The sequence below is a fragment of the Podarcis gaigeae genome, assembly GCF_964106915.1.
Source record: "Podarcis gaigeae genome assembly, chromosome: 3".
NCBI classification, from domain to species: Eukaryota; Metazoa; Chordata; class Lepidosauria; order Squamata; family Lacertidae; genus Podarcis; species Podarcis gaigeae.
In genome coordinates this window covers 8,116,607-8,402,383 of record NC_139680.1, presented here as the reverse complement: position 1 = coordinate 8,402,383, position 285,777 = coordinate 8,116,607, and the positions used below count along the sequence as shown (strand labels likewise).

Sequence of the window (285,777 nt, the reverse complement as noted above, 5' to 3'; positions counted from 1 at the left end):
AAACAGAAGGCTTTTTATCACAGGAGAAGAAATCAGCCCTCGACAACTTAACCGGGGTCACAATTTCAGCAAAAATCTGACTTTTGGGAATTTACTCAAAAATGATGCCAAACTGTTGCAAATGCTCCCCTGAAGGCTTTGGCGGTCAAAACAGAAGGCTTTTTATCACGGGAGAAGAAATCAGCCCTCGACAACTTAACCGGCAGAAAAAGATTTTTTTGAAAAAATCCCTAAGGCCCGGGGTCACAATTTCAGCAAAAATCTGACTTTTGGCAACTCACTCAAAAATGGTGCTAAACGGTTGCAAATGCTCCCCTGAATGCTTTGGCGAAGGAAACAGAAGGCTTTTTATCACAGGAGAAGAAATCAGCCCTCGACAACTTAACCGGCAGAAAAAGATTTTTTTTGAAAAAATCCCTAAGCCCCGGGGTCACAATTTCAGCAAAAATCTGACTTGTGGCAATTCACTCAAAAATGATGCCAAACTGTAACAAATGCTCCCCTGAACGCTTTGGCGAAGGAAACAGAAGGCTTTTTATCACAGGAGAAGAAATCAGCCCTCGACAACTTAACCAGCAGAAAAAGCTTTTTTTGAAAAAATCCCTAAGCCCCGGGGTCACAATTTCAGCAAAAATCTGACTTTTGGCAATTCACTCAAAAATGGTCCTAAACGGTTGCAAATGCTCCCCTGAAAGGGTTGGCGATCGAATCAGAAGGCTTTTTATCACAGGAGAAGAAATCAGCCCTCGACAACATAACCGAGAGAAAAACATAATTTTGAAAAAATCCCTAAGCCCCGGGGTCACAATTTCTGAAAATATCTGACTTTTGGGAATTTACTCAAAAATGATGCCAAACTGTTGCAAATGCTCCCCTGAAAGCTTTGGCGGTCGAAACAGAAGGCTTTTTATCACAGGAGAAGAAATCAGCCCTCGACAACTTAACCGGCAGAAAAAGATTTTTTTGAAAAAATCCCTAAGCCCCGGGGTCACAATTTCTGAAAATATCTGACTTGTGGCAATTCACTCAAAAATGATGCCAAACTGTGGCAAATGCTCCCCTGAAAGCTTTGGCGGTCGAAACAGAAGGCTTTTTATCACAGGAGAAGAAATCAGCCCTCGAAAACTTAACCGACGGAAAAAGATTTTTTTGAAAAAATCTCTAAGCCCCGGGGTCACAATTTCAGCAAAAATCTGACCTTGGGGAATTTACTCAAAAATGATGCCAAACTGTTGCAAATGCTCCCCTGAATGCTTTGGCGAAGGAAACAGAAGGCTTTTTATCACAGGAGAAGAAATCATCCCTAGACAACTTAACCGGCAGAAAAAGATTTTTTTGAAAAAATCCCTAAGCCCCGGGGTCACAATTTCAGCAAAAATCTGACTTTTGTCAACTCACTCAATAATGATGCCAAACTGTTGCAAATGCTCCCGTGAATGCTTTGGCGAAGGAAACAGAAGGCTTTTTATCACAGGAGAAGAAATCAGCCCTCGACAACTTAACCGGGGTCACAATTTCAGCAAAAATCTGACTTTTGGGAATTTACTCAAAAATGATGCCAAACTGTTGCAAATGCTCCCCTGAAAGCTTTGGCGGTCGAAACAGAAGGCTTTTTATCACAGGAGAAGAAATCAGCCCTCGACAACTTAACCGGCAGAAAAAGATTTTTTTGAAAAAATCCCTAAGCCCCGGGGTCACAATTTCTGAAAATATCTGACTTGTGGCAATTCACTCAAAAATGATGCCAAACTGTGGCAAATGCTCCCCTGAAAGCTTTGGCGGTCGAAACAGAAGGCTTTTTATCACAGGAGAAGAAATCAGCCCTCGAAAACTTAACCGACGGAAAAAGATTTTTTTGAAAAAATCCCTAAGCCCCGGGGTCACAATTTCAGCAAAAATCTGACCTTGGGGAATTTACTCAAAAATGATGCCAAACTGTTGCAAATGCTCCCCTGAATGCTTTGGCGAAGGAAACAGAAGGCTTTTTATCACAGGAGAAGAAATCAGCCCTAGACAACTTAACCGGCAGAAAAGGATTTTTTTGAAAAAATCCCTAAGCCCCGGGGTCACAATTTCAGCAAAAATCTGACTTTTGTCAACTCACTCAAAAATGATGCCAAACTGTTGCAAATGCTCCCGTGAATGCTTTGGCGAAGGAAACAGAAGGCTTTTTATCACAGGAGAAGAAATCAGCCCTCGACAACTTAACCGGCAGAAAAAGATTTTTTTGAAAAAATCCCTAAGCCCCGGGGTCAGAATTTCAGCAAAAATCTGACTTGTGGCAATTCACTCAAAAATGATGCCAAACTGATGCAAATGCTCCCCTGAAAGCTTTGGCGGTCAAAACAGAAAGCTTTTTATCACAGGAGAAGAAATCAGCCGTCGACAACTTAACCGGCAGAAAAAGCTTTTTTTGAAAAAATCCCTAAGCCCCGGGGTCACAATTTCTGAAAAAATCTGACTTTGGGGAAATTACTCAAAAATGATGCCAAACTGTTGCAAATGCTCCCCTGAATGCTTTGGCGAAGGAAACAGAAGGCTTTTTATCACAGGAGAAGAAATCAGCCCTCGACAACTTAACCGGCAGAAAAAGATTTTTTTGAAAAAATCCCTAAGCCCCGGGGTCACAATTTCAGCAAAAATCTGACTTGTGGCAATTCACTCAAAAATGAGGCCAAACTGTTGCAAATGCTGCCCTGAACGCTTTGGCGAAGGAAACAGAAGGCTTTTTATCACAGGAGAAGAAATCAGCCCTCGACAACTTAACCGGCAGAAAAAGATTTTTTTGCTAAAATCCCTTAGCCCCGGGGTCACAATTTCAGCAAAAATCTGACTTGTGGCAATTCACTCAAAAATGATGCCAAACTGTTGCAAATGCTCCCCTGAACGCTTTGGCGAAGGAAACAGAAGGCTTTTTATCACAGGAGAAGAAATCACCCCTCAACAACTTAACCGGCAGAAAAAGATTTTTTTGAAAAAATCCCTAAGCCCCGGGGTCACAATTTCAGCAAAAATCTGACTTTTGTCAACTCACTCAATAATGATGCCAAACTGTTGCAAATGCTCCCGTGAATGCTTTGGCGAAGGAAACAGAAGGCTTTTTATCACAGGAGAAGAAATCAGCCCTCGACAACTTAACCGGGGTCACAATTTCAGCAAAAATCTGACTTTTGGGAATTTACTCAAAAATGATGCCAAACTGTTGCAAATGCTCCCCTGAAGGCTTTGGCGGTCAAAACAGAAGGCTTTTTATCACAGGACAAGAAATCAGCCCTCGACAATTTCACCGGCAGAAAAAGATTTTTTTGAAAAAATCCCTAAGCCCCGGGGTCACAATTTCTGAAAATATCTGACTTGTGGCAATTCACTCAAAAATGATGCCAAACTGTGGCAAATGCTCCCCTGAAAGCTTTGGCGGTCGAAACAGAAGGCTTTTTATCACAGGAGAAGAAATCAGCCCTCGAAAACTTAACCGACGGAAAAAGATTTTTTTGAAAAAATCCCTAAGCCCCGGGGTCACAATTTCAGCAAAAATCTGACCTTGGGGAATTTACTCAAAAATGATGCCAAACTGTTGCAAATGCTCCCCTGAATGCTTTGGCGAAGGAAACAGAAGGCTTTTTATCACAGGAGAAGAAATCATCCCTAGACAACTTAACCGGCAGAAAAAGATTTTTTTGAAAAAATCCCTAAGCCCCGGGGTCACAATTTCAGCAAAAATCTGACTTTTGTCAACTCACTCAATAATGATGCCAAACTGTTGCAAATGCTCCCGTGAATGCTTTGGCGAAGGAAACAGAAGGCTTTTTATCACAGGAGAAGAAATCAGCCCTCGACAACTTAACCGGGGTCACAATTTCAGCAAAAATCTGACTTTTGGGAATTTACTCAAAAATGATGCCAAACTGTTGCAAATGCTCCCCTGAAGGCTTTGGCGGTCAAAACAGAAGGCTTTTTATCACAGGACAAGAAATCAGCCCTCGACAATTTCACCGGCAGAAAAAGATTTTTTTGAAAAAATCCCTAAGCCCCGGGGTCACAATTTCAGGAAAAATCTGACTTTTGGTAATTCACTCAAAAATGGTCCTAAACGGTTGCAAATGCTCCCCTGAAAGGGTTGGCGATCGAATCAGAAGGCTTTTTATCACAGGAGAAGAAATCAGCCCTCGACAACATAACCGACAGAAAAACATAATTTTGAAAAAATCCCTAAGCCCCGGGGTCACAATTTCAGAAAATATCTGACTTTTGGGAATTTACTCAAAAATGATGCCAAACTGTTGCAAATGCTCCCCTGAAAGCTTTGGCGGTCGAAACAGAAGGCTTTTTATCACAGGAGAAGAAATAAGCCCTCGACAACATAACCGACGGAAAAAGATTTTTTTGAAAAAATCCCTAAGCCCCGGGGTCACAATTTCAGCAAAAATCTGACTTTGGGGAATTTACTCAAAAATGATGCCAAACTGTTGCAAATGCTCCCCTGAATGCTTTGGCGAAGGAAACAGAAGGCTTTTTATCACAGGAGAAGAAATCATCCCTAGACAACTTAACCGGCAGAAAAAGATTTTTTTGAAAAAATCCCTAAGCCCCGGGGTCACAATTTCAGCAAAAATCTGACTTTTGTCAACTCACTCAATAATGATGCCAAACTGTTGCAAATGCTCCCGTGAATGCTTTGGCGAAGGAAACAGAAGGCTTTTTATCACAGGAGAAGAAATCAGCCCTCGACAACTTAACCGGGGTCACAATTTCAGCAAAAATCTGACTTTTGGGAATTTACTCAAAAATGATGCCAAACTGTTGCAAATGCTCCCCTGAAGGCTTTGGCGGTCAAAACAGAAGGCTTTTTATCACAGGACAAGAAATCAGCCCTCGACAATTTCACCGGCAGAAAAAGATTTTTTTGAAAAAATCCCTAAGCCCCGGAGTCACAATTTCAGCAAAAATCTGACTTTTGGTAATTCACTCAAAAATGGTCCTAAACGGTTGCAAATGCTCCCCTGAAAGGGTTGGCGATCGAATCAGAAGGCTTTTTATCACAGGAGAAGAAATCAGCCCTCGACAACATAACTGACAGAAAAACATAATTTTGAAAAAATCCCTAAGCCCCGGGGTCACAATTTCAGAAAATATCTGACTTTTGGGAATTTACTCAAAAATGATGCCAAACTGTTGCAAATGCTCCCCTGAAAGCTTTGGCGGTCAAAACAGAAGGCTTTTTATCACAGGAGAAGATATCAGCCCTCGACAACATAACCGACAGAAAAACATATTTTTGAACAAATCCCTAAGCCCCGGGGTCACAATTTCTGAAAATATCTGACTTGTGGCAATTCACTCAAAAATGATGTCAAACTGTGGCAATGCTCCCCTGAAAGCTTTGGCGGTCAAAACAGAAGGCTTTTTATCAAAGGAGAAGAAATCAGCCCTCGAAAACTTAACCGACGGAAAAAGATTTTTTTGAAAAAATCCCTAAGCCCCGGGGTCACAATTTCAGCAAAAATCTGACTTTTGGCAATTTACTCAAAAATGATGCCAAACTGTTGCAAATGCTCCCGTGAATGCTTTGGCGAAGGAAACAGAAGGCTTTTTATCACAGGAGAAGAAATCAGCCCTCGACAACTTAACCGGCAGAAAAAAATTTTTTTGAAAAAATCCCTAAGCCCCGGGGTCACAATTTCAGCAAAAATCTGACTTGTGGCAATTCACTCAAAAATGATGCCAAACTGTTACAAATGCTCCCCTGAACGCTTTGGCGAAGGAAACAGAAGGCTTTTTATCACAGGAGAAGAAATCAGCCCTCGACAACTTAACCAGCAGAAAAAGCTTTTTTTGAAAAAATCCCTAAGCCCCGGGGTCACAATTTCAGCAAAAATCTGACTTTTGGCAATTCACTCAAAAATGGTCCTAAACGGTTGCAAATGCTCCCCTGAAAGGGTTGGCGATCGAATCAGAAGGCTTTTTATCACAGGAGAAGAAATCAGCCCTCGACAACATAACCGACAGAAAAACATAATTTTGAAAAAATCCCTAAGCCCCGGGGTCACAATTTCTGAAAATATCTGACTTTTGGGAATTTACTCAAAAATGATGCCAAACTGTTGCAAATGCTCCCCTGAATGCTTTGGCGGTCAAAACAGAAGGCTTTTTATCACAGGACAAGAAATCAGCCCTCGACAATTTCACCGGCAGAAAAAGATTTTTTTGAAAAAATCCCTAAGCCCCGGGGTCACAATTTCAGCAAAAATCTGACTTTTGGCAATTCACTCAAAAATGGTCCTAAACGGTTGCAAATGCTCCCCTGAAAGGGTTGGCGATCGAATCAGAAGGCTTTTTATCACAGGAGAAGAAATCAGCCCTCGACAACATAACCGACAGAAAAACATAATTTTGAAAAAATCCCTAAGCCCCGGGGTCACAATTTCTGAAAATATCTGACTTTTGGGAATTTACTCAAAAATGATGCCAAACTGTTGCAAATGCTCCCCTGAAAGCTTTGGCGGTCGAAACAGAAGGCTTTTTATCACAGGAGAAGAAATAAGCCCTCGACAACATAACCGACGGAAAAAGATTTTTTTGAAAAAATCCCTAAGCCCCGGGGTCACAATTTCAGCAAAAATCTGACTTTGGGGAATTTACTCAAAAATGATGCCAAACTGTTGCAAATGCTCCCCTGAATGCTTTGGCGAAGGAAACAGAAGGCTTTTTATCACAGGAGAAGAAATCAGCCCTAGAAAACTTAACCGACGGAAAAAGATTTTTTTGAAAAAATCCCTAAGCCCCGGGGTCACAATTTCTGAAAAAATCTGACTTTGGGGAAATTACTCAAAAATGATGCCAAACTGTTGCAAATGCTCCCCTGAATGCTTTGGCGAAGGAAACAGAAGGCTTTTTATCACAGGAGAAGAAATCAGCCCTCGACAACTTAACCGGCAGAAAAAGATTTTTTTGCAAAAATCCCTAAGCCCCGGGGTCACAATTTCAGCAAAAATCTGACTTGTGGCAATTCACTCAAAAATGAGGCCAAACTGTTGCAAATGCTGCCCTGAACGCTTTGGCGAAGGAAACAGAAGGCTTTTTATCACAGGAGAAGAAATCAGCCCTCGACAACTTAACCGGCAGAAAAAGATTTTTTTGCTAAAATCCCTTAGCCCCGGGGTCACAATTTCAGCAAAAATCTGACTTGTGGCAATTCACTCAAAAATGATGCCAAACTGTTGCAAATGCTCCCCTGAACGCTTTGGCGAAGGAAACAGAAGGCTTTTTATCACAGGAGAAGAAATCACCCCTCAACAACTTAACCGGCAGAAAAAGATTTTTTTGAAAAAATCCCTAAGCCCCGGGGTCACAATTTCAGCAAAAATCTGACTTTTGTCAACTCACTCAATAATGATGCCAAACTGTTGCAAATGCTCCCGTGAATGCTTTGGCGAAGGAAACAGAAGGCTTTTTATCACAGGAGAAGAAATCAGCCCTCGACAACTTAACCGGGGTCACAATTTCAGCAAAAATCTGACTTTTGGGAATTTACTCAAAAATGATGCCAAACTGTTGCAAATGCTCCCCTGAAGGCTTTGGCGGTCAAAACAGAAGGCTTTTTATCACAGGACAAGAAATCAGCCCTCGACAATTTCACCGGCAGAAAAAGATTTTTTTGAAAAAATCCCTAAGCCCCGGGGTCACAATTTCTGAAAATATCTGACTTGTGGCAATTCACTCAAAAATGATGCCAAACTGTGGCAAATGCTCCCCTGAAAGCTTTGGCGGTCGAAACAGAAGGCTTTTTATCACAGGAGAAGAAATCAGCCCTCGAAAACTTAACCGACGGAAAAAGATTTTTTTGAAAAAATCCCTAAGCCCCGGGGTCACAATTTCAGCAAAAATCTGACCTTGGGGAATTTACTCAAAAATGATGCCAAACTGTTGCAAATGCTCCCCTGAATGCTTTGGCGAAGGAAACAGAAGGCTTTTTATCACAGGAGAAGAAATCATCCCTAGACAACTTAACCGGCAGAAAAAGATTTTTTTGAAAAAATCCCTAAGCCCCGGGGTCACAATTTCAGCAAAAATCTGACTTTTGTCAACTCACTCAATAATGATGCCAAAGTGTTGCAAATGCTCCCGTGAATGCTTTGGCGAAGGAAACAGAAGGCTTTTTATCACAGGAGAAGAAATCAGCCCTCGACAACTTAACCGGGGTCACAATTTCAGCAAAAATCTGACTTTTGGGAATTTACTCAAAAATGATGCCAAACTGTTGCAAATGCTCCCCTGAAGGCTTTGGCGGTCAAAACAGAAGGCTTTTTATCACAGGACAAGAAATCAGCCCTCGACAATTTCACCGGCAGAAAAAGATTTTTTTGAAAAAATCCCTAAGCCCCGGGGTCACAATTTCAGGAAAAATCTGACTTTTGGTAATTCACTCAAAAATGGTCCTAAACGGTTGCAAATGCTCCCCTGAAAGGGTTGGCGATCGAATCAGAAGGCTTTTTATCACAGGAGAAGAAATCAGCCCTCGACAACATAACCGACAGAAAAACATAATTTTGAAAAAATCCCTAAGCCCCGGGGTCACAATTTCAGAAAATATCTGACTTTTGGGAATTTACTCAAAAATGATGCCAAACTGTTGCAAATGCTCCCCTGAAAGCTTTGGCGGTCGAAACAGAAGGCTTTTTATCACAGGAGAAGAAATAAGCCCTCGACAACATAACCGACGGAAAAAGATTTTTTTGAAAAAATCCCTAAGCCCCGGGGTCACAATTTCAGCAAAAATCTGACTTTGGGGAATTTACTCAAAAATGATGCCAAACTGTTGCAAATGCTCCCCTGAATGCTTTGGCGAAGGAAACAGAAGGCTTTTTATCACAGGAGAAGAAATCATCCCTAGACAACTTAACCGGCAGAAAAAGATTTTTTTGAAAAAATCCCTAAGCCCCGGGGTCACAATTTCAGCAAAAATCTGACTTTTGTCAACTCACTCAATAATGATGCCAAACTGTTGCAAATGCTCCCGTGAATGCTTTGGCGAAGGAAACAGAAGGCTTTTTATCACAGGAGAAGAAATCAGCCCTCGACAACTTAACCGGGGTCACAATTTCAGCAAAAATCTGACTTTTGGGAATTTACTCAAAAATGATGCCAGACTGTTGCAAATGCTCCCCTGAAGGCTTTGGCGGTCAAAACAGAAGGCTTTTTATCACAGGACAAGAAATCAGCCCTCGACAATTTCACCGGCAGAAAAAGATTTTTTTGAAAAAATCCCTAAGCCCCGGGGTCACAATTTCAGCAAAAATCTGACTTTTGGTAATTCACTCAAAAATGGTCCTAAACGGTTGCAAATGCTCCCCTGAAAGGGTTGGCGATCGAATCAGAAGGCTTTTTATCACAGGAGAAGAAATCAGCCCTCGACAACATAACTGACAGAAAAACATAATTTTGAAAAAATCCCTAAGCCCCGGGGTCACAATTTCTGAAAATATCTGACTTTTGGGAATTTACTCAAAAATGATGCCAAACTGTTGCAAATGCTCCCCTGAAAGCTTTGGCGGTCGAAACAGAAGGCTTTTTATCACAGGAGAAGAAATAAGCCCTCGACAACTTAACCGGCAGAAAAAGATTTTTTTGAAAAAATCCCTAAGCCCCGGGGTCACAATTTCTGAAAAAATCTGACTTTGGGGAATTTACTCAATAATGATGCCAAACTGTTGCAAATGCTCCCCTGAATGCTTTGGCGAAGGAAACAGAAGGCTTTTTATCACAGGAGAAGAAATCAGCCCTCGACAACTTAACCGGCAGAAAAAGATTTTTTTGAAAAAATCCCTAAGCCCCGGGGTCACAATTTCAGCAAAAATCTGACTTTTGGCAATTTACTAAAAAATGATGCCAAACAGTTGCAAATGCTCCCCTGAAAGATTTGGCGGTCAAAACAGAAGGCTTTTTATCACAGGAGAAGAAATCAGCCCTCGACAACTTAACCGGCAGAAAAAGATTTTTTTGAAAAAATCCCTAAGCCCCGGGGTCACAATTTCAGCAAAAATCTGACTTGTGGCAATTCACTCAAAAATGATGCCAAACTGTTACAAATGCTCCCCTGAACGCTTTGGCGAAGGAAACAGAAGGCTTTTTATCACAGGAGAAGAAATCAGCCCTCGACAACTTAACCGGCAGAAAAAGCTTTTTTTGAAAAAATCCCTAAGGCCCGGGGTCACAATTTCAGCAAAAATCTGACTTTTGGCAACTCACTCAAAAATGGTGCTAAACGGTTGCAAATGCTCCCCTGAATGCTTTGGCGGTCAAAACAGAAGGCTTTTTATCACAGGAGAAGAAATCAGCCCTCGACAACTTAACCGGCAGAAAAAGATTTTTTTGAAAAAATCCCTAAGCCCCGGGGTCACAATTTCTGAAAAAATCTGATTTTGGGGAATTTACTCAAAAATGATGCCAAACTGTTGCAAATGCTCCCCTGAATGCTTTGGCGAAGGAAACAGAAGGCTTTTTATCACAGGAGAAGAAATCAGCCCTAGACAACTTAACCGGCAGAAAAGGATTTTTTTGAAAAAATCCCTAAGCCCCGGGGTCACAATTTCAGCAAAAATCTGACTTTTGTCAACTCACTCAATAATGATGCCAAACTGTTGCAAATGCTCCCGTGAATGCTTTGGCGAAGGAAACAGAAGGCTTTTTATCACAGGAGAAGAAATCAGCCCTCGACAACTTAACCGGGGTCACAATTTCAGCAAAAATCTGACTTTTGGGAATTTACTCAAAAATGATGCCAAACTGTTGCAAATGCTCCCCTGAAGGCTTTGGCGGTCAAAACAGAAGGCTTTTTATCACAGGACAAGAAATCAGCCCTCGACAATTTCACCGGCAGAAAAAGATTTTTTTGAAAAAATCCCTAAGCCCCGGGGTCACAATTTCAGGAAAAATCTGACTTTTGGTAATTCACTCAAAAATGGTCCTAAACGGTTGCAAATGCTCCCCTGAAAGGGTTGGCGATCGAATCAGAAGGCTTTTTATCACAGGAGAAGAAATCAGCCCTCGACAACATAACCGACAGAAAAACATAATTTTGAAAAAATCCCTAAGCCCCGGGGTCACAATTTCAGAAAATATCTGACTTTTGGGAATTTACTGAAAAATGATGCCAAACTGTTGCAAATGCTCCCCTGAAAGCTTTGGCGGTCGAAACAGAAGGCTTTTTATCACAGGAGAAGAAATAAGCCCTCGACAACATAACCGACGGAAAAAGATTTTTTTGAAAAAATCCCTAAGCCCCGGGGTCACAATTTCAGCAAAAATCTGACTTTGGGGAATTTACTCAAAAATGATGCCAAACTGTTGCAAATGCTCCCCTGAATGCTTTGGCGAAGGAAACAGAAGGCTTTTTATCACAGGAGAAGAAATCATCCCTAGACAACTTAACCGGCAGAAAAAGATTTTTTTGAAAAAATCCCTAAGCCCCGGGGTCACAATTTCAGCAAAAATCTGACTTTTGTCAACTCACTCAATAATGATGCCAAACTGTTGCAAATGCTCCCGTGAATGCTTTGGCGAAGGAAACAGAAGGCTTTTTATCACAGGAGAAGAAATCAGCCCTCGACAACTTAACCGGGGTCACAATTTCAGCAAAAATCTGACTTTTGGGAATTTACTCAAAAATGATGCCAGACTGTTGCAAATGCTCCCCTGAAGGCTTTGGCGGTCAAAACAGAAGGCTTTTTATCACAGGACAAGAAATCAGCCCTCGACAATTTCACCGGCAGAAAAAGATTTTTTTGAAAAAATCCCTAAGCCCCGGGGTCACAATTTCAGCAAAAATCTGACTTTTGGTAATTCACTCAAAAATGGTCCTAAACGGTTGCAAATGCTCCCCTGAAAGGGTTGGCGATCGAATCAGAAGGCTTTTTATCACAGGAGAAGAAATCAGCCCTCGACAACATAACTGACAGAAAAACATAATTTGGAAAAAAACCCTAAGCCCCGGGGTCACAATTTCTGAAAATATCTGACTTTTGGGAATTTACTCAAAAATGATGCCAAACTGTTGCAAATGCTCCCCTGAAAGCTTTGGCGGTCGAAACAGAAGGCTTTTTATCACAGGAGAAGAAATAAGCCCTCGACAACTTAACCGGCAGAAAAAGATTTTTTTGAAAAAATCCCTAAGCCCCGGGGTCACAATTTCTGAAAAAATCTGACTTTGGGGAATTTACTCAATAATGATGCCAAACTGTTGCAAATGCTCCCCTGAATGCTTTGGCGAAGGAAACAGAAGGCTTTTTATCACAGGAGAAGAAATCAGCCCTCGACAACTTAACCGGCAGAAAAAGATTTTTTTGAAAAAATCCCTAAGCCCCGGGGTCACAATTTCAGCAAAAATCTGACTTTTGGCAATTTACTAAAAAATGATGCCAAACAGTTGCAAATGCTCCCCTGAAAGATTTGGCGGTCAAAACAGAAGGCTTTTTATCACAGGAGAAGAAATCAGCCCTCGACAACTTAACCGGCAGAAAAAGATTTTTTTGAAAAAATCCCTAAGCCCCGGGGTCACAATTTCAGCAAAAATCTGACTTGTGGCAATTCACTCAAAAATGATGCCAAACTGTTACAAATGCTCCCCTGAACGCTTTGGCGAAGGAAACAGAAGGCTTTTTATCACAGGAGAAGAAATCAGCCCTCGACAACTTAACCGGCAGAAAAAGCTTTTTTTGAAAAAATCCCTAAGGCCCGGGGTCACAATTTCAGCAAAAATCTGACTTTTGGCAACTCACTCAAAAATGGTGCTAAACGGTTGCAAATGCTCCCCTGAATGCTTTGGCGGTCAAAACAGAAGGCTTTTTATCACAGGAGAAGAAATCAGCCCTCGACAACTTAACCGGCAGAAAAAGATTTTTTTGAAAAAATCCCTAAGCCCCGGGGTCACAATTTCTGAAAAAATCTGATTTTGGGGAATTTACTCAAAAATGATGCCAAACTGTTGCAAATGCTCCCCTGAATGCTTTGGCGAAGGAAACAGAAGGCTTTTTATCACAGGAGAAGAAATCAGCCCTAGACAACTTAACCGGCAGAAAAGGATTTTTTTGAAAAAATCCCTAAGCCCCGGGGTCACAATTTCAGCAAAAATCTGACTTTTGTCAACTCACTCAAAAATGATGCCAAACTGTTGCAAATGCTCCCGTGAATGCTTTGGCGAAGGAAACAGAAGGCTTTTTATCACAGGAGAAGAAATCAGCCCTCGACAACTTAACCGGCAGAAAAAGATTTTTTTGAAAAAATCCCTAAGCCCCGGGGTCACAATTTCAGCAAAAATCTGACTTGTGGCAATTCACTCAAAAATGATGCCAAACTGATGCAAATGCTCCCCTGAAAGCTTTGGCGGTCAAAACAGAAAGCTTTTTATCACAGGAGAAGAAATCAGCCCTCGACAACTTAACCGGCAGAAAAAGATTTTTTTGAAAAAATCCCTAAGCCCCGGGGTCACAATTTCAGCAAAAATCTGACTTGTGGCAATTCACTCAAAAATGATGCCAAACTGTGGCAAATGCTCCCCTGAAAGCTTTGGCGGTCAAAACAGAAGGCTTTTTATCACAGGAGAAGATATCAGCCCTCGACAACATAACCGACAGAAAAACATATTTTTGAACAAATCCCTAAGCCCCGGGGTCACAATTTCTGAAAATATCTGACTTGTGGCAATTCACTCAAAAATGATGTCAAACTGTGGCAATGCTCCCCTGAAAGCTTTGGTGGTCAAAACAGAAGGCTTTTTATCACAGGAGAAGAAATCAGCCCTCGAAAACTTAACCGACGGAAAAAGATTTTTTTGAAAAAATCCCTAAGCCCCGGGGTCACAATTTCAGCAAAAATCTGACTTTTGGCAATTTACTCAAAAATGATGCCAAACTGTTGCAAATGCTCCCGTGAATGCTTTGGCGAAGGAAACAGAAGGCTTTTTATCACAGGAGAAGAAATCAGCCCTCGACAACTTAACCGGCAGAAAAAAATTTTTTTGAAAAAATCCCTAAGCCCCGGGGTCACAATTTCAGCAAAAATCTGACTTGTGGCAATTCACTCAAAAATGATGCCAAACTGTTACAAATGCTCCCCTGAACGCTTTGGCGAAGGAAACAGAAGGCTTTTTATCACAGGAGAAGAAATCAGCCCTCGACAACTTAACCAGCAGAAAAAGCTTTTTTTGAAAAAATCCCTAAGCCCCGGGGTCACAATTTCAGCAAAAATCTGACTTTTGTCAACTCACTCAATAATGATGCCAAACTGTTGCAAATGCTCCCGTGAATGCTTTGGCGAAGGAAACAGAAGGCTTTTTATCACAGGAGAAGAAATCAGCCCTCGACAACTTAACCGGGGTCACAATTTCAGCAAAAATCTGACTTTTGGGAATTTACTCAAAAATGATGCCAAACTGTTGCAAATGCTCCCCTGAAGGCTTTGGCGGTCAAAACAGAAGGCTTTTTATCACAGGACAAGAAATCAGCCCTCGACAATTTCACCGGCAGAAAAAGATTTTTTTGAAAAAATCCCTAAGCCCCGGGGTCACAATTTCTGAAAATATCTGACTTGTGGCAATTCACTCAAAAATGATGCCAAACTGTGGCAAATGCTCCCCTGAAAGCTTTGGCGGTCGAAACAGAAGGCTTTTTATCACAGGAGAAGAAATCAGCCCTCGAAAACTTAACCGACGGAAAAAGATTTTTTTGAAAAAATCCCTAAGCCCCGGGGTCACAATTTCAGCAAAAATCTGACCTTGGGGAATTTACTCAAAAATGATGCCAAACTGTTGCAAATGCTCCCCTGAATGCTTTGGCGAAGGAAACAGAAGGCTTTATATCACAGGAGAAGAAATCATCCCTAGACAACTTAACCGGCAGAAAAAGATTTTTTTGAAAAAATCCCTAAGCCCCGGGGTCACAATTTCAGCAAAAATCTGACTTTTGTCAACTCACTCAATAATGATGCCAAACTGTTGCAAATGCTCCCGTGAATGCTTTGGCGAAGGAAACAGAAGGCTTTTTATCACAGGAGAAGAAATCAGCCCTCGACAACTTAACCGGGGTCACAATTTCAGCAAAAATCTGACTTTTGGGAATTTACTCAAAAATGATGCCAAACTGTTGCAAATGCTCCCCTGAAGGCTTTGGCGGTCAAAACAGAAGGCTTTTTATCACAGGACAAGAAATCAGCCCTCGACAATTTCACCGGCAGAAAAAGATTTTTTTGAAAAAATCCCTAAGCCCCGGGGTCACAATTTCAGGAAAAATCTGACTTTTGGTAATTCACTCAAAAATGGTCCTAAACGGTTGCAAATGCTCCCCTGAAAGGGTTGGCGATCGAATCAGAAGGCTTTTTATCACAGGAGAAGAAATCAGCCCTCGACAACATAACCGACAGAAAAACATAATTTTGAAAAAATCCCTAAGCCCCGGGGTCACAATTTCAGAAAATATCTGACTTTTGGGAATTTACTCAAAAATGATGCCAAACTGTTGCAAATGCTCCCCTGAAAGCTTTGGCGGTCGAAACAGAAGGCTTTTTATCACAGGAGAAGAAATAAGCCCTCGACAACATAACCGACGGAAAAAGATTTTTTTGAAAAAATCCCTAAGCCCCGGGGTCACAATTTCAGCAAAAATCTGACTTTGGGGAATTTACTCAAAAATGATGCCAAACTGTTGCAAATGCTCCCCTGAATGCTTCGGCGAAGGAAACAGAAGGCTTTTTATCACAGGAGAAGAAATCATCCCTAGACAACTTAACCGGCAGAAAAAGATTTTTTTGAAAAAATCCCTAAGCCCCGGGGTCACAATTTCAGCAAAAATCTGACTTTTGTCAACTCACTCAATAATGATGCCAAACTGTTGCAAATGCTCCCGTGAATGCTTTGGCGAAGGAAACAGAAGGCTTTTTATCACAGGAGAAGAAATCAGCCCTCGACAACTTAACCGGGGTCACAATTTCAGCAAAAATCTGACTTTTGGGAATTTACTCAAAAATGATGCCAAACTGTTGCAAATGCTCCCCTGAAGGCTTTGGCGGTCAAAACAGAAGGCTTTTTATCACAGGACAAGAAATCAGCCCTCGACAATTTCACCGGCAGAAAAAGATTTTTTTGAAAAAATCCCTAAGCCCCGGGGTCACAATTTCAGCAAAAATCTGACTTGTGGCAATTCACTCAAAAATGGTCCTAAACGGTTGCAAATGCTCCCCTGAAAGGGTTGGCGATCGAATCAGAAGGCTTTTTATCACAGGAGAAGAAATCAGCCCTCGACAACATAACTGACAGAAAAACATAATTTTGAAAAAATCCCTAAGCCCCGGGGTCACAATTTCTGAAAAAATCTGACTTTGGGGGATTTACTCAAAAATGATGCCAAACTGTTGCAAATGCTCCCCTGAAAGCTTTGGCGGTCGAAACAGAAGGCTTTTTATCACAGGAGAAGAAATCAGCCCTCGACAACTTAACCGGCAGAAAAAGATTTTTTTGAAAAAATCCCTAAGCCCCGGGGTCACAATTTCTGAAAAAATCTGACTTTGGGGAATTTACTCAATAATGATGCCAAACTGTTGCAAATGCTCCCCTGAATGCTTTGGCGAAGGAAACAGAAGGCTTTTTATCACAGGAGAAGAAATCAGCCCTCGACAACTTAACCGGCAGAAAAAGATTTTTTTGAAAAAATCCCTAAGCCCCGGGGTCAAAATTTCAGCAAAAATCTGACTTTTGGCAATTTACTAAAAAATGATGCCAAACAGTTGCAAATGCTCCCCTGAAAGATTTGGCGGTCAAAACAGAAGGCTTTTTATCACAGGAGAAGAAATCAGCCCTCGACAACTTAACCGGCAGAAAAAAGATTTTTTTGAAAAAATCCCTAAGCCCCGGGGTCACAATTTCAGCAAAAATCTGACTTGTGGCAATTCACTCAAAAATGATGCCAAACTGTTACAAATGCTCCCCTGAACGCTTTGGCGAAGGAAACAGAAGGCTTTTTATCACAGGAGAAGAAATCAGCCCTCGACAACTTAACCGGCAGAAAAAGATTTTTTTGAAAAAATCCCTAAGGCCCGGGGTCACAATTTCAGCAAAAATCTGACTTTTGGCAACTCACTCAAAAATGGTGCTAAACGGTTGCTAATGCTCCCCTGAATGCTTTGGCGGTCAAAACAGAAGGTTTTTTATCACAGGAGAAGAAATCAGCCGTCGACAACTTAACCGGCAGAAAAAGCTTTTTTTGAAAAAATCCCTAAGCCCCGGGGTCACAATTTCTGAAAAAATCTGACTTTGGGGGATTTACTCAAAAATGATGCCAAACTGTTGCAAATGCTCCCCTGAAAGCTTTGGCAGTCGAAACAGAAGGCTTTTTATCACAGGAGAAGAAATCAGCCCTCGAAAACTTAACCGACGGAAAAAGATTTTTTTGAAAAAATCTCTAAGCCCCGGGGTCACAATTTCAGCAAAAATCTGACCTTGGGGAATTTACTCAAAAATGATGCCAAACTGTTGCAAATGCTCCCCTGAATGCTTTGGCGAAGGAAACAGAAGGCTTTTTATCACAGGAGAAGAAATCATCCCTAGACAACTTAACCGGCAGAAAAAGATTTTTTTGAAAAAATCCCTAAGCCCCGGGGTCACAATTTCAGCAAAAATCTGACTTTTGTCAACTCACTCAATAATGATGCCAAACTGTTGCAAATGCTCCGGTGAATGCTTTGGCGAAGGAAACAGAAGGCTTTTTATCACAGAAGAAGAAATCAGCCCTCGACAACTTAACCGGGGTCACAATTTCAGCAAAAATCTGACTTTTGGGAATTTACTCAAAAATGATGCCAAACTGTTGCAAATGCTCCCCTGAAGGCTTTGGCGGTCAAAACAGAAGGCTTTTTATCACAGGACAAGAAATCAGCCCTCGACAATTTCACCGGCAGAAAAAGATTTTTTTGAAAAAATCCCTAAGCCCCGGGGTCACAATTTCAGGAAAAATCTGACTTTTGGTAATTCACTCAAAAATGGTCCTAAACGGTTGCAAATGCTCCCCTGAAAGGGTTGGCGATCGAATCAGAAGGCTTTTTATCACAGGAGAAGAAATCAGCCCTCGACAACATAACCGACAGAAAAACATAATTTTGAAAAAATCCCTAAGCCCCGGGGTCACAATTTCAGAAAATATCTGACTTTTGGGAATTTACTCAAAAATGATGCCAAACTGTTGCAAATGCTCCCCTGAAAGCTTTGGCGGTCGAAACAGAAGGCTTTTTATCACAGGAGAAGAAATAAGCCCTCGACAACATAACCGACGGAAAAAGATTTTTTTGAAAAAATCCCTAAGCCCCGGGGTCACAATTTCAGCAAAAATCTGACTTTGGGGAATTTACTCAAAAATGATGCCAAACTGTTGCAAATGCTCCCCTGAATGCTTTGGCGAAGGAAACAGAAGGCTTTTTATCACAGGAGAAGAAATAATCACTAGACAACTTAACCGGCAGAAAAAGATTTTTTTGAAAAAATCCCTAAGCCCCGGGGTCACAATTTCAGCAAAAATCTGACTTTTGTCAACTCACTCAATAATGATGCCAAACTGTTGCAAATGCTCCCGTGAATGCTTTGGCGAAGGAAACAGAAGGCTTTTTATCACAGGAGAAGAAATCAGCCCTCGACAACTTAACCGGGGTCACAATTTCAGCAAAAATCTGACTTTTGGGAATTTACTCAAAAATGATGCCAAACTGTTGCAAATGCTCCCCTGAAGGCTTTGGCGGTCAAAACAGAAGGCTTTTTATCACAGGACAAGAAATCAGCCCTCGACAATTTCACCGGCAGAAAAAGATTTTTTTGAAAAAATCCCTAAGCCCCGGGGTCACAATTTCAGCAAAAATCTGACTTGTGGCAATTCACTCAAAAATGGTCCTAAACGGTTGCAAATGCTCCCCTGAAAGGGTTGGCGATCGAATCAGAAGGCTTTTTATCACAGGAGAAGAAATCAGCCCTCGACAACATAACTGACAGAAAAACATAATTTTGAAAAAATCCCTAAGCCCCGGGGTCACAATTTCTGAAAAAATTTGATTTTGGGGGATTTACTCAAAAATGATGCCAAACTGTTGCAAATGCTCCCCTGAATGCTTTGGCGAAGGAAACAGAAGGCTTTTTATCACAGGAGAAGAAATCAGCCCTAGACAACTTAACCGGCAGAAAAAGATTTTTTTGAAGAAATCCCTAAGCCCCGGGGTAACAATTTCTGAAAATATCTGACTTTTGGGAATTTACTCAAAAATGATGCCAAACTGTTGCAAATGCTCCCCTGAAAGCTTTGGCGGTCGAAACAGAAGGCTTTTTATCACAGGAGAAGAAATCAGCCCTCGACAACTTAACCGGCAGAAAAAGATTTTTTTGAAAAAATCCCTAAGCCCCGGGGTCACAATTTCTGAAAAAATCTGACTTTGGGGAATTTACTCAATAATGATGCCAAACTGTTGCAAATGCTCCCCTGAATGCTTTGGCGAAGGAAACAGAAGGCTTTTTATCACAGGAGAAGAAATCAGCCCTCGACAACTTAACCGGCAGAAAAAGATTTTTTTGAAAAAATCCCTAAGCCCCGGGGTCACAATTTCAGCAAAAATCTGACTTTTGGCAATTTACTAAAAAATGATGCCAAACAGTTGCAAATGCTCCCCTGAAAGATTTGGCGGTCAAAACAGAAGGCTTTTTATCACAGGAGAAGAAATCAGCCCTCGACAACTTAACCGGCAGAAAAACATTTTTTTGAAAAAATCCCTAAGCCCCGGGGTCACAATTTCAGCAAAAATCTGACTTGTGGCAATTCACTCAAAAATGATGCCAAACTGTTACAAATGCTCCCCTGAACGCTTTGGCGAAGGAAACAGAAGGCTTTTTATCACAGGAGAAGAAATCAGCCCTCGACAACTTAACCGGCAGAAAAAGCTTTTTTTGAAAAAATCCCTAAGGCCCGGGGTCACAATTTCAGCAAAAATCTGACTTTTGGCAACTCACTCAAAAATGGTGCTAAACGGTTGCAAATGCTCCCCTGAATGCTTTGGCGGTCAAAACAGAAGGCTTTTTATCACAGGAGAAGAAATCAGCCCTCGACAACTTAACCGGCAGAAAAAGATTTTTTTGAAAAAATCCCTAAGCCCCGGGGTCACAATTTCTGAAAAAATCTGATTTTGGGGAATTTACTCAAAAATGATGCCAAACTGTTGCAAATGCTCCCCTGAATGCTTTGGCGAAGGAAACAGAAGGCTTTTTATCACAGGAGAAGAAATCAGCCCTAGACAACTTAACCGGCAGAAAAGGATTTTTTTGAAAAAATCCCTAAGCCCCGGGGTCACAATTTCAGCAAAAATCTGACTTTTGTCAACTCACTCAAAAATGATGCCAAACTGTTGCAAATGCTCCCGTGAATGCTTTGGCGAAGGAAACAGAAGGCTTTTTATCACAGGAGAAGAAATCAGCCCTCGACAACTTAACCGGCAGAAAAAGATTTTTTTGAAAAAATCCCTAATCCCCGGGGTCACAATTTCAGCAAAAATCTGACTTGTGGCAATTCACTCAAAAATGATGCCAAACTGATGCAAATGCTCCCCTGAAAGCTTTGGCGGTCAAAACAGAAAGCTTGTTATAACAGGAGAAGAAATCAGCCCTCGACAACTTAACCGGCAGAAAAAGATTTTTTTGAAAAAATCCCTAAGCCCCGGGGTCACAATTTCAGCAAAAATCTGACTTGTGGCAATTCACTCAAAAATGATGCCAAACTGTGGCAAATGCTCCCCTGAAAGCTTTGGCGGTCAAAACAGAAGGCTTTTTATCACAGGAGAAGATATCAGCCCTCGACAACATAACCGACAGAAAAACATATTTTTGAACAAATCCCTAAGCCCCGGGGTCACAATTTCTGAAAATATCTGACTTGTGGCAATTCACTCAAAAATGATGTCAAACTGTGGCAAATGCTCCCCTGAAAGCTTTGGCGGTCAAAACAGAAGGCTTTTTATCACAGGAGAAGAAATCAGCCCTCGAAAACTTAACCGACGGAAAAAGATTTTTTTGAAAAAATCCCTAAGCCCCGGGGTCACAATTTCAGCAAAAATCTGACCTTGGGGAATTTACTCAATAATGATGCCAAACTGTTGCAAATGCTCCCCTGAATGCTTTGGCGAAGGAAACAGAAGGCTTTTTATCACAGGAGAAGAAATCAGCCCTCGACAACTTAACCGGCAGAAAAAGCTTTTTTTGAAAAAATCCCTAAGGCCCGGGGTCACAATTTCAGCAAAAATCTGACTTTTGGAAACTCACTCAAAAATGGTGCTAAACGGTTGCAAATGCTCCCCTGAATGCTTTGGCGGTCAAAACAGAAGGCTTTTTATCACAGGAGAAGAAATCAGCCCTCGACAACTTAACCGGCAGAAAAAGATTTTTTTGAAAAAATCCCTAAGCCCCGGGGTCACAATTTCTGAAAAAATCTGATTTTGGGGAATTTACTCAAAAATGATGCCAAACTGTTGCAAATGCTCCCCTGAATGCTTTGGCGAAGGAAACAGAAGGCTTTTTATCACAGGAGAAGAAATCAGCCCTAGACAACTTAACCGGCAGAAAAGGATTTTTTTGAAAAAATCCCTAAGCCCCGGGGTCACAATTTCAGCAAAAATCTGACTTTTGTCAACTCACTCAAAAATGATGCCAAACTGTTGCAAATGCTCCCGTGAATGCTTTGGCGAAGGAAACAGAAGGCTTTTTATCACAGGAGAAGAAATCAGCCCTCGACAACTTAACCGGCAGAAAAAGATTTTTTTGAAAAAATCCCTAATCCCCGGGGTCACAATTTCAGCAAAAATCTGACTTGTGGCAATTCACTCAAAAATGATGCCAAACTGATGCAAATGCTCCCCTGAAAGCTTTGGCGGTCAAAACAGAAAGCTTTTTATCACAGGAGAAGAAATCAGCCCTCGACAACTTAACCGGCAGAAAAAGATTTTTTTGAAAAAATCCCTAAGCCCCGGGGTCACAATTTCAGCAAAAATCTGACTTGTGGCAATTCACTCAAAAATGATGCCAAACTGTGGCAAATGCTCCCCTGAAAGCTTTGGCGGTCAAAACAGAAGGCTTTTTATCACAGGAGAAGATATCAGCCCTCGACAACATAACCGACAGAAAAACATATTTTTGAACAAATCCCTAAGCCCCGGGGTCACAATTTCTGAAAATATCTGACTTGTGGCAATTCACTCAAAAATGATGTCAAACTGTGGCAAATGCTCCCCTGAAAGCTTTGGCGGTCAAAACAGAAGGCTTTTTATCACAGGAGAAGAAATCAGCCCTCGAAAACTTAACCGACGGAAAAAGATTTTTTTGAAAAAATCCCTAAGCCCCGGGGTCACAATTTCAGCAAAAATCTGACTTTTGGCAATTTACTCAAAAATGATGCCAAACTGTTGCAAATGCTCCCGTGAATGCTTTGGCGAAGGAAACAGAAGGCTTTTTATCACAGGAGAAGAAATCAGCCCTCGACAACTTAACCGGCAGAAAAAAAATTTTTTGAAAAAATCCCTAAGCCCCGGGGTCACAATTTCAGCAAAAATCTGACTTGTGGCAATTCACTCAAAAATGATGCCAAACTGTTACAAATGCTCCCCTGAACGCTTTGGCGAAGGAAACAGAAGGCTTTTTATCACAGGAGAAGAAATCAGCCCTCGACAACTTAACCAGCAGAAAAAGCTTTTTTTGAAAAAATCCCTAAGCCCCGGGGTCACAATTTCAGCAAAAATCTGACTTTTGTCAACTCACTCAATAATGATGCCAAACTGTTGCAAATGCTCCCGTGAATGCTTTGGCGAAGGAAACAGAAGGCTTTTTATCACAGGAGAAGAAATCAGCCCTCGACAACTTAACCGGGGTCACAATTTCAGCAAAAATCTGACTTTTGGGAATTTACTCAAAAATGATGCCAAACTGTTGCAAATGCTCCCCTGAAGGCTTTGGCGGTCAAAACAGAAGGCTTTTTATCACAGGACAAGAAATCAGCCCTCGACAATTTCACCGGCAGAAAAAGATTTTTTTGAAAAAATCCCTAAGCCCCGGGGTCACAATTTCTGAAAATATCTGACTTGTGGCAATTCACTCAAAAATGATGCCAAACTGTGGCAAATGCTCCCCTGAAAGCTTTGGCGGTCGAAACAGAAGGCTTTTTATCACAGGAGAAGAAATCAGCCCTCGAAAACTTAACCGACGGAAAAAGATTTTTTTGAAAAAATCCCTAAGCCCCGGGGTCACAATTTCAGCAAAAATCTGACCTTGGGGAATTTACTCAAAAATGATGCCAAACTGTTGCAAATGCTCCCCTGAATGCTTTGGCGAAGGAAACAGAAGGCTTTATATCACAGGAGAAGAAATCATCCCTAGACAACTTAACCGGCAGAAAAAGATTTTTTTGAAAAAATCCCTAAGCCCCGGGGTCACAATTTCAGCAAAAATCTGACTTTTGTCAACTCACTCAATAATGATGCCAAACTGTTGCAAATGCTCCCGTGAATGCTTTGGCGAAGGAAACAGAAGGCTTTTTATCACAGGAGAAGAAATCAGCCCTCGACAACTTAACCGGGGTCACAATTTCAGCAAAAATCTGACTTTTGGGAATTTACTCAAAAATGATGCCAAACTGTTGCAAATGCTCCCCTGAAGGCTTTGGCGGTCAAAACAGAAGGCTTTTTATCACAGGACAAGAAATCAGCCCTCGACAATTTCACCGGCAGAAAAAGATTTTTTTGAAAAAATCCCTAAGCCCCGGGGTCACAATTTCAGCAAAAATCTGACTTGTGGCAATTCACTCAAAAATGGTCCTAAACGGTTGCAAATGCTCCCCTGAAAGGGTTGGCGATCGAATCAGAAAGCTTTTTATCACAGGAGAAGAAATCAGCCCTCGACAACATAACTGACAGAAAAACATAATTTTGAAAAAATCCCTAAGCCCCGGGGTCACAATTTCTGAAAAAATCTGACTTTGGGGGATTTACTCAAAAATGATGCCAAACTGTTGCAAATGCTCCCCTGAAAGCTTTGGCGGTCGAAACAGAAGGCTTTTTATCACAGGAGAAGAAATCAGCCCTCGACAACTTAACCGGCAGAAAAAGATTTTTTTGAAAAAATCCCTAAGCCCCGGGGTCACAATTTCTGAAAAAATCTGACTTTGGGGAATTTACTCAATAATGATGCCAAACTGTTGCAAATGCTCCCCTGAATGCTTTGGCGAAGGAAACAGAAGGCTTTTTATCACAGGAGAAGAAATCAGCCCTCGACAACTTAACCGGCAGAAAAAGATTTTTTTGAAAAAATCCCTAAGCCCAGGGGTCAAAATTTCAGCAAAAATCTGACTTTTGGCAATTTACTAAAAAAATGATGCCAAACAGTTGCAAATGCTCCCCTGAAAGATTTGGCGGTCAAAACAGAAGGCTTTTTATCACAGGAGAAGAAATCAGCCCTCGACAACTTAACCGGCAGAAAAAAGATTTTTTTGAAAAAATCCCTAAGCCCCGGGGTCACAATTTCAGCAAAAATCTGACTTGTGGCAATTCACTCAAAAATGATGCCAAACTGTTACAAATGCTCCCCTGAACGCTTTGGCGAAGGAAACAGAAGGCTTTTTATCACAGGAGAAGAAATCAGCCCTCGACAACTTAACCGGCAGAAAAAGATTTTTTTGAAAAAATCCCTAAGGCCCGGGGTCACAATTTCAGCAAAAATCTGACTTTTGGCAACTCACTCAAAAATGGTGCTAAACGGTTGCTAATGCTCCCCTGAATGCTTTGGCGGTCAAAACAGAAGGTTTTTTATCACAGGAGAAGAAATCAGCCGTCGACAACTTAACCGGCAGAAAAAGCTTTTTTTGAAAAAATCCCTAAGCCCCGGGGTCACAATTTCTGAAAAAATCTGACTTTGGGGGATTTACTCAAAAATGATGCCAAACTGTTGCAAATGCTCCCCTGAAAGCTTTGGCAGTCGAAACAGAAGGCTTTTTATCACAGGAGAAGAAATCAGCCCTCGAAAACTTAACCGACGGAAAAAGATTTTTTTGAAAAAATCTCTAAGCCCCGGGGTCACAATTTCAGCAAAAATCTGACCTTGGGGAATTTACTCAAAAATGATGCCAAACTGTTGCAAATGCTCCCCTGAATGCTTTGGCGAAGGAAACAGAAGGCTTTTTATCACAGGAGAAGAAATCATCCCTAGACAACTTAACCGGCAGAAAAAGATTTTTTTGAAAAAATCCCTAAGCCCCGGGGTCACAATTTCAGCAAAAATCTGACTTTTGTCAACTCACTCAATAATGATGCCAAACTGTTGCAAATGCTCCCGTGAATGCTTTGGCGAAGGAAACAGAAGGCTTTTTATCACAGGAGAAGAAATCAGCCCTCGACAACTTAACCGGGGTCACAATTTCAGCAAAAATCTGACTTTTGGGAATTTACTCAAAAATGATGCCAAACTGTTGCAAATGCTCCCCTGAAGGCTTTGGCGGTCAAAACAGAAGGCTTTTTATCACAGGACAAGAAATCAGCCCTCGACAATTTCACCGGCAGAAAAAGATTTTTTTGAAAAAATCCCTAAGCCCCGGGGTCACAATTTCAGCAAAAATCTGACTTGTGGCAATTCACTCAAAAATGGTCCTAAACGGTTGCAAATGCTCCCCTGAAAGGGTTGGCGATCGAATCAGAAGGCTTTTTATCACAGGAGAAGAAATCAGCCCTCGACAACATAACTGACAGAAAAACATAATTTTGAAAAAATCCCTAAGCCCCGGGGTCACAATTTCTGAAAAAATTTGATTTTGGGGGATTTACTCAAAAATGATGCCAAACTGTTGCAAATGCTCCCCTGAATGCTTTGGCGAAGGAAACAGAAGGCTTTTTATCACAGGAGAAGAAATCAGCCCTAGACAACTTAACCGGCAGAAAAAGATTTTTTTGAAGAAATCCCTAAGCCCCGGGGTAACAATTTCTGAAAATATCTGACTTTTGGGAATTTACTCAAAAATGATGCCAAACTGTTGCAAATGCTCCCCTGAAAGCTTTGGCGGTCGAAACAGAAGGCTTTTTATCACAGGAGAAGAAATCAGCCCTCGACAACTTAACCGGCAGAAAAAGATTTTTTTGAAAAAATCCCTAAGCCCCGGGGTCACAATTTCTGAAAAAATCTGACTTTGGGGAATTTACTCAATAATGATGCCAAACTGTTGCAAATGCTCCCCTGAATGCTTTGGCGAAGGAAACAGAAGGCTTTTTATCACAGGAGAAGAAATCAGCCCTCGACAACTTAACCGGCAGAAAAAGATTTTTTTGAAAAAATCCCTAAGCCCCGGAGTCAAAATTTCAGCAAAAATCTGACTTTTGGCAATTTACTAAAAAATGATGCCAAACAGTTGCAAATGCTCCCCTGAAAGATTTGGCGGTCAAAACAGAAGGCTTTTTATCACAGGAGAAGAAATCAGCCCTCGACAACTTAACCGGCAGAAAAAAGATTTTTTTGAAAAAATCCCTAAGCCCCGGGGTCACAATTTCAGCAAAAATCTGACTTGTGGCAATTCACTCAAAAATGATGCCAAACTGTTACAAATGCTCCCCTGAACGCTTTGGCGAAGAAAACAGAAGGCTTTTTATCACAGGAGAAGAAATCAGCCCTCGACAACTTAACCGGCAGAAAAAGATTTTTTTGAAAAAATCCCTAAGGCCCGGGGTCACAATTTCAGCAAAAATCTGACTTTTGGCAACTCACTCAAAAATGGTGCTAAACGGTTGCTAATGCTCCCCTGAATGCTTTGGCGGTCAAAACAGAAGGTTTTTTATCACAGGAGAAGAAATCAGCCGTCGACAACTTAACCGGCAGAAAAAGCTTTTTTTGAAAAAATCCCTAAGCCCCGGGGTCACAATTTCTGAAAAAATCTGACTTTGGGGGATTTACTCAAAAATGATGCCAAACTGTTGCAAATGCTCCCCTGAATGCTTTGGCGAAGGAAACAGAAGGCTTTTTATCACAGGAGAAGAAATCAGCCCTAGACAACTTAACCGGCAGAAAAAGATTTTTTTGAAAAAATCCCTAAGCCCCGGGGTCACAATTTCAGCAAAAATCTGACTTTGGGGAATTTACTCAAAAATGATGCCAAACTGTTGCAAATGCTCCCCTGAATGCTTTGGCGAAGGAAACAGAAGGCTTTTTATCACAGGAGAAGAAATCACCCCTCAACAACTTAACCGGCAGAAAAAGATTTTTTTGAAAAAATCCCTAAGCCCCGGGGTCACAATTTCTGAAAATATCTGACTTGTGGCAATTCACTCAAAAAGGATGCCAAACTGTGGCAAATGCTCCCCTGAAAGCTTTGGCGGTCGAAACAGAAGGCTTTTATCACAGGAGAAGAAATCAGCCCTCGAAAACTTAACCGACGGAAAAAGATTTTTTTGAAAAAATCCCTAAGCCCCGGGGTCACAATTTCAGCAAAAATCTGACTTTGGGGAATTTACTCAAAAATGATGCCAAACTATTGCAAATGCTCCCCTGAATGCTTTGGCGAAAGAAAAAAAGAAGGCTTTTTATCACAGGAAAAGAAATCATCCCTAGACAACTTAACCGGCAGAAAAAGATTTTTTTGAAAAAATCCCTAAGCCCCGGGGTCACAATTTCAGCAAAAATCTGACTTTTGTCAACTCACTCAATAATGATGCCAAACTGTTGCAAATGCTCCCGTGAATGCTTTGGCGAAGGAAACAGAAGGCTTTTTATCACAGGAGAAGAAATCAGCCCTCGACAACTTAACCGGCAGAAAAAGATTTTTTTGAAAAAATCCCTAATCCCCGGGGTCACAATTTCAGCAAAAATCTGACTTGTGGCAATTCACTCAAAAATGATGCCAAACTGATGCAAATGCTCCCCTGAAAGCTTTGGCGGTCAAAACAGAAAGCTTTTTATCACAGGAGAAGAAATCAGCCCTCGACAACTTAACCGGCAGAAAAAGATTTTTTTGAAAAAATCCCTAAGCCCCGGGGTCACAATTTCAGCAAAAATCTGACTTGTGGCAATTCACTCAAAAATGATGCCAAACTGTGGCAAATGCTCCCCTGAAAGCTTTGGCGGTCAAAACAGAAGGCTTTTTATCACAGGAGAAGATATCAGCCCTCGACAACATAACCGACAGAAAAACATATTTTTGAACAAATCCCTAAGCCCCGGGGTCACAATTTCTGAAAATATCTGACTTGTGGCAATTCACTCAAAAATGATGTCAAACTGTGGCAAATGCTCCCCTGAAAGCTTTGGCGGTCAAAACAGAAGGCTTTTTATCACAGGAGAAGAAATCAGCCCTCGAAAACTTAACCGACGGAAAAAGATTTTTTTGAAAAAATCCCTAAGCCCCGGGGTCACAATTTCAGCAAAAATCTGACTTTTGGCAATTTACTCAAAAATGATGCCAAACTGTTGCAAATGCTCCCGTGAATGCTTTGGCGAAGGAAACAGAAGGCTTTTTATCACAGGAGAAGAAATCAGCCCTCGACAACTTAACCGGCAGAAAAAAATTTTTTTGAAAAAATCCCTAAGCCCCGGGGTCACAATTTCAGCAAAAATCTGACTTGTGGCAATTCACTCAAAAATGATGCCAAACTGTTACAAATGCTCCCCTGAACGCTTTGGCGAAGGAAACAGAAGGCTTTTTATCACAGGAGAAGAAATCAGCCCTCGACAACTTAACCAGCAGAAAAAGCTTTTTTTGAAAAAATCCCTAAGCCCCGGGGTCACAATTTCAGCAAAAATCTGACTTTTGTCAACTCACTCAATAATGATGCCAAACTGTTGCAAATGCTCCCGTGAATGCTTTGGCGAAGGAAACAGAAGGCTTTTTATCACAGGAGAAGAAATCAGCCCTCGACAACTTAACCGGGGTCACAATTTCAGCAAAAATCTGACTTTTGGGAATTTACTCAAAAATGATGCCAAACTGTTGCAAATGCTCCCCTGAAGGCTTTGGCGGTCAAAACAGAAGGCTTTTTATCACAGGACAAGAAATCAGCCCTCGACAATTTCACCGGCAGAAAAAGATTTTTTTGAAAAAATCCCTAAGCCCCGGGGTCACAATTTCTGAAAATATCTGACTTGTGGCAATTCACTCAAAAATGATGCCAAACTGTGGCAAATGCTCCCCTGAAAGCTTTGGCGGTCGAAACAGAAGGCTTTTTATCACAGGAGAAGAAATCAGCCCTCGAAAACTTAACCGACGGAAAAAGATTTTTTTGAAAAAATCCCTAAGCCCCGGGGTCACAATTTCAGCAAAAATCTGACCTTGGGGAATTTACTCAAAAATGATGCCAAACTGTTGCAAATGCTCCCCTGAATGCTTTGGCGAAGGAAACAGAAGGCTTTATATCACAGGAGAAGAAATCATCCCTAGACAACTTAACCGGCAGAAAAAGATTTTTTTGAAAAAATCCCTAAGCCCCGGGGTCACAATTTCAGCAAAAATCTGACTTTTGTCAACTCACTCAATAATGATGCCAAACTGTTGCAAATGCTCCCGTGAATGCTTTGGCGAAGGAAACAGAAGGCTTTTTATCACAGGAGAAGAAATCAGCCCTCGACAACTTAACCGGGGTCACAATTTCAGCAAAAATCTGACTTTTGGGAATTTACTCAAAAATGATGCCAAACTGTTGCAAATGCTCCCCTGAAGGCTTTGGCGGTCAAAACAGAAGGCTTTTTATCACAGGACAAGAAATCAGCCCTCGACAATTTCACCGGCAGAAAAAGATTTTTTTGAAAAAATCCCTAAGCCCCGGGGTCACAATTTCAGCAAAAATCTGACTTGTGGCAATTCACTCAAAAATGGTCCTAAACGGTTGCAAATGCTCCCCTGAAAGGGTTGGCGATCGAATCAGAAAGCTTTTTATCACAGGAGAAGAAATCAGCCCTCGACAACATAACTGACAGAAAAACATAATTTTGAAAAAATCCCTAAGCCCCGGGGTCACAATTTCTGAAAAAATCTGACTTTGGGGGATTTACTCAAAAATGATGCCAAACTGTTGCAAATGCTCCCCTGAAAGCTTTGGCGGTCGAAACAGAAGGCTTTTTATCACAGGAGAAGAAATCAGCCCTCGACAACTTAACCGGCAGAAAAAGATTTTTTTGAAAAAATCCCTAAGCCCCGGGGTCACAATTTCTGAAAAAATCTGACTTTGGGGAATTTACTCAATAATGATGCCAAACTGTTGCAAATGCTCCCCTGAATGCTTTGGCGAAGGAAACAGAAGGCTTTTTATCACAGGAGAAGAAATCAGCCCTCGACAACTTAACCGGCAGAAAAAGATTTTTTTGAAAAAATCCCTAAGCCCAGGGGTCAAAATTTCAGCAAAAATCTGACTTTTGGCAATTTACTAAAAAATGATGCCAAACAGTTGCAAATGCTCCCCTGAAAGATTTGGCGGTCAAAACAGAAGGCTTTTTATCACAGGAGAAGAAATCAGCCCTCGACAACTTAACCGGCAGAAAAAAGATTTTTTTGAAAAAATCCCTAAGCCCCGGGGTCACAATTTCAGCAAAAATCTGACTTGTGGCAATTCACTCAAAAATGATGCCAAACTGTTACAAATGCTCCCCTGAACGCTTTGGCGAAGGAAACAGAAGGCTTTTTATCACAGGAGAAGAAATCAGCCCTCGACAACTTAACCGGCAGAAAAAGATTTTTTTGAAAAAATCCCTAAGGCCCGGGGTCACAATTTCAGCAAAAATCTGACTTTTGGCAACTCACTCAAAAATGGTGCTAAACGGTTGCTAATGCTCCCCTGAATGCTTTGGCGGTCAAAACAGAAGGTTTTTTATCACAGGAGAAGAAATCAGCCGTCGACAACTTAACCGGCAGAAAAAGCTTTTTTTGAAAAAATCCCTAAGCCCCGGGGTCACAATTTCTGAAAAAATCTGACTTTGGGGGATTTACTCAAAAATGATGCCAAACTGTTGCAAATGCTCCCCTGAAAGCTTTGGCAGTCGAAACAGAAGGCTTTTTATCACAGGAGAAGAAATCAGCCCTCGAAAACTTAACCGACGGAAAAAGATTTTTTTGAAAAAATCTCTAAGCCCCGGGGTCACAATTTCAGCAAAAATCTGACCTTGGGGAATTTACTCAAAAATGATGCCAAACTGTTGCAAATGCTCCCCTGAATGCTTTGGCGAAGGAAACAGAAGGCTTTTTATCACAGGAGAAGAAATCATCCCTAGACAACTTAACCGGCAGAAAAAGATTTTTTTGAAAAAATCCCTAAGCCCCGGGGTCACAATTTCAGCAAAAATCTGACTTTTGTCAACTCACTCAATAATGATGCCAAACTGTTGCAAATGCTCCGGTGAATGCTTTGGCGAAGGAAACAGAAGGCTTTTTATCACAGGAGAAGAAATCAGCCCTCGACAACTTAACCGGGGTCACAATTTCAGCAAAAATCTGACTTTTGGGAATTTACTCAAAAATGATGCCAAACTGTTGCAAATGCTCCCCTGAAGGCTTTGGCGGTCAAAACAGAAGGCTTTTTATCACAGGACAAGAAATCAGCCCTCGACAATTTCACCGGCAGAAAAAGATTTTTTTGAAAAAATCCCTAAGCCCCGGGGTCACAATTTCAGGAAAAATCTGACTTTTGGTAATTCACTCAAAAATGGTCCTAAACGGTTGCAAATGCTCCCCTGAAAGGGTTGGCGATCGAATCAGAAGGCTTTTTATCACAGGAGAAGAAATCAGCCCTCGACAACATAACCGACAGAAAAACATAATTTTGAAAAAATCCCTAAGCCCCGGGGTCACAATTTCAGAAAATATATGACTTTTGGGAATTTACTCAAAAATGATGCCAAACTGTTGCAAATGCTCCCCTGAAAGCTTTGGCGGTCGAAACAGAAGGCTTTTTATCACAGGAGAAGAAATAAGCCCTCGACAACATAACCGACGGAAAAAGATTTTTTTGAAAAAATCCCTAAGCCCCGGGGTCACAATTTCAGCAAAAATCTGACTTTGGGGAATTTACTCAAAAATGATGCCAAACTGTTGCAAATGCTCCCCTGAATGCTTTGGCGAAGGAAACAGAAGGCTTTTTATCACAGGAGAAGAAATCATCCCTAGACAACTTAACCGGCAGAAAAAGATTTTTTTGAAAAAATCCCTAAGCCCCGGGGTCACAATTTCAGCAAAAATCTGACTTTTGTCAACTCACTCAATAATGATGCCAAACTGTTGCAAATGCTCCCGTGAATGCTTTGGCGAAGGAAACAGAAGGCTTTTTATCACAGGAGAAGAAATCAGCCCTCGACAACTTAACCGGGGTCACAATTTCAGCAAAAATCTGACTTTTGGGAATTTACTCAAAAATGATGCCAAACTGTTGCAAATGCTCCCCTGAAGGCTTTGGCGGTCAAAACAGAAGGCTTTTTATCACAGGACAAGAAATCAGCCCTCGACAATTTCACCGGCAGAAAAAGATTTTTTTGAAAAAATCCCTAAGCCCCGGGGTCACAATTTCAGCAAAAATCTGACTTGTGGCAATTCACTCAAAAATGGTCCTAAACGGTTGCAAATGCTCCCCTGAAAGGGTTGGCGATCGAATCAGAAGGCTTTTTATCACAGGAGAAGAAATCAGCCCTCGACAACATAACTGACAGAAAAACATAATTTTGAAAAAATCCCTAAGCCCCGGGGTCACAATTTCTGAAAAAATTTGATTTTGGGGGATTTACTCAAAAATGATGCCAAACTGTTGCAAATGCTCCCCTGAATGCTTTGGCGAAGGAAACAGAAGGCTTTTTATCACAGGAGAAGAAATCAGCCCTAGACAACTTAACCGGCAGAAAAAGATTTTTTTGAAGAAATCCCTAAGCCCCGGGGTAACAATTTCTGAAAATATCTGACTTTTGGGAATTTACTCAAAAATGATGCCAAACTGTTGCAAATGCTCCCCTGAAAGCTTTGGCGGTCGAAACAGAAGGCTTTTTATCACAGGAGAAGAAATCAGCCCTCGACAACTTAACCGGCAGAAAAAGATTTTTTTGAAAAAATCCCTAAGCCCCGGGGTCACAATTTCTGAAAAAATCTGACTTTGGGGAATTTACTCAATAATGATGCCAAACTGTTGCAAATGCTCCCCTGAATGCTTTGGCGAAGGAAACAGAAGGCTTTTTATCACAGGAGAAGAAATCAGCCCTCGACAACTTAACCGGCAGAAAAAGATTTTTTTGAAAAAATCCCTAAGCCCCGGAGTCAAAATTTCAGCAAAAATCTGACTTTTGGCAATTTACTAAAAAATGATGCCAAACAGTTGCAAATGCTCCCCTGAAAGATTTGGCGGTCAAAACAGAAGGCTTTTTATCACAGGAGAAGAAATCAGCCCTCGACAACTTAACCGGCAGAAAAAAGATTTTTTTGAAAAAATCCCTAAGCCCCGGGGTCACAATTTCAGCAAAAATCTGACTTGTGGCAATTCACTCAAAAATGATGCCAAACTGTTACAAATGCTCCCCTGAACGCTTTGGCGAAGGAAACAGAAGGCTTTTTATCACAGGAGAAGAAATCAGCCCTCGACAACTTAACCGGCAGAAAAAGATTTTTTTGAAAAAATCCCTAAGGCCCGGGGTCACAATTTCAGCAAAAATCTGACTTTTGGCAACTCACTCAAAAATGGTGCTAAACGGTTGCTAATGCTCCCCTGAATGCTTTGGCGGTCAAAACAGAAGGTTTTTTATCACAGGAGAAGAAATCAGCCGTCGACAACTTAACCGGCAGAAAAAGCTTTTTTTGAAAAAATCCCTAAGCCCCGGGGTCACAATTTCTGAAAAAATCTGACTTTGGGGGATTTACTCAAAAATGATGCCAAACTGTTGCAAATGCTCCCCTGAATGCTTTGGCGAAGGAAACAGAAGGCTTTTTATCACAGGAGAAGAAATCAGCCCTAGACAACTTAACCGGCAGAAAAAGATTTTTTTGAAAAAATCCCTAAGCCCCGGGGTCACAATTTCAGCAAAAATCTGACATTGGGGAATTTACTCAAAAATGATGCCAAACTGTTGCAAATGCTCCCCTGAATGCTTTGGCGAAGGAAACAGAAGGCTTTTTATCACAGGAGAAGAAATCACCCCTCAACAACTTAACCGGCAGAAAAAGATTTTTTTGAAAAAATCCCTAAGCCCCGGGGTCACAATTTCTGAAAATATCTGACTTGTGGCAATTCACTCAAAAAGGATGCCAAACTGTGGCAAATGCTCCCCTGAAAGCTGTGGCGGTCGAAACAGAAGGCTTTTATCACAGGAGAAGAAATCAGCCCTCGAAAACTTAACCGACGGAAAAAGATTTTTTTGAAAAAATCCCTAAGCCCCGGGGTCACAATTTCAGCAAAAATCTGACTTTGGGGAATTTACTCAAAAATGATGCCAAACTATTGCAAATGCTCCCCTGAATGCTTTGGCGAAAGAAAAAAAGAAGGCTTTTTATCACAGGAAAAGAAATCATCCCTAGACAACTTAACCGGCAGAAAAAGATTTTTTTGAAAAAATCCCTAAGCCCCGGGGTCACAATTTCAGCAAAAATCTGACTTTTGTCAACTCACTCAATAATGATGCCAAACTGTTGCAAATGCTCCCGTGAATGCTTTGGCGAAGGAAACAGAAGGCTTTTTATCACAGGAGAAGAAATCAGCCCTCGACAACTTAACCGGGGTCACAATTTCAGCAAAAATCTGACTTTTGGGAATTTACTCAAAAATGATGCCAAACTGTTGCAAATGCTCCCCTGAAGGCTTTGGCGGTCAAAACAGAAGGCTTTTTATCACAGGACAAGAAATCAGCCCTCGACAATTTCACCGGCAGAAAAAGATTTTTTTGAAAAAATCCCTAAGCCCCGGGGTCACAATTTCTGAAAATATCTGACTTGTGGCAATTCACTCAAAAATGATGCCAAACTGTGGCAAATGCTCCCCTGAAAGCTTTGGCGGTCGAAACAGAAGGCTTTTATCACAGGAGAAGAAATCAGCCCTCGAAAACTTAACCGACGGAAAAAGATTTTTTTGAAAAAATCCCTAAGCCCCGGGGTCACAATTTCAGCAAAAATCTGACCTTGGGGAATTTACTCAAAAATGATGCCAAACTGTTGCAAATGCTCCCCTGAATGCTTTGGCGAAGGAAACAGAAGGCTTTTTATCACAGGAGAAGAAATCATCCCTAGACAACTTAACCGGCAGAAAAAGATTTTTTTGAAAAAATCCCTAAGCCCCGGGGTCACAATTTCAGCAAAAATCTGACTTTTGTCAACTCACTCAATAATGATGCCAAACTGTTGCAAATGCTCCCGTGAATGCTTTGGCGAAGGAAACAGAAGGCTTTTTATCACAGGAGAAGAAATCAGCCCTCGACAACTTAACCGGGGTCACAATTTCAGCAAAAATCTGACTTTTGGGAATTTACTCAAAAATGATGCCAAACTGTTGCAAATGCTCCCCTGAAGGCTTTGGCGGTCAAAACAGAAGGCTTTTTATCACAGGACAAGAAATCAGCCCTCGACAATTTCACCGGCAGAAAAAGATTTTTTTGAAAAAATCCCTAAGCCCCGGGGTCACAATTTCAGGAAAAATCTGACTTTTGGTAATTCACTCAAAAATGGTCCTAAACGGTTGCAAATGCTCCCCTGAAAGGGTTGGCGATCGAATCAGAAGGCTTTTTATCACAGGAGAAGAAATCAGCCCTCGACAACATAACCGACAGAAAAATATAATTTTGAAAAAATCCCTAAGCCCCGGGGTCACAATCTCAGAAAATATCTGACTTTTGGGAATTTACTCAAAAATGATGCCAAACTGTTGCAAATGCTCCCCTGAAAGCTTTGGCGGTCGAAACAGAAGGCTTTTTATCACAGGAGAAGAAATCATCCCTAGACAACTTAACCGGCAGAAAAAGATTTTTTTGAAAAAATCCCTAAGCCCCGGGGTCACAATTTCAGCAAAAATCTGACTTTTGTCAACTCACTCAATAATGATGCCAAACTGTTGCAAATGCTCCCGTGAATGCTTTGGCGAAGGAAACAGAAGGCTTTTTATCACAGGAGAAGAAATCAGCCCTCGACAACTTAACCGGGGTCACAATTTCAGCAAAAATCTGACTTTTGGGAATTTACTCAAAAATGATGCCAAACTGTTGCAAATGCTCCCCTGAAGGCTTTGGCGGTCAAAACAGAAGGCTTTTTATCACAGGACAAGAAATCAGCCCTCGACAATTTCACCGGCAGAAAAAGATTTTTTTGAAAAAATCCCTAAGCCCCGGGGTCACAATTTCAGGAAAAATCTGACTTTTGGTAATTCACTCAAAAATGGTCCTAAACGGTTGCAAATGCTCCCCTGAAAGGGTTGGCGATCGAATCAGAAGGCTTTTTATCACAGGAGAAGAAATCAGCCCTCGACAACATAACCGACAGAAAAACATAATTTTGAAAAAATCCCTAAGCCCCGGGGTCACAATTTCAGAAAATATCTGACTTTTGGGAATTTACTCAAAAATGATGCCAAACTGTTGCAAATGCTCCCCTGAAAGCTTTGGCGGTCGAAACAGAAGGCTTTTTATCACAGGAGAAGAAATAAGCCCTCGACAACATAACCGACGGAAAAAGATTTTTTTGAAAAAATCCCTAAGCCCCGGGGTCACAATTTCAGCAAAAATCTGACTTTGGGGAATTTACTCAAAAATGATGCCAAACTGTTGCAAATGCTCCCCTGAATGCTTTGGCGAAGGAAACAGAAGGCTTTTTATCACAGGAGAAGAAATCATCCCTAGACAACTTAACCGGCAGAAAAAGATTTTTTTGAAAAAATCCCTAAGCCCCGGGGTCACAATTTCAGCAAAAATCTGACTTTTGTCAACTCACTCAATAATGATGCCAAACTGTTGCAAATGCTCCCGTGAATGCTTTGGCGAAGGAAACAGAAGGCTTTTTATCACAGGAGAAGAAATCAGCCCTCGACAACTTAACCGGGGTCACAATTTCACCAAAAATCTGACTTTTGGGAATTTACTCAAAAATGATGCCAAACTGTTGCAAATGCTCCCCTGAAGGCTTTGGCGGTCAAAACAGAAGGCTTTTTATCACAGGACAAGAAATCAGCCCTCGACAATTTCACCGGCAGAAAAAGATTTTTTTGAAAAAATCCCTAAGCCCCGGGGTCACAATTTCAGCAAAAATCTGACTTGTGGCAATTCACTCAAAAATGGTCCTAAACGGTTGCAAATGCTCCCCTGAAAGGGTTGGCGATCGAATCAGAAGGCTTTTTATCACAGGAGAAGAAATCAGCCCTCGACAACATAACTGACAGAAAAACATAATTTTGAAAAAATCCCTAAGCCCCGGGGTCACAATTTCTGAAAAAATCTGACTTTGGGGGATTTACTCAAAAATGATGCCAAACTGTTGCAAATGCTCCCCTGAATGCTTTGGCGAAGGAAACAGAAGGCTTTTTATCACAGGAGAAGAAATCAGCCCTAGACAACTTAACCGGCAGAAAAAGATTTTTTTGAAAAAATCCCTAAGCCCCGGGGTCACAATTTCTGAAAATATCTGACTTTTGGGAATTTACTCAAAAATGATGCCAAACTGTTGCAAATGCTCCCCTGAAAGCTTTGGCGGTCGAAACAGAAGGCTTTTTATCACAGGAGAAGAAATCAGCCCTCGACAACTTAACCGGCAGAAAAAAGATTTTTTTGAAAAAATCCCTAAGCCCCGGGGTCACAATTTCAGCAAAAATCTGACTTGTGGCAATTCACTCAAAAATGATGCCAAACTGTTACAAATGCTCCCCTGAACGCTTTGGCGAAGGAAACAGAAGGCTTTTTATCACAGGAGAAGAAATCAGCCCTCGACAACTTAACCGGCAGAAAAAGATTTTTTTGAAAAAATCCCTAAGGCCCGGGGTCACAATTTCAGCAAAAATCTGACTTTTGGCAACTCACTCAAAAATGGTGCTAAACGGTTGCTAATGCTCCCCTGAATGCTTTGGCGGTCAAAACAGAAGGTTTTTTATCACAGGAGAAGAAATCAGCCGTCGACAACTTAACCAGCAGAAAAAGCTTTTTTTTGAAAAAATCCCTAAGCCCCGGGGTCACAATTTCTGAAAAAATCTGACTTTGGGGGATTTACTCAAAAATGATGCCAAACTGTTGCAAATGCTCCCCTGAATGCTTTGGCGAAGGAAACAGAAGGCTTTTTATCACAGGAGAAGAAATCAGCCCTAGACAACTTAACCGGCAGAAAAAGATTTTTTTGAAAAAATCCCTAAGCCCCGGGGTCACAATTTCAGCAAAAATCTGACTTGTGGCAATTCACTCAAAAATGATGCCAAACTGTTGCAAATGCTCCCCTGAATGCTTTGGCGAAGGAAACAGAAGGCTTTTTATCACAGGAGAAGAAATCAGCCCTCGACAACTTAACCGGCAGAAAAAGATTTTTTTGAAAAAATCCCTAAGCCCCGGGGTCACAATTTCTGAAAATATCTGACTTGTGGCAATTCACTCAAAAAGGATGCCAAACTGTGGCAAATGCTCCCCTGAAAGCTGTGGCGGTCGAAACAGAAGGCTTTTATCACAGGAGAAGAAATCAGCCCTCGAAAACTTAACCGACGGAAAAAGATTTTTTTGAAAAAATCCCTAAGCCCCGGGGTCACAATTTCAGCAAAAATCTGACTTTGGGGAATTTACTCAAAAATGATGCCAAACTATTGCAAATGCTCCCCTGAATGCTTTGGCGAAAGAAAAAAGAAGGCTTTTTATCACAGGAAAAGAAATCATCCCTAGACAACTTAACCGGCAGAAAAAGATTTTTTTGAAAAAATCCCTAAGCCCCGGGGTCACAATTTCAGCAAAAATCTGACTTTTGTCAACTCACTCAATAATGATGCCAAACTGTTGCAAATGCTCCCGTGAATGCTTTGGCGAAGGAAACAGAAGGCTTTTTATCACAGGAGAAGAAATCAGCCCTCGACAACTTAACCGGGGTCACAATTTCAGCAAAAATCTGACTTTTGGGAATTTACTCAAAAATGATGCCAAACTGTTGCAAATGCTCCCCTGAAGGCTTTGGCGGTCAAAACAGAAGGCTTTTTATCACAGGACAAGAAATCAGCCCTCGACAATTTCACCGGCAGAAAAAGATTTTTTTGAAAAAATCCCTAAGCCCCGGGGTCACAATTTCAGCAAAAATCTGACTTTTGGCAATTCACTCAAAAATGGTCCTAAACGGTTGCAAATGCTCCCCTGAAAGGGTTGGCGATCGAATCAGAAGGCTTTTTATCACAGGAGAAGAAATCAGCCCTCGACAACATAACCGACAGAAAAACATAATTTTGAAAAAATCCCTAAGCCCCGGGGTCACAGTTTCTGAAAATATCTGACTTTTGGGAATTTACTCAAAAATGATGCCAAACTGTTGCAAATGCTCCCCTGAAAGCTTTGGCGGTCGAAACAGAAGGCTTTTTATCACAGGAGAAGAAATCAGCCCTCGACAACTTAACCGGCAGAAAAAGATTTTTTTGAAAAAATCCCTAAGCCCCGGGGTCACAATTTCTGAAAAAATCTGACTTTGGGGAATTTACTCAATAATGCTGCCAAACTGTTGCAAATGCTCCCCTGAATGCTTTGGCGAAGGAAACAGAAGGCTTTTTATCACAGGAGAAGAAATCAGCCCTCGAAAACTTAACCGACAGAAAAAGACTTTTTTGAAAAAATCCCTAAGCCCCGGGGTCACAATTTCAGCAAAAATCTGACTTTTGGCAATTTACTCAAAAATGATGCCAAACAGTTGCAAATGCTCCCCTGAAAGATTTGGCGGTCAAAACAGAAGGCTTTTTATCACAGGAGAAGAAATCAGCCCTCGACAACTTAACCGGCAGAAAAAGATTTTTTTGAAAAAATCCCTAAGCCCCGGGGTCACAATTTCAGCAAAAATCTGACTTTTGGCAATTTACTCAAAAATGATGCCAAACTGTTGCAAATGCTCCCCTGAATGCTTTGGCGAAGGAAACAGAAGGCTTTTTATCACAGGAGAAGAAATCAGCCCTCGACAACTTAACCGGCAGAAAAAGATTTTTTTGAAAAAATCCCTAAGCCCCGGGGTCACAATTTCAGCAAAAATCTGACTTGTGGCAATTCACTCAAAAATGAGGCCAAACTGTTGCAAATGCTGCCCTGAACGCTTTGGCGAAGGAAACAGAAGGCTTTTTATCACAGGAGAAGAAATCAGCCCTCGACAACTTAACCGGCAGAAAAAGATTTTTTTGCTAAAATCCCTAAGCCCCGGGGTCACAATTTCAGCAAAAATCTGACTTGTGGCAATTCACTCAAAAATGATGCCAAACTGTTGCAAATGCTCCCCTGAACGCTTTGGCGAAGGAAACAGAAGGCTTTTTATCACAGGAGAAGAAATCACCCCTCAACAACTTAACCGGCAGAAAAAGATTTTTTTGAAAAAAATCCCTAAGCCCCGGGGTCACAATTTCAGCAAAAATCTGACTTTTGTCAACTCACTCAATAATGATGCCAAACTGTTGCAAATGCTCCCGTGAATGCTTTGGCGAAGGAAACAGAAGGCTTTTTATCACAGGAGAAGAAATCAGCCCTCGACAACTTAACCGGGGTCACAATTTCAGCAAAAATCTGACTTTTGGGAATTTACTCAAAAATGATGCCAAACTGTTGCAAATGCTCCCCTGAAGGCTTTGGCGGTCAAAACAGAAGGCTTTTTATCACAGGACAAGAAATCAGCCCTCGACAATTTCACCGGCAGAAAAAGATTTTTTTGAAAAAATCCCTAAGCCCCGGGGTCACAATTTCTGAAAAAATCTGACTTTGGGGAATTTACTCAATAATGATGCCAAACTGTTGCAAATGCTCCCCTGAATGCTTTGGCGAAGGAAACAGAAGGCTTTTTATCACAGGAGAAGAAATCAGCCCTCGACAACTTAACCGGCAGAAAAACATTTTTTTGAAAAAATCCCTAAGCCCCGGGGTCAAAATTTCAGCAAAAATCTGACTTTTGGCAATTTACTAAAAAATGATGCCAAACAGTTGCAAATGCTCCCCTGAAAGATTTGGCGGTCAAAACAGAAGGCTTTTTATCACAGGAGAAGAAATCAGCCCTCGACAACTTAACCGGCAGAAAAAAGATTTTTTTGAAAAAATCCCTAAGCCCCGGGGTCACAATTTCAGCAAAAATCTGACTTGTGGCAATTCACTCAAAAATGATGCCAAACTGTTACAAATGCTCCCCTGAACGCTTTGGCGAAGGAAACAGAAGGCTTTTTATCACAGGAGAAGAAATCAGCCCTCGACAACTTAACCGGCAGAAAAAGATTTTTTTGAAAAAATCCCTAAGGCCCGGGGTCACAATTTCAGCAAAAATCTGACTTTTGGCAACTCACTCAAAAATGGTGCTAAACGGTTGCTAATGCTCCCCTGAATGCTTTGGCGGTCAAAACCGAAGGTTTTTTATCACAGGAGAAGAAATCAGCCGTCGACAACTTAACCAGCAGAAAAAGCTTTTTTTTGAAAAAATCCCTAAGCCCCGGGGTCACAATTTCTGAAAAAATCTGACTTTGGGGGATTTACTCAAAAATGATGCCAAACTGTTGCAAATGCTCCCCTGAATGCTTTGGCGAAGGAAACAGAAGGCTTTTTATCACAGGAGAAGAAATCAGCCCTAGACAACTTAACCGGCAGAAAAAGATTTTTTTGAAAAAATCCCTAAGCCCCGGGGTCACAATTTCAGCAAAAATCTGACTTGTGGCAATTCACTCAAAAATGATGCCAAACTGTTGCAAATGCTCCCCTGAATGCTTTGGCGAAGGAAACAGAAGGCTTTTTATCACAGGAGAAGAAATCAGCCCTCGACAACTTAACCGGCAGAAAAAGATTTTTTTGAAAAAATCCCTAAGCCCCGGGGTCACAATTTCTGAAAATATCTGACTTGTGGCAATTCACTCAAAAATGATGCCAAACTGTGGCAAATGCTCCCCTGAAAGCTGTGGCGGTCGAAACAGAAGGCTTTTATCACAGGAGAAGAAATCAGCCCTCGAAAACTTAACCGACGGAAAAAGATTTTTTTGAAAAAATCCCTAAGCCCCAGGGTCACAATTTCAGCAAAAATCTGACTTTGGGGAATTTACTCAAAAATGATGCCAAACTGTTGCAAATGCTCCCCTGAATGCTTTGGCGAAAGAAAAAAGAAGGCTTTTTATCACAGGAAAAGAAATCATCCCTAGACAACTTAACCGGCAGAAAAAGATTTTTTTGAAAAAATCCCTAAGCCCCGGGGTCACAATTTCAGCAAAAATCTGACTTTTGTCAACTCACTCAATAATGATGCCAAACTGTTGCAAATGCTCCCGTGAATGCTTTGGCGAAGGAAACAGAAGGCTTTTTATCACAGGAGAAGAAATCAGCCCTCGACAACTTAACCGGGGTCACAATTTCAGCAAAAATCTGACTTTTGGGAATTTACTCAAAAATGATGCCAAACTGTTGCAAATGCTCCCCTGAAGGCTTTGGCGGTCAAAACAGAAGGCTTTTTATCACAGGACAAGAAATCAGCCCTCGACAATTTCACCGGCAGAAAAAGATTTTTTTGAAAAAATCCCTAAGCCCCGGGGTCACAATTTCAGCAAAAATCTGACTTTTGGCAATTCACTCAAAAATGGTCCTAAACGGTTGCAAATGCTCCCCTGAAAGGGTTGGCGATCGAATCAGAAGGCTTTTTATCACAGGAGAAGAAATCAGCCCTCGACAACATAACCGACAGAAAAACATAATTTTGAAAAAATCCCTAAGCCCCGGGGTCACAATTTCTGAAAATATCTGACTTTTGCGAATTTACTCAAAAATGATGCCAAACTGTTGCAAATGCTCCCCTGAAAGCTTTGGCGGTCGAAACAGAAGGCTTTTTATCACAGGAGAAGAAATCAGCCCTCGACAACTTAACCGGCAGAAAAAGATTTTTTTGAAAAAATCCCTAAGCCCCGGGGTCACAATTTCTGAAAAAATCTGACTTTGGGGAATTTACTCAATAATGCTGCCAAACTGTTGCAAATGCTCCCCTGAATGCTTTGGCGAAGGAAACAGAAGGCTTTTTATCACAGGAGAAGAAATCAGCCCTCGAAAACTTAACCGACAGAAAAAGACTTTTTTGAAAAAATCCCTAAGCCCCGGGGTCACAATTTCAGCAAAAATCTGACTTTTGGCAATTTACTCAAAAATGATGCCAAACAGTTGCAAATGCTCCCCTGAAAGATTTGGCGGTCAAAACAGAAGGCTTTTTATCACAGGAGAAGAAATCAGCCCTCGACAACTTAACCGGCAGAAAAAGATTTTTTTGAAAAAATCCCTAAGCCCCGGGGTCACAATTTCAGCAAAAATCTGACTTTTGGCAATTTACTCAAAAATGATGCCAAACAGTTGCAAATGCTCCCCTGAAAGATTTGGCGGTCAAAACAGAAGGCTTTTTATCACAGGAGAAGAAATCAGCCCTCGACAACTTAACCGGCAGAAAAAGATTTTTTTGAAAAAATCCCTAAGCCCCGGGGTCAGAATTTCAGCAAAAATCTGACTTGTGGCAATTCACTCAAAAATGATGCCAAACTGATGCAAATGCTCCCCTGAAAGCTTTGGCGGTCAAAACAGAAAGCTTTTTATCACAGGAGAAGAAATCAGCCGTCGACAACTTAACCGGCAGAAAAAGCTTTTTTTGAAAAAATCCCTAAGCCCCGGGGTCACAATTTCTGAAAAAATCTGACTTTGGGGAAATTACTCAAAAATGATGCCAAACTGTTGCAAATGCTCCCCTGAATGCTTTGGCGAAGGAAACAGAAGGCTTTTTATCACAGGAGAAGAAATCAGCCCTCGACAACTTAACCGGCAGAAAAAGATTTTTTTGAAAAAATCCCTAAGCCCCGGGGTCACAATTTCAGCAAAAATCTGACTTGTGGCAATTCACTCAAAAATGAGGCCAAACTGTTGCAAATGCTGCCCTGAACGCTTTGGCGAAGGAAACAGAAGGCTTTTTATCACAGGAGAAGAAATCAGCCCTCGACAACTTAACCGGCAGAAAAAGATTTTTTTGCTAAAATCCCTAAGCCCCGGGGTCACAATTTCAGCAAAAATCTGACTTGTGGCAATTCACTCAAAAATGATGCCAAACTGTTGCAAATGCTCCCCTGAACGCTTTGGCGAAGGAAACAGAAGGCTTTTTATCACAGGAGAAGAAATCACCCCTCAACAACTTAACCGGCAGAAAAAGATTTTTTTGAAAAAATCCCTAAGCCCCGGGGTCACAATTTCAGCAAAAATCTGACTTTTGTCAACTCACTCAATAATGATGCCAAACTGTTGCAAATGCTCCCGTGAATGCTTTGGCGAAGGAAACAGAAGGCTTTTTATCACAGGAGAAGAAATCAGCCCTCGACAACTTAACCGGGGTCACAATTTCAGCAAAAATCTGACTTTTGGGAATTTACTCAAAAATGATGCCAAACTGTTGCAAATGCTCCCCTGAAGGCTTTGGCGGTCAAAACAGAAGGCTTTTTATCACAGGACAAGAAATCAGCCCTCGACAATTTCACCGGCAGAAAAAGATTTTTTTGAAAAAATCCCTAAGCCCCGGGGTCACAATTTCTGAAAATATCTGACTTGTGGCAATTCACTCAAAAATGATGCCAAACTGTGGCAAATGCTCCCCTGAAAGCTTTGGCGGTCGAAACAGAAGGCTTTTTATCACAGGAGAAGAAATCAGCCCTCGAAAACTTAACCGACGGAAAAAGATTTTTTTGAAAAAATCCCTAAGCCCCGGGGTCACAATTTCAGCAAAAATCTGACCTTGGGGAATTTACTCAAAAATGATGCCAAACTGTTGCAAATGCTCCCCTGAATGCTTTGGCGAAGGAAACAGAAGGCTTTTTATCACAGGAGAAGAAATCATCCCTAGACAACTTAACCGGCAGAAAAAGATTTTTTTGAAAAAATCCCTAAGCCCCGGGGTCACAATTTCAGCAAAAATCTGACTTTTGTCAACTCACTCAATAATGATGCCAAACTGTTGCAAATGCTCCCGTGAATGCTTTGGCGAAGGAAACAGAAGGCTTTTTATCACAGGAGAAGAAATCAGCCCTCGACAACTTAACCGGGGTCACAATTTCAGCAAAAATCTGACTTTTGGGAATTTACTCAAAAATGATGCAAACTGTTGCAAATGCTCCCCTGAAGGCTTTGGCGGTCAAAACAGAAGGCTTTTTATCACAGGACAAGAAATCAGCCCTCGACAATTTCACCGGCAGAAAAAGATTTTTTTGAAAAAATCCCTAAGCCCCGGGGTCACAATTTCAGGAAAAATCTGACTTTTGGTAATTCACTCAAAAATGGTCCTAAACGGTTGCAAATGCTCCCCTGAAAGGGTTGGCGATCGAATCAGAAGGCTTTTTATCACAGGAGAAGAAATCAGCCCTCGACAACATAACCGACAGAAAAACATAATTTTGAAAAAATCCCTAAGCCCCGGGGTCACAATTTCAGAAAATTTCTGACTTTTGGAAATTTACTCAAAAATGATGCCAAACTGTTGCAAATGCTCCCCTGAAAGCTTTGGCGGTCGAAACAGAAGGCTTTTTATCACAGGAGAAGAAATAAGCCCTCGACAACATAACCGACGGAAAAAGATTTTTTTGAAAAAATCCCTAAGCCCCGGGGTCACAATTTCAGCAAAAATCTGACTTTGGGGAATTTACTCAAAAATGATGCCAAACTGTTGCAAATGCTCCCCTGAATGCTTTGGCGAAGGAAACAGAAGGCTTTTTATCACAGGAGAAGAAATCATCCCTAGACAACTTAACCGGCAGAAAAAGATTTTTTTGAAAAAATCCCTAAGCCCCGGGGTCACAATTTCAGCAAAAATCTGACTTTTGTCAACTCACTCAATAATGATGCCAAACTGTTGCAAATGCTCCCGTGAATGCTTTGGCGAAGGAAACAGAAGGCTTTTTATCACAGGAGAAGAAATCAGCCCTCGACAACTTAACCGGGGTCACAATTTCAGCAAAAATCTGACTTTTGGGAATTTACTCAAAAATGATGCCAAACTGTTGCAAATGCTCCCCTGAAGGCTTTGGCGGTCAAAACAGAAGGCTTTTTATCACAGGACAAGAAATCAGCCCTCGACAATTTCACCGGCAGAAAAAGATTTTTTTGAAAAAATCCCTAAGCCCCGGGGTCACAATTTCAGCAAAAATCTGACTTTTGGTAATTCACTCAAAAATGGTCCTAAACGGTTGCAAATGCTCCCCTGAAAGGGTTGGCGATCGAATCAGAAGGCTTTTTATCACAGGAGAAGAAATCAGCCCTCGACAACATAACTGACAGAAAAACATAATTTTGAAAAAATCCCTAAGCCCCGGGGTCACAATTTCAGAAAATATCTGACTTTTGGGAATTTACTCAAAAATGATGCCAAACTGTTGCAAATGCTCCCCTGAAAGCTTTGGCGGTCGAAACAGAAGGCTTTTTATCACAGGAGAAGAAATCAGCCGTCGACAACTTAACCGGCAGAAAAAGCTTTTTTTGAAAAAATCCCTAAGCCCCGGGGTCACAATTTCTGAAAAAATCTGACTTTGGGGAAATTACTCAAAAATGATGCCAAACTGTTGCAAATGCTCCCCTGAATGCTTTGGCGAAGGAAACAGAAGGCTTTTTATCACAGGAGAAGAAATCAGCCCTCGACAACTTAACCGGCAGAAAAAGATTTTTTTGAAAAAATCCCTAAGCCCCGGGGTCACAATTTCAGCAAAAATCTGACTTGTGGCAATTCACTCAAAAATGAGGCCAAACTGTTGCAAATGCTGCCCTGAACGCTTTGGCGAAGGAAACAGAAGGCTTTTTATCACAGGAGAAGAAATCAGCCCTCGACAACTTAACCGGCAGAAAAAGATTTTTTTGCTAAAATCCCTAAGCCCCGGGGTCACAATTTCAGCAAAAATCTGACTTGTGGCAATTCACTCAAAAATGATGCCAAACTGTTGCAAATGCTCCCCTGAACGCTTTGGCGAAGGAAACAGAAGGCTTTTTATCACAGGAGAAGAAATCACCCCTCAACAACTTAACCGGCAGAAAAAGATTTTTTTGAAAAAATCCCTAAGCCCCGGGGTCACAATTTCAGCAAAAATCTGACTTTTGTCAACTCACTCAATAATGATGCCAAACTGTTGCAAATGCTCCCGTGAATGCTTTGGCGAAGGAAACAGAAGGCTTTTTATCACAGGAGAAGAAATCAGCCCTCGACAACTTAACCGGGGTCACAATTTCAGCAAAAATCTGACTTTTGGGAATTTACTCAAAAATGATGCCAAACTGTTGCAAATGCTCCCCTGAAGGCTTTGGCGGTCAAAACAGAAGGCTTTTTATCACAGGACAAGAAATCAGCCCTCGACAATTTCACCGGCAGAAAAAGATTTTTTTGAAAAAATCCCTAAGCCCCGGGGTCACAATTTCTGAAAATATCTGACTTGTGGCAATTCACTCAAAAATGATGCCAAACTGTGGCAAATGCTCCCCTGAAAGCTTTGGCGGTCGAAACAGAAGGCTTTTTATCACAGGAGAAGAAATCAGCCCTCGAAAACTTAACCGACGGAAAAAGATTTTTTTGAAAAAATCCCTAAGCCCCGGGGTCACAATTTCAGCAAAAATCTGACCTTGGGGAATTTACTCAAAAATGATGCCAAACTGTTGCAAATGCTCCCCTGAATGCTTTGGCGAAGGAAACAGAAGACTTTTTATCACAGGAGAAGAAATCATCCCTAGACAACTTAACCGGCAGAAAAAGATTTTTTTGAAAAAATCCCTAAGCCCCGGGGTCACAATTTCAGCAAAAATCTGACTTTTGTCAACTCACTCAATAATGATGCCAAACTGTTGCAAATGCTCCCGTGAATGCTTTGGCGAAGGAAACAGAAGGCTTTTTATCACAGGAGAAGAAATCAGCCCTCGACAACTTAACCGGGGTCACAATTTCAGCAAAAATCTGACTTTTGGGAATTTACTCAAAAATGATGCAAACTGTTGCAAATGCTCCCCTGAAGGCTTTGGCGGTCAAAACAGAAGGCTTTTTATCACAGGACAAGAAATCAGCCCTCGACAATTTCACCGGCAGAAAAAGATTTTTTTGAAAAAATCCCTAAGCCCCGGGGTCACAATTTCAGGAAAAATCTGACTTTTGGTAATTCACTCAAAAATGGTCCTAAACGGTTGCAAATGCTCCCCTGAAAGGGTTGGCGATCGAATCAGAAGGCTTTTTATCACAGGAGAAGAAATCAGCCCTCGACAACATAACCGACCGAAAAACATAATTTTGAAAAAATCCCTAAGCCCCGGGGTCACAATTTCAGAAAATTTCTGACTTTTGGAAATTTACTCAAAAATGATGCCAAACTGTTGCAAATGCTCCCCTGAAAGCTTTGGCGGTCGAAACAGAAGGCTTTTTATCACAGGAGAAGAAATAAGCCCTCGACAACATAACCGACGGAAAAAGATTTTTTTGAAAAAATCCCTAAGCCCCGGGGTCACAATTTCAGCAAAAATCTGACTTTGGGGAATTTACTCAAAAATGATGCCAAACTGTTGCAAATGCTCCCCTGAATGCTTTGGCGAAGGAAACAGAAGGCTTTTTATCACAGGAGAAGAAATCATCCCTAGACAACTTAACCGGCAGAAAAAGATTTTTTTGAAAAAATCCCTAAGCCCCGGGGTCACAATTTCAGCAAAAATCTGACTTTTGTCAACTCACTCAATAATGATGCCAAACTGTTGCAAATGCTCCCGTGAATGCTTTGGCGAAGGAAACAGAAGGCTTTTTATCACAGGAGAAGAAATCAGCCCTCGACAACTTAACCGGGGTCACAATTTCAGCAAAAATCTGACTTTTGGGAATTTACTCAAAAATGATGCCAAACTGTTGCAAATGCTCCCCTGCAGGCTTTGGCGGTCAAAACAGAAGGCTTTTTATCACAGGACAAGAAATCAGCCCTCGACAATTTCACCGGCAGAAAAAGATTTTTTTGAAAAAATCCCTAAGCCCCGGGGTCACAATTTCAGCAAAAATCTGACTTTTGGTAATTCACTCAAAAATGGTCCTAAACGGTTGCAAATGCTCCCCTGAAAGGGTTGGCGATCGAATCAGAAGGCTTTTTATCACAGGAGAAGAAATCAGCCCTCGACAACATAACTGACAGAAAAACATAATTTTGAAAAAATCCCTAAGCCCCGGGGTCACAATTTCAGAAAATATCTGACTTTTGGGAATTTACTCAAAAATGATGCCAAACTGTTGCAAATGCTCCCCTGAAAGCTTTGGCGGTCGAAACAGAAGGCTTTTTATCACAGGAGAAGAAATCAGCCGTCGACAACTTAACCGGCAGAAAAAGCTTTTTTTGAAAAAATCCCTAAGCCCCGGGGTCACAATTTCTGAAAAAATCTGACTTTGGGGAAATTACTCAAAAATGATGCCAAACTGTTGCAAATGCTCCCCTGAATGCTTTGGCGAAGGAAACAGAAGGCTTTTTATCACAGGAGAAGAAATCAGCCCTCGACAACTTAACCGGCAGAAAAAGATTTTTTTGAAAAAATCCCTAAGCCCCGGGGTCACAATTTCAGCAAAAATCTGACTTGTGGCAATTCACTCAAAAATGAGGCCAAACTGTTGCAAATGCTGCCCTGAACGCTTTGGCGAAGGAAACAGAAGGCTTTTTATCACAGGAGAAGAAATCAGCCCTCGACAACTTAACCGGCAGAAAAAGATTTTTTTGCTAAAATCCCTAAGCCCCGGGGTCACAATTTCAGCAAAAATCTGACTTGTGGCAATTCACTCAAAAATGATGCCAAACTGTTGCAAATGCTCCCCTGAACGCTTTGGCGAAGGAAACAGAAGGCTTTTTATCACAGGAGAAGAAATCACCCCTCAACAACTTAACCGGCAGAAAAAGATTTTTTTGAAAAAATCCCTAAGCCCCGGGGTCACAATTTCAGCAAAAATCTGACCTTGGGGAATTTACTCAAAAATGATGCCAAACTGTTGCAAATGCTCCCCTGAATGCTTTGGCGAAGGAAACAGAAGGCTTTTTATCACAGGAGAAGAAATCATCCCTAGACAACTTAACCGGCAGAAAAAGATTTTTTTGAAAAAATCCCTAAGCCCCGGGGTCACAATTTCAGCAAAAATCTGACTTTTGTCAACTCACTCAATAATGATGCCAAACTGTTGCAAATGCTCCCGTGAATGCTTTGGCGAAGGAAACAGAAGGCTTTTTATCACAGGAGAAGAAATCAGCCCTCGACAACTTAACCGGGGTCACAATTTCAGCAAAAATCTGACTTTTGGGAATTTACTCAAAAATGATGCAAACTGTTGCAAATGCTCCCCTGAAGGCTTTGGCGGTCAAAACAGAAGGCTTTTTATCACAGGACAAGAAATCAGCCCTCGACAATTTCACCGGCAGAAAAAGATTTTTTTGAAAAAATCCCTAAGCCCCGGGGTCACAATTTCAGGAAAAATCTGACTTTTGGTAATTCACTCAAAAATGGTCCTAAACGGTTGCAAATGCTCCCCTGAAAGGGTTGGCGATCGAATCAGAAGGCTTTTTATCACAGGAGAAGAAATCAGCCCTCGACAACATAACCGACAGAAAAACATAATTTTGAAAAAATCCCTAAGCCCCGGGGTCACAATTTCAGAAAATTTCTGACTTTTGGAAATTTACTCAAAAATGATGCCAAACTGTTGCAAATGCTCCCCTGAAAGCTTTGGCGGTCGAAACAGAAGGCTTTTTATCACAGGAGAAGAAATAAGCCCTCGACAACATAACCGACGGAAAAAGATTTTTTTGAAAAAATCCCTAAGCCCCGGGGTCACAATTTCAGCAAAAATCTGACTTTTGTCAACTCACTCAATAATGATGCCAAACTGTTGCAAATGCTCCCGTGAATGCTTTGGCGAAGGAAACAGAAGGCTTTTTATCACAGGAGAAGAAATCAGCCCTCGACAACTTAACCGGGGTCACAATTTCAGCAAAAATCTGACTTTTGGGAATTTACTCAAAAATGATGCAAACTGTTGCAAATGCTCCCCTGAAGGCTTTGGCGGTCAAAACAGAAGGCTTTTTATCACAGGACAAGAAATCAGCCCTCGACAATTTCACCGGCAGAAAAAGATTTTTTTGAAAAAATCCCTAAGCCCCGGGGTCACAATTTCAGGAAAAATCTGACTTTTGGTAATTCACTCAAAAATGGTCCTAAACGGTTGCAAATGCTCCCCTGAAAGGGTTGGCGAAGGAAACAGAAGGCTTTTTATCACAGGAGAAGAAATCAGCCCTCGACAACTTAACCGGCAGAAAAAGATTTTTTTGCTAAAATCCCTAAGCCCCGGGGTCACAATTTCAGCAAAAATCTGACTTGTGGCAATTCACTCAAAAATGATGCCAAACTGTTGCAAATGCTCCCCTGAACGCTTTGGCGAAGGAAACAGAAGGCTTTTTATCACAGGAGAAGAAATCACCCCTCAACAACTTAACCGGCAGAAAAAGATTTTTTTGAAAAAATCCCTAAGCCCCGGGGTCACAATTTCAGCAAAAATCTGACCTTGGGGAATTTACTCAAAAATGATGCCAAACTGTTGCAAATGCTCCCCTGAATGCTTTGGCGAAGGAAACAGAAGGCTTTTTATCACAGGAGAAGAAATCATCCCTAGACAACTTAACCGGCAGAAAAAGATTTTTTTGAAAAAATCCCTAAGCCCCGGGGTCACAATTTCAGCAAAAATCTGACTTTTGTCAACTCACTCAATAATGATGCCAAACTGTTGCAAATGCTCCCGTGAATGCTTTGGCGAAGGAAACAGAAGGCTTTTTATCACAGGAGAAGAAATCAGCCCTCGACAACTTAACCGGGGTCACAATTTCAGCAAAAATCTGACTTTTGGGAATTTACTCAAAAATGATGCAAACTGTTGCAAATGCTCCCCTGAAGGCTTTGGCGGTCAAAACAGAAGGCTTTTTATCACAGGACAAGAAATCAGCCCTCGACAATTTCACCGGCAGAAAAAGATTTTTTTGAAAAAATCCCTAAGCCCCGGGGTCACAATTTCAGGAAAAATCTGACTTTTGGTAATTCACTCAAAAATGGTCCTAAACGGTTGCAAATGCTCCCCTGAAAGGGTTGGCGATCGAATCAGAAGGCTTTTTATCACAGGAGAAGAAATCAGCCCTCGACAACATAACCGACAGAAAAACATAATTTTGAAAAAATCCCTAAGCCCCGGGGTCACAATTTCAGAAAATTTCTGACTTTTGGAAATTTACTCAAAAATGATGCCAAACTGTTGCAAATGCTCCCCTGAACGCTTTGGCGAAGGAAACAGAAGGCTTTTTATCACAGGAGAAGAAATCACCCCTCAACAACTTAACCGGCAGAAAAAGATTTTTTTGAAAAAATCCCTAAGCCCCGGGGTCACAATTTCAGCAAAAATCTGACTTTTGTCAACTCACTCAATAATGATGCCAAACTGTTGCAAATGCTCCCGTGAATGCTTTGGCGAAGGAAACAGAAGGCTTTTTATCACAGGAGAAGAAATCAGCCCTCGACAACTTAACCGGGGTCACAATTTCAGCAAAAATCTGACTTTTGGGAATTTACTCAAAAATGATGCCAAACTGTTGCAAATGCTCCCCTGAAGGCTTTGGCGGTCAAAACAGAAGGCTTTTTATCACAGGACAAGAAATCAGCCCTCGACAATTTCACCGGCAGAAAAAGATTTTTTTGAAAAAATCCCTAAGCCCCGGGGTCACAATTTCTGAAAATATCTGACTTGTGGCAATTCACTCAAAAATGATGCCAAACTGTGGCAAATGCTCCCCTGAAAGCTTTGGCGGTCGAAACAGAAGGCTTTTTATCACAGGAGAAGAAATCAGCCCTCGAAAACTTAACCGACGGAAAAAGATTTTTTTGAAAAAATCCCTAAGCCCCGGGGTCACAATTTCAGCAAAAATCTGACCTTGGGGAATTTACTCAAAAATGATGCCAAACTGTTGCAAATGCTCCCCTGAATGCTTTGGCGAAGGAAACAGAAGGCTTTTTATCACAGGAGAAGAAATCATCCCTAGACAACTTAACCGGCAGAAAAAGATTTTTTTGAAAAAATCCCTAAGCCCCGGGGTCACAATTTCAGCAAAAATCTGACTTTTGTCAACTCACTCAATAATGATGCCAAACTGTTGCAAATGCTCCCGTGAATGCTTTGGCGAAGGAAACAGAAGGCTTTTTATCACAGGAGAAGAAATCAGCCCTCGACAACTTAACCGGGGTCACAATTTCAGCAAAAATCTGACTTTTGGGAATTTACTCAAAAATGATGCAAACTGTTGCAAATGCTCCCCTGAAGGCTTTGGCGGTCAAAACAGAAGGCTTTTTATCACAGGACAAGAAATCAGCCCTCGACAATTTCACCGGCAGAAAAAGATTTTTTTGAAAAAATCCCTAAGCCCCGGGGTCACAATTTCAGGAAAAATCTGACTTTTGGTAATTCACTCAAAAATGGTCCTAAACGGTTGCAAATGCTCCCCTGAAAGGGTTGGCGATCGAATCAGAAGGCTTTTTATCACAGGAGAAGAAATCAGCCCTCGACAACATAACCGACAGAAAAACATAATTTTGAAAAAATCCCTAAGCCCCGGGGTCACAATTTCAGAAAATTTCTGACTTTTGGAAATTTACTCAAAAATGATGCCAAACTGTTGCAAATGCTCCCCTGAAAGCTTTGGCGGTCGAAACAGAAGGCTTTTTATCACAGGAGAAGAAATAAGCCCTCGACAACATAACCGACGGAAAAAGATTTTTTTGAAAAAATCCCTAAGCCCCGGGGTCACAATTTCAGCAAAAATCTGACTTTGGGGAATTTACTCAAAAATGATGCCAAACTGTTGCAAATGCTCCCCTGAATGCTTTGGCGAAGGAAACAGAAGGCTTTTTATCACAGGAGAAGAAATCATCCCTAGACAACTTAACCGGCAGAAAAAGATTTTTTTGAAAAAATCCCTAAGCCCCGGGGTCACAATTTCAGCAAAAATCTGACTTTTGTCAACTCACTCAATAATGATGCCAAACTGTTGCAAATGCTCCCGTGAATGCTTTGGCGAAGGAAACAGAAGGCTTTTTATCACAGGAGAAGAAATCAGCCCTCGACAACTTAACCGGGGTCACAATTTCAGCAAAAATCTGACTTTTGGGAATTTACTCAAAAATGATGCCAAACTGTTGCAAATGCTCCCCTGAAGGCTTTGGCGGTCAAAACAGAAGGCTTTTTATCACAGGACAAGAAATCAGCCCTCGACAATTTCACCGGCAGAAAAAGATTTTTTTGAAAAAATCCCTAAGCCCCGGGGTCACAATTTCAGCAAAAATCTGACTTTTGGTAATTCACTCAAAAATGGTCCTAAACGGTTGCAAATGCTCCCCTGAAAGGGTTGGCGATCGAATCAGAAGGCTTTTTATCACAGGAGAAGAAATCAGCCCTCGACAACATAACTGACAGAAAAACATAATTTTGAAAAAATCCCTAAGCCCCGGGGTCACAATTTCAGAAAATATCTGACTTTTGGGAATTTACTCAAAAATGATGCCAAACTGTTGCAAATGCTCCCCTGAAAGCTTTGGCGGTCGAAACAGAAGGCTTTTTATCACAGGAGAAGAAATAAGCCCTCGACAACTTAACCGGCAGAAAAAGATTTTTTTGAAAAAATCCCTAAGCCCCGGGGTCACAATTTCTGAAAAAATCTGACTTTGGGGAATTTACTCAATAATGATGCCAAACTGTTGCAAATGCTCCCCTGAATGCTTTGGCGAAGGAAACAGAAGGCTTTTTATCACAGGAGAAGAAATCAGCCCTCGACAACTTAACCGGCAGAAAAAGATTTTTTTGAAAAAATCTCTAAGCCCCGGGGTCACAATTTCAGCAAAAATCTGACTTTTGGCAATTTACTAAAAAATGATGCCAAACAGTTGCAAATGCTCCCCTGAAAGATTTGGCGGTCAAAACAGAAGGCTTTTTATCACAGGAGAAGAAATCAGCCCTCGACAACTTAACCGGCAGAAAAAGATTTTTTTGAAAAAATCCCTAAGCCCCGGGGTCACAATTTCTGAAAAAATCTGACTTGTGGCAATTCACTCAAAAATGATGCCAAACTGATGCAAATGCTCCCCTGAAAGCTTTGGCGGTCAAAACAGAAAGCTTTTTATCACAGGAGAAGAAATCAGCCCTCGACAACTTAACCGGCAGAAAAAGATTTTTTTGAAAAAATCCCTAAGCCCCGGGGTCACAATTTCAGCAAAAATCTGACTTGTGGCAATTCACTCAAAAATGATGCCAAACTGTGGCAAATGCTCCCCTGAAAGCTTTGGCGGTCAAAACAGAAGGCTTTTTATCACAGGAGAAGATATCAGCCCTCGACAACATAACCGACAGAAAAACATATTTTTGAACAAATCCCTAAGCCCCGGGGTCACAATTTCTGAAAATATCTGACTTGTGGCAATTCACTCAAAAATGATGTCAAACTGTGGCAATGCTCCCCTGAAAGCTTTGGCGGTCAAAACAGAAGGCTTTTTATCACAGGAGAAGAAATCAGCCCTCGAAAACTTAACCGACGGAAAAAGATTTTTTTGAAAAAATCCCTAAGCCCCGGGGTCACAATTTCAGCAAAAATCTGACTTTTGGCAATTTACTCAAAAATGATGCCAAACTGTTGCAAATGCTCCCGTGAATGCTTTGGCGAAGGAAACAGAAGGCTTTTTATCACAGGAGAAGAAATCAGCCCTCGACAACTTAACCGGCAGAAAAAAATTTTTTTGAAAAAATCCCTAAGCCCCGGGGTCACAATTTCAGCAAAAATCTGACTTGTGGCAATTCACTCAAAAATGATGCCAAACTGTTACAAATGCTCCCCTGAACGCTTTGGCGAAGGAAACAGAAGGCTTTTTATCACAGGAGAAGAAATCAGCCCTCGACAACTTAACCAGCAGAAAAAGCTTTTTTTGAAAAAATCCCTAAGCCCCGGGGTCACAATTTCAGCAAAAATCTGACTTGTGGCAATTCACTCAAAAATGATGCCAAACTGTGGCAAATGCTCCCCTGAAAGCTTTGGCGGTCAAAACAGAAGGCTTTTTATCACAGGAGAAGATATCAGCCCTCGACAACATAACCGACAGAAAAACATATTTTTGAACAAATCCCTAAGCCCCGGGGTCACAATTTCTGAAAATATCTGACTTGTGGCAATTCACTCAAAAATGATGTCAAACTGTGGCAATGCTCCCCTGAAAGCTTTGGCGGTCAAAACAGAAGGCTTTTTATCACAGGAGAAGAAATCAGCCCTCGAAAACTTAACCGACGGAAAAAGATTTTTTTGAAAAAATCCCTAAGCCCCGGGGTCACAATTTCAGCAAAAATCTGACTTTTGGCAATTTACTCAAAAATGATGCCAAACTGTTGCAAATGCTCCCGTGAATGCTTTGGCGAAGGAAACAGAAGGCTTTTTATCACAGGAGAAGAAATCAGCCCTCGACAACTTAACCGGCAGAAAAAAATTTTTTTGAAAAAATCCCTAAGCCCCGGGGTCACAATTTCAGCAAAAATCTGACTTGTGGCAATTCACTCAAAAATGATGCCAAACTGTTACAAATGCTCCCCTGAACGCTTTGGCGAAGGAAACAGAAGGCTTTTTATCACAGGAGAAGAAATCAGCCCTCGACAACTTAACCAGCAGAAAAAGCTTTTTTTGAAAAAATCCCTAAGGCCCGGGGTCACAATTTTAGCAAAAATCTGACTTTTGGCAACTCACTCAAAAATGATGCCAAACTATTGCATATGCTCCCCTGAAGGCTTTGGCGGTCAAAACAGAAGGCTTTTTATCACAGGACAAGAAATCAGCCCTCGACAACTTCACCGGCAGAAAAAGATTTTTTTGAAAAAATCCCTAAGCCCCGGGGTCACAATTTCAGCAAAAATCTGACTTTTGGCAATTCACTCAAAAATGGTCCTAAACGGTTGCAAATGCTCCCCTGAAAGGGTTGGCGATCGAAAAAGAAGGCTTTTTATGACAGGAGAAGAAATCAGCCCTCGACAACATAACCGACAGAAAAACATTTTTTTGAAAAAATCCCTAAGCCCCGGGGTCACAATTTCAGCAAAAATCTGACTTGTGGCAGTTCACTCAAAAATGGTGCTAAACGGTTGCAAATGCTCTTCCGGGTTGGCGCCATCGCCGAATGGCGGGCTCCCTCCGTGCTCCGGAGGGAGCCGGCTCGGCAGGGGTTGGGTCCTACCGCGCCGGCGACGCGGGGACCCTCAAAAGCCATGGGCACGGAGCCCCATGGACATGGTGACTCGGCTGGCACCTTTGCGCCCCTCCCCGGCCCGCGAAAGAGCCTTTTTAAAGGCTAAGGAACGGGCGCCTGGGGGGGGGTGCTTTGAGTCCGCCGCTTCCCCTGCTGAGCGAAGCCGCATGCCATTCGGTGGAGAGCGCTAGCTTCTTCTATTGAAAATTTGGATCCAAAAGAAAAACCCGTGAGTAATTGGACTATGGATTAAAAAGAGGGATAAATTTTTAAAATTTGACGCGAACGGGGGAGGTGGAAAAAAGGAAGTCAGCCCCCCCTTTATTGTAGAAAAGACAAAACAAAGGACTTGACAACTAAGATCGAGTGTAACCCTATCTTGATGAACTAATAACTTCGCGAGGGAAAATTATAAGTTTGAGCTGGAGGAGAAAAGGAGAATTTGCATTAAAAAGCAACCCCCCCCCCCCCCCGGAATCCCTGGAGCGATCTGCGAGAATACCTGGAGAAGAGTAATGGAGGTTTTGACAGCAGTCAAAGAGCTGTCAAAACGGAAGAACAAAATAGAGACGGTGTTTTGAGGACTTTGCCAGTTACATTTGGATATAAATTGGATACAAATTGTTTCAAATAAGGATTAATAAGCTATTTGGACTGGTGGATGTGATCTGGAAGGGAACTCAGTTACTGTAATCCATCTAGAGGAGCTGAGGGATATTGCATGTGTTTTTGCTAGGAAACTTGAACAGTTGAACAGAACTTTCAACCTCCTGGGAAACTGCAGAAATGGAACATTATTTTGTCTACAGAGGTCTACATACTACAAGAAACAATGGATTTATCTGTTGGAAAATGAAAGGGACATGACGTAATGTTTTGCTTCTGAATAACAAGCCTCTGCAGAGGAATTAGAAGCTTTTGGAAAAAGAACCTTTCTGCGGGAGAACAGGGAAACAAAAAGGAGGAGAGTGACCGACAAGAATAAGGAAACAACAAGAACTGGACAGAACTGGAAGTGGGGACATTTGGGATATCCAGATTTGACAAGCTTATGGAAATAAAATTGGAGTTTTTACTCCTGGATACAAAAATCTGGATAGAAGAAATGAGCCCCTTTTTGAGATAGACTCCTTCTAAGATTGGACACTTGTGATTAAAAATGACTGGTAAAGAATCAGAGAGATGTGGGTTTAGTGAAATGTGGGAACACCAGGAAGATATTAGAATTGGAGGGATATAAGGAACGCAACAGGGAAAGAGGGGAGGGAAATTTGGAATCCAAAGGCTGTAAAATTATTTTTTCTTTTTTTTTTTGTATTTTCTTTTCATCTGCACTATATCTGAAAGGGGGGAACTCGTGGAAGGGAAGACAGATCTTAGGGGATGGGAATTTGAAAAAATTGGGTTATTGACGATGAGTGTAATTTGGGGATAAGAACTTGTTGAATTTAATTGTTTATTTAGAAGATTTGGAACACAAGAGGGGGGGAGGGGGAAGTCCTGGTTATTGGAAGAAGTGTATAAATTGGATTTAATTTGTTTTAATTTGGAAAATCTTAATAAAAATTATTTTTAAAAAAATAAAATAAACGGTTGCAAATGCTCCTCTGAAAGGTTTGGTGGTCAAAACAGAAGGCTTTTTATCACAGGAGAAGAAATCAGCCCTCGACAACTTAACCGGCAGAAAAAGATTTTTTTGAAAAAATCCCTAAGCCCCGGGGTCACAATTTCTGAAAAAATCTGACTTGTGGCAATTCACTCAAAAATGATGCCAAACTGTTACAAATGCTCCCCTGAACGCTTTGGCGAAGGAAACAGAAGGCTTTTTATCACAGGAGAAGAAATCAGCCCTCGACAACTTAACCGGCAGAAAAAGATTTTTTTGAAAAAATCCCTAAGCCCCGGGGTCACAATTTCAGCAAAAATCTGACTTTTGGCAATTTACTCAAAAATGATGCCAAACAGTTGCAAATGCTCCCCTGAAAGATTTGGCGGTCAAAACAGAAGGCTTTTTATCACAGGAGAAGAAATCAGCCCTCGACAACCTAACCGGCAGAAAAAGATTTTTTGAAAAAAGCCCTAAGCCCCGGGGTCACAATTTTAGCAAAAATCTGACTTTTGGCAACTCACTCAAAAATGATGCCAAACTATTGCATATGCTCCCCTGAAGGCTTTGGCGGTCAAAACAGAAGGCTTTTTATCACAGGACAAGAAATCAGCCCTCGACAACTTCACCGGCAGAAAAAGATTTTTTTGAAAAAATCCGTAAGCCCCGGGGTCACAATTTCAGCAAAAATCTGACTTGTGGCAATTCACTCAAAAATGATGCCAAACTGATGCAAATGCTCCCCTGAAAGCTTTGGCGGTCAAAACAGAAGGCTTTTTATGACAGGAGAAGAAATCAGCCCTCGACAACTTAACCAGCAGAAAAAGATTTTTTTGAAAAAATCCCAAAGCCCCGGGGTCACAATTTCAGCAAAAATCTGACTTGTGGCAATTCACTCAAAAATGATGCCAAACTGTGGCAAATGCTCCCCTGAATGCTTTGGCGAAGGAAACAGAAGGCTTTTTATCACAGGAGAAGATATCAGCCCTCGACAACATAACCGACAGAAAAACATATTTTTGAAAAAATCCCTAAGCCCCGGGGTCACAATTTCTGAAAATATCTGACTTGTGGCAATTCACTCAAAAATGATGTCAAACTGTGGCAAATGCTCCCCTGAAAGCTTTGGCGGTCAAAACAGAAGGCTTTTTATCACAGGAGAAGAAATCAGCCCTCGAAAACTTAACCGACGGAAAAAGATTTTTTTGAAAAAATCCCTAAGCCCCGGGGTCACAATTTCAGCAAAAATCTGACTTTTGGCAATTTACTCAAAAATGATGCCAAACAGTTGCAAATGGTCCCCTGAAAGATTTGGCGGTCAAAACAGAATGCTTTTTATCACAGGAGAAGAAATCAGCCCTCGACAACCTAACCGGCAGAAAAAGATTTTTTGAAAAAAGCCCTAAGCCCCGGGGTCACAATTTTAGCAAAAATCTGACTTTTGGCAACTCACTCAAAAATGATGCCAAACTATTGCATATGCTCCCCTGAAGGCTTTGGCGGTCAAAACAGAAGGCTTTTTATCACAGGACAAGAAATCAGCCCTCAAAACTTAACCGACGGAAAAAGATTTTTTTGAAAAAATCCCTAAGCCCCGGGGTCACAATTTCAGCAAAAATCTGACTTTTGGCAACTCACTCAAAAATGGTGCTAAACGGTTGCAAATGCTCCCCTGAATGCTTTGGCGAAGGAAACAGAAGGCTTTTTATCACAGGAGAAGAAATCAGCCCTCGACAACATAACCGACAGAAAAACATATTTTTGAAAAAATCCGTAAGCCCCGGGGTCACAATTTCTAAAAAAATCTGACTTTGGGGAATTTACTCAAAAATGATGCCAAACTGTTGCAAATGCTCCCCTGAATGCTTTGGCGAAGGAAACAGAAGGCTTTTTATCACAGGAGAAGAAATCAGCCCTAGACAACTTAACCGGCAGAAAAAGATTTTTTTGAAAAAATCCCTAAGCCCCGGGGTCACAATTTCAGCAAAAATCTGACTTTTGGCAATTTACTCAAAAATGATGCCAAACAGTTGCAAATGCTCCCCTGAAAGATTTGGCGGTCAAAACAGAAGGCTTTTTATCACAGGAGAAGAAATCAGCCCTCGACAACTTAACCGGCAGAAAAAGATTTTTTTGAAAAAATCCCTAAGCCCCGGGGTCACAATTTCTGAAAAAATCTGACTTGTGGCAATTCACTCAAAAATGATGCCAAACTGTTACAAATGCTCCCCTGAACGCTTTGGCGAAGGAAACAGAAGGCTTTTTATCACAGGAGAAGAAATCAGCCCTCGACAACTTAACCGGCAGAAAAAGATTTTTTTGAAAAAATCCCTAAGCCCCGGGGTCACAATTTCAGCAAAAATCTGACTTTTGGCAATTTACTCAAAAATGATGCCAAACAGTTGCAAATGCTCCCCTGAAAGATTTGGCGGTCAAAACAGAAGGCTTTTTATCACAGGAGAAGAAATCAGCCCTCGACAACCTAACCGGCAGAAAAAGATTTTTTGAAAAAAGCCCTAAGCCCCGGGGTCACAATTTTAGCAAAAATCTGACTTTTGGCAACTCACTCAAAAATGATGCCAAACTATTGCATATGCTCCCCTGAAGGCTTTGGCGGTCAAAACAGAAGGCTTTTTATCACAGGACAAGAAATCAGCCCTCGACAACTTCACCGGCAGAAAAAGATTTTTTTGAAAAAATCCGTAAGCCCCGGGGTCACAATTTCAGCAAAAATCTGACTTGTGGCAATTCACTCAAAAATGATGCCAAACTGATGCAAATGCTCCCCTGAAAGCTTTGGCGGTCAAAACAGAAGGCTTTTTATGACAGGAGAAGAAATCAGCCCTCGACAACTTAACCAGCAGAAAAAGATTTTTTTGAAAAAATCCCAAAGCCCCGGGGTCACAATTTCAGCAAAAATCTGACTTGTGGCAATTCACTCAAAAATGATGCCAAACTGTGGCAAATGCTCCCCTGAATGCTTTGGCGAAGGAAACAGAAGGCTTTTTATCACAGGAGAAGATATCAGCCCTCGACAACATAACCGACAGAAAAACATATTTTTGAAAAAATCCCTAAGCCCCGGGGTCACAATTTCTGAAAATATCTGACTTGTGGCAATTCACTCAAAAATGATGCCAAACAGTTGCAAATGCTCCCCTGAAAGATTTGGCGGTCAAAACAGAAGGCTTTTTATCACAGGAGAAGAAATCAGCCCTCGACAACTTAACCGGCAGAAAAAGATTTTTTTGAAAAAATCCCTAAGCCCCGGGGTCACAATTTCTGAAAAAATCTGACTTGTGGCAATTCACTCAAAAATGATGCCAAACTGTTACAAATGCTCCCCTGAACGCTTTGGCGAAGGAAACAGAAGGCTTTTTATCACAGGAGAAGAAATCAGCCCTCGACAACTTAACCGGCAGAAAAAGATTTTTTTGAAAAAATCCCTAAGCCCCGGGGTCACAATTTCAGCAAAAATCTGACTTTTGGCAATTTACTCAAAAATGATGCCAAACAGTTGCAAATGCTCCCCTGAAAGATTTGGCGGTCAAAACAGAAGGCTTTTTATCACAGGAGAAGAAATCAGCCCTCGACAACCTAACCGGCAGAAAAAGATTTTTTGAAAAAAGCCCTAAGCCCCGGGGTCACAATTTTAGCAAAAATCTGACTTTTGGCAACTCACTCAAAAATGATGCCAAACTATTGCATATGCTCCCCTGAAGGCTTTGGCGGTCAAAACAGAAGGCTTTTTATCACAGGACAAGAAATCAGCCCTCGACAACTTCACCGGCAGAAAAAGATTTTTTTGAAAAAATCCGTAAGCCCCGGGGTCACAATTTCAGCAAAAATCTGACTTGTGGCAATTCACTCAAAAATGATGCCAAACTGATGCAAATGCTCCCCTGAAAGCTTTGGCGGTCAAAACAGAAGGCTTTTTATGACAGGAGAAGAAATCAGCCCTCGACAACTTAACCAGCAGAAAAAGATTTTTTTGAAAAAATCCCAAAGCCCCGGGGTCACAATTTCAGCAAAAATCTGACTTGTGGCAATTCACTCAAAAATGATGCCAAACTGTGGCAAATGCTCCCCTGAATGCTTTGGCGAAGGAAACAGAAGGCTTTTTATCACAGGAGAAGATATCAGCCCTCGACAACATAACCGACAGAAAAACATATTTTTGAAAAAATCCCTAAGCCCCGGGGTCACAATTTCTGAAAATATCTGACTTGTGGCAATTCACTCAAAAATGATGTCAAACTGTGGCAAATGCTCCCCTGAAAGCTTTGGCGGTCAAAACAGAAGGCTTTTTATCACAGGAGAAGAAATCAGCCCTCGAAAACTTAACCGACGGAAAAAGATTTTTTTGAAAAAATCCCTAAGCCCCGGGGTCACAATTTCAGCAAAAATCTGACTTTTGGCAATTTACTCAAAAATGATGCCAAACAGTTGCAAATGGTCCCCTGAAAGATTTGGCGGTCAAAACAGAATGCTTTTTATCACAGGAGAAGAAATCAGCCCTCGACAACCTAACCGGCAGAAAAAGATTTTTTGAAAAAAGCCCTAAGCCCCGGGGTCACAATTTTAGCAAAAATCTGACTTTTGGCAACTCACTCAAAAATGATGCCAAACTATTGCATATGCTCCCCTGAAGGCTTTGGCGGTCAAAACAGAAGGCTTTTTATCACAGGACAAGAAATCAGCCCTCAAAACTTAACCGACGGAAAAAGATTTTTTTGAAAAAATCCCTAAGCCCCGGGGTCACAATTTCAGCAAAAATCTGACTTTTGGCAACTCACTCAAAAATGGTGCTAAACGGTTGCAAATGCTCCCCTGAATGCTTTGGCGAAGGAAACAGAAGGCTTTTTATCACAGGAGAAGAAATCAGCCCTCGACAACATAACCGACAGAAAAACATATTTTTGAAAAAATCCGTAAGCCCCGGGGTCACAATTTCTAAAAAAATCTGACTTTGGGGAATTTACTCAAAAATGATGCCAAACTGTTGCAAATGCTCCCCTGAATGCTTTGGCGAAGGAAACAGAAGGCTTTTTATCACAGGAGAAGAAATCAGCCCTAGACAACTTAACCGGCAGAAAAAGATTTTTTTGAAAAAATCCCTAAGCCCCGGGGTCACAATTTCAGCAAAAATCTGACTTTTGGCAATTTACTCAAAAATGATGCCAAACAGTTGCAAATGCTCCCCTGAAAGATTTGGCGGTCAAAACAGAAGGCTTTTTATCACAGGAGAAGAAATCAGCCCTCGACAACTTAACCGGCAGAAAAAGATTTTTTTGAAAAAATCCCTAAGCCCCGGGGTCACAATTTCTGAAAAAATCTGACTTGTGGCAATTCACTCAAAAATGATGCCAAACTGTTACAAATGCTCCCCTGAACGCTTTGGCGAAGGAAACAGAAGGCTTTTTATCACAGGAGAAGAAATCAGCCCTCGACAACTTAACCGGCAGAAAAAGATTTTTTTGAAAAAATCCCTAAGCCCCGGGGTCACAATTTCAGCAAAAATCTGACTTTTGGCAATTTACTCAAAAATGATGCCAAACAGTTGCAAATGCTCCCCTGAAAGATTTGGCGGTCAAAACAGAAGGCTTTTTATCACAGGAGAAGAAATCAGCCCTCGACAACCTAACCGGCAGAAAAAGATTTTTTGAAAAAAGCCCTAAGCCCCGGGGTCACAATTTTAGCAAAAATCTGACTTTTGGCAACTCACTCAAAAATGATGCCAAACTATTGCATATGCTCCCCTGAAGGCTTTGGCGGTCAAAACAGAAGGCTTTTTATCACAGGACAAGAAATCAGCCCTCGACAACTTCACCGGCAGAAAAAGATTTTTTTGAAAAAATCCCTAAGCCCCGGGGTCACAATTTCAGCAAAAATCTGACTTTTGGCAATTCACTCAAAAATGGTCCTAAACGGTTGCAAATGCTCCCCTGAAAGGGTTGGCGATCGAAAAAGAAGGCTTTTTATCACAGGAGAAGAAATCAGCCCTTGACAACATAACCGACAGAAAAACATAATTTTGAAAAAATCCCTAAGCCCCGGGGTCACAATTTCTGAAAATATCTGACTTTGGGGAATTTACTCAATAATGATGCCGAACTGTTGCAAATGCTCCCCTGAATGCTTTGGCGAAGGAAACAGAAGGCTTTTTATCACAGGACAAGAAATCAGCCCTCGACAACTTAACCGGCAGAAAAAGATTTTTTTGAAAAAATCCCTAAGCCCCGGGGTCACAATTTCAGCAAAAATCTGACTTTTGTCAACTCACTCAAAAATGATGCCAAACTGTTGCAAATGCTCCCCTGAACGCTTTGGGGAAGGAAACAGAAGGCCTTTTATCACAGGAGAAGAAATCAGCCCTCGACAACTTAACCGACGGAAAAAGATTTTTTGAAAAAATCCCTAAGCCCCGGAGTCACAATTTCTGAAAAAATCTGACTTTTGGGAATTTACTCAAAAATGATGCCAAACTGTTTCAAATGCTCCCCTGAAAGGTTTGGCGGTCAAAACAGAAGGTTTTTTATCACAGGAGAAGTAATCAGCCCTCGACAACTTAACCGGCAGGAAAAGATTTTTTTGAAAAAATCCCTAAGCCCCGGGGTCACAATTTCTGAAAATATCTGACTTTTTGGGAATTTACTCAAAAATGATGCCAAACTGTTGCAAATGCTCCCTTGAACGCTTTGGCGGTCGAAACAGAAGGCTGTTTATCACAGGAGAACAAATCAGCCCTCGACAACATAACCAACAGAAAAACATTTTTTTGAAAAAATCCCTAAGCCCCGGGGTCACAATTTCAGGAAAAATCTGGTTTTTGGCAATTCACTCAAAAATGATGCCAAACGGTTGCAAATGCTGCCGTGAAAGGTTTGGCAGTCGAAACAGAAGCCTTTTTATCACAGGAGAAGAAATCAGCCCTTGACAACTTAACCGGCAGAAAAAGATTTTTTGAAAAAATCCCTAAGCCCCGGGGTCACAATTTCTGAAAATATCTGACTTTCGGCAATTCACTCAAAAATGATGCCAAACGGTTGCAAATGCTCCTCTGAAAGGTTTGGCGGTCGAAACAGAAGGCTTTTTATCACAGGAGAAGAAATCAGCCCTCGACAACATAACCGACAGAAAAACATTTTTTTGAAAAAATCCCTAAGCCCCGGGGTCACAATTTCAGCAAATATCTGACTTTTGGCAATTCACTCAAAAATGATGCCAAAGGGTTGCAAATGCTCCTCTGAAAGGTTTGGCGGTCAAAAGAGAAGGCTTTTTATCACAGGAGAAGAAATCAGCCCTCGAAAACTTAACCGGCAGAAAAAGCTTTTTTTGAAAAAATCCCTAATCCCCGGGGTCACAATTTCTGAAAAAATCTGACTTTTCGCAATTCACTCAGAAATGATGCCAAACTGTTGCAAATGCTCCCCTGAACGCTTTGGGGAAGGAAACAGAAGGCTTTTTATCACAGGAGAAGAAATCAGCCCTCGACAACATAACCGACGGAAAAAGATTTTTTTGGAAAAATCCCTAAGCCCCGGGGTCACAATTTCTGAAAAAATCTGACTTTTGGGAATTTACTCAAAAATCATGCCAACCTGTTTCAAATGCTCCCCTGAAAGGTTTGGCGGTCAAAACAGAAGACTTTTTATCACAGGACAAGAAATCAGCCCTTGACAACTCAACCGACAGAAAAACCTTTTTTTGAAAAAATCCCTAAGCCCCGGGGTCACAATTTCAGCAAAAATCTGACTTTTGGCAATTCACTCAAAAATAGTGCTAAACGGTTGCAAATGCTCCCCTGAATGCTTTGGGGAAGGTCTATGGATGTGCAGGTGAATGTTTAAAAATAAGGTTGTATCCAACAAAGTTATCCATTTCCCTCCCTCTACCCCCTCTGGTAAAGGTAAAGGGACCCCTGACCGTTAAGTCCAGTCATGAACGACTCTGGGGTTGCGGCGCTCATCTCGCTTCTGGGTCATGTGGCCAGCATGACTAAGCCACTTCTGGCAAACCAGAGCAGCGCACGGAAACACCGTTTACCTTCCCGCCGGAGTGGTACCTATTTATCTACTTGCACTTTGACGTGCTTTCGAACTGCTAGGTTGGCAGGAGCAGGGACCAAGCAACGGGAACTCACCCCTTCGTGGGGATTCGAACTGCTGACCTGATCGGCAAGCCCTAGGCTCTCAGCAGGTATGCAAGGGGTGTGCAAGAAGAGATGAGGGAGGGAAAGTTTAATTGCAAAAAACCTTGTGCATATGGGACGACCTTTTGGATACAACCCCCCCCCCCAAAAAAAAAAAATCTCGGGTAATGGTTATAAAGAGGGGGAAAGCAACAGGGAGTTATTTGTCATTGACACAAAAGCTTTCACCTCTTAATGAGATAAGACTTTTACATGAACAAAACAGGAAATGAAATGAAACAGGAAGTAATGATGGAGTAAAATACATTGTTCTTATATTGAACTTAATACTGAAGCTGTTTAATTATTGGGGGGACAGGACTGATAATTCCTGTTTTCATTTTGCCAATGTTAAAGGCTCCGATGACCTTCTGAGAGGACCACTTACTGAAGATATCAAAACATCTGATGAACCAGATGGTGAAACTATTATGGAGGATGTAGAGAGACTTGAACCTAGATCAGATGACGAGGACACGTATGTTCAAATACAATTTGAAAGCTTTATTCTTGGAGTTTTTTTTCATATCTTGAAACAACAGCTCCAAAAGAAACATTCCTTATCTAAAACCCAGCTATCTATAGTTTTGTATCATTTTCTAACATCACTTGCTTTTGAAGTTGCAGCAGTGCTAAGAAGCAACATCTTGAGGAGTTTCTGCATGTGAAACTTTAGATCCTGCCTTCTACTTGCAGTCACCCTCTCCATTTGTTCAGCCACTTTTAGAACTTGGAGGATATTTTAGAATGAATTGCCAGTATTGGAAGCCTATGGGTCATGCAAATCTATGTTTGTTACATGGCCACCGGTTCATGTGGTCTCTAGAATCCAAATATGCCAACGGTGGAAAGAAGTGTCAGCCATTTGCAAGTTATGTTCTATGTCTATAAACATATTGAAGAATATTCAGAACAGAATGATAAAGCTGATATGAGATACATGAGTGTTTTGTGAAGGAGGAACCAGGAATATTTAAGTGGAGGACATCATAAGGTAAAGGGACCCCTGACCATTAGGTCCAGTCGTGGCTGACTCTGGGGTTGTGGCGCTCGTCTCGCTTTATTGGCCTCGGGAGCAGGCATACAGCTTCCGGGTCATGTGGCCAGCATGACTAAGCCCCTTCTGGTGAAAGCAGAGCAGCGCACGGAAACACCGTTTACCTTCCCGCCGGAGTGGTACCTATTTATCTACTTGCACTTTGACATGCTTTCGAACTTTTGGCAGGAGCAGGGACCAAGCAACGGGAGCTCACCCTGTCACAGGGATTTGAACCGCCAACCTTCTGATTGGCAAGTCCTAGGCTCTGTGGTTTAACCCACAGCGCCACCCGGGTCCCCGGGGGACATCATAGTAATTTCCAAAATCTAAAACGCTGCATTGAGGGGGGGAAAAACCCCACCCAACTCTAGCAAGTCCTTATTAAAGAAGTGCTGTGTACACCAAGGATGGATACCTCCTCATAATGTTAATACAACTTCCATCATGGCTGATCCCTGTCTATGTTGGCTGGGATTGGCAGGATTTGAAGTCCATCAACATCAAGAGGGTATTTATACTGAATTGAAACAGCTTAAATTTGGATAGTTAGAAAAATAACATGGATTGGACATCATAACAAATTGTTCTGGAAAAATGCTAGAATCTACAGGACTGTTTTTATGGGTATAATATATTATGTGGACACCTTTAAGTCTTTGGAGTTCATTGCAGTAGAGGCCCTTCCATTTCTTTAGTCCAATTATTTTATTTAAACCATGTTAAAATTTGGCTCTTTCGCTTTCATTTTGTAGGGATTTCGAAGCAGATGATGATCCAGACTGGGTTTTTGAATTAAAAGGGATGACCAAAATGGAGAGTGAATAAATAATTGAATAATGGAGGAAGTGAAGAAACTGGTACCATTAGATAACAAAATGTCTCGATGCAAAAAATGTTGCTCAACAATTCAAAAGTTCTGCATAAGCATACTAGTTACAGCGATTCTGGATTAAATTTTTTGGACACCAGTGTACTGGCTAAGCTTTTGTATTTTGGGGTGGTACAGAAGTATAGCACTTTCATAATAAATGTGAACATTCATATTCCTAAGGTGTTGTTTTGTGTACTTCCTCTATGAAGGTGGGGTGGGTTTTTTTTGTTACTGTGTTATATATTTTGTGTTTTTATACTGTAAACCGCCCTGTGATCTTTGGATGAAGGGCCCTATATAAATGTAATAAATAATCTAAATAATAATCCAAATGCACAAGCTGGTAAAGGCAATTTTAGCCTTCTAGTGAGTTAACCCTGTACATTTAAATTTTATTTCTTAAGGTGCCAAAAACACTGGGTAGTATTCAACCACGTTTTACCCAGTAAAATTAAGGAACATGACTAAGTTAGGTCCATTACTTTCAATGAAACAACTCTGCATAAAATTTAGTTGAACACCATCCACTCTACCACCTTTTTTTACTAAGTTCTTCGGAGAGGTCCCATTGGAACTGAAATTTATTTGAGAAGTAGACCGATGGAAGGATAAACACTACTTTCAAACTCCCGTTCTGTTCACATGTACCTGTGCCAAAACAAAAAAATTCCTTCCAGTAGCACCTTAAAGACCAACTAAGTTAGTTCTTACTAAGTTAGTTCTAACTTAGTTGGTCTTTAAGGTGCTACTGGAAGGATTTTTTTTTTTTTTTGACTATGGCAGACCAACACGGCTACCTATCTGTAAATGTACCTGTGCCTAAGCTAACCTCAGTGAGGCTTACTTCAAAGCACACATGCATCTGCTTGCCCTGTTAGTCTGTTCAAGAAAGTTATTATGCCTATACATCCTAAAAGGCATGTTCCTGTATGTCCAAAACTTTGCTGGAATGCTAAGCAAGAACATAATTTGCACACGCACCCTAAATATTTCTTATTTTCACAATAATTCCTTTTGGTACAGTTGCTTTTTTAATGGAACATAGTTGATTCATATAGATGCTGTTGGTGTTTTTGTTGTTATTCACCCCCCTGGCTTGGCGCCCTGTGTGGGGAAGCTGTTCTTATCACCCTAAATCCGATGCTGAGGAGACTGTGCCCTCAAAAGTTGGGGAAGGTCAAGCATGCTAGGTTCTCGGGAGCTGGACCCTTCATGCTTTTTTACTCGCCCTAGTGTGCCTTGAATTATCTCAAAGGGCTAGTTAACATGTCGAAAGTGTCACACAGTTTAAAGGAACGTTGATTCTCCCCCATGAAGTTGATATTTTTTTTTATAATAATATTTATTAAGTTTTTGTTTACACAATAAAAAACATACATAATAACATAGTATTTTCCAATATCCACATTTCATTCTCATCTTTGGACTTCCTCACATCTCTTGTTCCTGCATCCTAAACTCCTAAATTTTACTAGCAAATTATTAACTTGTTTCAATTCATATATTTTTCCAATATTAAATCTCAGATTTTAGAATTTAAATCACTCTTTTGAAGACTTAGTTATAACAATTTATTCAAAATTTGTCTTTTCTTTCAATTACAATTAGATTTATATCCTTTGTAGCTAATTTATTGGAGCCATTCTATTGCTAATCTTACATCTTTCTTAACATTCATACAATATTTTTGTATATAGTCCTTAAATTTCTTCCATTCCTCCTCCACCAGTTCTTCTCCCAGATCTCGGATTCTGCTAGTCATCTCCGCCAGTTCCATATAGTCCATCAGTTGCATCTGCCATTCTTCCAGTGTGGGCAAGTCTTGAGTTTTCCAGCTTTTGGCGATGAGTATCCTTGCTGCTGTTGTAGCATACATAAAAAAGGTTCGATCCTTCTTTTGCACACTCTGGCCGACAATGCCTAAAAGAAAGGCCTCTGGTTTCTTAGGGAAGGTATACTTAAATACCTTTTTCAGCTCATTATATATCATTTCCCAGAAAGCCTTCACACTAGGGCAAGTCCACCAGAGGTGAAAGAATGTTCCTTCAGCTTCTTTACCCTTCCAACATTTATTGTCAGACACATGATATATCTTTGCAAGCTTGACTGGAGTTATGTACCACCTATATATCATTTTCATAATGTTTTCTTTCAAGGCATTACATGCCGTAAATCTCAAACCTGTGGTGCATAACTTTTCCCAGTCCGCGAACATAATGTTGTGCCCTATGTCCTGTGCCCATGAAGTTGATAGAAGCAGCGAATATTGTCTTAACAAGTGTAGTAGGGGTGTGTGTCAATATTTATTCTTGCCACAAGAGATTTGATTTTATTGGGCTCCATGATCACTGCAGATGGTGACAGCAGTCACCAAGTTAAAAGACGCCTGCTTCTTGGGAGAAAAGCGATGACAAACCTAGACATCATCTTAAAAAGAAGAGACATCACCTTGCCGACAAAGGCCCATACAATCATACCTCGGGTTGAAGTTGCTTCAGGTTGAGCGCTTTTGGGTTGCGCTCCACGGCGACCCATAAATAACGGACCGCGTTACTTTCGGGTTTCGCCGCTTGCGCATACGCAGACTGTAAAAATGACGTCATGTGTGGAAGTGGCAAATCGCGACATGCGCAGGCGCAAGTTGCGTTCGCTTCAGGATGAGAACGGGGTTCCAGAACGGATCCCGTTTGTATCCAGAGGTACCACTGTATAGTTAAAGCTATGGTTTTCCCAGTAGTGATGTAGGGAAGTGAGAGCTGAACCATAAAGAAGGCTGATCGCCGAAGAATTGATGCTTTTGAATTATGGTGCTGGAGGAGACTCTTGAGAGTCCCATGGGCTGCAAGAAGATCAAACCTCTCCATTCTGAAGGAAATCAGCCCTGAGCGCTCACTGGAAGGACAGATCCTGAAGCTGAGGCTCCAATACTTTGGCCACCTCATGAGAAGACTCCCTGGAAAAGACCCTGATGTTGGGAAAGATGGAGGGCACAAGGAGAAGGGGACAACAGAGGACGAGATGGTTGGACAGTGTTCTCAAAGCTACCACCATGAGTTTGACCAAACCGGGAGACAGTGTAAGACAGGAGCAGAGCTGTCAACTTTCAGATTTGAAAATAAGGGATCAGCAGCCTCAAAAATAAGGGATCAGCAGCCTCGCCTGTCCCAGAGACAGTCTACGGGATATCTAACAATCCAGGATAGCAGCGGGAAACAGTGCTGGAATAAGGGAATTTCACACCAAAAAAGGGAAGGCTGACAGCTATGGATAGGAGTGCCAGGCATGCTCTGGTCCATGGTGTAGCTGTCAACATTTTCCTTTTTTTAAAGGGAAATTCCCTTACAGTGGTACCTCGGGTTAACTACTTAATTCATTCTGGAGGTCCGTTCTTAACCTGAAACTGTTCTTAACCTGAAGCACTACTTTAGCTAATGGGGCCTCCTGCTGCTGCCACGTTGCCAGAGCCCGATTTCTGTTCTTATCCTGAAGCACTATTTCTGGGTTAGCGGAGTCTGTAACCTGAAGCGTCTGTAACCCGAGGTACCACTGTATTCCGAATAGGATTCCTTGCAAGAAAAGGGACAAGTTGACAGCTACGGTCCATGGGGGTCACAGAAGAGTCGGACACATCATCGCAAAGTATTGGTCATCGCAAAGTATTGGAAGACACAAGATCTACCCACCTTGGAAGAATGGCAGATGAAGGTGATAGACTATATGGGACTGGCAGAAATGACTGGCAGAATCCGAGACCAGGGGAGAGAGACAGTGGAAGAAGATTGGAAGAAATTCAAGGACTATCTCAAGAAATATTGCAAAGTTAATGAATGTTAGAATGACGTTGGTTTAGAAGCTGTGTGGTTTCCAGCCGGATTGGATAAGTAGTAAGAAAAGAAGGGTTAAAAACTAAATGAAATTAAGGGAAAGGATTTGCTGAATTCATAAAATAGAAATTTGAATACAGAGAGGGGAGGTATGGGGAAGTCGGGAAAGTAAGGTATAAGAAAATAAGGGAATGAAATTATACTTGGTTTTTTTTTGTGTGTGTGTTTGATTGTATTGTTGTTATGTTTTGTTTTTAATATAATTTTTTAAAATCTTAATAGATATCTATTAGAAAACAACAACAGAAGAGTCGGACACGACTTAAAGACTAAACAATAACAGGGGTGTTTGTGTGTTTCGTGTAGGTGGCAGCTGCGCAGGAGACCTTCCCTCACGGGCCGGCCGAGGCCCTCACAGAGCGGCCGTTTGCGGAACCGGCTCGCGCGTCTTTCTTCTCTCCGTCGCCTTGGCAACGCGGAGGGCGGGGAGCAGGAGAAGGCCTGCTCCCTTCACGAGCGAGGAGGGACGCGCTTAGCCCCACCGCCCACCCCATGGCGTCCGGGCGCCCCGCTTTGGAGACAACCCGACTCGGGTAACCCGCGCGTGGAAAACGGAGAGTCGCCTTCCCGAGGCCGCCGCCTCAACCGCCACCCTCTTTCCGTTAAAGCAGCGACGTCGTGGGGTGGGGGGCGGGGTGCACTGCCTTCTTGGTCCCCATTGCTCGCCGCTACCCTATCCTACAATGAAGGGGACAGGTTAGGTTAGACAAAAACCTGTGTAGTCACCCCCCAAGCAGGCCTCAAGACTTTTAAATCCTCAGAGAAAGTAATTTGAAAGTCTTGAGGCCTGCTAGGGGTGTGTGTGTGTGTGACTACACAGGTTTTTGGGTAACCTAACCTGTCCCCTTCAATACAGTGGTACAGTGGCGTAGCGTGGGTTGTCAGCACCCGGGGCAAGGCAAGTAATTTGCGCCCCCTAACCCGTGGATTTGGGCCCCCTAACCCGTGGATTTGCGCCCCCTAACCCGTGGATTTGCGCCCCCTAACCCGTGGATTTGCGCCTCCCTAACCCGTGGATTTGCGCCTCCCTAACCCGTGGATTTGCGCCCCCTAACCCGTGGATTTGCACCCCCTAACCCATGGATTTGCGCCCCCTAACCTTAACCCCCAGATGTTGCGCCCGGTGCGGCCGGCCCCCCCTGCACCCCCCACGCTACGCCACTGCAGTGGTACCTCAGGTTACATATGCTTCAGGTTACAGACTCCGCTAACCCAGAAATAGTACCTCGGCTTAAGAACTTTGCTTCAGGATGAGAACAGAAATCGTGCTCCGGCAGCGTGGCAGCAGCAGGAGGCCCCCATTAGCTAAAGTGGCGCTTCAGGTTAAGAACAGTTTCAGGTTAAGAGCGGACCTCCGGAACGAATTAAGTACTTAACCTGAGGTACCGCTGTATGCTTGGTTTCCACTATGCATTGTGTGTTTTTTAATCTTGCCTTTTTTTGTGCTGCAAACCGCCCCGGAGATCGACGGGTGAAGGGCTAAGGAAAAGAGCACCATGAAAAATTTGAAGCGGTCACAAAACTGATTGCACAGTTATTCAAAACCCTGTTTGTTGGAACTCGTTTCGTTATTTTAACTATCCAGGGAGATCAGCTTCTCAAAGTCTGATAACCAGTGCTTTTTTTTCCTTTTAAAAAAATGTTTAGGGGTACTCTCATTTTCCTACTCATATTGAAGTACTGCCCCTCAATGAGGCCAAATTTAGATTCACAAAATGTTTAGGGGTCTGCGTCCCCGCAGAAAAAAAGCACTGCTGATAATCATTGTCACATCCAGAGGTGCAAATTCCCACTTTGAGAACTGCTGCATGAAAAAGTGTGCTCATGCTACCAAGTGGCCTATTATTTGAGAATAATGCATCAATTTTGGGGGGTGGAGGGGGATCTTGAATGACTCGGGTGGCAAATGGAACTTTGTTCTCCCTGGGGTGGTCATCAAACTATTTTTTACTCGTGAGTAGAGTCGCTGAAATGAATGAACATGACTAACTCAGGCCTATTCGTTTCAGCAGGTCTGCTCTGAGTAAAACTTACTTGTTTCCACACATTTTTATTATATGTGTTATTTAGTACATTTTTATAGCCAGCCTTTTCCACTTTGTGGAATTGAAGGCAGCGCCTCCCATCCAAGCATGTATCTGACAGACCTGCTTAGATTTCAGCAAGGTGACTGCAAACCAGGGCTTTGGGTTATAGAGTGTCCATTTACACATTGAGCCAAAGAAAAATGAATGCATCATCCAAGAAAGAGGATGCCGGTTTGCATATCATTTGTGGGCACACAATAATATGTATGGTAGAAATAATTGCTGTAATTGAAACAGAAATAAAAGACATCTCACCATTGTTTGGAAGTATCTGACCAATCTGCTGTTCAGGTGCAACTTCAGGACTCTAGCTGTCTGTTTTTAGAGATGTGCTATGGGTTAAACCACAGAGCCTAGGGCTTGCTGATCAGAAGGTCGGCGGTTCAAATCCCCATGACGGGGTGAGCTCCCGTTGCTCGGTCCCTGCTCCTGCCAACCTAGCAGTTCGAAAGCACGTCAAAGTGCAAGTAGATAAATAGGTACTGCTCTGGCGGGAAGGTAAGCGGTGTTTCCGTGCGCTGCTCTGGTTCGCCAGTAGCGGCTTAGTCATGCTGGCCACATGACCCGGAAGCTGTACACCACCTCCCTCGGCCAATAAAGTGAGATGAGCACCGCAACCCAAGTCAGTCATGACTGGACCTAATGGTCAGGGGTCCCTTTACCTTTTATCTTTAAACCAGACTGTCCTTCGAATTAGAGCAGTGTTTCTCAAACTTGGGTCTCCAGCTGGTTTTGGACTACAGTTCCCATCATCCCTGCCCACTGGTCTTGCTAGCTAGGGAAGATGGGGCTTGTAGTCCACAAACAGCTGATGTCCCAAGTTTGAGAAACACTGAATTAGAGGAAGCCTTTAAACAGGAGAGTGTTCTATCTAAAAACAGAACATGTCAGTACTCTACCCTGGGACCACAAGCAGCATCATGCTCTTTTCATTTTACTCCAGTTTAATTAACTATTGTATGGAGTAGAGCAGCCTTTTGCCAACTTGGTGCCCTCCAGATGTTTTGGACTACAACTATCCTCAGTCCCCAGCTAGAGTTTTAGTCCCAAACACCAGTTTGGCAAAGGCTGGAATACAGGATGTGTGTGTGTTTCACAACGGACAGGATGAGGAGAGTTCTTCTGAATGCCATTTGTGAATCAGAAGTATATTTCTTTGACATATGCAATGGGTGTAGCTCCCACAGTCAATGTGATGATAATCAATCTTTAATAAAGGCAATTCTCCCCAAATCTATAACTTTCATCGTTTCACTTCTAATGTAGTAGGTGTGTGAATATCCTCTTAATGTTTCGGATTGTACCCAATCAACATTTTTTAATCTTTGTGAGACAAACTTTTGAAACTATTCGGTTTACGAACTCTGCAAAACCGGAAATAGTGTCTTAGTTTGAGAACTTTACCTCAGTCTAAGAACGGAATCTGAACGTTGGAAGGGCAGCGGCGGCGGGAGGCCTCATTAGGGAAAGCACACCTCAGTTTAAGAACTGTTTCGGTTTAAGAACAGACTTCTGGAACGGATTAAGTTCGTAAACAGCGGTACCACTGTATTAAGTATCTATCACTTAAATATTTTTGTTTTACAGACATTTCTCTAAATCCACAACATGGATGAGTATGAAGTGATTAAAATGATTGGAGAAGGATCTTTTGGCAAAGTATTCTTGGCTAAAGGAAAGGATAACAATCAACCATGTGTTATCAAGGAGATCAATTTAACAAAGGTAAATTATCTCTCCTCCCGCCTGTCCCAAATGCGCTTACCTTTTAGAGTGATGTTATGTACATCATCTACACTCATGATTCATGACATAGGGAATTGGATATAGTTTTGGAATGGTTTTATATTTATCCATCTTTATGTATATGTGTGTTCAAAACAAAACAAAAAAGTAGATATTTAAATATTCAATACTGTATAAATAAAGTCTCTAAATTTCATCTGGGAAAGTGACAGTAATAATCACATGCTTCTCCTTCCTTGTTTCTCAACCAATTTAGATGCCAAGAAAAGAAAAAGAATCCTCTCAGAAAGAAGTCGCTGTTCTATCCAAGATGAAGCACCCTAATATAGTAGCTTTCTACACTGCCTTTCAAGGTCTCATTTTCTATGGCTTTGTTTGTTTGTTTGTTTGTTTCTTGTTTGTTTGTTTAAAAAAACCTCTCGGGGTGAGCAGATGCAAAAGAGGACAGGGATTGTTTATCTTTAATAGTTGTGTAGAAGAGGGGTATTTGGAAGGTATTTAAATAAATTATTTCCATCCCAGTGGTGGAAAATTGACAATCTCACAGTGGATCATTTGTGCCTTTAATTTTGGGTGGTTTACCTTCTCATGCAGAACCATGAACAGTTGCTCCTTGCACATGCTTGAAAGACACAGGATCACTACATATTTCCTTTGCTTCTAGTTACCCTAATGCTGTGTATACCTAGTGTAGGGTGGGGGTCAAGAGGTGGAAAATCTGTAATATCAGTATATTGGAGATAGCCAGATCTTAATCTGTTTGGCATGGAGTATGTGTCTTGGTGTTGTGAGCCTGAGAATTTGGGGTCTTTAGTTGAAATCACTATTCCAAGACAGATTACCTGACTGCACTGCTCATAGAAGGAACCATGTACAAACATTAAACTTTAAATGACTTTAAGCATTTTTTGAAATAATGATGGTGGCAAGATTTTTTTAAAACAACCCACTGATTTATTGCTTTGATTAAGTTTGCTATATCAGTTGCCATGAAAGCAGTTAATTGCTGTATTTGTAAATACAAAGTTTGTTCATAAGCCTTTTATTACAGAGAAAAATAAGTTATATATTATTATGGAATATTGTGATGGAGGCGACCTTATGAAGAGGATAATTTTGCAGCGTGGAGTGTTATTTGACGAGGACAAGGTAAGTTTGCATTTTGAAGAACTGCCTTTCTTTACATTCTTCCATTCAGTTATTTATCACAGAAAAAGGACAAGGAGGAGATTGGCATCCTGCCTTTTATTTTCTTTTATTTACCAAATCATTAGTGCCATAATAATTTGTGCCTCTGGCAGAGTGATCAGGGATGAGAGGGAGATCCAACGACATCCAGAGAACCACAGGTTCCCTGCTCTACTTTAAAAAGCTGGCCTCAAACTGAGGTCCTGGGTGCAAATTTTGGGTTGAAGTTGAGGGCACTGGAACAGATGGACCTACAGTGGTGCCTCGCAAGACGAAAAGAATCCATTCGTCTTGCGGTTTTTTCGTCTTGCGAAGCAAGCCCATAAGCAGCTTAACGGATTAGAGCTATTAGCGCCTTAGCGGATCAGCTGATTAGCGGCTTAGCGGATCAGCTGTTAAGCGGCTTAGCGGATCAACTGTTAAGCGGCTTAGCGGATCAGCTGATAAGCGGCTTAGCGGATCAGCTGATAAGCGGCTTAGCGGCTTGGGAAAAAGGGGGGGAGGGAAAAAACCCCACAGGAACTCGCAAGACATTTTCGTCTTGCGAAGCAAGCCCATAGGAAATTCGTTTTGCGAAGCACCTCCAAAACGGAAAACCCTTTCGTCTAGCGGGTTTTCCGTCTTGCGAGGCATTCGTCTTGCGGGGCACCACTGTACTCTGAACTGAGCTTACTTAGAACTACAGAGAATGTGAAGTGTGCCTGCTACTCAGGGTGAGTCGTTAGGAAGTTGTTTGAATCTAATCCCAGAGATTCTATTAGCTAGATGTCTAAATGTCTAAATGTATGTTCTGACCTTGTAAAATAGATAGTTGTGTCCAGGTTATATGTCAAGAGTGAGGTTGGAATCCCTATTTCCTGCTTTTTGACAAAGTGATGTACAGTTGTACCTCAGGTTACATACGCTTCAGGTTACAGACTCCGCTAACCCAGAAATAGTGCTTCAGGTTAAGAACTTTGCTTTAGGATGAGAACAGAAATTGTGCTCCAGCGGTGCAGCGGCAGCGGGAGGCCCCATTAGCTAAAGTGGTGCTTCAGGTTAAGAACAGTTTCAGGTTAAGAACGGACCTCCGGAACAAATTAAGTACTTAACCCGAGGTACCACTGTATATCTTATTTTTTTCTGATATCTATTGTATACGATATTAAATTCATCATTTTTTAGAAATCACAGTGGTGGTGGTTTATGGGGTATTCACATTTTATCTTTGCCTATAGATCTTGAGTTGGTTTGTGCAAATCTCCTTAGGACTGAAGCATATACATGACAGGAAGATTCTGCACAGAGATGTAAAAGCACAGGTAAGTCAAAGGGGGAGTGCTTTTCCCCAGTTGTGGTTGGTATGTCAACTACAACTGTTCTTGGACAGGGATCCATTGCCGTCACTTGAGGCTCAGGTGACTGCAGTGGCACAGCGCACCTTCCATCAGCTTCAACTGGTGGCCTAGCTGTGCCCCTATCTGGATAGGGATAGCCTAATGCCTATTGTCTATGCTCTGGTAAACTCTAGATTAGATTACTGCAGTACATTACACACGAAGATAGTTCAGAAACTGGTGCAGAATTCAGCAGCCAGATTGCTCACTGGTGCAAAACAGTTTGAGCATATAACACCACTCCAGGCTGACTGCACTGGCTGCCAAGTTTTGACTTATAAAGTATGGTGGATTCCATTTTTATGGAACTCCCTTTCAGCTGACAAACACCCTCCTTGTTGAACTTCCAGTGCCTACTGAAGCCTTTATTTCAGAAGCATTTTAACCGAATTCTGATCTTGCAGTTTTAAACAATTGTTATTTTCATACTATTACATTCCTTGTACGCTGCTTAGAGTCAGCTGTGATTAAGCGGTATATAAATCATCACTTTTATGGATTGCAGAACATTTTTCTCAGCAATAATGGAGTGATAGCAAAACTTGGAGACTTTGGGATTGCGAGAATGCTGAGCAAGTAAGCATTATTTTATGGACTCTCAACATTGTTCTTTCCGTGCTATGTCTGAAAAGGATTACTTTGTTTTAGATAGTGAAATGTTTAGAGAGTGGGATGTAGACTGGCCTTATTTTGATGCTAACTCTAAACAATGATTTATCCTTACTGTATTTTTATTCATAAAATGCATACACCGCTTGATTGTAAAAAACCTCAAAGTGGTTTACAATAAATGAAGAGAAGAGGTTGCATCAAGCACCATTTATTTGAGGACGATAACCGTGTTCACCACAGTTCCTTGGAAGATAAAGGTGGTATATAAATGTAAAAAATAAATAAATGAGGGAAGCAAATTAAAAGCTTCCAAATTCAGTTTTGAATAAACTGCAGTTTCCTCTTATATCTAAACCAGGGAAACAATGGTTTAGTCTAACAGATTATTAAGCAAACTGATCTTAAATCACATTTTTTGATCCTGGTTTATTTGAGGGTTCCTATGTCACTGTTGGTTGGAATACAGATTTTCTGTTACATATTGAAATGTATAAGTAGTGTTCTAATTTGTTCCTGGAGTACCCAAATGATGAACTGATGTAGGCATGTATAGTTGCTTCCCCTTCTCCAATTTCCCTATATATAACAAACTTACTGGTCAAAACCATTATTTTTCAACGTTGCTTTCCTTTAGTACTATGGAATTTGCTCGGACCTGTGTAGGAACACCATATTACTTGTCACCTGAAATCTGTGAGAACAAGCCGTATAACAACAAAACGTGAGTCTGAATATTTCTGACGCACATATTTCAACCACATCATGGGAGGAATTCTCTGTTGTCATGGGTCTGAGCCCCATGTTGGGCAAAGAAGATTGAACTAGGTGACCCTTCCAGCTCTGTGATTCTGTGACCATACCTTTTCCATCCTCCTCCTAGACAGCTGGAATTGCCCCATAAGGGGGCCTTTTTTCAGGAGTGGATAGTAAATCTCTTAATTGTAGGTTTAGCCTCTGCCTTCCAATGGCCTATCTATCTGCCCAGGCACTCCTTGCTTACATGTTGGACATGCCATGTCCCAAATGTGAGAAACCTTTGCTCTTAGAGGTTTGCCAAGCTCATATGTTTGAAGGATCCTCTCACCACCCCAACAGGCATTAATTGTCATGTAAACATGACATACGGGACGCAGGTGGCGCTGTGGGTTAAACCACAGAGCCTAGGATTTGCCGATCAGAAGGTCGGCAGTTTGAATCCCCGTGACGGGTTGAGCTCCCGTTGCTTGGTCCCAGCTCCTGCCAACCTAGCAGTTCGAAAGTATTTCAAAGTGCAAGTAGATAAATAGGTACCGCTCCGACAGGAAGGTAAACGGCGTTTCCGTGCGCTGCTCTGGTTAGCCAGAAGTGGCTTAGTCATGCTGGCCACATGACCCGGAAGCTGTACACCGGCTCCCTTGGCCAGTAAAGTGAGATGAGAGCCGCAACCCCAGAGTTGGCCACGACTGGACCTAATGGTCAGGGGTCCCTTTACCTTTAAAAAATGACATCTACTGAACATCATGGGTGATCCTTACATATTGCAAGTAATACTGAGACTTCTCTCTCTCTCTCTCTCTCTCTCTCTCTCTCTCTGAGGTTTATTTAGAAGCTTAACTGTTCTATTTCTCTTTTATGCAACTTCTCTGTCATCCTTTATATCTCCATCCTTATTATTAAGAAAGCTTCTTAATTTGGAACCTAGGATGTGACTATATATATTGTGAATTGTATTTGTTTTTCAACGAACAGTATGAATTAATTTATTGACTGCAGAGTTGAGATGGATATTCTTGTTTTACAATGATTCCCCACCCCATGCTGTGATTTCTTTCTTTTACAGAGATATATGGTCCCTTGGCTGTGTATTATATGAACTCTGTACTTTAAAGCACCCCGTAAGTACATTAGCAGAGTATTTGTAAGTTGTTTAATATAATATTTACTAAGAATGAAAACGTTTCAAGTGGAACTTTTCATAGGCAGCAGTTAGAATTGTAACTTTCGATGCTTTCTAAATCTTGGACAGCCTAGGAAGGATATTATAGATCTGAGGGGGTTTTTCCTGGGCCACATGGTGATATTTTCCCCAGAAAAGATGCTGAGTCAACATTTTTATTTAAGCATCACATTTCACTTGGCAGCTACTATTCATGACTGTATTTTAATATTTTAGTTTGAAGGCAAGAGTTTGCCTCAACTTGTGCTGAAGATCTGCAGCGGCTATTTCACACCAGTATCTATGAAGTATTCATATGAACTAAGAACATTAGTATCCCAGCTGTTTAAAACATCTCCAAGAGATCGCCCTTCTATCAACTCCATTTTGAAAAAGCCCTTTTTGGAGAAGCAAATAAAGAATTTTCTGCCCCCTGAGGTGAGTGTCTGCTGTGGCTGCAGAAAATCCAAACAAATGAGAAAACCCTTCCCTGGTAACCTTCACACTCCTGCCTCTTTTCACTTTGCACATGGTAGTCACATTTAAGGTGAATGTGTAGAATTCACATTCGAGGAGTGGGATTGTCTGACATCAATTGCTGCTTTCCGCAGGAAAATGCATTTATTAACTGCATTTATTAAAGGAGCCCAGCGTGGCAAACACCAAAGTGGTAAAACAGGGTGATTAAAAATAAATCTATATTTCCAAACAATGAAGAACATTTTTAAATAGTTGCTGGGAATGGTATCTCTGAGCCATCAAATGCCCAGGTGAACAGAAATGTTTCTGAATGCTTTCTGAAAGTTAATAACAAGGGAGAAAGAAACACCTCACCAAGGAGGACATTAAACAAATGGGGAACCACCACCGAAAAGGGCCTGTCATGGGGTAGTGCCAACTGGGCAGCACCCACCACCACCACCACCACCAACAGGTCATTCCCTACTGATTGTAGGGCCCCAAAATAGTTGATATTGAGGAAGACACTCTTTTAGATAAAGGCAAGATGTTTGTTCCCTCTTGCCTTGAAGAATGAGCAAGCAGCTTTGGGTGCATTGGGACACTAGTGAATCACCACTTAGCAAAGATGTAGCATAGATAGATAGATAGATAGATAGATAGATAGATATGCATGTGTGTGTAATCTGTTATATTTGCTTTTAGATCATGGAGGAAGAATTCAGCCACACCGTCATTCACAGAAAACGGTCACTAGATTCACTGCCATCAGGCAAGCTGTTGCTCACTAAGGTTTATATATACATATATATAAATGAAAGCATAATGCTTAAGAGAGAGAGAAAAAAAATTGTTTTAAATGGGTATTGGTACTGAGATAATTAGTCAAATTTCAGTGAAGATGCTATATAATGAATATGCATATTCCTTCCCCTTGGGGACATGGTGGCATCAAAACTATTGAGCAGATGTGTGTTTGTTACTGAATAGGGCTCTAGTTTAAGAGTTGTGCTTTTGAGGTGGTGGCCCAAATCTGCTGGGGCTGTAAGTAAGAAGTAGGATCAACAGGTATTTTAAATATGTATTTATAGAAATATTTATATAACACTAATTAATAAACAACGTATCAAAGTGGTTCAGAACAACTACATAAAACCATAAAATAAAAGCCATATAAAAAGACAAAATCAGTTAACTACTGTGGTAGTATGTATTCTTAATTGCCTGCATAAGCTGACGGAATAGGAAAGTTTTCAGCAGGCATTTAAAAATCGAAACAGAAGAGGTCTGCTGAATCTCTGTTGAACTGGGCTGGTGACACTAAAAGCTTGGTTTCTTGTCGTTGTCAAATTAGCGGCGCCAGCTTGGGGGAATGATCAGCAGCAACACTCCTGCAACGATTGAGCTGGGAGCTCTTAAGATCACAGAACTGCTTTAGTCAGGTGTAGTTTTCTCTCCAAGAGAGTGAAACTTTAGTTTATATATTGTTTATAAGCATTGCACTCGAATAAATTCAGGCCTCCGATTCTGTCATCTAAAGTGTAACACATGGGTAGAATGATTACTTTGCTGTTATAGGTAGCATTAATTTTATGCATCTTCTAGTAAAAGGTGGGCCTATGTATTGCCAGTGCATTGTGCACCAACCACAGAGGCAAACGCTACACCCTTTCCCAGATGAGGTAGACTGAGCCAGGTAATGTCAGTTCCCTTCTCTTTGAACTAGAAGAATGTTTTAGATCAATAGAAATAGATGGTGGTAGGTACTTCAGGAAGCATTTTTCAGGAGTAATTCTCATTACCTGAGTACTCACATTTTGGAGCATATTTAATTGGAGCCGAACTGCACATTTGGTGCCAAACAGGATTCCCAACTCAGTGTATGCTGCTGGTCATTCTGGGGTTTTAAAGGGGAGGGGCATAGGAGTATGATATTGGAAATAATTATCAAAACCTTATTTAATTGAATTATCAAAGGAGCTCCTGAAGTTCAGAAATCAAGAATCCATGATCGTCATTCACCCAAAATCAAGCTGGAGATGCTTCCCAGAAAACAAGAAATAATGTATGAAAATGAATGGAAAGCTCCTTCAAGGCCTCAGCATCCTATTAATCAGGTAGTAGTAGTAGTAGTAGTAGTAGTAATAATAATAATAATAATAATAATAGTAGTAGTAGTAATTAAAGTTCTCTTGGTAATTACCATATTTTCCCATGTATAAGAAGTTTTTCCCCTTAAAAATAATGTCAAAAATTAGGGGGCGTCTTATACACGGATACATTTTTCCCCCATTTGAGTCCCCCCCAAAGAGCGGGTGTCTTATACATGGGGACATCTTATAGATGGAAAAGTACAGTAATTATTTAATAGAGTTCTTTATTTGTCATGTGCTTTCACTTTGCAGCAGTAAAGGTAAAGGTCCAGTGGTGACCGACTCTGGGGTTGTGGTGCTGATCTTGCTTTATTGGCTGAGGGAGCCAGCGTACAGCTTCCGGGTTATGTGGCCAGCATGACTAAGCTGCTTCTGGCAAACCAGAGCAGTGCACAGAAACGCCGTTTACCTTCCCGCCGGAGCGGTACCTATTTATCTACTTGGACTTTGACATGCTTTCGAACTGCTAGGTTGGCAGGAGCAGGGAGCTCATCCTGTCGTGGGGATTCGAACTGCCGACCTTCTGATCGGCAAGTCCTAGGCTCTGTGGTTTAACCCACAGCGCCACCCAGTAGATGGCACTTATTCAGGGATGAGTGACCCTCCAGGTGTTGCTGAACTCCAGTACCCATTATCCCTAAATATTGGTCATGCTGGCTGGGGCTGATGGGAGCTGGAGTCTAACACCATCAGGAAGGCCACAGGTCTATTATTCCTGTACCGACTAATTTAACAGTGTTTGAAAAATAGGCAAATTAAGGTCAAACTAGATGTGAGGTTATATGTGTCTTTGAATCTGATTCTGGAATTCTTCTCCTCATTCTGCCCTTGTATTTTTTAAAAACTGAAAAGCAATTCTGAGGCCCTAATCTATATAATGGTCCCTCTTAGCTGCTGTTAGGATTCTCACCTTTTTATTAAAAAAACAACAACCAAGTAGCAGATTCAAAGCTATGTTCTGTATCTCGTTTGACCGTATCTCTTTAAATGGATGTGCAAGCCACACTTTGCTGTTATACATCACTCTTGATCCAGATCACACAACTAATATAAAAAGTCCCTGAGCACTTGCAAATTACCGTACTCACTTTCCTTCTTAAAGTTAGATCAAGAGGAAGGTGTGAGTGCCTAATGAGATTGCCCCAGAGGGGTACGGAGAATGATTAGGCACTTGTGGTATTCAGTTGTTTAGCCCATCAGCAGGCCAAAGGAGTTAATGGGTTCACATGAGATGAATTGATAGGAGTCATAAATATTGTTTAGCAGAATGCTGTGTGCACAGAGAAAGCATAAGGTGTTGGACTATATGGAACTTGCCGAACTGACCAGGAGACTCCGAGACCAGAGAGAAGAGACGGTGGAAGAAGACTGGAAGAAGTTTAAGGAATATTTGGAAAAATACATTAATATTTAAATCTTAGAATAGCTTTGGAAGTGGATATAGGCTGTAGGGTTAGAAGTAGAAGATAGCGTATTTTAAAATAATATTATTGGTAAGCGATAAAATATGAAGTTATTTTAAGTGTGATTAAAAAAAATAGATGGCTAGAAACTATGATATATGTAAACTGCTAAAGATGAAGTAAAATGAAAATCAGATAGGTGGGACTTGGGGAAGCCCACTTAACAATGTTTAGAAAAATAAGGACAAGAATTTGTTTGTATTGTTTGTTTTTCTGTTTGTGTTCTTTATTTGTGTTATAAAATGAATAAAAAAATTTGAAGAAGAAAAAGAGAAAGCATACGGTGCGGCACAAGCAGAAGAATGGGAAGTGGAATATGCTTGCTATTTTATGTTTATACCCTGATTCTCATCAGAAAGGTTGAATTGTGAATGAAGTTCTTAGTGGTCTTGTGTCCAGACACTGATCAGGACCAAATTTCTTCAATTTCAAGAATGGCAGACCCTCCAAGTGCCCTTATTTTCCAGGGACAGTCCCAGATTTGATCCCGGAATGTCCCATTTTTCCTTAGGACATCCCTATTTTCATCCAAGAAACGTTGAAGGGTATGGAGTTATATGATCCCTGAGCCATCTGAAGGCAGCCCTGTATGCAGAAGTTTTTTAAATGTTTAATGTTATGTTTTTATATATGTTGGAAGCCGCCCAGAGTGACTGGGGAACCCAGTCAGATGGCTGGGGTATAAATAGTGAAATTATTATTATGGAATAGGACGTCCTATTTTCTTCAGAGAAATGTTGGAGAGTATGGAAAAGTGTACCATTGGGTGCTAATCACTAGGCCCAGGAAGGGATGTGCTTTAGCAATACGCTTTAGCAAAAGGATAACTTCAGAGAAAGTGGATTTCTTGCCTTCATCATTTTAATATGTATGATGTTTCCAGCCCTGGGGTCCTCGGTTGAAGATGTGTGGGAAATCAGAAGCTGCCAGAATGAGGGGGCACTATGGCCATTATTATATGAAACTTGAAAACTTGCAGAAAAGGCCCTTTGAGCAGGGCGATGATCCTTGTATCAGCGAAAGATTGGAAGAGTATTATAAGCAGAAAGGACAAAAACCACCACCACCACCACCTCACTGGTAGGGTGTTTTTTTCTTGAATATTGATATATCTCATGATTTTGACATGGGTATTCTTGACTGTGTAAGAATTGGCAAGATTTTGTTTGCTTGCTTGCTTGCTTTCAGTTTGATCCCACACCAAATTAGGTAAACTAAAGCTCATTGATTTCAAGCTCATGTTCAACTTTGAAATTCTGAAGTGATACTGAATATGAGCAGGTTCGTCTGCAACGTACGTTGTGGCAGCAGCATTTATTTTATTTATTGCATAACATTTATATTCAATTCAGTTGTAGTAAAACCTCAAAGTGGTTGGCAAAAAGAATAAAAACAGCACGATCAGTTTTAAAAAGTTACAAAAATATTTAAAACATTTTTAAAAAATCAGCAACAAGCCAAAACCAGATTAAAATACATAACAGCATCAACTAGTCTAGATAGACTTGCCTAAACAAAAATGTTTTTAGCAGGTGCCGAAAAAAGTACAGTGGTACCTCAGGTTACATATGCTTCAAGTTACATACGCTTCAGGTTACAGACTCCGCTAACCCAGAAATAATGCTTCAGGTTAAGAACTTTGCTTCAGGATGAGAACAGAAATCGTGCTCCGGCGGCGCGGCAGCAGCAAGAGGCCCCATTAGCTAAAGTGGTGCTTCAAGTTAAGAACAGTTTCAGGTTAAGTACAAACCTCCGGAACGAATTAAGTACTTAACCCGAGGTACCACTGTACAGTGCCTATCTGGTATCAGTAGACATGGAGTTTCAAAATATGAGTGCTAAGATACTAAAAGATAAATTTATTACAACTGCAAAACAAAACGTGTCACCTATAACAGTGCCCGTCCCTCAGATGGAATTGATCCTGTGGGCATAAATGTGGTTGATGATTATTCAGCTTCAGGTGGGGAGAGTATGGGATTGCTTGACCATTTATGACTGAACAATAGAGAAGCAGTGTGAAAAGGTTACACTTCCAATTTAACCTTTTAATCTATAGTTTTTGTATTCAGTACAGTTTGCTAATAAAACTTGGAATCCAGCTTCAGATTTTTGCTGATGTTCCTGTATCTTCCAGGCCTGCAGAATATCTTCAGAGACGATACAATGCCCAGCAATACAAGATAAAAGTAGAAAAGCAACTTGTAAGCATTTTTTCCAATAAGATAGAATAACAAACTGAAACCGATAAGCAATGGAAGGGCAAATAGAGTGACATTTTAAAATGCACTAGCGTGGAAAAAAACTCCAACTACATTTTACTTTTCCATTCAGTGGGGTGGGTTCAGAAATGTTTACATTTTGTATGTTTCCATTATTTTGCATATAGGGATTGCGTCCATCTTCTGCTGACAGGCAGTATTTTCAAATGCAGAATCAGGAGATGAAGGAAGAGCAGTTGAGAGCCTTTGCTCAAAAAAATAAAATGAAAGAACAGGTAAGAAAGAGTATGCAGATGCTGAGGGCAGGATTCACATAAAGGTAAAGGGACCCCTGACCATTAGGTCCAATCATGACCAACTCTGGGGTTGCGGCGCTCATCTCGCTTTATTGGCCGAGGGAGCCGGCGTACAGCTTCCGGGTCATGTGGCCAGCATGACTAAGCCGCTCCTGGCGAACCAGAGCAGCACACGGAAACACCGTTTACCTTCCCGCCGGAGCGGTACCTATTTATCTACTTCCACTTTGACGTGTTTTTGAACTGCTAGGTGGGCAGGAGTAGGGACCAAGCAACAGCAGCTCACCCCGTCGCGGGGATTTGAACCGCCAACCTTCTGATTGGCAAGTCCTAGGCTCTGTGGTTTAACCCACAGCACCACCCACGTCCCATAGGATTCACATTTATCCATGTAAATCTACTGCAAAACCATAGTACAGGCGTTCTTTTTAGGATGGGAATATAGGCGGCGTTGCCTTTAAGCACCACCCTATTGGTTAGGACAGAAGTAGTTATACATTCTGGAGCCATCAGCACAGGGCAATTAATGGTGGATTGCTTAGAACTAGTGCTATATCTTCTAGTCTTAGCTTTTGGGGTCTTGTGTGGAGTAGAGCAATCCATATCTGTGATCCACCGTGCTGCGGGAGGGGGGGTTGGATGAGGTGCCCCCTCTGCTCAGCTTGCCCAGGTGTGTCAAGCTGCCATCACAGAGCTCCCAGCTACACCTGCTTAAACTACATGTGGTCTGAAGCTACTAATGGCAGCATTCTCACTGGCAGAAGCTGGCCTAAAGCCCCCAATATGGGACATTTTGGGAACGGAGAGGGTGGAGAAGGGGCAGAGCTGGGCTGGCCAAGGTAGCCAGCCCAGCTACCAGGAATTGCTGCCAGGAGTTTGGATTGGAGTTTGGATTGCTCTTTTACTTATTTTAGGTGTTCTCAAAGGCTTTGGCATTTGTTTATTTAATATGCCATCTATCTGTTTGGCAGCTACTTAGATAAATTTATTATTATTTTTGAGCAGACCACTTCATGCAAGTGAAAGGTCATTTCGTTCCCAAAGTAGTGTGCCGTCATGCTTGGGAAGCTGCTGTTTAAGAAAGCTTAAAATCTTCATAGGTGTGTGTGTGTGTGTGTGTGTGTGTGTGTGTACATATTTAAATACTGTACTGATATTTGCTAAAGTCCTTTACACATCATATAAGCTCTCCTGAACACAATGGAATTCCTGAATGGACATGCATAAAATTTTGCTGTTAATGCTGTTACTGATATAGCATGTTGTTTCTAAAGTTTCCTGTGGGTACGCATTTTTAAAAAATCTGATAATGTTTAACAGGAGTACCTGAAACAGCTGCAGAAGATTCGTCAGCAGTACCACAGTGAAGTAAATGAAATTAGACGTAAAGCAGAATCTCTAGAGGTAAATTTCACTGCACCAAACCTTTACTACAGCTTTCTCACACCTCCCTTTCCAAGATGTGGAAAACTGATAGTAATTATGCTGAAGTTGTTTATCCTTCTATTTAGACTATTGTAGTGGGAGGATTTTAGCAGTTGAAATCCATTCTGCCCCTTTAGTGGTCAATAGGACTGACAAGAGTTTTGGGTGTGAGAGCAAATAGTGTTTAGGATTCAAAGTTCTCACTGCATGCACAAGCAATTCTACACATGTATCACTATTTCTTTCGATTTTTAATTTAATATATTCTTGTTTTAAAGGAGAATAAAAATATAAAGGACAAAACATATATTGTGAAACAGGGAAAGACTGAGAACCAACCTACTTATAATTATATTATTCCTGGAGGACAAGATGGACCAGTTCAGGTATTAGCACCTATGTATGGTACAATATGATAGTTGAAATGTTTACATTAATGTAAAAGGTCACAGTTTTTTAATATGGTTGACTGTGCTTTATCAAAATATAATACAAGCATACTTCATTTTTGACTGGAAGTAACTGTGCCTGTTAATTTTTTTTTTTTTTGTATGTGTGTGTGTGTCTTACAAGGATCTTGAGCAAAACCTGAAACAAATTGGAGTACATAACTGGCAGGAGGAAAAATTCCTTGAAAGAAAACACAAAGCAAAGGTTAAAGAAAATATTATTCTCTTCATTTTGTCCGGTCTTTGTATACTGGTAGCTCTGAAAATGGGGTTTCAGGTGACTATGTCAGCCAGTGATGATCATGCATGTGATGGCCATTTCAGGTAAATATATGCTGTCTTTTCCTATCTTCTTTCCTAATCTACTCTTCCACAAAATCCCATACTGGGGAAGAGAGAGGAAAAACTGAAAGCACATGAGTGGATTGCTGCCTTCCCTTGGACCGGAGGAATGACAATCAGTGTCATCATGCTCTCCTCTGCCTGTATTTCAGATGATGGCATGAGGATTCTTTAAAATGTATATCTGTGATAGTTGGTAACTCTTTTTTATTTTCTTCAGGGAGGTGTAAAGTTTCAGATTGATCTGAAAGATGGTGTTTCAGATTTCCAGAAAGAGAAAGAGGTATGGGCTATTATATGTTATACCAGGTTAGCCTAGAAAACGGTTTACCTGGAGAAAAACAAGCTAAGCCTCATAGATTGTTATGCTCAAAGAGAGGCCGAGATAAATGATTGAATACCGTGGAGAAGCACACTCCTCATTCATAAAGCCGTAATTTATTTTTGACGGTGGTTTACTGCTGCATGTGGGCCTATGTGCATGAATTGAGTAAGTTCTCAATGTGCATTGTTTCTTTTGATTTTAGGAATGTGATAAACTTAATGAAGCCCTAACTTTTGAAGATGGAGAAAACCTTAAGAAAAAACTGACAAACATCTGTGATGATCATATAGACAAAGCACTACTAGAATTACAGTGTTGGGAAACAGGTGTGCTTCTCTAAATTGCTAGACTTTTTGGTGTGCTGTTCCCATTACAGTGGTGCCTCGCAAGACGAAATTAATCTGTTCTGCGAGTCTCTTCGTCTTGCAGTTTTTTCATCTTGCGAAGCACAGCTATTAGCGGCTTAGCGGCTATTAGCGGCTTAGCGGCTATTAACGGCTTAGCGGCTTTAAGAAAAAGGAAACAAACTCGCAAGAACTCACAAGACGTTTCGTCTTGCGAAGCAAGCCCATAGGGAAATTCGTCTTGCGGAACGACTCAAAAAACGGAAAACTCTTTCTTCTTGTGCGTTTTTCGTCTTGCGATGCATTCGTCTTGCGAGGTACCACTGTAATCAGTATATAACAAGAATGGGTTCCATGCATAACTTCATTACAATATATGTGCTGAAAAATCAACCAATGGACCTTTGTGTCTCATAATTAACACCAGATTTTTATCCATTTAGATTTAAAAGCAATTGAAGGTAATCTCCTTTCCCTTAGGTGGTGACAATGAAGATGATGCCATAATAAACAGAAAACACTGGCAAACATCAGTCCCACAGACTCTTCTGAATCTTCTAGAAAATGCAGATATTTCCTCTACATCCACTACCATGGATGAAGCAGGTAATCTCTTGGGAAGCATTTTCTGAATGTTACTGACTCCACTTGGTTCTTTTAAATGTGAAATACAGTGGGCATTTCAGAAGGGTGCCCTACTGTGACCTGAAATATCATTTCCATAGTTCCCAAAGTGCAAGAGAGGCATCCCTAAAAAAGTACCGTATTTTTGCTCTGTAAGACACACCAGACCACAAGACGCACCTAGTTTTTGGAGGAGGAAAACAAGAAAAAAATATTCTGAATCTCAGAAGCCAGAACAGCAAGAGGGATCACTGCGCAGTGAAAGCAGCAATCCCTCTTGCTGTTCTGGCTTCTGGGATAGCTGCGCAGCCTGCATTCGCTCCATAAGACGCACACACATTTCCATTTAGTTTTTAGGAGGGAAAAAGTGAGTCTTATAGAGCAAAAAATACGGTTCTTGTGGGTGCTAAGCTAGACTATGAGCAGGCTGTTTCCTGACCATTCCTAGCCTAGTGTGCTTGCTCAGAGCTATTTGAATTCTACGTTTTGTCTGAAAAGGTCTGCAACCCGTCCTTTATTCCCTCCCTATCTCTATAGTCATCATCCATTCAGCTGTATTCAGCTGTTTTCTGAAATGGTTCATGAACCTCCTAACCCACCAGAGACCCCTAAGACTTGTTTTGTCTTAGTTTAGAAATACTTTAAACTATCATCTTCCTGTCCTTCAAATATTTTGTCTTTGGAAAAAATGTTCCACGGTGCTGTTGCCTGAGCAAAAGTGTCGGCAAATGAATGCACCTTTGTAGAAGGATGAATTATGATTACAGTGGTACCTCGGGTTAAGAACTTAATTCGTTCTGGAGGTCCGTTCTTAACCTGAAATTGTTCTTAACCTGAAGCACTACTTTAGCTAATGGGGCTTCCCGCTGCCACCACTGCGTGATTTCTGTTCTCATCCTGAAGCAAAGTTCTTAACCCGAGGTACTATTTCTGGGTTAGCGGAGTCTGTAACCTGAAGCGTCTGTAACCCGAAGTACCACTGTACAGGAGCAAGAGAGGAAGCAGAAGGCAGAAAGTTCTTGACATTTGGAGGTGAAATGCAGTGGGGCTAGTTTTACATGAAAGCCTTGATAATGCAGAGTGAGTGAACTAATGTATTATTATTTCTCAGTGGGCCAGGTTAGCTTGATGCCTCCAGAATTCCCTGAAAACAGGAGAAAATGGAGCCAAGAATCACCTGGGACACTGATGAACATGCTAGCTGAAGCAGAATGCTCCAGTGACACTTTATGCCAAGCCGAAGAACACAGTAAGTTGCTACTTACATATTTTGCTACTTGATAGTCACATCTGAGATTTATTTGACACTGCGTGCAGCTACTGAATATATCATGGACGCGGGTGGCGCTGTGGGTTAAACCACAGAGCCTAGGACTTGCCGATCAGAAGGTCGGTGGTTCGAATCCCCGCGACGGGGTGAGCGCCCGTTGTTCGGTCCCAGCTCCTGCCAACCTAGCAGTTCGAAAGCACAAAGTGCAAGTAGATAAATAGGTACCGCTCCGGCGGGAAGGTAAACGGCATTTCCGTGCACTGCTCTGGTTCGACAGAAGTGGCTTCATCATGCTGGCCACATGACCTGGAAGCTGTACACTGGCTCCCTCGGTCAATAAAGCGAGATGAGTGCCGCAACCCCAGATTCGGCCACGACTGGACCTAATGATCAGGGGTCCCTTTACCTTTTACCTTACTGAATATATCAATGCACTTAACCTACGCACAACAAGCACACAGATTGAGGGTGGAAGCTTGAACTGCCCTAAAACAGTTCATAGCTCAGTACACAATACTGAGCATAAAGAAAACAACAGGATGGTTTGAAAACAATCAGTCATGATATTTTTAACATACCATGATATAAAGACAACACGTAGGCATGAAGTAAATGGGGAAAGTTGCCTACAGTAAAATTGTGCCCAAACATCATATACAACCAACTATCAATTGCAGGATAAATTGGAAAGTTAAGAAGCTTCACGGTAATGAAACAATGTGAAAGATCGCCTAGTAATCCCAAACTTAATGATGCCTATCCAGGACCTTATGAGAAAGCTGTAGAGCGGGCTTCCTCAACCTCAGCCCTCCACTTGTTTCGAGACTACAATTCCCACCTTCCCTGACCATTGGTCCTGCTAGCTAGGGGTCATGGGAGTTGTAGGCCAAAAACACCTGGAGGGCCGAGGTTGAGGAAGCCTGCTGTAGAGTCTTATATATTTTTCAATTCCAGCAGAAGGCTCAGTTCAGTGTTTCAAGCAGAATTATTCCTCACTGAGCTTATATGAAGTTTGGTTCCTGAATATTAAAAAAGGTGGTCTCATTGAATCCTTGGTCTGAGCAAGGGGCCACCTCTATCAGGCTAGCAATAGTGACCACTTGTCCACTAACCCACCTGGAAGTACCACTTCACACAAACAGAGAGAGTGTCTTTATGCAAGGCATGCAAAATTGTGAATTTGGAAGCAGCCCCACATTTGGAAGGCAGTTCTCGGTGGGCTACCTCATGTGAACTGGCCCCATATATTTAGATTAGCATCAGGTACAGACCAAATGGCGACACATTGGCCAACCCTGCTCTGTAGGTTTACACACACTCCTTGCTGTAAATTCAAAGTGGCTTACAATCTTTAAAACACAATAAAACCAACTAAAACATTTTCTGCTTCAGAAGAGACAGTAACCCCATGCACTCCAAAAAATGATGAAGCTGATTCAGAAGCGAGTTCTGAATCAGAAGCGGATGCTGCTGTTGAAGTGGATGAAGAAAGGCTTGATCCAAGATCTGATGACGATGATACGTAAGTTGCTTCTTTGCTTTTGCTTCTTTGACAGTATCAGCATAACATAAAAGACTCTTATGCAACAGTATTTTTGAGCTGTTGAAACCTTTAGATTTGTGACAAATGTATAGAATGGGGAGAATCAGGAACCTCACCAATTTAATAGCATAGTTCCAGTTACAGATAGGTAGCCGTGTTGGTCTGCCATAGTCAAAACAAAAAAAATTCCTTCCAGTAGCACCTTAAAGACCAACTAAGTTAGTTCTTGGTATGAGCTTTCGTGTGCATGCACACTTCTTCAGATACACTGAAACAGAAGTTAGAAGATAACTTCTTCTAACTTCTTCTAACTGAAACAGGAGAACAGAAGATAACTTCCGTTTCAGTGTATCTGAAGAAGTGTGCATGCACACGAAAGCTCATACCAAGAACTAACTTAGTTGGTCTTTAAGGTGCTACTGGAAGGAATTTTTTTTGTTTTAATAGCATAGTTCTGTCTAGATAAATTAGTATTATTGCTTAAAACTAGGATGCTGTTTGCTTTGAAAGGTGTCTAACGTACACTTCAGCTCATGTTTAATATAAAGTACTGACAGTGGGCAAACTGATAATTTAGTAAAAATAGGTTGACTAGCAAGCTTTGTGAAGCTAAAATTCCAGAACTGAATACTTGGCTCTCAATCTCAACATTGTGTGAACCAGCACTGAAGGATGAAAAACAGGAGGAACAGCAAATACTTTTCATACTGCTCTTTGCTGACTCCTACTAAGAGGTCTCTCTTGAGCCAAAAAGTCTTAGGCACCCCTGGCTTAAACGAATAGCACTTTCAGACAGTCCTGCTGATGCCTTAAAGCTGGTGAGATGGGAACTCTGTACCCTCACAAGGTAACTGTGTACGGCCCCATTAACACATAAACCAGCTCTCACATTTTCAAAAAAAAAATTTTTTTTTGATAAATACTGGCCAGTTTAGAAATTCAACATTATGATAACTTGATCAAGAATCGTAAGTAATAGCCGTTTTATCCTATTAATTTAATCTGTTAATGCAGTAACTTTGAAGAATCTGAGGATGAATTGAGGGATGAACTGGTAGAATCCCTGGAAAAAGTAGTAACATCTCTTCAAGAGGAGATTATAAAAGCCCCAGCTGAAACAGAAGACACAGATGAAATGAAAAAAGCAGTTTCCAATGGTAACCTTAAATCCATTGAAAGTTTGGAAGAGGATGGTAACCTGACTAAAGACAAACAGGAAGGAACAATCAGTTAACACTCTCTTGGGGAATAGTTCCTTAAGAATGACTGGTAGCTAATGGAATGTGTTTTAAGAAATGGTTATCTCTTTCTAGGCTTATCAACAACTATTTGGGATCATAATTACAGAGGTGAGAGGGTACGGTCCAGGTAGTGCAAGGCATTTCAGTTTAACAAACTTTACATGACTGGTTCCTTGCATTTTGACATTATCTTTACAACATTTAGTTCCTCATTCTCCAGTTGCACATTATGTTACTTAGATATAAAAACATCAATAGGGGTTTGCAGCCCAGAACAAGTCAATGTCTTGATATGGAAGCACTTTATTAATCTTTCCCCCACAAGTCTTACTCGGCATAGCCTATAGAATAGAGTGGTGTGATTTTTTAAGGAAATGTCACCATGGCTATTTCCCTTGCATGCCTCCAAGGGTTGTCTTATAGTGGAGGAGTCAGTATGGAGGAACTCTTTCCTCTTTTGAGGTACTACTGCCACTCCCAGGTACCACTGCTTGCAGTTCAGGATTATAGGATGTGTGGTCTAGCAATGTATAGGGGACCCACAGTTAAGGAAGGCTGGTGTTCGTTTATAGCTGTATGTTTAGAGCTGCTATAGATCAGTCATCATGTCACACACCTTGTGTGATTTCTTATGATGATGCCTTACCAGATTTAACCAGCAGGATAAGAAATCTTTATTGAGGCTGTTCTACTGTAGACTACCTCAGGGGGCAGGTGATAATTCGTGAATAAATACTCCTCCCCAAAAATGTAATTGACACTAAACTCCATGTGAAGGCAGCTGTGGGGAACCTCTAGCCCTCCAGATGCTGCTGAACTACAACTCCCATCATCCCTGGCCAAAGGTTACCCACCTAGCTTTTATCTAATGTGAGGGTTTTCTGTATAGAAAATTCAGTTTTGTGAGGTTTCTGTCCCTATATTGAAGTAGAGCCTAGACTATATATATAATTTGACTTTCCAGGATCATTTTCATTGTACACTACTTCACAACTTCAGATAGCGTACAATTCTGGTTGATATTCAGAATCCACTGAGTCCTCCAAGGTCAGCCTTTTCATGACTCTGTATTCATTATGCCAAGCAGATCATTGAAATGGGAAGAAACTTTTTAGAAATTCACTCTTCAATTTCATATGTAGTTTTATGTTGATAAGTTACGGGGAAAATAATCTGGGACAAATGTAGATTCAACACTTGATGCCACAAATTCATTTTAAGATTAAACAGCTTGCTCTTTTAAGAAGCTAGGACTAAGTTGTCACCACTGGAAGCTGCTGTGTATATTTTGTAATATGATTATTCAGCCCAGCTACTAGATCCTTAAGCATATTATGTATCATTTCATATCTACTTGTGTCTATATATAAGTTTGGGAACATACACTGTCGGACTGTCATACAGGAATAAGATACCCTTTATTGTACAATAGAAATACAGCAACTGTATATACATAACGACTTATGTCCAGGTATCTATTTACAAAATGTTATTTAAATAATTGTTCCACAGATAATAGGAATGTTTCCTCAAATTCTTGTTCTGCAAATCTCTTCACTGACTGACGAGCAGTTTGTCTGATTTCTAGCCTTTTTGTAGGAGGCAATGAAAATATATAGGCCATAGTATCTGCATAGTCGTCTTCATTTTCTGCTAGAAATCCAGTAATATTTCCTTCATAGGGCACCACAATATCCAGCTTGGGGCCTCCAGAATTGTGAGCAAGGATAATTGTGCCAGCTGCCATACATTCAACAATTCCTATATGAGACAAAACAAGCTATTTTTAATTACAGTTCTCACCTTAATAAGGATTTCAGTGTCACTCTAAAAGCATGAAGAAGAAGAAGAGTTTGGATTTGATAACCCGCTTTATCACTACCCTAAGGAGTCTCAAAGCGGCTCACAATCTCCTTTCCCTTCCTCCCCCACAACAAACACTCTGTGAGATGAGTGAGCTGAGAGACTTCAGAGAAGTATGACTAGCCCGAGGTCACCCAGCAGCTGCATGTGGAAGAGCGGGGAAGTGAACCCGGTTCACCAGATTATAAGTCCACCACTCTTAACCACTATACCACACAAAATAGGCTGGATCCTGAGATCCCACTCATAGAAAAAGGTACTCCTCACACTGTTAGAGAACAGAGGGGAAGCAGATTTTGGGAACTGCAAAGGGAGGGTCCCTGAAAATCTTTTCCAGGAGTATGAGATAGTATAGGAAGTGGAATCACCAACCCCATCTGCTAAGAGCACATTTTCTTGGTAGAAGAAGTGCTATGACATTGGTTCAAAACCATAATGTGTACAAAATGGAAATGGTGACCTGTTTGCATTCTACAGCAAAATAGATCCCAAAGAATGATTCAGCAAAAGTGGCTGTCAGAATGATTGTCACAGGGATATGCAAAACTGTATCATGATGTGCACACACAGTTTTGTGGAAAGAGGCTACTTGTGACATCTCCCTCGGCTGGCTCATTGAGGAGATAGACATGTAAGTAGGATTTCTCTCAGCATCTGCATTCAGTGATGATAGTGAATTCCTCTTGAGCTTACAGGTTATGCTGACAGGTTTCAATTTTTGAAAGGGATACAGGTAGGGGGGAGAGAGCAACTGATTTCCCTTACAATGAACGAAAAAAATAGATGAAAAATCCATGTTTGTAACTTGGGAAAAGATAAAAGTCATTTCCAAGTAATCTAAACTGTGAGAGTTCAGCACTGGAACAAACAGCCAAATGAGTTTGTAGAATTTCTCTCCATTAAGATTAGCATTCAATATGCTAGTCAGGCATTATGTTGGGATATTTTTTAGGGTGTGATGTGCAATAAGGAAAAGAGATAATACTAAATTGGATCCCTTTCAAATTTACAGCTCCCAAGAATGCACAATATGGAAGTAGCTGAACACAGTATCAGTTTGATGGAAGAACAGATGAAAACAGCACTAAAGCACTTTATAAACTCATAAGTAGCCATGAGTTTCAACACCAGGAGCTAAAGAAATGATACAGCTGACTATATATAGCTCCACTTACCAATCCCAAAGTGTTCATTCCACATGGTGTGAAGTCCAATGGTGGCATCTGCCAGATGTTGCTTTAGCTCTTCAAATGGAATGTTGACTTTGAATTCTACCCTTTTTTCAATGCCCAAATCTTGACAGAGCTTTTTAAGTCCATTTACACGCTGCTCATCTTCTTGGTTACGACAGCCACCAATCAGAATGAGTTTGGGCAGCAGCTCCTGCCCTGCAGTCTTTTCCAGCAATTTAGCAAAGGCTCTGATCTGCAGACGATGGTCTTTCTCTGGCCTAAACTGGCTTACAGAAACAATAGTTTGCTCCACAGTGCTTTTTTCCTCACGGAGAGGAATATCCAAGAATGTCTGAACGTCACAAGGTGGATACACAACACTGGCGCGGTCACTGCACCTCCAAAGGGAAAGGATGTGATTGAAAGTCCACGAAGAATTAACCATGACAATGTCACTGCAAGAACCAACTAAGCCATATATAGAAGCAAAAATATAATAATATGTGAGTTTCAATTTACTCAATAGGGGATTTCTTGTGATGATTGCTGCATTATTAAATCGAGCATTCTGGTTCCTCACCACAGAAAGCATGTCAGTGCTGATTGTAGGATAATGAACATAACAGCCTATCCGACAACCTCCTAAATATTTAAAAAGAGGAAGTGTGAAAGCATAACCCATGGAGTCAATGTAGACATCGGGAACACAGTTCACAAGAGCTTCCCAGCCAAGAAATACAGATCCTAAGCTCTGACCCAGCAGTGTAAAATGTGGGTACAGGGAAGCTTCTACAAGATAGCGCCTTCTCAAAAACACAAATTTCACAGGTTGATTTAATCTGATGTTGAATCGTCTGTAAGCACCTTCAAGGATATTTTCAGCCGTGACACCAGCATCACCAGTGTAGACAACATAGGACACATCCTTGTACCTGAAAAATGAAATGTAATTTATCATCTTAATTTTACACTCAGTAAAAGAGTCCATTTATGGGAAGATGCTTTAATTTGATTGCCTTTCTTGGAATGTCTAAAACTGCAACCATCAGCCACTATTTATCTATCTTTTCTGTACAACTGCTAAGCTCTGTTTTCCTTGGATGCATACGTTTTGTTACTTGAAATTAAAAATCAATTAATAAAAGAGACTACGTCAAAAATAAAATAAAGCACACATGTTTAAAAGAGTTGTATAAATATGCTACAAATACATATAAAAAAATAAGGCAGGCACAATATCCAAGCAGGCTTGTTGCTGTTTTCTGAGCAAGTATTATATATATATATATATATATATATATATATATATATATATATATATGCAGGTTTTGGTGTCCTCGGGTGTCTTCCCGTGTAAAAGTTGGGGTGTCTAGGCGACGTTTCGACGAGGTCTCACTCGTCATCTTCAGGCTGGTGCTTTCGGCTTCTTGTTACTGGAACAGAGCGGGATCTCAATGTTTGAGTTCCTATAAATACTGTAGAGGGGGTGTGGTGTCTAGCCTCCAATGTTCTGGGCAGAGAGGAAGTTCCCAGGCTAGTGTGCCTTTTCTTCTTTTGTTCCTTAATTACTTGAGAGATACCTTGAGTGATTTCTTGAGTGATATCCTGAGTACCACTTAGGTGGGTCATTAGGTGTGGATTAGTTGCTAAAGTCTTTGTGTCTTGACCTCTTGAACTTTGTGAAGAGTTTTCCTGAGAAGATGGCTGTATTGCACTTAGTTGTGCTTTGGCTTGGCTTCGTGTATAGGGGCGAGCTGTGGTTTTGTGGCTTGTGTCAGCCAGATCTGTGTAGGGATTGCAGGGGGGTGCAGCATCCGGAGGTGCCACCATGGATTGGCTACTGGATGGTGTCAGTAATTCATCTGTGGAGAGGGTCTGGGTTTGGGTCTGGTGTGGTTGATTGGTGTTGGCGTTCTGTGTGCCTCTGGATCTGGTGTCAGTTTTTGTGGGGAGGGCTAATTTCCAGATGTCTGGCAAGCGGGATGTGTCGTCACGCTTGTTCATGTTGTGAGGGTGTTTCTCTATCTCGATGGCTTCCATGATTATTCTCTTGTGGTGATGTTCCGTGTTAAAGAGCAATTTGGAATCTGCAAAATTAATTTCGTGTCCTGTTTCTTTCATGTGTTGGAAAAGAGAGGAAGTTTTTTCTTCTTTTTTGACGGCATTCTTGTGTTCTGCGATACGTGCATTTATTCGTCTGTTTGTTTGTCCAATGTACGTGGCTGGGCAGACTTTGCAGGGTATTTCATAGATCCCTTGGTTTTCCAACTGGATTTTATCCTTGGGGTTTCTGAGGATATTGGCTATTTTTTGGTTGGTGCAAAAGGCTGTTTTGATATTGTGTTTATGGAGGATTTTGCTAATTTTATCTGTAGTGCCCTTGATATAAGGAAGGAGGGCCATGCCATTGTTTTCTTCTGTGTCTTGGTTTTTGGGGGGTGTTTCCTTTTGGATTAGCTTCGTAATCCTGTTTTGCTGGTATCCATTGGCAATTAACACATTTGAGAGATTCTGTAACTCAGTTGTCAAGTGGTCTTTGTCAGCCAGGCGTTTGGTTCTGGAGATGAGAGTCTTGGCTACGGAGTTTATTTGTGCAGGGTGGTGGTGTGATTGTGCATGTAAGTAGCGGTTGGTGTGTGTTTTTTTCTGGTAGATAGTGTGTCCTAGGGAGCCATCAGGTTTTTTGTAGATTAGGACGTCAAGGAAGGGAAGTTGGTTGTTGGCTTCTATTTCCATAGTGAATTGTATTTTGGGGTGTAAGTTGTTGAGATGTGTGAGGAAGCTATCCAGTTTTTCCTTCCCGTGTGGCCAAATTACAAAGGTGTCGTCAACATATCTGAGCCAAAGTTTGGGTTTGTGTTCTGACTTGTCTAAAGCATTGGTTTCAAAGTGTTCCATGTACAGGTTTGCGATGACCGGTGAGAGGGGTGATCCCATAGGTGCTCCTTCTATCTGTTTGTATCTTTGTCCATTGTGGATGAAGTACGTGTTGGTTAGGCAGTGGTTGGTCAGGTCCAAGATGTATTCGGGGGGATTGTATTTGTTTTGAATAGCTGTCAAGGCTTCATTAATGGGCACTTGTGTGAAGAGAGATACAACATCGAAGCTCACAAGTAGGTCATTAGGATGTAGGTTTTGCTTCTTTATTGTTTCTATGAACTGGAAGGAGTTTGGTACGTGTGAAGAGATGGATTCGACGTTTCGACGAGGTCTCACTCGTCATCTTCAGGCTGGTGCTTTCGGCTTCTTGTTACTGGAACAGAGCGGGATCTCAATGTTTGAGTTCCTATAAATACTGTAGAGGGGGTGTGGTGTCTAGCCTCCAATGTTCTTCCTCTCTCCTCGTCGAAACGTCGCCTAGACACCCCAACTTTTACACGGGAAGACACCCGAGGACACCAAAACCTGCATTCCTATACCCGTGAAAATCTACGAAAGCATATATATATATATATATATTTGCTTTCGTAGATTTTCACGGGTACAGGAATGCAGGTTTTGGTGTCCTCGGGTGTCTTCCCGTGTAAAAGTTGGGGTGTCTAGGCGACGTTTCGACGAGGTCTCACTCGTCATCTTCAGGCTGGTGCTTTCGGCTTCTTGTTACTGGAACAGAGCGGGATCTCAATGTTTGAGTTCCTATAAATACTGTAGAGGGGGTGTGGTGTCTAGCCTCCAATGTTCTGGGCCCACTCTGAGATCCCGCTCTGTTCCAGTAACAAGAAGCCGAAAGCACCAGCCTGAAGATGACGAGTGAGACCTCGTCGAAACGTCGCCTAGACACCCCAACTTTTACACGGGAAGACACCCGAGGACACCAAAACCTGCATATATATATATATATATATAAATATATAATACTTGCTCAGAAAACAGCAACAAGCCTGCTTGGATATTGTGCCTGCCTTATTTTTTTATATGTATTTGTAGCATATTTATACAACTCTTTTAAACATGTGTGCTTTATTTTATTTTTGACGTAGTCTCTTTTATTAATTGATTTTTAATTTCAAGTAACAAAACGTATGCATCCAAGGAAAACAGAGCTTAGCAGTCTGTTCCAGTAACAAGAAGCCGAAAGCACCAGCCTGAAGATGACGAGTGAGACCTCGTCGAAACGTCGCCTAGACACCCCAACTTTTACACGGGAAGACACCCGAGGACACCAAAACCTGCATATATATATATATATATACACACACACATACACACACGCATATTTAAGGACAACAGACCAAAGATGCAATACAGGTGTAAGAAAATAAAAAATGAAAAGCAAACAGTAACCGCAAGGGAAAACTGATTTTAACTGAGGAGTATCATTTTATCAACCCAGCTTGTCATTTTTATTGGCCACAAGCACATGTAAACACTAAACCATGGTTTATTACTATGGATGGACCCAATTATGTTTTAGGCTCATGCACTCCGCTTTCCCCTGCAACTGGGAAGCTATGATTTGAAGTTTGCCTGTTATAACTTGTCAACATAGTGTTAAACCAGCCTTTGCGAACCTGGTGTCCTCCACATGTTTTGGGCTACCACTCCCATCAGTCCTAATTAGTGAACTGGTAAAGGCAGCGTTAACCATGGTTTAGCATAATGTGTGAATGCAACCATTGCTTTCAGGAAATGAGGGATTAATGCAATCAACAAACATCACTGTACGAAAAGTGAAATGCATACTTACTTTTTCTGTAGTGCTTTTAGAGCACACCACAATACTCTCTCACCTCCTCCCCCTGCATTGCAGTATGGGTGAAAAAATGCAACCACAAGTGGCCTTTTTCCATCTCGCCCTGATGGAATTTGTTGTTTTTTCCTTTGCTGGAGCCATAGTCGTAAACCAAACAAGAACAGGAGCAGACAGACACATAAAAATCCACTTAGTAACAAGGCAGGGAAAGCCAATGAGTACAGCAATCTGAAATGAGAAGGAGAGGGAAGTGGAATTATAGCAACAATTCTGGAAACTATAAAGAAGTTCAGCAAGGAGAGCCAATGTTTGTTTCCATATGAAAACAGGTAATTGTTTTTGTTATGGCAACCCTATCTACATGGATGAAGCCCAGACTGAAGGGAAATGGAGGAGCCTGGCAACTGTACGAAGTATTTTGCTTCCCATACATGCTTTGGCTACATTCGGCTCAGAAATCTCTCCCACCTGCCATCAAACATCAAGTGGGTGGTGGATAAGAGAAGAAACAAACAAGCTGAAATTTAGCAGTCTTCATTTTGACAAAGGGATTTCTATTCCCATCAGAATGGCAAGCAAAGTCTTAACACAAAGCAGGGAAACCAAATCCAAAATTGTGCAGATGTATATAATGGACACAGGTAACTGAACAGTGATTTGAGCAAGAAGGGGCATGGCTGTGAAGGAGAGGGAGCTCTGGACTGGCCAGAAAAGGGAAAGAAGGGCTGGACTGGACATAAATGAAGAAGAGAGGACGAGCCCCCAGCAGTGATGGACAAGGCTGAGAATCATAATATTGCAGAGTTGGAAGAAACCCCAAAGGCTTTTTAGTCTAACCTCCTGCAGGATTAACATTCTATGGCTTTTTAAATGTGTGTGGGATGGCAGTTATTGGTTTGTTTTTGTTCCTGCTTTATTTTGTATTCTCATTTTGCATTTTTCTGCTGTGAACCACAGGTGAAGGGCAGTACATAATTTTAATAATTATTGTATAAACTTTTTGGCAGGACAACTCTGCATTGTAAAAACATGAAAGCTGGCAAATTTAACCCTGCTGCGTGGGAAATCCCTAGCAGACGACCACAGTGCCAAGTGACAGGTTGTATCCACAGCAGTGACCAAAGGAGGAATGACCGCTTGGAGGAGTGCAGAGAGAAGAAACGCCATGGTGCATCTGCATCAGCTCCACTGGCCCCCTTCCTCTGCCCCAGCTGCAAGAAAACACATATCTCCCGTATCAGTTTCTACAGCCACAGCAGGCACTGTAACTCTCCAAAGGTCTAACTTCACCCTGCCCCCCCCCCAAAAAAAGTGTGTTCCTCCACAGACTGTCAGTCAGGCAGATGCCAACAAGAATAAAACTAAAGAACCCCTTTCTTTGTATCATTTCCATTGTCCCTTTTTGTTTTCTCCTGGTACGTCATCAACCAAGATGGATCTGTCGGGATCTCTGCTTTGCCAAGCTGATAAAGCTCATCTTCCTCCGGAATTGCCCTCCCGACGAATAATTAACGACCTGAGCCTTTGATGAGGCCTCAGGTACATTCCCATTCAGCAGAGAATCAAAGCAGCAGAAGTGATGAGATTTATGGCTACATCGCTATGTTTTATTTCTTACTACGCAGACAGCAAAGAAATATACACCCTCTCTCTATGAAAGCAGAGAGCAACTGAACAACAAAGGAACAAAGGTACAGCAAACCAGTAACGTCACATCCATCTCCCATTCCTGTGAGACTTCCAACAGCCTGGACTGTCCCTGGAATGTAAACAGAGCCTTGTGACTCTAAGCAGCTGCTCAGTGGCAAACAAACTAGCAGGATCAAGGGGTCTGGAAACCAAGCCTTATGAGGAACGGTTGAGGGAGATGGGTATGTTTCTCCTGGGAAAGAGGAGATAGGATAGACATCTTCAAACATCTCAAGGGCTGTCACATGAAAGACGGAGAAAGCTTGTTTTATGCTCTGCCGGAGGACCAATGGCTTCCAGTTAGAAGAAAGGAGATGTTCCGACTCAACATCAGGAATAACTTTCTTTGACATTGAAATGCGAACCTGTTAAAGCTTCCACTTAAAATGTAACTGGGTAGGTTTAAAGTCGAGAAAGTAATCAGGGATGAAATATGTTGGCTTTATATTTGGAAATGGACTTTTACAATAACAGACCTCTTCGTAAGTTGTTGCCTCTCCTCCCTTGGGAGGTTTTGAAGCAGAGGTTGGCTGGCCGCCTGGATGCTTTAGCTCAGGGTCCCTTCCAACCATAGCTGTCAACTTTCAGATTTGAAAATAAAGGATCAGCAGCCTCACCTGTCCCGGGGACAGTCTACGGGGTATCTAACAATCCGGGATAGCAGCGGAAAACAGCACTGGAATAAGGGAATTTCCCGCAAAAAAAAAGGGAAGGTTGACAGCTATGCTTCCAACTCGATAGGTCATGGATAAATAAGACATCCCCTGGAAATAAGACCTAGCGCATCTTTGGGAGCAAAAATTAATCTAAGACACTTAGTTTCAGGGAAACACTGCTGGGCAGTGGGACAAACCCCTTCCCAAGTTGTTTCCTCTCCTCCCTTGGGAGGTTTTGAAGCAGAGGTTGTTGTTTTTTTAAATATATATATTTATTTGTTTGTTTTTGCAAAGAGAGAAAAAAAATCACAAAAATACACACTAACACAAGCACACATAAAACAGATAAAAGGAACAAAATAAAAATTCCAGTTTTTAAATTCATGTTTACAAAACTTTCTTTCTTGACTTCCTCACGCCTCCTTTTTTGTGTTCCTCTTTGTCCAATCAGATACAGCAAATCCTTACCCTCTTTAGAAACTCATTTCTAATTATTAAAATCCATTCTATTATGCCTCCAATCTTTCCTCCTTATATTTAAACACCTTTAGCATGTTATTTACTTTCGACATAATATGACTTTAGTCTTTCACCCTTTTTCTATTACACTTTTGCATACTTTTTAACACTGTATCACTAATGCCATATTATTTTCATATCCAACATCATTTTAACATTCATAAAGGTTTTGAAGCAGAGGTTGGATGGCCGCCTGCCATGCATGCTTAGCTGACCTTCCTGCACTGCAGGGGGCTGGACTAGATGACCCTCAGGGTCCCTTTCCAAAGCGATACCTCAGGCGTCGCCATGGCGTCCTCCCCGCCCGCAGAGTCCGCCGCAGGTGACGAGCGACTGGTTCTCCGCCTCCCGCCCCCCTCCTCGGGCCTTTGGCAGGCGAAATGCCTCTCAGACATTCGTCCCTCGGGAAGCGGCAGCAGAGACGCGCCGAGGCTGAGGGAAGAGGGGAAAAAGAGAGAGCAGCTCGCACCTGAGAAGCGGCCCGGCCGGGAAAGGCGCCATCGCGGAAGCCGCCGTCAGCTCCCGGAACCGGAAGTCGTGCTCCTTCTCCCCGCCTCTCCCAATCCCGTCGTCCTTCATGTTTTACCTCAGGGAGCAACGGCCATTTAAAGTGAGCGCCGCTCGCTAATGCCCGGCGGCAAACGGGCTCCCGCTCCAGAGAGGCGGAGTTAGGGACGGTGAAGTGTCTTATCTCCGCCCGTAAACGCCCACATTCATATGAAATGCGGGTGTTTAATTTTATTCTATGGCTCTAATGGAAACTGTATATCTCTGTCTGCGCGCATCTGCATTTTCATAGCTCTACGGGCATTTTTTAGAGCGTGAGGCAGAACCGCGCCGGGTGGGCTTTCCCCATTAGACTACAATTCCCATCAGCCCCGACGAAAGCGGCCGGCGGGCGGGGGTGACGGCAATTGTAGTCCCAACGACATCCGGAGGTTAAGGCGAGAGGAGGCCAATCGGAGCTCCCTACTAGCGTGCCGAGGAGCCAATGAGAGCTCGGAAGGAAAGGCAGCCAATGGCTGGCTTTGATTCGCCAATCTGCGAAGGATGCTTAAATTTAAAGGGTAATGTTAGGAGGGCTGGGAGCTGAGTCTGCCATTGGAGGCGATGCAGCGAACTCTATAATAAGCATGTTTACATCGGATTAATTTTTCCCCCGTCTAATTCTCCCCCCCCCATACCAGGTGCATTTGGAAGGAAGTCTAGATTGAAACCTGTTAAAGCTTCCACTTAAAACTTAACTGGGTAGGTTTAAAGCCGGGAAAGTAATCAGGGGTGAAATATGTTGGCTTTATATTTGGAAATGGACTTTTACAAATGTGACACAAAGAAATTGGGTATTGTAGGGTTCCTACGGGAGCCAGGGATTGCTATACTGACTCAGGGGCTAAGATCAAGGAGACGTTGTGTTCTTTATCTATAGGCTTCGCCACTGAACCCACATGAGAAATCTTGTTATCTTACTGTTCTCTCTTGTTTGTTTCCCCAGGGTTTTGTGATTTGCTGGGTCATAATTTTCCTTTTGGGGATGGGGAGCGGAAGTGAAAATAGAAGAGTAATGATTAATGACACTTCTAAGATTTTAAAAGGATCCTTTGTAAAGCAATCTTAGTGAGAAAGCTGACCAGTGATTTTTTTTTTCTGGGGGGACTCAAGGCTATTCAGTATCGGCACCTTTTTTTTCTAGAAGAAAAGCATGGCTGCTGACTTTTTGCAGTGCTTTTGAAGTTCACATTGTAGCTTACCTTAACGTAAATGTCTAAGATAAATATTTTAATGCAATCTGTTTGTCAAAGTTTAGGCAGTGTAGTACAGTGGTTCTCAAAGGGTGTGTGGCACACTACACTGGTGTAGCAGGAGCGGGTGGCAAAGAAACTTTCTATGTAGTGGTGTCTGCCCTGTGGAACTCCCTCCCATCAGTTGTCAAGGAAATAAACAACTATCTGACTTTTAGAAGACATTTCCTGTTTAGGGACATTTTTAATATTTGATGTTATTTGATTTATTATTAGTTGCTAAACAAAATGACGTATTTGAATCACATTTACATGAGAAAAAGGGCCAACTTTCCTTTAGGATAACTTTTATAGCTTTTTTATATACTCTGCTCAGGGTCCATTAGGAAGAAAGTTCAGGGGATGGTCTCTGAGGTGTTGAGAGACTCCTATGGTCTTAATTGAAGAGGGAATATAGGCAGCAGAGAGGTTTTAGCTGAGGGTTCCTCATCTGACTGCTTGTGGTGTCACTTGGAAAGTGCAAGAAGGAATTAACGACAATGCCATTTTTGTAACTTGAGATGTATAGCTATCTCAAATTGCCTTCTGTAGAACTGGGTGTGTACATATTGTGCCACCACAACAGAATATAGTATAGTAATAAAAATAGAGCTTGCTCTCAGAAATTGTACTTTTTCTTGGTATATTTCTATACAAATGTGTCCTTTTTTTGTTTTGCATTGTGAGATATAAATGAACTGCCTGGTCGTGGTATAGTGTTTTCTTACAACAACAGTATTTACAACTTAAATTTGCTGAGTGGTTGTTTTTACTTATTTTTTTAAAGAACAGTTCAGCTGAACAAGAAAAGAAAAGGGGGGAGAGAGAAATAAAATATATACTTATATACATATAGGTAAAGTGACCCCTGACCACTAGGTCAAGTGGTGACTGATTCTGGGGTTGCGGTGCTCATCTTGATTTATTGGCCGAGGGAGCCAGCGTACAGCTTCCGGGTCATGTGGCCAGCATGACTAAGCTGCTTCTGGCGAACCAGAGCAGCACACGGAAATGCCGTTTACCTTCCCGCTGGAGCGGTACCTATTTATCTACTTGCACTTTGACGTGCTTTCGAACTGCTAGGTTGGCAGGAGTATATACATATACATATGTACAATTGTACTTAACTAATATTGTATTGTTATGTACATATGTACTAACAGTATATACTTATTTAATACATAGGCATTGCTATTATCCAAATGCATATATGTTTATTTTAAACCTATATTATGTATTAATGCATTCCAAATATCATTATACTTGTCCATGCAAAGTCTGAATTTGTAAGCAATCCATTCATAAGTTGCAAGTGTAATCATATATTGATTGATTAAATGGAGCTGTACACTTAATCTTTCCAGCGTATCAATACCAGTCTTTTGGTCATAATAAGGGCACAAGGAATCCATTTACGTTGTTCAGTTGTCGAATTCCATATTGCTTTAGGTATGTCGTTGAAAAGAATATTTTCATCTGAAATTTTTAACTTTTTCTGCACAGTCATAGTTATACTGTCTCCCAGAACCTAATAAAGAAATAAGGACAATAAAAAGTCAGAAGAAAGAAAAAGAAATGAGAAAGCAATAAAGAGGACTCCACCTGTTAATTATGTATAAAAAGATTATTCAAACTACCGTATTTTTCGCTCTATAAGACGCACCAGACGACAAGACGCACCTAGTTTTTGGAGGAGGAAAACAAGAAAAGAAATATTCTGAATCTCAGATGCCAGAACAGCAAGAGGGATTGCTGCGCAGCGAAAGCAGCAATCCCTCTTGCTGTTCTGGCTTCTGGGATAGCTGTGCAGCCTGCATTCGCTCCATAAGACGCACACACATTTCCCCTTACTTTTCAGGAGGGAAAAAGTGAGTCTTATAGAGCAAAAAATACGGTATTTAAGGTGTTCACTCCGGAATGTTATCAGAGTCCTGACTTAGTGTTGTGTTCAAATTAGGGGTCCTGTTTTGTTTTGTTTTTAAAGGTCTGTTTCACATGTAACACTAAGCCACGGTTTTGTGCTATGTGGGGGAGTCTCAGTGAGCCTGAATGAAGACTTCTCACAGGCTTCTCTTTTCCCACTTGTAGCTGCGCAGGATCACATCTTTGCTTGGGTTTTCTGAGGCTCTTCTACATATCATATCACTGAAGCACATCCTTTCCCACCCAACTGTTGCTATCAGTCCCAGCTGCTTCCCCCTACCTCTGCCTTACAGATAATATAAGGTAGCTGCTGTCTGTCTGTTTATATAAGAAGGCTTTACTTTCAGAAAAACATCTAGTCCAATCCTTGCAATGTACGAATCCTGCCCACAGCCATCCCTGGGTGGACTTGAACCACCAACCTTCAAAGGGGCAGTTGTAGGCACAAAGCAAACCTAGGAAAAGCTGTCTCTGTGGAACTAAGTGCTGGCACGTGAAATCTTTTATTTAGTCATGAGAAATGTATGCAGTCAATTTCATGCAGTATAAACCTATTGGTAAGTAATAGATTAACTGGGCACAAGTAGATTCATATGACCATCATGTGGCCTTTAATTACTGGTTGTAGAGATGTGGGCTTTTGTTTCCCCTCCTTCATATGCATGCTGCAGTAGTGGAACTATAGAAGGGTGAGTGGCCCGCTTCCGGAATGCATAGAAATATATCAGACAAAAGAAGCTTTAGACTGCTGACATTCACGGTAAGTTTATATATTTATAGACTACATTTGTAAGATGTTTTGCGTAGCACATTTGATTGTATATTGTATCGTGAATAAGCTGTGGCACCTAAGAAGTGATTAACTTTGCAATTCTAAGTAGTTATTTGGCAGTAAGTCTCTTTAAGCTCAGTGGAACTTCTTTATGAGTAAAAATGCATAGGATTGGGCTCAAAAGTAGTTACTTTGAGGATTTCAGCTACAGTGATTGTGCCTGTCAAGAACAGACTGGCACAAGGGAATACAGTGGTACCTCAGGTTACATACGCTTCAGGTTACAGACTCATGCTAACCAGGAAATATTACCTCAGGTTAAGAACTTTGCTTCAGGATGAGAACAGAAATCGTGCAGCAGCAGCAGGAAGCCCCATTAGCTAAAGTGGTGCTTCAGGTTAAGAACAGTTTCAGGTTAAGAACGGACCTCTGGAACGAATTAAGTACGTAACCAGAGGTACCACTGTATATGTTCATGACTTAACATTACAAAAATGTCTATCAATATATGATTGGGCCAAGACAATACTGCGAGGAAGTGACTTTAATAACAAAATCTATATAAATGTATTATGTCATCCTGTTTAGATTGGACCCAAGAGAATATAGTGAGGAAAGAATTGTAATTTATTCTGTTGAATCCCAGTATTCTGCTTTTCCTTCAAGAATCTCAGGCAACGTTAGTGGGATTATTGCACTTTTCTCCTCATTTGAGGGAAGGTGAGTTGTGTGTGGCAATGACTGACCCAAAATTGCTCAGTGGGAATTTAAACTCAGGGCTCCCTCATGCAATAGTCTTGCATATTATCTCTCCAGCGGGTTGCGTGATGTTGAGTTTGTAATATTGGGTGGGTTATGAGAAAAGGGGTCAAGTGAGCAATGTATATTATTCCTCCTCTACAAATGCATATACAAACATTATTGAGTGCTAGAATTGTAAGAGCCAGAATTGTGACAGACATATTAATTAGAGATGAACAAATTGGTTTCTTTGCTAAATTATTTATTTTTCTCTGTACGGTCCTTGGTGAGGAAGGAATAAATATTTTTCTAGTCTGTGTCACTTTTGCATATGTGTGCATCAGAACACCCAGGAAGTATGAGAACTGTTCCAATCTTCACACGAGTCTGGGAAGTTTGGCTCAAGTCAGTTTCATATCAGAATGAGCAAAGATCCGTTTCCTTAAAGATATCTAGTTTTAATGCAGCTGTAGCACAGTGGAGCTAGAATGTTTCCTGAACATTATTTAAATTATAATTTATTTGGGACTGGATCTTTGGTCAGGATTGATAGGAAAGGGGATTTAACGCTAATCTAGTCTGATTCTGGTTTCATTTTCTAAATGTTGTAACTTGTTGAGAGCCTCTGGGATAGGGCAGTATGAAAACAGAAAAAATATGGAGCAGCATGTATGGCAGAAGATTTAGAGGGGCATGATAGTTGCTGTGCCAGCCTGCAACTGGTAGCACTTTTGAGCCAGGATCAGCACCAGTGCAAGTCACATGAGGCCAGTGGAACTGGGCTGACAGAATCCAATGAATTCAGGTCAGCTCAGCCTGTACCTGAACATCCTGCCAAGGGACCTTCTGCTGGCAGCACTTCCATGCCCGCATGTGGTGGGTGGAAAGCGAAGTTCCACACTGCCTCCAGGTGGCAGGAGCCTGGCAGAAGTGGGCGGAAGAACACCTCTGCAAATCCAAGCCTCCCTCTGGCATAACTTAACGGTGGTGGATTGCTCCACCTCTCTGTTTTTACTCTTGGTTCTATCTTGCTTGGAAAGAGAAAACTAAATAATGTTTGCTAGTTTTGTACTTAAAAAAAGAACAAACCCACCAAATTCATAGCTAGCAGGACCAGTGTTCAGGGATGATGGGAGTTGTAGTCCAAAAACAGCTGGAGGCCCAAGGTTGGGAAACACGGCACCATGGTTTATTTGATCCTCTGAACCTGGCTCAGTGACCAAACTTGTTCTGAAACTGGTTTCTAAGCCTTGCTTTACGTAAACCATGGCTTAGTTTTGCATGCAGACCCCGCAAACTTTATAAACAGTCAAAGGTTTCCTCCAAAGAATCATGGGAGCTGTAGTTAAGGGTGCTGAGAGTTGTTGTTGTTTAGTCACTTAGTTGTGTCCGACTCTTCGTGACCCCATGGACCAGAACACGCCAGGCCCTCCTGTCTTCCACTGCCTCCCACAGTTTGGTCAAACTCATGCTGGTAGCTTCGAGAACACTTTCCAACCATCTCGTCCTCCGTCGTCCCCTTCTCCTTGTGCCCTCCATCTTTCCCAACATCAGGGTCTTTTCCAGGGAGTCTTCTCTTCTCATGAGGTGGCCAAAGTATTGGAGCCTCAGCTTCAGGATCTGTCCTTCCAGTGAGCACTCAGGGCTGATTTCCTTCAGAATGCAGAGGTTGGATCTTCGTGCAGTCCATGGGACTCTCAAGAGTCTCCTCTAGCACCAGAATTCAAAAGCATCAATTCTTTGGCGATCAGCCTTCTTTATGGTCCAGCTCTCACTTCCACACATCACTACTGGAAAAACCAAAGTTTTAACTAGGTGATGTCTCTGCTTTTTAATATGCTGTCTAGGTTTGTCATTGCTTTCCTCCCAAGAAGCCGGCGTCTTTTAATTTTGTGACTGAGAGTTAGGTGAGCCCTATTCCCTTCTGAGAGCTACAATTCCCTGAGTGGTTTAACAACCAATGCCTCTTCACAGGTAGCTCAGGGGAAGTGGAGCTATGTGGGGGGGCCCTAACAACTCAGCCTTAACCAACTCTTTGACTGTGGTATCATAGTTCTTTTAATGTATAGTGTGAATGCACCCTCTGAGGTGTCCCAACATCTTGTTGCTTTTGCTGCAACAGACCCTTCGCTCAGCCGTTCCTCTGGATTAAAACACAATGAATAGCTGACCATGCTTCTGGGCTGGCAACCCAAGTTGCCCAGAGGTGCATTGATTTTTGTCTATTTTATAACTACCATCTTCTGAACCAGAGATGGGAATCTTTTTGATCCAGGAGGCCACATTCCCTTGCCTCTAATCTTCCAAGCACTGCATGCCGGCTCTGGGAAGGCCAAAATGGTAGATGAGGTCCAAGATGGCAGTGTATGCTGGGCAGCCCCTAAGCGTAGCCCCTCTCCACTCATTTGTGCTCCCGAAGCAGCATTTCTCTATGCAAAAGCAGGAATTGAGGCGCTGATAAAAGCCGGCCAAACCTGTGACTCAGCCTAGTGAGGGTTTTCAGAGGATTAAATGTGCTCCTAGAGAAGAAGCTTCTCATCTTCCCTCAATTGTCTCCTGTAGCATATGAACACACCTGATCCTGTTCCCTTTGTGTGTGCCGTGTTAAGCAATTCTCCCTCCTCCACTTTTATTATTGAGCCACAGGTTCAGATTGCAGTTCTTTTGTTTAGGGCATTTTAAGATGTTTTCGCGTTGAGAGGAACCGAGAGGTTAGAAATGGGCAGGAGCCCTCAAGTTCAACCAACTTCATTTGTGGTATAATAGGCATTAGTGTTGCTTGCAGTTATGTCTGGAAGTACTTTAGTCTGTAGAAGGGGAGGTGTTAACTACACTCAGTATGGTTTGTCTCCGCTACTGGCATCCTGCTAGTGTGGAAAGTTGGGTTCAAATTCCTGCTCAGCCACTAATCTTAATGGACAACCTTGCTCTAGTCACTTTCCCCCTCTCCCAATCTAGTCTACCTTGCCAGGAGTGTTGTGATAGGAGAGGGAAAGGAGTTTAGGTATTCTAAAGACCCTTGACGCCATAAAGGTAAAGGACCCCTGACAGTTAAGTCCAGTCGCAAACGACTCTGGGGTTACGGCGCTCATCTCGCTTTACTGGCCGAGGGAGCCAGCGTACAGCGGATCAGCTGATAAGCGGCTTATCAGCGGATCAGCTGATAAGCGGCTTAGGGCTTAGGAAAGGGGGGGGGAGGGAAAAAACCCCGCAGGAACTCGCAAGACATTTTCGTCTTGCGAAGCAAGCCCATAGGGAAATTCGTTTTGCGAAGCGCCTCCAAAACAGAAAACCCTTTCGTCTAGTGGGTTTTCCGTCTTGCGAGGCGTTCGTCTTGCGGGGCACCACTGTATTTATTATTTCAGCCAGCCACAGAGTTGGTGGCTTCAGCAGAATACATGTAGAAGAGTCCTTGTTTTCAGCGAAACATTTTCTATTCTTCTGGGTTTGGCAGCAGGCCTAGGAGCTGCCGTTTTCGGTGTGTTCTCCTTAGCGCTGCTCTCGAATAACAAAGCCCACAGGTCACCCTCCTTCTCATGTTTTAAAAATGTGTTGTCTGTAAATGGATTCTCAGTGTTTTGAGCAAGCGGTTGATTGAAGAAGGATGAAAGCTTGGATGGCAGAGTTAATTATACACCGGGTTGCCTCACACAGGCCATATTTGACAAGCTTGTGAAAGGCAGCCTTGACTGAGGACACTGGAGATTCGTGTGCAAACAATTATAACAGCACCCAGCGCCATTTGTCATTGCATGCCAAGGCTGACAATGGGTGGGGAATATTTAAACCTGTTTGCAAATCTATAAAGCCAAGCACAGCCCACTGCTACAGGTTACTGAAAAGACGAGGAGGAGGTAATCCAGCTCTCTAGCAATCCAGATTTTGCTATCCTGGTATAGAGATGGTAGGAGAGGAATTGTGGCAGCAGCAAACCGGATAGCACTTCTTTCTCATTTGGCTTTTCCAGTGTACAAAACCTCCTATGGTAATGGAAAATAAAACAAAAGAGATGTCTTTGAGAGAGGGCCAATCTTCCCTTGCAACTTTAAGCCACAAAAGCATTACTCTGGTCCGCTTCTGCAAACAGCAGTCTCCCAAAAAGCTTTCCGCGCTGGAAGATGAGGAGCATTGCAGGCCAGGAGGCCTTGTGAAAACTAGAAGTCTGTCTCAGAAAGCGGAGGATATTCCCTACAGTGTCTTGACAGAAGTGGTAGACAGCACTGACAGACAGGTCAGTTTAATAAGATAGAGGGGATGCGAACTAAAACTTTTGGATGGGTGGGGAGTCTTTGTGAGAAATTAAAGCTCCAGTCCTATGCCCACTTAGCTGGAAGTAAATTGGAGACTATATCATTAGTTACCATAATCCTTTTTCTTTGTCCGCCAGGAAGTAAAATGTACCCCTTTTTGAAAGCAAATTGCCTAAAGAGGTAAATAATCTCCATCAATCAATGGTTTATAAATTGTTTGCTTTAGTAGCTACCACTGGGCATCAATTTGTGGGCAGCATAGTAGTTGAAAATAATAGTAATTGCTTGGAAAGGGAAACTATCATAATTATAGATAAGCTGCTTATTGAAAACTGATTCTAGCAATAGTTCTTAACAAACAGGCTGCAGACATTTCAGCAATTCCTGTTTTTCAATAGATTTATAGACCATTTAATGATGTGACTTGAGTACTTTGGGTCATACTTTAAATAGAGGTCTTTCTCTTTTTTTTTAAGCTTTGTATATCTTAAGTGTAGATATTTTCTGTGGTTCGTGACACAGAAACTCAACTTGAAATAATCTTAAATTTAAATGATACCACTGAGTTTGTAAAAAGATCATTTGCCAAAGCAAGTTAGTAGCCAAAGCAAGTTAGTAGCCAACACCCTAGAGACTGCAATCTACTCACAGTATTAAAAGCTGGCAGTGATCTTTTTGGGGGTTCAGGTTAAAGTTGTTGGGGTTTTTTTAAGGAGGAGGAAAGCCACGTTTTTTAGGGGAATTGAGCTTTTTTAGGGAGGAAGAAAGCCCTGATTTTTGAGAATTCAAGCCTAAGCTCAATCGAAAAAGGGGAACAGCCACTTGCCAACAGATCACTGGGGAAACAAACAGCCTCACTGAGTAAACTGTCTTCTGTTCTGCGAATTGTGCAACAATGGAGGGCAGGGCGAGGGGGCGCTAAGGTATTTTACCCAGCTATTGACCGCGATCTACCAAAGCCTCGCAGGGATCTGCCAGTAGATTCCGATTGACCTGTTGGACATCCCTTCTATAAACCATGCACTTTACTACTCCTTGTTTGCGCTGGGGATAAACAAACCACCACCCCTAGCTTAGTGCTTCGTCTGCATTAGTGGTCTGTTTTGCTCAAGCCATATTTAGTAAGCCAGAAACAAACCATTTCTCTTTGGAGTGCAAAAACCACAAACCCTGGTTTGGGCTTAATGCTAATAATTGTGGGTTGTTTGGTCAGCCATCTTACATCGCTGTGTAGATGCAGCCAGACAATGAAAACAGACAAAATTGATAGCAGGGTGGCGGCAAACTAGAAGTGAAGAGGATTAACAGAAACTGCTTTCTGACAAGACACAACATGGTGCATTTTTGTGCAACTGGGCAGAATCCAGGGGTATATTCTATTCACCTTTGTTCGCAATGGCAGACAGAGGTTGCAAATAGAGGCAGTGTATGGGGTCGTGTCTACTAGTTACTGACATTTTCTCCAAGGCATGAGGAAATCATCTATGCTTAGGAGCAAAAGAGAATTTGTGGGGAAAGGGGTTACTACCCAACTTTCTCTCAGGCAAGGTCTGGGTATAAGAGTTTTCTAACTCAACTTGTTAAGCGGTGACTGTGTTTCTCTTAAAACTATGTTTGTAATGTGTCTTGTTTAGTATGCAATGAGAACAAAAAGACTTGTAAAGATACTAAAAGCAGAGACTAATTTGAATAATCTAATAAAAATTGGGAGACATACAGCCCACGCCTCAGCATGTTTACTCAGTGAGTTCAGTGGAACTTCCTTGTTAGCTTGCTTAAGACTGTAACTTTAGAAAAATTAAATGTTTAAATATTTAACTTTGTGGATATACTTTTAAATCTTGGGAAACTCGGGATCCAGCAGCGAATGCTGAGTCACTGCTGCAGGATGTCAGTGTCAAAATTCAAGAAAGGCTATCAAGTTGGCATGGATTGATGTAGGAATTCAGAATGTTTAGAATGGATAAAAGAATTTAACGTAACTAAAGATAGTAAAAATGTGATAGGTTTACCTAGCTGTAAACACACCTGTTGAGGTGTGTATGCTGTTGATTTTAAATGGGGTAGTACCCTGGTAGGTCACTTGTTGCAACTGGACAGCAATTACAAGGGTGTTTACTTGTTCATTTTTAAAAATAGTTTTTAAATGAAAGGAAGGTTTGGAAAGAAAAAACATTATGGGTTGTATCCACCTAAGTCACAGAGTAGACCCATTGAAATAAATGGATTTGGGTTACCGTATTTACTCGGATGTCGTGCACACCTTTTTTGGCCAAATTATGTCACAAAAATTAGGGTGAGCATTAGATTTGATGGCACATTTACATTCACTAGCAAATACTTTTTTGGTTTCAAGGTTTTGAAAATTGAGGTGTGCATTAGATTTGATGGCTCATTAAATTTGCGTAAATAAGGTAGTTATGATTAACTTTAATCCATTGATTTCAGTGTGTTTACTTGGAGTATAGTATGATTTAAGCCAAATTCCTTACAGTTGAAATCCAGACGACAGTGGCAAGAACGGTTAACAAAAGTGATCAGGACTTATACCTTGGCTGTGTTAGTTTGTTAGGCTAAGGACTAAATGTCCTCCTGGAAGAGAATTGCTGGTGGGCTTCCGGAACCAAGGTTTGACTGTATACGTCAAAGTAAACACCATAGTACATTAGTTTTGCTTTTGTTTTATTTGTAAATTTCAGGTTGTACCTGGGCACACTTCGCCTGCCCACATATCGGCATCAGCAATGAAGCACAAGTTTGCATTTGACAACACTAGCTTTGTGGAGGACTTGGACCACTTACCCCCTCCTCATTCTCAGGTGAATGCTATTACCGTCAGTATTTGGGATATGACTTGCCAAGCCTGTGTACATTCCATAGAAGGCAGAATATCTAAGGTAAAAGGAATTGTAAACATCAAGGTGTCTCTTAAGGAAAGTAATGCTGTGGTCAAGTATTTGGAACTGGAAATAAGTCCCCATCAGATCTGCCAAGAAATCAAGGACATGGGATTTGATGCCAGCGTTGCAGATACAACGCAGTCTTCAGGGCAACAGACCGATGAAGATTTAGTTAAGATCAAAATAGAAGGCATGACCTGTCAGTCTTGTGTTAGCGCCATTGAAGAAAAGATTGGGAAACTACATGGGGTGAAGAAGATCAGAGTGACCCTCAGCAGCCAGGAAGCCATCATTACTTATCATCCATTTATCATTAAGCCTGATGAATTAAAAAATAGCATAGACAGCCTGGGCTATGAAAGCACTATTAAGCATAAACAAGCACCGTTGAAACTTGGCTTGATTGACGCAGAACGTTTACAGCAGATAAATATAAGGATGCCTGCTGACCGAGAGACAATAGAAAACAATGGGACCAGTGCATCTGTTGTAGAGCTCCGTGTGGAAGGGATGCACTGCAAATCTTGCATTAACATCATTGAAAGTTCAGTCTCAGACTTGCCTGGTGTCCAGCGTATTAAAGTGTCATTGGAAGAGAAAAATGCTCTTGTGTGGTTTGACCAGAATCTGATCACTCCATCCTCACTGCAGCAAGCTATCGAAGCCCTTCCCCCTGGTAACTTTAAAGTCTCCTTCTCCAGTGAAGTTGAGGACCATAATGGACCGCTTACCTTAAGCACACCATCATCTTTGCCTTGTGTCTCTAGCAACCCTCCTCACGTAGTCCCACAAAGTGAATCTTGTACAACTGTGATTAGGATTGATGGAATGACTTGCAATTCCTGTGTAAAATCCATTGAGAGCACCATATCGCAAAGAAAAGGAGTCGGACATATATCTGTGTCTTTAGCTGAAGGCACTGCCATTATATACTACAGTTTGATGATAACCAACTCTGAAGAACTCAGATCCGCTATAGAAGACATGGGATTTGATGCTTCAGTCTTAACAGGTACAAACCACTTTTTCTGTAATGGAGACTTCCTCCATAACAGTACTAGCATCTAGGGATGGGCAAAAATGTTGATTTTTGTTTCCCTCAGTTTTTTTCAAAATCCGAAATTGCGTTATCCGCATCTCCACATCAGTTTGCAATTAAAGACCACAACTCATTCATTAGCAACTTAGTGTGAATGTCTCTAAGACAGTGGTACCTTGGGTTACATACGCTTCAGGTTACAGACTCCGCTAACCCAGAAATAGTGCTTCAGGTTAAGAACTTTGCTTCAGGATGAGAACAGAAATTGTGCTCCGGCAGCGCAGCAGCAGCGGGAGGCCCCATTAGCTAAAGTGGTGCTTCAGGTTAAGAACAGTTTCAGGTTAAGAATAGACCTCCAGAACGAATTAAGTACTTAACCCGAGGTACCACTGTATATACTTTTGTATGGAATTTGGCCCAATATGGACATTTTTGCAAAGCTTGTTTTTCTAATATTTATTTTTAGAAATAAAAAAATGCATTTTATATGTTATTGTTACTAATGTGTGCATATTATACACACTTTTCCTTAATACATGCATTTTATATACATTTAATAATAATAAATTGTATACTGTACTGCCCTACCCCCCCCCCCCAGGTCTCATTACTTGACTAGAGAACTGCACTGCAAAATTTGGAGAAGCTCAAATTTCTGGGATGGGTGTGTTTAGGTTCCCTTAGTGTTTTGGAAAGTGCAAATTATGTAGATTCACCTTTAAATGTGAACTGAATTGAATTTCTCCCCCATTCCTACTTATCAACAAACTGTACAACCTGTGTACTGTCTTGCTTAAGCATATTGCAGTTTAGTTTATAAGTTATACAGCAGTTAGCAGCATTTCTCTGGAGTTCTGCCTAGTCCTCAGTAGCTGTTTCACTGCTTAGCTTTGGAATCACGAAACACCCTGATGTGCTTGGTCTTGATGCTTTTAAGATTTGGAATACAATACATAGGCATAGCCTAGGAGAAAATCCCAAACCTGTAAATGGAAGTGTAGCATGTTGGGTCAACACTGTATGTCAGTAAAATAGTTCCATGGTTGCTGCAGTTGTGCTGTTGCTCATATGAATGCAATTTCTGATGTTCTTATTCAAGATACCACCAACGGGAGACCTGCTACTGTTGGAAGTATGGAGACCAGCATGTTGGCCTCTGCTTCTCTGAGAAGTGAAACGCTTTCAGAGTTGCCATGCGGAGATGTTTTGCCACAGAAAAGGAACCTGTATAATGACCCTCCAAAGCCATCCACAGCAGGAAAAACCGATAAATGTTTCATGCAGGTCACAGGCATGACTTGTGCATCGTGTGTATCAAGCATCGAGAAGAATCTGCAAAAAGAAGATGGTAAAATAGCTAATATGCAGTATAGTGGTTGTTTTAGTAGCGCCTTGAGTGCGTTGAGCCTGTGGCTTTCAATTGCTGCTGGCTATTTGCACAGCAGAGGTTATATTTTCTGAGAATCCTCCTGAAAAACAAAGGACCTGTTGACGGCATTTAACCATTGTACTGTGGAGAGTGTATTAACTTATGGTCTGTGTGTGTGGTTTGGGAGCTGCATGGCCAGGGGAAAAACAATGCTGTCCAGGGTTATAAAGACTGCAGAGAGAATAATTGGGTGCACTCTTCCCACCTTAGATCAAATCTATGCTGTCAGGTGCCATAAGAAAGCGGCAGAGATAGCGCAGGATAGTACGCACCCCGGAAATGATCTCTTTCAGCTTCTGCCTTCTGGAAGAAGGTATAGGGTTATAAAGACCAGGACTAGCCACCTGAGAAACAGTTTCTATGCAAATACAATTCTGGTTCTAAACGCAGCATAAGGGGTCTCTATAGTATAGTGTATTTTAAAATGGGGTTTCAGAGTTTTTAGGGTTTTTTGAATGTTTTATGTAGTTTTTCCAGTTTCATTGTTCTGCATGGGACAATGACAATAAAGATATCGTATCGTATCTGGATTGTTTGCTGCAGATCTGGGACCGTAGGAGGTGGATTAGCATCCTGCTCTTGAATGGGAATATCTCATTCTATCGGAGTAAATATAGTCTCATTTATACATTGCTTAGCCTCCCTCATAACTATATATTCTTTGAAGTGAGGACCATTTATTTCAGATGGGCATGCTTCCAAGTAAAGGGGTCTAAAATAGTAGCCTGAGTTGAATAACAAAAACATCTGTTTAACAGTAAGAGCTGCGTACTGCTCTCATTGGTTGTGGGTGACTCATAAATTATTATTATTATTATTATTATTATTATTATTATTATTATTATTATTTAGTCCATTTATAGAAGGCTTACTATTCATAGATCTCGGATGTGGTTAACAATCTGGAAAATCAAAATTCCTAATCAAAATACATAACTAATACAGTAAGCACAATTTCAGATGGTTTTCATGAAGAGAAATCCAAATGCGTGAATGCAGTTCTCTCACTACAGGAATAGTTTCTGTCCTCGTTGCCTTGATGGCAGGGAAAGTTGAAGTAAAATATAAGCCGGACAGAATTCAGCCTCTTGAAATAGCCCAGCTGATTGAGAACCTCGGTTTCGGAGCGTCAATCATGCAAGACTATCCTGGTGCAGATGGCAATATAGATCTTAAGGTGAGATTCACAAAGTGTGTGCTTGTTTGACCGAACCTTTTCTCTGCCTCTTAACACATCTCAGTCTTGTTCTCATTGGGTGTTCTGTCGCTAGAGGCCTTTTGTGTGGTCAGAAAGTTGGCACCTTGATTGATATTTGCCTCCACCTTTGCAGCTTCACATTTTGAGCAGTTTCTGCTTCCTGATCGTTGGATATTCTGGCTGGGGTTGATGGGAATTGGAATCCACAAGATCTTTCTGATTTGGAACTCCTCTAACTCTTCCCGTCAGTTTTGCTAGTTGCAAGTACAGTGGTGCCCCGCAAGACGAATGCCTCACAAGACGAAAAACCCGCTAGACGAAAGGGATTTCCGTTTTGGAGGCGCTTCGCAAAACGAATTTCCCTATGGGCTTGCTTTGCAAGACGAAATGTCTTGCCAGTTTTTCCGAATTTCCCCCCCTTTCCCCCCCTTTTTCTAAGCCGCTTATCCGCTAAGCCGTCAATGGGCTTGCTTCGCAAGACGAAAAAACCGCTAGAGGAAGAGAATCGCGGAACGGATTCTTTTCGTCTTGCGAGGCACCACTGTACTCTATCATAAGTGTCTGCCACTCTGTTATCATTGGTGATGTTTCACTTTTCCAGTTTCTCACCACAAGTATTCTAGCTGCCGTGATTGCATACATGAACAATGGTCTTATATATTTTTTAATTTCTGTTGGTAAGATACCTAATAGAAAAATCTCTGGTCGTTTTTTAAAAGTAAGTTTGAATAATCTCTTGAATTCATTGTAGATATTGTTCCAAAATTCACGGATACAGTGGTGCCCCGCAAAACGAATGCCTCGCAAGATGGAAAACCCGCTAGACGAAAGGGTTTTCCGTTTTGGAGGTGCTTCGCAAAACGAATTTCCTATGGGCTTGCTTCGCAAGACGAAAATGTCTTGCGAGTTCCTGCGGTTTTCCCCCCCTTCCCCCCTTTTTCTAAGCCACTAAGCCGCTTATCCGATAAGCCGCTAATAGCGCTAATCCGTTAAGCCGTCAATGGGCTTGCTTCGCAAGACGAAAAAACCGCTAGACGAAGAGAATCGCGGAACGGATTCTTTTCGTCTTGCGAGGCACCACTGTAACTACACAGGTCCACCACTTATGATAGTATGACCCTGTATCTTTTTTGCATCTCCAGCAAGTTAGTGATCTGCTTTTGTACATTTTAACAAGTTTTAAAGGGGTATGGTGCCATATGTATAGCATCTTCATTGTGTTTTCCCTAAGATTATTATATGCTGTAAACTTAATATCTACCCTCCACAATCTTTCCCATTGTTCCATGTTCAGATCAGAAAGTATATGGAGAATGGAGAATATTTAAAGAATATTTAAGATTATATTGTACAAATAATATTATACTAGCAGAACTTGAATTATACCTGTAAGTAAAAAAGTGTAACAGATTATCTTTTTGGATTATATGAAAATAATATGAAATAACATAAAGCTGTGTGAGAAACAGTGACAGTATAAACAGTATAATGAGAACGATTGGAAGTTTTACATCCATAACTTTTATTTAACTGTTATTTGAGATGATGTATTTTCTTTTTGTATACTTCCCCCCCTTTTCTTCACATCCTTTCTTTTCTTTCTTTTCTTTGTTTCCGCAGTACATGATCTTTTATGTTTGTATTTTAAATCAATTAAGATTTTTAAAAAGAAAAAAAAAGGAATCCACAGCATCTGGAGGGCACCAAGTTAGCTGTACCTGGACTAGGTGGACCAATGGTCTGGTGGTTTATAAGGCAACTTCCCATGTTAACACTAACTGCAGTTCTCTTTCAGGTCCTAGGGATGACCTGTGCTTCATGTGTTCATAACATTGAATCCAAGCTTACCAAAACGCCTGGCATTCTTTATGCATCTGTAGTGCTGGCTACTTCCAAAGCTCACATCCGCTTTGACCCGGAAGTTGTTGGTCCTCGAGATGTTATAAAGATTATCGAGGTAAGCTATTAAAACATTTTGTTATTTATTTTTTTAAAAGCCCAACTGCATTTGCCATTGCAGCAGGAGCTAGGGGTCAGTATCGGTACGTTTTGTGCCAGCCAGGCTGCTAGCTGTGTTTACTGGTTAGTAAACTTTCACACTAGACACATGGCTGCAGACTATCGTCGTTTCTCAGGGAAATTGTGGTTGTTGTTTAGTCGTTTAGTCGTGTCCGACTCTTCGTGACCCCATGAACCAGAGCACGCCAGGCACTCCTGTCTTCCACTGCCTCCCGCAGTTTGGTCAGACTCATGCTGGTAGCTTCGAGAACACTATCCAACCCTCTCGTCCTCTGTCGTCCCCTTCTCCTTGTGCCCTCCATCTTTCCCAACATCAGGGTCTTTTCCAGGGAGTCTTCTCTTCTCATGAGGTGGCCAAAGTATTGGAGCCTCAGCTTCAGGATCTGTCCTTCCAGTGAGCACTTAGGGCTGATTTCCTTCAGAATGGAGAGGTTTGATCTTCTTGCAGTCCATGGGACTCTCAAGAGTCTCCTCCAGCACCATAATTCAAAAGCATCAATTCTTCGGCGATCAGCCTTTATGGTCCAGCTCTCACTTCCATACATCACTACTGGGAAAACCATAGCTCTTACTATACGGACCTTTGTTGGCAAGGGAAATAGCAGGCTGCAAAACAAATGTGAAAATGATCCCGGGAATGGTGTTGAACATTCCTCAAACTCCTCTAAAGCAAAGCATCAGTTTATGTAAGTGCTTCTAGAGATCTTGTCTTATAGCACATTGAAGTTTACTCTAATGGTTGTTCAGAGTAGAGCTTTATAGGAAGCCCAACGCAAGTTGCAGATCGGTAGCTTAGCAAAAAGTCTGAATTCTTTAAAATTTAAGGATGATCAACCCCAGTTCTGCAGCTACTGTAGGAAAAATGAGGATAACAAAGAAGTCTGTACAGTGAAGCACAGTCAGGAGAATCATTCCGGATCACAGGAGAACAATAATGTTCTTCAAGGATAGAATTTGATTTTTAAACGGTAGACTTTTCTGGCATGTTGGTTTCCTTGTTTACTGTGGAATTCTAAAAACAATAAAGGAATAACATTTTTAATTTTGAATCATTCTGTGGATAGAAGCTGTGTGAAGCCACTTTATAGGGAAAAATTAAGCTATGAGATTAAAATGAAAACAGGAGAAGAAATACAAAAATGAGGGATAGTAGTACTAAATTCCTGTATAGTGTTATTCGAAATAATTAAGGTGGTAACGTACTGGTGATATTTGATAGTTTTTAGTGTAGTTTTATTTTTGACGTGCACGTATCAACAAAATAGAAAACTTACTAGAATAACAAGCAAAATTAAGAGGATCAGTCACGTTGCATTTACACGACATTTCCTGTCAACTGTTATTATTTAATATCTATCTTCTTTTCAAAGCTACCTTATGGAATCTCTCCAAAGAAGTCCATGCATGGACGGCAGTAGCCAATTATAGTCTCTTGAAATTTTCTTTTCTACTTTGAGGTTTCCTTTTACAATCAAGTGGTATATAAATCTTATTGGGGGGGGCAGATACATAATGTAATGCCGTTTTTGGATCTAGACATAGCACCGTTATTAGTCCCATTTCATAGAATACCCTTTTCGAAAACTCATTTATTTTTTCACAGGGCCACCACATATGGAAGAAGGTTCCTGACTCCCTACTTCCCATCTAGCGCAATGGACTACTCACCTGTAATTTTACTAAGGATGTGAGGAGTCATGTACCATCTGTGTATTAGTTTAAAATAATTTTCCCTTTTATGGGCTCTTTCGCTCAGTATTTTGTCCCATACACTATTCCACTTGGCTTCATTCATGGAAACATTTAAATTATGCCCCTGAGTTTTTCTGTGGAAGTCTAGGGTTTTCTTGCAACAGTGTTGTATGGATTTTTGGATAAGGTTCCCTTGTCTGTGAAGGGTCTTTGAGTAAATATTCAAAAACCATTAAAGGTCTGGTCGGTTCAGATACATTTTCAGGAATGATGATAAAATGCATAATTGGATATAATTGGATCCAATTAGTGTTTGTTTTCTCCAATTTTCCTTTTATTTGGGTTCCAGTTAATATTTGATACTAGTGAAATAATAGCAAAAACAGCTGTTTTTAGATTTTGAAAAGCTTATACAAATCAGAGCTATGTATCAGGAAATGGTTCTAAAATCTGAAAACCCAGGTTTTGAAAGCTTGAAAAATAATAGAGCAGTGTTTTAGTGTTATGTAACCAGCAGTACTTCATTTGAGCTATTTTTATTTCATATTTATTTGTATACTATTTCTTTCTTTTTTGTAAAGGGGATCGGTTTTCAGGCATCTTTGGCTAAAAGGGATCCAAAGGATCATAACTTGGATCACAAAGAGGAGATCCGACAGTAAGTATACCTACATATATGAAAGGGTGTGGTTGATAGATACAGATGATATCTGTGGTATGTAGGTATCTGTGTGACTGAAAATTGTGAGTGTTCAATTTTTTGTGGGTGCAAACGTTTCACATTACCTTTGATTGTCTTTGTTTTACAGAAGTGTAGGTAAGTATATGAATGCCTTGAGCTGAAACGTGGAATCAGAAATCTATATTTGGGGTTCAGTGGTTCCTCAGCTGGTACTGCTATCAGCTGAAGCAGGCCTTGTGCAATATTTGCCTATTTAGTTACCAGGGAAATTTGAAGACTCTAATACTGTGGATTCTCTGCCTTTTCAGATGGAGGAAATCGTTCTTATGCAGCCTGGTATTTGGTATCCCTGTCTTGATCTTAATGATTTACATGCTAATACCTGATGGTCAGCAGCACGGATCAATGGCTCTGGAGCAAAATGTGATCCCGGGATTATCTATTCTCAACCTTCTTTTCTTTCTCCTTTGCACTTTGGTTCAGGTACATTTCAAGAATATTTCCTTTCTTTTTAATCTCCCATTACATAATTGGATATTTACAGAGAGGAAGAAAGGCTTCATCAAGCCAGCAAAGGTGTTACAAAAATAGGTGGTTTTCTTTTGACAGTTCTTCGGCGGATGGTACTTCTATGTCCAAGCCTACAAGTCCCTTAAGCACAGGATGGCCAATATGGACGTCCTGATAGTGCTGGCCACGTCTATCGCCTACATCTACTCATGCGTCATTCTGATGGTTGCCATAGGTGAAAAGGCAGAGCAAAGCCCCATCACCTTTTTCGACACCCCTCCAATGCTGTTCGTGTTCATATCTCTTGGGCGGTGGCTGGAGCACATAGCAAAGGTAACGTATATTAAGACTCAGTCTCAGTCCTACCAGAAGCAACGTGCTGAGTGAGGAGTGAGGTGGCACCACCATGCTAGCTTGCCAGCAGACGGGTCGCTGTTGCTTGCTGGGAAGGAGAGAGAGAGAGAGAGAGAGAGAGAGAGAGAGAGAGAGAAGGTGAGGCACAGAGAGGTGCAGATGCATGTGGGAAAATGGTTGCTTGTACCTAAGAGCATGAGCAAAGTTCTTATTATTGCAGGGTGCTTTCATAGCTAAAAGCATCCTTGGAGCATGATCAACGCGTGGACAGCTCATGCTGTCCTAATGATTGGCCCACGTAAGCATAGCCTGATCGGCTACGTGGCCTGGTGTGATGGCATGGCACTGTCCTTATCTGCTGGCTTAGAAAAAGTTGCTTTCCTTGTATTTTGTATCTTTCTGACTTTACACAATAAAGGCTGTGCTGCAGCAGCTCTGAAGCAGCCAGAATTCTTCAACCCACCTCTGTGTGAGACTGATTCTTGCTGATGGCGAGCAGGTTCTAGTGCAGACATGTTCAACTGGTTGACCGCGATTGATAGATAGGTCCCCGGGGTGCTCCTGTCGATCGTGGGATTCAGAAAGGTGGTCCTGATCGATCACGCATCGCTCTGCCCCCGGAGCTATGTCCCATTGTTGCTGCTGCCGCCGCCACAAATCCCTGCGTCGGTGGCATAGTGTTTGAACGATACAGTACTGTGTACAACAACTCTGGGCACTCCACCCCAAAAAAGCTCAACAACTTTGGGAATCCCACTCCCCTGGCAAAAAAAAGATCACTGCCGGTTTTATCATACTGGGAGTAGCTCGCAGTCTCTAGAGAGTTGGACGTGCTTGCTAGTGTAGCAGTTCCACCCTCACCCAGTGAGCACCTTTGGGACCCCACAGAATATCCGTTCTGACTCTGTGCTTTGAGGATAGAAGATCCCCCTCTAGCCTTTCTTTGGAAACCGAGTTGAGTAGGAGTTCACAACTTCCCCAGGTTAAGTCTGCCTGCATTAGTAATTTACAAGAGTGAACATTAAGTTTAAGCAACTGCCTTGGTCACATGTGGGAGTTAGTACAGAAGGGACAATTGGTCTTGCATGAAGAAGAAGAAGAGTTTGGATTTGATATCCTGCTTTATCACTACCCGAAGGAGTCTCAAAGCGGCTCACAATCTCCTTTCCCTTCCTCCCCCACAACTAACACTCTGTGAGGTGAGTGGGGCTGAGAGACTTCAGAGAAGTGTGCCTGGCCCCAAGGTCACCCAGCAGCTGCATGTGGAGGAGCGGAGATGCGAACCTGGTTCACCAGATTACGAGTCTACCGCTCCTAACCACTACACCACACTGAATGGTAGATGTGATAGGTTGCTGATGACCTGGATGGGTTTGGTACCATCCTTCATCTCATGATGGAGGCAGAGGAGCAAAGAACTCTGGGAGGCAGGTGCAATCCCCTCAGATCCTGCTTGCAGATTTCCCACAGCCATCTGGTTGGTGACTGAGAGAACAGGATGTTGGACTACATGGCCCACTGTCCTGATTCCTATGTTTTTGTTTGGATTCTAGAGCAGGGAACAAAGGCCAAAATGTTACAGCAATAAAATTCAAGTAGTACACCAGTACCCATAGATAACTGGGCATGTTTATTTTTCAAAAGCAAGCATACACTTGGCTCCCAGCCCATACAGCGCTAAGCCATCTACATAATACTATACTTCAGGTGCTGAATGGGTTTCCCATGTATCTTGAGTGATAGGTGCTGTGGCATGCAATATTTAATGGGGGAAAATGGGCAATGGAGCATATTTTGAGTTTTAGCATAAGCGAAATTCAGTGGGGAACTGAGTAAATGTATCATGCCTTCCAATCACCGTTGTCTATCTCTGCTTCCTAGAGTAAAACATCAGCAGCACTTGCCAAATTAATCTCTCTTCAAGCTACAGAAGCTGTTGTAGTGACACTTGGAGCTGACAACTGTGTCATCAGGTATGCCAGCAGTAATTCTTTCCCGTTTTTCTTATGATATGATGCAGTCTTCTGAGATTTCGCAAATCCAGTTCAGAGGTAAATAAGCTGTGATGGATGTAACTGGTTTTAGGGGACAATGCTGCATTTGCTGTAATGTTTTTTGTGTGCTTTTTCACTGCATTCAGTTGGTTTTATATATTGGAGTGGGCTTATAAATGCATAAATAAAACCTCTATGTGGTATTCAGGAGGTTTATTTGTATTGGAAGAGATGGAACACCATCAGGGTTGAGTCTTAGATGCGTAGTGTCCAGTAATCCTCACTCTGTCCTGGTATTAGTTGGACTTCAATTTGGGGGGAGAGAGAGGTAGGGATGTGTGTTTGCGATGAGACAGAGGCAGGTGTAGCAGATTTTAGATCACAATTTACACTCAGAATTTGTCTTTGCATTCCAGTGCAAAGTCCGTTTGCATCTCCTTACTACACTGAGTTAATTTCTCCATGTGTGTTTTTGTACTGCTGTGTGCCTGCTGCTTTTCAGATAGTAGAGTTTCTCTCATTTCAGTGGTATGGCTAAAATGGAGCCCCTTTTTCTTAACATATGAGATCTCACTTACAGGGAGGAACAAGTGCCGGTTGAACTGGTTCAGCGAGGCGACGTCGTAAAGGTGGTACCCGGTGGGAAATTTCCAGTTGATGGAAAAGTGGTTGAAGGCAGCTCTATGGCAGACGAATCCCTCATCACAGGTAACTTTTGCATTCTTAACTGAACAATAGCAGGTTCCCAGGGACTGAGCTTTGCATGGGCTTGGTCTGTGGAACAAAGAATTAATGCTGTGCAGGTGCATCGGGAGAGAGACAAAATAGATCATATATCTGTTCATGAGTTGATGGTGTGAAGGTGCAAGATGCACAACATTTCTTTGTTATTAGGAAGAACAAAGGAACTAATTCCCACATAAATGTTTGCTAATGCTTGCAATTAGTTTTAGAGCTGCAGTCTTAAATATTTCCATCCCTTGAGGGCTGGAGTCGCTTTATGATCCGTGGTGCTTCATTAGCCCAATAATTAGTGTAGAGAACCAATAACAGCTTCTCTGTTCCAAACACCGATATATGAAGCCTTCTTAATTACAGTAATCCCAGTGAAATTATTTGCTTACAACAATTCTTCTTTCACTTTTCCCGGCTAGTAGGATATAGTTGCAGCTTAACAGGCAGATACTAGTGTCCAGTGCTTCTCTGGTTGGTAGCATGAATTTTGAATCTTGTTTCGCTTCTGGTAGATCTTGATCTAAACGTTTGGGCACAGCAGGTTTTTTCAGGGAACAAAGAGGTGTCCCCTCTTAGGAGAAATAGAATCACAGGTGTAAGGCAGGCATTTTCCAGATACATCAGTTATTGGTGCATCCATCCGCATGCTTGTCAAAATTGGATGGTTCTCTGAATATCATGAGAACAAAAAAAGATCCATGCTGGATTAGGCCAGTGAGCTATCCAGCCCAGTATCTTGTTCTCACAGTGGCCAACCAGATGGCTGTGGAAAGCTAATAATAATGATGATGATGATGATTATGATGATGATGATGATGATGATGATGATGGAAGATTGGCAGATGATGGATTTTTCGGAGCTAGCCGACCTGACTTGAAGAGTCCGCGACCAGAAGGAAGAGGAGTACCTGCAAGAATGGATGAAATTTAAAGAGTACTTAGCTAAATATGTTAAGATAATTTAACTGGAAAAGCTTGCAAATATTAGATAGGCTTAGGATTTAAATATGTAAGGATAGGAATTAAGATGTTTAAAGCTAAATTAGAAAGAATGAAAGATCGTAAGTGGCCAAGTTAATTTTTTGAGAAAATTGATTTTGGAAAACTGTTAAAATGACATACAATGAAATTCAACCAGGGGGATTTGAGGAAGTCACTTAACAATGTTATTAAGAATGGTTTGATTATAAATAGATTGTATGTATGTATGTTTGTATGCTTGTTTGTTTGTTTTAATTTTTCCCCAAAAAATTAATAAAAATTTTGATGATGATAATAGTGATAATAATAATAATAATAATAATAATAATAATAATAATAATAATAATACTTATACCCCGCCCATCTGGCCAGGCCTCCCCAGCCACTCTGGGCAGCTCCCAACAGAATATTAAAAACACTATGAAACATCAAATATTAAAAACTTCCCTAAACAGGGCTGCCTTCAGATGTCTCCTAAAAGTCTGGTAGTTGTTTTTTCCTTTGACATTTGGTGGGAGGGCGTTCCACAGGGCGGGCGCCACTACCGAGAAGGCCCTCTGCCTGGTTCCCTGTAACCTCACTTCTTGCTGTGAGGGAACCACCAAAAGGCCCTCAGTGCTGGAACTCAGTGTCCGGGCAGAACGATGGAGGTGGAGATGCTCCTTCAGGTATACATGGGCTGGACCTGAGCGTAGCAGCACTCTCCTTACCTGTGATTCCTTGCACATGGTATTCAGGGAGATGCTGCTTTCAACAGTGGAGGTATAACATAGCCATTGTGACTCTTCGCCATTGATAGCCTTATCCCTTCTGGATTTGTCTAAACCTCTTTTGAAGCCATTAGAGGTAATGGCTATCACTACAGTGGTGCCTCGCAAGACGAAATTAATCCATTCCGTCAGGCTCTTCGTATAGCGGTTTTTTCGTCTTGCGAAGCTAGCCCATTGACAGCTTAGCGGATTAGCGCTATTAGCGGTTTAGCGGCTTTTAGCGATCAGCTGTTAAGCGGCTTATCAGCGGATCAGCTGATAAGCGGCTTAGCGGCTTGGGAAAAGGGGGGGAAACCTGCAGGAATTCGCAAGACATTTTCGTCTTGCGAAGCAAGCCCATAGGGAAATTCGTTTTGCGAAGCGCCTCCAAAACGGAAAACCCTTTCGTCTAGCGGGTTTTCCGTCTTGCGAGGCGTTCGTCTTGCAGGGCACCACTGTACTTCTTTTGCGGGAGAGAATTCCAGAGTTGAGCTATGTGCCGTGTGACATTGTACTGCTTTCGGCGTGAGGGAGGAGCTAGTAGAAGCTGTTGGTTGATTTTGCTTCATTCTTGTAGGAGAAGCCATGCCTGTCGTCAAGAAACCTGGCAGCACAGTAATCGCAGGCTCCCTCAACGCACATGGCTCCGTGCTTGTGAAAGCAACTCACGTTGGCTCTGATACCACCTTGGCACAAATTGTAAAACTGGTAGAAGAAGCTCAGATGTCAAAGGTAAAGCATGCTCATTTGAAGTGGGGTTTTTTTTTGGGGGGGGGAGCTGCCTTGAATCAGTGTTTTTGTTGTGGCATTTGACGTCTGTATTGGGTATTGGAGGGGGGGATCTAACAAGGGTTTTAATAATAATAATAATAATAATAATTTATTTGTACCCTGCCCATCTGGCTGGGTTTCCCCGGCCACTCTGGGCGGCTTCCAACAAAGATTAAAATACATTAGAATGTCACACATTAAAAACTTCCCTGAACAGGGCTGCCTTCAGATGTCTTCTAAACGTTAGGTAGTTGTTTATCTCTTTGACATCTGGTGGGAGGGTGTTCCACAGGGCAGGCGCCACTACCAAGAAGGCCCTCACTTCTCGCAGTGAGTGAATTGCCATAAGGCCCTTGGCGCTGGACCTCAGTGTCCGGGCTGAACGATGGGGGTGGAGACGCTCCTTCAGGTATACTGGGCCGAGGCCGTTTAGGGCTTTGAAGGTCAACACCAAAACTTTCAATTGTTCTCGGAAACGTACTGGGAGCCAATGTAGGTCTTTTAAGACCAGTGTTATGTGGTCTCCAGAAGTGCTATCATGTTATGTAGACTCCAGAAGTGCTATCATGGCTGTTTGCTCCAAAAGCTTCCCATATACTGCCACCCAAAGCTTTTTGTAGATCCTCAGCCCATACTCCCAAAATCTCTCCCAGAGGACATAGGTCTATCTCTCTTCCATCTGGCTGCTTACCTGGTTCCTGAACCTCTCTCATCTTACTTGAAGCCATCTTCAAGTAAGGCAGCTGCATTGCACTACCAAGGTCTCCTCCAAATCTGTAGTTCTATGAAACAGCATGTACAGTGGTACCTCGGGTTAGGTACGCTTCAGGTTACATACGCTTCAGGTTACACACTCCGCTAACCCAGAAATAGTACCTCGGGTTAAGAACTTTGCTTCAGGATGAGAACACAAATCGTGCTCCTGCGGCGCAGCGGCAGTGGGAGGCCCCATTAGCTAAAGTGGTGCTTCAGGTTAAGAACAGTTTCAGGTTAGGAACAGACCTCCGGAACGAATTAAGTACTTAACCCGAGGTACCACTGTAGTGCAATTGCTGGGGTCGTGAGTACCTGCCTCTGAGGTAAGAATATGAAAAAGCCAAAAAAAACCCTGGGAAGCAGGAGATTTCAGCCGAGCCTTATGAATGTACAATGGAAGATTCATGTGCAATTGCTGCTTTTGAATTGAGGACCTCTCACTGGCCTCTAGTCCTCCCTCTTTTCTAACCCTTCTCTCGCCTGCTACTGTCTGAAATACTACCCCATGCAAGTTTTTCCTCCTCCTCCACACCCAGGTGACCTTTGGACTCTCCTTTATTTGGTTTTGCTGCTGTACTCTTCTCACGCTCCCAACTGGGATGTATCCGTTTGGATGTAAATCCTATTGGTTTCAAGGCCTTTCTCCATCCTAGTTATTTTTTTTGTACAAACATTATGTACTTGGGGAGATATATGAGACTTTTCCCTAGGCCTGTGCTTCTGGGATGAGAAGCTACGTTTTTCTAAGCAGCTGGGAAAATGGATTTCTTCCTTCTCTCCTACCCTACCTTCCCCAATAGCTGGTTTCTTGTACCAGTGAATACTATGGTTCTCCCCACTCTAGCACTGCTCATCTCCCATTGATATTAAAATGTGGGAAACATGGAGTGCCCCCCCCTCATGCAATTGGACTCCTGCTTCCACTGCTATCCAGTACAGGTGTACTGGCTGTGGCACTACCAGGCTTCGTGAGGAAATGCTTTCTGCTGTAGTTGTTGCTGTTGCTGTTGTTGTTTTGCCACTATTAAAAAGGACCCCTGACCATCATTAGGTCCAGTCGTGACCGACTCTGGGGTTGCAGCGCTCATCTTGTTTTACTGGCCGAGGGAGCCGGTGTACAGCTTCCGGGTCATGTGGCCAGCATGACTAAGCCACTTCTGGCGAACCAGAGCAGCGCCGTTTACCTTCCCGCCGGAGCGGTACCTATTTATCTACTTGCACTTTGACGTGCTTTCGAACTGCTATGTTGGCAGGAGCAGGGACCGAGCAACGGGAGCTCACCCCGTCGTGGGGATTCGAACCGCCGACCTTCTAATCGGCAAGTCCTAGGCTCCGTGGTTTAACCCACAGCGCCATCCGCATCCCTTTTGCCACTATTACTATTAATTTTGTATACTGCTCTTCATCCAAAGATCCCAGGGCAATTCACAAGAGAAAAATATAAAACGGGAATACAAAATACGTAATAAAAACAAACCAATTACACCTCCCCCAACACACAAACCCATTTAATAGCCCTAAAATGTTACTCAGCCAAACTCAGCCTGTTGAAGAGAAATGGTTTTTTTGCCTGGCACCTGAAGATTCTGCCTTGGAGCCAAACTTCTTAGGCCGCTGACCCATTTATTTAAACCCAGGTTTGCCTCAATAATGGATGAAGTAATAGTGGTGGGTTCAAATTTTCAGGGCAAGAGGGACACATAGGTAGAGATTGCTGAGTCCTCATGCCTGCTGTGAACTTCCTGATAGGCTTTCTCCTCCCTCCTTCTGCATCCCCACCTAAAATAAATAGCAGCAGATTGTGGGGTGGGGTTTTCATTTCTTTTTACGTCCACGAGTGTACCTCCCCTCTTTATTTTATTTCTGCAAACCCTGTTTTATATAATGGGTGAGTCTCGTGAGTTAAGCCAGGCACGTCTACTTGCTTCCGTACAGTATTGAAATACAAGAATAGAAAGAAAAAAATCAAAAAATGGGGAAAGAATTGCAAAAAATAAATAAATCAAGGAATACTGAGCAGCAAAAACAAAGCCATGGCACCAGTCCCAATTAAAGCCCAACCCAAACCCAGCATAACACTACTTAAAACCAGCTAGGCTTTAAAAGGTGTTAGAAGATGTCGCAGGTAAAACCGCAGCGTCTTTTAGGGGGGAAAGCCTGAATTGATGACCCTTCAGTGCCTGCATAAAGGCAGCAGAGAAAGAGACATCGTCCCTGAGAGAGGGAGTTCCATCATTGTGGGGCTTCTCTGTTGTGTCCCCCAGTCTAGTTGATGGCACTGGGAGGATGGAAGGAGCTCTTTCAGGGATCATCTGAATACATAGCAAGGGTAGCCTTTGATTAACTTGTGACCGCTCTTCTTGTAATTAATCTGAGGACTTGGGTGGTGGGAGATTTTGTCAGAGGAATGTGCCCCTATAAAGCAGGTATACAGTATATATACCTTGGTTGTCGAATGGAATCCGTTCAGGAAGTCCATTCGACTTCCGAAAATGTTTGACAACCAAGGCGCGGCTTCCAATTGGCTGCAGGAGCTTCCTGCACTCAATCGGAAGCTGCCTCGGACGTTCGGCTTCCAAAAAACGTTTGCAAACCGGAACACTCACTTCTGGGTTTGCAGCGTTCAGGAGTCAAATGGGATGAGTACCAAGGCATTTGACAACCAAGGTACGACTGTACAGTATTTGTAAAAGGCTTGATAGTGGAGTTCATGCAACTGTTCTGTCCTGCATAAATATACTATAAACGTATCTTCTCAATTTATAGGCACCCATCCAGCAGCTGGCGGACAGATTTAGTGGATATTTTGTCCCTTTTATAGTCATCATTTCCGTTGCAACTCTAGTGGCCTGGATTGTAATCGGATTTGTACACTTTGATATTGTGCTGAAATACTTCACTGTAAGTACTATATACTGATTTATTATGATGTATTATTGTTTAGAAGCTTTGCTTATATTCACAAATCACAGCAGACAGGATTCTTTTACTTAAGCGTGTAATCTGAAATTAAATCTCTCTGGAGTGTGTTGAATGTATGCTTCTCTGCCCCATTGGGGACAGGGCTGGCAAAGAATTGATTATTTTCGCAGTGTGGATCATTTGAAAATGATTAGCCATGGCCAAATAGTTTGCGCGGAAACACTGTGTTAAGACCCAGGACTGCTCACCACCAGCCTATGATCTAACTTGGGCTGCCAAGGACAGCAGCAAACATACCAGAAAAGATATAATGTGGAAAAGCTGTAAGGATTAGGCGTGTTTAGATTAGACATGCATTACTTAGGGGAAAGCATGGTCTTCAAATACCTGAAAGGCCAACATAAAAAAGAAGAGCAGCTGTTTCCCAGAGCAACTGAAATTGAAGGCAAAGAGGAAACAAGGAGATCTAAATATCAGAAATAAGGAATACTTTCTAACTATGAACTGAGCATTTGAACTCATTCCAAAGGGTGGTGAAAGCTGTTATTATGTAGGGAGATGCCTAGACTTGTTTCCCTTATGTGTAGTAATCAATAAAGGGCTTAAATTTTCAAGCATTAATATAGTGATTTGTCAGTACAGACAGCAGTAAGTGTGTGCGCATGCTGGTTTTCAGCCACGACTGTATGCGTAATATCACTAGATTTCCCTTGTGAGCAAACTCCTCTTCCTTCCCTCCTAGCATCACAGTAAACACGTCTCGAAAACTGAAGTCGTCCTGCGCTTCGCCTTTCAGACCTCCATCACCGTCCTGTGCATTGCGTGCCCTTGTTCCTTGGGTCTGGCCACTCCAACCGCGGTGATGGTGGGCACTGGAGTTGCCGCCCAGAACGGTATTCTCATCAAAGGTGGGAAACCCCTGGAAATGGCACACAAGGTTAATATTGTCATTGCTAACTCACACCTGCTGCCATAACTCTTTTTGCTGCTTTTTGAAACAAATATCGATAGATTTACAGTGCAGTCCTATAGATGTCGACACAGAAGTAAGCCCCTGTGTTTTAGGGCTGTGTTCTTGTATTTATTTACCGTATTTTTCGCCCCATAGGGCGCACCGCCCCATAGGACGCACCTAGTTTTTTGGGGGGGAAATAAATAAATTTCCCGTCGCGCCGGTGTCCCCAGGCTTGCGGAGAGCTGCGCGAAGCCCGGGCACGCTCTTCAGCGCGCCCTAGGCTTTGGAATGCAGGCAGCTCTGCGCAGCCCTCGGGAGACTGGCGCGACTTCGTGCCGGTCTCCCTACAGCTGCGCAGAGCTGCGTGAAGCCCAGGGATGCAGGCAGCTCTGCGCAGCCCTCGGGAGCCCGGCGGGAAGTCGCGCCGGTCTCCCAAGGGTTGCGCAGAGCTTCCTAAAGCCTGCATTTGCCCCATAGGACGCTCACACACTTCCCCTTCATTTTTGGAGGGGGAAAAGTGCCTTCTATAGGGCGAAAAATACGGTAATTTTGATTGTATGTTTCTAGATTAAATTTTATATCTTTGTTAATTTTTTATTGCAAACTACCCAGGTAACTTTGTGTTATGGTCAGCATACAAATAAATTCTACCTGTGTCTTTATTTCTTGCAGGTACAGACTGTAATGTTTGATAAAACGGGGACCATCACTTACGGAGTTCCTAGAGTCATGAGGGTCCTCTTACTAGGAGATGCAGGAGCTACTTTGTCTCTGAAGAAGGTGCTTGCTGTTGTGGGCACTGCAGAAGCCAGCAGCGAACATCCTTTAGGAATGGCTGTCACTAAGTACTGCAAAGAGGTATGACACTATGATCTAAACCACTGAACCTCCTGGGCTTGCCGATCGTAAGGTCAGCAGTTTGAATCCAAACAACAGGGGTGATCTCCTGTTGCTCTGTCCCAGCTCCTACCAACCTAGCACTTCGAAAGCACACCAGTGCAAGTAGATAAATAGGTACCACTGTAGCGGGAAGGTAAACGGCGTTTCTGTGTGCTCTGGCACTCATCACAGCATTCTGTTGTGTCAAAAGCAGTTTAGTCATGCTGGTCACATGACCCGGAAAGCTGTCTGTGGAAAAACGCCGGCTCCCACGGCCTGAAAAGCAAGATGATTGCTGCACCCCATAGTCAATTTTGACTGGACTTCACCATCCAGGGGTCCTTTACCTTTTTACCTCTAGCTGACACTTAGTAATCTCTGCTTTGAGGGGAAGTTCCGCATTTGCATGCAACAGACTTTTGTCATTGTTAGATCCTGTAACTGGCAATGTAAAGATGATGATGATGAGTTTGTTTGTTATACCCCGCCCTTCTGGGTTGCCCCAGCCACTCTGGGCAGCTTCCAACATATCTCAAAACATATTAAAACGTTAAATGTTAAAAAGCTTCCCTATACAGGGCTGCCTTCAGGTGTCTTCTAATGTAAGGTTACCAGGTTTTTTTCAATGAATCCGGGGACACTTTTCAGCTTCAATGGATTTTGTATTGGGACTGATTTGTAAATCCAGAGACTGTCCCCGGGAAAGCTTACATACCATATTTTTCTCTCTATAAGACACACTTTTTCCCTCCTAAAAAGGGGAAATGTGTGTGCGTCTTATGGAGCGAATGCAGGCTGATTGGCTATCCAGGAGCCAGAACAGCGAGAGGGATTGCTGCACAGCGCTCCCTCTTGCTGTTCTAGCTTCTGACTTAGCCCCTTAATCCCTTCCCCCACCTCCCGGAAAAGCCCCCAAGAGCCGCGCTCCCTTTAAAGAGCTGCACAGAGCGTGTGTGCAGCTCTTGGGGGCTTCTCCCTCCTTGGGGAAAAGCCTGCAAGCGCCGCACACACACTCCACACGGCTCGTGAAAGGGAGCGCTGAGCAGAGCCTAGGATGCATACAGGCTGTCCTCAGTGCTCCCTTTAAAGAATCTTTTTTTTTTCTTGCATTCCCCCTCTAAAAACTGGGTGCGTCTTATGGTCAGGTGCGTCTTACGGAGCGAAAAATACAGCAGTTACTCATCTCCTTGGCGTCTGATGGGAGGGCTGGCGCCACTACCAAGAAGGCCCTCAGCCTGGTTCATATCTCATACATTTGGGGCAGTTTGGATTGTTTATGTTTGATGGTACTGAGAATGTTAAGTTACGTCACGAATTTTCAGATATTGGGGTCAGTTATGGGAACCCTTGGCCTCAAGACACTGGCATAGAGAATTTGAATGTCTTTCCGCTTGTGCAACTTTCTGCTTCTTCCCAGTATCATTTAAAACTACAGTGCTACCTATGGTTGCAGACTTAATCCATTTCAGGGTGCTGTTTGCACCCCAAAAAGTCTGCAACTACAGCACCTCTTCCGCGCATGTGTGCAGTGCGATCGAGTGCTTCTGCGCATGTACGAAGCACACATATTGCTTCTGTGCATGCGTGCGTGGTGAACCCGGAAGTAAAGACTTCCGGGTTTGTCGCGTTCGTAAGCTGAAAGTCCATAACAAGAGCAGAATGCAACTAGAGCTACCACTGTCCTTATTTTGCAGGAGCTGGGCAGAGAGATCCTCGGGTACTGCAAAGATTTTCAGGCAGTCCCTGGGTGTGGAATAAGCTGCAATGTTGGCAGTATTGAAGTCATGCTGGGTGAGACTGAGCAGCTTTTGAGCCACCCAAATCCTCACCTTGGGGACATTGGCAGAGGCGCTGCAGATCCAGACCCACAGGCCCTGATCGCCAAACCGGAAGGTAAGTAAGATTGCAGCTATCGGTACAGCCGCAGGTTGCTAAATGAATGGTTCCTCAACCGATAAGGTCTGACAATTGGGTGTTTATCTTGACCACGTTCCTAGCTGCACATGATAAATACAATCATTAAGCTGCTTTGTGTGCAAAATTTTAACACTAGGCAAAACATCTTTCTTCTGGTTGATACCGGCCTTTGGGAAATGTTGAATTGCAGAAGAGACGAGGAAGCATTAGGATTTTGAGTGACCACCTTGTCTTAATTACAAGTACTGGTGTTTAGGAAACTTCAGCAAAAATGTAGACTTTGTTGCATTCTTAATCAAGCTCGTTAGGGTAGCATCCTACTACAGTGGTGCCCCGCAAGACGAACGCCTCGCAAGACGGAAAACCCGCTAGACGAAAGGGTTTTCAGTTTTGGAGGTGCTTCGCAAAACGAATTTCCTATGGGCTTGCTTCGCAAGATGAAAATGTCTTGCGAGTTGCTGTGGGTTTTTTCCCCTCCCCCCCTTTTCTAAGCCGCTTATCAGCTGATCCGCTAAACTGCTTATCAGCTGATCCGCTAATCCCGCTAAGCCGCTTATCAGCTGATCCGCTAATTCCGCTAATCCCGCTAAGCCGCTTATCAGCTGATCCGCTAAGCTGCTAATAGCGCTAATCTGCTAAACCGCTAATGGGCTTGCTTCGCAAGACGAAAAAACCGCAAGACGAAGAGACTCGCGGAACGGATTCTTTTCGTCTTGCGAGGCACCACTGTACTAGGAAATACATAAGAATCAATTATTAGAAGGTAGGTGGGGTAGCCCTAATCTGAATTATAGAGCACAAAAGCACAGCTGACTTTTCTAAATACAATACAGTGGTACCTCTAGTTACGAACTTAATTCATTCCAGAGGTCCGTTCTTAACCTGAAACCGTTCTTAACTAGAGGCATGGTTTCGCTAATGGGGCCTCTTGCTGCTGCTGTGCAGCCAGCACATGATTTCCGTTCTCATCCTGGGGCAAAGTTCTCAACTCGAGGTAGCTCTTCCAGGTTAGCGGAGTTTGTAACCTGAAGCGTTTATAACGAGGCGTTTGTAACTTGAGATACCACTGTATTTAGGAACGTCAGAAACGGTCTTGTACCAAATCAGATTGTTTCCAGCTTGGATATGCCCCATACCTGAGCAGTGTGGTTTGTCCCAGAAATTGTTTCCTTATTCTGCCTCCTCCATGGTGCAGAAATGCTCCAGCTTGAACCGTCTAGGGGCAGGGAAGGAGAGAATTGGTGCGCAGGAGACTGGAGGAAGAAAATATCTATCAATCCCCTTTTGACTTCAGCAATCCCTGACGATTATCCATGCTGTCCATTGGGGCTGATGGAAGCTGGTGTTCAAAAACATCTGAAGTATCACAGGTTCTCCATCACTGGCCGATTTTATAGTTTTAACTCATTTCCATCTTGTCAAGTTCCTTGTACTTCTTGGCTGTGAGCCCTGGAAGACCTGCACCCTTGCCTTGCAGGCCTTTTCCACCTGGCCTGGGAGGGCAGGATCCTGGCTGACTCCAGCTACAGAAGCTGCAGCTGCTGAACAGACATTTAAGCTGGGGTGTTGTTTGGGGGGGGCTGTTGTTGCTGGGGGGGGTTGTATCTTTATTTTAGATTTTGTTGTGATTTCTGCAGAAATTGTTCCGTTTTGTAATGGCTATATGGGGTTGCTCGTGCGTAAGTTGCCGCCACTCTTGGCTAGGTAGCCTGGTTAAACCTTTTCTGGCTGGACAGCCCTTCACTTCGTGGCTGTTTCAGTCGCTAGCAGAATCCGTCAGTGGGCGTTTCTTGAACTTCTTCCAGCAAAGAAGTTCTTTGACGCCAAGTCTACGCCTACTTTCCCTGCGCGGAAGTCTTCTGCGCAGGGTGGGTGTGGGTAGCGGAGGACCTGTGCTCTCCCCGCTGGTTTCCAGCAAAGAGTCCTGGAGCCCCCTCTCCGATTCCCCCATCCGCCCCCCTTTATCCCTGGTGTTACGCTGATTTCCTTCCCCAGGCGATGAGTCCCCTCTCTCCCTGCTTGGCCCTTCTCCGGCATCGCTTGGGAGCCCTGCCTCCACTTCTGGCTCCGATGTCAGTTCCCTGACACGTTTAGTATTGTGTTTTGTAATGTTTTATTTATTGCATATGACTACTTTTGTTATAAGGGACGTGGGTGGTGCTGTGGTGTAATCTCAAGACAGGGCAACATTTATTCTGCTGGTTACTTTTTGATGGGTGCGCTTTCTTTTTACCTTTAAGTTATATGCCTCTCAGGGTCTACCTCTGACAGAGCAATTATATCTTCATTCCTACTCAGAAGTACGCAGACACGGGTGGCACTGTGGTCTAAACCACTGAGCCTTGGGCTTGCCGATCGGAAGGTCGGCGGTTCACATCCCCGTGACGGGGTGAGCTCCCGTTGCTCGGTCCCTGCTCCTGCCAACCTAGCAGTTTGAAAGCACATCAAAGTGCAAGTAGATAAATAGGTACCACTCCGGCGGGAAGATAAATGTCGTTTCCGTGCGCTGCTCTGGTTTCACCAAAAGCGGCTTAATCATGCTGGCCACATGACCCAGAAAAACTCTCTGCGTACAGACGTCGGCTCCCTCGGCCTATAGAGTGAGATGAGCTCCGCAACCCCAGAGTTGTCTGTGACTGGACTTAACTGTCAGGGGTCCTTTACCTTTTTTTTTTTTACTTTATGTTGTAGTTAAGTATTTTTTATCATGTTGTAAGCTGCCTTGAACATGGTTTGAACTGTAGAGGGGCTGCATACAAATAAAATTATGTATGCATGTGTGTGTGTGTGTGTGTGTGTGTGTGTGTGTGTGTGTATAGAAGCTGTTGACTGATATTTGTAAACTGTTGGGAGATCCCCAAAAATCCAGGATAAAAACTGACATTTGAATCAGTTTTGGTCAAAACAATCTGCTTTATGCTGATAGGGTTTTGGGGTTGACATTTAAAGTCTAGCTCGGACAGCAGATGATGTTTTCCCCACCCTTTCACTCTGTGCGGCCTGTTCTTTATACCTTCTCCACATTAGCTGGCATCAGAATTGGATAAGAGAGCAAATGTGGTGAAAACAAGCCTCTTTGTAGGGATTCGGTGACTTGCATCCCTCATCAAAGAAGTTTGGGGAATGTGTGTGTGTGTGTGTGTGTGTTTCCCTTCACTGCCTTAAAAACATGGCATCTGTGTGTTTTTGATTCTTTCAGTCTGTGAAAAGCTGCCCACAAATCTATCTTCCGCATGTTGTAATTTTCCAAATGTCTTAAGTGTATGCTAGCAAAGTTTGATAGGCACAAGGTAACTGCTGTATTGTCAGTCAGTCAGTCCTGGCTCTCGCCTCTCCTACAGCGGGGGATAGTTGCGTCTGGTGCCTATTACAACAGAGAGCGTGGGACAACATGCTGTTCTCAGATGAGTCCTTCCCTGTAATTTTGGAACCCTTTTGCACTGTTAAGATTTCATGCCGTCCAATTTCTGTGCCTGGCAGATGCCGCAGCCCCTGTGACTTACTCTGTGTTGATCGGGAACCGGGAGTGGATGAGACGGAACGGCTTGCATATCTCCAGGGATGTTCACGAGGCAATGGCCGGCCACGAAATGAAAGGACATACGGCTATACTGGTGGCCATAGATGGTACTCTATGCATTTAGACACATTTTCACCACCTGGCCAAGTGGCATCCAGCTCGACGTGTCACATGTTGTGGGGAGAAGGGGGTGGAGGGGCTGCAGGACCAGGATGGCCAAAGCAGCAGCAGTGGGCTGTCTCTCAGTTCCAGAGCTAGAGATGAAAATTGAGAGGAATAAGCGGTTTTGGCTGGCTGAATATACAAGAGTCTTGTGGATATACAAGAGCCAGTGTGGTGTAGTGGTTAAGAGCGATAGACTTGTAATCTGGTGAACCGGATTCGCGTCTCCGCTCCTCCACATGCAGCTGCTGGGTGACCTTGGGCCAGTCACACTTCTCTGAAGTCTCTCAGCCCCACTCACCTCACAGAGTGTTTGTTGTGGGGGAGGAAGGGAAAGGAGATTGTTAGCCGCTTTGAGACTCCTTCGGGTAGTGATAAAGCGGATAGCAAATCCAGACTCCTCTTCTTCTTTTCTTCTGCAGGCTCACTTTGTGGCATGATTGCGATAGCAGACACAGTCAAGCCAGAGGCAGCTCTAGCTGTGCACATACTGCAAAATATGGGAGTGGATGTGGTGCTTATTACAGGAGATAACAGGAAAACTGCCAAAGCAATTGCAACTCAGGTATGCTTCCAGACGTCTGTTGAATATTTAACTTGATGATGATGATGATGATTTTGCATGAAGCTTTCAGGGAGGCTGGATATCTGCTGTTTTAGTCAGTACAGTGGTGCCCCGCAAGACGAAAAACCCGCTAGACGAAAGGGTTTTCCGTTTTTTGATGCGCTTCGCAAGACGAATTTCCCTATGGGCTTGCTTCGCAAGACGAAAACGTCTTGCGAGTCTTGCAATTTTTTTCGCTTCCCCCCCTTTTCCTAAGCCACTAATAGCCTTTTAGCCGCTAAGCCGCTAATAGCGCTAATCCGCAAATAGGGTTGCTTCGCAAGACGAAGAAACCACTAGACGAAGAGATTCACGGAACGGATTATTTTCGTCTTGCGAGGCACCACTGTATTCGTTCTGATTGGTTTGTGAGAAGCTTAGACCACATTGCACCAAGCAGTTATTATCCCACACTTTTTCTTGTCCCTTTTCTTATTGCAAAAAAAGTCTCCTGGAGGGGCGGAGTGGGTTTATTGTGCAACAGCCCCAACTCAACTTGAATCGTGCAACCCAAATTTGCTGGTAGGAGATTGAATCCTACCTGCAAATAGCAACAACCTGGGAACACTGGTGGTCTAAAAGGGGTGTTTTTCTGTTCATTCACAAGAGCGAAACAGACATGGACCTTTGCGCTGAACGAGTTGTCTAATTCATACTAACAGAAAGCATCTTTCTGCATCTAGGTTGGGATCAGAAAAGTCTTTGCTGAGGTTCTCCCATCTCACAAAGTAGCCAAAGTCCAGGAACTCCAAACCGCAGGGAAGAGAGTTGCCATGGTGGGAGATGGAGTCAACGACTCTCCAGCTTTGGCAAGGGCTGATGTTGGCATTGCCATTGGAACGGGCACAGATGTTGCCATCGAAGCTGCAGATGTGGTTCTTATTCGTGTGAGCTAACTTTCTGTAAAACAGCATGGTGGTGTGGGGAGGTTTCCTGGGACATGTTCAGAAATTTGGGAATGTTTTAGCTCTTTAGGGGGAAAAAATATGTCCCTGATTCTTTTTGGTGCAGAATGACTTAATGGATGTTGTCACAAGTATCCGCCTATCCAAGAGAACAGTGAAAAGGATACGAATAAATCTCATCCTGGCCTTAATATACAACCTCCTTGGCATACCTATAGCTGCAGGTAAGCTACTGTTATGATGGTTTTCTTTATATATATATATAGAGAGAGAGAGAGAGAGAGAGAGTGTGTTTTTCAGATTTTAACAATTATCAAACAATCAACATAAAAAGAGAATTCCAAAGAATCTCCTGAACTTCCCTCCTCCCCTTTGTGGGTCATTTTGTCTATTAATCCAAATCTTTTAAATCTCCATTATACCCTACCTCAAATTCAATGTTGAGCTACAAGTGTTATTTCAACCCTACTAATAATTTTAATTAGTTACGGTGGTTTTCAGACATCTGGGGTGGTGGAGGGCGAGTAGGAGATGAAGCTATTTGGTTGATAGTTTAAAAGTAGCGAAACTGGGATTCTGTAGCCTACTCACGGAAGGGAACATAATCTATCTCATGGTGACTTTATGTCCATAATCTCTTATCAATGGGAAGCAGGACTGTCCGAAAATGGCGGCAGGGGTAGTAGGGAGATAAGTGGAAGCTTTGCCTATCTGCATCTTTTGAGACCCTCTGTAACAGCGTCATCCCAACCTTTTTAGCCCTTTCTGCTCTGAGTTTTCCTGGAGCGTGTCAAGCAGAAGACAGACAAGTAGTTTGTGTGGAGAGGAGGGCAAGCAGTGCGTCTCCTTTCAAAATGGAACTTAGTTTTGAGAAGGCAGAGAGCTGACGAGGGGTTCCGTTTAACTGTTAAATTGTCTTGGCTTACAATTATTTACAGTTAAATATGTGTGTACATATGTGAACAAAAAGGTTTCATGTGATCATACGTTGTGGCGATCACACAGGGTCCTCGGACGTTTCACCGTCTATTGATCCCTGTGCCACCTCTTTATTTCTCGCTGCCACCACCCATGCCCTGCCTGGTAAAATACTGAGTCCAGTCAGGGTTAAATTGGAACATAAACTTCTGTTTATTTATTGCAGTTTAACAAGCATGTGGTTTCATAAACAGTATCGGTCCATTACAATCATGGGCTGCCTATCCAGATCTATAACTTCCTGCGCTCACTCACTAAACCACCTCTCAGATATTTACTTGTCTTCCTAGCTCCTAACTGTTCCTGACTCAGCTTATTTCGCTACATTCACTCAACCTCCCCACAGACTCTATCCCAATTCACTCCCACTCCAACCACCCACCCAACTCGCAATGAACTCCTCCCTTCGCCCCTCCCAGAGCTGGTTTTATAGTCCCTCTGTTGTTGTTTTTTAAATGATATTTATTAGAGTTTCCAATAAAAACATATAAACACAGACAACAATAAAAACATACACAAACATAAGACAAAAAACAAGTATAATTTCAAACCTTATTTTCTTAAACCCAATTTCCCCGACCTCCTCATACCTCCCCCTTCTGTATTCTAATTTCATTATCTAATCAGCAAATCCATTCCCTTATTTCCCATAGTTTTTGATAATTCTGTTCTTTTTCCTTAATCAACACCCCTGAAAACCACATAGTTTTTAAACCCATGTCATTCTAGCCTTCATTAATTTTATAGTGTTTATTAAGATAGTCTTTAAATTTCTTCCAATCTTCTTCCACTGTCTCTTTCTCCTGGTCTCGGATTCTGCTAGTCATCTCTGCCGGTTTTATAGTCCCTCTGACTTCTCAAAACTAAGTTCCAGTTTGAAAGGTAACCTGTTTAACTATTTCACTCCAGCACTCTCATATGTTAACGTCACGTATGTGTGTTTGTATTAGGAGTATTTCTGCCTCTTGGGATTGTGCTACAACCATGGATGGGATCAGCAGCAATGGCGGCATCGTCTGTGTCTGTACTGCTCTCTTCCCTGCAGCTAAAATGGTAGGTCTTCCCATTGATTTCCTCATGGCGTTGAGAGCTACAGCCAACTTGTGTGTTCTGAGTGTACCTAAACAGAATTTTGTATGTAGCTTCTCTAAAGGTGAAGAGTTCTAAGCCATTGGTGATGGGTGGGGCTGGCACCAGGTTTGAGGAGGTCCTGAACGAAATGGTGCAAAGCACCCTGCCGAACTCTACAAAATTACCGTATTTTTTGCTCTATAAGACTCACTTTTTCCCTCCTAAAAAGTAAGGGGAAATGTGTGTGCGTCTTATGGAGCAAATGCAGGCTGCGCAGCTATCCCAGAAGCCAGAACAGCAAGAGGGATTGCTGCTTTCGCTGCGCAGCGATCCCTCTTGCTGTTCTGGCTTCTGAGTTTCAGAATATTTTTTTTCTTGTTTTCCTCCTTTCAAAAACTAGGTGCGTCTTGTGGTCTGGTGCGTCTTATAGAGCGAAAAATACAGTAGTTTACCAGGGAACAGAGGGGCAGGCAGGAGGGACAGATGGGTTGGGGACAGGCAACAGCACTCATTCCCGTGTTGAGAAGAGCACTGCAGTTGCTACCATCTTCATCTCTCCAGAACATCCCTGGATCCTGGCCTAGCAGACCACTTTGGGCAGGGCTGAGCAGCGTTGTAAATAATCTGTATGGCAGGAACTGCAATCCACCTGGCCAGGCACGTCATCATTGCAAAAATAATACATGCTAATGCTTTAGTTTACATTTCTATTGACTATATTGATTATTATACAGCCCCCTGTAAAAAAACACTGTCCCTTTTTATATGAGATAATTTTTATTAACAATAACATGGAGCAATGCAAACAACACATAATGAGTATCGATCACTGGGTCCAAAGCAAAATAATAGTCGCGGCGTGTATAAAGCAGAAAATAATAGCATGTTAAGGTAAATAACCAAGCCAAAAAGATGCGTGGCAAGGTCCCAAACCCTCCCAGGAAGTGGAATAAAGACACATGAAACAGTATTCTTGGTTAATGGGCGATAAAGATCACAACTTGATCGGTTACAGAATGTGAGTGGTATTGGCTTAGGCACTGGAAACTGCACGACTATATCTGACTCCTCTCCAGAAGTCTTGGAAGGGTTAACCACCAGTAGGGGGAGCTCTGCTGATGCACATCAACTAGGGACTCCTCCAGGGTCAACGCTAGGGGTCGTGCCATGGCCCTAGCCCCCCCTTCTGGGGCTTCGGACAGAGACCACGCCCCCGGATTCCTTTAACGGAATACCCTTGAATTAGGAGGGGTAGGTGATGGCCACTACCTCCCCTCACCTCCAACCGAATACCCCAATGCCTAACCGCCAAACCTCACAAAGTTGTGACGATTTGCTACGAGGTGGGTGAAAAAACCAAATGGCCAGTGCCAATTTGCCAAGTGGAAAAATTCCTACCAAGCCCCCTGGACAACCAAGGTGACCAACCGAGGTCTATAGCAAGGTTAAGAAATAAAGAGCCTAACGTAAGGGCGGGAGGGCGGGAGAACTGGCCGAGCAGGGAGAAAACAGGGGTGAGTCCTTAGCCGTGGGCAGTTTAGCCCACGCCACGCCCCCAGACCATCCGGTTTGGACGGCCAAAGGGTGACGTGGCTGAGGAGCATCCAGGGGCACAGAGAGGGCTTTCTTCCAGCCCGCAACGACATCTCCCCGGGAACGGGAAATTGCTTTGCAGGGTGTTTAGGTTCCTCTGGGTGATAAATAATAAAAGAAATAAATATAATGCTATTGATTAAAAGTCCCCCCCCCCCATTCATAATGTAAGTTTATCAGCCAAAGTCAAGTACCATATCCTAGCACTCCACTTGCGAGTGGTGCGTCAGTCTGCATCCTTCCAACGTAACCCCAGCGTGGTTTATCATATTCTTTTTTTTTTTAAAAAAAAAGATATTTATTAAAGTTTTAAGAGTTATACAGAAAAAAGAAAAAACAATAACACAAACAAAACACAAACACAGAAAATAACAGATATATATATATAAAAAAGACAAAATACAAAACTAAAAACTATTTAAAAACAAATAAGGTTTCGTTCCCTTATTTTCTTATAACTTACTTCCCCGACCTCCTCATACCTCCCCTTTCTGTATTCCAATTTCTAATTATTAATTCAACAAATCCTCTCCCTTAATTTTCATTTAATTTTTAACCTTTCTTTTCTTTTTACTTAATCATTACAGCTGGAAACCACTTAATTTCTAAACCAACATCATTCTAACATTCATTAATTTTGCTGTATTTCCTAAGATAGTCCTTCAATTTCTTCCAATCTTCTTCTGCCGTCTCATGGTTTATCATATTCTTACGGGGGAGAGTTTTTTTGTACTCTGTAAATAAAGGAAGCAAAGCTAATCCTGGTTCCACTTCAATATAGATGTCCCTTTTTAAAAAAAGGGCATAGCCATTGACAAGCACAACTGCCATTTCTCTGTGTGAGCCTCTGACATTTGGAAGTCTGTGTTTTGTCTTCCCTTAGCTACAAAAAAACCGACATGGAAAGATACGAAGCACAGGCTCAAGGCTGCATGAAGCCACTAACTCCTTCTCAAGTCAGTGTCCACATTGGAATGGACGATAGGAGACGAGACCTTCCCCGACCAGCTGCCCGGGACGATATCAGTCAAGTATCTCTTTGTTCCCTGACATCAGACATACGGCCAAGACACTTGGGGAATTTCCTAGAGAATGAAGCAGACCAGTGGTCCTTGCTCACGAACCATCAAGATGAAGACCACTACATCTAAGAGTGCCACATTCTGCAGTTGAGCCACAATGTTTGGGGGCAGGACTATTTTGCATTGTGACTCTTTCACAGGAAGACTTGGGATCCTTCCAGTCTGCTTCCAGAACGTCTGCAGTTTGTGCTGAGCATGGAGGAGACTGCCTTGATCGGATCCTGGTGGCTGAGTTAGCTCTTGGATCTCTCAGTCATGGCATGGCGTAACCAAAGTGTGAACAGAAAGATTTAGGGCGGAACAACCAGGCTTTTTTACACACTGTAAAACGTGAATATTTTACATGGACCAATTTTAGACATGAAAAGTAACCAAAACAGAAACTGGAGGCAGGCTAACTGTGATCAGAATGTTGATTGTTTCACTTGAGATAACTGACCAGGATGATTGTACATCCATGGTAGGGGATGTGTTGCTCCCGTCAGCCTCGGCTAGCATAGACAATGATCAGGAATGATGGCAGATAGAGTCCAGCAACCTGTGGGGTGACCACAGCTTCCCTAAGCCTGCTCCACATCTCAATAGCAGAAAACAGGATTTTGTGAAATGGGGAAGATTGGTGTCTGCAAGAACAAGGGCCCTCACTTAATATGCAGGTTACGTGTGTGTTATAAACAAAACAGAATTAAATCGATTTTGTTTAATGTAAACTGGTTTAATTTCCATTTCAACTGCTTTAACTTGTTACTTAGTCTTACACAAGAGCAAGCGAGTAGGGCAAATGCAAACCCTACTGTCTACTCATTGTAATGCGTAATGGATTTTTCCAGTGCACCAGAAGTTGCTGTCACGACAGTTTTGACTCCATTTATTAGTGTTGAATCCCAAACTCCACATTTAGCCTGCACCCTACGGAAATAAAAGGTTTGTGTGCTTCAGAGAACAGATCCTGAGCATTCACAACATGAACAGTGAAATACAATTGGATGCTGTGATCTCCTAAACTGCTGAACCTTGCCCTCGCTACCATACTAGAGAAATTTCTAGCTGTTGCTTTTAGAATGAGAGCAATCTCCCATGTGTTGAAAGCAAGCCCGTATTTTAATTTGAACAGTATTTCAAAGTGCTCACAAGGGAGCCGAGAGTACCAAACTGAAATATAAATGCACTGTAAAGACCAGTAAATAAACGCAAATGGGGGTGGGTGGGTTCCTTCTTAATTTAATTTGGTTCTTACATCATTATTTGCAAGTCTCCATATCACTGAACTGGATGGATGGATTTTTTTGCAAACTTCGAGCTATTCTGTCCAGTAATCCAAGATGTTGACTGTGTTTTTGCATATGGTAGATTTAAACAATAGTTTTTTTTCCAGAATCAAGTGTCTTAGAAAGGCATGACTTGGTTAAAGTTTTTAAGCCAATGTATTGCCATTAGGATCTTCACTATAATGAGTATAGTTGGTGTAACTGTGTTGGTGAGAGAGAATTCCTCTCTCTCTCTCTCTCTCTCTCTCTCTCTCTCTCTCTCTCAGAAGCTCCCAGTCATACCATCTAAATTCACTACAGAATTTAGAGCCCTATTCATATTCCCGTCACATGGGACAGGGGAGGAGAAGGCCAGAACTTTGCTTCCTCCCATCCCCTCTGTCCCTTCGCAGTCCTGCTTCTCATGTTGTGGGGCTGAACACCTACAACTAGGAGCTGGCCCTAGTTCTTTTTTTCCTTTTGTCTTCTTTCTTCTTTTTCTTTTTTGTAAGCTTTAAAAGTAATAAATATTATTTTTTTAAAAAAAACTAGGAGCTGGCCCTCCTCATGGAGGCTCCTCGCACAATTTAGGACCTTGATTGCACAGCATTCTAAACCATGTGGGGAGCCCCCACAAGTCAAGTATGCTCCCTACTGCAGACCATTCAGTCCCATCACATGGAGGGCATTGGGACTGGGTCCCATCAGAAACATCCTGAAGGGGGGGAATTATTTCATTGCCTGGAGAAGAGTCATAACTCAAGTGTTTCACTGAAGGAGGATGCAGGATGCCTGGGCGTGGCAAGAAGCTAGCAAAGCCTGCAACCAGGGAACAAAGAAACAAGCTGGCTTGCAGTTCCCAGTGGACCGCATTGGACATCTTTTGAGACGGTATGCAGAAAGAGTGGGTGTTGGAGCCTCGGTGTACATGGCTGCCGTCTTGGAATATTTGACTGCAGAGCTACTGGAGCTGGTGGGAATGCTGCTCACGAAAACAAGAGGCAACGAATTGGGCCACGCCTCATCCAGTTGGCAATCAGAAGCGATGATGAGTTGAACAAGCTGTTTGCAAATGTGACCATTGCTGAAGGTGGAGTTCTGCCCCACACCAATGCTCTGCTTCTTCCAAAGAGAACAGCGCAGTTCACTGTTCCTCAGGTGGAACTAAGGGGACCTGACCTCATGTGACTTTTCTGTCTCTTGCTGTCTGAAAAAGCTCCTCCTGCTTTTCATGTAGCACTTTCGCTAGGAAGGACTCTATATTAATGTGTTTTAATAATATTTTTGTAATAATAAATAGGAAAAAAGGGGGGAAAGAAACTTGCTGAAGGGACCAGGGCCAGTGAGCTTGTCCCACGTCACGCAGCAGGGAAAGTGTAAGAGGGGACATTGGAATTGCACTTAGAAGTAGAGCAAATACCCAATGAATTCAACATATCTCAAGAAATCCTGTATAACTTTCCCCCCACTGCTCATATTTTATAAGTCAAAATAGCAAACACCTCCCAACACTTCTCTCGTTAATACAATTGCTTTGATTTCTAGGGGGTGGTATGCCTTGTACCCAGCAGCAGAGGAAGCTGCTCGGGCTCCTGGGGCGGGGCACCCAGGTGCGGGGCGAGCCACCCATAGGGGCAGGGCGCACTGCGGGGTCTCTGAGGAGTCTGCCTGCCTCCTCCCACTCAGCTGCCCTACAGCTGGGGGGGAGGCAGCGGGTGGACCGTTTGGGCAGCATGAAGCCTGCGTGCGCCCAAGCCACCAGGAAAGATGCGTGGCTCGGGTGCGCTGCAGGCCCTGCGGTGAGTTCCGCCCGGCATTTTCTCACCCCCCTCAGTGATGACACCCAGGGCGGACCGCACCCACCATAATAATAATAATTTATTATTTATACTCCACCCATCTGGCTGGGTTTCCCCAGCCACTCTGGGCGGCTTCCAACAGAACACTAAAATACAATAACCCATTAAACATTAAAATAGGGATGCGGGTGGCGCTGTGGGTTAAACCACAGAGCCTAGGACTTGCCAATCAGAAGGTCAGCGGTTCAAATCCCCGCAGCAGGGTGAGCTCCCGTTGCTCGGTCCCTGCTCCTGCCAACCTAGCAGTTCGAAAGCACGTCAAACTACAAGTAGATAAATAGGTACTGCTCCAGCGGGAAGGTAAAAGGTGTTTCTGTGCACTGCTCTGGTTTGCCCGAAGCGGCTTAGTCATGCTGGCCACATGACCCGGAAGCTGTACGCCGGGTCCCTCGGCCAATAAAGCAAGATGAGTGCCGCAACCCCAGAGTCGGTCACGACTGGACCTAATGGTCAGGGGTCCCTTTATTAAACATTAAAAGCTTCCCTAAACAGGGCTGCCTTCAGAGGTCTTCAAAAATTTTCGTAGTTGCTTTTCTCTTTGACATCTGATGGGAGGACGTTCCACAGGGTGGGTGCCACCACTGAGAAGGCCCTCTGCCTGGTTCACTGTAACTTGGCTTCTCGCAGCGAGGGAACCGCCAGAAGGCCCTCGGCGCTGGAGCACACACCCCTTCCTCCGCCCCTGCTTGTACCTTGTAATGGGTTCTCAGATTTGCTTTCACAAGGTGATGCTTTCAGTTTCTGTTTTTTAGTGTTGAATGCATCCCAACTGATCCACCTTCCTAACTTTATCCCACTTCTCCGTGCAGCTTGTATCTTGCTGGAAACCTTTCAGACCTTCTCTTTGCAGGTTACCACTTAAACTAACTCAAAGGTGGAAACAATTCTGGGCAGTTCATTCTAGAGATTATCTGGGAATGCAGAGAAGAACAGTGTGAAGAAAATTCTCTAAACTTTGAAAGTGAGTGTTCTTTTCGGTTTTGACCAATGTTCGACTAAGTACCTTCTTATGAGAAAGGGGATGATTCTTGGAATTGTATGATTGTTATCAGAACCGATTCCACTGAACCTTCCCTACAACTTACTGGAAGAAAACGTGTTCCATCTCAACACAGGTGAGCTGATGTTCTTGTCTTTTCCAAGAGAGCATTGCCAAATGGATGGATGCTTGTTGATTGAAAAAGCCCACATTTGAGCATTGTTTCCTAAAGCAATTTATGGATGATTGACAGAATTCAGGGCTGGCTAAATTGTACCTAGATTTGTTAAACATTTTAGTGTTGTGTGGGTTTTTTTTTATAAAATAAATGTTTGCATTAAGCAAGTACTGTGTCTAGAATTGTGAAATTACACTCTAGAATGTGCTGACCAATTCACAGCCCTACAAAATTCTGTCAGTACCTACCAATTGTTTGAAAAAAGAAAGTTACGTTAATATAATAGGTTGTTTTCAAGGAAGTACCTAAGTGGTCCTACACGGCACTGATCTCCAAACATATCATCCACAGATACCCAGATCAAAATTGGATTGTAGTGTTCAAGCCTTTCCCAAGGCCACAATTTCAGGCTGTCTGGTCAATGAGCCTCAAAATGTTCCTTTTTGCTCGCCGTAACATGAGCTTCCAGAAGAGGGAGTGCCCCAGTGTGAAACGCTGCAGGTTCCCCCCAGATAGTGGCCCTGCCTTCTCTTTTTTTTTAATTAATATTTATTGAATTTTTAACAAAAGAGAGTTACAGAATCATAACACACACACACACACACACACACACACACAAAAGATACAAACATACAAAGCCAAAAAAATTAACATAGAAAATAAAAAATACAAATACAAAACTAAAAAAAGCCTCTTTTATGATATCATCTTCATTTACTTATTTTCCTGACTTCCTCGCACCTCCCTTTTTTGTATTCCAGTTAAAAATTAATTCAGCAAATTCATAACCTCAAATTTTATCCTTAATTATTTATCCACACAGATTCCAGTTTCACATTTTCATCCAAATCCATCCCTTCTTACATATTCTTATTTTACCTTGTTACTAGAACCACTTCGTTTCATTCCAACGTCATTAACATTCAAAAAATGTTACAATGTTTCTGTAAGTAGATTTTAAATTTCTTCCAATCTTCTTCCACCAACTCTTCTCCCTGGTCTCAGATTCTGCCAGGTGGTCCTGCCTTCTCTTGATGCCCTCCTATCTGGTGTGTTCCCTACACCATTGGACTGGAGAGGCAGTTGGATCTCCAGAAGCCATGGAGAAGGCACCTGTGAGGGTTTGGACTCTTAATTCAATAGACTCTGCTGCTATTGCCACCACACCTCTACAGTGCGCTTCTGTTTGTCAGGTTCAGTGGTCCTCTGGCCCAGTCAGATGCCTGTTTTGTTTTGTTTTTTAATGGCTCTAGTGCGTAGACCATGCAAAAAAAAAATGGTTGTGCACAAGTACTGATTGGTGTGGTGTTGCTTGATAAGAGGCTGGGGACACCAGATCATGCAATGCTGAAACACTGATGGGGACCATGGTGTGAACTCAGCATGCAACCCTGACAAGCTTGGGCAGATGCAACTTGGCCTGGGGGCATCCATGCTAGAAGCCTGTGCATCCCTCTTGCCGGGGTGGGATTCTGGTTCCTGGCACAAATTGTTCCTTCCGAATAAGTGTATGCTATTTAAAGCTCTCTGCAATGCAGCTGGGATTTTGAAAAAAGAGAGAGAGGCTTTTTGATGGAAACTGGCTTATTAAATACCTACTGTCATACCGTTATAACAGAGAACAGAGACAACTTAATTATAGTGATTATTATACAATGATACATCTTGTTTGGGGGGAGGGGATGCCAACAGCTTTCCTCTACCTTCTCTCTCCTCCACCTGTCTTTTGTATAGTAGTAAAATTATGGGGGTGGAAGGAGAAGTCTTGCACAACTGAGTGCGCAATAACACGACATTAAAACTGACAGTGTTCCTAGGCCTTTGCTTCAAGGCTGTCATAAAATCAGAGCAGGAAGGAACTTGAAAGGTCATCACTCTGCACCAATCAGCTGTGGCAGTCTGGGCTGCAGGATACTGGCATTGGAGAGGATGCACAGTGCTGCATTTGACAAACAGATTTTTCCAGGGTTGTGTCTTTATTTAAAATATTTGCATACCCTGCCAACATTTCTCCAATGAAAATAGGGACATCCTATGCAACTCTTGTTGTTGTTGTTAGTCCACCCATCTAACTGGATTGCCCCAGCCATTCTGGGCAGATTCCAACATATACAAAAACATTAAACATAAAAAACCCTTCCCTATACAAGGCTGCCTTCAGATGTCTTCTAAAGGTTTTATAGTTACAGTGGTACCTCAGGTTACATACGCTTCAGGTTACATACACTTCAGGTTACAGACTCTGCTAACACAGAAATAGTGCTTCAGGTTAAGAACTTTGCTTCAGGATGAGAACAGAAATTGTGCTCTAGCGGTGCGGCAGCAGCAGGAGGCCCCATTAGCTAAAGTGGTACTTCAGGTTAAGAACAGTTTCAGGTTAAGTACGGACCTCCGGAACAAATTAAGTACTTAACCTGAGGTACCACTGTACTTACCTCCTTGGCTCAGGAGTCGCATAACTCCGTACCCTCCAACATCTCTCTGATGAAAATAAGGATGTCCTAAGGAAACGTTAGGGACGCCGGTGGCGCTGTGGGTTAAACCACAGAGCCTAGGACTTGCCGATCAGAAGGTCAGCGGATCGAATACCCGCAACAGGGTGAGCTCCCATTGCTCAGTCCCTGCTCCTGCCAACCTAGCAGTTTGAAAGCATGTCAAAGTGCAAGTAGTTAAAGAGGTACTGCTCCACCGGAAAGGTAAACAGCATTTCCGTGCGCTGCTCTGGTTCGCCATAAGCGGCTTAGTCATGCTGACTACATGACCCGGAAGCTGTACGCCAGTTCCTACGGCCAGTAAAGCGAGATGAGCGCCGCAACCCCAGAGTCGACCTAATCAGGGGTCCCTTTACCTTTTAAAGGAAAAGTGGGACATTCTGGGATCAAATCAGGAACTGGGGTGGCTTCTGTAAATTGGGGACTGTCCCTGCAGAATAGGGATACTTGGAGGGTCTGCAAGACCCTCTTGAAGGGTGTACTTTTGAAGAGGCCTTTCCTAATTCCTAAGGAAGGGTGTTCCACAACTGCTGGGCTGACCAGTGAGAAGGCCCTATCCTTACTCAAGGGAGTGGGCTATGGGAAGGCAAAAATGGCTAGCTTGGCCTGTTATCATGCCCTATTAGCATGATTCATAGACAGTCAGAATATTGGTATTTATGATGTGAGTACCCAAATGATCTGCAGAACCTGAACAGCTCCATGACCAGAGGAACCAGAGCAAAATATGGTATTGGACTCAACTCAACACCACCTTCTTGTCTCAAACAATGGCAGTCTCTGAAGTTGCCAGTAGTATTGTGTGTGTGTGTGTGTAATTCAGAAGATACCTTCCATAAAATTCACCAGACAATGTTATGCTTTTGCAGGAGAATTCTGCAAAAGCTGAAAATATAATTGGAGCAAGCTTTGAATGTGCAGGAACAGTCCTCATAATGACAATGATTGATTCTCTGGCCTAGGCTTTTATTATTCATTTCTTCTTTCTTAAAACCATTCCATGTATTCATGGTTCTTTGTAAGACATGGTGTGTCTAAATTGCTATTAATTTGGCATGTTGATTTGAGTAATAAGGGGGAAATCAGACCTTTAACTCCTCTTTTTGAGCATTGACATTTACATTATCAGCATTAGTCATCAAGGCTGGGTGCTTGTTCACACTTCTCCCATCTGGGCGGAGGGTGTCGCAGGAGGGTAGAATGGGAAAATCAGGAGTTCAAAGCCTAGCCCCTGCCCAAATGCTTGACCATTGGCTCAACAATCCAGTCATTCAAACCCCAATGTGCCACATGGAAGAGCGTGAGTGCCATTTGAAGACTAGATGTATCATGAAGAAATAGCTGCAGATCATACAAGGCAATGATTGTGCTATAGATGAGAGAACCACAGGTTTCTTTGCCTGTGTGATGAAATCCCCTTGCCCCCAGTGATCTGGCAATTTAACACAAGGGTCTAGATTTACCCTGTGAACATTACCATACCTTTAAAGTACATTCAAAGCACATTCCCCCCCCCCTCAAACAATTTTGTGCGATTGTCGTTTGTTTAAGGCTTGCTTAACTCTGTGAGTTAGGGACATGGGTGGCGCTGTGGGTTAAACCACAGAGCCTAGGACTTGCCGATCAGGAGGTCGGCAGTTCAAATCCCCGCAACAGGGTGAGCTCCCATTGCTCGGTCCCTGCTCCTGCCACCTAGCTGTTCGAAAGCACGTCAAAGTGCAAGTAGATAAATAGGTACCACTCCAGTGGGAAGGTAAACGGTGTTTCTGTGTGCTGCTCTGGTTCGCCAGAAGTGGCTTAGTCATGCTGGCCACATGACCCGGAAGCTGTATGCAGCTCCCTCGGCCAGTAAAGCGAGATGAGCGCCACAACCCCAGAGTCGGCTACGACTAGACCTAATGATCAGGGGTCCCTTTACCTTTAACTCTGTGAGGGGTAAACTTATTTGGCTTATTTGAGGGGGGGGATGTGCTTTAAAGGTATCTTGTGTACACAGCCTTGGTCTTAAAGATCCTGACCTCCTTAGGTAAAGGGACCCCTGACCACTAGGTCCAGTCGTGGCCGACTCTGGGGTTTACTGGCCGAGGGAGCTGGTGTACAGCTTCCGGGTCATGTGGCCAACATGACTAAGCCGCTTCTGGCGAACCAGAGCAGCGCACGGAAACACGTTTACTTACCTTGTGCTTGGTGTGGAGAGAACAATCTGGCTCTTAATACGACTAAGACCAAGGAATTGGTGGTGGATTACAGGAAAAAAAAGGCGGACATTCAGCCCTTGTATATCAACGGGGAACGGGTGGAGAGGGTGGCGGAATTCAGGTTTTTGGGAGTGACTATCGATCAGGGCATGACTTGGAGCGCAAATACCACTGCTCTGGTGAAGAAGGCCCAGCAGAGAATTTATTTCCTCAGACTTTTAAAGAAGAACAATCTGAGTGAGAGACTGCTGGTGTCCTTCTACCGAGGCTCCATAGAGAGCATTCTCACATACTGTATTTGTGCCTGGTTCTCCAGCTGTACAGCTAGGAAGAGGAAGGTGCTCCAGAAGGTCATAACCACAGCCCAAAGGATTATTGGTCATCCCCTCCCATCTTTGGAAGAACTGTACGGTTCCCGTTGTCTTAGGAAAGCAAACAATATCCTGCAGGATGCATCTCACCCGGGACACAGTCTGTTTGTACTACTGCCTTCTGGCAGGAGATACAGAAACATCAAGTCAAGGACAAATAGACTGAAAAATAGTTTCTATCCAAGAGCTGTGGCCTTCTTAAATGCAGTAACTCGATAGTGTGACCTGGGAGTTTGATGGGTGTGGGTGTGGGTGTGGCTGGAATGTGGTTTGTTTGGTTGTTGTTGTTGTGTTGCTTTTGTTGTTTTTAAAGGATGGCATCCAATTTCGTTGCACTTGTGCAATGTTGCACTTGTGTAATGACAATAAAGAATCTATCTATCTATCTATCTATCTTCCCACCGAAGCGGTACCTATTTATCTACTTGCACTTTGACGTGCTTTCGAACTGCTAGGTGGGCAGCAGCAGGGAAAGAGCAATGGGAGCTCACCCCGTCGTGGGGATTCGAACCACCGACCTTCTGATCGGCAAGTGCTAGGCTCTGTGGTTTAACCCACAGCGCCACCGGCGTCCCCTGACCTCCTTAGACCCACCTTAAAATCCCAGGGTGGGAAGAGGGTCTGGCTGTTAAACCAGTGAAACAACCCAGAGGACATACCTGCTTTATGACTACCTGCTTTCATAAAAGTTCCGGGACTCCTTTACTGTCCTCTGGTGGCAAGTTGAATGCGTGCAGTTGCTTGGCCGTGGGGGGAACCGAACGTGGGAGTGCAGGGAATAAAGGATAAGAGCTTTCATCACAACAGCAGGAGCAGAGATGCAGAGAAGCAGAAGCTCGCAAACAGCCAGTGACCCCCAAAGGGGCTTCAGAAGGAAGGAATGAAACGCCTCAGCTGCTTCAAAGACCTGGATGCAAAGATAAGCTTTATCCAGTGTGTCACTTAACACCACACACTTTTTCTTGAGGAATATTGGCTCCAGTTTTTTTCTTCCCAGATCTCTGCTTGGAATAGTAAGGTGAGTTAGGGAATGGCGCCGGGAAGCATTTGCACCTAACAGGGTGGGGTTGCCAGCAACTTTAGGAACAGTGTGGCATTAGCTGTTGGAGGGGGAAAGTGAGTGTGTGGCTGCTGTTGTCAGTCTTGAATGATGAAAAAAGGGGAAAGAATAGGTTGATGAATAATCCTGGATATCTTGAGGATCAGATTTTGTTGGTGTAAAAGATATGCAAGCTTTTGAGTTGCACAAATCTCTTTATCAGGTGGGATGGAATTGCTCATTTTCTGCCAGCAAGGCTTTTAAAATGGTCTCCGAACACTGATTTTGCCCCTTGCAAGTTGGGCCAATTGCACCATCATCACAAGCTCTACCAGGGTTTCCTTTCTCCTGGTGAAATCAGTTCAGCTGGCATTGTTTACAGCAACTAAGGTCTGTAACAGCTAGAAGCAGAGCCTACATTTCATCTGTTCCTGGAAAGGTTGCAAAACTTCTAGCTTTGGTGGCTTATTATGTAAGGCGATTTCTTGCTTTGTACTGTACAGTGATACTTTGGTTCTTGAACTTAATCCGTTCTGGGAGTCCGTTCGACTCCTGAAACCGTTCGAAAACCAAGGTGCAGCTTCTGATTAGCTACAGGAGCTTCCTGCAGTCACGTGGAAGCTATGCTGGACGTTCAGCTTCCAAAAAACGTTTGCAAACCGGAACACTTTTTGTTCGGAGGCCAAGCTGTTCGAGAACCAAGGTACCACTGTATTATTGTTCAGCTTCATCAAAGGTCGCCAGCATGGTGTCACAGGACTACAACTCCCATCCTCCCTCACCTTTGGCCATGCTGGCTGGAGCTGATGGAAGTTGGAGTCCAAGGACATCTGGATAACATCATATAGACTACCCCTGGTTTTTGACTAATTTTATGGACTGCAGAGCTAAAGTGGGTGCACCCTAGGCCTCACCACCTGCTAAAAGGAAAAGGATCACTGGGACGTTGCTCCCTGTGGCTCCCAAGAAGAGCAGCATAGCAAGGGGGACATCAGCCTAGTGCCCAACACATCAGTCAGAGAAGGACCAGCAGCCGGGAGTTTGCTTCCCTGCTAAAAAGACTCTACTCCAGGTCATGTTGCTTGTTCAGAAGGAGGGGAACTCACTCTTTAATCTGGCCCCATCCTGCAGAAGGCCAGGGGCTGCTGGGATAGCTCAGTTGATAGAAGCATGAGTCTCTTAACCTCAGGGTTGTGGCTTTGAGCCCCACAACGGGCAAAAATTCAGGGGGTTGGACTACACAGCCTTCATGGCTACCGTGGTGTCGTGGTTAAGAGCGGTAGACTCGTAATCTGGGGAACCGGGTTCGCTTCCCCGCTCCTCCACATGCAGCTGCTGGGTGACCTTGGGCCAGTCACACTTCTCTGAAGTCTCTCACCCCACTCACCTCACAGAGTGTTTGTTGTGGGGGAGGAGGGGAAAGGAGAATGTTAGCTGCTTTGAGACTCCTTAGGGTAGTGATAAAGAGGGATATCAAATCCAAACTACTACTACTACTACTACTCCTCCTCCTCTTCTTCTTCTTCTTCTTCTTCTAGTTCTTCTTCTTCTTCTTCTTCTTCTTCTTCTTCTTCTTCTCCTCCTCCTCCTCCTCCTCCTCCTCCTTCTTCTTCTTCTTCTTCTTCATGGTCCCTGCTATCTCTACACTTCTGTAATCAACCATCCCAAACCTGGCACACTCCCGATGCTTTGGTGTGTGTGTATCATGTTTATATGTATGTTATCATTGCTTTAAGCCGAGATGATTGAGAAAGACAGGTGCAAAACTTCAAAATAAGTAAGTAAACAATAAAAAGAATGTATACTTGTTGAGAGTATTTATTTGCCAAAATGAATAATCTAACTAGCCTTTCAGCTAGGAAGGTAAATACTGCCCCCTTACACACACGAACACATTCTATTTAAATTTGTGGAACAGCTGCCATGGCCTGAGCTGCTTTGAAGAGTGATCAGCATCACAGGCCACCCGAAAGGCCCACTCCACAGCAAGGTTCTGCTGCCCAATCTGCAGAGTGCTCTCCCTGCTGCAGCTCGTTCCCATAGGCATCTGACCAGCAGCAACCTGGGGAACAGGATGATGGACTAAGTAGAGCAGGACTCTTCCAATGTTTACTCCTCCTCCCTGACTCCCCATATCTGCTGCCTGAGGTGGCTGCCTCACACTGCCAAATGTTAGGACCGGCCCTGATGTAGCATCAAGAGTAAATCATGGCGGACTAGGTGGACAAATAGCCTGATAGTGTATAAGGCAGCTTCTTGTATTCCATGAAGGATCCAGCTGTTGAAACAAGTACACACTCCTCCATCGGCTTGGAACAAGCTAATGGATGTTTGTTGCCTTGTGTGACAGATCTATAAATAGTATGCATTTTAGAATATCTCTCTAGATTTTCTCCCCTTTTGCGTTTGAGCTGCTGTTAAGATGCTACATCTGTTCCAAAACTTCTTGGGGAAGAATGTGAATTGACTGAAGGGAGGAAAGTCTCTTATTTCACCTACAAATGCCATTTAATTCTCTGGACCTTCCTGAGACATCTGTGGGAGTTTGTAAGATGATACCAATGATGGGAGTGGGTGAGAAGCCAGACTTAACTTTTAAACATGGAGAACTGGCCTTTTTATTTTTTAAAAAATTACTGGAGCACGTTTATCTATATGCCCGTCTCCCTAGGCTGGAGTTTAGCTGTAAAGTGAGAATATTATTTTTTACGCATTCCTGACTTGTCTATGTCATCATGACTACACAAATTTCAGAACAGTTTTGCCTTAAAAGTGGAAATGTCTAGACAGTGGCGTGATTCTGCCTCCTGCTCTTTTTCTAAGCATTTGGACAACGCAACAGTGTAAGTTTAGTAACTGTTTTGGTGTTTTCTGCTTCAGTTTTGCATGAGTTTTCTGATGTCAGTTGCCTGAGGTTTCAAACACAATGCATTAAAAAGCATAAAAGCATAAAAACTCATGCCCTAAGCCCCCTGCCTTAGACTTTCTCTTCAGCTCAGTTTTGTTTTGTCTTGCAATGAGCTTCTGGCCCCTGGGTGGCTGAATGTCTTTGGCTTGCGAAAGGATGAAGGCTTCTGCCAAAGGCTGGTGGAAGCCCTAACCAAGGAAAGAAAACAAAAAAGTGGCCTTTATAGTGAGACTCTTCTTAGTTGATTTTTGCAATTTGTGGGTGTGTTTTAAGTTAAAATCAAACACATGGTTTCTTGTTTCCCCAAGGTCTGCAGAAGACTGTCATTCACAATGGTTGCAGGCTTCGAGAAAGCATGCCATCGATGCATCTCCAAAATTGCCAGCAATGGTAGGTTGCCTGCAAAAGGGAGATAGTGGCAAGAGATCTGGAGCACTCCAGGGATTCAACAAAGGATGCTGATTGCAGGTCAAGCAGGGAGGCTGCAACCAAGCAATACCTGTCCCAACTCAGTTTGCATCACTCTCTGACAGCAATGGATGAATCCATCCATTTCGGTTCTCAAAGTTTCCCATTGTTCCAATTTTAAATTCAGTTCTCCACATGGTTGCAGTAATTTTCATTAAAAATAATCCTTATGAAACTGTCAGCATTTTAGTGCAAATTTCTAATATGCATTTCTTTGTATGCAATTTCCCCAAATAAACACATTTTTGCAAAACAGTTCTCCCAAATGTAATGTATTTTCCCTAATATGTGCATTTTTAGGCACATTTTACCCCAGTATATGTGTTTTTTACACATTGCTATTGCAACACTTAGAGTGGTGAGAATTTTGAAAAATGGCTGTGTTTCAGTTCCTATATTGTTTTGGAAAGTATGAATTAGATAGGTTTGCCTTTAAATGAGAAGAGAATCCAATTGCTCCTTCATTCCTACTGTCTACTTACATGTGTATGTGAGTGACAAAAATGGAGGGCTTTTGGAAGATGTTTTATCACAAGCTATAACTTGTCATTTATTTCCTTACAGCTTGCTTCATTTTTGGACTCCTAGCTTTCCTAGCATTACCACTGTCTATGGCTTTTACAGGTAAGTACACTGCCAAAATAAAAAAACAAAATACTATAGCAACCAGAAGATAATGAGTTAAATGATATGGATAAAATCCAACATTGTGCAAGCAGGTTTTTGCTTCCCACCTTCCATAGCAGGTTTTTGGGTCTGGTTGGGGGGGGAGGGGGGAGTTCTGTTGCATGAAGAGAAGTCTCATTTGCTTGTGCAAAAACACTATTGGATTCCAGCTTCATGTAGGAAATTAGCAGGTTTTTCTTTGTTCCCCTATGTCAGGGGAGCCATCACCTCCTAAATTCCTTGCATGTCAGACAGTTGTTGAAATTGCAGGAATCTGCTGGAAGAACACTGGTAATCCTAACTTTGGCAGGAATGATAATGATATGATTATTTCTTACTCACTTAATCTTGGCCAGGGCAGCCCAAAGCAACTTACAACCAACCAACCAGACAATAAACTCCAGATAGAATACAACCTATGGGACGCGGGTGGCACTGTGGTCTAAACCACAGAGCCTAGGACTTGCCGAACAGAAGGTCGGCGATTCGAATCCCCGTGACGGGGTGAGCTCCCGTTGCTCGGTCCCTGCTCCTGCCAACCTAGCAGTTCGAAAGCACGTCAAAGTGCAAGTAGATAAATAGGTACCACTCCGACGGGAAGGTAAACGGCGTTTCCGTGCGCTGCTCTGGTTTGCCAGAAGCGGCTTAGTCATGCTGGCCACATGACCTGGAAGCTGTACGCTGGCTCCCTCGGCCAGTAAAGCGAGATGAGCGCCGCAACCCCAGAGTCGTCCGCAACTGGACCTAACGGTCAGGGGTCCCTTTACCTTTAGATTATAACCTAGAGGAAAGAGAAATACATTATAAACATCCCACCCACTTCTAAAATATCCAAAGGCCATAGGCCTGGTTATAGAGGGAAGGTTTTGCCTGATGCTTAAAGATATGTAGTGAATGCACCAGGTGAAGAGTGTTCCACAAATGGGGAGCCACAGCAGAAAAGGCCCGTTCTCGTGTTGCCACCCTCTGGAACTCTCCTGTTATATTACACGTTGTGCAAAGTGTGTCAGGGCTGTAGCACCACTGCGGTTGTGAATCAGTGCACCTGCCCTTTTGCTTCTGCACGTGAGACTTGATCGAAATAATTTACTTTGTTTGTTGTTCCTCAGGAATGAAGTTTTTAGACGACTGTCCAGTCCAGCCACTAATCCCCTTATATCTGCTTGTGGGTGGTGTGGTTGGCAGTTTGAAGGTATTGCTGTTCACTGAACAATATTTTCCTCTGAGATTTGTGATGAAGTTTGTATGGAATTATTTTCATTCATAGAAGATACAAAAAAAAAAAAAACCAACCACCATGGTTATATCTTAGTGAATTAATTTCAAGGAAATAAGGATTTGACTCAGGAGACTTCTGGATTGAGAAAGGATCATACACTGTGTAGCCTTTTAAAAATGTTACTATTTAAACTATTTTATTCAGTACAACTGTAGTTGTGTGTGTGAATCTTTTAATGTCAGTTTCCTCTCAGTTTCTCATTTTTTCTCACATTTCCACATCAGTCTGTGATTTTTTTAAAAAAAAGTCCACATGAAAATCCATCAGCATTTTGCTGCAAATTTCCTTGTACTACTTTGTATGCAATTTTGCCGAACATTTATTGTAAACCCCTTAGAGATGTTGCTACGAAGAAGCAGCAGCATATACTGTATTTTTCGCTCCACAAGATGTACCTTTTTCCTCTTTAAACCTATGGGAAAATGTCTGTGCGTCTTGTGGAGCAAATGTGTGGTCCCTGGGGCTGGGAGGGGGGACGCGGGCTTCCCTTGCAAGCCCCACAAGCTCGGGGAGCAGTGGAAAGGCTGCACACAGCTTTCCGGTTCCCCAGGGCTGGCAGTGAGGGAAGCTCGGCTTTCCCCACCGCCAGCCCCACAAGCCTTTCCGTTGCTCCCCAACCTGCTCTTTGGGTCGAGTAGCTCTGGGGTAGCCCGCAAAGCCTCCGCAGGGCAGTGGGGAGCCTTCATCCCGCTGCCCTGCGGAGGCATTGCGCGGCTGTCCCTGGCTTTCGCGGGAGGTTGGGGAAGGTACTGAGTGAGGCTCACTTCCCCCACCTCCCGCAAAAGCCCCCAAGAGCCACATGTTTTTTTTTCCTTGAATTCCCCCCCCCAAAAAAAAAGTAGTGGTGCCTTATGGTCAGGTGCGCCTTATGGAGCGAAAAATACGGTAAATGTTGTTAAATGAAAACAAATGTTTGATACCAAGGAGCCAAATCTGGAATATAATGATCCGTCCGGGATTTTTTTAAACCTTTGTGCAATGTCTAGGTTGGTCTTCTGCTCTTTGACTCCACCCGGATGAGGCAGCTGCTTACCAAATCGGTTATGATTGACGATGACGACGACGACGAGTATCCCTGGAGACAGAATGCTCACAAATATTACATACACCTCACCCTCAGCCTCTTCCTCTTCCTCTGGTTCATCCTGGGAAACTACTGGGTGTTTTCCGTCTACCTACCTAATTTCATCCCGCCTTTCCATCACCCTCAAGATTACTGTGATAAAATCCTGTACGTTTTTGCAGTTGGGGTGCTTGTCGTGAGCCACACCGTTCTGGCTTTGCTGATCTTCTGCAGCTGCTGTGTTTATTGCTGCTCCAGGCAACGATACGCTACAGAGGAGGACTGAAAAGGGGGTGGAAAGCCATAGAAGATGAGCCATGGGACTATTAGAAAAGCAATAGGGAAGAGAAAGAGGCAATTCTGGTATTTGTTGGTCATGCTAACCCTCCCTGAACACATAGTGCATATGGCTAGCAAACTCCATGGAGGTCTGTTTTACATGGTTGCTTTTTTCTCTCCTGTGGAAATAAATGTGGACGATAGACAAAGTCTGTCTATTTGAAAGGTAGTAAAAAGGGTCCTTTTTGCTCTGGCGCATGCCAAGGAAAGCATCAACTTCCCTGTGCATGCCCTGGAAGTGAGACGCTTGCACTGCCACAACACGCCTTTTTTTTTTTTTAATGCTTTCTCAAACGTATTTACTGATTTCAGTGGTAGAAATGATGGAAGTCTGAAAGTTGCTCCAGATTGTCTGCCTATTGAGTATTTTATGTTGATTTGCTTGCACAGACGTTAGATGATGTTTGGTCTTTACTGAGTGTTTGTTCCTATTTGTTTGTGGAGAGGATATACGACAATGAACATTTGCTTGCACAGAGCTCATACAGCTTTCTATTAATGATTTACATCACACTTTTTAGAGCATTTCCACATCATTTTCTTTTTTTCATGTGGGTTTGTAGCGGCAGAACACTGCACAAACCTGCATTTTGGCTATGTGATTGAATCCCAGTTCTTTTCTTTCAAAGAAAGTGGCAGCTTACGTTTTCTTTGGTTTGTACAAAAAATTTTTTTGAAGGACTAAAAGTAATGAACAATTTTTGATCACCTACTCAAAAGTCTCTGGTTTCATCTCTAAACCACTGCAAGAGGCGTGAATTTACATATTACATGTACATATTACATTTGTTTTGATATTATTGCATTGTTTGTACTTTCAGGATCTCAGCTTGTTTCCTAGAATGATGCATGTTGTGTATATCTTCTTTGTGGATTGATGTGATGAAACAGCTACTTCTTCATGACAGCTGTAATGTGGCAATAAGGCAGCAGCATTGAGATTGCTTTGTTCCAGACTCTGGTGCATCCAAATCTATGGTACCCGAAAATGGTATGAAATGTGTTCTATTTGTTACTTTTCCTCCATGTAACATCACTACACAGTTATCTGTATAGGATTTTTTTTAATAAAAAAAACAAACAAATAATAGATATGAGTTTTAAAAACCTAAATAGAGTGGTACCTCGGGTTACAGACACTTCAGGTTACAGACTTCGCTAACCCAGAAATAGTACCTTGGGTTAAGAACTTTGCTTCAGGATGAGAATAGAAATCGTGTTCCGTTGGCGCAGAGGCAGCGGGAGGCCCCATTAGCTAAAGTGATACATCAGGTTAAGAACAGTTTCAGATTAAGAACGGACCTCCGGAACGAATTAAGTTCTTAACCCGAGGTACCACTGTACTTACAGATCTTTATCCTTTTTGCCTTCACAACAATCTATGAAGTAGAACGTGATACAGATACTCTTACCACCATAATTGTGGTAACCATGACAAAGACCAAACACCAATCTTAAAAGCAGAGATGTGTTATAGCGCTAAAAGACCTTTTGAGAGTGGAATATGCATTAGTGTGCACTCCACAATTATTTAAATGGTATGGGGGGAAAGAAAAGTTCTGGATATGGATGCTGCATCTGAGGCAGCCAGCCAAGGGAGGCCATTATAGATAATTGAGGAATAGTCTTAAAATGCTTTTTAGAAGTTGTCCATTACCCAGATGCCTCCCCATTTGTGTAATACAATCGTTTTTACTTTGAAACAAGAAGAAAATAATTCAAGTCCTCCCATTCCATTTATTGCTCTACTTCTTCAAAATATATAGAGAAACACTAGAACACGTGGAAGGAAATGTTGTTAAGTAGAGATGGATTAAGTTCATTTCAAATTCCATACAGTATTTCTTAGACATATCCCTGCTTTAATTTTGTGATTATACATTTGTGTGTGTTTTTAAATGTAATGAGTTATATTGCAATTTATTTACAATACGTACATATGAACTACTTTGTGTTTCAGAAAGCTAGCAATGGCTTTGTATAATAAAGTGATTCTTGCCAATTTTCATAAAGTGTTATTTTCATATTGAAAAGTTTCCTACTGTAAAGCTTTTGGCATATGCATAAACAAGCGTAAACATAACTTGAAAATATTTTTTAAGTCTCTTGTTTCCCCCCAAAGTGGGGTTATTTATTTTGATGCTCTAGCTTCAGCAACAGTCAGCTATGGGGAAAATGGCAAAATAAAAGCACACTCACAGGGAAATCCTGTAGCCTGGACACCAGGTGAAAGCTATGCTAATTGCTTCACCAGTGCAGCAGGGAAAAATAGAACATGTTATGGGTGGGCTCTGGCTCAGAGACCAAATTTGGCCTACCAAAAGTGGCCATTTCACTGTTTTTCACCATGCAGTGTGTTTTGCAAGCCTTGCATTGGGCTTCAAAGTCCCAACAATGAAAGATTTATATTTGCTTGCTTCAGTGCACGGCTAGAGGCAGCTGCATGCACATCAACTAAAGCAACATGGAGCTTGAAAATATAATAATAATAATAATAATAATAATAATAATAATAATAATAATTTCTTTATACCCCACCCATCTGGCTGGGTTTCCTTAGCCACTCTGGGCGGATCCCAACAGAATATTGGAAACACAATAAAACATCAGAACACGATAAAACATCAAGTGGTGGAAGCAAATCCCAGAAAGGTCCTTTGTGTCTGTTTCCCTCTAACATCCCATCCCTGAGCACCAGGGAGTGACCCTGTAAGCATGAGGTCTATTCTCCATCCCACCCCCTTTGGATAAAACTAGGGCCAAAATATCACCTGGACAGGCTTTCAATTTTTAATATCATCTTTATTATCAATATTTTTGTACTACTTAAAATATGAAAACCCTAAGAAGTTTATGCAAAAATGCTAAAATCAAAGTTTTAGATAGCTGTATCACAATGCTACAAAAGAGGATTGCTTTTTCCAAAACTCCAGGCTATATCTACTAGAACCACCTGGCTGTCTCCTTAAAAAAAAAAAGTGTCAACAAAGCAGAAGAAACAGATCTTAGCCTTACAACCAAAATGCAAGCCAAAAATATTCCTCTTGTGAAGATCCAAAAAATCCAAGAATCCCCAAATCTTAAGAACTACAACACAATCTGTTAAAAAGCAGCAAGAAAAATGTCGCCCCCTCCCCCCTGAGCCTGATTTTACAGTACTCTGCAAGACTGGAGTGATCTTAGCAGCAGCGCCAGTGAGGACAGGCTCATGTGATGGGGAGACAATCAATTTATGAGTGAGGGTTTCCTCCATTAAACACTGATGTCTACATTTGTCCCATTTGATTTTACTTTTTTTAAAGATTTTTATTGATACAGCAAGAAAAAAGAAAAAAACACAAATACCAAATTACACACAGGAATAACCATAGACACATAATTTTCTTAGCAAACAATAAAACATATATTGGTCTTAACACTAAAGACCCAAACTCCCATCTATTCCATATTTCGATTTAATATTACTTATTGCCAATGCACACTTTTATCATAATTAAACTTTTTCTTAATATATCTAATTTCTTATATCTACCTTGCAGCTATTACTGAAGTTCCTCGAATGCTGCAACAGAATTTAAACTACTATATTTATTTTCCAGATATTCTTTGAAAACCTCCCATTTTGAAACAAATTCCTGTTTTGATTTATTCTTTATTTTTTCTGGTAGACCGTCTAATTCGGCATATTCTGTCAGCTTTTGGATCCAATCTTTTATAGAGGGGATTTCATTACTCTTCCATTTTGCAGCGGTCAGAACTCTTGCTGCCGCCGTCGCATATAAAAAGATACCCTTCCTCTTTTGCGGAATTTCCATACATTTGTCCCATTTGAATTGTACCTGTAGTCCTGTATATCTGTTTCCCTAGAGATGCCGGGTGTATGGATCCTTCTTTCTTCGGCTTTTTGGTGTCTCAAAGGAAGATTGGAAATAGGCATTTTGGCCATTGGCAAAGAGTTTGAACATTAAAATTCCAGAAAGAGCTGCTGGAAGTGTGGAAATTTCTATAGATTGCCATTCTTTACAGCTGGGCACCTTGGCACTCTGTCCTGGTCACTGCACCAGTACCAGACAGCATTGATAGACAGGCAACGGATAACAGCTGACCAGGGCGAGTCGCTAACAATGGCACCTCTGATTACGTGGAAAGAAACCTCATGTGGCAGGTAAGTAAGAGGCTGAGATGTTGCAGATAGTAGGCATCTGCAGAGGAAGGACCTCCATAGTTACTCCTTGACCTCAAGATCTTCAATCAATGTCATTTGAATGGAAGAGAAGCGAAGGCTGCTTCGTACCACTTCGGAAATGGTTTGGAGAAAGATATTGTTCTTTCTATCCTACCCTTCTCCAATGAGCTCAGCGTGGTAAATGTTTCCCACCCCCCTGTTTTCTCTGCCCAAAAAGAAGTTTCTGGGCTTGCCCTCTTTTACTGACACTGACAGCAGCCTGTCTGCTGGTAGAAATACAGCTGGAGTGAGGGGTTCAGAAGGAAAACCATGCATCCATGGTTGCCAAAGATATATTTATATTGATGAAGCTCAAAATAGGCCTCAGACAGTTGCAGAGATACCTTTCCCAAGTACCCTAAGGACTAGTATGACTATGGAAGCAACATCTGGATGCTGAAGAGTTCTGTACTTAGTGGGCAAATATATTTTGAATCCCCCAGAGGCGGAGGGGGAGGTCTCTGGGAGAGGTGAGAACTTGTTCCTTCTATCCAAGCGGGACAAAACCTTCTTGAATCCTGCAAGCCTAGAAAAGAATGAGAAAAATATGCATGATTAAGAGTTAGGTACTTAGTGGGCAAAGATATTTTGAATCCCCCAGAGGCAGAGGGGGAGGTCTCTGGGAGAGGTGAGAACTTGTTCCTTCTCCCCAAGCGGGACAAAACCTTCCTAAGTCTCAAAAGCCTAGGAAAGAAAGAGACAAATATGAGAAATGGGGCTCAAAGGTAGTACTCTCCAGATCTACCTCACTAGATTGGTCTGGGACCATTCACTGCTCAAAGCTCAAGATGAATTCACCATTCTGGGTACAACATAATGTGTATCTTGTGAAGAGAGTGCCTGAATATCGTAGCCAGGGTGGCACCTTCTGGATATTAACAGACATCTCTCATCATCTCATTAAAAGATGTGAGTTTGCTTGGAGAAGGGATGTTTTAAGGGCAGTAATCAAATACCTGAAGGTCTGTTATTCCAGAAGGTGGGACTTAAACCAACTGTTGCTTGGTTGGCTATTGGCCAAACCTCCTAAGAGTTTCATAGTGGAAGAGCATCCCTTGGGAGGCGGTGGGTTCTCCTTTGCAGCGGGTATTTAATCGGAGGGTAGTAGGTGGCTCTGTCAGGGATCCCGAAGATGCATCCTGCATTACAGATCCTGCAAGAACAGAGAGTATGACTAGATTGTTCCTTCCAAAATGGTTATCTCTTCAGCTACTGCCCACTCTTCACGGTTTCATAATAATGGCCGCACGACCAAGAGGATAATGCGATATATTACCTTCTCCAGAGGCCTATTATCAAGTTATCAAGTGACTCTTCTGCCACTAGCCCAAAAGACCATTTGCAAGCTTTTTCTATCTTATCTGTTTTCCTTTTCCTAAAGCTTAAGCAGAACCCAGTCACTTCCCTATTATAAATCAGCGGGTGGAGTCATGAAGATGTCCAGAAGGACTGGCTGAAGCATGTAACTTATTCTTGATTTTTAAAAATATATATATAACCACCTTGTTTGGGGAGCAAAGGCCTAAGATTTCAACGGATCATTCATTATAAGCACAAGTGCCAAAGCTGTGAAGAGATCCTACTTACGGCACATTTTTCCTCCACTTGGTTTGAGAGGAAGACAGAGAGAAACCAGCTAAACAAGAGCCTAGGCTAAGGACCAACTGACACAAGAGGCAGTTGGAGGAGGTGTCACCGTGGCAACGCCTGGATCACAATGGATTCCGCAACCTAGCATGCTTGGGAGGATCCCAGACACTTCTTTCTGGCTCTGCTAAATTCATGTACAGGGCTTTTAATTCATGCTCAGCTTTTTAATGTATTATGTGCCTTTTCCTCTACAGTTGCTCCTGCACCTAGTTATCTGTTCTGCTTATCTGCCTGCTACAAAAGGCTATGGTTCTAGGGTGGATTAGATAGATAGATAGATTCTTTATTGTCATTACACAAGTGCAACATTGCACAAGTGCAACAAAATTGGATGCCATCCCTTAAAAACAACAAAAGCAACACAACAACAACAACCAACTATCTAACAAAATAGTTACAACTATCTAACAAAAATAAATCAACATTAAGACCAGCTAAAACAAATTGCTGTCAAAGGAAAAGGGTGAGTTTTCCCTGCCTGTCTTAACTTGGCTTGTAACCTCACACCTGTTATGTCTGAACTGCATTCAGTGGGCTAAGTAAGTTCGCCTTTCCTTCTTTTATCCGTTAGGCAACTTTTATTTCCAACGCCGATTTTTATTATTTTGCAAAACAAATGGGAGTCATATTTTATTTCTCCCCAACCCCCTTCTCTCTTCTCATTTTCTTTCTTCAACTCCAAACTCAGTCTCCTACACACATACACACATGCTCACAGGCTTTCAATTCAAAATAAGGGCAGCAGGCTGGATATAGAAGATGATGATGACATTTATACTCCAGCTTTCCAGCTTAAGATGAAACTCGTGATTCTCCTCTTTCCCCGTTTTATCCGCACAACAACCCTTTGAGGTAAGTTAGGCTGAGAAATCATGAATTGCCCTGGTCCAAGGTCACCCGGTGAACTCCATGGGCATTTGATCCATTGTCTCCCAGGTCTTAGTCCACTTAATACTCTTCTACTTATTCCACATTCTTGAAAAGAAGATGTAGAAGTTGAGGAGGAGCAGGGAGGGAAGTGAGGAATACTGTTTCCCCCATGAAATTCACTGGGGCTTACTTTTGAGCAAGACATGTGCTGCAGTGTAGTCACTGTGGCATAAAACCCACTACTGTCCATATGTGCAGTTGTGTCAACATAAACTTATTAGTTTATATAGACTTAATGCAGTGCTGGGACGCAGGTGGCGCTGTGGGTTAAAGCCTCAGTGCCTAGGACTTGCCGATCGAAAGGTCGGCGGTTTGAATCCCTGCGGCGGGGTGCGCTCCCGCTGCTCGGTCCCAGCGCCTGCCAACCTAGCAGTTCGAAAGCACCTCCGGGTGCAAGTAGATAAATAGGGACCGCTTACCAGCGGGAAGGTAAACAGCGTTTCCGTGTGCGGCTCTGGCTCGCCAGAGCAGCTTTGTCACGCTGGCCACGTGACCCGGAAGTGTCTCCGGACAGCGCTGGCCCCTGGCCTCTTGAGTGAGATGGGCGCACAACCCCAGAGTCTGTCAAGACTGGCCCGTACGGGCAGGGGTACCTTTACCTTTACCTTTTAATGCAGTGCTAACCACACTCAGGGGTGCAGCCCATGAAATCTATTCTGGCAAAACGCAATCCCTACACATACTTGTCTACTCAGAATAAAGCCTTGTTGGATTAAACAGTTAAATATGTAGGATTGCAGATTAAGTTCTGTGTCTCACAGGGATGCTGGACCTAGAATTTAAGAGACGGCATTTTTCTGGACTGTTGAAGCAATAGAAGGGGTTGAGGGAGCTGCATGTTAATAGTCTTTAAAAGTTCCACAAGCAAATGGTCGTCTTTGTTGCAGCGCGTAGATAGAAAAGACAACATTTATAACTGTGAAAAGGATGTCATTCATTACAGTGATTTATGTGCCTTTTCCTTTCTCCTCCTATGAAGAGATTGCACCCTAATGTTTTAATGGTGTATCTTAATCTTTTAAATTGTATTTTAATCAACTTGTTTTTATTAATGGTTGTTAGCCGCCCTGAGCCCGGTCTTGGCTGGGGAGGGCGGGGTATAAATAAAAATTTATTATTATTATTATTATTATTATTATTATTATTATTATTATTATTATTATTATCTCTTTACTTCTTAAATTCTACCTCTGACTGTGCAATATAAACGGGCCTACTCAGAAGTAAGCACTGGTTGCTTCGACGGGACTTAACCTTCCTCCCAGGTGTGTTGCGTACGTTACTTTTGTGTTATACCGTTGGCCAGAAACCCAGTGAAATTACTGAAGTTTTGCTTCCACAACAAGGCTTTGTGCCTGAGGAGTCCAAAATCAAGGACTAGGGGAGCGTGGCTTGAAGTGAGGGGGAACTCCGGGTGTGGCGGAACTACAATTCCCACCACAAGCGCGGCCATTTTGTGTGTGTGTGTGTGTGTGATGGGAGTTACACAAGGATTCCTCTCACACACCCGCCCGGGAGGCGGCCTAACGCAGCGCCCCCACGGGCGAAGTCCAGCTCCGTCGCCGAGCGCCGCCTCTTCGCCAGCGGAGGAGCCGTCCCCGCCATGTCCCTCTACAGGAACTCGGTGTGGTTCGTGAAGGGGCTGCGCCATTACTGCCGGTAAGGGAGCGGGCGGGAGGAGGCGGGGGCTGCCATGGCCGTTGCCCCACGGCGTCGGCTTATGGACCCCACCCCGTCCCCCTGTATCCGAGCCCATTCCCCCTCCTCCGCCCCACGCTTTAGGGACTTTTATGTCAGGGAGGGGGGCGTTTCCACGCGCAGCGCGAGCCCCGTGAAACAGCGCCAAAGCCCCTTTTGCGGGACTTGGGCGCCGAGTTCGCGCGAACCCCTTTGGGTTCGCCGCGGTTCGAGGAGGCAGTTCGCCGCGAGGCGTACGCGCAGGGAGGCAGAGAGATAGAGGGGTGTGTTTGTGTGCATCAAAAGGCGAACGAGGCGCACCGTTTCTTCACAGGGGGCTCATGAGAAGAACCTTTGCCATTATTATTAATCATAGTCCTAACTAAAAGTTTCCCCTGCAGTTCCGAGGTTTCGGTTCTAGGCTGGCCCCAGCCGTGGTTTCTTAACACCCCCCAGTTTTGCAGCGTTGTATAACTTTTTTTTTTTTTTTTGCATTCAGTTGGAAGCCGTGGTGCCATCCAGGAAGCAAGTCTTGCCCGGTTAAAATCATGCCCTGGAAAAGATTTTAGAAAGACACGTGTGTAGCTGCATTCACACAACCAAGCAGGGGCTACTGAACAACAACAACAACTTCTCCTCCTCCTCCTCCTTCTTCATACTGTCCTTTATCCACAGATCACAGGGCAGTTCACAACATAAAAATACAAAATGAAAGCACAAAAATACATAGTTTTCTCTGATTGTGGAATGCTCTCCCCAGAGATCACATGTCTTTAGGCGCCAAGCAAAAACATTCCTCTTTACCCAGGCCTATGACTATTAAGTAATCTGTAGTCTGTGAAAGTGGGGGAGAGAGCTGTTATGATGACTTATTTTATTATTAGGCTGTGGCTGCCTGTCAGCATGCTTTTTATGATGTTACTATGTTTTTATCATTGGCGTTCTATGTTTTTAATATTGTACACCGCCCTGGGATTGTTTGATAAACGGCGGTATATCAATTTAATAGTAGTAGTAGCAGAGCAAAACAAACAAATTATCTGCCTCCCACATACACATTAAAAGGCCATAGGATGTTTGTTTTTGCCTTGCACCTTCTTTAGAGGTTGAGGGCAGGCTGTTACCAGGATAGGTACTTGCAGGGCCACTTTTCCATGAGGACTGTATGCCTGAATGCAGGAAGCTTCAGCAGAGGAAAGTTGTTTTTGTTTTACCGTATTGGCCTGAATATAAACCTCACTTTCCTCCCAAATTCCAACCGTGAAAAGTTAAAGTGCAGCTTATATTCGCAACCTTACAGTATGCAGCCAGGAGCACAGGGCAAACAGCACCAGGAGCACTGCAAAACATGGCTCGCCCCATGTGTAGCGCCCCCCCCCCCGTCCTCTCCCCCAAGGTGAGGAAAGGGCTTCACAATACAGCACGCTCCGCCCCTCTGCCCAGTATGCAGCCAGGAGCAGCAAGGAGGGGAGCAGCGTATATTAGGGTATATTTTTCTTCTCCTCCCCCCCTCCAATTTTTAAGGTGCGGCTTATATTTGGGTGTGGCTTATATTTGGGCCAATAAGGTACTTGAATGTATGTTAGAAATAAAAGTTACCTGTATTGGTAAAGCTAAAATTCCAAACCTTTTGTTTTCTGCTAGTTACTCTACCATTGTGAAAAGTCAGCTGCTAATAATGCTTGCATTATATATTCAATCTTTATTTTTTTATAGTTTACAACAAAAAATACACTTTAGAGGGAGGAATTGAGTAATATTATAAACGTATAAAACATTCAAAAACTTTTCAATAAAATGCCCACCCCCCTGTTTAATTCTTCCCAAGTATTCTTTCCCAAGCCTAAGTTTTCATTGCCTTCTGCAGGAGTGGCTATGAATCGGCAAGCAAACACTTTGTTCCAGAAGACTTGGAAGTAGATGTAACTGGAAGGCATTTCATGGTCACTGGAGGAAATAGTGGCATTGGCAAGGCGGCTGCAAAAGAGATAGCCAGACGAGGTAAGTTGAAGCAATACTGCTGCTATTGAGATTATTTCTGAGGCTGAGTTTATACAAAACAAGAGGTCTTATTTTCTCTCCTCGGTTGTACAGTCGTACCTCTTATTACATCAGTCTCCGGTTGCGTTTTTTCAGGATACAGTGGTGCCCCGCAAGACGAACGCCTCGCAAGACGAAAAACCCGCTAGACGAAAGGGTTTTCCGTTTTGGAGGCACTTCGCAAAACGAATTACCCTATGGGGTTGCTTCGCAAGACGAAAAAATCTTGCATCCCCCCGCGGGGTTTTTCCGCTTTTTCCGCCCTTTTCTTAAGCCGCTTATCAGCTGTTCCGCTGATAAGCCGCTTAACAGCTGATCGCTGGAAGCCGCTTGACAGCTGTAGTGCTAATCCGCTAAGCTGTCAATGGGCTTGCTTCGCAAGACGAAAAAACCGCTAGACGAAGAGAATCGTGGAACGAATTCTTTTCGTCTAGCGAGGCACCACTGTACGAACGCGGCAAACCCGGAAGTGTATACTTTGGGGTTTCGCCGCATGCGCAGAAGTGCTCTGTGTGTCTTGTGCTTGCGCAGAAGCGCTCTCCGCACCTCGCACGTGCAGAAACCTGGGTGGGGAAGAGGTGGAAGAAAACCATAATATTTAAAGAGAGTGGTTACAGCTAGATCTTCACCTGTGGTGTGAGCCCGGCTTCCACCTAACTTCACAATTTGCACAACATCTATCAAGTTGAATAGTCTGGCTAGGCCCTTCTCCCATGTTGCAGGCTGGCTCCCGCAGTTTCTTTCATTTTTCCTTTTAGTGCCACATCTTTGTTTATCTGTTCTTCTGTTCAAGGAAGACTTTTAAAAACAGTAGCAATCTCTGGGGATCGAAAGGAGTAGTGCATTGTCATGAGTGCTAAACAGGTGGCTTTTGCTGTAATTATGTAGAATTTGGTTTTTATCCATGTGCCTGCTTGCTGAGAGCTAGGCTCTGAAAATATGCTTTAAATAAGCATGGTCTGCGCACCTCTAAGCCAACCCTACTTGTTACATCTTACTTTACATATAGCGTGAACCAACTGCTTCACAGTGGCAGAGGACTGCCATCAAGCTCAGGGAGATAGCAGTTGTTACAAGCGTGAGAATTATAATACGGATAAAGCCCCAGTTAGCCCCAGTGTGGATTCTGGAGGCTGCTTACATAAACAGCAACATAGTCTATAGAGCTCTCCACAGTACCAAGTAACCTTGAGTGAGCTGCTTAAAGCATTCTTGGTGGTGTTGTGTGCAAAATATTCTCATTTTTTCTATGGCCACCAGTGCTGAAATAGCATGGAGCAGTAGTGTGTCACATTTTCTTTCTCTCTGCTATTCCTAACCTCCCATGTCAAGTTGTCTGGAGACCAGTCACATGAGTCTTTCTCCTAAAAAAAGGGTATGTGGGAAAAGTGGGGGTGTGTGTGTGTGGAGCCAATATGAACCAGGTCTCTCCAAGTTCAGGTGTTCAAAGACAGGAGAGTATCTTCTTCTCTTGCTTCCCTAGCACTGTATTTTAGCAGTTGCTTTCAGTGAATGTAAGAATAGAGACCTGGTAATATTTCAAGTGACCCTGTAAGAGTGTGCTATTCGGAGGCGTACTTAGGCGCTCTTGGTAAGGAGACATTGGCGCCGCTGCATCCCTTGCATCCTTGTCAGAGGAGCTGAACCAGAGCGGAGAGGCATGATTTTTGCCTCCCACCCCTGGGCCTGTGCCCTTGGTGAGGGCCAACCTAGACAACCCCTAGGTATGCCCCTGGTGCTGTTCAAGTTTGTCATCTAAATAGCTAAGGGACTTAGAGGAATTCAGCATAGCACTGTGACAATTGTTCCATCAGTACAAAAATTTCAGGTAACCTGCAGAATGACCCCCCTCACCTCCTCTCTCCTCCTGTTCTGGGGATTATCCTGAGCCCCCAAGAACCAATTGGGAGTGGGAGAAGAGGGGAGGAAAAGCTTGATAGTGCTAGCAGAAGCCCGTGCCAGGTTTCCACTAGCAGGGCTCATTAGATGGAGGCGCAAGTTACAGCAACAGCCAAGGCGACATTTTTCCACCTTCGCCGCATCAAGCAGTTGGTCCTTTACCTTTCCCGCCCCGACCTGGCCACAGTGATCCATGCGACGGTCGTCTTCAGGCTTGACTACTGTAATTCGCTCTACGCGGCGCTGCCCTTGAAGCTGTCCCAGAAACTCCAGCGGGTGCAGAATGTTGTAGCGAGGCTCCCCATGGGATCTCTGCTATGGGAGCATATTCACCCAGTGCTTTTCCAGCTGCACTGGCTCCCAGTGGAGCACAGGGTCAGATTTAAGGTGCTGCTTTTGATCTTTAAACCCCTTCACGGCCTAGGACCCTCGTACCTACGGGACCGCCTCTCCCGGTATGCCCCACGGAGAGCCTCAAGGTCCATAAATAGCAACACCCTAGTGGTCCCGGGCCCTAAGGAAGTTAGATTGGCTTCAACCAGAGCCAAGGCCTTTTCAACTCTGGCTCCGGCCTGGTGGAACTCTCTGCCTCATGAGACCAGGGCCCTGCAGGATCTGATTTCTTTCCGCAGGGCCTGTAAGACAGAGTTGTTCCGCCTGGCCTTTGGCTTGGAGCCAATTTGATTCCCTCCCTCTCTTTCTTTTTTCTTTTCCTTCTCCTCCTGCGATGAGGCTACATTTTAATATTTTAATGTTTCAATATTTTAATGTTGTATTTTAATTTTAAGTTGTAATCATTCATCTTGTTTTTATTATTGCTTGTAAGCCGCTCTGAGCCCGGCCTTGGCTGGGGAGGGCGGGGTATAAATAAAAAATATTATTATTATTATTATAGATGAATCCAGCCCTTAGCTGCCTGAAGATTTGCCATTTGTCAAAAACGTCTCAATTATAAAAAGGCATTCTCTGCATTTGCGCAGATTAAACATTCTGTCAGATATGAAGCTATATGGAAACTTGATTTGAATATTTCTTTTATGCAGATAGTTCTATGGTCCTTTTCACTGATTGTTTCTGAATTCTTTCAGGGGGACTCGTTCATCTAGTTTGCCGAAACAAAGACAGAGCTGAGGAAGCTAAGAAAGAAATAACAACAGAAACTGCTAATCAGGTAAGAGTTGGCCTTGGATGTTATTTCTTCTATCCTTTGTCAATGGAAAGATTACATGTTGCATCCAGCTAAGTCATACTCGTAGTATATTCATCAAATTAATGGAAATGACTAACTAAGGTCTATTTATTTCAGTAAATTCCAACCCTACAGGTTTTTGTGGACAATTCGCCTGTTGGCCAGTTGCATTTCTTTTGTTTGATTGCATTTGCCACCGTTGAATAGCGCTACAAATCCTGTCCCTGTTTCTGTGGATGTTTCGATGTATTTCAACTCCTGGAATTTGAAATAAAAAATTATCATTTTTTGGAATATGGAACCTGGTATTCAAGTTCCACCACAGTTACAGCTGGATCAACTAAATGGAGGTTTTTCATTCCATGTGTTGACTCAGATGATAAATCTAGTGCATAGCTAAAAGTAAGATTAAAAAAAAAATCACCAGAAATTATTAGTATCCTTTTTTAAAAAATAGATGCTGCAGCATCTAAGGGAGTGACACATATTGCCACAAATGCGCAACAGTCAATTATGCATTAAGACTGCCTTAAAACTAAGAAAATGTGCTCCCTCTTTGGATCCATCTGTGCTATACTGTAATTTAAAGCAGTGTTATGCTACTTTAAACAGTCACTGTTTCTCCCAATGAATTTTGCATGATGCTGAGATTAAAATCTTTACCTCTGAGTCTCAGACAGTGGTACCATCATTACCTTGTATGCACTTGCATTTGTGGAATAAGTAGTCACAGCAGTGAGCAGCAGCTACATTTATTATCAGAAAAATGGACTTTCATTCTATCCTCTCCCTTCTATGGAATCTTGAGTCAAAAATAGCTTCTGGAGCTATGAATCTCATTGTGGGCAGCATCTGTAAGTTGCCATGTTACTTCTTAAGCAACACATGAAACAGTCCCTATGTTGTGTTCTGCATTTTTTGCTGCTTGGATTTCTCTGTCAACTACAAATATTCAAAGATTCTCTCTGCCATTCAGATACAGCTTGGCTAAGTGGATATATTGTGTTCCTGCTATCTGATTATGTAGTGTTGTTAAAGCATGTTAAATGAACCCTTTCAATCTTGTGGTGGGGTGACTGAGCTGTGCTTGGGATGTAAGATTTGGAGCCAGGTGATGCTGCAGAAAGCTACTGAATTGGTTGTAGAAATTTTTTTGATATGGTTAACAACTCTTCCTTTCTCCTTTCCTAGAATGTTTTTATCCATATTCTGGACATGTCTGACCCCAAAGGAATTTGGGAATTTGCTGAACGGTTCAAGAATGAACACAGATTAAACGTCTTGGTGAGTTGGGAACTTAAAAGTGAAGCCCATCTCTAGGGATTTGGTGAGCTGCCAAACATTGACACCAGAGTTTGAAAGTCCCATTGTTCTAGATACATTATGCAACAGGGAATTTCAATAATGCGAGCAGTTTCTGAGCTGTGGGAGCTGTACTGTGCCTAAGTTTTCAGTTTAAAACTGCCACTGCTGGAACAAAAGAAGGACCTTTTTTTGCCTCCCCACTTCCAGCTACTCTCTGAGAACCTGAGAAGGGACCCTCATAAGAATATTAGGGGGTGGGCAGGGGAAGTATGGCTTTGTTTTTGCAGTCTTCAGATGAGGACTAGACTATGTGAAAAATGAATATAAGATTTTAGCTGCAGTTAATTCATTTTCAGCTTTGTATTCTTGTTATAAGGGTTGCGGGTGGCGCTGTGGGTTAAACCACAGAGCCTAGGACTTGCCGATCAAAAGGTCGGCAGTTTGAATCCCCACGACGGGGTGAGCTCCCGTTGCTCGGTCCCTGCTCCTGCCAACCTAGCAGTTCCAAAGCACATCAAAGTGCAAGTCGATAAATAGGTACCGCTCTGGCGGGAAGGTAGATGGCATTTCTGTGCGCTGCTCTGGTTCTCCAGAAGTGGCTTAGTCATGCTGGCCACATAACCCAGGAGCTGTACGCCGGCTCCCTCGACCAATAAAGCGAGATGAGCGCCACAACCCCAGAGTCGGCCACGACTGGACCTGATGGTCAGGGTTCCCTTTACCTTTACCTTTTATTCTTGTTATAAAAAAATTGCACCTAGACATTCTGTTGTGGTGCCCATAACCTCGGTTTAAGGTGCCGTTTAGCTCCTAGCTTTCACATCTCAGTTTCTAACACTGATTGACACTACCTAGTAACTAGCAGTTACTTGCTTGAACAAGAAACAGTTTGGTAATATTCTTTGTACGGCCAGCACTGTAGCCAGAAATTCTAAATTTCTGTTCAGGTGTCATTTTCATATGGCAGCTTATTGCTGCACAGTTGAGATTTATCATTCTTGAAAGTATTGTATGTGGCATAGTGCTTTGACTCCCATAAATGGGAAGCTGCCTTATTCCTTTCAAACCATTGGTCCACCTTGCTCAGTATACAGTATTCTGTTATCTATACTGACTGGTAGTGGCTCTTCAGGGTTCCAGGCGAGAGTTGTTTCCAGTCCTACCAAATTCAACCTAGAACTTTCTGCAGATTCAAAGCGCATGCTCTGCCACTATGGCACAGCACAGATACATATTTTAACTATATTTTCTTCTTGTAGGTCAACAATGCAGGCTGCATGGTAAACCAAAGAGAACTGACGAAAGATGGGCTTGAAAAGAATTTTGCTACAAATACTTTGGGTATGTAGGGCAGTTTTCCTGGGAAGTTGTTGTCTGGAAGTGGAGGTTGTGTATTTCTGAAGCGTTCTTCTGATGCCTGAGTACGCTTGGCTATTGTTTATACTATCTAATAGGGCCTCCTAACACATATACAGTGGACCTCGGGTTACAGACGCTTCAGGTTACATACACTTCAGGTTACAGATTCCGCTAACCCAGAAATAGTACCTCGGGTTAGAACTTTGCTTCAGGATAAGAACAGAAATCGGGCTCTGGCAGCGTGGCAGCAGCAGCAGGAGACCCCATTAGCTAAAGTGGTGGTTCAGGTTAAGAACAGTTTCAGGTTAAGAACGGACCTCTGGAATGAATTAAGTACAGTGGTACCTCGGGTTACATACGCTTCAGGTTATAGACTCCGCTAACCCAGAAATAGTGCTTCAGGTTAAGAACTTTGCTTCAGGATGAGAACAGAAATCGTGCAGCAGCGGCAGCAAGAGGCCCCATTAGCTAAACAGTTTCAGGTTAAGAACAGACCTCCGGAATGAATTAAGTACTTAACGCAAGGTACAACTGTACTTAACCTGAGGTACCACTCTAGATTGAATATCCAGTTCACTCTTTTAAAAAGCAACAATACAGAGGAAGAAACATGCATACAGAAATAACATACTATTGAATTGGATTGCCATAAATAACTTTCAAATTGTTTTCTTCCTTGTCTAGTGAGGGTCAGACAAGAAGCAGTGGGTTTAGACTAAAGGAAGATAGTCTTGGGTTTAATTCTTTAAGTGAGAGCAGTTCAGTTTCTTGGCTGTGAAATGTACTTCTGGAATTTAGATTAACAAGTTAAACAGGTGTATGCTGCTGTTTTACACAAAATATCCTGCTTTAGGGCATAGAATTCTACTTGGATAAGTAATCATATTGGGACGCGGGTGGTGCTGTGGTCTAAACCACTGAGCCTTGGGCTTGCTGATCAGAAGGTTGGCGGTTCGAATCCCCGTGACGGGGTGAGCTAACATTGCTCAGTTCTTGCTCCTGCCTACCTAGCAGTTCAAAAGCACCTCAAAGTGCAAGTAGATAAATAGGTACCGCTCCAGTGGGGAGGTAAAGTGTTTCTATGCGCTGCTCTGGTTCACCAGAAGCAGCTTAGTCATGCTGGCCACATGACCCTGAAGCTATACGCCGGCTCCCTCAGCCAGTAAAGCGAGATGAGTGCCGCAACCTCAGAGTCCTCTGCAACTGGACCTAAAGGTCAGGGGTCCCTTTCCCTTTAAGTAATCATATATCAGGTTTTTAACTTGGTGCATTATTTGAATGGTGCTCTCAAATAATAGGGTGCTTCATGGTCCAAGTACAAAGTTTTAATGCTGTGTCCTTTGCTAACTGAAGGAGCTCTACTGCACTATTGTCCTGCTCATGGTCTTCCCATGGGCATCTGGTTTGCTGCAGTGAGAATAGAGTGCTTGACCTAGATGGACTTTGTCCTGATGCAACGGGGCTCTTCATTTTACTTCTCTTTAAAAGCCTTGTGAAATGTGGAGCAATCCATCCAGCTGAAGGGTAGGAGAGTGAAGTTTTATTAAATATACAAAAAACAAACTTGTGGAAGGTAATGCATGCTAAACATTTTTTATTTATCTTCTAGGTACATATATTTTAACAACAGCCCTTCTACCTCTCTTGGAAAGAGAAGATGACCCTAGAGTTGTAAGTTTGTATGTCTTAGTTTGGGGGAACTTGGCTGTCCCTTTCATTGTCATTCCTGTTCTCAATATTCATAACTCCTAGGGCAAGTAGATGCTCTACTGTTGGGCAAAGGGGCCCTATCAATTATGATTTTCCTCACTGCAAGTGGCCCACTCTCTCCGCCTTCAGAGGAAGAGATATGAAATGTTCTGTAGTCTCTGGCAACCCACCCAAGGGCAGGAGGACGGTGAGGCCCATTGCAGCTAATAGCATCTTAATTGGGGAACAAACTAATTTAACGACTGACTCAATACCACGACAAACCATTGCATATGCTGGCACAAATGTTGAGGTGCCGTGGTGCTAATGTGTACCTTCATGCTTCACTGAAACAGTTTTATTTGCACAATCCAAAATGTTTGGTGGAAGCGAAGCAGTTTAATTGCCTCCTTCAGTGTTTGTCCTCCTGAGTGGGAAAGCAATGTTTTCCATTGTGTCAGAAGACACTGAGTGTTTACCATTACCATTCCAGTTTACAAATGAATTCTTTCCAACAGCGGTGTATAAACGGTTCAGTTATATATTTCCAAGGGGAAACAGTGTCATAGACAGAGAGATTTGGCCTGTTATGATTGATGTGGTTGCATTTTGTGTAAGAACCTTTGGAATGTTTGATTTGAGTAGTTAATCCACGCTTGCAGCGTGACTTTTAAAGGGCCTTTGGCAAGATAGAAACCAACAGGGCTGTCAAGGGAGTCGGCCAGCATTGTGGATGACTCTGAATTTCAGCATTCAGTTGCCGCTCCTTGGGTGGGGGGGCTTGTGGCACTAGATGTTGTTGGACTATATGTCTCATCATCCCATGCTGGCTGAGGCTGAATGCAGCTGGGATCCAGCATCTAGAGGACCACAGGTTTCCCACCCATGCTTTAAGTGAACTGCTAAACTTACATTGTCATTGTGATTATCAATCCAAGTTGCATGTAAAGACAAGTCTACTTGTGGATAAGGATTTCATAGTTCCTTTGGTTTGTTTATTTTATTTTGCAGATCACTGTCTCCTCAGGAGGAATGTTAGTTCAGAAACTAGATGTATCAAACTTGCAATCAGAGAATGTGGCATTTGATGGGACAATGGTCTATGCGCAGAATAAGGTAAGATCTGTATTTCTTGAACAAACAGCCACAGACTACGTAGCTGCTTTGCAGTCCTGTATTTTTGTCATATTATACATTTTATGTACTTTGCTTGCTCTTTCTATAGATAATTCTTTAAAATACAGTGGTGCCCCGCAAGACGAACGCCTCACAAGACGGAAAACCCGCTAGACGAAAGGGTTTTCCGTTTTGGAGGTGCTTCGCAAAATGAATTTCTTTATGGGCTTGCTTCGCAAGACGAAAATGTCTTGCGAGTTCCTGCGGGTTTCCCCCCCCCCTTTTCCTAAGCCGCTTAACAGCTGATCGCTAAAAGCCACTAAACCGCTAATAACGCTAATCCGCTAAGCTGTCAGTGGGCTTGCTTCGCAAGACGAAAAGACCGCTATACGAAGAGCCTCACGGAACGGATTAATTTCGTCTTGCGAGGCACCACTGTACTCTATGTAAAGTCTTGTCTTACAACCAGCACCCATAACAGTTGAGCTATTGGGACTATTATACACTTGTCAAATTGGGTCTTTATTTACATAGAAAAGACTCCTTTAACTCACTGTATCTCATAGAGGCAGAAACTTGCTTTTTGAAAAGCATTTTTCCACCCTGGTTTCAGGTGTAAGATTTTGGGGGGACGACAATGACTTTATTGGACAGTACCAAGTGGGTGGTCATTCTCCACTTGCTTGAAGGCAGGAGAAAATGTCATTTCTGTAACTTTGCATCACCCTCTTGGAATGGTAGTTCATTTTTCCTGCTTTGCTTGAAGCAGACCAGATTTCAGAGGTGCTCTTCTGACCTAGTCATGAGTAGTGAGTGTGCAATGAGGGCTATACTTGAGAGCTCCTTTGCCCCTTCTCTCATCTAAAACTGGAATAGAAATAGAAACCTGCCCTGTTGTCACACACAAAGAAGGCAGGGCACAGGCTAGCTGCAGTGCTGCGCTTCCTAAGGAAGAAATAACCGCACTGCGTAAGTCAATACTGAATATGAAGATGCCAGACTAATGGCCTATTGATCTTTTTTCAGTTTTATGCCTTTTGTCGTATCCTAGAGACAGCAAGTGGTCATGACAGAACAGTGGGCTAAAGCACATCCCAGTGTTCACTTTTCTTCTATGCATCCTGGCTGGGCAGATACTCCAGGTACTTGTTGCTGAGCAGAAATATTTAATCTCTTTGGCTAAATTGGGAGTGGGGCACCTGTGGGCCTCCAGCTGTTACTGGACTACAATCTGCATCATTCCCAGTTGTTGCCTGGGACTGATAGGAGCTAAGAGTCCGACATTCACCCCAGAGCTAAACAGAGAGTATCTTTTGCTATTATATGAAGGGGATGGGAGAAATAGGAAGGAGAAGTGCCACACTCTTATTATTCCCCCGTTTCTTTTTGAACTTTTGCATTTCTTTCACCTCATCCTTGGTTTAGCTGCTTTGGAGAATTCCTGCCACCGTGCAGGTAACTTGTGCCCATGTATAACTTCAAGCACACTTCATTAAGCATCTTTAAAGGGCTCTGTGTTATCCAAGTGCTTAGGTAGTGTGAGGAAGAATAGAATCTGGTAGCGTAAAATCTTATGGAGTGTTAAGGTTAATAGGAAGATTTGTTCAAGGTCCTTTTGTAGACCGAAGCCGTAGCAGAGCCCAAGATTAGGGTAGTGGCAGTCAAAGAGCATAATTAGTGGTAGACATGTGTTTGGCAGGAAGCTGTTACATATGCTTATCACAACTTGTCCCCTTGCAGCAGTGAGGTCATCTATGCCAGATTTCTACGAGAAAATGAAGAATAGATTGCGGACGGAGGACCAGGGGGCAGACACGGTGGTATGGCTTGCAGTCTCCCATCAAGCAGGCAAGCAAGCAAGCGGGCAGTTCTTCCAAGGTAAGGGAGTTAATGTATCATTGAATATAATAATAGAGAAGGACAGAATAAGCTGTCCCTAGTAATATATATAGGGACACGGGTGGCCCTGTGGGTTAAACCACAGAGCCCTAGGACTTGCCGATCTGAAGGTTGGCGGTTCGAATCCCTGCGACGGGGTGAGCTCCCATTGCTCGGTCCCTGCTCCTGCCAACCTAGTAGTTCGAAAGCACGTCAAAGTGCAAGTAGATAAATAGGTACCGCTCCGGCGGGAAGGTAAACGGCGTTTCCGTGCGCTGCTCTGGTTCGCCAGAAGCGGCTTAGTCATGCTGGCCACATGACCTGGAAGTTGTACGCCGGCTCCCTCGGCCAATAAAGCGAGATGAGCGCTGCAACCCCAGAGTCGGGCATGACTGGACCTAATGGTCAGGGGTCCCATTACCTTTAGTAATATATATAAACCAAATAGGGTAAACCTAAAAAAATGAACACATTGAACTCGTATACAAACTGTACAGCGGTGGGATTGGCTGCAACGCCCTACTGAGTATATATTGTGGAAACCTGGTTTTGTCGCACTAACCTAACTTCATGAACATTTACATTCCTGCAAGCTCTGCCCTCCCTTCAGCTCACTGATAGGAAGGTCAGAAAAGCAGGTTCAAGAACCCGGGTTCTTGATTGTTGAAATAACTTATTTTGCCCTTTTGTTTCCAGACCGGCAGCCTGTTCCAACCCACTTACCACTTGCCCAGACCAAATCTTCACCGGGTGATGAAGCAAAACTGATGCAGTGTCTGGAAGAGCTCTCACAAAAGTTTAAACCCAGATAATCATTAGAGTCTAGAAGCATTAACAGTGTGTACTGAACTAGTGACCTCTTGACAATCTGCAATTGGAAAGCTATAATATGTGCAAGTGAGTATAAGCCAATAACATGCTTTATTATAGGGCAGGAAGAAAGGCACTGTTAAAAATTCAGTGATTATGTTTTGACATGCTTTGCATCTTGATAATTTCCTGCAGCTAGAACTATAGTTTCTGGAATGATGCTAGAAAAAAAGCTGAAAGCATTTGGGCTGTAATTTCATTGATGCTAGGTTTCAATCAAGAAAACTGTAGGCATACTTTAGTTTGCAAAAGATTTGATTACAGAGCACAGAGTATTATTTGTATGCCTGCTTGCGTTTCCTTCTTGTCATGCTGTAACTTCTGTTTATTACCCATTTGTTCTTTTAAAAATCACAAATACTTGGGGATGAGATGCTGTGATGGTTAGTGCTTGTATTATTAACATTCCAGTGGGAGCACAGTAGCTATTTTCTAAAAATCTCTCAAGGTGCTAATTCCTTTTTATGTAATAATTATGCATCAAGAATGCCCACTGTGCCACAACAAGTATGAAACAGCCCACCTCCTGGAATCTCAGAATTGTGGCGTTGGAAGGGATCCCAAGGGTCATCTAATCCAGTGTTTCCCAACCTTGTGCCTCCAGCTGTTTTTGAACTACAACTCCCATCATCCCTGACTAGCAAGACCAGTGGCAAGGGATGATGGGAATTGTAGTCCAAAAACAGCTGGAGGCACAAGGTTGGGAAACACTGAATTCTAATCCATCTCCCCTGCAGGAATATTCTAGATTATACACGACAGGTGGCCATCCAACCTCTGCTTAAAAACCTCTGTAGAATTTGTATTTGGGTTTGCACTTCTGAAGTTTTCCTGCAAGAAAAATCTAATTAAAACCTAATGTTTGAAAAAGCATTCTCTTTGTTCCAGGCCATCCTTTTTTGAAGGACGGACAGCTACATTTAAGGTCATATAGACATCTGTATGGATTATTTTAAAACAGCATATTTAAGTTGGCAGTACTTTGCATAGTTTCTTATGTAGATAAAGCTCATATATTTGGTATCACTTGGCAGTCAGCATACAATCTTCTTGATGTGAATGGAGTTAACATATATTTTGCACACTGCTATCAAAAATCCCAGCAGAGAAAGTTGAATGGAAGTTCCCCTGTAGTTGGATCTTCCCAGTTTGGAAGAAAATTAAAACAAATGGCAGAGGTTTATAAAACAGATGAGTCTCCCATACCAGATGCTATGAAAGGAAGTTTTTATTTCAGCAATTTACTTTTTGAAAAAGGCAGCAAAACAAAATATGAAATTAAACCACATTAATTTGGGGAGGGGGGCAACATTGAGAATTGGAAACAAATCACAGTTATCAGCAATTTTAAAAACACATCCTGCCAGAGAGGTGGCAGGAATGGAATAGTTAGTTTCAAACCATGCCCAGTAAACACTAGCATAATTCTCACCCTGCCTTCTAAAAAAAATGTTCAGGTATCACTGGTCCAGCTAAACAAGAATATTTCCACACTGGCAGGGTATGGTAATTGCATAAAACTATTTTATGCAGCTCTCAGTTTGAACTGGTTTCTGTGCTCATGGGTCAAGCCTGAAAAATAGCTTAGCAACTTTAGAATTTGTTGCTAAACAAGCATTTCTCTTGGCTAGGCAATGAAAAAGACTGGACGTTGTCTAACTTTTTCTCCCCCTCACAACCCACAGTACCATTTGCTAGAATGTCGTTGCAAAGACGACTTTTACTGTTGAGGTTCCTGCTCAGTGACTCTGCTGGGAAAGATAGAAAGAGGAATCCTTTGCTTTTCTTTTAGCCCCTAAGAGCAGATTCAGCCTCTCCAACCTAATATTGCAGAATGCTACTCACATTTGCAAGAATTCCTCCACGCCAAACAGCACAAGTTGACAGAGAACATGAAACACAAACCGCACCGCACACAGACTCCCCAGACAAGTTCCAAATGGCTGAGCAGAGTCAGATTGTATAGTTGTTAAGTTTAAAAAAATATTTCTTGCATTTTGAGAACAAAGAAGTAGAGTGTTTGGTGCAAGTGTTCACCCTGGATCTAGTACGTCACTTGAAAAACCATCCAGAAGTTAACAGTCGCCACACAGCTTGCTTCATCTTCTGCAGTACATTAAGAATCCCTTCTTCAGTAATGCTGCTTTGTGTTTCACCAATGCATCAAGATACTACAGGTGTCATATCCCACAACTGTTAAAAAGATACAAATATGGACAGTGAGAAGAGATTCAGGTGTGATTTACTGAATTATTTGTGGATAGTTCTAACAAGTGCGGACAGGGTAGAACCCAATGAGGGACAGATAAACCCAAAGTAGGGTGGCATGCGGTCTGCCTCTTCACAAAAGTGTTAGAAAATCTGATATATAAGCTAATTGCCAAATGCCACCTTAAACCTAGGCTGTAGTCACCACAACAGAATGTCTAGGCACCATTTCCCCCACAATGGAATTATTCATTTCATTTTTATACCATTTTATATTTTAAATAAAAATCTCACATTAAAGCATCAAATAAAGCAATCCAGAATAAAACAAACTCAAACCTGAAGGAAAATATAAGATCCTTCTCTAAGTGACATTCTACTTTCCCCATATGTATTTACCTACTTAATTTAGGGACGTGGGTGGCACTGTGGTCTAAACCACAGAGTCTAGGGCTTGCCGATCGGAAGGTTGGCAGTTTGAATCCCTGCGACGGGGTGAGCTCCCGTTGCTCGGTCCCAGCTCCTGTCAACCTAGCAGTTTGAAAGCACGTCAAAGTGCAAGTAGATAAATAGGTACCGCTCCAGCGGGAAGGTAAATGGCGTTTCCGTGCGCTGCTGTGGTTCGCCTGAAGTGGCTTAGTCATGCTGGCCACATGACCTGGAAAAACTGTCTGCGGACAAACATCGGCTCACTCAGCCAATAAAGCGAGATGAGCGCCGCAACCCCAGGGTCGTCCGCGACTGGACCTAACGGTCAGAGGTCCCTTTACCTTTACTTAATTTAAATAGCTGCCCCATAGCAGAAGTACTGTAAGAAGCCAGTGTAGTATAGTGGTTAGTGTTGTACTAGGAACCAAGAGATCAGGGTTGAAAAATCCCCACTCAGTCATGAAGCTCAGTGGGTCAGCTCTGACCAGTCACAGGGCCCTTGAAGTTATAAACAGCAAGAAAAGGTAATTCTGCCTTGATATATAGTAAAGGTAAAGGGACCCCTGACCATTAGGTCCAGTCATGACTGACTCTGGGCTCATCTCGCTTTATTGGCTGAGGGAGCCGGCATACAGCTTCCGGGTCATGTGGCCAGCATGACTAAGCCGCTTCTGGCGAACCAGAGCAGCACACGGAAATGCCGTTTACCTTCCCGCTAGAGTGGTACCTATTTATCTACTTGCACTTTGGCGTGCTTTCGAACTGCTAGGTTGGCAGGAGCAGGGACTGAGCAACTAGAGCTCACCCCGTCGCGGGGATTCGAACTGCCGACCTTCTGATTGGCAAGTCCTAGGCTCTGTGGTTTAACCCACAGCGCCACCCGCATCCCTCTTTGAGATATAGGGGGCATACCTATAAATCCCACCAGGCAGTACTTACCTTAATAACTTTGTCTGTCCCAGATGTCAGGAGCCACCCTCGTGTTGCATCAAAGTGTACATGGACGACATTGTGTTTGCTGTCATGGAAAGTGGCTGTGGGAGCACGCCTGAGGGAAGAGGAAACAATGAGTGAAGCAGAAGCTCTGCTTTAGAAAGGGTGGTGGAATCGATTAGTAAGTTGATTTCTCATGTCTGCATTGCTCTGAGGGAGCATCACTGTGGACACATAATTCTTAAGGCTTGGAGAAGAGAATTTCCAACATTTAGTCTGTTGCAGTATCAGTTTCCCACAGAAACTGGAATGTTTTGTCATGGGCGGGTAGAAGGTAGGATAGGTAGACAACAAGGAAGGAGGGGAGAGGACCAGGGACTGCTACTTACTCCTCATCTGTTATTGATTCGTAACAACTATCGCAGACTCTCACATCAAATTCGAACCCCATCAGTGGTATGGAAGAGCGCTTTGAACTGCACTTGCCACATACTGCTTTCCCGCACTTCCGGCAATGATGCTGAAATTAAAAACACAGCAAAGCACCACTTGGACGAGATGAAAGAACAAGGCCAGACATATTTGTTTACATGTTGTAGCTTATCCTACAAAAGGGAGTTACAAGGGTATTTTGTAAGATTTGTCAATCTGGACCAAGAATTAGCAAGCTATTCTGGAGAGGAGGAAAAAGGTGAAACTGTTTATAGCTCTAACTCTATCTAGACTAGCATTTCATAACATAAAGCCACTATTTCTGTAAGAGACATTGCTTGCCTTAAAAAAACCACTTATTTTTTTCTAGACTGTAATCCTATCTCAACATAGGATCAAGTGCCCTCGAAAGCCAGCAAAATGAAAATCTATGGCAAAACAGTTCCCAAAACCTTCCGATTATGACAATTGCATTTGACTTACGACTGCAGCCTTCTCATTTATTTGATGCTTCAACCCTAACAAACAATTCATTATTGGTGGTAATAATACATTGATAGTATGTTTACCTACGGGCATGTAACATGAGCAGAAGGCAAATAAAACGTGTGTTTAAGTTTGAACAATGGATGATTTCACCTTTCCCCAGCAGTTCCCCACACAGCTGAGCAAAGCCCACACTATTTTCTTCAAAGGGCAAGGTATTCCATTATCCCCCTGATACCTCCTTCTTGATGACATCCATATTTTATGTACAGGGAGCAGGGCCCACCCATGAGGCAAAGCGAGGCAACCAACTCAGGATCCACAGCGGCAGCAGATCCCAATGAAGATCTTAACCCCGCCCCCTTCTTCCCTGGTGGGAAGAGGGGCACTATTCTGTGGTTCACCTCAGGTGCCAATATGTCTTGGGCTGGCCCTAGCATGGAGGAACTGAGAAATCCACCACAAACACCTGGGTTTGAAAATACTACATTAATTCAGTGGGAAAGGTCCTTATCTACACCAGTCCCATTTGAACTAATTTGTACAGATTCATTTCCATAGGCTTCTTTTTTGCAAACCCTGGATTTCACTCAAGCCTAGTGATACTCTCATCTTGGCTGTTTGGGCTATATAAGGATCCACATTAGGTGAATGAGTTCACTATTTAATGTAGACAGGACACTGATCAAGTGAAAACAGGAGTGTGCCTTCAATTATTTCAGCAGCAGCATACCACATACCTGCCTAAGGCCTATTTTCTTGCAATCCCACATTTGTTTGAAGTTCCAGAAGAACGGCTGATCACACTTTTGACAAGAGTCGCTATCCAGCCATTCAGGCGTCTAATGCAAGAATGAAGGGGAAAAGCATCAAGTCCAGCTGCAAGACGATTCTATATACAGATCAAAACTGTAACAGGATTAGGGCCTCTTAACGACGTCCAAGCTAACACTCCACTCTGGGGCTGCTTCTACCGAGCAGCCAATAAATTCCACATTAAAGTACTTCATGCAAGTTAGCAAATTTTATACATATTTTCTTATTTTGCAGAGTTTACCTGCACAGCCTGATAGGCAAGAAGTTACAGGGCACACATGGTTTCCCAACACTGTGTTTACTAATGACAGGGGAGCACTAGTGGGCAGAAAAGGGTGTCTTAATGCTTTGCATTCCTTGTCCATTTCTCCATGAAACCTTCCCCCAGCGTGCTCTGAGAACAGAACACAAGCTAACAAGACAAAAACTGGCTTGGCGAAGGACTGGTAGCAGGGAAAGCATTAAGCATTTCCTTTCCAACCTGTAATTTCTCTTCTGTCAAGTGACTTTTTACCCCACACACTACTCTTAACCAGCAAACATCTCTTTTGCCAGGATAATACATAGTCTCACCCTGAGTTGAGAATGGTGTGGCTGAATTAAATGCATTTAATTATAAGCAACTCTCAAACAGAGTCCCTGATCCTGAAAAGCGGGTTCCCATCAGAATGAGACACTCTTCAGCTTCACAAAAGGGCACTTTTAATAAACTCAAACCTAGTTAAGAGCATCAAATCTCACCACAGACAGAGTGCCAACAAAAACCCTTTGAAATCCTAAGCCCCATTCTCACCTTCAATTCATTTTCACATTGAATGCAAAGAGGGAGGACCACCTCATTAGCTGACCCAGTCCCTGCTGACTGCATGTTCAGCTGGCAATAAGAATGGGCCGCATGTGTACACGTATAGCTATACAGGGTCTCACTTGTGTACATTGGGAAACCAGCACATGTCAAAGTTCCCGGTCATGCATACAGCTGTTATGCCTATAGGACCCATTCTGCCCTTTTGCATGACCTGCTTGGGATCAGGGATGGGGCCACTGGCCACAATACTATTCCCTCCTCCATTTGGTCAGTCAATGCATGAAACAAGAGAAGAGTATACAGAGATACTGCTTTTCTCCGTCTACTGCCTAAAAAGAAAATACCTTATATTTGGATACAAACTGGACCAGCTCCCCATGCCCTGGTTCAACACATCTGTGCAGAATAGCTGGTCTTTTAGATCAGAATCTTTGCTTGCTGACAGCCTGACCCATCTGTAAGCCCATTTCAAGCTGATTATCAGTCTTATAAAGTAGAAGGCTAAGAGAATCCCACTGTCAGGGGTGGGGAATTTCAGGCCTGGGGGCTGAATGTGGTACCCTGGCCACTCACTATCTGACCTTATATCTCAGGGAATACTGCTCAGGCCACATCCCCTCTCTCCTGGCTGTATCCTTCAGCAAATCTGCTCTGTGCCCTCCATAAGCGCCAGGATGGACTGTGTACTTTAACTGCGGAAATGTCTGCTGCTCACCTGGGTGGAAATTGAATACAGGGACTGTATACACAGGTACGTATATATGGAGACAGAAACCTCTGACGTGGGGTTGGAAGGTAGCACACTGAACAGGTCTGTTGCTGCATCTACATTTACTTCTAGTTGCACCCATTTTTACTTCTGGCCCTCCAGAGGTTGCTCATAAGGGAACACAGCCTTCAAGATGAAGGTTTTCCCCACCCCTGAGATACAGGGACACACGAGACAGAAAATCTAGACCTGGACACTGGACTCAGGCGCCATCTGTTCATTACCAAGTGCATCTCTATAATCGTGAGACACGGCTTTGAAAAATAGGCACAGAGATTTTTTTTAAAAAAATCCAAGTTCTATACCAAGAGCCAGATTTCATACAGATTGAATTGAAATTTAACAGAAGTAGTCATTCTAGTCCAGTGACTGTTTATGTGAAGAATTATAGACCGTAACTACAATGCCCTGCAAAGCATTGTTCTGTCTAACAGGAACTAGTTCTGCCATCCTTAATGGTGCAAGACTGGAATGACATGTACAACTCAGCAGGGAAGTCATTCAGGGCAAAACAGAAACTTGCCGTTTGTGTGAGGCAAAACAAAACCTTTGTTTTTCTAACTACAGCAGCAGAACTTTCCACAGGTTGGAAACTAGCCTGTAGCTGATAGTTAAGAGCCTTTTCCACCTGCTTTTTCAAAACAAGGAACGTGATCTATTGTTAGAAACCCAGTGGGGACTTAATATTCCCAGAAATGGATCTGCAGATCAAGCCAGCACCAGGTTAAGACTGTTTGGGAATTTTGAAGAAGTTTGCATTCATCTGTGATCTGCTTTTTGAATACAGTGGTGCCTCACAAGACGAAATTAATCCATTCCGTGAGGCTCTTTGTATAGCGGTTTTTTCGTCTTGCGAAGCAAGCCCATTGACAGCTTAGCGGATTAGCGCTATTAGCAGTTTAGCGGCTTTTAGCGGATCAGCTGATAAGCGGCTTAGGGCTTAGGAAAAGGGGGAAAAAAGGGAAAAAACCCCGCAGGAACTCGCAAGACATTTTCGTCTTGCGAAGCAAGCCCATAGGGAAATTCGTTTTGCGAAGCGCCTCCAAAACGGAAAACTCTTTCGTCTAGCGGGTTTTCCGTCTTGCGAGGCGTTCGTCTTGCGGGGCAACACTGTATAGGAGGTTCTTTTTAGTTTTATTGCCTCTTGTTGTTAGTGTATGCCACCATGGATCTGTCTAAAGTGCAGGATACAAATTTTGGAAATAAATACACGGCTGACATTTTTTAGATGAAAGAGCCATTTTCCAATTACTGGCTCTAGTCTTTGTTCAAAGCAAGCTTGTTTAACCCGGTTAAATATTGCTTACCACTTACCCCACCCCAGGTTCAAAACATAGCTGAGCAGAAAGGTCTGCTACAAATCTGTTATCAGGCAATACTATAATAACAACAACAGAGAAATTCTTAAGAGTAACTGCACTTAATGTTTTGAGACTGGAAATTCATGTCTGTAATAGGCAAGGCATTCTAAAAAGAAACTCATTCCTAGGAAGAAATATGTACAAATTCCTAGAACTGCCTATGTTTAAGACACTATCTGACCCTCAAGGCCTTTTGTTCAAAACCACTTGAGTGCAGCAACAGAGGGATTTATAAAAGTTAGGCATGATCCTGAGAGACAATTTTCTTCCTCTCATACTACTAAATTTTGGGATTACCCAATGAGCTGTCGGGAGAGCATGAGACTCTTAAACTCATGGTTGTGAGTTCAAGTCCCTTGTTGGGTGAAATTCCTGCATTGCAGGAGGCTGGACTAGATGATCCCATGGTCCCTTCCAACTCTAAAAATTCTGTGATTGGCAGCAGATGCAAAACGGGTAAGCACTTCTTCACTGAGTTGATAATTAACTTTTGAAATCTGATGCCCCAAGATGTGATGTGGGCCACCGGCTTGGATGACTTTATAAGGGGATTAGATAAATTCAGGGAGGATGGGTGTACAGTGGTGCCTCGCAAGACGAAATTAATTCGTTCCGCGAGTCTCTTCATCTTGCGGTTTTTTCATCTTGCGAAGCACGGCTACTAGCGGCTTAGCGACTATTAGCGGCTTACAAAAAGGGGAAAAAAGGGGGGGAAACTCACAAGAACTCGCCCGACGTTTCGTCTTGCGAAGCAAGCCCATAGGGAAATTCGTCTTGCGAAGCACCTCAAAAGACGGAAAACTCTTTCGTCTAGCAAGTTTTTCATCTTGCGAGGCATTCGTCTTGCGGGGCACCACTGTATCAGCAGCTATTAGCCATAATCACTAAAATGAACCCTCCATATTCAGAAGATGTCCCTCCCTCCCTGCACAATGTGTCACACCTACAACCCTTAAGTAATGCCCATTTAATGCTAAAAATATTAGTGGATAAACAGATGTACCCAATAGAAAAAAGTGCTATATGAACCCAAGTTGTGATCAAGTTCAAAGAGAGACGTTTGGGAAAACTGGCCTTCAGTGTACTCTCAAAAATATTCAATACTGAAAAAGCTGTCATTTCCCTGACCAGATAAAGGAGAAGAACTGAGTATGTACCTCCTGCCTCTCAACATCCATATTCCAGACAACGATTCCTCCATCTGCTCCACAAGATATAAGCTGCCGTGTGTGATGGGCATAGAAGAGTGACTGAACTTTATCACTACAGTAAATATACAAAAAATAAAAGTTAGAAGATAATTGATGAGTAGGAAACAGCAATTTGAACGTGCCAATTTCCCTCTGTGTCCAAGAAACACATTCATATGCTTGGAATGGGTTAGATTCTGCAGAGCAGAAAGCCCAGTTGTGCAGAAGAAACAAAAGCATGGCAAAATTAAGCAAAAAGAACAAACTATGGCACCATTTCTGAGGAGCAGCAATTTCAGCCACAAGCAATTGTACACCCATCCATTAAGTTGTATATTTCTGTACACACACCCCCCAGGTGTTGTTCTGGGGGTCCTCCTGCCATTCAGAAGCAAACATTTAAGGGCCTGGATTCCAAGCCTGCATCTAATCCTACTTCCCTTATTTAAAAAATAAATTCCTTCAGTGAGATGCCTGACCTAGTCTTCATAGCATCAAATACATATTTTGTGAGGAAGCTCAGAATGGTATCTACAAGGACTCTCATGTGGGGTTCTCAAAGGATTGTTGTGAAGATAAAACTGCATAAATCAGGCTAACAGCTGCTAACTAAATCATCCAGCAAGTTTCAGCACTGATCTAAACCCTGCCCTCTATTCAGAGTTAAATGGAATGCACTGCAACCCATTGCACCTCAGGTTGGTTTAAAATTTGGAGGAGTAAGAATTCCGAAGGCTATCTGCACTTGGGTGCACATGTCAGTTCTGGAAGTGTGAATTAGATGGGTTCACATTGTAATTCAAAATTCTCACTCCAAATTTTTGCAATGCAGTTCTCCACCCAAAAAAGTAGAAAATGGGTCATTATATAGGGAAAGTGCTTGCAAAATTGTGTACGTTGGACAAAATGTCATACAAAAATACATGTTAAGTTTTCCTGCAAACTTTTTAAGAATTGCAGAATGATGTGTAGATGGTGTGAACTCCACAAGAAATGAGAAACTGAGATGCCAAAACTGACAGATTCATCCAACCCTACTCAACATATATATGTGTGTGTGTGTGTGTGTGTGTGTGTGTGAGAGAGAGAGAGAGAGAGAGAGAGAGAGAGGGAGGGAGGGAGGGAGGGAGAGGGGGGGTTGTTTTTGGGATAGCCAGGTTGCCTGTCAATCAGAACAAAATCAGCCACAGTGTGAGAAAGGCCAAGAGGATGCAAAGAGTAACAGTAGTAGTTGCTAGGAGTGTTTCTAATTGGCTGATGGGAAACCTGTAGCTACAACTCCCATCAGCACCAGTGAGCATGATCAGCACTCAGGGACAATAGGCCTTGTGGTCCACCACCTTCTGGAGGGTCACAGATTAGCCACCCCTGCTTTATACTTTACTTGCTAGAAACCAGTTTTTTAGAGCGTTTGGGCTGATTTGAAGGTTCCTGAATTTTATTCCGAAAACTTCATTATATCCACAATTCTCAGTGAGAGATATCTGCCTGAATAAAAGCAGGCATGTTCTGTGGGCGAGATATATCTGAAAGGGCAAAGCATTTGATCAGTGCATTGTACTTGTGTCCTTGCAGTTCAATGGCTGTTCCTTTTCTTCCTCCGATGTCCCACATAATAATGGAATGATCAGAACTGCCGGAGAACAAGACACGCTGCACAGGATCCCAACAGAGGGCAGTGATTCCACCTGGAAATATTAGGACAGGGAAGAGGGGAAGGGGGAAAAGGGAGGATTTTTACTATTGAAATACAGAAGCTTATGTAAACTGCCAGATCATCATCAAGTAGTTAAGGATTTGACTGCATTTGCTTTAAATCTTTTAAGAGCCTGGGAATTGGGCTGGCAGCATTAACCCTACAGATGATAGACATGCACAGGCTTACACTAAACTCGGGTACTGATAAAGAATTCCTCCCCCTCCTGAATTTCACTTTTCTCACCCAATTATGACAAACCTGAGTTTCCAGCATCAGTTAGAAGAATGCACTACTATATCTGTACTGTCATCAAACTGGGGCAGCCTGCTTGTGTACATCCTCTCTTTGAGCAGACCTGCTCTTTATGTAGCACAACTATCAAACCAATGGACGTCTTTTGCATGCGAAAGCTGCTGTGCAATCCCTCTGTGACAGTACAGCTTTGTGAACCACCACTTGTACTTTGTGAACTTTGAAACTTCTTTCACTGACGTTAATTTGGAGCTCTCTATTCGTTGGAGCTCTCTATTCCTTTTCTGAACTTAAAAATGGAAAGTGTAATGCTGGTGGTCAACAAAAGAGGTTTAAAGACTGTCTCAAGGCAAATCTGAAAAAAATGTAGTATAAACACTGACAACTGGGAAACACTGGCCTGCGAGTGTCCAGTTGGAGAACAGCCTTCACCAAAGGTGTCATGGGCTTTGAAGACACTCAAACTCAGGACGCAAGGGAGAAATGTGCTAAGAGGAAGGCATGCTTGGCAAATCCACACCGTGATCAACTCCCGCCCGGAAACCAATGTCCCACTGTGGAAGGATGTGTGGGTCCAGAATTGGCCTCCACAGTCACTTATGGACATTGTTAAAACTGTGTTTATGGAAGACAATCTTACTTGGCTATGAGCGATCGCCAAAGAAGAAGACGACGTTTACAATATGCTGCTCAAGCTGCATGGCCCTGTAAACCTTCAATAAATCTCAAGCAACCGCAACAGCTAGAAAAAACGTATTGCAAAGATTGAAGCAACTCCCACAGCCCGAAGCAAAGTGCAGGGGTGGCACTTACCGTGGGGGTGGCACCCCTAGGAGTGACGCAGTGGCTCGGCCACCTGCAGGCTCCGAGCTGCCCAAAATGGCAGCATGGGTCTTGCACAGCCGAGGGGGAGGCAGCAGCAGACTCCATGGGTGGCTCAGCCTGGTGCAGGGCACACACGCCTCCTCAGGTACCCAAGCAGCTAGCTACGCCACTGCCCATAGCTAAGAGGCAGTTTCCTCGCCACTTGCATGGCATTCCCCATTAGTATTCATATACAGCAATCCCAAGGGACCAAACATGCATCGAGTCATACCTGCATGTCCCCTAAAAGTTGTGATCAGGTTGCTGTTTTCTTGCTCCAGTTTCAGGATGGTCACTTGCCCGGAATGATCGCCGATAAAAACATGCCGGGTCTCCATATCAAATCTGGCGAGGAAGCACTCAGGAATCTAACAAAGTTCCAACTCTTTAAAAGTGTGTGTGTTGCTACCTTTTTGAATGACTTTGCACAGCAATCCCCAAAGGACTACGGTTGCACCTCAGGGCTGCTGGGCAAGAGGGAACATCTGTACAACTCATCTGGCAAGCACTTGAGCACAGCAACACACAGCACATGCTCACAACTCACAGTCTGGCTTCCATCGCTCAACCTCAACAAGATCATGGTCCCTGGAAAGGGATGCTTTTCATTATGTGTCTGTGCATGCCAGAAAATACCTGGGCAATGGAAGCTTTAAGTCTCATGCATGAGGGGAAAGGACTAATATACTATGGATGTATTCATGTTTTTCAGTGACAGCAAATTCATTTTCTATGTGGCACCAAAAAATTTCTGCCTTGGTAATAACGTTTGTCTTTACAGAACACACTATCAGAGGCATTCACTCATTCAAATGCAGACGTATACACATTTCCACTAGTTAACCCCAGCAGCAAGCAACACACAAACCACAAATGCTAGTGTAAGTCAGCGCTTAAACCTCAGTACGTTAATTAACCACAACCAACCACAAACATGAAATCTTGCTGCCCAGATTTGCATCCCTAATTCATGCTACGGTTTTTGTTTCCCTGAGATGTTAAAGGGACTTGAAATTAATAACCTGGAAAGTGGTTAAGAGATTGCTTTTTGAGAAAAAAAGGTTATTTAAGAAAAGTTTTGGATTCCCCTAATGGCACAAGATAAAATTATTTGCTGCTTATACTGCTTATATGTTGTGACCTGCTGCAAGGCTCAGTTTACTTTCGGCAGCTCTTTTTGGCAGCAAAGTCACTTTTACAAATTCTATGCCCACCATTTTTGGAGCACAACAAGGTTCTGAAAACGTAAACTCTGAAAGCTCTTTTAAATCCTTAAGAATTAAAGCTACACACACATACACACAGCCCAAAAAAAAGGCGAATGAGAGATGCCACAATTACTGTAAAGGATACTGGAGTCCACAGGCACCTGCACTAATGCGATAACTGCCAAGTCGCTGCCCACTTTCTGAGCAATGCCATGTGAAATGCTTATCCTGTCCTATGCTCAGGATCCATTCCATCTCCAGAACAAACAGAACCATCAAAACCCTGCTCTGGTGAGCTGCAAAAGGAAAGAGGAAGAGAGGCATTAACATCTTGTGTGGGAGTTTCTCTATCTCTTTTCTCCATCTCCACCTCCCATCTTCTACTCCATCCTTAAAGGTAAAGGGACCCCTGGCCGTCAGGTCCAGTTGCGGACGACTCTGGGGTTGCGGCGCTCATCTCGCTTTATTGGCCAAGGGAGCCAGCGTACAGCATGTGGCCAGCATGACTGGCAAACCAGAGCAGCACACGGAAACGCTGTTTACCTTCCCGCCAGAGCAGTACCTTGCACTTTGACGTGCTTTTGAACTGCTAGGTTGGCAGGAGCTGGGACCGAGCAATGGGAGCTCACCCCGTCGCGGGGATTCGAACCGCTGATCTTCTGATCGGCAAGCCCAAGGCTCTGTGGTTTGGACCTGCGCTATTCACATTTCTTCCATGCTACCCTAATCTGTGCTATTTTCATGTATTCTTTAATGCCATTAAAATGGGGTGGGAGGATCAGGCCTGGTGTAAGCCTGATTCAGCTAGAGAGAAGGAAAGTGTTGGTGGGTGGGGGGGTGCATGTTTGGGGTGGGGGGAGAAATAATAGTTGGCTGAACAGAGTACACGGCCCTAAAAATGTGCTGCAATTAAATGTGGTGTTTTGGATGTCAGAAAAACACAACTGACCAAAAGACGAGGCAGCAAAATGCCAGTGTAATCTATTCCTGTTTTCAATGACCATAGTTCTTTCACCAGGGGAGAGAGACCTGAGGTTCTCCAGATGTTGGATGATGGGACCGCAGCTCAGCAACATCTGTAAGGCCACAGGATCCCTACCCCTGTTCAACACCAATAGGAGAGAACAAAGGGAACAAAAGCCTCTGCAATCACTACCACATGCAATTAATTCACACCACATTTAAGATTCCATAATTGTTACATCATCAATTTTGTGGTTGTTTTTTTTTCTGGGTCCACCACAGCAGTTAGCCATTTTATTTGCATTCTCCCCATTAAAAGCTGGGGGGGGGGGGTAGTTTACTCAAACAATCAATCATCTGTTCAATCCAATTATGTTATTTATTATTGCTGTTATTTATTAACCACCTTCTACAAATATGCCTTAGGGCAATGTACACAATATGGTAATAACAACTGAAAAATGAATTAGAGTGCTGATTAGCCTTCTTCCTCTCATCAGCTCCATGTCACACAATGCTATTCAAGACAGCTTTTGTTAAAGAAACCACTGTTTCGAAACACCATGCTTTGGGATTCCCAAATGCTGGCGCTTGGACCAAAATGTTAGAAATGTGTGCGCCGCTGAGCACAAGAGAGCGCAAGCGGGAGAACTGTGGCGGCTGCAACATGCAGAAGCCAGAGCACAGCTTAAGTACCCTGGGGAGGATACAGAGAAGGCTGGAGAGAACTAAAGGATGTGGTGAGAAATTGGCTTTGATGAGAAAACTGGCTTCCTACAGTTGTAACAAGAGGTTTATTAAACACCTCCGCAGGCTCTGAAAAACCAAATGCAAACTGCAAACACAGTGTACAGACCAAACAGGTATAAAATTATGATGAAATCAGTGGTTTTTTTAAAAAGAGGCCAGAGCTGAGCAGCTCTAGGAGAGCTTAAGGTAAGTATCAGCGATCACCTTATAGCTTTGAGAACTACAGATTTAACTATCATTCAGGTTACATGTTCTCTGTGGAGTCCAATGCACAAGGCTGCCTTTTTGAAGTGCACAAAGCTTCCAGAACTATTTCCTGCTCTATTAAAAAAAAAAAAAAAGAGTTCGGCAATTCCTAAGGGATTTGCTATGGATCTGGGGGCCTGAAAGATGCCACACATAGGGAAGAGGCTGAGCTGATTTCGCTTTGTAAGCGACAAAACACGGAACAGAACAATAAATGAAATGCATAGAAATGTAATGTCATTCTTTAAATGCCTTTCACTCTGTCCCTGTGATTCTCCTGACAGTGTTTTGAGGTGTGGGTGGTCATTCTGATCCACATACAGCAAACTGCCCCTTCGTTTGGCCTCTGAATCTCATGTTCTGCAACCATGTGGTATCTGAAGAAGTGTTCATGCACACGAAAGCTTATACCCAGAACAATCTTAGTTGGTCTCTAATGTGGTACTGGACAATTTTTTATTTATTTTTATTTATTTCGACTGCGTCAAGACCAACACGGCTACCTACCTGAATGTGGCGTTTTTGTTACTATACTATGTTTTCACACCAAAGCAATAGGTCTGGGAAGTATACAACTCATTTCAAACTCACTTGATATTTTCAAAGTGCATACTTGAAAAATGATCAAGTTCTCTTTTTAAAAAAACGAATTCATTTCAAAAAAGTAAGCACAATAGCAGCCAAACTATTACTTCATAATCCATAATCTAACAGTAAAGAGGACAGAACAGATTAAAAGTTTTGGAGATGTTTTGGCTTGTTTGCAAAACCATTCTAAACTTTCCCAGGAAACAGTCTCAGGCCTGCTGGAACTTTAAAAAGAGCTGATCTAAATATCCATAAGCCTACGTGGTTTCTCGTTTTGAAGGTCTATGAGGCAAGATAAGATCAAAGTAAACCTCTTTTTTCTTCTTCTACAAGTAGGATTGCATCTCTTACCCTGGTAACTTTTAACTGGAGTCATCTTGTTGTAATCTTCTGATAAAATAAATTCCTGGAAAATAACAAAGTAGCCGCTTTAGAATGTGAAGAATGAAGTAGATATCTACAGAGTAGTTTGCAATGTAATGTTTCTTGTTAAAATCCAAGAATTTATCACTTTGTTCATTGCTCTGGACTGGAGTCGCATCTTTTTAGATCAACATGTGTGGAAAGTTAAGCTCATCAACTCCATCTGCCCAGTTAGCAATACAGAAGAGCTGTGTATGGGTGTCACAGTTAGGGATGCATGGAACCTATATCCCTGGTCTGTCTGCTCTGCCTCTTCACACCCTGGGGATAGCTGTGGAGAGTCCACCGTATGGCTTGCATATCTTTGCTTTCCTCAATACACTTGTGGGCATGCAGCATTCCCTCCTTACTCCATCCTCCAAAACAGCAGAGATGCATTACAGCAATGGGCTAGAAACAGTGTGCGTGTTTACTAGCTGCAGAAGGAAATTCCTATTTCCACTGAGAACACATCAAGAGAGCCACCCTCAGATTCAGTTTCTGCTTCTCCCTGTCCCTCTTTTAGTCAGGTATATGGGAATCATTTTATTTTATTTTCTTACAGGAAATATTTATAGGCTGCCTTCATAGAACTCATACAAGATAATAATAATAATATAATAATAATTTATTATTTATACCCCGCCCATCTGTCTAGGTCAGTGTTTCCCAACCTTGTGCCTCCAGATGTTTTTGGCCTACAACTCCCATCATCCCTGACCACTGGTCTTGCTAGCTAGGGATGATGGGAGTTGTAGGCCAAAAACATCTGGAGGCACAAGGTTGGGAAACACTGGTCTAGGTTTCCCCAGCCACTCTGGGCGGCTTCCAACCGAATATTAAAAACAATACAGCATCAAACATTACAAACTTCACTAAACAGGGCTGCCTTCAGTTGTCTTTTAAAAGTAAAATTCTCTTTTAAAAGATCGCTTACACAACAGTTAAACATACAAGTGAACAGGGAAATAATTTGCACTGGCGGGCACTGGTTCTTTTTCCCCGACAGTAAGTGAATCAGATACCCAGAACTTTGTGTCTGATTATAACAGCCCCCCAACTGGCAAGACAAACATATACATGTGCGAAGAACTATTGCCAAGGAAATACAGTGGTGCCCCACAAGACGAACGCCTCACAAGGCGGAAAACCCGCTAGACGGAAGGGTTTTCCGTTTTGGAGGCGCTTCGCAAAACTAATTTCCCTATGGGCTTGCTTCGCAAGACGAAAATGTCTTGCGAGTTCCTGCGGGTTTTTTCCCCTTTCCCCCCCTTTTCCTAAGCCGCTTATCAGCTGATCCGCTGATAAGCCGCTTAACAGCTGATCGCTAAAAGCCGCTAAACCGCTAATAGCGCTAAACCGCTGTCAATGGGCTTGCTTCGCAAGACGAAAAAACCGCTATATGAAGAGCCTCACGGGACGGATTAATTTCGTCTTGCGAGGCACCACTGTAGTGCTCATTACTTGTGGCTCATTCTAATTGAAGAGGAAGTTAACACTTGTGTGAAAGTGTACTAGCTCCTTTGAGCCAAAGGAAGCGAGACTTCTATGCCGCACTGATGTTACTGTTTCACAATACTGACAATGAGACTCATGAGTACTGTTCGTTCAGACCAAGCATCTGTGTCCTTAGGCAGGCATGCGATTTAGATTAAGAAGCAGAAGGGAAAGTTGCACAAGGCAGCTTTGGGGAAGAAATCAAACGAGGAACTAAATAGCGAGGACAAAACGAGAGGACGCCAGCAATGACAGGAAAATCATCGTTACCACCACCAAAATCCTATCCCAATTTTTTTATTCTATAAAGTACTCAATAAGAAAGGTAAATGTGGGTATCTCAGAAACCCAGCTTAGCACATCTCAAAAAGATGACAAATTTACATGAAGGTAGCACTGCCTCCATTTCTTCCCCTTCTATTTGCCAGGTCCCATCACCTCCTGGCAAATCGAAGGGGAAGAAATGGAGGCAGTGGGAGATTTTACTTTCTTGGGCTCCATGATCACTGCAGATGGTGACAGCAGCCACAAAATTAAAAGACGCCTGCTTCTTGGGAGAAAAGCAATGACAAACCTAGACAGAATCTTAAAAAGCAGAGACATCACCTTGGCAACAAAAGTCGGTAGAGTTAAAGCTATGGTTTTCCCAATAGTGATGTATGGAAGTGAGAGCTGGACCATAAAGAAGGCTGATCGCCAAAGAATTGATGCTTTTGAATTATGGTGCTGGAGGAGACTCTTGAGAGTCCCATGGACTGCAAGAAGATCAAACCTCTGCATTCTGAAGGAAATCAGCCCTGAGTGCTCACTGGAAGGACAGATCCTGAAGCTGAGGCTCCAATACTTTGGCCGCCTCATGAGAAGAGAAGACTCCCTGGAAGAGACCCTGATGTTGGGAAAGGAGAAGGGGACGACAGAGGACGAGATGATTGGACAGTGTTCTCGAAGCTACCAGCATGAGTCTGACCAAACTGCGGGAGGCAGTGGAAGATAGGAGTGCCTGGCGTGCTCTGGTCCAGGGGGTCATGAAGAGTTGGACACGACTAAACGACTAAACAACAAGAAGCACAAAGTCATGAGGAGAAACTGAAAATCTGTAAATTTCACCCAAGTTTGTTTTGTTTTTTAACCCAATGGCTTTAAGACAAAATAACAGCAACCATTATTACATGGAATCTAAGGGAGACTTAGCCCCGGTCATCTTGAAGAGAGATCAGCCTGGGTAGAACTGCGCCCCTGCCCAGAGTTTTGCTTGTGGTTTTCGCTGCTTCACACGACAAACAAAGCTAAATGCTCAACTTTCTCACATGCATATCTTCCTCTGGAGCCCAGTCAGCCATTACTGCTGCAATTTGACAATACTAAAGAACCCAGTTCTCCGGCAACATGATTACATACTTTCTATTCATAATCCATGAATGGAAGAAAAAGCAGAAATCCAGCTTTGCCCTTTGTGTTCTGTTCATTTGCAAATATGAATAATTTTGAATTGCCATACAAACCCCTGCATGGTAACCCAGATGATCCCAATGTTTAGCAGCAGTAAGCCTTGTGAAAAAAGCAAAAAAAAAGCTACTCATAGCAATCACTGGAAACTTGTCAATAAAACAGAACCCAGACTTTACTGACTATGCTACCAGTACAGATCAACATCCAACTTTGACCTCACTCAAATATGCTTATTGATCTTATGATATCCTACAGTCAGTTCCCTGCTGGCAGTTTCATTTCTGTTACCCATTCCACTTCCTCTATGCAGCTTAGGAAGGAAAATGGAGGTTCCTTTCCTCCACTTCAGGCGACTTCGTTGCACAACAGCCAGGCCTCAAGAAAGGCAAGACTCTAATGGCCTTGATTTTTGGACTCTTACATGCCAAAGACAACACAGCTTTGTAATGCTGTGAAGATTCAGCAACACACTGACTTAAGGGGAGGTGGGAAAAATTCTTTAAAAAATCCCAGGAGAATCCCACTCTCTCTTGGGAGTGCACAAATTGTTCAGGATTAGAAGAGAATAAAAGGTTCCAAATACAGAAAATGATCTATTATCCAGTACATATGATGAAGCCTGGCCCAAATTAAAAAGTGACTCAAATATACAGTATTTTTCTGTGTATAAGACTAGGTTCCCCCCCCTAAAAAATAATGTCAAAAATTAGGGGGTGTCTTATACATTGGTCCATCTCCCCTCATTTTCTTAATCTGAGTTCCCCAAAACATTCCGTTTTATAGACGGAAAAATATGGTATTTTGTTTGCTATTTAAAAAGTGCATTTTAAAGTGTGCACGTCTGTTGGGATGAATTGATAAAGAAGATAAAGAAATCCAAGATTTTTGAAGACAAGGATTTGGAAAATGAATGAAGCTGGGGGAGACAGCTGGAAGAGAAAGGGGAAAAAACAGTATTATCTGCTCTCATTTCTTCCCAACACCTCTTTTAAAATGCTGTCATTGGCTTGCACAAAATTAAACAATCGCAATGGAAGAACAACAGCGTTTGTTGTATGGTGAGCGACCCTGCGATCACACCTACCAGTTGTGTGAACAAATAACTACTGGGAAAGATGTGCCCCCCCTTTTAGCCTAATAAAAAGGGGAGCAAGCTATAAGAATAACGACTGAGGCTGAAACTGTGTGACTAGAATGCTGCACAACTGCAAGTAACCCAGAGTCCACTGAATTCAACTCAGCCCCATCCCTGAGACACATGCTCTTAATCAGGTGGTGAGTTAACTTTTTCTTCTTCAGGAACCAAAAAACCCTCAATGTGGTTTACAAAAGATAAAACAGTAAAATCAAGAAAAAGTCACCCCCATGCTTTAAAACACACGACAGTCAAAATACTAAAACAGATTTAAGGTTATCTGAAGTTTCTAAGCATCTGGCTAAAGGTAAGGTAAAGGGTAAAGGCTAAAGGTAAGGTAAAGTCGTGAGCGACTCTGGGGTTGTGGCGCTCATCTCGCTTTATTGGCCGAGGGAGCCGGCATTCAGCTTCCGGGTCATGTGGCCAGCATGACTAAGCCACTTCTGGCGAACCAGAGCAGCGCACGGAAACGCCGTTTACCTTCCCGCCAGAGCGGTACCTATTTATCTACTTGCACTTTGACGTGCTTGAGAACTGCTAGGTTGGCAGGAGCAGGGACTGAGCAACGGGAGCACTCCCCGTTGTGGGGATTCAAACTGCCGACCTTCTGATCGGCAAGTCCTAGGCTCTGTGGTTTAACCCACAGCGCCACCCGCGTCCCAGGAATGTTTTTAGCAGGTGCCTAAAAGGATACAGTGTAGGTGCTTGCTAGATCTCAACAGGCAGGGAGTTCCAAAGTTTAGGGGTTCCCCCACTAAATGATAAGAGTTCTTACAAGCCACTCTTCTCATTGGCAAAGCCAGTTCCAAGCCATTTTGCTGTCTTGAGGCAAGATGGTGCCCTCAACAATTCATGCAGATGCTGGCTAGACTGGTGAATCTTGCTTCAATGCTGGTGACAGGAGAGTGTCCTCCACCTCACCCAAGGGAGGGAGATAGCTTAAGTGGTGCAGAGCAGGCCACACATAGCTCGGTTTGTTTAACCTAATATTAATTACCCGTAGTGTAGTCGAAAACCATGAACTCCTGCCTTTCCTGTGAACTAATAATTGCCCCCCTTTCTTTCCACAAAGAGATGCAAACATCTGCAAAGTGTCAGCACCTCACCTCAATCCCCTCTTCTTTGGGAGTGCAAACTGCAAAAAGAACTTTCCTAATTCCGTGTCATCTCTAGATTCTTGTTCGTCTGGGTACTGTTCATTTGAAGATTGTTAGCTGAAGCGACAGGAGCTACCTTTGTGGCACTCGGTAGAAAGGTTTGGTCTATCTAAGCAGTTGTGTTTGAGCTGCTTGTATTGATACAAGATCGTTAAAGCTGAAATGGACTTTTGCCATCTGTAAACTGTAAACCATCTTTATAATGTAACAACCTCATTACAGTAATTAATGCGAATGGCATGTGAGAATTTGCCATTTGTAATATTGGTGAACTGGAAAGTTTTACATCATTCATGCACTGATATTTATTTCAGGATTTGATTATGGTTATACGATAATGTTTTTGTATTGTCACTGGACAGTCTCCCCACCATGATATTTTACTGCTACATTTCATATGTTGAATACCCATTTTACAGTAGTTCCTTCTATCTCATGTTCCATGAGATAGATGCCATGAGGTATCATTCAAAATATTTGAATTCCCTCAAAAGCCTTTCTGAAATCTAATAATATTTTCCTTCTGTTTACTCTGCCAATTGCAATCAAAAGAGCTGTCCTGGCGTAAAACCATGCTGACTGCTAGTAAACACTTGGTTTCTTCTACGTGCTTACGGGTCTGCTGTTTAATATCTGCTCTAGTATCATCTCAGGTCAAGAAAGTCAAATGAGTAAGTCCAACAGCAAGTTGCTGCTTCAATGATCAAATACTGTGCAAATTCTTCCAGGGACCAAGCAAGTTTGCCCTGCACTTCCCTGTGGACAATCTAACTCCTGTATGAAAGTCATCAACTATCATCTACCTGCAGCAGAAAAAGAGGGATGGGAAACATGGGATAGCAGGGACTTCAGGAACTGGTGCCTAGTCGCCTTGTTTTCCCCTTCCCTCCTGATTTGTTAAACATTTTAGAGTATAAACCTGCCAGCAGGGAATATCTTGTTTTTTATTAATGCTGAGTGTTGAGCTATGCTTCAAGCAATTTGATGATTAATAGTAAATCCACACCTCTCCCCTAAAGAAAGAGTATCAGGAAGATGACTCCAAGGAATGAGTCTCTGAACTGGGTGGAATGCACAACAGACAAGTTAAAACAGTCATTTTCCTGGACTTTAAAAAGAGCTTTTTTTATATCAGCTTTCAAGTGATACCACGTTTTATGTCCTTTTTTTGAGATGCTTGTCTCCCATTATTTCCCATTTTATCTTTTATCTTAATATCAATGTGGCGGTTGTGGAATTGTTCCATCGGTTTGCTGAAAACCATGTTGTAAATTTGGTAACTTTAAAGGCAAGGTGAAAGCCTCTAAAGCAAGAGACCTGGCTGATTCGAATTCAGACCAATCCCATGTTTTTGGAGCTGGTCCTTTGTTGCCCAGATCTCTTTTCACTATTCCCTACCCTGGTGTTTGCAAGTACTGCTAAATGCCTCATTATTTGCGAGGACTGTGGCAAAATAGGTCAGGAGGTCATTTCTGTTTTCCTCTAGCTCAGTGTAGTCTGCCTCACACAAGCAAAAGGACAGACGCAGCTACAGGGGCCTTAGGGAAGGGGGAACGGAAAGAAAAAGTGAAGAAGCTACACTGCGCCTTCTGAGATTCCCAACTGAAAGTAGCCCATGAACAAAAGGACAGCTAGCACTACCAGCCTCAAGATGAAGAGAAAAACGTGTCTAGTGCTTAATTTTCCCCCGTGGAAGGATTTCAGCTTCACAAGTTCATTAGTAACAATGAATGGATGCAAACTGCAAATACTGCATTAGGCAAGCTTAGCCATTTCACCATTCAGTTTTGCCTATTAAAAGCTAGTAAAAGAGACACACTAAATTAGATCACTCTCTAGGGCAGGGGTGGGGAACCTCTGGCCCCCCAGATGTTCCTATTTAGCCAAGCTGCCTGGGGTTCATGGGGGAAGTATTTCTGCAGCATCTGGATTGCCAAAGGCTTCCTACCCTGACTCTAGGGCACCAGGAAGCTTTATGGTGTAAATTATCCTATGCAGATTGCCCTAATTTGCCTAGGAGTAATTTCCAGAAAACCCACATTACTGGACCTCAGATTTGCGCAACAGGAAGGATGGCAACAGATGAGCATTCCTAACCCTGGCAAGAAGACGCAGCTCACAATAAATGAGCTGGAAGAATGGAAGCTGAAGAGCTTGCACTTTCTTAAAGTCTTAACAGCGCCTTTGAAAAGTAGCATTATTGAACCTTGATACAGCTAGGAATTTCCGTCCACGGGGCAGGCTTCTAATTCTTTGCACAAACCTATCTCTGAACTCTGAACAGATCCATGTACCTAGTAAACAAAGTAGGAAAAAATCAGGAGTTTTCTCAGAACACCACCCTTGACATATTGTAAACCGCCTTGTGATCTTCTGATGCAGGACAGTACAGAAATTTAATAAATAAAATAATATTTAAATGTTTTACTCATGATTATAAAAATGCTGTCCATGGGATCCAAGCCCCCTAGTAATGAGAGTGCTACTGAATGAAGGAATAAAATTTGCTTGCAACATGCCATTTCCTGTACCGTAGATTTCAGCTCCATTCATCTGCCATTTAATCAAACGCTCAAAAAGGAATTCTCAGAACACAGAGGCCTGCTTTGGAAGTGGAAGGGGGCACATCTTAACTAGAAAGCTTATCATGTGTACTTACTGAGATTGTACCGTTATCTAGACCGACAGACAGCCTCCTTGTTTCTGGATTAATGCACATGCACGAACACGGAGCTGAAAATGAACATATTGTTGAACTTAAGACCTTTAGTGTTATTGCTCACAAATGTCAAGGGACAATCAAGGCAGCGTTATTACAGTGTGGGAGACAGGGGCAGATGGGATGGCAAGATAGGAATCTAGTGGATGTCACCTGTTTAAATGCTCTTTTGGGGAGGAAAGGATTTCAGAGGGTGCAAGCTGGGATACCTCAGTTGGCAGAGCACGAGGTTGTGGTTCAAGCCCCACTGGGCTACAGATTCCTGCATTGCAGGGGGTTGAACTAGGTGACTCTCGTGGTCCCTCCCAACTCTACAGTTCTATGATATGCAGTGTATTAATGTTATGAATTGGGGATTAAAGTTTCGGAACAGGAAGCACATGGCAAGCTTGGGATGAATGTGTTGTTCAATGCCCAGGACAAAGCTGTGCTATATTTGAGCTCCTCAAATCAGCTATGAGGCAACCAGGTGTGGATTAGTCTACTGTTCCTCCCATAAGTACACAGGGTTACCTGCCCAGTGGATAGGAAATATAACTGAATTCACAACTTTGCCTTTTTCATGCTCTTCTACACAGCTCTGATTATAAATTCCCAAACACTTCCTAGTTCTGTGCTGCCTTGGCTTTGAAACGGCATCCTAGCAACGTTATGTTCTGACAAGGTTCTACTTCTGCGATCTTTAGTCTTGTTTCAGTAGATACATGAATATACTCCTGTATATCAGCTCAGGATCTTGCTTTATAATTTGATAGCCTGCTTCTTTCGAATGCTAGAGAAATTTACCATAATTATATAAAGTTCAAAATTTCCGTCAGCTCACTTTTGGAGAACAGGACTTTTTAAAAAGCCAGATTAATGTAGTAATTTTAAAGCCTATGTTGCCTGGAAGAAGCTGGTTTTGATCAATGGTGAAAAATGGTGAAGCTGAGAGATAATCAATTCTGGTTTTTAAACTAATTTTGGTTCTGCTGTATTTAATAGTGACACAGAATATGCCTCTTGCTAACAATTAAGCTGAGCTTTTGATTTTAAGTTAACACACCGCCTGAAGTACTACACAAATTTAAGTTTACTTTCTTCCTATCAATGTTTTCTTTTTCATGTCTTTGGGAATCTCAAACAGGAAGGATATTCAATGCTACAGGAACATCATAGGCCGGGGTAGTCTATAGGATGCCCTCCAGATGTTGCTAAACAACAGCCCCCATCAGCTAGCAGCTAGCAGAGTCAATGGACACAGATAGAAAGTGGAGTCCAATAACACAGGTGTCACATTGGTTATATTTGCCAAACACCAGAATACTTTTGATTTTGAAAGTTCAACATATTTAATTGCCATCAGAATTATGGAAGATCCACACTGTGTTCCCAACAGCTAATTATTGGTGGGAGTGGTGTTGAAAATTGAGAATTAAAATGGACTAAAGATTGCAAATACTTACAAGGCAGTGGATGGTATATGCTAGGCCAATACTGACCACTGTCTCTCTTCAGCCACACACGAACAGTTCTGTAAAAGAAAGGGAGGAAGCATCTTTAGCATTTCCCCATCATTAGTGGTTCTCATTCAAAAAATGGACACAAGTGCTAGCTGAGGATTTGGCTAACTCGACTTGGAAGCCTTGCCAACCATTAAGGATTAACCCCAACATGGAATACCAACACTAATCCCAATGGGTCCCATGCCTTCATATAATGAGTATGGAAAAGTAGCTTGGCAAGCCATAAGCAACTGCATCAAACAGTCTGATCTTGCCACTTATTTCGTGAATCTTTTTTTGAAAAGCAACTTATACAGTGGACGCTCGGGTTGCAAATGTGATCTGTGCAGGATGCATGTTCACTGTCGAAAATCTAGAGCCGTGTCAGAGGAATGTGCCACTCTCCAGGCACCCGGCTTGATTTCCTTGTTGACCTCCCCGTCTGCGACTCCCGGCAGGATACAGGCGAGGTCTCTATCGGCGATCCTCCTCAACGTGAGAAGAACACACCACTCTTCCCTCCTCCCTGCCTTCCCCAGGGAGGGGAAAGAGACAGACAGAAATGTATTTACATGCCTTTATTTCTGTCTTTGCAGCAGTACAGAGAAACACGTCTGCACTCTCCAAACACCAACAGCAGAGAGAGAAACTCCACCCCTGTACTTCCAGTACAGGTCAGATGACACTCTGAGCTAACATCCGGTGCTCAGTACAGTGAATAGACTGTCCCTTTGTTCCCACGGTACAGTCCCAAACATCAACATCCTGTTTGGCTTTCCAGCCAGCTGCAGCTCGCTGCTGCATTGCTCCTTTTTCGTAACATTCACAACCCGCAGCGTCTGCAACTCACAGCAGTGCGTCTGTGCACGGGCGGGTTGTGATTCGGCGCATCTGCACATAGCACGATTTGGCGCTTCTGCGCATGCGCGGCCGCTGAAACCTGGAAGTAACCCATTCCGGTTCTTCTGGGTTTTGGCAGTCTACAACCCCCAAAAAACGCAACCTGAAGCGTTTGTAACCTGAGGTATGACTGTACTGGTTTTCTGGAAAATTCTGGATACCCCTAATATTAACTCATTTTCCCATGAGGAGGATACAAGAAAAGAAATAAAGTTTAAGTTACAGCACTTAAGGGCCATTTCGCATATGGCAACGTTCTCTCACAAGAGCACTTCAATCCCACACTTAACATGCCACCCGCTGGCGCCTCCCCTTCTGGAATGGTCTTCTATGAGCAGCTGAAGCAGAGGGCAGAAAGAACCACCACTGAACCCAACTGGCACCATTTCTGGACATTCCCATATTGATGCACCATTAGGAAGAGTCCATACTTCTCTTCTGTGTGTTTGCAAGAGTTCTCAACTAGTTGTAGATGCAAAACATAAATGCAGCTTTGGTTTGTCCTATGGAGTTAAAAAATATTGTCAGCCAAATGAGCACCAAGCCGAATATTACGAGCAAATCACTTTTCCCAGAGGCCATGACTTTGCTGTCATCTGTAGTTCTTGCTGTTGTTACTACTCATCTCTCGCTTACACTAAAAAGTAGTTATAGGGAGGAAATATGAAGCGTTCTATGGAGGTATCTGTGGTGTTGTTGCCAAGGAAGAAACCCAAGATGTGAAAGGATGACAGATTATTACCTTGTTTACACTTACTCATACAACTTGTACACATTATGGTTTAAACAAACGACACACACCCATTTTGGAGTAATGCGTATCTATGGCCTTCTCAGCAGATTAGCTCATTGTTACTGTTTATTGTTTTTTGTTGTATACACTGCAAATAATTATTTGACACACACTTAGAGGCCTTAAGGGTAGGAAAGAAGCACCTTGAATTGAGCCCAGAAAACTAACTGGAAGACAGTTGGTCTAAGACCAACATAAATTTGGCTGCAGCATTTTGCACCAGCTGCTGTTTCCAAACACTCTTCAAGGGCAGCGTCACGCAGAACATGTTTCCATAATTTGGGTAGAAAATGATCAAGGCATGCATGTGCAATATTTTACTACAAATGTGAGCAGTGTGAATGGGACAAGTAACAAATGCTGTGTGAGCTGAAGTGATAGGACTTATTCCTTTCCTTTCTGCCAGCGTCACAAACTCAGGTATATAAGCTGGGTGCCAAATGGCTCTTTAAACCAGGGTTGCAGTCGCCAAAAGGGAATGCCTAGCCGCCATTTTTGGGTCAGACGGCTCGAAAAGTTGTATCTTTCAATATGACTTTTTGGTTCCTGAAATTCATTCTGGTTGTGCAGATAAAATATAACAGACATAATTCTACAGAATGTGTTGCTAGTGTGTGAAAACAGTCAAGACCCAAGCATGCACCTCCCGATAATGGAGACATCAGGCACCATCCTGGCACCCGGGCATCTTCACTTGGTCGCAAGTGACTGATAGCCAGGTGCAAAATGTGCTTGGCGAATTTCGAACGCTGCTCGCTGCAGTCCCCTCCCCAAATCTGCTCTGATCCATCAGATTGCTCTAATGTTGCAAATGGCTTAAATTTTTGTTGGAATTTGTTACGGTCGTTTTTGCACTCTTATCTATGATGCTAATATCTAAATAACTTATTTCTCCAGATGACCAAACTATTATGTGCACAGAAATCTGCCATAAAAACATTAACCGCCGACACACTGTTTTACGAGGAACAGCCAGTTGCTAATCTCTTAAATACTTCTCTCAGATATACAAGATAGCATCCACAGCTAAGACTATAAAACCAGAAAGACTTTACAAACTTAATCAAAAGTGTAATCCCCGGCAGATGCCAGCTAATTAGTTTGAAATAAGCACAACTGACCCCCAAATATCTTATTTGTGTGGTGAATCAGCTCCAGCCGTCATCAGTTTGTACATTTCTGCCTTCCACGCCGATGAAATTGTCATCTTTTATTCCTTTCTCTTTTGCCCTCATGTTACATGTTCTCACATAACATGTGTACCTATGGTAAAGTTTAGATTATTGCAATGCAAAAGCCAATCCATGCACTAACAATTGTGTTTGTGTGTGTGTGTAGACAGATACAACTTAAATATCCCTCCTTATTCCTTCTTATCACCATACACAATCACAAGCTTTGAATTCTTTTCAGCCTTTATAACACAACAGTTCAGCCCAGGGCTAATGTTTTATTCACAGCAGCTAGACCATCAGTAAACAGAAAGCCTGACGCAATACTACTGAGCAATCAAGAACTCTCAGATCCTGCTCTGTTCCCAATAGCTTGCAGAAAACGGCAGTATCTCTCCCAACTCTAGTCAAGGTTTTCTTTTACCTACAACGCAGCATGGGTAAAGTTTTAGCCCAGACTGTGAATTGCTTTGTTAATGCAGCTTTTCAGCCACTCAGCCCTCCACAGCAACAGAATCTGTCCATGAGCTACCAGTTCACTCATTCAGATTGTCCCAGAAGTCTTACTATAGACATGCTATGCTATATGGCATGGCTGGGCAAAATCCTCATCACAGGTTTGCAAGTGCTCACACATTTACACTGGTACCCCTGTTACAAATGCTTCAGGTTACGAGCTCCACTGACCCAGAAGTAGCTGCTCCTGGTTGCAAACTTTGCCCTACGATGCAAACGGAAATCGCATGCCAGAAGCACGCAGGCACAGCGGGGGGCCCCATTAGTGAAAGTGTGCCTCAGGATAAGAACTGTTTCAGCTTAAGAACAGACCTCCGGAATGAATTAAGTTTGTAACCAGAGATACCACTGTATTCCACTTAGTGGAATGGAGCCTTTGAAATAGAGTTTGTTGCCTGCATTGATAGAATTGTTCGGATAGGATAAGATACTTAAAGGCAACTGTGTTCTTGTTGCTCCTCCGTCTTCCTTACCTGTACATTTGGAAAGATGAAGAGCGGGCCCTGCAGTTTGCCCACTTCCCTTCTCTGTTCTTAAAAGGGAAAGGTAAAGGGACCCCTGACCATTAGGTCCAGTCGTGGCCAACTCTGGAGTTGCGGCACTCATCTCGCTTTACTGGCCAAGAGAGCCGGCGTACAGCTTCTGGGTCATGTGGCCAGCATGACTAAGCCGCTTCTGGCAAACCAGAGCAGCGCATGGAAACGCCATTAACCTTCCTGCCAGAGCGGTACCTATTTATCCACTAGCACTTTGACATGCTTTCGAACTGCTAGGTTGGCAGGAGCTGGGACCGAGCAACGGGAGCTCACTCCGTCGCGGGGATTTGAACCACTGACCTTCACATCGGCAAGTCCTAGGCTCTGTGGTTTAACCCTGAGCACCACCTGCGTCCCCTTCTCTGTTCTTAGGCCCAAGTTAATCAGTGAATAGCGAGTAATACCTTTATGTAGCCAAATAAATAGGCCAGCAAAAGTTACCAATCCTCCAAATAATTACTAGTCCCACCGACGAGATCAAGAAATCCATCCCTCTTGCAGCTATCTGCTACACTTCTGTGCTGGGTCTGGAAGAGGACAGGAGTTTCCAACCACTGCTGTTCCCCTTGGTTTCTATGCTTGACACAAAGGAGGATGTAGGGCTCCCACCCTCCTCTCCCAGGCCACACCCAAGCAAGTGGGGGAAGGAAAGAGATCGGCAATGATTATCTGAAGCAAGGCCTTTCAAATGCTACAGCTTTACATGGCCCCTTATATGGCTGCATTGTGTACAACACAGAGGACATGCATTCTGTTGTTGGGTGCCTGAAAGGCTAGTCTACGGGTGGAAATTGCAGATTTAACAATATGACTCAAGAACAAAAATATTCTGAAAACACTTGAGAATGATGAGGGGTACGTATCTGGGTGAGTCTAGGAGGAAGGTCCTGAGATTCAAAGGGACTGCAACAGGATCAACAGGATACTCAAGTACATCTAGCTCAGCTTTCAGACTCTCTCTCTCTCCATATATATATACAGTGGTGCCTCGCAAGATGAAATTAATCCGTTCCGTGAGGCTCTTCGTATAGCGGTTTTTTCGTCTTGCGAAGCAAGCCCATTGACAGTTTAGCAGATTAGCGCTATTAGCGGTTTAGCGGCTTTTAGCGGATCAGCTGATAAGCGGTTTAGCGGCTTAGGGAAAGGGGGGGGAAGGGGGGAAACCCGCAGGAACTCGCAAGACATTTCGTCTTGCGAAGCAAGCCCATAGGGAAATTCGTTTTGTGAAGCGCCTCCAAAACGGAAAACCCTTTTGTCTAGCGGGTTTTCCGTCTTGCGAGGCGTTCATCTTGCGGGGCACCACTGTGTGTGTATGTGTGTGTGTGTGTGTGTGTGTGTGTATGTATGTATGTATATAAATAAACTATACACAGGTCATAGTCCTGGGGTTCACACACAATGCTAAGCAATAGTCATGGTTTATCTCCCACTAGAGCAACAAAGCAGAAGGAGAAGTAGCAAAGTGGCCACTATTTTCCATGTACCACCAGCATGCTTGCACATTCGCATTAAGCCATCTTTGGCTTAGTGTTACATGCATGCCAAGCCAATCTGAAGTCATGTTTGTGTTGACTTACAAACCTTGATTTGTTCTAGCTGTGGCCAGGTGTTATGTGCCAACGCCTTTCTGAACCATGGTTTGCTTACAACTTAGTAAACAGGAGGGAACGGAATCCAATAAGTTTAAGAACTGGAGTCCAACTCAAGGAAGGCACTCCCACCCAATCCCTTTAGTGCAAGATCAGGCAGAAAGGGTTCCCGAGGTGTCATCACAGTCAGCAGCAGAAATGACACAGGCTTATGCAGAAACTTTTAATTACACCAGGCAGCTTTTCAATGGTACCATTCAGAGACTACCTAAAGAGCAAATCAAGTACAGCAAGAACATTAGCAGAAGGGATTTTTATTAGCCAAACCTCTGACTAATCCAGGGGCAGACCAGGAAAGACTTAAAAGGTGAATTATTTTTAGAGGAGGAAGGTCGTAAGAAAATAGGAAATGCATTCTCCAAAGCATGCCCTGGCTTTGACAGAGGAGTCTAGTAAAAGCAAGATACTTGCAAGCTATGTAGTCAATAGATATTATCAGGCCCTGTTCTGAAGCAAAAAAAGCACAGTTCTCTGGTTGCCTTCTTGCAGATATTTTTAGAAGAGTGCCCATGCACTGTATTTTACATGAGCATCTAAAAAGCATAACACATGCATGCAAAAAATGTGTACTTAAAATCAGAGAACTGTAGAGTTGGAAGGGACCACGAGGGCTGTCTAGTCCAACCCCGACAATGCAGGGACCTTTTGCCCAACGTGGGGCTCGAACCCACAACCTTGAGATTAAGAGTCTGAAGCTCTATTGACTGAGCTTCCCAGGTGTTCTGCACATGTCAGGCAGGTCGACAAAGAGGCTGAAGGGGAGGAAGGAGGCAAGTCTTATCAACACAACTCATTAATTCTCATGGAATTGTTTTGTTTACCTAACAGTCTGGTTTCACAGGCTGATTGAATAAAAGTCATACAACTGACTTAATCTGTTCCCAACAGACTTCTCCAGACTAAGTTTCAAATGCAATGCCCATTGCTTTGAAAATTACTAACATGTGTATGTATGCATATGTGTATCTAGATGTATAGACAGACAATGTGTATATAGTATACATACAGTGGTACCTCTGGTTGAGAATGGGATCCGTTCCGGAGGCCCGTTTGCAACCCGCGTCTGCGCGTGGGTCGTGATCTGCCGCTTCTGCACATGTGTGTGGCATCATATTGTGTGTCCGCACATGCGCGAGCAGTGAAACACAGAAGTAACCCGTTCCAGTACTTCCGGGTTGCCGTGGGACGCAACCTGAAAACGCTCAACCCGAAGCAAACGTAACATGAGGTATGACTGTATATAAAAAGGGCACCATTCACCTAAGAAACCCTATCAACAAAAGCCCTGTTCAAGGGCTTCTGCTTGCATAATGGCGGTTCCTCCCTTCCCCTGCAGGCCTCCCAAAATTGTCTTGCGGGTGTGTGTGTCAAGACAACCCCCAGATCTGCACGCGGGGAGAGCGGCAGGAGACACTTCCATCTGGCAAGCTGATAGGTTTGTAATGGCAGAATGTTAAATATATATATTGCTATCTACAGATATTCCAAATGAAAAATGATTAAGATTTCCAAAGATGAAAATTTCCTTCCTAACTATCCAGGAAAAGTAAGCAAGAGTTCAGCACGAAAGCAGAAGCACAGTCATAATGGCAGTGCCTCTCAGCTACCCTATCCCTCAAAGAAGGACCTCATCATGACGATTCTGTCGTTCCTGAACCCAGAAGCAAGGTCCTGTTCTCTTCATGCGGCAGCCACGAGAGAGAGAAAAGGCACCTCTTGCGCACACCCACTTCCAGCTCGTTTAGCACACGGCAAGATACCTGGGAGCACCACACCATTCTAGGAGGATTGTCATTTCAAGTGTCACTTCTGAAGCATTGCTGGGAATCTCTCTGGTACGCAGTGAAGTGAAATCCCAAGAGCCACTTTCAGTCTGAATTAAAGCCTTTAGCAGGAGATGCACAGAACTGCCGCCCCCCCCCCCCGCAGGATTAAGTCAGCTGTGAGCTGAGCTTTTTCTCCTTCATATTTGTTCCACTGTCTGATCAGCTATAGTTTCCAACTCCTCTCTCCCTGCCTCTTCCCTTTTTTATTCTTCCCCTTTATTTTGGGAAGCTGCCCTTCTTATTCCATCTGCTTCACAAATGAACCCCAAACTCTCAAAGAACTGTACAACTGACTTAATTGCATAATATACCTAGGCTAGGGTCTATGTGATCACAAACAAAGGTTTCTGTAGCAGAAGGGAAAATAGATTGTGACTGTATTGTGATCCTTTTTATTCAGCAGAACCTCAGGGGGAGAGAGGCACAAAGAATGGCAACTCCAAGGGGCTGGTGGGAATCCTTTAGTCCAACAAACAAGTTCTCTTTTTAAAATTCAAACCCCAGTTCAAGTCAGACTGCTACATACAACATTCTGCATACATATCAACTTCATATTCTGCTGTCGTCTTATTTAATTTATTTGCTGAATTTATATACATCTATCTTACCGTGTGCATGAATTAGATTTGTCCTGGTTGTTTGATGCTATCCTACCAGCTACGGCAATGGCTTACCACTCCAGAAGGGCATGGTAGAATGTGATGCTAATATCCAATACCAAGATGAAAGTCTACCTGCTTTATGGAAGTGAGCCACAGGCAATTTACAATTTCCAGGAGCCACATATGCTGTGACAGGAAGATTTTGGGCATCACATGGCAGGACAGTCTCAAAGGTGGGCTTTCCCAAACCCACATTCCCAGCACGTTCACACTCTTGTCTCAGTGACGTCTACGCTGGCTTGCCCATGTCTACAGAATGGAAGATGGCAGGATCCTCAAGGGAGATCTCCAGGGAGCTGGCTTCAGCCACCAAGCCTGTTGGCAGACCAACTCTGTTACAAAGGTGTCTGCAAACAAGACTAGAAGGCTGGCAATAACAACCATTGCCATTTGAGAATCCCTTGCAGACGTCCCCAGCACCCGGAGACAGTCACGGTTGTGTATCCACAGCAGTGACCAGCAGAGGAATGACTGCTGGGAGGAGCAGAGAGAAGAAACACCATGGTGCATCTGCAGCAGCACAATGAACACTTTCACCTGCCCGAGATGCAACAAAACATGTCCCTCCCGTGTCTGTCTCTAAAGCCACAGCAGGTGTTGTAACCCCAGACGCAGAGTCTTCCATTGTCTCCCAAGACAAGACGGATGCCAACAACAACCATAGACACTGTTCAAGGACGCACTATTAGTCTCCTCCACTCAATCCGCCAGAGCCTTTCTTTGCGTGCAAGGGAAGTCCCTAACACACAGAGGTTTTGAGACCCACCGGCTACCCCATTATGTGGATTATGCCAGCTATATTATCAAATTTAGTTTAACAACTTTTTCAGATTTCTCACAAAGCCTCCCACGTTTTGGCACTGACCTCCTGCTTAGCACAGCACAATGACTTTTCTACAACCTAAGCATTCAGGAAACAGATGCCACCATGGAGCAATCTTCCAGGCTGCCTACCAATTAACTCTGAAAAGGAAGCAAATTGTGATTTGGAAAAAAACTAAGACACAACTAAAGGTAATCAAGTTGTACTCAGAGTAAACCCACTGAAATAAACACACCGGTAAGTAAGTTACAGCCTTTAATTTCAATGGGTCTAGACTGAGTGAAATCACCCAATGTTTGGAATTTGTCCTGAGCCTGGCCACATCAGTCTTTCACATACCCAGGGTTAATCAACAAAGGGACCTATTAATAAATGGAGAAAGTTTGTTATGCACCTTGAGATATTTGTATAGGCTGGATTACAAATCTATTTTAAAAATCCTCTGAGATTACTGAAATTTAAAAATGATACACCAATAGATCAATTTCAAGAGAAAACAGCACAATTTTTATTTAACTTATTAAGCATGTGAACACATATACCGCTTTGTGTGTGTTTAAGACAAGATTTTTTTATTAAATACCAATGCTTAAAATTTGGGGTCATCTTATACACGGATAGTGCTGAGATGAAACATGCGATTGGTGGCTGCCGCAAGCTCCAGGAGATTGTCATCGGCATTTAGTGGGGTGAATGGTGGCTGCGGCAAGGTCTGCTGCGGCAATCAGACGTGTGATTGTCGGCTGCTGGTGGCGAGCGGTCAGATGATTATTGGCTTCGTGGATGCATATGATTGGCATTGGTGGTCAGGCGGGTGAGCAATTGTTGGCAATGATTCCCCAAAAAAGCTCAACAACTCTGGGCAATCCCCCCGAAAAATGCAATCTTTGTGCAATCTTCCCTCATTTCCTCTATTTTGAGTCCCAAAAAATAGGGGTTGTGTTATACACGGGGGAGGGGGGTGTTATACATGGAAAAATATGGTACTTTGAATAACTGGACTGTAGGAAAACAAATGAGAGCTAAGTACAACCTCAAGATGCAAAGAAAAGATACCAAACAATATTGGTAAGAAGGATCTAAGCTCCTGATTCCCAATAGGCTCTCTTTTGCCAAGTTAGTTTCAGAAAGTCATACTGTGTTCTTAAAAAGGCATACAGCAGAACAAATTTGAGTCGTATCTGGAACAGATTTCCTCTCATGCAAAGTTACTACTTCTTTACCCTGTAGTTCCCATGAACCCCCAAATCTGCTATGGGTGATTGGTAGAACCTGCAGAACAAGTTGGAGGTGCAGAACAGTTTGTTCATCTAGGCCAGGCATGTCCAAAAAAGCTCAATGATAATGATCACTGCAAGATCGCGGTCTCTTGGGAGTTGGACGCACCTGATCTAGGCTGATGATGAGACTTCAAACGCAATCCTAGCACCTGGGTACCTTCAGCTGGTTGCAAGTGGCCAACAGCAAAATGTGCATGGCAAATTTTGAATGTTGGGTATGATCAAAATTAGAATCACATCAAAGAAGGGATTCAAAATCTTATCTTAACAGGGCACATGAGATGGCCCATTAGCAGGCAACATTTCATCAGTATTACCAAATCTGACACTTTTATCATATGCTTTCATCTTTCATTAAGAGATTATATGAGTTTTAAAATATTTATCTCAGCTAGCTACCAATCAATCAAAGGGAAATTTGAATGTGATTTATAAAATTACCAACTTGCTTTTTAAAATGACCATTGCTAACAAGGCCAAAAAACCCCTTAGTTATAAAATAATTGCCAACTTGGGAATTCTTATCAACAAAGATGGGAAATAGGCCAGTTAGTCCAATGAACCTAATTTTTTTTCTATAGCTGTGGTTTCCAAACCACAGTCTGCAAAATTCATTCAGGTGGTCTTTTGCATTTCTATAAAAAATACAATTAAAAACCATACAGCACCTAGCACAGTGCATTACCCCTGCTACAGCAGGCAGAAAAACCCTTTTAAAGGAGGGAAATACAGCTTAACAAGTCTTCTCATTCAGATTGGTTGTAATTTTTGTACTAAAGGATGTTATCATAATTCAGAGTGTTTACAACATCTTGTTAGTTTGATAGTGTGGGAAGTATTTAAGATAGTACAGTAGTTTTATGATTCTTTGATTCCATACTTGGGAACCAGCTCAGGGTAGCTTTGGTAGGTTATGTACCTATGAAACAACCTGCTCAAAGCATGTGCCCTCCAGATCTTTTGGACTACAATCCCTTCAGTCCCAAACAACCTTTGTAGGCAAAAACATCTGAAAGGGCACCAGGCTGGGGAGGCTCAAATGCCAGTGTTTAACAATATCTTCATTAGGCCTAAAAGAAAAGCCACAAACATTTTGAATGCTTTTAGAACTCTTTGTTTGGCAAGATGTTACTAAGTAGGGAACCACGGGGTGAAAAATAAAGCTTAGATAATTGAGGTGATTTTAATATGTTTTAGTATTTTAACTTTTGTATGTTCTGCAGTACGGCTGTGAATTTTTCTTGATTTTCTTGTTTTAACTTTTTGTAAACCGCTTTGAGGTGCCTTTTTATTTAACAACCAGACTTTGTATAAACGTTATGAAACAATAAAGAAAATAATAATAATAACAATAACAATAATGTAGAAAAATTAGGCTAGATATTGTAACCATGAAGTCCGACAAAATGGAGACCGCAGCTTCTGGGTGCTTCTTAGATCATATTTTGGCTCATAAAAGGATTTAATTCTACACTGGGCACAGAAATATCGCCTCATAACTATAGACTTATTCAGTTCCACGCAGCTCTGGAGAAAGAGTGATTACGGAGATCATTTTGTTACTGAAAACACTGATTGTTCTATGCATTTTTGGCTTACATCAGCATAATACTGTCAACAGTTGAACACAAATCTGTTCTTTCACTGAGACATTCTAAAAGGGAAAAAACTACTGGTAATAAGAAGAGTCTTGCTATATTTTTTTTAAAAAAGAAACCAGGAACTAAATTGAAATAATATAATGCCTTTACAAAATCTGTTCCATAGGTGGATAATCAAGACAGTTTTAGGAAACCAAATCACCAGATGATGTTGAAGTTACAGTCCTTTATTTGCACAAACATTTTTTAAAAAGCTTTATCAGAAAACCTATGAAAGAACTACAGAACCTGAACCCGCAAAATAAGCTTTGTTCTATTCCATATCTATTATCTCCTTTACTGGGGTGTGTTCTCTTCAAGGTCTACAATTGCTTTCTCTAAACAAACTGCCATACTTGGGTAATGCTAATAAATGTGATGAACCCAGGTTTGGACAACAGGACAAGCCAAGGATTTTGGTTTGTTGCTTGCAGAGACAGTAGAAGTGGGGACCTCTGAGCAAGTTAAGTTAAACATTAACCATGGTTTATTGCGACATGCCAAGGCAGCCAGTTTAAGATGTCACATAACAGAGAACTGACAAAACAAACTTTATGACTCTGCCTTGGTTGTTTTATTCTGCAAGTAATGCTGAAGGAAGAATAGTAAGGCATTCATTACCCCTAAGTTTAGCAAAGTTCCCCAATACAAACAGGGCTACTTAAGGTCATTAAAGAAGGCCCTAAAATTTTCACAAACTTGAAAAGGATCAAATATTAGATTATATGCCTATAACCCAGGGCCAGCAACCATAATCACCTAAATCAAAGTGACAAAGCCTTCCTATTCAAGGCCAATGACCATCACTGGAGTCCTCCTGACCTAGTTAAGGCATCAGATTTTACTTCAGTTATATTCACAAGCAGCACCAAAGCGCAAAATACCGTATTTTTCGCCCCATAGGACGCACCTAGTTTTTTTGGGGGGAAATAAAGAAAAAAATTATTTCCCCCCCAGAGCAGGCTGCTATCCGCTAGCCGTGGGAGAGCTGCACGACTTTGCGCTAGCGGAGCACTGCGCGAAGCCCAAAGCTTGGGGCGTGCTGAGCTCAGCGCGCCCCGAGCTTCTGGGTGCCGGCAAGCTCTCCACTAGCCGTGGGAGAGCTACGTCTCCCACGGCTAGCGGATGGCTTCCTGAAGCCTGCATTCGACCCATAGGACGCGCACACATTTCCCCTTCATTTTTGGAGGGGAAAAAGTGCGTCCTATAGGGCGAAAAATACAGTACATTTCTGTAAATAGAGAAGCTGAATAGCAGTATTCACTGCAACTGTAAGCCAGACTAGGAAGAAGCATGTAGCAAGCTGTTTCCATTCTCATGTAGGCCAAGGACGGCCAATGTATTGTACAGGCAGGGGGGGTCTGTGTACAGGCACCCTTGAACAAAAGCAGGAGGGGCCATATTGCTCTATTCATCAGAAAAGCCATGTAATAAACGTGGATCTGAGTGACTTTCTCTCATGCTATGTTGTTGTTTAGTCGTTTAGTCGTGTCCGACTCTTCTTGACCCCATGGACCAGAGCACGCCAGGCACTTCTGTCTTCCACTGCCTCCCGCAGTTTGGTCAGACTCATGTTTGTAGCTTTGAAGACACTATCCAACCATCTCGTCCTCTGTCGTCCCCTTCTCCTTGTACCCTCCATCTTTCCCAACATCAGGGTCTTTTCCAGGGAGTCTTCTCTTCTCCTGAGGTGGCCAAAGTATTGGAGCCTCAGCTTCAAGATCTGTCCTTCCAGTGAGCACTCAGGGCTGATTTCCTTCAGAATGGATAGATTTGATCTTCTTCCTGATTGAGCAGTCTCATGGCAAGGCCACTCCCCAAGGCAGAGCACAATTCACATGCGCTGAGATGTGCACCAAAATGGAATAGATTGAGGGATGCTTATTGAAAAGGTGAAACACTATATTGCCCCTCAGGACAGAGTTAGGTCAGGCAACACAGTGTCTCCTTTTCATCGTTTCAACCTTGTATAAATTTGGGCCTTAGGTATCTTATTAGCCCAGGGGGGAATAAAAGGAAGATGCTTTAGAATCATGTGATTCTTGAGTAGTAAAGACTCATCAAGCCCACATTCTTTGTAATTAAAATACACACACCCAGCGACAAATCCAAACATGACTGCTCAGCTGTGCAAAAAGCAGTCCTCATGATATGGCATCTTGTTACTTAACCACCCGAAAGCAAGGCTTTGAATTAACATTATGAAAACAGAGCAGAATGCTCTCACTGGAAGGGGTTTCCTGAATCTGCAAATCTAAGAACCGACTGCCCAAAAGGCAGAACAGCTGCTGTACTACAAAGCTGAGACCCAAAATAACCCCTGATCAGTCAGAGAAAGGTGCATTATTTTCAACCTTTGTGCATTAGGAAGGTACTGTGAAGCATCTAAGACATGGGTAGGCAAACTGAGGCCCTGGGGCCGGATCTGGCCCAATCGCCTTCTCAATCCGGCCCGCGGACGGTCCAGGAATCAGCGTGTTTTTACATGAGAAGAATGTGTCCTTTTATTTAAAATGCATCTCTGGGTTATTTGTGAGGCATAGGAATTCGTTCATCCTTCCCCTCCCCCAAAAAATATATAGTCTAGCCCCCCACAAGATCTGAGGGACAGTGGACCGGCCCCCTGCTGAAAACTACCTACACATTTTTTTGAAATATTGTGCTCGTAGATCCAAAATGTATTAGCCTGAGTAAGTGGTGAGTTTTTTTCAATTCACAAAACACCTCTGTGGCTAATACAGATTAAAGATAAAATGAGGTTGGTTTTTGACAGACTGGGGTAATAGACTAAAATAAGAAAGCCAACCACAAGAATGAATTATTTTTCAGCAACCTTTCCAAGTGAAAAGTTATATTTTAATGTCTCAAATAGCAGACTGCTTAGGGAGGTAATTTATAGATGCCTTTTGGAAAGTAATTAAATACCTGAGAAGATAACAATGTTAACACCACAATAATGATAGCACCTCCAGAATGTGTCACATCACCAGTCACTGGGCTGCCCAAATATTTAATGATAACACAACTCAAGCACATTGATGCAATGAAAAAAGACAGTGATATGCAAATAGAAATTATGTCTATATATTTTTTTTAAATTAAAGGTGGGTACTAACTATATCATATTACACTTCTGATGGAAAAGCCCCAGACAGATTATTATCTAAGAGCTGAGTGAGCATAGTTCCTAGAATATCCTCAGTTCAACTTCCAGTCTGAAAAAGAACTTTATCATCTTGTCTAAGATTAAAACACCACACAGGGGACTAGAAAGAGATCACAGGAGATAGTAAAATGAAGGGGTGGAGAGGCCAGAGGCAAGGTGGCCGGTGGAAGCATGCAGCAAGGCAATGGACTGAAAAAAGAGGAACCCGTGAGAAGAGCTGGAAAGTGAGACTTGAGGAAAAGCACAGAACGGACAGAGAACAGGGGAAGAAGGCTCCAGCGAGACAAGGAACTTTGGAGAACATGACAAGCTGCATTGCACCTTACCACAGACAACATTTCAAGTTGCAATCTCCAAGTTTCCACTTAGCTGACACATACATTTATCCTATCAGCAAAAAAAAATAGGATGTATAACAGAGTTCTTAAGAAGCAATGACTGCTGGAGCTGGAGAAGAAAGTGCAAATGGGACCAAACCTCACAGAACAGCAGGCTTTGCAAGCGCCTGTCTCATCAACATTGCAAACAGATGCATGAAAGTACAATTTGTCATCTCCTACTTATTTTAAAAGAACACTGTTGGAAGAGGGCTGTTTTAAGTAGAGAATGAGGAGGAAAAGCCCCCCCCCCCACTCTTCATACCCTTCTTCTGCACTAACAGATTCTTCCCTCTCAAGCTATTTCCAGTTTGTTTCCACACTCTACTTTCACAAACATGGGTTCAGCACTGCCCAGAGGGAGCAGCAGTTGGGGCTAGATAGGAATGGAGACGTGGCAGGCAGAGAAAGGCTAAACCAGCCCTCACACTGCAGCTTTTTCCCTAAACTGGCCCATCTTAAGCAGCTTTCTTTTCTTTTCTTTTTTCATTTTAAAGGCGATCAGGGCCTTGTTATGTATCCACATGCAATGGTAACTTGATCCTGACAAAACGACAACAACAAACAGTTATGCAGGAAAGGAAGTTTGCCTGTTGTGGCTTCTCCTGGGACTGCAGTACTCAGCAACCTAGGAAGAGCAATGCAGGCCATCAGACAATGTGCAAAGGTGGTGAGATTAAATGTCACATATTGATTTGAACCAGCCAGCCAACTGCTTGGCTGCAGGTTTGTAGGCGGAGTATTATTGCTGTGCTAGAAGACAAGATACGCAAGCAGGTAAACCAATACCATTTTTTGCTTCTGTGTTGCACCTCTGAGGAGAACTTACAAGCCTTTCAACTTTCCTGGGAGTCCATATAAAAAAATACCCAAGAAAGGAAGAGCTCAGTCAAGAACAGAATCCAAATGGATCTTCTCAATTTTGCACCCCCTTTGCTTGGCGCTCTTTGCAGGGCAACAGCCTGAACCACCCTAAATCTGGAGCTGCCCACCACATACCAAGCTACCTTTTATGGAGTCCGCAGCAGCAATGGCTCTTCAGGGATGGAGACGGGAGCTTGGCCCACACTCAACACCAGGTGCTGAACCTGAAGCCCTCTGCATGGAAAGCAGGCACTCCATCCACAGAGCCTGGTTTACACTGGCCCCCACCAACAGCGCAGGACCAGGGGGTGCAAAAATTGTGCCTCTCCCCTCTTGCTCAGAGTAGTTAAGAACCCACCTGCCCAAAGCACCAGCACAGTTGCAATGGGGGCAGCAAAGCAACGCTTGAGAACTGAGTGCGAGAGGCAGGGGGCGTCCCAAATGGTACTGTCTCCTCGGGGGAAGAATCCAGCCGCTGGTGGGGGCCATTAATGCAGAACAGACCCGACCCTTACGGCCGGGGGGGGGGGGAGTCACTGGCAGAGAGCCAAAGGGGACCCAAACCAAACATCAGGTCCTGTATACCTGAAGGAGCATCTCCGCCCCCATTGTTCTGCCTGGACACTGAGATCCAGTGCCGAGGGCCTTCTGGCGGTTCCCACCCTGCAAGAAGTGAGGTTACTGGGAACCAGGCAGAGGGCCTTCTCGGTAGTGGCACCCGCCCTGTGGAACGCCCTCCCATCAGATGTCAAGGAAATAGGCAACTATCTTATTTTTTTAAAAAAAATCTGAAGGCAGCTCTGTTTAGGGAAGTTTTTAATATTTAATGCTGTCTTGTTTTTAACACTCGATTGGGAGCCGCCCAGAGTGGCTGGCGAAACTCAGCCAGATGGGCAGGATATAAATAATAAATTATTATTATTCCTTGACATCAGATGGGAGGGCATTCCACAGGGTGGTCACCACTACACAGAAGACCCTCTGCCTGGTTCCCTGTAACCCAGGGGTCAGCAAGGTTTATCTTGCCTGTGCCGGATCGGTCCCACGGAGATCCCTCCATGGGCCAGATCACGTGTGTGTGTGAGCATGCGCACCTGTGATTTTCAGCACCATGGAAGCAAGTTCCCGCACCGCGCTGTGCCAGTTTAGCGCAGCGCGCAAGTGGGCACCTCAGTTCAGAGGTGGCCCATGGGCCTTAGGTTGCTGAGCCCTCAGCAGATGGGCAGGGTATAAATAATAATAAATAATAATAATAATATCTCCATGGTCTCTCAGGGGGCATTATTATTATTATTATCCATGGTCTCTGGGGGGGGGACATTATTATTATTATTATTATTATCCATGGTCTCTGGAGGGAGGCATTATTATTATTATTGTCCATGGTCTCTCAGGGGGGCATTATTATTATTATTATTATCCATGGTCTCGGGGGGCATTATTATTATTATTGTCCATGGTCTCTCAGGGGGGCATTATTATTATTATTATCCATGGTCTGGGGGGGGCATTATTATTATTATTATAATCCATGGTCTCTCGGGGGGGGGGACATTATTATTATTATTATCCATGGTCTCTGGAGGGGGGCATTATTATTATTATTAGCCATGGTCTCTCGGGGGGGACATTATTATTATTATTATTGTCCATGGTCTCTCAGGGGGGCATTATTATTATTATTCTGCATGGTGTCTCGGGGGGGGGGCCATGCTGACCCCTCTCCTTGCCAAGGGAGCCTCGGGGCGCCTCTGCGTAGCCCCGACAGCCATCCCACCCCAGGCCGAGGCGCCTCTGGAACGGGCTGCCTCATGAAGCGCTGCCGCCCTCGGCCCCGCTGACCTGTCCTCCGAGACGCTGAGGAAGCCGTCCTCCTTGGGCACCAGCGCCGCCATGGTCACGGCGTGGTCCGGAGAGCCCTCCACCTGGCCGAGCAGCAGCGGCCGGCGACGGAGCGGCGACGAGGGAAGCGCCGGCGCCGCCATAGGGGGAGCGAGGGGCGGAGAGAGCCCAGCCGGATTCCTCCCTCAGGTGCAGCCGCTTGGGAAACCAGCAGCCGGCCCTGCCCGACCACGCCGCGCATGCGCGCTGCCACGGAGGAGGCGGCCGCAGAGGGGAGGGGCGGTGCCCAAGGGGGGCGGGGCTAAGGGCTTTCCAACGCCACCACCGGCTCCCCAGCGCACGTTCGGAGTCCGTTGGTCCCGCTTAAAGAATTCCGGGCGCTGCTGCTGGGAATTGTAGCTCCTCCCCTCTTCGTCCGCGTTCTCCGTCGCAGAGCGCATGCGTGGTCTACTGGTTTCCGAAGAAGCAGCAGCATCTGCGGGATTCTTGGCGCTGTCCGCCCTTTGGTTCCCCCTATGGCAGTGATGGCCAAACTTGGCCCTCTGTTTATGGGACTACAACTCCCATCATCCCTAGCGAACAGGACCAATGGTTAAGCATGATGGGAATTGTAGTCCCAAAACAGCTGGAGGTCCCTATGGCGTCCCCAGCGCTTCCCTCTAACCCGCTCCTGCTGGGCCAGCTGGAGTCTGGCTCTCCGGAGCCCGCCGTGAGTGCCCCGGGGGGCTCTGGGGCTTCCTCGGCGTCTCGGAGGAAGGTGAGCCGGAGGGACGGGGCGCAGGAAGGGTGTCAGAGGCAGTGCTTCATGAGGCAGCCCGTTCCAGGGGCGCCTCCTCGGCCGGGGGAGGGGGAGAGAGCTCCCTTGGCCAGGATATCTGGGATCAGCATCGCACCCCCCCCCCGAGAGACCATGGGCAAAACACTCAAGATGTTGGCTTTGGGCACCCTTGGGCTCTCCCCCCCCCCCCAGCCAGAGGGGTCGGGTCTCTTCTGCTGCGCCCCCCGGCTGTTGCAACGGCCCCCACCAACGGCTGGATTCTTCCCCATCTTTCAGCGCTGCTTCGGTGCCTCCCTTGCAGCAGCAGATTTTGAGGATCATGGGAACTACTGGAGAAAGAAGCAGTAACTTTCATAGAATCATAGATTTATAGAGTTGGAAGAGACCACAAGGGCCATGGAGTCCAACCCCCTGCCAAGCAGGAAACACCCTCAGAGCACTCCTGACATATGGTTGTCAAGCCTCTGCTTAAAGACCTCCAAAGAAGGAGACTCCACCACACTCCTTGGCAGCAAATTCCACTGTCGAACAGCTCTTACTGTCAGGAAGTTCTTCCTAATGTTTAGGTGGAATCTTCTTTCTTGTAGTTTGGATCCATTGCTCCATGTCCGCTTCTCTGGAGCAGCAGAAAACAACCTTTCTCCCTCCTCTATGTGACATCCTTTTATATATTTGAACATGGCTATCATATCACCCCTTAACCTCCTCTTCTCCAGGCTAAACATGCCCAGCTCCCTTAGCCGTTCCTCATAAGGCATTGTTTCCAGGCCTTTGACCATTTTGGTTGCCCTCCTCTGGACACGCTCCAGTTTGTCAGTGTCCTTCTTGAACTGTGGTGCCCAGAACTAGACACAGTACTCCAGGTGAGGTCTGACCAGAGCAGAATACAGTGGCACTATTACTTCCCTTGATCTAGATGCTATACTCCTATTGATGCAGCCCAGAATTGCATTGGCTTTTTTAACTTTGCGCAAGGGGAAGTCTGTTCTGGGTACAACTCTTAAGGTTCTTCTGATGTACAGTGGTACCTCGGGTTACATACGCTTCAGGTTACAGACTCCCCTAACCCAGAAATAGTACCTTGGTTTAAGAACTTTGCTTCCGGATGGCAGCAGGAGGACCCGTTAGCTAAAGTGGTGCTTCAGGTTAAGAACAGTTTCAGGTTAAGAACGGACCTCTGGAACGAATTAAGTACATAACCAGAGGTACCACTATATGTCTTTTTAAGAACACAGTATGACCTTCTGTGGGACGTGGGTGACGCTGTGGGTTAAACCACTGACGCTGTGGGTTAACCGCTGTGGGTTAAACCCACACATTACTACTGTACTTAGCTCTAATTTATTTTCCTACATACCTGTTACTTAAAGTGTGTGCGTTCACATGCTTAATGAGTTAAATAAAAATTGCTCTGAAAAAAATGATCTCTTGGTGTGTCACTCTTAACTTTTTCATACTGTGTTTTACCCAGTAATCTCAGCAGAGGGTTTTTTTTTTTTAATTGTAATCCAGCCTATACAAATAGATGAGTCTTTGCTGAAAGAGGAGTGCGAAAGTGCTGGGAATGTGGGCTTGGGAGAGGCTATCATTGTTTGAGATTCTGCCCTGCCATGTGACAGGGCAAAATCTTCCTGACACAGTGCCTTCCAACTCTACAGTTCTCTGATTGTAAGTACACATTTGTTGCATGCATGTGTTATGCTTTGTAGATGCTCATGTAAAACACTTTGCATGGGCACACCTAAAAAAATCTACAAGTAGGCAGCCAGAGAACTGTGCTTTTTTCCTTCAAAACAGGGTCTGATAATATTGACTATGTGCTTGCAAATATCTTGCATTTCAATGTCTCTGTTCCTGTGTTTATCTCTCGGTGATGAAAAACACGAGTCATTTTCACACACGTAATGCCTAACTGTGTGTTAAATGATGATTTGCAGTGTATACAACAAAAAACAAGAAATAGTAACAATGACCTAATCTGCTGGGAAGGCCATAGATACATATAACTCCATAGTGAATGAAAAAGGTGTGTGTCATTTGCTTAAACCATAACGTGTACACATTTTATGAGTATGAGAAAACAAGGTGATTATCTTGCATCCTTTCACATTTTTGGTTCCTTCCTTAGCAACAGCACCACAGATACCTCCATAGAATGTTTCATATTTCCTCCCTACCAATGATGGGGAAAGGCTAAAGATGTCCCCCCCCCCTTTGTTTTACAGAACTGTTGGTGTGGCTGAAGAGAGACAGTGGTCATTATTGGCCTAGCATATATCAACCCCTGCTTGTAAGTATTTGTAATCTTTAGTCCATTTTAGTTCTCAGTTTTCAGCACCACTCCTCATTTTTTCATCACCACTCCCAGCAATAATTAGCTGTTTGGAGCACAGTGTGGACCTTCCATAATTCTGATGGCACTTAAATACGTTGAACTTTTTAAAACAAAGGATTCTGGTGTATGACAAATGTGACACCAGTGTTCTTGGATTCCATTTTTATCTGTCCCTATTGACTGTGCTAGCTGAGGCTGTTGTTTAGCAACATGTGGAGGGCATCCTATAGGCTACCCTGGCCTATGATGTTCCTATAGAATATTCAACCCAAAGACATGAAAAAGAAAACATTGATAGGAAAAAAGTAAAACTTAGATTTGTGTAGTAAAGGTAAAGGGACCCTTGACCATTAGGTCCAGTTGTGACCGACTCTGGGGTTGCAGCGCTCATCTTGCTTTACTGGCCGTGGGAGCCGGTGTATAGCTTCCATGTGGCCAGCATGACTGAGCCGCTTCTGGCGAACCAGAGCAGCGCACGGAAACACCGTTTACCTTCCCGCCGGAGCGGTACCTCTTTAACTTCTTGCACTTTGACGTGCTTTCAAGCTGCTAGGTTGGCAGGAGCAGGGACCGAGCAACGGGAGCTCACCCAGTTGTGGGGATTCGAACCGCCGGCCTTCTGATCGGCAAGTCCTAGGCTCTGTGGTTTAACCCACAGCACCACCCTTAGGACATTCCTATTTTCACGGGAGAAATGTTGCAGCATATGCAGTTATGTGACCCCCGAGCCCAGGAGATAAGTAACTATACAACCTTTAGAAGACATCTGAAGACAGCCCTGTATAGGGAAGGGTTTTTTTTTTTCAATGTTTAATGCTTTATTATGTTTTTGTATATGTTGGAAACTTCCCAGCGTGGCTGGGGCAACCCAGTCAGAATCATCATAATAATAATGGAATAGGACATTTCTATTTTCATGGGAGAAATGTTGGAGGGTATAAGACAGGTATAGGAGACAGCTAGGGCTCAGTAGGTGCAGGAACAACTTCAGCTGGAATCCAAAGGAATAGGCACATTTTGCATATTTATAAAAAGTGGAACATGGAAGAAAACCATGAGAGAAAACTTAGTCGCGTCCCTTAAGCGGAGCAGTGCTTGTGGCTGCTAGTTTTCTCAGGGCCCAGGGGTGCTGCATTGTAAGGTTCATTGTGACATCTCCCTCTGCTGGCTCATTGGTCGCCAGAGCTCTAGAAGGCCTGGGATCTCCTATGCTTGGATCATTCTGTGCTTGTGAGAGTAGAGAGAGCATGTAAGTAGGATTTCTTTCAACATCAAAATTCTTCGATGATAGAGAATTCATCTTGAGCCCAGAGGTATTAGAGAGCACTAACAGTGAGCCCCATTTCTCTTTTTCTCTATGCTTTTCAGAATTAGAAAAGTGTTTTCCTGATTGGGAAGCAAGAACAGAATTTCACCTATCCCAGAGACCTCCCCCTTGCCCACCCCCTCCCGCTCGGCCTCCCCCTCTGGACCCCTCTTTGAGAGGACAAAAAAGGGAAGACCCTTCAGCATATAGATGTTGATTTCAGAATAGGTCGAGGTTCCAAGATGGCGACGGCTTAGCAAGCAGGCTTCGGAGCTCCGCAGATAACAGGACTGTAATTATCGTTGATTGCTACCAAGGGAAGTAATTTTTCCTTTTTTTACTTCTCTACTTTTAAACCTACCAACCTACTGAGATTCTAACAGCACCTTCTTGTCTATGCTATGAGAAACATCTTGGGCAAGTTCTGTGAAGCATCCACCAGCTGCCTTCTATACTTTGTTCCTGGAACTCCTGGCAGTCTCCACACGGAGAAGCTCTTAAATTGAACAAACTGAGCACTTTCTATTTTTTCTCTCTTTTTTGGTTGGGGAAAGCTGTCATGGTATTCCTGAAGAATGAAGGGGAGGAGCAGTCAGGCAGAGGAAGGGGGGCAGGAAATGGCGGAGGAGGAAAGAAGGGAAAGCCAGGAGGAGAGATAGCTCACAGATGTTGGACCAGAGCCTCAACACCACACTGGAAGTCCTGGCACAGACAGTGAAACAATGTCTGCCAAGGAAAGGAGAGTGTTAAACAGGAGGGGACAGAGACATCACATGAAAATTCCACGCCTTTTCTGTTGGAGAAGGGGCAGGCATAAGGCACTCCCAGAATCTGAGCCGGAGGATTCGGATGCATGATTGTAACTGCTTGTACATATGTAAAATAAAGACTGTATATATGTATCTCTGAGTGAGCAGAGGTATTTCTTGCGGAGAGCATTCACAAGCCATCACAAACCCTCTCCTTGTTTACTCCCCACGGCGACACTATGCCTGCTAGTAAACGCTACAGGGACCCAGAGGATGTAGCTCTCTCACCGGTTCCCAAACAATCTAAAATAGAGGACTTTTTTAAACAAATCTGCTTTTATAGTTCCAACAAAAAGCCGGGTTTCTCCCCTTGAGGATGATTGTGAGTGTGGGGAGAGTATTCAAGGTGAGAGCGTGGAACTGGATCCAGCAATGGGGCAAGTTGATCCTGTGCCGCTAAGAGAGGAAGGAATAACAAGTAGGGAGAGCACCCAATTAACTCTAACTGCAAGAACGGTTGAGCATATCTTCCAACAAATTAGAGGTATTGCCTCTCAAGTAACCCAATTATCCAAAGAGGTCCAGAGTCTATCAGTCTATCAGTTAATAACAAGCAGGCATTAACAGAACACCATAGTACCAAAGTGAATTGGCAACAATAAGAGCAGACCCCTAAGCTCGACATAGAACGTGCAGAGGTTCTTAAAACAAACTCTTCTTCCAACCAAAAAAGATCTGCATGACAATTTGTGGAAGGCCAGATCAAACTCCTAACTGGAAAGGTGCGCAGTATTCCAAACGACATTTATCAGACTTACTTGCCGTTGGACTTACAGATTTCAGAATAATATTAGTCCCTAAGGTCTCTGAACTGTCTGAGGCCTATTTTGAGGATCAGAAAAATAAACATATCACATGTGGCTCTTTGTTTTTCCTGTAGGCTCTGCATACCTCCTCCCTTCCTCATGTGGAGAAAGATGGCAGAAGAGCTCCTTCATTGGAGGAGCTCAAGAAAGGCCCAAACCAACATGAAAGGAATGCCTATTTCCAAGAATATTTTCAGTGTATATAAGAAAGTCTCTCTAACTGCCAGCCTTCTCTTCTTTTCCATTCAGAAGACCTAATCGTAGAAGACCTTGAAGAAGACTGTGAGCAGTGGCTCTTACTCCTAGGTAAGTGCAGTTAGGATTTCACCCTTAGTAAATCAGTTTTCAGCCAGTGGTCATTCATTCTACCCCAGCCTTATTTACTCCCCCCCCCTCTGCGCTATTTTAGCCTTATGGTTATAAACTGGCCATTCATAAATATGGATTGTATAAATGTAAAAAAAGTATGAATAATATACGTCCCTAAGGTTACTTAGGAAAGGTCCCTCTCTGTCTGAGGCCTATTTTGAGGTTCAGAAAAATAAAAATATCCCATATGGCTCTTTGTGTCCCTGTAGGCTCTGCCGACCTGATCTGGAGGAAGATGGTGGGAGGCAGAACACTCAGGACAATATGAAGGTATGTCTATTTCCAAGGATATGTTCAGGGTATATAAGAAAGTACCTAAAACAGTTATAATTGCTAGCCTTCTCTTCTTTCTTTTGGACAAAAGGGAGCACATTGGCCCAACTGCAGCATTCTCTGGGATACAGCATTCATGGTAAGGCAGCCTTCAGAGAAACAGCTTTTCGGTGAGCAGTGCAGGCTGTTGTGAACTTCGCCTTAGAGCGTGGACCCGTCCTGGGGGGGAAAGCATATAAAAACAAAACAAGTCATACAGGGGGACTTACTTGTGAGTTAACCCCCTTTCATTCCATGCTCTTTACTTCAGCGGGCTTTACATGCGCACAGCGGCGTAGCGTGGGTTGTCAGTACCCGGGGCAAGGCAAGTAATTTGCGCCCCCTAACGCGGGGCAAGGCAAGTAATTTGCGCCCCTAACCCCTAACCTGCCGCCGCTGCCAGCTTCTTCTTGCTGCTGCCTGGGCTGGGGTATTTACGGTAAGGTAGCCACGGCGGCGGCGGCGGGTCCGTGTCAGGTGATCTGAGGCGAGTTGCCGCTGGCGCTGCCGCCCAAACGACGCCGCTTGCCCGGAGGAGGTGGAGGGCAGAGAGGCGAGGAAAATGCAACATGGCCCAGCAGCTGCAGCAGCAGCAGCGGTGGCGGCAGGGCTGTGAGGAGGGGCTGCCTGGCACGCCCTCCGCGGCGAGCGCTGAGAGCCGCTGCCTGCCGGACGCCTTCAGCCCAGACGCGCGCACAGCTCGTCGGTTCCGCGAGACATGGGGCTTTGCTACAGCCTGCGCCCGAGGCTCTTTGGCGACTCCGGAGGCGGCGAGCGTGCCCCCCCAGATGTTGCGCCCGGCCCCCCCTGCACCCCCCACGCTACGCCACTGCATGCGCATGCTACACCTTGAAAATACATTCTTTCCCGCAAAGGATTCTGGGCACTGTAGTTTACTCCTCACAGAATCACAATTCCCAGCAACCCTTAACAAACTGCAGTGCCCAGAATTCTTTAAGAATGTGCCTTGGCAGTTGGACTAGATGACCCTTGAGGTCCCTTGCAAGTCTACAAGTCTAAGATTCTGTGAATGCACATATATTGGTGTGTTCACTTTGGCTCTGTTGAGATCAGTTAGTCACAGCTAGCTAAGTCCCATTGATTTATGAAAGTGTGACTAATTTACAGCATAACCCCATATATGTCTACTCAGAAGTAAGCCCTGTTAACTTCAGTGGGGGTTACTCCCAAATAAAGTGGGTACAGGATTGCGGATCCTGCCCCCTAACATAAATCCTGGCTCTCCCCATGAGCAGGAGGTCCGAAGGGTGCGATAGATATTTAGGAGGAAAACTGCATCAGTTCAAACTTATTATTCATTCCCTGAAATGGTCTTCTAACTTCAGTGAGCTTAACTGGACTGCAGCTCAGATAAATGAATGGTTTCCCACAAGCACTGGAGGTAAAGAGACAATGTAGAACTTTAGCCCCAGGACTTTGAGATGTAAACTAAACAGACTGCAGGGCACCTTCTTTCTGGAACCCAGGTTGATAAGAAGCACATGGGGAGACATTGCAAGAAAAAGGAACAGCTACTAACATGGTAGCAACATGAGAAGCTGCCTCCTACTGAGTCAGACCATTGGTCCATGTAGCTCAGTATTGTCTGCACAGGTCGGCAGCCCTTTTCCGTGGTTTTAGGCAAGATTCTAACGTCAGGGGCTGAACCTGTGAGCTTCCGAATGCAAGCAGATGCTGTACTACTGACCTTTCCTTTTTATTATTTGAAATATTTATAGAACCAGGTTCTTGGACCATTTACAAGGATAAAAACACATGAAAAAATACATATAATGAAGCAGATATATATACATACGCGCGCGCGCACACACACACCCTTTCCCCCATCACCAAATAAATTGATCGTATTCCCCTTTTCACAGCAGGTTAAGAGAATGCCCTATTCAAAATCATTTTCTTCCTTTTATTGTTGTTGTTAATTAAATTTTTATGCCACCCTTAATCCGTAGATCTCAGGACGGTTCCTTGATTAGCTGTTCTTCCTTCTGTTAACCCAGTTATATAAAGTTATATAATTTTTTGGCTAGAAGTGAAAGCTGCTAATGAACATCTTTCCCATCCCCAGTTTCCAAATGTGACTGACTTTCATTACAAAAAAAATTCCTTCCAGTAGCACCTTAAAGACCAACTAAGTCAGTTCTTGGTATGAGCTTTCGTGTGCATGCACACTTCTTCAGATACGAAAGAAGTGTGCATGCACACGAAAGCTCATACCAAGAACTGACTTAGTTGGTCTTTAAGGTGCTACTGGAAGGAATTTTTTTTGTTTTGACTATGGCAGACCAACACGGCTACCTATCTGTGACTTTCATTAATCATGTCTACATCCCCTCCCCACCCTGTTCTATACTAATAATTAAATTTAAGTTACATCAGTATGAGCATTTATAAAATGAAGTTGAATAATTTTTTTTTTGCAGGTTCAACTCTGTTTATAGGGAGACTTACAAATCCTACAGAGTAAACTTGTCCTATCCATGCTTCCATATATCTGCATTCCCATAAAATTAAAAAGCATTAATAGGATGTTTTAAGTCTTGTGACTATCAAGGGGAAGTTATGTGAAACTTATGGCTGTAAATAAAAAGGTGCTTTTTGCCATTTCTGTGGTAGTTCTCTTCTGTTATAGGTACCCGAGGTACCACTGTAGTAGAAGTACCAAAGAAGCAAAAGAGACTGTTTTTGTATGCGACAATAGCAGCCAGAATGCTACTTGCCCAGAAGTGGAAAGAAGAGACTGTCCCAACGAAAGAAGAATGGATGACTAAGATGATAGAAATGGCTAAACTGACCATGAAGATCAGGCACCAAGATGAGGGAAAATTCAATCAAGAATGGAGAAAGTTAATTAATGAAAATTTGATTAGATATGTATATATAAAAGAAAAAATGTTATTTTGAAAATTGAAAAATAAAATATTAGAAAAAAAAGAAAACATCTTCAACCAGGCCTTTGGCAGACCAACATCCTATATCCTTTGGAATGGATGATGGGAGGTAGGGGGTTATAGAAGGCTGATCGCCAAAGAATTGATGCTTTTGAATTATGGTGCTGGAGGAGACTCTTGAGAGTCCCATGGACTGCAAGAAGATCAAACCTCTCCATTCTGAAGGAAATCAGCCCTGAGCGCTCACTGGAAGGACAGATCCTGAATCTGAGGCTCCAAGACTTTGGCCACCTCATGAGAAGAGAAGACTCCCTGGAATAGACCCTGATGTTGGGAAAGATGGAGGGCACAAGGAGAAGGGGACGACAGAGGACGAGATGGTTGGACAGTGTTCTCGAAGCTACGAACACGAGTTTGACCAAGGTGCGGGAGGCAGTGGAAGACAGGAGTGCCTGGCATGCTCTGGTCCATGGGGTCACGAAGAGTCGGACATGACTAAACAACTAAACAACAACAACAGGGGGTTATTGTTTTGCTTTTGTTTTTCTTATACATTTTGTGTTTTAATATTGTATTTTTATGCTGTTAACTGTCCAGAGATCTTCTGATGAAGGGCAGAATACTGTACACCTTTAAATCTCTGTGGTGCAATAGTTCAGTGGGTCTGTTAACCAGAAGCCTGGTGGTTCGAGTCCACCCAGGGACAGCTGTGGGCAGGATCCCTGCATTGCAAGGGCTTGGACTAGAGAACCCTGGGAGTCCCTTCCAGCTCAAAAGAACAAGTACGCATGGTTGCTTGCCCACTAGATAGGAAATATCATTGAATTCACAACTTGGCCTTTTTCATGCTCTTCTGCACAGCTTTGATTACAAACCACCAAAACACTTCCTAGTTCTGTGCTGCTTTGGCTTCCAAACGGCATCCTAGCAACGTTATGTTCTGACAATGTTCTACTTCTGCAATCTTTATTCTTGCTTCAGTAGATACATGAATATACTCCTGTGTATCAGCTCTGGCTCTTGCATTATAATTTGATAGCCTGCTTCTTTCGAATGCTAGATAAATATACCCTAATTATATAAAGTTCAAAATTTCCTTCAGCTCGCTTTTGGAGAACAGTACTTTAAACAAAGCCTGATTAATGTAGTCATTTTAAAGCCTTTGTTGCCTGGAAGAAGCTGATTTTGATCAATGATGACAAATGGTGAAGCTGAGAGAGAATCGATTCTGGTTTTTAAACTAATTTTGGTTCTGCTGCATTTATTTTAATATTGAAACAAAAAACGCCTCTTGCTAACAGTAAGTTGAGCTTTTGATTTTAAGTTTACACACCGCCTGAAAAAGGCACTTATGTTAAGGTTTAAGTACTACACAAATTTAAGTTTACTTTCTTCCTATCGATGTTTTCTTTTTCATGTCTTTGGGATGAATATTCTATGCTATAGGAACACCATAGGCCAGGGTAGCCTATAGGATGCCCTCCAGATGTTGCTAAACAACAGCCCCCATCAGCCGCAGCCAGCAATCAATGGACTCAGACATAAAGTGGAGTCCAAGAACACTGGTGTCACATTGGCTATATTTGTCATACACCAGAATACTGTGTTTTTAAAACTTCAGCATATTTAAATGCCATCAGAATTACGGAAGATCCACGCTGTACTGGTAGGAGTGGTGATGAAGAAAAAGTGAGGAGTGGTGCTGAAAACTGAGAATTAAAATGGACTAAGTATTCCAAATACTTACAAGGCAGTGGATTGTATATGCCAGGCCATTACTGACCACTGTCTCTCTTCAGCCACACATGAGCAGTTCTGTAAAAGAAAGGGGGGAAGCATCTTTAGCATCTCCCCATCATTGGTATTTCGAATCCCCGCGGCAGGGTGCGCTCCCGTCGTTCGGTCCCAGTGCCTGCCAACTTAGCAGTTCGAAAGCACCCCCAGGTGCAAGTAGATAAATAGGGACCGCTTACCAGCGGGAAGGTAAACGGCATTCCGTGTGCTGCGCTGGCTCGCCAGATGCAGCTTGTCACACTGGCCACGTGACCCGGAAGTGTTTGCGGACAGCGCTGGCTCCCGGCCTCTAGAGTGAGATGAGCGCACAACCCCAGAGTCTGTTAAGACTGGCCCGCACGGGCAGGGGTACCTTTACCTTTTATCACTGGTAGATCTCATTCAAAAAATGGACACAAGTGCTAACTGAGGATGTATCTAACTGGAAAACTTGCCAGCCATTAAGAATTAACCCCAGGAGCTCAAATGGATCCCATGTCTTCTTATAATGAATATGGAAAATATGAATATGAATCCAACTGGCACCATTTCTGGACATTTCCATAATGATGCACCATTAGGAGGAGTCAGTACTTCTCTTTTGTGTTTTTACAAGAGTTCTCAACTAGTTGTAGATGCAAAACATAAATGCAGCTTTGGTTTGTCCTATGAAGTTCAAAAATATTCTCAGCTAAATAAGTACAAAGTTGAATACTTCTAGGAAATCACTTTCCCCAGAGGCCACGACTTTGCTGTCATCTGTAGTTCTTGCTGTTGTTACTAAGCATCTCTCACTTACACTAAATAGCGATTATAGGGAAGAAATCTGAAACGTTCTATGGAGGTATATGTGGTGTTGTTGCCAAGGAAGATTCAGGTGCAATGCCCATTGCTTTGACTCAAATTACACGTATGTGTATGTACATATGTATGTATGTGTATGTAGATGTATAGACAGTGTGTATATAGTACTTAAAATAAAATGGGCACCATTCACCTAATAAACCATATCAACAAAACCCTTTTCCTTCCCCTGCATGCCTCCCAAAATTGTCTAGGGCAGGATTCCTCAACCTTGGCCCTCCAGATGTTTTTGGCCTACAACTCCCATGATGCCTAGCTAGCAGGACCAGTGGTCAGGGATGATGGGAACTGTTGTCTCAAAACATCTGCAGGGCCGTGGTTGAGGAGGCTAGTCTAGGGTGTGTGGCAGGGGATACTTCCATCTGGCAAGCTAATATGTTTGTAATGGCAGAATGTTAAATATATGTTTCTATCTACAGATACTCCAAATAAAAAATGATTAAGATTTCCAAAGATAAAGATTTCCTTCCTAACTATCCAGGAAAAGTAACCAAGAGTTCAGCACGAAAGCATGACGACATGAATTAGATTGGTCCTGGTTGTTAGATGCTATCCTGCAATGGCTTACCTCTCTATTTTAGGGAATCCACTTTTGGGTTCATTTGTGAAGCAGATTGAATAAGAAGGGCAGCTTCCCAAAAGAAAAGGGAAGAATAAAAAAGGGAAGAGGCAGGGAGAGAGGAGTTGGAAACTATAGCTGATCAGACAGTGGAACAAATATGAAGGAGAAAAAGCTCAGCTCACAGCTGACTTAATCCTGCAGGGAGGCAGTTCTGTGCATCTCCTGCTAAAGGCTTTAATTCAGACTGAAAGTGGCTCTTGGGATTTCACTTCACTGTGTACCAGAGAGATTCCCAGCAATGCTTCAAAAGTGACACTTGAAATGACAATCTAGAATGGTGTGGTGCTCCCAGGTATCTTGCCGTGTGCTAAACGAGCTGGAAGTGGGTGTGCGCAAGAGGTGCCTTTTCTCTCTCTTGTGGCTGCTGCATGAAGAGAACAGGACCTTGCTTCTGGGTTCAGGAACGACAGAATTGTCATGATGAGGTCCTTCTTTGAGGGATAGGGTAGCTGAGAGGCACTGCCATTATGACTGTGCTTCTGCTTTCGTGCTGAACTCTTGCTTGCTTTTCCTGGATAGTTAGGAAAGAAATTTTCAACTTTGGAAATCTTAAATCATAGTGGGAAGGAAGGATTGATATGCCAGGCAGGATCAAAACTCCTGACTCTCAATAGGGAATCACTTTTACCAGTTTCAGAAGGTCATACTGAGTTCATACTGCGCAGCCTGACCCCCCTCCTCTGGCAATCTGCACAGAATTTTGCTTATTGGTTGCCATCAATTTGATTTTAATTAATTTTTATAATGAAATGTTTTTAGAACCGTTGGATTATTTTGATTGTTGTTAGCCACCCTGAGCCCAGCTTCAGCTGGGGAGGGCGGGATATAAATAAAATTTATTATTATTATTATTATTCTTAAAGAGACATACATTGGTACTTCGGGTTACATACGCTTCAGGTTACATATGCTTCAGATTACACACTCCGCTAACCCAGAAATAGCGCTTCAGGTTAAGAACTTTACTTCAGGATAAAAACAGAAATTGGGCTCTGGCGGCGCAGCGGCAGCAGGAGGCCGCATTAGCTAAAGTGGTGCTTCAGGTTTCAGGTTAAGAACAGACCTCCAGAACGAATTAAGTACTTAAAATGAGGTACCACTGTACATCAGAAGAACCTTAGAGTTGTATCCAGAACAGACTTCCTCTCATGCAAAGTTACTGCTTCCAATTGACTAGGAAACTCAGAGGAAACTCAAAGCAAACATTTGTGGGAAAATGGGATGGTTATAGAAGACATGTTAAAAAAAATACAATAATAGTTTTGACTTCGGGCTAGCATTCGAGTGATAAAAGAACTAAAAGGAGGTGGACAACAATTAAGGGTTTTTTATGTTTTCAGAATGTATTGGAAAATTTATATAGAAAGGTTTATTGTTTTGTGTACATTTGATTGTAAGATAAAATATATGCAAAGGGCCTTGACAGGAAGTCCAAGTTGAAGAAAAGATTTTGGAAGATAAAAGGGGGGAAATATTTACTTTCATTATTATCATTTTGTGTGCAGATGTGGGTGTCTGCAGATATGTGTGTTTTTGTATGGAATGTTTGGGAGGAAATAAGACGGTAAACAACAAATATCAAACTAAATATTGATGTATGTAATTTTTATTTCTTAATTATATTTAGTGGTAGTATGGTTGTATTGTTTTTTGTAACATAAAATCATTCAATAAAAATTATTTTAAAAAACAACAACTGCTTACTTTCTCTGTAGTTCCCATGAGCATCTAAAAAGCATAACACATGCATGCAACAAATGTGTACCGTATTTTTCGCTCTATAAGACGCACCGGATCACAAGACGCACCTAGTTTTTGGAGGAGGAAAACAAGAAAAAAAATATTCTGAATCTCGGAAGCCAGAACAGCAAGAGGTATCGCTACGCAGTGAAAGCAGCAATCCCTCTTGCTGTTCTGGCTTCTGGGATAGCTGCGCAGCCTGCATTCGCTCCATAAGACGCACAAACATTTCCCCTTACCTTTTAGGAGGGGTAAAGTGAGTCTTATAGAGCAAAAAATACGGTACTTACAATCAGAGAACTGTAGAGTTGGAAGGCACTGTGTCAGGAAGATTTTGCCCTGTCACGTGGCAGGGCAGAATCTCAAACAATGATAGCCTCTCCCAAGCCCCCATTCCCAGCACTTTCACACTCCTCTTTCAGCAAACACTCACCTATTTGTATAGGTTGGATTACATTTTTTTTTAATTGAGATTACTGGGTAAAACACAGTATGAAAAAGTTAAAAATGACACACCAAGAGATCAATTTTTTCAGGGCAATTTTTATTTAACTCATTAAGCAGGTGAACACACACACTTTGAATGACAGGTGTGTAGGAAAATAAATTAGGGACGCGGGGCGGCGCTGTGGGTTAAACCACAGAGCCTAGGACTTGCCGATCAGAAGCGACGGGGTGAGCTCCTGTTGCTCGGTCCCTGCTCCTGCCAACCTAGCAGTTCGAAAGGACGTCAAAGTGCAAGTAGATAAATAGGTACTGTTCCGGCGGGAAGGTAAACGGCATTTCCGTGCGCTGCTCTGGTTCACCAGAAGCGGCTTAATCATGCTAGCCACATGACCCAGAAGCTGTACGCCGGCTCCCTCGGCCAATACAGCGAGATGAGCGCCGCAACCCCAGAGTCGGCCAGGACTGGACCTAATGGTTAGGGGTCCCTTTACCTTTAGGAAAATAAATTAGAGCCCAGTACAACTTCAAGATGCAGAGAAAATATACCAAACGATATTGGGAAGGAAGGATTGATATCCCAGGCAGGATCAAAGCTCCTGATTCTCAGTAGGGAATCACTTTTGCCAGTTTCAGAAGGTCATACTGTGTTCTTAAAAAGACATATAGTGGTACCTCTGGTTATGTACTTAATTCGTTCCGGAGGTCCGTTCTTAACCTGAAACTGTTCTTAACCTGAAGCACCACTTTAGCTAATGGGGCCTCCTGCTGCCACCGTGCGATTTCTGTTCTCATCCTGTAGCAAAGTTCTTAACCCGAGGTACTATTTCTGGGTTAGGGGAGTCTGTAACCTGAAGCGTATGTAACCCGAGGTACCACTGTACATCAGAAGAACCTGAAGAGTTGTACCCAGAACAGACTTCCCCTTGTGCAAAGTTACTGCTTCTTTCCCCAGTAGTCAGTGGTGTAGTGTGGGGGGTGCAGGGGGGGCTGGCCGCACCGGGCGCAACATCGGGGGGGGGGGCGCGCTCGCCGCCTCCAGAGTCGCCGAAGAGCCTCGGGCGCAGGCTGTAGCAGAACCCCATGTCTCGTGGAACCGACGAGCTGTGCCCGCGTCCGGGCTGAAGGCGTCCGGCAGGCAGCGGCTCTCAGCGCTCGCCACGGAGGGCGCGCCACGCAGCCCCTCCTCACAGCCCCGCTGCCACAGCTGCTGCAGCTGCTGGGCCATGTTGCATTTTCCTCGCCTAGTCTGCCCTTCTCCTCCTCCAGGCAAGCGGCATCGTTTGGGCGGCAGCGCCAGCGGCAACTCGCCTCAGATCACCTGACACGGACCCGCTGCCGCCGCCGTGGCTACCTTACCGTAAATACCCCAGCCCAGGCAGCAGCAAGAAGAAGCTGGCAGCGGCGGCAGGTTAGGGGGCGCAAATTACTTGCCTTGCTGACAACCCACGTACGCCGCTGCCAGTAGTTCCCATGAACCTCAAAATCTGCTGCTGCAACGAAGGCACCGAAGCAGCGCTGAAGGATGGGGAAGAATCCAGCCGTTGGTGGGGGCTGTTACAACAGCCGGGGGGGGGGCGCAGCAGAAGAGACCCGACCCCTCTGGCTGGGGGGGGGAGAGCCCAAGGGGGCCCAAAGCCAACATCTTGAGTGTTTTGCCCATGGTCTCTCGGGGGGGGGGGGCGATGCTGATCCCAGATGTCCTGGCCAAGGGAGATCTCTCCCCCTCCCCCGGCCGAGGAGGCGCCCCTGGAACGGGCTGCCTCATGAAGCGCCACCTCCGCCTCGGACAGCGTCTCCGTCCCTGCCCGGCCCCTCCGTCCCTCTCGCCCGGCCTGCGCCCCGTCCCTCCGGCTCACCTTCCTCCGGGGACGAGGGAAGAAGCGCCGCCGCCGCCGGGGGGGGGGGGGGACCAAGAGGCTCAGAGAGCCGAGACCGAATCCTCCCACAGCCGGCCCGGCCCGACCACGCATGCGCGCGGAGACGGAGGAGGCAGGGCTCAGCGAGGAAGGGCGGGCCCAGAGGGGGCGGGGCTAATTGCTTTCCAACGCCACCAGCGGCTCCCGAGCGCCTCTCGGAAGCACATCGGGAGGCCGTTTCTCCCGCTTAAAGAATTCCGGGCGCTGCTGGGAATGGTAGTTCTGCGAAGGTAAACTACAATTCCCAGAATTCTTTGAGGCAAAGAGTGTGCTCCCAATGTGCTTTAAGAATACAGTGTTTGTGCAGCGTATTCACACAGTTCCCTTCTCGCACAGCTCCTTGACTGTCCTAAAAAAAATTATCCCCCTAACTAGACTTTTCTCCTTCTGGCCTGAAAAGTCGGATTAAAACCCTTGGGCAGCAGGGATGGAAACATATAAAAGCATTTTTTGAAAAGAAAATTCGCCCTAATTCTATTCAAGCAATCAGAGCGAAGCAGGCTTTTGATGTGAACATCACTGTATATCATCATAGTGCCATGCAGAAAGCGACTGTCAACCTGCCCTGATTTATTGACATCCCTGCCCCCCACGTTTCCTCACCATTCTTTTAAAAAAATAAAAATTACTAATTTTTCTTTTTCATTCATTACATACATCTCATATTCATAACGTTTACCATGCACTCCTTCCTCACTCCCCTCCTAGGCTTCCCCCAACTTCCGCTTCTGGTTTGATTCTTCTTTCACCCGCTTTGCTACCTCCTAAAAGAAAAAAACTACTAATAACATATTTATACAATAACATCAAACCTAAAAACAAAAATAACACTGAATACACCATATTACTTCTCTACCTTCCACACATTTTCTATTACTCACCATTCTTAACCTGCATGTGGAAGTTTCTGATCAGAAGTGGAATTGTGCAGTTGTATAGAGTGAGAGCTGGACCATAAGGAAGGCTGATTGCCAAAGAATTGATGCTTTTGAATTATGGTGCTGGAGGAGACTCTTGAGAGTCCCATGGACTGGAAGAAGATCAAACCTCTCCATTCTTAAGGAAATCAGCCCGGAGTGCTCACTGGAAGGACAGATCGTGAAGCTGAGGCTCCAATACTTTGGCCCCCTCATGAGAAGAGAAGACTCCCTGGAAAAGACCCAGATGTTGGGAAAGATGGAGGGCACAAGGAGAAGGGGACGACAGAGGACGAGATGGTTGGACAGTGTTCTCAAAGCTACAAACATGAGTCTGACCAAACTGCGGGAGGCAGTGGAAGACAGGAGTGCCTGGCGTGCTCTGGTCCATGTTGTCACGAAGAGTCGGACACGACTAAACGACTAAACAAAAACAACATAGAGCTCTATTTCTCTTATATATCTCAATGGTGGAAGGGGGAGACTTGTCCTTCCCTGTTTGTTTTCCCAAGCACTGCTGAATGTGTGGTGCCCTCAGAGGCACGATTCATTTTCAGGACTCCTATAATAAGATGCAGAATCAGCGGGAGGGAGGCTCTGACACTTTTGACCCACCAAACTTCTGCTGTTGAAAAAGCATGTCAGCTTTTTGTGTTACGAAAAGCTACAGAAAGAAAGATTAATCGTAGGCAGTCCAATACGACGCAAGCTTGGACTCAGAATAAAATTCTGCTGAATTCAGCGTGGAATGACCACAGAATTGAGGCCTTAGACTTAACACACCTGCTTAAATTTGTGAAAGTCAAAGGTGTCTAAATAAATGGTGGAAACCTAGCTCCCCTCTATCATTTGAAGTTGGTTGAAAGGACACCCTGTTGTGTTGTTTATTAAGAGATGAATACGAAATACTAAAGAGTATTATCTTCCTAAGTGATGCAGCGTTGGCAGCTTTGAGCGAGGTTAACCTTTCCAGATCCTATATTTCCCTGGCAGATACTTGGGGTAGAAACTCCCTCATGCAAACTAGAATTATATGGCTGTACCTTATAAGCAACAGGCAGGTTTGAACTGGCACAGCATATGCCACCTGGCAATCCCAGCAGATAGGAGAGGCTTGTTGCTGCCCATCAGCTGTCATCCTCTTATGACAGGCTGCCATTCCTCAAGTACTTGAGGAAACTGAGTGGCCACACCTGGCTGGCACCAGGGGAGCTTGAGAACATAAAAAGCATAGAATTGTAGAGTTGGAAGGGACCCAGCAGATCATCTAGTCTGCAATGCAGGAATATATGGCTGGCCCATCTGGGGATCAAACCTGCCACCTTGACGTTATCAGCACCATGCTCTAACCAACTGGGCTAAGCTGTTGAAGAGCTTCACCAAATGCCTGAGGGAAACCCACAAGAGGATTTGAACGCAGGAGCCCTAAGGCATTTTCCAGAAGTCTATAACTGCTATTGAAGGAAAGTTTTGCTTCTGCACATCACCCTAGAATGTTCAGTTCACCATGAGTTCATGAGACATTGCATCCTGACCTGTTCTTAGTGCTTGGTTGACCACATATATGGATGAATGCTATATATTAATCACTAGTAATAGTTTAAGTCTTGTTATATCAATCACTAGTTATAGTTTAATAAGGAGGTTTTCACGCCTGTCCAATTCTGTGTTCCCTTTCCCAGCCTTTAATCTATTGATTGATGCCTATATGCAACCTTTGCTTTGTACTTGTGTTGACCAATCAGCAACAAGCACATATGTGGCAATGTTGTAATATTCAATAAAAGAGACTCCCCGAGACATGCTCAGGAGATGCCTCCCAGATGACACCCACCACTCGTCTGTCATTCATTTCAACCCAACATCTATAACAGAAGAGAACCACCACAGAAATGGCAAAAAGCATCTCTTTTTATTTACAGCCCTAAGTTTCACATAACTTCCCCTTGATAGTCAAAACACTTAAAACGTCCTATTAATGCTTTTTAATTTTATGGGAATGCAGATGTATGGAAGCATGGATAGGACAAGTTCACTCAGTAGGATTTGTAAGTCTTCCTATAAACAGAATTGAACCTGTAAAAAAAGAAAAGAAATTATTATTAGTTTCTTCAACTTCATTTTATAAATGCTCATACTGATGCAACTTAAATTTAATTATTTTTATAGAACAGGGTGGGGAGGGGATGTGGAGGTGATTAATGAAAGTCAGTCACATTTGAAAACTGGGAATGGGAAAGATGTTCATCAGCAGCCCTCACTTCTAGCAAAAAAATTATAAAACTTTATATAACTGGGTTAACAGAAGGAAGAACAGCTAATCAAGGAACCGTCCTGAGATCTACGGATTAAGGGTATAAAAATTTAATTAACCACAACAACAATAAAAGGAAGAAAATGGTTTTGAATAGGGCATTCTCTTAACCTGCTGTGAAAAGGGAAATACAATCAGTTTATTTGGGAAGGGTATGGGGAAAAGGGTGCAGTTCTTCATAAGGCTCAGAATAAATGTGGCTGAAATTGCATCCTTGAAAGTATCATCCTGGATTAGGAAAACTGATACCAGGCGCCATGGGTGTAAACAGCATTTATTGTGGGGCAGGCTTTATTTGGGGGGTAAGGGCAGAGCCGAGTTATCTGTGACACAATTGGTCAGTTAATTAAGTATTTTAATTGATTTACTTGGGGACGCAGGTGGCGCTGTGGGTTAAAGCCTCAGCGCCTAGGACTTGCCGATCGAAAGGTCGGCGGTTCGAATCCCTGCGGCGGGGTGCGCTCCCGCTGCTCGGTCCCAGCGCCTGCCAACCTAGCAGTTCGAAAGCACCTCCGGGTGCAAGTAGATAAATAGGGACCGCTTACCAGCGGGAAGGTAAACGGCGTTTCCGTGTGCAGCTCTGGCTCGCCAGAGCAGCGATGTCACGCTGGCCACGTGACTCGGAAGTGTCTCCGGACAGCGCTGGCCCCCGGCCTCTTGAGTGAGATGGGCGCACAACCCCAGAGTCTGGCAAGACTGGCCCGTACGGGCAGGGGTACCTTTACCTTTACCTTTTATTGATTTACTTGATTTAGGGAGCAGTTACCTCCCCTCCTTCCTGGCTACACCCATGTTAGGAGACTAACACACAGTCTTTGGTGTGGTGATGCTTTCAAGAAAGCAATCCCCAATGTTTATTTTCTTTGGTTTTGTGAACTTTTATGGACTTCCAAGCTATATAGTGTGTTAAAGAAGGCAACAGCATTTTGCTATCATCATCATAACTTCTACGGATAAATTTAATTGATATTTACCTGTTCTGCTTTGCCTAAGGAGAAAATTAAAAGGTCTATCAGCTTTGAAGACAGGAGCCCGGGATCGTTTTAGCAACACCATAGCTGTGTGGTTAAAAAAAAAAAGTAGGGAGTGCCAGAAGTCTCACAAGAAGTCAAAATTACCACGCTAGCATTGAAATAAAAGTCTGTCCTGATCAGTCGTGGTTGGTGGCACCACCCCTGATCTGTTCAGGTGAACTGAGGGATGTGGGTGTCATTGCCGATGAACACCAAGCCACTTCCTGGGCTGGTTCCCATATTTGCAGCCCATGTTCTCAAACTCTGGGAATATTCACAAGTTGGATACCCTACTGGCTGGGCCCTTGCACTTATGTAGATCCATTGGCCCTTGTCTGTTCTTTCCCACTGTAAGTTGGGAACCTCTCACAGAGGTATGCTTTCTTTTCTTTTCTTTTTTTTAAAAAAAATAAATTTATGCTTATACATCATGCAAACAAACCCTGAATAATACGAACATATCATACAAAAACAGAAGAAAAAACAAAAACAAAATTACAAGGATATAAACATAACATAAACTAAAATTGGAAAAAATAAAATGAAAAATAAAAAAGTGACTTTCAACTAACTCCATGTGGAGCTTTATTCCTCATATCACTGGCTGTCTGTAATGATTAAATTTAATTATGTAGCTATGCTTTCTGATGTAATCAATTTCATCCTCTGAAGGGAGGGAAGCTTGAGAAGAGCTTTCTCCCTTGTGAAATGGACTACAACAGAAATGGTTTGCCAGTATCAGCATAGGTAACAGGGTGGCTTTTTTGTCAAGCTAGGCACTTTTGTGCAGTTGCCCTAAGCCCATCCCACCTTTGCACTATTCTACTTGACAAATAACTCTTTGGCAATGAACTCATGCTGAACCCACTAATCATCTGATGTGGAATTTGGACTGCAGTTTGAATTGGGTAAGTTCCTCCCTATATTGCTTGCAAGCATTATGTACATAACATCCCAGAACCTTCTACTGGCAAACTGGAGGAATTAGTTCTGTGGGACTGAAGGGCAATGGTTTAGGAATTGAATAAATGTAAATAATCAGCCTGTGCTGGTTATCAAGGCTAATGCAAGAACCATCTCCACCTGGTTACCTGTAGTGCCTGAGGCCTTTGTTCCATCTTCCGTCACTTCAATCCTTGCTCTGTGGGTAGCTTCTGAGATATAAAGATGTTCTTGTTCTAGCAAAGAAAACAATTACAGTGGTACCTCGGGTTAAGAACTTTGCTTCAGGATGAGAACAGAAATCGTGCGGCGGCAGCGGGAGGCCCCATTAGCTAAAGTGGTGCTTCAGGTTAAGAACAGTTTTAGGTTAAGAACGGACCTCCGGAACAAATTAAGTTCTTAACCCGAGGTACCACTGTACTAGTCATTCCAGTTGTCAACGCAAAGCCAATACAACCTTACTTTCATATTAATACTGAACATCTTATTTGTCTAGTACAGCTGAATGGTGCAAGAGTCAGAACACAGGAAAAGATGGAATTTATTCGCAGGATGTAATGGTGGCTGCCAACCTGAATGGCTTTAAAAGGGACTAGACAAATTGATGGGAAATAGATCCACTGATGTACTGCTGTTTCAGAAAGATATATCACAGTGGTTCACAGCAATATAAAAACATGAAGCCCAATGATAAAGTCATGAAAAGTTAAAAGCAAAAAGAAATTAGGACTTCCGGGTCGGCGCCATCGCCGAATGGCGGACTCCCTCCGAGCTCCGGAGGGAGCCGGCTTGGCAGGGGCTGGGTCCTACCGCACCGGCGATGCGGGGACCCTTAAAAACCACGGCCAGAGGAGGCCGTGGACATGGAGACTCGGCCGGCACTGTTAGCGCCCTCCCGACTCGTGAAGGAGCCTTTTTAAAGGCTACGGATCGGGTGCCGGGGAGAAGCGTGGTGCTTTGAGTTCTCTGCTATCCCTGCCGAGCGCAGCCGCATGCCATCCGGCGGAGAGCGCTGACTTCTTCTATTGAAAATTTGGATCTAAAGAAGAACCCGTGAGTAATTGGAATATGGACTAAAAAAAAAAGGGATAAATTTTTAAAATTTGGAGCAAACGGGGGAGGCGGAAAAAAGGAAGTCAGCCCACCCCTAAATTGTAGAAGAGCCAAAACAAAGGACTGGACAACTAAGATCGAGTGTAACCTTATTTCGCCGAATTAGCAACTTCGCGAGGGAAAATTATAAGATTGAGCTGGAGGAGAAAAGTGGAATTGTTTAAAAAAAGCAACCCCCCCCCCCCCCCCGGAATCCCTGGAGCGATTCGTGAAACTGCCTGGAGAAGAGCAATGGAGGTTTTGACAGCTGTCAAAGAGCTGTCAAAAAGGAAGATTAAAATAGAGACTTTGTTATGAGGACTTTGCCGGTTACATTTGTTATAAATTGAACATAAACTGTTTCAAATATGGGCTAACAAGCTACTTGGACTGGTGGATGTGATTCTGGAAGCGAACTTTGCTACTGTAATCCATCTAGAGGAGCTGAGGGATATTGCATGTGTTTTTGACAGGAAACTTGAACAGTTGAATGGAACTTTTAATCTCCTGGGAAACTGCAGGAATGGAACTTTATTTTGTCTACAGAGGTCTTTACACTACAGGAAACAATGGAACTATTTGTTGGAAAATGAAAGGAACATGATGCAATGCTTTGCTCCTGAATAACAAGCCCCTGCAGAGACACTAGAAACTTTTGGAAAAAGAACATTTCTGTGGGAGAACAGAGAAACAAAAAGGAGGAGAATGATTGACAAGAACAAGGAAACAACAAGAACTGGACAGAACTGGGAGAGGGAACATTTGGGATATCCAGGTTTGACAAGCTTATGGAAACAAAATTGGAGTTTTTACTCCTGGATATAAAAACCTGGATAGAAGAAATGGGCCCCTCTTTTGATAGACTCCTTCTATGATTGGACACTCGTAATTAAAGACTGGCAAAGAACCTGAGGGACATAGTGTAATGTGGGAACTCCAGGAAGATATTAGAAGTAGAGGGATAGGTGAAACGCAAAGGGGAAAGAGGGGAGGGAAAGTTGGAATCCAAAGGTTGTAAAATCACTACTCATATTTATTTTATTTCCATCTGTACTATGTTTGAAAGGGGGGAACTCGTGGAAGGGAACAGATCGATCTTAGGGGATGGGAATTTGGATAAATTGGGTTATTGATGATGAGTGTAATTTGGGGATAAGAACTTGTTGAATTTAATTGCTTATTTGGAAGATTTGGAACACAAGAGGGGGTAGGGAGGGGAAGTCCTGGTTATTGGCAAAAAGTTTATAAATTGGATTTAATTTGTTTTAATTTGTTTTAATTTGGAAAACCTTAATAAAAATTATTATAAAAAAAAAAGCAAAAAGAAATTAAAAACAGACATCAGTAGAGCAGAAAGGTTTTCAGCACGCGTTTAAACACTGGCACAGAAAGCGCCTCTGAACCTCTATTGGCAGTGTGTTCCACAGGATTGGGCCAATGGCACTAAAGGCTTGGTTTCTTCTTGTTAAATGAACATCGCCAACTCGGGGAACGACCAAAGGCCCTCCTCCAGGTGAAATGACAAAATGCTTCTGAATTGCTGGGGATATTGAGAAGGAGAGGACTGGTTGTGGGCTCCCCATAGGCATCTGGGAGGACATGGTGGGAATGAGATGGGCTTTGGAGACACAAGATCTACCCACTTTGGAAGAATGGCAGACGAAGGTGATGGACTATATGGGACTGGCAGAAATGACTGGCAGAATCCGAGACCAGGGAGAAGAGTCGGTGGAAGAAGATAAGAAATTTAAAGACTACCTACAGAAATATTGTAAAATTAATGAATGTTAGAATGATGTTGGATAGAAATTAAGTGGTTTCCAGCTGTAATGCTTTAAGAGAATATGAAAAAAAGGTTATAAACAGGTAAAAATCTAAGGGTAAGGATTTGCTGAACCAACAATTTGAAGTGGAATACAAAAAAGGGAGGTATGAGGAGGTCCGGGAAATAAGTTAAAGGAAAAGTGGTAAATGGAAAATCTGTGTGTTTTTAAGTATTTTTATTTTTTGTATTTTTGTTATTTTCTTTTTTTCATTTTTATTGTAATACTTTAAAAAAATCTTAATAAATATTCTATTAAAAAAATGAGATGGGCTTTGGGGCTGTGTTATGGCCTGGGAATCTGATTCAGAGGCTGAACCGGAGGAATCCCTGCCTGCATAGGAGTCCCTGCCTCCAGGGCCAGCTGAGCAGGGGCAGGGCCTTGAATCTGAAAGGCCCGCACCTGTGCCGGATCCTCAGGAGCAGACACCAGATGAATCCACTCTGGCTCCGGAGGTGATTGAGGACCCATTGCCTGCAGGTGCTCCTCTCCCAGCCCTGTCAGGGGAAGGTGAAGCTGCCCCTGGGTCCAGTAACCCTCCAGCCTCTCCTGAGCTGCAGAGGCTCAGGGCAGAGAGGCGGAGGGAACTGGGTTCTCTCAGGAGGAGTGCTCGCCTTAAGGCCAGGAGAGGCGGGTCACCTGTGGGCTGGGACCGCCCCTGGCCTCAGAGAAGATAAAGGTCAGTCAGCCCAGTCCCAGGTTGCGGGAGCAACGTCGTTGGAAACCTGTTTCTGCCAGCACCCAGACCTGTTCTTCCAGAGTTCCCGACCACGCCCGGCTTCTTGCTTTAAACCCCACTTCGCCCTTGGTGGACAGACTCCAGACCCTTGACCCAGGACCAGACTCTGACCACACCTCATGGTAACCCACCCCCCCGGGCAGTGGCGTAGCGTGGGGGGTGCAGGGAGGGCCGGCTGCACCGGGCGCAACATCTGGGGGGTAGGGTTAGGGGACGCAAATCCACGGGTTAGGGGGTGCAAATCCACGGGTTAGGGGGCGCAAATTACTTGCCTTGCCCCGGGTGCTGACAACCCACGCTACGCCACTGCCCCCGGGACCAGCACAGGCTGATTCAGCAAGGCTCCCTCCGCTTGTTGGCCAAGCCAAGAGGAAACAGGTAGTAGTGTTTTCCCTGGTTGTCTGAACTAGAGTGAAAGGGAGCAAGCTGGAAAGGAGGTCCACAGGGCTCTGGTTAGGAGGTCCTCTGCTGGGATGTGGGTCCTCAGGAGATGCCCAACCATGCAGACCCTTGAGTTTGGCTTTGCCAGTTGGAAAGATCTGTTGCCCTGAATCACTGCCACAAAATGGACAAGGGGATCCAACACACTAACAAAGCGTGTGAGACTTACCTGAAATCCCTTTGAAATTGGCCATAGTCGGATCAAACATGTCTGTAATTCCTAATGTAGGCAAAACCATTTTCAGGTCCAAGTGGTTTTCGATTCTGAACCTGAAATTTTGATGGGTGGACATTTAGACATGCCACTTGCAAACTGCTCCTATCTTTGTTTTGCTCCTTATTATAACCCACCTGTTTACAGGAATAAAGCCATGGCAATTTACGTGGCCCTGGGTTGAGACTCCCGTTCTTCAGGGCATGAGGACTCAAAATCAGAAGGAGAATTGCACCCAGGGACAAAATCAGAAACTCTCCCACAACACTAAGCCACACTGGTGGTCTCTGCATCTCTTTTCCATCCTCACTCACAGATTTTTGTACTCCTTTAGTTTGTATGTATTTACTTAAAAGACCAATTTCACCCCAGCAGTTTACCTAGCCATCAGTTGAGAAATACAATATTTCTTTATTCGGTGAAACAAAATGATGACAGAAAAACAAAGCATTGTAATATTATGATGGAACCATAAGATGTGCTAGCAAAGTGCCATCCAGAATGGGATTTAATCATGTATGCAAGAGGATGCAGGCATGAAGCATTCCAGTTACTTCCCAGTTACTTTCTGACAAGGCTCCTATGGATGATTTGTATTCTGAGTTGCCTTCTATAATGTGAAAATTACATGCATTATGACAACTACCAATGTTGCTGAGGTAAAATACGGGTGCATGACATTTCGTCTGCACAGCTTATTTATTGCTCTTTACCTCAACTCTGTGAATGCAAAAGCATTTCATTTGCCAGTTTTCTAAACCTGTTTGTTATGTACTGTGTTGAATAGGATCCAAAATGCAGCAGTCACATTGGTCCTAAAACAATGCAGCAGTATGATTGGTCCGCAGGAGCCACCCAATCCAGCTCCAGGTGGAAGTGAATCCACAACCTGATTGGCCTACAGCAGAATCCCGGAATTAGCCAATCACTTGCGGCCCATTGTGTAAATAATGTATATAAAGCAGATATTTTGGGGAAACTTTCATTCCTCGCTACTATGAGCTGAATAAAGAGCACGAAATCCACACTCGACTCCGAGTATATTTCACTGTTCCTAATCTAAAACCCGTCTTGTAAGTCTGCTAAATGGTTTGAAACTAAAGGAGCCCTTAGGAAAGCCTTAGAGATTCTGGTATATGTGCATTACACCTCTACTCATTCCCCCTCTCCTCTCACCCTAACTGTCTCTCATAAAAGCTAGTTTTCTTCTCCTCTGTTCTTTTACAATTCCAGCCACCCCAACTTTAGTCATCATTTCCTGTTCATAATAATGTCCTCCCCTACAGTTGTGTTCACGCATACCCACACCTCCGCTCTCCACAACCAAAGATCAAATTCCAACAAGGCCAGGCAAATGTGTGTACATCTAACCTTTACCTGGGGAGAAATAGGTCCATCTTTGTTCTTCTCAGGCTGTTGGACCACAGCGGGAAGTTTCGGGCTGAGAGGTATCTCTCGATCTCAGCTAGAGGTGTTCTCCTGTCAGATGGAAGCACCACAAACATACTGACTGCCTCCCCCAGGTAGGGCAGTTCAACCACACTGACCCGTTCCAGAGAGTCCAGTAGGAATTCACCTGGGGGGGGGGAATGTTTGTTTAGGACTATTCAAGTGACTCAGTGGTTAAGATTAATCGGTAAGCAATTTTGTACTAATGACAGCAACAAAAATAATATAACACTGGCATTTCCGTGCCTGCATTCTGCTTTTGTAGCTGCTTCTCTGCCATTTTGGCTTTTTCATTTGGCAATGCAATTAATGGGATTCTGAGTTTCAGGACATCACTACAGGCCATGAAACCAATTCAGGGTGAAGCTGATGCACAACTCCTACAGTTGAGTGGCAAGCGTAGCAGGTTTTTTGAGAAACAGGCAGCTCTTGTTTACTCTGAGAGCGACAGCTCTTTCCCAAAAGGTAGAAGTGGTTGCTCCCAGAGTAAGTGTAAAGGTAAAGGGACCCCTGACTGTTACTGGCCGAGGGAGGCAGACAGCTTCCGGGTCATGTGGCCAGCATGACTAAGCCGCTTCTGGTGAACCAGAGCAGCGCACAGAAACGTCGTTTATCTTCCCGCTGGAGCGGTACCTGTTTATCTTCTTGCACTTTGACGTGCTTTTGAACTGTTAGGTTGGCAGCAGCAGGGACCGAGCAATGGGAGCTCATCCCGTCGCGCCGACCTTCTGATCAGCAAGCCCTATGCTCTGTGGTTTAGACCACATTGCCACCCACGTCCCTCAGAGTAAGTGAGGCTTAGTTATTTCCCTAAAAGCTCAGAACTGCAACTGCTAGCCAGACCAAGGAAAGGGAAATACGTGGAGCGTGGTTTTCTCTGTCTCTCTCTGTTAAACCAAACTTACAAAGTTTGCAATCAAGCAGCAACATATACCGTATTTTTCGCTCTATAAGATGCAGCAGACCACAAGACACACCTAGTTTTTGGAGGAGGAAAACAAGAAAAAAAATATTCTGAATCTCAGAAGCCAGAACAGCAAGAGGGATCACTGCGCAGTGAAAGCAGCAATCGCTCTTGCTGTTCTGGCTTCTGGGATAGCTGCGCAGCCTGCACTCACTCCATAAGACGCACACACATTTCCCCATACTTTTTAGGAGAGAAAAAGTGAGTCTTATAGAGCAAAAAATACGGTATATTCACAATGACACATGCAAGATAATAGCTATGCAACATATCCCTTTGTACCTCGCCTTGGCTGTCAGTATAAAAGCTTTTGGCTGTCAAATAGGCCTGATTTTTAAGGCTCTGGATCCATTAGATCTCAATAAGCAAAAACACACGCCTCTGCTGCTGCAGAGAAAACTGTCAGAGGAGCACAGCTTTCACCATTGTTTTTTCCTTCCTTGGAGGTTTTTAAGCAGAGGCTGGAGGGCCATCTGTCATGGATGCTTTAGCTGAGATTCCTGCATTGCAGGGGGTTGGACTAGATCAGTGTTTCCCAACCTTGGGCCTCCAGCTGTTTTTGGACTACAACTCCCATCATCCCTAGGTAGCAAGGCCAGTGGTCAGGAATGATGGGAATTGTAGTTCCAAAACAGCTGGAGGCCCAAGGTTGGGAAACACTGGGCTAGATGAAACTGCATGTGGACATTCTGTGTGGTTTGTATCCATCCCCAATATAATTACCATAGTTGACTTCTGCGCTGAGATACATAGTAGGCACTTTCAGGGTGAGGCCCTCGGTAGTTGTAAAGGACAAGGTCTGAGTATCCGTGAAGGTGAATTTCCTTTGCCAAGTGCTTTTGAAAGACATCACGCTCACCACAGCTATCTGGTTAAGCGGGGAACCAAGAGTTTCCAAGGATAGGTAACTTGTTTCTCCATCTGCAAAGGAAAAGAGACAACAGTCATTCAAGCTAATCCTGTAGCAAAGTTACAGATAGGTAGCCGTGTTGGTCTGCCATAGTCAAAACAAAAAAAATTCCTTCCAGTAGCACCTTAAAGACCAACTAAGTCAGTTCTTGGTATGAGCTTTCGTGTGCATGCACACTTCTTCAGATACACAGTGTGTATCTGAAGAAGTGTGCATGCACACGAAAGCTCATACCAAGAACTGACTTAGTTGGTCTTTAAGGTGCTACTGGAAGGAATTTTTTTTGTTTTTTTTTTGTTTTGCCTGTAGCAAAGGTCACACTGATCACTTGTATTTGAAAAGGATATTCAGAAATAGACGTGATTTCCTGTTGGGTTTTAGTCTATTCAAATAGAGTTGGGGACATACAGGTGCGAGAGGATCCTGCCTAAAACCATGCAAAGGTGCTGCCTACCAGTGCAGACAATACTGAGGCTAGAGGGACCAGTGGTCTGATTCGGTACAAGTCAGCATCTCATATTTCTACCATGATAGCAGCTGTTCCCTTTTTCCCGCAGTGTGCTTCTTATCAACCTGGGTTCCAGACCGAAGGTGTCCTGCAGTCTGCTTAGCTGACATCTCAAAGCCCTGGTGCTAAAGTTCTGCATTTAAAAACTGCACGGCACAACTGTCGGGGGAGGGGAGCGTTGTCTCTTTACCTCCAGTGCTTGTGGCCAACCATTCATTTATCTGAGCCGCGGTCCTGTTAGGCTCACTGAAGTTAGCCTGGTGTACTGTGTTGTTTGCCCAGAGTGCGGCATGCTGAACAAACGGCGGCAAAAGATGCGTTCCGGCTTGAACAAAGAGGGCACACGCCAGCTGTGCTACGACAGGGCTTTGGCTTGAGTTGGTCACTTCTCTGTACACAGTGTGCAGGAAGTCTTGAACGTCCTGATCTAAGAACAAAGTAATTTATTGGGGTTATCAATCTCTTCAACAACGGACAAACAGTGGGATGAAAAATGCCCTTAACTGTCAGCCCGTGATCTTTAGAAGACCATTTCAAGGAGTGAGGCAGTGTTCCTCCTAACCAGGGCCTTCTTTCTAAAAGAATATTTAGGGGTAATCTCATTTTGACTCAAGAAAATCACCATTTTATAGTTTGAATTGGGAAAAATAAATACAGAGTACAAAGATTCACAAAATGTTTAGGGGTATGCGTCCCCTTGTGTCCCCCCAGAAAAAAGCACTGCTCCTAATTACATATTTTCGCTATATAAGATGTACCAGACCATAAGACGCACCTAGTTTTTGGAGGAGGAAAACAAGAAAAAAAATATTCTGAATCCTAGAAGCCAGAACAGCAAGAGGGATCTGGCTTCTGGGATAGGCTCTGCTCATCGCTCCCTTAAAACAGTGTTTGCAGCCCTTGGGGGCTTTTCCCCGAGGGGGGAGAAGGGACTGACGGGCTGCCCTTCCCCCTCCTCGGGGAAAAGCCTGCAAGTGCCACACACACTCCACGTGGCTCTTAAAGGGAGTAGAGCCTGGGATGCACACAGGCTCTGCTCAGCGCTCCCTTTCATGAGCCGCGTGGAGCATGTTTGCGGCTCTTGGGGACTTTTCCCTGAGGAGGGAGAAGGGACTGATGGGCTGCCCTTCTCCTTCCTCAGGGAAAAGCCCCCAAGAGCCGCACACACACTCCACACGGCTCTTTAAAGGGAGCGCTGAGCAGAGCCTCCAGCCTGCATTCGTTCCATAAGACGCACACACATTTCCCTTTACTTTTTAGGAGGGGAAAAGTGCGTCTTATAGAGCAAAAAATAGGGTATCTATTGCATCCTTCAGACCTCCTGCTCATCGGCATAGCCAGGATTTATGTTACAGGGGGCAAAACTAAGCTATCTGCTCTCCCGGGTATGATTAGTTACTATTGCATATTTTTGTAGATTCATACAATCCATATTTGTGATGACCAGTTTATAACCATAAGGCTAAAATAGAAGTGGGAGGAACCCCAATAAGAGGCTGGGATAGAATGAAAGACCACTGGCTGAACACTGATTTACTAAGAGTGAAATCCAAACTGCACTTACCTGGGAGCAAGAGCCACTGCATTCAGCAGGACTTGCTTCTGAGTAGCCATATACAGGATTGTGCTGGATGCTACCGCAATATTAGTGGTAATAATTATTCTGAGATTATTCATTCTCTTCGTTTTACATTCGTTTTACATTCTTGCCATGTAATTACTTATTTACTTGGGAGCAAGCCCCATGGAATAAACTAGGACTTGGTTCTGAGTAGACATCATTAAGTTTATACTGTTAAGTCACTTTTCCAATAAATTGTCCATTGCAGGTGAGACAGTTAAATCAAAAGCCCCCTCCCCTGTTGCTACAAATCCACAATCCTGTACCCACTTATTTGGGAGTAACCCCCATTGAAGTCAACAGGGCTTACTTCTGAGTAGACATGCATAGGATTGTGCTGGAAATTAGCCACACTTTCATAAATCAATGGGACTTAGCTAGCTGTGACCAACTGATTTCAACAGAACCAAATTGTGGATAGCTTTCAGCACACACCACAGAAACATAGAATTGTAGAGTTAGAAGGGACCTAAGGACCATCTATGGGATGCGGGTAGCGCTGTGGGTTAAACCACAGAGTCTAGGACTTGTTGATCAGAAGGTTGTTGGTTCAAATCCCTGTGACGGGGTGTGCTCCCGTTGCTCAGTCCCTGCTCCTGCCAACCTAGCAGTTCGAAAGCACATCAAAGTGCAAGTAGATAAATAGGTACCGCTCTGGCAGGAAGGTAAACAGTGTTTCCGTGTGCTGCTCTGGTTTAGCCAGAAGCGGCTTAGTCATGCTGGCCACATGACCCGGAAGCTGTACGCCGGCTCCCTCGGGCAATAAAGCGAGAAGAGCGCCGCAACCCCAGAGTGGGCCACGACTGGACCTAATGGTCAGGGGTCCCTTTACCTTTAAGGGCTATGTAGTCCAACCCCTGAGGCACATTCTTTCCTTAAAGAATTTTGGGCACTGCAGTTCCTGAAGTGTTGCTGGGAATGGCAACTCTGTGAGGAGTAAACTACAGTGCCCAGAACTCTTTTGGGGAAGGCATCTACTTGAAAGGTGTAGGATGTGCATGTAAAGCCCATTGAAGTGAAGAGCTTGGCATGAAAGGGGGTTAACTCAGAAGTAAGTCCCCTTGTATGACTTGCTTTTGTTTTTATATGCTCCCCCCCCCCCGCAGGATGGGTCCAAGCTGTAAGGCGAAGCTCACGACGCTGTTTCTCAGAAGGCTGCCATACCATGAGTGCTGTATCCCAGAGCATGCTGCAGTTGGGCCAGTGTCCTCCCTTGCGCCCCAAACTGCAGAAGCCCCAAAGAAAGAGCCACGCTCACTGGGGAGATGGCGAGGTTGGTTCCATGGTTGCGCTCTGCCCAGCGTTGGTAGAGAGTGAGGGCAAACTCCGTGTTCAGATTCTGTGGTTCATGGTTGTGCTCGCAGCCTCCAACGTTCGAGGAACCAAGCGACAGAAGGAGGGTAGTGATGGAAAAGGGAAGCATGAAGGCAGATCTGCCGAAAAATGGTTTCAAGTCTGCATAGCAACCAGCAACGGGGAAAGTCAGTCACCGACAGAAATGACAATCGAACCAAATACGAACACAGCACTGTGAATATCCCACTAAAGTTACTAGCCTGCAAAAAGTCTTACTAGCCTGTCAGGGGCTGGCAGTGGAAAGGTGGAGAGTTGTGTTTCTACACCGGTTGGAAAGGAGGGAGCGTCGTTTAAAACAGCATTTGTAAAGAAAGTAGAAGCTTTTCCGTTGGGTATTTTAGGACAAGATGTGAAGAAAGAATTGAGGACACTATTTATGTATGTGACAACAGCAGCAAGAATTTTAATGGCACAAAACTGGAAGATGGAAGAAATGCCACCCAAAGAACAATGGCATGAAAAGTTGATGGAATATGCACAATTAGCAAAATTGACAGATAAACTGCGTGGAAAAGATAATAGTGACTTTGGAAAAGAATGGGAACCTTTTGTAACATATTTGCAGAAACAATGTAAAAGCATGGATTCTTTGGCAGGGTTTAAAATAAACATATATAATGTAATTAGAGAGAACAAGAAAGACAACAATGTGATAATATACTACTATATATAAGCAGCAGAATGTGACAAGTGGTTTAACAAACCAGAAATGGAAATGAAGGGAAGCCGAGGGGGAGAGGGGAATTTACAAAACGATTGTTTGGTTAAGTTGAATAATGTATGATATATGTATGAGAACTAATAAAAACTGAATATATATATATATATTTTAAAAGGAAAGGAGGAAGCATCCTTCCTCTTGCAGCCCACTTGAGAACGGGCAGGTGGTCCATCCTTCTCCATCAGGCCACTCATTCGCCTGCATGGAATTTCTGGTCACCTGTGAGTACCAGGCTACTGATTATAAAATGCCATGCTGGACATATAATGTAACATCTGTAATGGCAAAAGGGTTCTTGCTCCATTCCATGTATCAGGTATAAGGAACGTTGGCCAGAATGTCTGGTCACAAAGGTTGTACACAGTGGCAAGATATTAACTTTGAATTAAAAAAAAAATGGTACAAAGAAAGTTGCATGTGTGTGAGAGAGAAAGTTGTTTTTGCTATATTGATCCTAGAAAACAAGAGATACAAAACAGGAAAAATGTTCACTATTACTGAACTTTGGCATGAGCATGATAAAAGTCTATTAAAAGTCCTTAAGCTAGACAAAGCTATAGAACAGGGAAAATGCAAAGGTAGCTATTTTTCATCTGTAGACTGAACAAGGACTTCTAATGCATATTACTTTTAAATCTTCCTAGGCAAATGAACAAAATGGATTCACCAGCTAGATTTAAACAGCCTCAGTGGTTCTCTGTGTTCAGAAACACAATGTCTTGTTTCGTTCCAGAATTTTACACACAGACGTCTACCACAGCGGCCCTTTTTGAGCAAATAAGCTTCGAAGACTTACTCACCGCAGTTTCCTTCGGATTGCAGTGCAATGCCTTTCTCTTTGTTTCAGCTAAGACCGGTGTCGTGTGTTGGGTCTACCCGCTTCTTTAATATATCAAGAAGTGGGGTGTTAGTCATAAGACCTCCCTGAAAGGGATAGTCAGCGATCGTGGTCTCTGTCGGCGATGTCTGTACCACCCTGTCCAAATTCCCATGGGCTCTGCATGGAGCCAGGCGAGGAGGCATGTAAGTGCCCAGCAAATCCCAGGCAAGGAACAAAAAGGTACTGATGGAGAAAGAGCCAGCAAGCACCATTCAAGCCTCCGTAGGCGTGTGACCTGCTTCAACTGAGAAAAGGATCACCTTCCAGTATCACTGACCTCCCTCCCGCTTCTCTTTTCATGCATTCCATAGATTTCTCATTCCCTAGTGGAAGGGAAAACCATGCCTGCCGTGTGCCAGTCACAAGGCTTATCTCAATGGAGGTCGGCTGGCGGAAACAGCCACTCTGGACAAAATGAGTTAGAAACTTAGGAAGCTGCTTTGCACTAAATCCTGCCCTTGCCCCACCTGGCTCTTCAGAGACTGGCAGTGGCTCTTCCACCATTTCAGGCAGGGGACAGTCCACTCACCCATTTGGCATACAAAAGACCCCAGGTTTTAAAACCCCAGCATCTCACACAATTTTCGTATTTTGTCAGCTAAAAAGTGGAAAACCCAAGAATTACCAACAATAGAAGAATGGCAGATGAAGATGATGGATTTTTTGGAGCTAGCCGGCCTAACCGGAAGAGTCCGCGACCAGGAGGAGGAGGAGTATCAGGAAGAGTGGAATAAATTTAATCATAGATGACACTTAGAAGATGACACTTAGAATCATAGAGTTGGAAGAGACCACAAGGGCCATCGAGTCCAACCCCCTGCCAAGCAGGAAACACCATCAGAGCACTCCTGACATATGGTTGTCAAGCCTCTGCTTAAAGACCTCCAATTTAATGATTATCTAGTTAAATTTGTGAAGTTAAATTAAGTGAAAATAGCTTGCAGATACTTAATTGGCTTAGGATTTTATTTATGTTAAGTGATGAATTAATATGTTTAATTCCATAAGGTGAAGATTTAAGGATGTTAATGTTTAAGTTAAATTTCATAAGAATTGGGATTTGGAAAACCATTAAAAGGACATGCAATGAAATTCAACCAAGGGGAAGTGAGGAAGTCACTTAACAAAGTTAATAAGTGAAATTTTCAATAAGGCTATGATTTATGTTTGTTTGTCTTGTGTGTTTGTTTGTTTGTTTGTTTATAATATTGTGAAAACTAATAAAATTTTTGAAAATAAAAATAAAAATAAATAAAACCCCAGCATCTCTGAGCAGAGCTAGGAGAGATTCCAGACTCTCCAAGTATCCCTCTTTTCCAGGGACAGTCCCAGATTTACAGAAGCCACCCCGGTTTCTGATTTAATCCTGGAACTACAAGGCAGCTTCCTTTGGTCTTATCCAGAGATGCTGGGAATCACACCTGTGGCTTTCTGTATATCAATCAGACTGCCCACCCCCAAGGTACAGTCCTTCCGTAATTTCCAAGGAGTTCCACCTTTACTAGGAAGTATCACATGAGAGAAAAGCGGTTCACCTAAATTCTCACCCCTACTGACATTCTTTGGCTCTGGCTGATTGTTCCTGAATTTTTTATTGGAAGAAAAAGAAGAGAGGGTATCAGGGTGGCCAAATCGGGGGGACGGACAGATTTGCATATGCTAGTTTCAATGCACACATGCAAATTTAGAAAGAATCGGCATAATGGAAACACAGCGCCTCTCACCCTAGTAGGGAAGATTTAGACTAGGTGATTTGTTTGTCTTCTCAGTCTGCTGTCCTGCTGCTCACAGATGATGGATAACTTCAAGGCCCCTGCTCTTTCCTCCAGGTCTTCTAGGATGATGTCATCTCAGTGAAAAAGAAGAGAAGGCTAGCAATTATAACTGTTTTAGAGACTTTCTTATATACACTGAACATATCCTTGGAAATGGACATTACCTTCATGGTTTTCCTGGGGTTTTCTTGAGCTGCTCTGACATATGCAATAGCGCAATGGCACTTTCTCTTCCTGCCACTACTGGGCTGGTCCTCTGTTTCACTTTCCCTCAGGTGAAATCCCCAAATGGAGAATGAATCACGAGCAACAGTGGGGTTTTTCTTTGTGAAAACAGGTTGCAAACAAACTTTATTATAACAGATGTAAACAAGGAGTTTTGGTTCTTCTTCCACCAAAATGTAACGAACAGTGCTGTTGCTATTTACTAAAATGAATACGGTTTCAAGTTATAGGCTGTATGCTGCAGGCTTAAGGTTACTTTCTTTTACACATCTTCCATAGATCAGACTTCTCTACACACACTTCAGTAATTTAGGATTTTTGACTGTTTCCTTAAAGATAAAGGTAAAGGGACCCCTGACCATTAGGTCCAGTCATGACCAATTCTGGGGTTCCGTTGCTCATCTCGCTTTGTTGGTCAAGGGAGCCAGCGTACCGCTTCTGGGTCATGTGGCCAGTATGGTGAACCGTTTACCTTCCTGCCGGAGCGGTACCTATTTATCTACTTGCACTTTACGTGCTTTCGAACTGCTAGGTTGGCAGGAGCAGGGACTGAGCAACGGGAGCTCACCCCGTCACAGGGATTCGAACCACCGACCTTCTGATCAGCAAGTCCTAGGCTCTGTGGTTTAACCCACAGCGCCACCCGCGTCCCGGCTATTTCCTTATAGACCCCTAAATCATCCTTCGCTTCAGAATCACTACTGCCCTTTCCTCTCAGTGTATTCCCTCTGAGGACCATTTTTCCTGTAAACATCATGTGGGACTGTGTCTTTTCTATTTTTAACAGTGTTCTGCAGTTCAGAACCTTAGAGCATATACTATGAGTTCTCAGCTCTCCTCAGCTCTACCCCTTCAGAACAAACTTTCCTGACAGAATCCCACTCCCAGACCCCATGAATCTCTTACACCATCTCTCATTCCACTCCACCTGCCTCCCTTGGAACTCTGGCCAATCAGGAGCTGTTGCTAGTTGACTGTTTCCTGGCAGGGAAAAAAACATGCACCTAAGCTCAAGAGGAATTCACTATCATCACAGAATGCAGATGCTGAGAGAAATCCTACTTACATGTCTCTTCATTGGCGATCACTCATAGCCGAGTAAGATTTGTCTTCCATAAACACAGTTTTAACAATGAGTCCATAAGTGACTGTGGAGGCCAATTCTGGATCCACATGTCCTTCCATAGTGGGGACATTGGTTTCCGGGCGGGAGTTGATCACGGTGTGGATTTGCCAGGCGTGCCTTCCTCTTAGCACATTTCTCCCTTGCGTCCTGAGTTCGAGTGTCTTCAAAGCCCATAACACGTTTGGTAAAGGCTGTTCTCCAACTGGAGTGCTCACAGGCCAGTGTTTCCCAGTTGTCAGTGTTTATACTACATTTTTTCAGATTTGCCTTGAGACAGTCTTTAAACCTCTTTTGTTGACCACCAGCATTACGCTTTCCATTTTTAAGTTCGGAATAGAGTAGTTGCTTTGGAAGACGATCATCAGGCATCAGCACAACATGGCCCCACCATAGGAGATCACTAGGCCTTTTAACACTCTGGTGACCAGTGAGCCAGCAGAGGGAGGTGTCACAATGAACCTTGTGACCCAACAACCCTGGGCCCTGAGAAAACCAGCAGCCACAAGCACTGCTCCTATTAAGTGACACTACTAAGTTTTCTCATATGACTTTTCTTCCATTTTCCACTTTTTATAAATATGCAAAATGTGCCTATTCCTTTGGATTCCAGCTGAAGTTGTTCCTGCACCAACTGAACACTAGCTGTCTCCTATACCTGTCTTATACCCTCCAGCATTTCTCCCGTGAAAATAGGAATGTCCTATTCCATGATGATGATGATGATGATGATGATGATGATGATGACTGGGTTGTCCCAGCCACTCTGGGCAGTTTCCAGTTTATACAAAAACATCATTAAACATTACCAAAAACGCCCCCCCCCCTCCTTCAGATTTCTTCTAAAGGTTGTATAGATACGTATCTCCTTGGCTCAGGGGGGGTCACAGAACTCCATATGCTCTAACATTTCTTCAATGAAAATTGGAACGTATTAAGGAAAAGCGGGTCATTCCGGGGTCAGACCAGAAACCAGGATGGCTTCAGTTAATCTGGGACTGTCGCTGGAAAATAGGGACACTTGGCGGGTCTGCTAAGGTGCTCAGACGGGAAACCACCCGGATTCTGGAAACCACCAGGCATTCTGGATGTCCGTTGAACAAGGATTAAAAACCCAGCACTGGAAACAGTGAGTGCACACATCAAATGGGACTGTGAACACCAGGCATAGAGAAGGTTGTATTTTTGCAACAGAAGCACTACTTAGAACATCAGGATTCAGCCTACACAATCCTCAGCAAGAAAAGTTACCTCCGAGACCAGGGAGAAGAGTCGGTGGAAGAAGATTGGAAGAAATTTAAAGATTATCTAGCGATATATTGTAAAATTAAGGAATGTTAGAAAGATGTTGGAATGAAGTTACATGGCTTTAGCAGAAATGTTATAAAGAATTAAGTATAATAGATTGTAATTGGATTAAAGGAAAAAATAATGTTAGAATTTGTTAAGTTAAATGATAGGACAGAAGTTTGAGGAAGATGGAAAGGATTTGCTGAAACAAATAATCGAAGTGGAATACAAAAAAGGGAGGTGTGAGGAGGTCGCTGAAACAAGCATAAGAAAGTTAATAACATTGAAAGTATTGGTTGTGTTTCTTTTTTTTTAAACTGTTTTTGTTTTATTTTTAAAACAAAATAAAAAAATTCCTTCCAGTAGCACCTTAAAGACCAACTAAGTTAGTTCTTGGTATGAGCTTTCGTATGCATGCACACTTCTATGGCAGACCAACACGGCTACCTATCTGTAACTGTTTTATTTTTGTTATGTATATGTAATATTTTTGTTTTTGGGTTGTATTGTATGGTTTTGTTATGTTTAATTCTTTTTCTTTCTGTAACTTTCAAAACTTTAATAAATATTATTTTAAAAAAAGAAAAGAAAAGTTACCCTGGCACATTATTCGTTTTTACAAGGTAAAAGGTAAAGGGACCCCTGACCACTAGGTCCAGTCGTAGCCGACTCTGGGGTTGCGATGCTCATCTCGCTTTACTGGCCGAGGGAGCCAGCGTACAGCTTCCAGGTCATGTGGCCAGCATGACTAAGCCGCTTCTGGCGAACCAGAGCAGCGCACAGAAACGCTGTTTACCTTCCCGCCGGAGCGGTACCTATTTATCTACTTGCACTTTGACGTGCTTTCGAACTGCTAGGTGGGCAAGAGCAGGGACCGAGCAACGGGAGCTCACCCCGTTGCGGGGATTCGAATCGCCAACCTTCTGATCGGCAAGTCCTAGGCTCTGTGGTTTAACCCACAGCGCCACCCATGTCCCATTCGTTTTTATACTTCATTCCAAATCTGGGATTTGGTGCAGGTGATTTCAGTATCTCTGCCTTGAGAGTATCATCTCCCCCTAGCTGCTCCTTCGTGGCTTTCTGAGATCACAGTTTTAGGCAGGAAATTGGATGGGCTGGGGTTTTTTTGTTTTGGTTTTGACATTTTAAAGGTTTAAAATTGTCGTTTTAATATGTTAATTGTTTAAAAAATCATACCCTCAAACATTTCTCTGATGAAAATAGGGACGTCCTATTCCATAATGATAATTTTACTATTTATACACCACACATCTTACTGAGTTTCCCCAGCCACTCTGGGCAGCTTCCAACATATATAAAAACATAATAGAACCTTAAATATTTTTTTAAAAAACCCTTCTCTATACAGAATTGCCTTCAGACAGCTTGGGGGTCAGATAACTCCATACCCTCCAACATTTCTCCAATAAAAATAGGGGCACCCTGGGGAAAGGTGGAACTTTCTGGGATCAAATCAGAAACCAGGATGGCTTCTCTCAATCAGGGACACCCCTGGAAAATAGGGACAATTGGAGGTATTGAAAAATGTGTATTATTTCAACTCTGTGTGAACCACCCAGAGAGGACTGGGCAGTCAAAAAAGGGTATACATAAATAAACAAGTGCGTGGAGAGAATCCCCCTGGAAACATTCAGAATAGTTTCTGTCAGGAATGTATTTTTTAAAAGAACAATTACTCTTAAAAGAAAAAAAAAGATCTAGGCAAACTTTCCCCTCCATCTGTATATAAAGTAATGGCATTCCTCAATTAACCTGTTTATTGACCTTGAACAGGGCTCAGCAAACTTTCTCAGCAGAGGGCCGGTCCACTGTCTCTCAGACCTTGTGGGGGGCTGGACTATATTTTGTGGGGGGAAGTGAACAAATTCCTATGCCCCACAAATAACCCAAAGATGCATTTTAAATAAAAGCACACATTCTGCTCATGTAAATACACCGCGCAGGTGTATAACTCAGAGATGCATTTTAAATAAAATGACACATTCTACGCGTGTAAAAACATGCCAATTCCTGGACTGAGGGCCGGATATAGAAGGTGATTGGGCTGGATCCAGACCCTGGGCCTTTGTTTGCCTACCCATGACCTAGAACATTCCCAGATCTTCCATATTATGCCTAAGACACAAAGGAAAAAAAGGGATTTCAGCCCTGTCCTGTTTAGGAATTAATAATAGCTGCAGAAAGGATTACATTTCTTAAGAGAGGGAGGCCTCCCTTTTGGTGAAATGGGCCTACTCCAACGTAATCCATGCTCTGTTCTTTTGTTCACCCGCACATAAATGAAGCCGTAATTGGTAGCAGAAACTGCACAGTCCAGCTGATGACTGATGGGCACACAAGATCTGGCACCCCAGGTTATCATCACCACCCATTTCTGCAGGTGAGGGTGAATGAAAGACAAAATACTACAAATAGCGCCCACAGATCTTAGAACCTTGGCTGCCTAAGAAGTAGCTCCTGACAATATAGCAGGGATGGAGAGTCTGTTGCCCTCCATATGTTGATGGACTACAACTCCCATCATTGTTGGGAAACTGTGTATGTGCAGCTACTTACACAGAGTCAATTAAGGTTTGGCAGACAGCCAGAAGGCAATCTGAAGGAGTAAGTCTGCCTGGTGATAACAGAGACATGGAGTCTACTCCCTGATTGGTCAAGCTCTCTCTCAAGGGAGTGATAATGAATGGCCTACTAACTGGAATGTGTTAGTTCAGTAGTTCAGTTGTTCTGTGTCAGTGTAGGAGTTGTGAGTCGTGTCAGAGAGAGCTAGCTAAAGATCCGTGTTCTGTTCCTGTAAATAGTCCACTGTATATAATAAACACCTAACTACGAGTTCCTGGTTCCTGCTTCGTCTATCCTGTCTGCAGCCAAGTCGCCAATTGCTTCCGTGGATTCTGCGTGTACTCTGCTAGGTCTGGCTAAGGTCTTGCAACTAGTCAGAAAGTTGTGAAACACCAATAGGTTTTACCAATAATCATCCCTGATCATTGGCCATGGTCTCACTGGGCCTGATGGGAGCTGAAGTTCAGGAGAGCAGAGAAGAAAGCAGCCTGAATGCAAAGAACCGGAGGTGCTGAAGACCAACAAAAAAAGCACAGATACATCATGGGAAAGTTTAATTGGTGGCCAATCTTCCACTATCATACTTTGTAGGAAGCAAAGGGGTGAGTAAGCCTCCTCCATTCCATCATCTTTCATTACGAGAGACATTTACGTCAAAGCAAGCTCTTTATTTTTCGGAGTTGATCTGCTCCTGCAGCTTATGGCCCTCTCAGTGCAATAATCCTGCATTGGTGACATCACAGAGTTAGTTGCAGTGACCAGAGTGATGGTCACAGAAAGAAGATTAGGACCTTAACTGGGAAATAAGCTGTGAAACTCCAAGGAACGCTGACAGGACAAACATTTGTAATTATGTAAAGGCCTAGTAAATTATATAAGGAAAGCTGTAAGAAAGATAGCTGTCAAAACTGCTGTTGAAGAAATGTTAAGATGAAGTGTCTGTCAGTATCAGAGGCTGCTACAACTTAACAATTCTAGTATAAAATTCCAACCCCCCACCCCAGAATTTTAACTTGATGGTATTTTTAATCCAGTGCAGAAATCATCATCTCATTTCAAATCATTTCATAGTTCAACTGTATCTCATACAGAGATGAACACATAAAATAAGTTTGGCACTCTATGTCAGACCCTCCAAGCGTCCCTATTTTCCAGGGACAGTCCCAGATTTACAGAAGCTATCCCAGTTTCTGATTTGATCCTGGAATGTCCCGCTTTTCCCTGGGATGTCCCTATTTTCACTGGAAAAATGTTGGAGGGTATCCAACCAATATATAAACTCAGGGGGAAATGCAGCAAATATTGGCCTGAGAAAGGGGATCCAGGAAGCACAAAATGGCAACTGAAGAACAGGGGTGAGGAACATCAGAACCAGGGGCAGATGTGGCCCTCCAGGGTTTTCCATCTGGCCCTTAGGACCTTCCTCAAGCCACACCCCTCGCTGGTTCTGCTCCACACCTGCTTCCATTTTTTTTACCTGATAAGGATGTGTTCTTGAACTGTAATAATGCCTGTTGCTTGCCTGGGTGGAGAGATGTGCATCAGTTTAATGTACCTGTGGGGTCTGCAAGGTTCCCCACTAAAGCATGTGATTTTCAGGCTGAAAAAGGTTCTTACCACTATGTAGAAAGTTATTAAACCACTAAACCAGAAACTGCAATGCTTCTCCCCACCCCCCACCCCACCATGATGCTGACCTATATCTTTTAGTTTAGAATAAAAGGCAAAAATTGAGATCATCAGTTTCTTCCTGCTGCAAATAACAGAGTCTTTCATATCAGGAGCTGACCATGGAAATTAATCTAGACAGTTTTTCAGTGGCTTCAACTCTTGGTTATGTCTTTCTGAGTAGCTACATCTAGGAAAGGAGAGGTGTGAAGGGGCCAGAGAAGGGACAGTTAAGTGCAGGGAGTCCTATATGCCATCGGCGCACCTCCCCAAATGCACCAATCCTGCTGCAGCCTGGAACTGGGTGTGTGCAGACGATTTATTTGTTGAATGGGACACGGAGATGGGCAGCCAGAGGAACCTTCAGCAGATGCTGTCGCCTGTCCACAAGTCCTAAAGTGCCAGACAAGGGTGAGGTCAGCAGGTTCAGGGAACCCTTTTCATTGTGAGAGAATTTGGGGTGACCTGTGAGTTTGTTTGGGCCTTGGCTGAGAGCCAGGGTGGCTGGGAATAGAATGAATGAATGAAAACCATTTTTTAAGAAAGGGACCAGGGCTTGACATCCTCCACTGGGCAAGTTTTGAACATCTTTTATTTTATAAATTAAGTTAGTGGTGGGGAAGGAAATAAAGGAAGGAAAAAAGGAAATCCGGAGGAGTTCTCATGCAATCTCACACCTTTTTCCTTCATACCACACCGTGGGACTTGTTTTCCTCTTGCATGTCTGATTTCATCTATGCTGACAAGTGACAAAAGGGCCAGGAAAATGGAAGAGCCACTATTAGTTAATTTAAATCTTCCTGTCATTTGTCTGGCCTAGTAAGATAGGTGTAGGGATGGGTGTGTGTGTTCATTGCACCAAGTCTCACTAGGATTGGGACAATCACAGTAACCTTTCTAGTGTCCCAATGGATGATTCAGTTACAGATAGGTAGCCGTGTTGGTCTGCCATAGTCAAAACAAAAAAAATTCCTTCCAGTAGCACCTTAAAGACCAACTAAGTCAGTTCTTGGTATGAGCTTTCGTGTGCATGCACACTTCTTCAGATACACTGAAGAATGGATGATGTCTGCTGTCTGAGAAAGATGTTCCTATGATACCATACATGTTTTGTCTGATGCTGGATCCTGGGAGCAGAGCCTGACCTATGTAAGAGCCCTTCCACATGGCAATTTATTATGGAGTCTGTTCTGCTCACACATGCAGCTTTTGCACAAGGTCAACACAATGTCGTCCTCCGTAAAGTGTCATTCCATGTTATTTTTTCCATTTAATCAGCACTTACTGTTTTTGAAGAAAATCCTCCTAGTTTTCCCCCCATGTAAAACTGGTAAATCCAGATTAAATGGGGTGAGGGTTGGAATATGGGATGGCGTTTTGAGGAGGGTGTTGTGTGGATGCTCAAGACTTTACAACCTGGAAAAAAGAGACAATGCATGTACTTTTGTAAAGCAAGAAAATCTTTCATAATTTTTTTTAAAGAGTAGTACAGAGCCCACAATCACCTGCCATGTGGAAGCACCCTAAGAGTCTAAGAACATAAGAAGAGCCTGTTGGATCAAGTCTAGAACCCTCTTCTCATGGGGCCAACTAGATGCCTGTGCAAAACCCTCAAACAGGATTTTTTTTTTTAATGTTCAAAATTAAAACAAGACATATTATTCAGAAACATATCATCCTTGTCGTCCCCCCCCATTTTTCCTCCCTCCCCCATTCTCCCACACAACCCCCCCAACTTCCCTCAGTTCCAGTCTTTGATTTCTCTAAAAATGCTGTTTTCTGCATGTTACAAAGTTGTATAGATCCTCAAACTATTTAGCTGATTATTATCAATAAAAAGTTTGTGAATGTTTATTCAAAACCTGCCAAGGAGTCCAGTTCACTTTGTTGCGTCTTCAAATACTTTGTAAAGGGTTCCCATTCATCCTTAAAGTCACAGTTATCCTTGTCCCGTAGCTTATATGTCAGTTTTGTCAGTTCTGCATAGTCCGTCAATTTTTCTTGCCATGATTCTTTAGTTGGGGTTTCTTCAGTCTTCCATCCTTGTGCTACCAGAACTCTTGCAGCCGTTGTCGCATACATGATGTTTTTCAGCTTTTTTGGCAGGTCTTTCCCTACAATTCCCAACAAAAATGCCTCGGGTTTTTAAACAAATGTTAAATGGAACATTTTCTTGAATTCACTATATATCATTTCCCAACATTTTTTAATTACCTTACAGTCCCACCACATATGATAAAATGTCCCCTCCTTTTCCTTACACTTCCAACATATATTTGAACTAGTTTGTACATTTTCCCTAACTGCACTGGTGTTGTATACCATCTATCCATCATCTTCATGTAATTCTCCTTCAATAGAGAACAATCTGTAAATTTTAAATCAGTTTCCCATAATTTTTCCTAATCTTCCATCATAATGTTGTGCCCTACATCTTGTGCCCATTTAATCATAACTGATTTTACCTCTAGCTTGGTGGTGTTGTAAACAAAAATTGCCCTTTTCCCTTATGGGGTATCCAAGAGCCCATATAGAGTCCTTACAAAAGTTCCCTATTGGTAGGAGAGAATAACAGAGGCCAACCAGAGAATATTGAGAAGCAAAGCAGCTAGTAAGCTTGATCTTTATTGATCTGTTGCAACAGGGTGCTCCCCTCACCCGCAGGAGAGAGGAGGGACCCAGAAAAATGCTGTGCAAGGCCTTATAAAGACTTTTGAAATTGCCACCCTGTAGATCAAGACCGGGGATGCGGGTTGCACTGTGGGTAAAACCTCAGTGCCTAGGACTTGCCAATCATCAGGTCGGCGGTTCGAATCCCCGCGGCGGGGTGCGCTCCCGTTGTTCGGTCCCAGCGCCTGCCAACCTAGCAGTTCAAAAGCACCCCTGGGTGCAAGTAGATAAATAGGCACCGCTTACTAGCGGGAAGGTAAACGGCGTTTCCGTGTGCTGCGCTGGCTCGCCAGATGCAGCTTGTCACGCTGGCCACGTGACCCGGAAGTGTCTCCGGACAGCGCTGGCCCCCGGCCTCTTAAGTGAGATGGGCGCACAACCCCAGAGTCAGACACGACTGGCCTGTACTGGCAGGGGTACCTTTACCTTTACCTTTATCAAGACCACCCCTCAGATACATCACACCTACATCACAGAAAAGGCGATCTAAAACAGAAATTTGAATGTTGTTGTTTATCTCCTGTCTGGCAGGTTACTTGATTGGATTGCCTGGGGAGCCTGGCCAATCTTTTGTAATGATAAATACTTAGTTCCTGGGCCATGTCACAGGCTCACACCCTATTCAAACACAGACATACCCTTAAGACAGGATTTGTGAAGGAAAAGACAATGGGGAGGCTTTTCCACTTTGACTTTGCAGAGAAAACATTTGCTCAGTTTAGGAATCAAAATGGCTTCAGGTCAGTCTTCCTGTGCTGATCTATGTACGTGCGGTTATGAATATTACCATATATCGAAGACCTCAAAATTCCTATCACAGTGGCCACCACTGCCTCCTGTGGGAATTCCATAGTTGAACCATGCACTGTGCAAATAAATCATTTTCTTTCAGCTGTCCTGAATCTTTCAACATTCAGCTTCGTGTGACATCTGCAAGTTCTAGATCAGAGGCAAGAGGTGCGTTAGAAAAGCTGTTCCTTCCTCTCTTAGCGGCACACGATCAACTTGCCCCATTGCTGGATCCAGTTCTATGCTGTCACCTTGACTATTCTCCCCACACAATCATCTTCAAGGGGAGAAAACCAGTTTTTTGTTGGAACTATAAAAGCAGATTTGTTTAAAAAAGTCCTCTGTTTTAGATTGTTTGGAAACTGGCGAGAGAGCTACATCCTCTGGGTCCCTGTAGCGTTTACTAGCAGGCATAGTATTACAGTGGAGAGCAAACAAGGAGAAGTTTCCTTAACCGAAGAAGAGATAAAAAATAGAAAGTGCTCAGTTTGTTCAATTTAAGAGCTTCTCTGTGTGGTGACTACCAGGAGTTCCAGGAACAAAGTATAGAAGGCAGCTGGGGGTTAATAGCTAGCAGCTGCTGGCCTGCCTAGGATGCTTCACAGAACTTGCCCAAGATATTTCTCATAGCATAGACAAGAAGGTGCTGATAGAATCTCAGTAGGTTGGTAAGTTTAAAAGCAGAGAAGAAAAAGGAAAAACTACTTCCCTTGGTAGCAATCAACAATAATTACAGTCTTGTTATCTGTGGAGCTCCGAAGCCTGCTTGCTAAGCCGCCGCCATCTTGGAACTGCCCCCCTCAAAGAGCTGTTTAACTTCATGTCGTTTTCTCATTCTTGTAATGTTGTTCTCCCTTAAATTATATTATATTAATACAGGTGGTCTAAGGAAAACAGCCTGTAACTTAACAAGAAAGTGGCACACACTAGTGGGGAGAAGAAGAAAAACAAGATATTGTGCATGAGTGCAAGAGACAGAAGGAAGGAATTATATTCCTAAGAAATGTGGATGGTTTGGAAAGAGAATTTCTAACCTGGGCACCCCAGACTTCACATACAAGGGGGCTATAGGCAGAGATGCTTCCATGGTGATTTGAGGCTATGGGTTTATACAACAATTTCCAAGCTTCCAGTTTTAAAACTCACTCACAAAAGCAGAAGTTAGACCTGCCTCCAGGAAGCATGTGCATTGGCAAGATAATCCAGCTCACTTTACCTCTATGTACCTGGTAGCACACTACTCTGCAATGAGCAAATATCAGAAGTGTGTGGTTTAATTAGAGTCGGATTAATTCAAGCTGACTGCCTGTCTCTGTGTGTAAATAGGGCACTAGAGGTCAGAAAGTACTAAGTACCTTAAAGGTCTCCTTGCATAATGTGAAAAGCTATGGGAGATGGATGACCTTTGTGTAGACATAAGAATTAGGAAAAAACAAGTAGTCGACATTTGCAACCATTAATCTCTTTAAGACCACTGTCCCCTTAATTATTGGGAACAACAGAAGCCTGACGTTCTGCTGATAGAATTTTTTTTTTTTAAGGTGAAGGATTTATACGATTTGAAGAGAAACCACAGTATTATTATTTTAAAAAGCACTTCCCCCATGCATTAGTATGTCAGCCTTTCTTTACACTTTCTTGTTACATTACAGGCTGTTTTCCTTAGACCACTTGCATTTATGTAATATAATTTAAGGGAGAACAACATTTTCCTAGTTCTGTTTCCTTGCATCATGTATGTTTCCATGTAATTTGTTAATAAGAAGAAATTAGACACTAGGAAAGGAAAGAGATGGCTGCTTGAAACTGTCTTGAATCTATGATATATAACGAGATGAAAAAGATATTGAAATATACATTTTTTAAAAAACCAGAAGCATTTTTACTTGGTATTATAGGTCAGGAAATTAATAGACAAGATGTCAAACTGTTCTTATATGCAACAACAGCAGCAAGAGTATTGTTAGCCCAGAAATGGAAACAAGAAGAAATTCCGACGAAAGAAGAATGGCAGACGAAATTAATGGACTATGCAGAATTGGACAAAATAACAAGAAGGATTTGAAACCTGCGGGACCAGAGATTTACAGAAGATTGAAAGAAGTATATGAATTATTTGAAGAGCAACTGTAATCAACAAATTACGCTAGTAGGACTACAAGAAGTTTTGTAAGGAGAAATATACAAAGTGTTACAAAGTACAAAAAGATAGAGATATTGGTTATGAATTTGAAATGTAATAGGGAAAATAAGAAATGCATACTGAGAGATTAGATTGGAAAACTTTCAGACAGGATTGATGGAAGTCAAAAATTTGAATAAGATGTAAAAGTATGTTTAATTACTGTTGAAAATGATATGTTAAAAATACTAATTAAAAATTATAATAAAAAAGAAGAAACTGTCTTGAATCTATGCACATGCTACCAGAAGTGTCATGAAATGGACCCCCTACATGAACTATGGTGCAGATACCAAGGATATTTAAAACAAAAACATGGTCTACTCATAGTAGGCAGATGGGCAAATCTAGAATAAATCCAAATTAAATGCATGCATAATACATAAGAATCATGGAATAAAAGGCATAAAACGGATTGTGCTGCTCAGTAGAAAATGTAAGTAGGTTTCTGTATTCTGGTTCAGTTACTAACTATTACAATTTTATGAGGGCTCCTTCCTCCCCAGGGTTTTTGGATATTTGACGCAGTCTTTAGTATGACTTAGAAATTTTTTGCAGGGCTGGCCCTACCATTAGGCAGCTGGTTTGGGGTATCTTGAAACGACAGCAAATTGTTATTTATTATTGTTGTTCAACGAAGCCTTATTTTCGTGTGGTCCCACCTGCTGGCTGATGTGGTAACTACTACTAAACACTGAATAGTGAAATTCACCTCCACCTCTTTATCTTTTCCTCTTGACAGATTGCTCCTTTCATTAAATTGCTGGATAAAATGATGAACAAAAGAAAACTATTCTGGGTGAATATTGACAAGGACCGATAAATACTGCAAAAGTTTTTCTCCTGTTGAAATGTTTTATTAATGCCTTGAAAGTTGAAGAAAAATGCTCAACATTCCTCATGAATAATCTTTTGAGATAACTGAGGAAGTCATAGAATCATAGAATCATAGAGTTGGAAGAGACCACAAGGGCCATCGAGTCCAACCCCCTGCCAAGCAGGAAACACCATCAGAGCACTCCTGACATATGGTTGTCAAGCCTCTGCTTAAAGACCTCCAAAGAAGGAGACTCCACCACACTCCTTGGCAGCAAATTCCACTGTCAAACAGCTCTTACTGTCAGGAAGTTCTTCCTAATGTTTAGGTGGAATCTTCTTTCTTGTAGTTTGGATCCATTGCTCCGTGTCCGCTTCTCTGGAGCAGCAGAAAACAACCTTTCTCCCTCCTCTATGTGACATCCTTTTATATATTTGAACATGGCTATCATATCACCCCTTAACCTCCTCTTCTCCAGGCTAAACATGCCCAGCTCCCTTAGCCGTTCCTCATAAGGCATCGTTTCCAGGCCTTTGACCATTTTGGTTGCCCTCCTCTGGACACATTCCAGTTTGTCAGTGTCCTTCTTGAACTGTGGTGCCCAGAACTGGACACAGTACTCCAGGTGAGGTCTGACCAGAGCAGAATACAGTGGCACTATTACTTCCCTTGATCTAGATGCTATACTCCTATTGATGCAGCCCAGAATTGCATTGGCTCTTTTAGCTGCCGTGTTGATTCTAACTAAACTTAATTGACTGCAATAAATTACACTTAACTGAGACATATGCTAACTTGGTGGACTTGCCTGGCTTATGAAACACCTGATAAACTAACTAAGTTTAAACTCCTTGGGACAACAGATGAGCTGTCTAGGGCTGTGTCCACATTAGAGAGTTTTACACATAAGTAGGCTACTATTTCCATGTGCACATTTGGGTAATACATTCACAGTACTAATGGGAAATAGGGCTATAGTGTATGAGAATATAGAAAAATCAGAAGCAAATAGAAGGAATTGTGACAAAAACAAAAAGGCATCTGGGAAAAATCAGGGAAATATAAATGCTGGAATAAGATTTCATTCAACAGGAAAACGTAGAGTCGTTATATGACAATACAGAAGTATTAGAAAACAAAATTAGCAAGAACAATAATTGTCTTGAGGTCTTAATTGGATGGTAGAAGTTTAATATCTAAAGTATATTCAAGAGTTTTATTGATTTAGTTAATTTACATACTGCTTAGGATTTCAGCAGAAATTGCTAAGTGGCTTACAAAATCTCAACAAAAAGGAATTAATATAATAAATACAAATTTCAGATTCGAAATCTAACAATAACTAAATTAAACTATGAATAATCATAACCACAATTCCACAGTTTAAGTAATATAATTAAATAAATATTTCTAGGCGATGTACATAAAACACCAGAAGCCACAAAACAAACCATACCAAGCAAAACATTGAAATATATCAAAGTATCCCAAAATGCAACATAATAACAATATATCATTTTTTTAAAATAAACATTTTAAAAATCAGGTAATATGACAAGTGAAATAATTAACCTACACACCCACACTACACAAAACTAACCTAAACACAGAGTCCTCACAAGCACAATTACTCAATGATTTCCTTACATCACTCCAGTGGCGTAGCGTGGGGGGTGCAGGGGGGGCCGGCCGCACTGGGCGCAACATCTGGGGGTTGGGGTTAGGGGGCGCAAATCCACAGGTTAGGGGGCGCAAATTACTTGCCTTGCCCCGGGTGCTGACAACCCACGCTACGCCGCTGCATCACTCCATCCACTTAATTTTCACTTTAATAAAACTCTCCAGTGTTTAAATAACAAATAAATAACAAAGAAGCAGCCGATAGTTGCTTACATAAAAATAGACCCACTAAATAAAAATGACTCAGTGGCATCAGAAAAAAACAAGAATTATTGATTTCCTTTCCATATCTCACCTGAGGACATCCTCTCCCTACCGCTCACCTAGGGAGAGTCAACCTTTCTCTGCCTCTCTCTATTGGGAGTTGGTCCAGCACACTTGATGTTCACTATCTCAAAGGCAGCATCCTAGCCAATCAGACAAAAATAAATAAAAACAGCCCCACTTTAAGTGCAGTACTCCAACCATGAAGAAGTTAAAAGTTAGAGCCAAACCTAAATAGAATAGATACAGAGAAATCTTCTTTAGCTTGCAAGATGAGGACTTGGGGTGTGTGCATTATTATTATTATTATTATTATTATTATTATTATTATTATATTTATTTATACCCCACCCATCGGGCTGGGTTTCCCCAGCCACTCTGGACAGCTCCCAACAGAGTATTAAAAACATGATAA

The 285,777-nt window shown here is 43.0% G+C and overlaps 7 protein-coding genes and 5 long non-coding RNA genes across 28 annotated transcripts; 7 read left to right on the top strand and 5 right to left on the bottom strand.

Annotated features, from left to right (window-relative positions):
• Window positions 1–67,062: 67,062 nt before the first annotated feature.
• Window positions 67,063–69,364, top strand: LOC310840691. Its single transcript, XR_014561998.1, has 2 exons — window positions 67,063–67,753; window positions 69,067–69,364. It is a non-coding gene; the product is annotated as an uncharacterized lncRNA (long non-coding RNA).
• Window positions 69,365–73,410: 4,046 nt separating this feature from the next.
• Window positions 73,411–97,683, top strand: NEK5 (NIMA related kinase 5). 3 transcript variants are annotated; one of them, XM_083730228.1, is made up of 23 exons: window positions 73,411–73,613; window positions 76,744–76,881; window positions 77,159–77,255; window positions 77,954–78,051; window positions 79,308–79,391; window positions 79,972–80,042; window positions 80,713–80,799; window positions 81,898–81,952; window positions 82,231–82,431; window positions 83,158–83,224; window positions 84,430–84,569; window positions 86,952–87,148; window positions 88,206–88,272; window positions 88,458–88,565; window positions 89,907–89,990; window positions 90,290–90,397; window positions 90,585–90,665; window positions 91,023–91,085; window positions 91,330–91,453; window positions 91,952–92,077; window positions 93,207–93,344; window positions 94,758–94,887; window positions 95,923–97,683. In XM_083730228.1, exons 2-23 carry the CDS (start codon window positions 76,765–76,767, stop codon window positions 96,140–96,142), a joined length of 2,463 nt encoding a protein of 820 aa, XP_083586354.1. In that variant the 5' UTR covers window positions 73,411–73,613; window positions 76,744–76,764; the 3' UTR covers window positions 96,143–97,683. The 3 variants fall into 3 exon arrangements, with proteins under 3 accessions (XP_083586354.1, XP_083586355.1, XP_083586356.1); XM_083730229.1 differs by having other exon boundaries at window positions 73,459–73,670; XM_083730230.1 differs by having other exon boundaries at window positions 73,459–73,679.
• Window positions 97,549–107,524, bottom strand: ALG11 (ALG11 alpha-1,2-mannosyltransferase). The gene is made up of 4 exons (XM_083730472.1): window positions 107,211–107,524; window positions 103,872–104,105; window positions 99,188–100,116; window positions 97,549–97,910 (listed from the first exon to the last, which is right to left on the bottom strand). The coding sequence occupies exons 1-4, from the start codon at window positions 107,318–107,320 to the stop codon at window positions 97,639–97,641; spliced, it is 1,545 nt and encodes a 514-aa protein (XP_083586598.1). The 5' UTR covers window positions 107,321–107,524; the 3' UTR covers window positions 97,549–97,638.
• ATP7B (ATPase copper transporting beta) lies at window positions 105,933–151,312 on the top strand. 9 transcript variants are annotated; one of them, XM_083729845.1, is made up of 23 exons: window positions 107,841–107,989; window positions 111,803–111,934; window positions 115,923–116,186; window positions 118,905–120,117; window positions 121,244–121,492; window positions 122,587–122,750; window positions 124,567–124,728; window positions 127,064–127,140; window positions 127,473–127,647; window positions 127,774–128,007; window positions 129,910–130,001; window positions 130,603–130,730; window positions 133,065–133,219; window positions 136,781–136,915; window positions 137,679–137,873; window positions 138,564–138,749; window positions 140,465–140,663; window positions 144,168–144,314; window positions 144,792–144,934; window positions 145,657–145,860; window positions 145,985–146,102; window positions 147,807–147,909; window positions 150,404–151,312. In XM_083729845.1, exons 3-23 carry the CDS (start codon window positions 115,938–115,940, stop codon window positions 150,669–150,671), a joined length of 4,596 nt encoding a protein of 1,531 aa, XP_083585971.1. In that variant the 5' UTR covers window positions 107,841–107,989; window positions 111,803–111,934; window positions 115,923–115,937; the 3' UTR covers window positions 150,672–151,312. The 9 variants fall into 9 exon arrangements, with proteins under 9 accessions (XP_083585978.1, XP_083585977.1, XP_083585971.1 ...); XM_083729844.1 differs by lacking the exon at window positions 107,841–107,989 and adding an exon at window positions 110,459–111,202; XM_083729848.1 differs by lacking the exon at window positions 115,923–116,186.
• Window positions 151,313–154,791: 3,479 nt separating this feature from the next.
• TMEM272 (transmembrane protein 272) lies at window positions 154,792–169,694 on the top strand. 4 transcript variants are annotated; one of them, XM_083730892.1, is made up of 7 exons: window positions 154,792–154,823; window positions 158,227–158,385; window positions 160,616–160,944; window positions 164,182–164,263; window positions 164,906–164,965; window positions 166,117–166,199; window positions 167,273–169,694. In XM_083730892.1, exons 4-7 carry the CDS (start codon window positions 164,206–164,208, stop codon window positions 167,633–167,635), a joined length of 564 nt encoding a protein of 187 aa, XP_083587018.1. In that variant the 5' UTR covers window positions 154,792–154,823; window positions 158,227–158,385; window positions 160,616–160,944; window positions 164,182–164,205; the 3' UTR covers window positions 167,636–169,694. The 4 variants fall into 4 exon arrangements, with proteins under 4 accessions (XP_083587018.1, XP_083587017.1, XP_083587019.1 ...); XM_083730891.1 differs by lacking the exons at window positions 154,792–154,823; window positions 158,227–158,385 and adding an exon at window positions 159,076–159,383 and having other exon boundaries at window positions 160,515–160,944; XM_083730893.1 differs by lacking the exons at window positions 154,792–154,823; window positions 158,227–158,385; window positions 160,616–160,944 and adding an exon at window positions 163,770–163,808.
• Window positions 169,695–172,069: 2,375 nt separating this feature from the next.
• Window positions 172,070–173,816, bottom strand: LOC310840711. Of its 2 annotated transcripts, XR_014562028.1 has the most exons (3): window positions 173,501–173,816; window positions 172,870–173,066; window positions 172,070–172,597 (listed from the first exon to the last, which is right to left on the bottom strand). It is a non-coding gene; the product is annotated as an uncharacterized lncRNA (long non-coding RNA). The 2 variants fall into 2 exon arrangements; XR_014562027.1 differs by having other exon boundaries at window positions 172,070–173,066.
• Window positions 173,817–175,916: 2,100 nt separating this feature from the next.
• DHRS12 (dehydrogenase/reductase 12) lies at window positions 175,917–190,388 on the top strand. The gene is made up of 11 exons (XM_083730774.1): window positions 175,917–176,152; window positions 178,038–178,171; window positions 181,198–181,280; window positions 182,490–182,582; window positions 183,863–183,944; window positions 185,572–185,633; window positions 186,663–186,767; window positions 187,819–187,909; window positions 188,508–188,645; window positions 189,342–190,094; window positions 190,278–190,388. The coding sequence occupies exons 1-10, from the start codon at window positions 176,097–176,099 to the stop codon at window positions 189,455–189,457; spliced, it is 960 nt and encodes a 319-aa protein (XP_083586900.1). The 5' UTR covers window positions 175,917–176,096; the 3' UTR covers window positions 189,458–190,094; window positions 190,278–190,388.
• A 337-nt stretch (window positions 190,389–190,725) lies between these two features.
• Window positions 190,726–233,652, bottom strand: WDFY2 (WD repeat and FYVE domain containing 2). Of its 2 annotated transcripts, none has more exons than XM_083730653.1 (12): window positions 233,407–233,652; window positions 215,322–215,389; window positions 213,817–213,890; window positions 205,869–205,923; window positions 203,116–203,266; window positions 201,995–202,107; window positions 200,509–200,635; window positions 198,915–199,020; window positions 194,744–194,845; window positions 193,475–193,605; window positions 193,092–193,200; window positions 190,726–191,708 (listed from the first exon to the last, which is right to left on the bottom strand). In XM_083730653.1, exons 1-12 carry the CDS (start codon window positions 233,547–233,549, stop codon window positions 191,679–191,681), a joined length of 1,209 nt encoding a protein of 402 aa, XP_083586779.1. In that variant the 5' UTR covers window positions 233,550–233,652; the 3' UTR covers window positions 190,726–191,678. The 2 variants fall into 2 exon arrangements, with proteins under 2 accessions (XP_083586779.1, XP_083586780.1); XM_083730654.1 differs by lacking the exon at window positions 233,407–233,652 and adding an exon at window positions 216,673–217,645.
• Window positions 228,407–229,160, top strand: LOC310840863. Its single transcript, XR_014562219.1, has 2 exons — window positions 228,407–228,647; window positions 228,952–229,160. It is a non-coding gene; the product is annotated as an uncharacterized lncRNA (long non-coding RNA).
• Window positions 233,653–237,312: 3,660 nt separating the features above from the next.
• LOC310840708 lies at window positions 237,313–250,714 on the bottom strand. 2 transcript variants are annotated; one of them, XR_014562024.1, is made up of 3 exons: window positions 250,333–250,674; window positions 244,778–244,845; window positions 237,313–240,301 (listed from the first exon to the last, which is right to left on the bottom strand). It is a non-coding gene; the product is annotated as an uncharacterized lncRNA (long non-coding RNA). The 2 variants fall into 2 exon arrangements; XR_014562023.1 differs by lacking the exon at window positions 244,778–244,845 and having other exon boundaries at window positions 240,070–240,301; window positions 250,333–250,714.
• LOC310840693 lies at window positions 240,222–242,743 on the top strand. Its single transcript, XR_014562000.1, has 2 exons — window positions 240,222–240,353; window positions 242,563–242,743. It is a non-coding gene; the product is annotated as an uncharacterized lncRNA (long non-coding RNA).
• A 2,488-nt stretch (window positions 250,715–253,202) lies between the features above and the next one.
• On the bottom strand, window positions 253,203–270,609 carry SERPINE3 (serpin family E member 3). Its single transcript, XM_083730658.1, has 10 exons — window positions 270,021–270,609; window positions 268,084–268,298; window positions 266,504–266,794; window positions 263,909–264,145; window positions 263,024–263,221; window positions 261,265–261,463; window positions 259,843–259,943; window positions 255,728–255,814; window positions 254,598–254,681; window positions 253,203–253,385 (listed from the first exon to the last, which is right to left on the bottom strand). Exons 3-10 carry the CDS (start codon window positions 266,760–266,762, stop codon window positions 253,342–253,344), a joined length of 1,209 nt encoding a protein of 402 aa, XP_083586784.1. The 5' UTR covers window positions 266,763–266,794; window positions 268,084–268,298; window positions 270,021–270,609; the 3' UTR covers window positions 253,203–253,341.
• Window positions 270,610–285,777: the final 15,168 nt, after the last annotated feature.

What these genes read in the sequence shown, in the direction of transcription:
- NEK5 (XM_083730228.1), top strand. Translation starts at nt 76,765, where the DNA reads ATGGATGAGTATGAAGTGATTAAAATGATTGGAGAAGGATCTTTTGGC. An exon ending in TTTCTACACTGCCTTTCAAG is followed by an intron (nt 77,256 to 77,953) that starts GTCTCATTTTCT and finishes CTTTTATTACAG; the next exon opens with AGAAAAATAAGTTATATATT. An exon ending in ATTTCCAGAAAGAGAAAGAG is followed by an intron (nt 91,086 to 91,329) that starts GTATGGGCTATT and finishes TTTTGATTTTAG; the next exon opens with GAATGTGATAAACTTAATGA.
- ALG11 (XM_083730472.1), bottom strand. Translation starts at nt 107,320, where the DNA reads ATGAAGGACGACGGGATTGGGAGAGGCGGGGAGAAGGAGCACGACTTC. An exon ending in CCGGCCGGGCCGCTTCTCAG is followed by an intron (nt 104,106 to 107,210) that starts GTGCGAGCTGCT and finishes TTCTCATTTCAG; the next exon opens with ATTGCTGTACTCATTGGCTT. An exon ending in CTAAAAGCACTACAGAAAAA is followed by an intron (nt 100,117 to 103,871) that starts GTAAGTATGCAT and finishes TTCATTTTTCAG; the next exon opens with GTACAAGGATGTGTCCTATG.
- ATP7B (XM_083729845.1), top strand. Translation starts at nt 115,938, where the DNA reads ATGGTAATGGAAAATAAAACAAAAGAGATGTCTTTGAGAGAGGGCCAA. An exon ending in GGCTGGAGCACATAGCAAAG is followed by an intron (nt 128,008 to 129,909) that starts GTAACGTATATT and finishes TCTGCTTCCTAG; the next exon opens with AGTAAAACATCAGCAGCACT. An exon ending in TGGCATACCTATAGCTGCAG is followed by an intron (nt 146,103 to 147,806) that starts GTAAGCTACTGT and finishes TGTTTGTATTAG; the next exon opens with GAGTATTTCTGCCTCTTGGG.
- TMEM272 (XM_083730892.1), top strand. Translation starts at nt 164,206, where the DNA reads ATGGTTGCAGGCTTCGAGAAAGCATGCCATCGATGCATCTCCAAAATT. An exon ending in CTCCAAAATTGCCAGCAATG is followed by an intron (nt 164,264 to 164,905) that starts GTAGGTTGCCTG and finishes ATTTCCTTACAG; the next exon opens with CTTGCTTCATTTTTGGACTC. An exon ending in GTGTGGTTGGCAGTTTGAAG is followed by an intron (nt 166,200 to 167,272) that starts GTATTGCTGTTC and finishes TGCAATGTCTAG; the next exon opens with GTTGGTCTTCTGCTCTTTGA.
- DHRS12 (XM_083730774.1), top strand. Translation starts at nt 176,097, where the DNA reads ATGTCCCTCTACAGGAACTCGGTGTGGTTCGTGAAGGGGCTGCGCCAT. An exon ending in AACACAGATTAAACGTCTTG is followed by an intron (nt 182,583 to 183,862) that starts GTGAGTTGGGAA and finishes TTCTTCTTGTAG; the next exon opens with GTCAACAATGCAGGCTGCAT. An exon ending in TGGTCTATGCGCAGAATAAG is followed by an intron (nt 186,768 to 187,818) that starts GTAAGATCTGTA and finishes GTCGTATCCTAG; the next exon opens with AGACAGCAAGTGGTCATGAC.
- WDFY2 (XM_083730653.1), bottom strand. Translation starts at nt 233,549, where the DNA reads ATGGCGGCGCCGGCGCTTCCCTCGTCGCCGCTCCGTCGCCGGCCGCTG. An exon ending in CTCAGCGTCTCGGAGGACAG is followed by an intron (nt 215,390 to 233,406) that starts GTCAGCGGGGCC and finishes TTTCTTTTACAG; the next exon opens with AACTGTTCGTGTGTGGCTGA. An exon ending in TCCAGTTAAAAGTTACCAGG is followed by an intron (nt 203,267 to 205,868) that starts GTAAGAGATGCA and finishes TTCCTTTTGCAG; the next exon opens with CTCACCAGAGCAGGGTTTTG.
- SERPINE3 (XM_083730658.1), bottom strand. Translation starts at nt 266,762, where the DNA reads ATGCTTCCCTTTTCCATCACTACCCTCCTTCTGTCGCTTGGTTCCTCG. An exon ending in ATGGACCTATTTCTCCCCAG is followed by an intron (nt 259,944 to 261,264) that starts GTAAAGGTTAGA and finishes TCAAAATTTCAG; the next exon opens with GTTCAGAATCGAAAACCACT. An exon ending in CAATTTCAAAGGGATTTCAG is followed by an intron (nt 255,815 to 259,842) that starts GTAAGTCTCACA and finishes TTTCTTTGCTAG; the next exon opens with AACAAGAACATCTTTATATC.